At 44.3% G+C, this 238,072-nt stretch overlaps 5 protein-coding genes and 1 long non-coding RNA gene across 7 annotated transcripts in view; 3 read left to right on the top strand and 3 right to left on the bottom strand.

Moving 5' to 3' along the window:
- The first annotated feature begins 53,529 nt into the window (after positions 1-53,529).
- Ywhab (tyrosine 3-monooxygenase/tryptophan 5-monooxygenase activation protein beta) lies at positions 53,530-76,584 on the top strand. Its single transcript, XM_048440988.3, has 6 exons — positions 53,530-53,710; positions 69,152-69,453; positions 71,584-71,707; positions 73,081-73,244; positions 74,144-74,239; positions 74,700-76,584. The coding sequence occupies exons 2-6, from the start codon at positions 69,154-69,156 to the stop codon at positions 74,754-74,756; spliced, it is 741 nt and encodes a 246-aa protein (XP_048296945.1). The 5' UTR covers positions 53,530-53,710; positions 69,152-69,153; the 3' UTR covers positions 74,757-76,584.
- A 7,888-nt stretch (positions 76,585-84,472) lies between these two features.
- On the top strand, positions 84,473-108,742 carry Pabpc1l (poly(A) binding protein cytoplasmic 1 like). Its single transcript, XM_087911033.1, has 13 exons — positions 84,473-85,437; positions 87,072-87,265; positions 91,915-92,030; positions 94,440-94,836; positions 96,337-96,474; positions 98,296-98,391; positions 101,376-101,624; positions 102,556-102,646; positions 103,419-103,520; positions 105,350-105,456; positions 106,568-106,661; positions 108,181-108,311; positions 108,670-108,742. Exons 1-13 carry the CDS (start codon positions 85,245-85,247, stop codon positions 108,736-108,738), a joined length of 1,977 nt encoding a protein of 658 aa, XP_087767159.1. The 5' UTR covers positions 84,473-85,244; the 3' UTR covers positions 108,739-108,742.
- Positions 105,947-108,187, bottom strand: LOC146892755 (uncharacterized). The gene is made up of 2 exons (XR_015004255.2): positions 106,865-108,187; positions 105,947-106,636 (listed from the first exon to the last, which is right to left on the bottom strand). It is a non-coding gene; the product is annotated as an uncharacterized LOC146892755 (long non-coding RNA).
- A 5,004-nt stretch (positions 108,743-113,746) lies between the features above and the next one.
- Positions 113,747-130,100, bottom strand: Tomm34 (translocase of outer mitochondrial membrane 34). 2 transcript variants are annotated; one of them, XM_087911032.1, is made up of 7 exons: positions 129,870-130,100; positions 126,035-126,134; positions 124,759-124,911; positions 121,144-121,307; positions 118,648-118,795; positions 114,890-115,016; positions 113,747-114,680 (listed from the first exon to the last, which is right to left on the bottom strand). In XM_087911032.1, exons 1-7 carry the CDS (start codon positions 129,994-129,996, stop codon positions 114,576-114,578), a joined length of 924 nt encoding a protein of 307 aa, XP_087767158.1. In that variant the 5' UTR covers positions 129,997-130,100; the 3' UTR covers positions 113,747-114,575. The 2 variants fall into 2 exon arrangements, with proteins under 2 accessions (XP_087767158.1, XP_048296947.1); XM_048440990.3 differs by lacking the exon at positions 129,870-130,100 and adding an exon at positions 129,426-129,798.
- A 2,229-nt stretch (positions 130,101-132,329) lies between these two features.
- Stk4 (serine/threonine kinase 4) lies at positions 132,330-220,703 on the top strand. The gene is made up of 11 exons (XM_048440991.3): positions 132,330-132,459; positions 137,957-138,037; positions 143,637-143,765; positions 146,689-146,803; positions 150,669-150,833; positions 157,027-157,194; positions 159,601-159,738; positions 160,673-160,801; positions 161,406-161,592; positions 177,643-177,800; positions 217,008-220,703. Exons 1-11 carry the CDS (start codon positions 132,425-132,427, stop codon positions 217,164-217,166), a joined length of 1,464 nt encoding a protein of 487 aa, XP_048296948.1. The 5' UTR covers positions 132,330-132,424; the 3' UTR covers positions 217,167-220,703.
- Positions 220,704-233,740: 13,037 nt separating this feature from the next.
- Kcns1 (potassium voltage-gated channel modifier subfamily S member 1) overlaps positions 233,741-238,072 on the bottom strand; it is a 7,434-nt gene continuing 3,102 nt past the window's right edge. Inside the window, exons 3-4 of the mRNA XM_048440842.3 lie at positions 237,479-238,072; positions 233,741-235,166 (exon numbers count right to left, since the gene is read on the bottom strand). The exon at positions 237,479-238,072 is cut by the window's right edge and continues 452 nt beyond it. Coding sequence (XP_048296799.2) covers positions 234,699-235,166; positions 237,479-238,072 — 1,062 coding nt within the window. The 3' untranslated portion in view covers positions 233,741-234,698. The remainder of the gene's footprint in view (positions 235,167-237,478) is intronic.

The raw sequence follows: 238,072 nt of genomic DNA, 5'->3' as shown, positions 1-238,072 counted from the left end.
TGGAGCCAGAGCCGAAGTTCTTTAAAAGAATGCTAAGCGTCAACCCAAGCCGTCTTCCTTCTTGGTTATTTCTCATGCTCCACTCAGGCTGTCTTCTAAACACTACGGAACAAACGTTTAGAGCAAAATGAGTCGCAGCTTATCATTCGCTCTGGAGACCGACCTGTCTTAGGATCGCAAGGTCTGGGGTGGGCGGGATGATCAGACGGCACCGGTGAGAACAAACCCGGAGGCCCCAGGAAATGATGTAGAACACTGTGGTGGAAACTTGAGGCCAAGGCCAAACCCCATCGCGGGATCAAAAGGCCATGCCGTTAGCCCAGGGAGTGTAACATCAGCCCACATCCCAACAGGGAACAGTGGGAGAAGACCTAATCATCGGACACCCACATGGAGAGAAACCAACAGTCAGTGTGAAGGGGGAAAACAGGTGACTGCACCGGGAAGCTAAGCAACAGTCAGGGAATGTCTCTGTCTGCTTCGCCAGGGCTGGGTTGTCCCCCTCCCCTCTCCTCCTCTCTCTTCCCTCTGCCTCACTCCTTACTTTCTTCCTGGATATTCACTGTTGAGAAGATGGTAAGGGCACTTCCAGGCACAGCTGGTAGTTCTGTGAGTTGGCACAGCTTTTCTGGAGGGCAATTTGGCAGACTATTAAAAAATAAATCCTGAAGACGAGTGCTCTTTTTGATCCAGCAATCCTACTTCTAGGAATTTTTCCTAAGGAAATAATTAGAAGTGAACACAAAGATGAATGCTAGGGGCGCCATATTTACGGAGGGTTTGCGTCCCAGCGTGCAATATGTCAGTCCTTATAGCAACAGACGATATGACACGTGCCGTCAGGTCTGTGTCGACGTGTGGAAACTGAGGTGGAGGTGAAATAAATGGGGAAACTGAGACTGTGATGGTGTGAATTGCTAAGTTCAAGGAGCTTGGCCAGTAACAGCCTGGGACTTGTACCCTGGTCTCTTTAATCCCCAAACTGGAAACCTTATGTTCTGGATCAAGTTTTGGTCCTGTTTTCTGAAACACTGAACTCAAAAGATGCTGCACACAGTCTTGTTTATAATACCAGCCAATCAGAAAAGAGCACAACATGCAAGAACCAAGGATGGTTAGATAAATGGAGTCGAGTCATATGATTAAAATGCACGATCTTGAAAAATACAACTTGAGGCTGGGAATGTAGCTCGGAGGTAGAGTGCTTTCCTGGAATGCATGAGACCCTGGATCCCCACCGCTGCAAAATCAAGTATCTTGAAGGAATAAAGACTGTAGAAATTTACCTGAGTTACTGAGTAAAGATGATGTAAAACACCTGCATCCTATTTTAATTTTGTGCGTGTGTGTGTGTGTGTGTGTGTGATGAACATGTATGTATGGACGTCCATGCTTGCCAGAAGACAATGTTGAGTGTAGCTCTTTGGAAGGACCAACCACCCTCCTTATTTTCAGACAGGGATTCAACAGTTAGGCAAGGTTGGTTGGCTGGGCAGCAAGCCAGGGATCTGCCCCAGTCTTTCCAGCACTGGGAATACAAGCACATACTGCCACAGGCAGCTTGGCTTTTGTGGCGGGGAGGGGGAGGGCACTGCAAAGAGAGAGTTTTGGGTCTTCTGTGCTTATAAGGCAAATACTTCACTAACTGAGCCATCCCCCTGATCCCAGTCACAATCCCATTCTCACTTTTTAAAGACTACTTTTAATTATGTGTAAGTGTGTGTGTGTGTGTGTGTGTCAACATGTAGCTATGCACACGTGATTATGGATGCCCATGTATCCCCTATAGCTAGAGTTACAGACAGTTGTGAGTTACCCACTGTGGATTTCTGGGAACTAATTTAGGGTCCCCCAGAAGAAGAGTGAGTGTTCCTAATGGCTGAGTCATCTCTCCAGTTCTCATTCTCATCTTTTAATGCCTACTAGCCATTTTTATCAAGTTCAAAAATTGGAATGCCTGGTCAGCGGAAGGAGGATATGGACCAGGAAGCTACTGGGTACTCGAATATAATGACTCTCCAACTGGGCTGTCGTCACATGGGAGTCTACACCATACAAATTAACCCAGTCGTATAGTTGCATGTGCTTTATATAGGTTTACATAATTTATATCTTTCTAAAAGAAGTGCTGAGGTGTATAGAAATACCCCGGAAGCAAGGAACAAAACAGTGTCAGCCATGATGAATTCCAAGCACAACACAAATTACATTACCTTCCATATACTGGCTGATATTTTTCTTTTCTTTTACGGTGAGCTGCACTGTTCTCGTATTAGAAAAGGATAGCATTGGGTTCATAAGAACTGTGTGGGGGTGGGGAGTTATGCACGCGAGAGCCAGTTAATCCTGGAACCCTGGAAGTGGTCAGGTCTGCTCAAGGTCTTCAGCACTGTGTGAACTAAATGTCAGGGTCCAAGGCTGGAGGGAAAAGAAAAGAGAGAAGGCCAACTCTGGCTGGCTTGGTAGAGAAGACTGCAGGAGAGGCCCTGGGCATCCGGAAATGGGCATAAAGCAGCACCCTTAACACACTCCCTCCTACATTTAAATTCCGCTGTGCAGGTGCTGTGTAGAACCTCCCTGGCCGAGGAGACAACTCACCGTTCAGCTGCTGGTTGGATGGCTTGTTGCTCACTGGTGGTGACATCAGGCCTCCTGGGAGCCCTTGGCTGTCAATCAGAAGGCTTTTCAAGGCAGTGAGCCATCTCTGCTCCTCTCTCTTTTAAAGGGACAGCTTCTCCCTGGATGAGGGAGCCAGGCTTAGGTCACCTTGATGCTCTCTTTCTCCGAAGAGTCTGATTCCAGAGCAGTGGAGACACCAGAGAGAGATGGGGGACGGGATTAGCATAATTCCCCAGAGCCTGGTGTTTAACCACGGCTCTACAATACTGACAATGGGGAGGAAGATACAAACAAAAACAAAGTATTTAGAAACAGCCAGGCATAGCGGCACACCTGTGATCCCAGCACTAGAGAGCCTGAGGCAGAATTATGAGTTTGAGACTCTGAAACATACAGTGAGACCCTATCTCAAAAAACAATTAAATAGTAAGCATGTGGAAAGATTTAGCAGAGCTTGGAAGCACCTTGGTGGGTAAAATCCAGGCTGCACAGGCCCGAGGACTAAACTTCAGATCCCCAGAATCCATGGAAAAGCTGAGTGGGTGAGAGCTCACTTAACTGCTGGCTCCCTGGAGGGGTGGGGGTGCAGGTTTGTGGAAGCCAGAGTTCGGTGTCACCTTCCATGACTCTCCACATTACCATTCTGGGACAGGGGCTCTCCCGAGCCTCTCGGGATGCCTTCCTGAGCTCTGTCTGCCTCCACCAACCCACATCCTCATGTCACATCCCCGTCTCCATTCCCACATTCCACTCCCAGGCTCCAAGCTAGAGTTACAGATGTGAAAGGCTATGCCTGGTGATTTTATTTTGATTTGTTTATTTGTGTGTGTGCATGGGTGTTTTGCCTGCATTTATATCTGCATCATGTATGTGTCTGGTACCCAGCGGGTCTGGAAAGGGACATCAGACCCTTGGATCTAGAGTTGCGGGTAGTTGTGAGCTGCTGTGTGGGTGCTGGGAATCAAACCCAGGTTCTCTGGAAGAGCAGCCAGTGCTCTTAACAGCTGATCTGGCTCTTCAACCCCGACACCAGACTTCTCGACACGGGTGCTGGGGATCCAGACTCAGGTCCTTATGTTTGCATGTAAGCATGTCCTGACTGAGTGATCTCTCCAGGGCCAGACTTTTTTTTTTTAATTTTGCTTTTAAAGTCTAAATTTTTAAGCAAATGTGCATTTACAGAAAAGTTACAGAAACAGCCCCAGACTTCCCACTGGCCCTTCAGTCCTCCTGCTCAGACATTAATATCTTACATAAGCACTGTACGTCAGTGACGATTAAAAGATGGACGTGGTGATCGGATTGGAAGTCTATTATTAACCATTCTACATATTTAATTCAGAGTTTCTAATTTTTTTCAGTGATGTCCTTTTCTCTCCTAGTTCCTTAATTAGAATGTCATCCTGTGTGTAGATGTCCATCTCCTTGGCCTCCTCCGGCCTATGAGCTTCTCGATTAACTTGGGTTTCAACCCTTGATGCTTTTGAAGGGTAGCGGTCGGATCTTTTCTAGAATGTCTCTAACTTGCCACGTCAAAGGCTGGGCACGAGACTCCATGGGAGCCACAGACTCGCCTCATCACATGACCTGGGAGGATGCGCAGGGCACACGGGGCTCTTCTCAGGCCACATTTCTGCTCTCCAGTCTTCAGGCTTTCCCATATTGCTTACCACGAGTTTGCGAAAAGAGAAGGTCTAGAGACTTCCACCAAAGTGGAAGGTCAATTTTTTATTTGAGAGAAGGAAATGATGTTCAGGGCTTGGCTGGAGGAGGGCAGGGGAGATAAGTATAGCTGCGCTATCAAGGTTTAATCGTCTGGAGTCTGGCCAGGGTGCGGTGGAGATGACCTTGAGAATTATGTGACTGCGGCAGAGTGAAGAGGGCCTTCTGGAGATATTTTTAATTCTACACTATTTTCTTTTGAACTTATCTCCCCGAGTGAGGGTGGGGCTGCCTGCAAGCTCTTTAGTTTTTAGCTGACTCCACTGTAGGAGTGAGTCAGGTGGACCAGAGACGGAGAATCATGGTCTCTTTTGCAGGTGCCTCTCCCTGTTTGCTGTGTCTCCACAGTTCTGCGAGGTAACTATAGCGACCCTCTCTTTTTCATAAGGAAACAGACTCCAAAAGACAAATGATTTGCCCCAAACCAGAAGTATTTTGGCAAGTGAGGATCCATCAGACCGTGATCTGGGAGGCACAGCAAAGACACTGTGTGAATTCAGATGTCTGTGACATCACACCTGTGCTCTTTCTCTTCCGTGTCACACTGCACGCTTCCCCGGAAGAGCTGCAGGAATCCAACCATGGGCAAGGACAGTGAGTCTGGACCATTCTCGCAACTAGTAGAGTCTTTGCAATTTCTTGGCTTCTCCACAGACAACCCCTATCTCCTGGAAATCTTAGAAGCTACAACCAAAGAGCCCCATGGAGCTGGGACAGCTTTCCCCTGACTCTTCTTGGCAGGACACCACTGTCCAGGGAGAAACACAGAAAGGAGGGCTGGACCAGCGAGATGTTTTGATGTGTAAAAGTGCTTGCCATCCAAACCTAAAGGCCAAATCCCAGAACTCATTGTGGAAGGAGAGAAGTTGTCCTTGTAAAAGTCGTCCCCCTCTGACACACGTGTGCCTGCACTCACACACACATCCTACACACACAATAATAACAATAAGTAAAATAAAGAAAAAGCAGGTGGGTGGCGAGAAAGAGAGACACAAAGATAACCCTTGGCTTTCAGACTCCTCCTTCTGCTTAGCCCAAAATCCATGTTGCATCTTGCGCCTGTAGGGCTGGATTTTAGCTAAAGAAACAGGCTTACTTATCGAAGCTACTTCTAGTTCGGTTTTTGCAACTTGAAACCGACATCTCCTGATGGACACTTTCTGCTCACTCCGGTTTCTTCTCTCCCAGGGGTCATCATCCCTGTGGGCTTCTCCTGCCTGGACCCCCAGATCTGTCTCTTGAACGCAGCCTCTGGAGTGAGGGATTGGAGCCCAGTCCAGCTAGATGGCCATGGGCAGACTTCAGCTCTTTGAGTTTGTTTCATGTGGTAAGCAAGGACGGTACGATTGCTGCAAGACAGAAGACGTAAGTATGAGACAAGGTAAGTGCACAGCGTGGTTCAAATTTAGCTGAGCATTGACTGTTTGGTAGCCATGATTAATATTCAACTCTCTTTGCCAAGTGCCTGTAACTTACTTATTTCCCAATTCCATGAGACATCTGCTGACTGAGGCCATTTTTTTTCTATATGATTCATATGCCACTGGAAGCTTCTAGAGAAGCCTCTCCAGAGCGAGGCTTTGTATAGTTGGGAGTAGAACTGTATAGTCTGTGCCCAGCTATGTGTTGGCAGCTATTTTTCAGAGATGGTATTCTCATATAATGAGTTATAGAGGGACTTCTCGATCAACACAATGGAGTTCCTTTTCTCATCCCTATGGCAAATTATGCAACAGAAGCAACTGAGGGAGGAGGACTTTATTTTGCCTGGAGCCTGCAAGTTCAGTCCATTGTGGCAGAGAAGGCATGGCCTCCAGAGCAGAGTGTCAGGAGCGTGAGGTGGCTGTCACATTGCATCCTTAGCCAGGAGATGGCTGTCAGCAGAGAGAGTACTGGTGTTCAGCTCACTCTATCCTTCTTCTTCAGTCGGGATTTCCAGTCCAAGATTGATGCTACCCACTTTTAGATGGGCCTTCTCACCTCAGTTAGCTTCATCTAGAAACTCCCTCATAGACATGTCCAAAGAAAGGTTTGTCTCCCAGGTGACTCTGGGTCCTGTCAGGTTGGTGATAAATATTAATCAGCAGAGGGATGGAAAAAGCGGTGAAGGACAAAAGAGAAGACATGGCTTAAAAAAAAAACTGCTGGTCCTGCTGAGCCCCAACCCCACAGAGGGCACTGCGTGTCCACTAACCCCACAGGCATGAGACAAAGGAGCTACAAGGAGTGGGGAGGGACTTCTCAGCCTCCTCAGTCAGGGCACAGGCTGCCTTTGGGGATAAGAGTCACAAAAAAAGTTCCTTGGGCAGAGGAGAATTCTCAGGAGGGGACAGCGGGGACCTCTGAGTTATCAAGTGTGGCAGAAACTGGGGACTGGGCAGGCCATGTGGGGAAGGTCATTGAGCCAAGGCCTTAGTGTGCGTCAGTCTCTGGCGGTCACTACTCTGATGACCATTTTCGTGGGGAAAAATGAGAGAGAAAGAGATGTCAGATGTTCTGCTGCTGTTGGGGCTGGCGTGGCGGAGGGAGTCTGTGGCACCATGGAGGTGGCGCTGAGAGTGTGAGAGTGACGATGACTACCGCCGCGTGCTGATTACTGGTGGGAGTAAAGGTCACAAGCGCCCACATCCGTTTCCTCAAGGTTTGTCTCTTCCTCTCATGCTTTGTGTTTCTTCAGTGGCCCCGGGGAGCAGAACGACTTAACATTTCCTCTTATCAAGACACGCAGATGAAAAACATGACAGAGAGAATAGAAATGCTTTCATCCTTCCTGGGCAGACCTGCTGTGTGCAATTTTTTTTTTAAAATAATGCACACATTCCCAGAGCTGTCATTTATTCTATTTGCTACTGTGTGTCATGGTTCATTGTGAACTATAGGGGCGTGGTGACTTCAGGCTCCTTAACATGTCAAACCTAGGGGTGGAGTTTAACATGCTAACGTCGTGCAGGGAGCCCTGGAGTTGCTGGCACGTACCCACCCCACACGAGACATGGAACTATATGTCTAGCTGCAATGATTTTCCTGAGAGTATGAGAGCTATGGACAGTACCTGTGGGTCAGCAAGTCAGCATGATAATGGGGTATGCTTACAGTGTAGGCCACTGTGTCTCTCTCGGTGTGTGCCAGGGTCTCTGCTCCCTTCCCTTCTCCCTTCCAAAGTGACATTGCCAGACAACAGCCAGGCTCACTACCGCTCCAAGAAGCCACCACTGGGAGATGCTCTAGAACAGTTCTCTGAGCAGGATCTATCCTGGGAACTTGTTAAGTTCATCTGTTCACATAACTGAGCATCAGTGAATCGGTGGGGAGATGGACACTACAGGTGGGGGTGGGGTGCAAAACTCCCTGCCCTCCCAGACATACAGGCTAGTGGGTTTTAAATATGACCCATTCTGGCCAGCGGTGGTGGTGCAAGCCTTTAATCCCAGCATTCAGGAGGCAGAGGCAGGGGGAGCGCTGTGAGATCGAGGCCAGCCTGGTCTACAGAGTGAGTTCCAGAACAACAGGACTACACAGAAAATCCCTGACTCAAAAGACAATAAATAAGTAAGTAAGTAAGTAAGTAAATAACACCCATTCTGATCATAGGTGGAGAAACTGAGGCTTAATGAATCTGATAAAGGTCAGAGAGCAAAGGTCAGAGCTAAGAGTTTAACTGACGTCAGCCTCATCCCAAAAGCCCCGCATATTAATTCTATACTGGGCAGTGGACAGTGTGTCTGCCAACATGCCTGCCTGCCTGTCTGTCCGTCTGTTTGTTTGCTTGTTTTCCACCCCCACCTCCTCCCTCCATTCTTCTGGTACTAGAATAATTAGTCGCTTTCAGAAGCCCACTCTCCACAAGGCCATCTACAAAGTACCAGCTGCCTTCCTTCACCGAGGCTACACTGTCTGGTACTCCTTCCACTTCCGAGACTTCCCAGAACCCGGGCTTCCGGTGAGCCCAGCTCTGCCCGCCAGCTTTCTTTATGGTTCTGAGATTCTTCCATCAAGCAATATTTTCCTCCAATTATGTGGACTCGGTTTCTGTCGCAAATAACCCAGTACCTGGGCTAATAGAGTATGCACCCTCCTTGCTCCTGTGTGGGTCCCAAGCAGGTCTTAGCATTGCCTCACTCTTAGCCCCTGTCTCACGGAAAGACCGAGGAAGGAGACCCCGTTTATGTGAGCCAGGCATTGCCAACATCCCTGCTCTCTAGCCTCCTCTTCAGATTAGAACCTTCCAAAAAATGCTTCCTAGTTCTGCATGAGAACTTCGAGCATGCAATACTGCCCGCTAAGCAGGAGTGGTGGCGAGGTCTGCGCTGTATTTGAGTGTCTCTGCTTACACGCAGGCGCAGCGTCCTGTGTTCTGCTTGACCGGGACAGTGCTAATTACTGCACTCTTGCTCATAGCTCAGCTAGGACAGGTGATAGCTCAGCAAGTTCAGGATCACAGCCCCAGCCAACGCTTCCTCCTTCGTGTCTATTTTTGGGTCACCCCCAGGTACTTATTAATGCCACATGCCAGGGCTATAGGTCGGAAAAGAGACATTTCTGGGATAATGTATCAGTCAGGATTGCACTGAGTGGCAAGTAACAGAAATCTGACCAAGTAGTAGCTTTCACCTTCTCACCTCATAAGACAGTCTGGGCAGGCTCAGAGCCTGAAAGAAATCCTGTAGGACAGAAGTTCCTTCTGCTGCTGCCACTACCTCAGCCCTGAGGAAAGGGGCTCTCCTCCTCACAGTCACAAGATGGCTGCCTCACTTCCAGAAATCTCACCTACATTCCAGGCAGAAATAAGAGCAAAAGGAAAAGGCAAATGGCCTGTGCTGGCTGGCCTGTGCTGACTGAGGAGCTCTCATCGTCACCGTGTCATGTAGGGCCATCCCCTCGCCCCTAAGGAAGACAGGAGCTTCCCAGAGAGCGCCATCATAGTCCCACTTATGTCTCTTTGTGCTATGAGGGCCTCTCAGCTCCTTGAAGGAAAGAATTCAGACAAAAGACAGACAGTTTAAGCATCAGTTTATTTAGAAAGCAAACATCTAAAGAGAGACTGGAGTGGGCTGCCCCCTGGAGCAAGCGTGGTGGTGGGGGAGGTCTCTTCTAGACTGGAGTGGGCTGCCCCAGGTAGCGGGGGTGGGGGGCTGAGGGGGGTTCTGCGAGACTGGAGTGGGCTGCCCCAGGTAGCAAGCCTCCCAGGGGGCTCTGCAGTGTGGAAATTTTTAAGAATATTTATGAGATGGGTGGTAGGCTTACAGGGTAAGGTCAAGTTTTTGCCATCCTAAATCATGGTGGCATTAACCCAGCATCAACAGCCTCATTGGTGAACATTAAAGCACATTTTATGAACCTATTTCTATAGCCTGAGGAAGATGTTTGGACCTTAGTGTTTTCTAAATTTTTGGTATCCTGGTACCTCAAATCCACAGCTCTCTGTCTCCTAGACCAGAGCTGTAAGACAGGCGTTCTCAGTACTGACAGAATGTTGAAAGCCAATATTGACAACCAGAAGTGGTTGAGTACACCTTTAATCCCAATACTCAGTAGGCAGGGGCAAGCAGGTCTCTGAGTTCAAGGCCAGCCTAGTGTCCAGTCCAACTAGAGCTACACAGCGAGAGGAGGAGGAGAACGAGAAGAGAAAAACAGAAAGAAAGCCAGGAATGGAATTTGTCCACCAGAGGTTTTGATGAAACTAAGTGAGGCTTGGACATATTACTTTTAATTCCTATTATACTTTTAATCTCTATTTTTAAAAAATAAGCGGTGAAATTTTTTAAGTGTGTGGAGGGGTGTGGGGTGTCTCTGCAACCATTACAGCCAGTGGAGCAGCGATCCGAGGGAGGCAAGAAGGCATTCAGTTCAACCCAACTCAGTAGATGGTACTGGGTCATACTCCAAGAATCTGACCCCAAGTCATTTATTTTAGGCATATTTAAGCACAGCACAGTTTGGTGAGGATTTTCCTGGTGATAATTAACTCGGTCTCACGTGCACAACAAAGCCTAAGACACAATTACATCAAAAGTCTTTGTAAACTACTTGTGACATCGTTTATAAAGATGGGTTCTATAGAGCAACTGAGAAAACAGGTTCATGGTAAGGGCCTGGGGGAGGACCCAGTGTGGTCTTGGCTATATAGCACAAAGGTCATCAGGCTAGGAACCACACCCACTCCCGGCCTTCTGGGTTGGGAAAAAAAGGCGACACATCTCTCCCTATAAACAGACAGCCTGTTGTGTTTAACACTGCTGTTTCCCCTAGGGCTTCTCTGTGAGCCCAAGAATGTCTCTGCTTTCTACCTATGGATGCATGTGTATGTGTGCCATGTCACGTGTATAGAGGTCAGAGGACAACTTGGAGAAATCGTTCTCTACTTCTGCTACGTAGGTTCCCAGTACCAAGCAAGTTGTCCATTTTGGTAGCAAGCATTCTTACCCACTGAGCCTTCTGACTGACTCCTCAGCTCCAGACTTTCTGTGTAATTCCACACGCTGCTGTATTTCCTTTCTCCCTTTGAGCACTGTCTTAGGGTATCTATTGCTGTGAAGGAACACCATGACCACGGCAACTCTTACAAAGGAGAACATTTACTTGTGGTGACTTGCTTACAGTTCAAAGGTTTAGTCCGTTGTTATGTTGTAAGGAGGCCACTAGTTAGTTCCCGGCCGCTTAGTCCCGAAATGATCACACAGAAACTATATTGTTTAAACTGCTGCTTGGCCCATTAGCTCTAGCTTCTTATTGGCTAACACTTACATCTTAATTTAACCCATTTCTAGTAATCTGTGTATCGCCACGTGACTGTGGCTTACTGGGTAAAGTTCCCAGTGTCTGTCTCCATGGCTTCTCTCTGACTTCACCCTTCTTTCTCCCAGCATTCAGTTTAGTTTTCCCCCCCCTAGCTCTGTTCCACTCTCTCAGGCCAAGCCAGTTTTCTTTATTCATTAATGGTAATCACAGCATACAGAGGAGAATCCCACATCACTGTTACCATAAAAGGTGGAATGGGGCATGGTGGTGTGCAAACAGACATAGTGCTGGAGAAGTAGCTGAGAGTCTACGTCTTGCAGGCAACAGGAAGTGAACTGAAACACTGGGCAGCATCTTTTTTTTTTTTTTTGGATTTTCAAGACAGGGTTTCTCTGTAGCTTTAGGGCTTGTCCTGGAACTAGCTCTTGTAAACCAGGCTGGCCTTGAACTCACAGTGATCCACCTGCCTCTGCCTCCCGAGTGCTAGGATTAAAGGTGTGTGCCTTGGTGACCTGGCCACTGGGCAGTATCTTGAGCATATATGAGACCTCAAAGCCCACATCCACAGTGACACACTTCCTCCAACAAGACCACACCTACTCCAGCAAGGCCCCATCTCCTAATATTGTCATTCCCTTCGGGGATCATTTTCCTTTGAATCACCACAAGCACATTTAAGATTGATAATTGACCTTTTTTTTTTTTCAAGATAGGGTTCCTCTATATTCCCGTCTGTCCCAGAACTCACTCTACAGACCAGAATGTCCTTGAACTCAGAGATCAGCCTGTCTCTGCTTTCCAAGTGCTAGGATTAAACCATGCCTAGTTTAAGATAGTTGGTTTGAAGTCTTCGGGGCCCATGACTATGCTTCCTTGAAACAGGCTCTGCCACTTTACTTTGTTTCCGTGGAGGCTCTTGTTCAGTTTCCTTGTATGCCTAGTGATCTTAAGTCTACATGTATGTGTGCCTGTATGTCCTTCTGCTAAAATTGGACAATTAGGGCTGGCAAAGTTGCTCAGTGGTTAAAGGCACTTGTCTTTAAGCTTGGTGACCTGATTGGAATCCCTAGGACCCACATGGTGGAAGGAAAGAACCAAACTCCTGCAAGTTGAACTCTGACCTCCACACATGTGCTGTGGCACATGCATGTGCATCAGCAAACATACAAACACACAAAGTGAGTAAATACATGTGACAAAAAATGTCCCTAGGACCCACATGGGGGAAGTAAAGAACCAAACTCCTGCAAGTTGACCTCTGACCTCCACACATGTGCTATGGTACGTGCATGTGTGTCAACATACATGCAAACACACACAAAATGAGTAAAAAGCTGTGATAAAAATGTGAGCAGGACATTTGACTGCTATAATATGGGAACTCAGGAAACCAGGTCCTGCCCCTTCATCAATTTATTGTTTAATTACAGAAGCTGCAGTCATGTTTGGTTAATGATTCTTGCAACAAGTTTAGGGGGAAAAGACTATATTCCTAGGGTCAGGCATGATGGTGCATGCCTGTAATCCAAGTCGTAGGGAGGCTGGGGCAAGAGGATCTAGACTTAGAGGCCATTGGGAACTGTGCAGTGAGTTCCTGGGGACTAGCTTGGGCTGTATAACATGACCTTGTCAAAAAACAGAAAGAAAGAAAGAAAGAAAGAAAGAAAGAAAGAAAGAAAGAAAGAAAGAAAGAAAGAAAGAAAGAAAGAAAAGGCCAGAGAAGAATAAAGAAAGGGCTGTATTCTGTTCCTTTGACTTTTGTTCAACCAGAATTTTTACAGAGGCATCCCTGAATAGAAGAAATCAAAATAAATGAATAAGACAGCAAAGCACACCCCTTGAACTTGGCACCCAGACCTAGGCCAATGTTCCTCTTTGATGTTGAACTGGGCTCTCCAGAACTCCGTCTCAGTCTTCAGATCCCAGAAGCTGCTTTTTAGCTGTATTTTCTCGACTTGTCGTCCACTCAGGTACTGCAACTGTGGGAACTGTCGACGATGTTCTGGAGTTCTGGTTCTGCTGGTCCTCACTGCTGCTGTGCAGGAACGTGAGAGCACTTGCTCCCACAGACACTGGCTAGTGAGACACTTCCTTGTCTCTGTCACGGATGGTGAGATTGGCACCTGCTACCATGGGAACACATTTCTGTGACAATCTGACTCTTGGGACCGGGAGACGAATTAAGTCCTGGATCTGACCCCACGGAACTCTCTTTTGTGGGCCTTCCATTTGAATCTTCTCATCTTCTCCAGTTCCTGTAAGCCGAACAGGATGACAGGTCACCCTCAGTGTGAGTACACATGGGCCCCGTAGCGACACCTAGTGGTAAGTTCCTCTCTTTGGGCTCAGTGAAATAGTAAATTGCTCCCATAAAACAGCAAGAATCCAGATTGCTGCCACTGACCGGGACGGTTCAGAGGAAGTTGTGGACCTTAGTGTACAGACTGGATGCGCCTGAGTTGTAAATTCTCTACAGTAACCAAGGCTGCCGGCCTACAGGTAAACACAACAGAGAAAGGGGAGGCTGCTCATCCTGTATACACACCAGGGTTTGCCACTCTCCGAAATGATATTCTTAAAGTTGGAGTTCTTCTGGGCTGCAGTTATCTGCCTCTCTGCTCTATTTCCTGTGCATTGAGAACAGATAATAATAATAGTAATAATAATAATAATAATAAATAGCAATAACCTGCTTGAGTTCCTATTATTCATTTGAAAAGTCAACACAATGTATTGATTAATTACAAAATTAAAAAATAACTGTAACAAATGTACAGTTTGGGGGCTGAGAAGATGGCTTGGCAGGTAAGAATGTTTGCTGAGCAAGCCTGAGGACCTGAGTCCTCGACCCAGCACTCAGGTCAAACTTAAGTAGAACCACATAAGCCTGCAGCCCTAGTGCTGTGGTGGAGTGCAGTGGAGACAGGGGAATGCTGGGAGCTTGCTGACTGACTCCCAGCCTAGCTCCACATCCAGTGGGCACTCTGTTGAAGAGAATAATGCAGAGAGTGACAGAGAAGGACACCTGATGTCCCCCTCTGGCCTGTACATGTGTGCACAGGTACCTACATACCTCCACACACTGTCAACTACACCACACACACACACACACACACACACACACACACACACACGTGTGTGCACACCACATTTAAAAAGGCAGATGTGCAGTTTGACCCTGTTTGTTTAAAGTTAATTATGTATGTATCCTTATACACATATTTGTCTATTATAGACTTACCTGTGCATGTGTATATTTATATAAGCACAGCATATGCCGCCTAGAATGCAGTTCACCGCATCAGCAATGAGATTATGCTGACCGCCTTCCCCTTTGCTTTTCTCTAACAGGTTTATGATGCACACATCATTTTGACAAAGGAAAACTGAGTTTGGGGGCCAAGGAGACTTATAGGGGTCTATCTGTTCATCCTTTCTCCCTCTAAATATCCTATATCCTATGGGAACCAAGAAAAGTATTTCAAGATTCTAATGGAGGCTATTAAATAACAGCAGCTGTATTTTGGAATTAAGAAATTTAGAACCTGCCACGTGGTGTGTTTGTTGAGCATCCTCTGCTCTCCCCATCCATGGGTAGCTCTAAAGGCAATGCTACCATGGATGGGTTTTGACCCTTTAAAATACATTATTTATTACATTTATTTATTTATTTATTTATTTATTTATTTATATGTGGGGGTATGTGCATGCCATAGAACATATATAAAAGTCAGAGAACAGCTTGCAAGAGTCAATTCCCTCCTTCCACCATGTGGGCCCAGGGCATTGAGCACAGGCTCGAAGACAAGCCCTTTACCAACTGATGCATCTCACAGGTTTCTTTTTTTCAGCCTTTTCATGTCCATATCCCTTAGAGTCTGGTGAAGCTTACAACACTTTTTTGCTGTATTTTAAAATAAGATTTTATACATATACTTATAAAAGAAATCATTTACAGATGGTCCCCAATTATTTTTAATTTTCTGATGGTAGAGAAATAATTAAGCACTCGGCAGCAACCACACTTTGAATTTTGATTCTTTCCCGGGCCAGTGGTTTAGTGCTATGATATATTCTTTCTCTCTGCTGGGGCGGGTGACTGAGCTGCAGTTCTCAGGCAGCCAGGGTGTCTCCAGGGGAAACTCCTGGTCCTCTATGGTGGATCTTGCAACTAAACTGTGATGTTTCTGCAGCTTAAGCATCTTTTGTAGTTGGTTGTTTTTTATTCTTTTTACTCTTTGTCTCTTTTGGGGGCCCACAACCCAGATCCCAAATAAATCACACACAGAGGCTTATTCTTTCTAATAATTGCCATGTCTTAGCTTGGCTTGTTTCTAGCCAGCTTTTCTAATTTAAATTATCCTGTCTACCTTTGGCCTCTGGGCTTTTCCTTTTCTTGCTTTTGTCTATCTTACTTACACTCTTCCTCTGTGGTTGACAGTGTGACATCCTCCTCTCCTTCCCTCTTCCCAGATTTCTCCTGTTTTTTCTCTTTGTCTGCCAGCCCCACCTATACTCCTCCTGCCTTGCTATTGGCCAATCAGCTCTTTATTAGACCAATCAGGTGTTTTAGGCAGACAAAGCAACACAGCTTCACTGAATTAAACAAATGAAACAAATGTTCCACAGCATAAACAAATGTAACACATCTTAAAAATATTAGTCTACAACCTTTAATGCATTTTTGACTCATGATATTTTCAACTTACAATGGGTTTACCAGGCGAGGCCCATTGTAAGCCGAGAAGCATCTATATATTGAAACACAGTTATCAAAAATCTTTTAAGAACCAAATCTCACATGACAACACATGCGCTCCTATAGGTGTTTTTGAACAGTGTGTCTAAGAAGAACTATAATTCAGCGTCACAATGAGCATAGTTGAGATGTTGAAATAAGCTCAACACCAGCAATGAGCTAAGTTTAAACGCAGCGACTGTGAGTAAATTACAGAAACCGCTAGACACTGCTGTGCTCTGCTACTCACAGTCACAGTCAGTGGGAAGACCACGCGCCACTGGACTCTGTGCAAACAAAACCTGCACTCCTCACAGTGCCGTGGGCTTCCTAACTGAGGCAGAAACCCTCCCTTGGGCCTTTGCCAGAATCTTCATAACTGGTTTCATTCTTACTTATTCTCCCCTTACCCCAAATGTATGCCAGCCCTTGCTGTCTGGGTGAAGCACATTGAGCAATGTTTTATTGAAAACTGTATACATGTGGACAGAGCTTAGTAACCGTGTGTGTGTGTGTGTGTGTGTGTGTGTGTGTGTGTGTGTGTGTGTGTGTGTGCAAGGTCACCCACCAAACCTGGAGCTCATCAATTTGGCTAGGTCTCTTGTCTCCCCTTCCTCAGGGCTAGGATTACAGAGGCAAGACCTGCCCAGTTTTTCAAATGGGTCTCAGGGATCCATTTCCCCAGTGCCCAAGGATCTTTAGGTTCTTGCTTTCGAGCTGGTCAAATTCTCCAGAAAAGACTCTTAAGACATCTTTTAAGGAAAAGACAATTGAGCTGGGTGTGGTGGTGCACGCCTTTAGTCCTTGCACTCCAGAGGCAGAGGCAGGCAAATCTGTGAGTTCAAGACCAGCCTGGTCTACAAAGCAAGTTCCAGGACATCCAGGGCTACACATAGAAACCCTGTCTCAAAAAAAACAGAAAAGAAAAAGAGAGACAGAGAATAAGGGAGGGAGGGAGGAAAAGAGGGAAGAAAGAAAGGAGGGAGGGACGGACGGACGGATGGAGAAAAGAAAGGGACAATTCTCTCAAGAAGATTACAACCTGTGTATCTTTTCATCTGAACATCTCCATATCCATTCAGGCCTTCTAGAACATAGTTTGAAAGAAGCCAGAGAGGAAGAGTGGGGAACCTCGACTCTGTACCTGTTTGTGGTGTGAAGCCCCTGTCTTCTGCTCTGTGTGATGACACACCCTTCTTACTCACCAGAGCCATGCTCTGCAGTGTGCAGATATTTAAACCAGTGAATGCTCAGCTCACATCCACACTAGCCATATTTACAGTGTTCGGTGGCCACATGTAGCAGTGGCTGGCTGCCGCACTGAGCTGACTGCTGTACTGGGTAGTGTATGCTATGTCCCCGGTTGCATAGAGTTCTGTGGAACAGGGCTGCTCTCGAGCAGGTGTTGGCAAACGCTGCCCACCACAAGGTCTCTGCTGTGTGTGTTTGTCTCTGTCACTGTGGCAGAAGGGCAGCCACAAACAATGCGTGCAGCACCTGCTGAGACATGTGGCTGTCATCCAAAGAGACTTGATTTAGGAGCCCTAAAATCTAAACCTTACATCATTTTCAATGTCATAAAATATTACTGCCCTTTGGAATGCTTTTCTACAGCCGTTTGAGAATGTAAAACTATCCTCACCCTATGGACTGCAGATGAATTAGCAGCAAGCTAGATTGAGGCCACAGGTCAGCATTTGTTGACCCCTGTCTTAGTAAATTGTCTTTCTACAAGATCTATGACTGTTATTTCAGGGAGTTCAGAGAGAAACCAAAGGCTAACACATGCAAGGCCTTTTCCCTTTGAACCCAGAAGTCTGTTCATCTCTCCAGGGCCTGCCTTCCCCTGCACTTGGGATCGATGAGCGAGGACCCGCCCTTCCTAGGCATTCTTCTTCCTGTGTCCAGGACATTGTTAGACATCTGGCAGCTCTCAGCTGCCCCATGAAATAGATTCCTGCCCACCAGCCACCTCCCGAGCATCGTTTGACTTTTCCCTTGGTTCTGCCTTCAAGCTGAGGAGACGACTCCTGTCCGCTCAACCATTTTATTTCTCGTTATCAACAAACACATTGACATTCCAATTTTCCACTCGAGTCCCAGGAGCCCGGCTTCTGTACTTCCACCTCTGAGAAATGACAGCCACTCTCATGCTCTGCAGCATCCTGGTCACAAAAGCATAAGCTGCAAGCGGATGCGATAAGGAGATGCGTAAAGAGAGGGGACGCGACCTGGAGAATGGCAATACCTGGAGAATTTTCAACGCTGGAATCACCCTCTCCGAGATGAAGATGAGAAAGCTTCATAGAACGTTAACGTTTCCGTGATTCCGGGAGAGCACTGCACGCGGCTGGAAACCGGATGAGTGGGGCAATAGCCATAGACTATAGTGAAGATGCCTGTGCTCCTGCAGCACGGTTACCTGGGAGGGCTGCTGATTAGGAGGAGCAAGAGGGAAGCCTCTGGTGCCCTGGGGATGTTCCAGACCTTCATCTGTTAGTGGTGTCACACGTGGAAGCCACTTCTACAGGGCTTCATCTGTGCTTGTAACATAAGCCACTGTCCTGCGTAAGAACTGTTTTCTTAATTTTAAAAACTGAATGAAGCTGGTCGTTATGAAAACGTGAATCCAAACCACAGTGGGTTCATTTCGTATGAATTAGGATGGGTGACTGTGGAAAGCCAAAGAGTGGGTGAGGAGATGCTGGTAAGAGGCTTGATGGGAAGGCTTGAGGACCCGAGCTCTGCTCACAAGCACCCACATAAAAGCCTGGCATGACACACACATCTATAACCCCGGACGAAGAGAGGTAAGCCCTTCAAGCTTTCTAGCCAGCTAATCTAGCTGAATCAATGAGTTCTAGGTTCACTGAGAGACCCTGTCTCAAAAAACAAGGTAGAAAGCAATCAAGGAATGCAGCAAATATCAATCTCTGCCCTCTATACCCGTACGTGCAAATTTGCACGTATGTACACATGCCCTCCCACACACATAAACACATACAGAAACACATACACTTATATTCAACACATGCCCAGAAAAATAATAAAACAAAACAATAAAGGTGTTAGAGAATGTAGATAAAATCGAGCCTTTTGGCCCTAGTGTTGGAAATGGAAACAGTCACTAAGACAAAGTAAAAATAGAAGGACTGGAGAGACGGCTCAGCAGGTAAGAGCCCTTCCTGCTCTTCCAGAGGACTCAAGCTCAGTTCCCACACTCAGAGGGTGGCTCCCAATTGCCTAGAACTCCAGCTCCATAGGCACCAACACTGTGTATACCCGCACGCGCACACGCGCGTACACACACACACACACATATTAAAGACAGAGTTACCATATAATCCATCCACTCCAGTTCTGAAATTAACAGAGCTGAACTCAGCGACTGGAGAATTAGCTCACTGGTAGAGCAAGCAGTTGCCCAATGTTTGGTCCCCAGCATTGAAAGGAGAAACAAAAACAGAGTTTTTGAAGGAATACTTTTACCTACACGTCCCAGCAGCACTGCTCACAATGACCAGCCGTAGAATGGCCCAAGCATTCACCTGGATGGACGGGTGACCAAAGCATGACATAAACTCACAAGAGGATAGACACAGTGCAAAACAGAGAGGGGAGGACGAGAGACGGCTTGCACTTACCGACTTGATGAGAAGAAATGGAACTACAAGTAAGTACATAAATATCAAATGGTCGGAGACGAGGAAACTGTGCGGATGGGTGAGCTTTAGGGTGCAGTCGGGACTTCTTGCCCAACGGTTTGTCTAGGTCCCTGCAGGCTGCTGTAACAGGCTGTCATGAACTGCATGGCTTGTAAACAACAGACTTATTTTCACAGATCTGTAGGCCAGGAATCCAAAACCAAGCAGAAAATCTAGTGTCTTGTGGCTTACCTTTGGGTAAACAGACAGTGCCGCACGGTGGAAGGACAATTTCTAGTGGCCCTCTTTCCTACAAGACCAGTTCCATTTACAAGGTTTCCACCCTCACCACCTCATCTCCCAAAGCTCCCAATTCCCAATACCCCACGTTGGCTCTAGGATTTCAACAGAGGAATTGATGGAGCGGGGGATCCACAAGACTCAGACCACAACACTGTGGTTTATAGTAGAAGAAAAAGTCAAAATGATTACCAAGGTGTCCCTGAAGGCTGGGACTGGAGCTGGGAAGATGCCGAGTGCTTTTCACATGAAAGTCTCCCATGCTGTTTAATGTGCTATTGTGTATGTTTAGCAGTAGGGGGTGGTAGGGACTGGACCTAGAGCCTCGTGCATGGTAAGCTATGCTCTGCCACTGTGCTGTATCCTCAGCCAGCTCTTCGTTTTTTTTAAAATCTTGAGACAAGTTCTCATGAAGTCATTCAACTTGCCTTGAACTCTGAATTCTCTTGTCTCAAACTCCCCAATAACTGCGACTGCAGGCCTGATTTCCATTTGTTGTACAGATGTTTGCAGCCATCTGTTTCAAACAGTACAACTCTGAATCACATCTGCAAGTCTTGCCATGGCAGGCAAGTGTCTTCTTTACTTCCCTGGTTTCATCTTCCTTGAGTACAAAGCAGAGCAACGCCCTTTATCTCCAGGACCCTTACAAGTAAGGTGCGATAGTTAATGCCATTGCCTTGACAATATTTATAACCACTTAGGAAACAAGTCTCTGGGCATGCCCGTGAGGATGCTGAGGTGGGAAGACCCTCCGTGGACACAAACTGCACCATTCTATGGCTTTGAACTTCAACTAAATAAATAGGAACTTCAGCATTGTCTCTCTGCTTCTTGATTGTGGAGCAAAGTGACCAGCGCCTCACACTTCTGCAAAGTGACCAGCCACTCACTCTTCTGTACTGTGACCAGCCACCTCACACCTCTGCACTGTGACTAGCCACCTCACACTTCTGCACTGGGACCAGCCACTTCACACTTCTGCACTGGGATCAGCCACCTCACACTTCTGCACAGTGACCTGTCACCTCAAACTTCCACAATGTGGCCAACCACCTCACAGTCCTGCAAAGTGACCAGCCACCTCTTACTTCCACAATGTGACCAATCACCTCACAGTCCTGCAAAGTGACCAGTCACCTCTTACTTCCACAATGTGACCAGCCACCTCACACTTTCACAATGTGACAAGCCACTTCACACTTCCGTAATGTGACCAGTCACCTCACACTTACACAATGTGACCAGCCTCTTCACATTTACTTCTGTTGTCACACTTTTCCCTCTGTATCTTTAGGCTGTGAGCCAAAATTAACTCTTGCACTGAATTTTCAGGTAATTATCACAGCAATAAGAAAAGTAACTAATACAGAAAATTAGTACCAGGAGTGGGGTTGCTGTTGGTAGACTTGGTCAGATTTGCAGGCCTTTGGAACTAGTTTTGGAGAGAATAAGATTTGAATCTGAAAGCTAGCAAACCACCTGAATGTCCTAAGCAGATTAGAAGGCCTCATTCTGGTGGGAGTTTAGAAGACTAGACTGCTGAGAGAAATGTGGACAATTGATGTGGGATTCCTCTCTGTATGCGGTGAATACCACTGGTTAATAAAGAAGCTGCTTCAGGGCTATAAACAGGGCAGAATAGATCTAGACAGGAAAACTAAACTGAATGCTGGGAGAAAGAAGGTGGAGTCAGTGAGAATCCATGTAGCCCACGCCAGGAACAGACACCTGTGCTGGAGCCACCAGCCGAAACTTTGTTGGTAAGCCATGACCTCGTGGTGATGCACAGATTAATAGAAATGGGTTAACCAAAGATATAAGAGCTAACTATCAACATGCTTAAGTGATTGGCCAAGCAGTGATTTAAATAATGTAGTTTCTCTGTGATTATTTCGGGGCCGAGCAGCCAGGAACGAACTAACAACAGCCCTTCTACTGCAGACAATGGAGGCCCAACTCGTGAGAGTTAAGAGATGGACAAGGACCCCACTTAAACCTGAATTAGAGGTTGTTTATGTTATTTTATGGCAAAAAAAATTGACTATATTGTCCCTCTGCTCTGAAAAATTTGAGTGAAACTGAATTCAAAAGTAATATATAGATTTACTTGTCAGAGAAAATTCCAGAAGCAAGTAACACCCAGTCTGTGGAATGGTTCCTACTTACTTACTCTTAGTCAGATCTACAGTGAAAGAGAGTAGAAATATATAAAAAAAAGTGTAATTTGACCAAGGAAGAAACATAAGCAAATCTAAAGTTGCTAACAAGGTAGGCATGCAGAAACCAGCTGTAATTGTCACAGAGTTCATTAAGTCCTTAGAGGAATCTGGAGCTCTGCACTAGGACACTAGGAAGATGCTCTGGAGCAAGACTCTACCATCAAAGGCTCCAACATGATGAGCAGACGCTTAAAAGAAATTCCACACTAGCTCAGAATTGATACATAGTTATTTATTTAGGGGTAAACTCAAAAATCAGAATTCTCTACTTGAACGGTGGACAGAGATCGAGTCCAGCATTCCAACAATCCGAATGAGCAGCCAGGGCAAAGGAAGAAGGGGCAGAAGCAGGCTCTGCGTCAGCATATATGATCTAAGAAGCCACGCCCCAGTAGGTGGGTAACCACAGCTGTAAGATTTCCTACAGCAGGAGAAAGCCTGGATTGAGAGCGTGATGGAAGAGGCTCTCAACAATGTCACTGGGAAATATTTTTCCAGGTTCAACCAGTATAATACCCAAGTGACTACAGTGGTAGCAGAAGGGAACCACGTTCTCTTTGGAGCTGACAGAACTTGCATTGTCCATGTGGTGCTAGTTTTGTGGGCATGTAGCATACAGTGATGATGCAGTCACGTAGGTTTGCACCGAGGTTCCAGAAAGCCGTGGAGGCCAGGTGATGTGTAGCAGAGTCATAGTTGTGCGGACCCACAGACGGGAGCCTGTTCCACCCTGACTGGAGGTCAGAGTTTGAGCTGATTTTTGCTCTCTCAAAGTTGTTGACAACAGGTGTGGCTACAAATGAGCGATTCTGACCTAGGATGTGGTTAATCAGTATTTGGGGTGGAGAGGTGGATCCGCTCCACCTGGACCAAAGGTCAGAGGATTCAAGTCTAATATATCATGTTAATGAAGTCTGTTACATTCTCCCTCCCATTTGGGGGTGAAATATATAAGCATCTGGGAAATAAACGAGGCAGTTTCAGTATTCACTGAATGTCCCTCCCGATGCCATTCTGTGTCTTACAGCTCTGCTCCTTTTGCTTAATAATTCTAATCCTCCTGCTCCTACCCTGGAACGCTCAAATTTTGTCAAAGGTGCTCTTCAATGCATGGTCCCAGCAAGAAGTCTCTGGGAGGCCACTGTATGAATCTGTGAAGGTAAAGGCTAAGTGGAATTGGAGGTTCTAGGATGCAGTAGCTGAAAGGTCCAGAGGATGCCCACTGAGCGAAGCTGTAGGCACAGAGAGGACCCAACCCAAGAGAGAGGCTACATATGCTCCAGGCAGCAGAGCTAAGGGGCAGGGCTGTCTGTCTCAATTACTTCTCTATTGCTATGATAAGACATCATGAATAAGGCAACTTATTAAAGAAAGTGTTTATTTGGGGATTATGGTTTCAGAGAGTTACAGTCCATGGCCATCATGGCAGGGAGCTTGGGAGCAGGTAGGCAGGCAGGCATGGGGCTGTAACAGTGACAGAGAGCTTACATCTTGAGACACAACCATATAACAGGAAGAGCTAATTGGGAATGACATGGGTTTTTGAGACCTCAAAGACCTCCCCCCATCACTGACACACTTCCTCCAGCAAGGCCACACCTCCCGATCCTTCCTGAATAATTCCACCAACTGGAGATCAAGCGTTCAAGCCACCACCTATTCAGTTCTCATCTAAAGCATCACACTGTCCAAGTCCATTTGAGTCCAGAGGATGCCAGCAAGAGTTCACAAGAGCTGAGAGTCTGGTGCCAGCTCTGCTGTTTCAGTCTTGATTCATCTGACTCTCTTTGCTAACTTCCTGTTTCTGCCTCTGAGAATGGGAATGTTTACTCTTTACTGCTCTATGTTGGAAGGGTACAACTTATTTTTATACATTGAGGCTCACAGATTGCCTTCAGTCTCAGGAGAGATGTTGGACATCTGAATGACATTGGGATGCTAGAGGTTGTGGACACTTTGAACTGTCCTAAATGCATTTTGCATTTTGAGATGAACAGGAGAGTCAAGGTTGGAACGTTATGATTAAGCGATGTGTTTATTTGTCAAATCCCCAAAGGGTGAACTTGTAATGTTTGATCCTGATTGCCAAGTTGATAGGGGTTTAGAATCACTTCGGAACATATGCATATGTTCTGGCATAGCTGTGGGAGCATTCATAGAGAGGCTTAACTGATGTGAGATGCTCCACCCTGAACAGGGGCAATCCCATTCACTGACTGGATAAAAGTGAGGAAGGGAGTGAGCACCAGCATTTGTCTCTGCTTCCTGACTGGATACGATGGGACCATCTCTCTGCTCCTTCCTCACCATGATGAACTAACTGGCTGTGTGAACTGTGAGGCAAAATAAGCCATTCCTTGAGTCACTGCTGTCCGGCATGTCATAGAAGCAAGAAAAATAACCAGCATTCCAGTTATCAGTTAGAACCACATGTGTCAGGAGCCTGGCATCATGACTGGCACATGACAAGCACTGGCTAGGTGAATGCCACCCAAACTGACTTCAGACCCGCTCCGTGTGGGAGATGTCCGGGTCCTGAGTCATGTTGTAGAAGCAGTGACCTTAAGTACCTGGAGCCCGCCCAACCTTCTGTTTGTGTGACAGCTGAGCCCGTGTGGCTATGGCTTATGCCTGGCCGCAGGAGGAGTCGGACTGCTGGGCTAGGCCTGGACTGGACGCCTCACTTTCAGGCCAGGTCCTGCTGGCTGCTCCTGCCACGTCTGAGTCATCCGTTGTGTTTGGCTCGGGGCACAGGGAAGAGAGAGCCGTGGGGGAAGACATTCCCTCCTGTGCAAATTGCTCCTCTTTGTTCCGCAAGTGCAAGGTGTTCAGATAGAGATCAAAAGTATGTATTTTTCTTAATATTCCTGTTAAATGAATGGGACAAATAGAGAGGTGGGGTGAAGGAGAAAGAGGGGGGAGTGTTGCCAAGCTGGATAGCAGAAAGGCCTTCTAATTACAGGAAATGGTCATCTGGGAGGGCATAAAAACAGCCTCCATTTTTCTATCAAAACCAGCAGAAGTTATTATCAGAAGTACCGAGAGATGGTAGAACAGGTGGGCCAGGCACTCAAAACCATGATCTGTACATCTTAGTCCCCTGCAACCAGGTCTCCTCCTTCTTCGTTCTCATCCAAGCTCTGCCAGCCCCGTCCCTTGGACTGTCCCCCCCAACTGGCCTGTCTGAACCTAGCTTTGTGGCCTCCTCCAGGCTGCCTCTTGCTCTCTGGCACATCACACCATGTCTTCCTGAATTGCATTTAACGAACTGTGTCAATTGCCCTTTGGAGCCATCTGTTTGTCCCAGTAAGACTGGAGGTCATATCCTGGCCTCTGGCTCGGATCAGGAATTCAGAAAGAATTATGCTTTCTTCTTCTTCTTCTTCTTCTTCTTCTTCTTCTTCTTCTTCTTCTTCTTCTTCTTCTTCTTCTTCTTCTTCTTCTTCTTCTTCTCCTTCTCCTTCTCCTTCTCCTTCTCCTTCTCCTTCTCCTTCTCCTTCTCCTTCTCCTTCTCCTCCTCCTCCTCGATGTTTCTGAAATGTTTTATATTCATTGCCTCAAAAGTAAAAACAGAAACTTCCACATAAAAACCCCAATGTCTAACTTTCCTTGATAAATCGGAAACCAGGCAACATGGGTTCTTTTCCCTGCCCTCGGAGCAGTGCCCCTGTGAGAAGAGTGTGCCTTCTCCTTTTGTTCACAGTCCCCACCACACCCTACTATCTCCCTGGCAAGAGAGCCTCATGCCGAAGGCTGTGTGTCACCATGAGGGTGTTAGTGGTTTCTCTTACAATGGATTGAGAAGAAAACTAGCAGTTCCCTTTATCTATGTTTCTCCCTCACTTCTCAGATTTCACTCTCAGGACTTGGTCATGTGGGTCCTGGGCTTCCCTCCCTTGGGCCAGGGATAGCTGACCCTAAAGACAGAGTTGGAGCAGTCAGAGCTCTTAACTGCTGAACCATCTCTGCAGCACTATCTCTCAAACTTACTCCACCTCTCTGACTCAGGACAACCCAATGTTGACAACTGGTGTGTGTATGGGAAGGTTTCCCTCCCCCGCCACTCCACACATCTATGTATAAATTCTGTTCATAATTCTATAGTTGGGTTTTTCTTTGTGCTGCCAACCAGCTCCCAAATAAAGACACAGAGACTTATTATTAATTATGAATGCCTGGCTTTAGCTTAGGCTTGTCCCACTAGCTCTTTTAACTTAATTTAACCTGTTTCTATTCATCTACGCTTTGCCTTGTGGCTTTTTACCTTTCTTTTATTCTGTATGTCCCACTTTCTGCTTCTTATGTGTCTGACTGGCTGGCCCTGGCACCTCTTTTTTTCTTCTTCTTCTTTCAAGCCTAAATTCCTCCTCCTTACTCTTACTCTCCCTGCCCGGAAGTCCCACCTATACTTCCTCCCTCACTATTGGTCACTCAGTTTTTTGTTAGACCAACCATGTGCCTTAGGCAGGCAAGAAGAAACAGCAACACATCTTTACATCATCAAACAAATACAACACACCTTTGCATACATAGTTAGACAAATATTCTACAACATAATTCCTCCAACAGTCATCTTATTTTCACTTTTATTTATTTATATTTGTGTGTATGTGTGTAGTGTGTGTGTATGTGTGTATAGTGTGTGTGTGTGTGTGTGTGGTGCCAAAGCATGCTTATGAAAATAGAGGACAACCTTCAGAAAGCAGTGCTCTCCTTCTACCATGTAGGTTCTGGGGATAGAACTTGGGTCACCACGCTTAGTGGCAAGTGTCATTACCCACTGAGCCATCCCATTAATCCATATTTATTTAATTGTACTCTTTAGGGTCTTGGTATGTTAACCAGACTGGACTTGAACTCACAATCTTCATGTTTCAGCCTCCCCAGTGCTGGGGTTGCAGGTATCTGCCTCCATGCCCACATTATTCATTTTAAAGGACACTAACAGTGGGTATCAGAGAGTGCTTGTGAGAAGGGACTCTCACCCATATAACAAGTCTCAGTCTCTCTCTCTCTCTCTCTCTCTCTCTCTCTCTCTCTCTCTCTCTCTCTCTCTCTCCTAACAGGATTTCATGCGGCCAAGACTAGCTTCAAATTCATTATGTAGAAAGAAAGACCTAGAACTTCTAATCCTTCTGCCTCCACCTCCCTCTCAGTGCTGGCATTGCTGGCATGCACCACCACACCTGAGCACTGGAAACTGAACCTGGGCCCTGTGCATGCTGAGCAAGGATGCCAGCAAACCAGCTACAACCTATCCCCAGTGCCCTTCCTGACATCCCCAAGCTGCTCTGCTCAGGTGACCTTAAGGCAAGCTCATCCCCCAGAGTTTGGGAGTTCGTGTTAGACAGGTGAGGGTAGGCACTCACTGCCCTCATCCGGGCCTGGAAACCTGGCACTCAGGTGGCTTGCTGGTCTGTCTGCACAGGTCAAGGACCTGCATAGTCACCACTGACTGGAGCTCTAGAATCCAGGTCCCCTCCTCCCTCCTTCTACTTAGCCCTTCAATTCCCCCTTCCCTTCCCTTTATGGATTTTTTCTTTTTTCTCCTATGTGGCAATTTTAATGAGTCTTAGATGAGTGGCCCCTGGGAAAAGCTGCAGATAGCCTCTGGGTTGCCCTCAGTGGTTTTGCAAAGAAATCATTTGCTCTCTGACTCAGTTTCACCCAAACAAAGCAACCCAGAGCGTGACCTGGCACCATCCCAGAAACAGAAATAAAACCACGGTTAGAACTTGCCTTATCTGTCTTTCAACATTCTAGTTGGCTGTCAGGGACCTTTTTTAAAAAAGATTTATTTGTCTGTTTGTTTGTTTGTTTATTTATTTATGTGCACTGGATGCCAGATTCCCTGGAATTGGAGTTACAGACAGTTGTGAGCTGTCATGTGGGTGCTGGGAATTAAACCCAGGTCTTTTGGAAGAGCAGCCAGTGCTCTCTACCGCAGAGCCATCTCTCCAGCCCCTGGAAGGCAGTGATGCTCACACGTAAAAGGGAGAAGATGCGGCTTTATGTGCTTTATGTGCTGGCGCCATCTGCTGGACATAAATTAGTATATTAGGCCAATTTCTGCTGCAGTGATGGGAGAAAAGGCAGGCCTGTGAGTGAAAGGAAAGAACAAAACGATCCCATCTCCTCTGCTCTGGATCTCTTGGCTATTCTATCGATATTATTAGCTTTGTCAAGCATCATTTTTTATCGAAATAGGCATGTTATTGCTTGTTTGTAGCACTTGACACATGCTAGACACTGAGTTAAACCTGTGTGTCATTGTTCATCCTCAAAGTAACTGTAAAAGGCAGATACTATAATTAGTGCAGCTGTAGATACTAAACTCTTGAGGTTCACAGAGGCTTACAGTGCTTTAGAATGTTTAGTATAGCATTGAAGATCGCATAGATAGTCTGTCTGGGAAAGGACAGCAAGCCAGGTCCACCTCACTTCAGAGTGTGATGTCCATGGGATTCCCAGTAGTAAGACTCCAAGATGCAGATCTGCAGGCAGGAAGCCTGTGTCCTCAGCAGGTGCCAGCTGATACCTGGTGTGAACGGAACAGGGGTGGCAAGGAGGCAGGACTTTGACTCATACATGTATCACTCCTCCGGAGATGGGCGTGAATTTGGCCAGTTGCCCTTCTCATCTGAATCAGTTCCCTAGACAGCCTCAGCTAAGAGTTACCATCATCCAGTACCCGACATCCGGGCGAATAAGCCTGAGTCCTGGAGCGGCAGATCTGGGCAGTGTGCCACAATGCCCTTAACAAAGTCCATGCACCTGTCCTACCTGCCCAGTGATACATTGCATGGCTCAGAGTAATTCGGGTGGCATGAGGGTAACTGTTAAGCTGACAAAGACAATTATGGATTATGATTTTAAAGAATTATAATGGAGACAGTAAGATGGTTCAATTGGTACAAGCACTTGCCAGGAAAGTGACTATCTGGGTTCTATCCCCAGAGCCTACCACGGAAGGAGAAAACTGACTCCTGTAAGTTGTCCTCTGGCAATCACACAAGCATGATCTGTGTACACACATGCACACATGTGGATGCATATACACATACATAAACACACAAATAAAATAATTTAAAAAGAAAGATTGATAATGGTCTGCCCATATCCACCCAATGAACTCATGAGCCAGACACTTTCTACTACAATAGCCAATGAATCTGGGTGAATTTGCAGTGAAGCAATATATGAATAAAGAAGAAGAAAGTGAAGTGGTCGTGTAAGTAACTGGTGAATTCTTCAACATTTTCAAGTAGTAAAAGAAAAATTTGAACCCCATAAATAAATTAATACATTAGAGCAACTGGTTAAAGCAATTGTGTTGTTGTAGATTAATTTCCTTCCTTCCTTCCTTCCTTCCTTCCTTCCTTCCTTCCTTCCTTCCTTCCTTCCTTTTGTAACAGAGACTCCTAATGTAGCCCAGAATGGCCTTGGACACCTAATCCTCCTAGATCCACCTGCCAACTGCTGGGATTACAGGCATGTGCCACCAGCCTCGCTAAATTGTTTGAAAACAATTCACTCCGCCCATTCTCCTCCTTGCCAGCCTACAGCTTAGGGCCAAGCCCAGCCAAGCCTGCTGAGCCCATGAGGATCAGTCAACTTGCTGAAGCATGAATGAGCAGACATGGTTGTTAGTGTGTGTCACTGAACCTTGAGGTGGCCTGCCATACATCAGCCGCCGACAGGTATGAGTTTCTAAGATTTTACAGAGTAACATAGGGATGTGTTGGAGCTAGTACTGTGACTTTTCTTTTCTTTCTTTTCTCTTCTTTTCTTTCTTGGTAAAGGTTATCTTTAGAGCTGCTCCTTCTAGACGTGATTCCTGTGTTTTCATACAGCAAATGAAGTAGGCCAGGCACCTTCCTTTCCTTTCTTAAAGCTAAGAATATTTTATGTGTTCTTTGATGTTTTCGTACATGTATACAATGTATCTTAATCACAGCTACCTCCACTTCCCCTCTCCCACTCCCCCCAGACCCCTTCAACAACCCCCACCTTCACGCCGCCTGCTTTTGTTTTGGGTGCCCCGTTTAGTCTAGTGCTGCCTGTATGTGCACAGGTGCTGCGCGGGAACCCACCAGCAGCTGCAGTCCTAAATAAAAATGACTCCTTCACATCAGTTCCCCATAATTCCTCAGCTATGACTAGGACCTTATATGCCTCTCCCCCCATTCATGCCACACACAATGTTGACCGACCACATCTTCTGCAGGTGACCACAGGTGCATGAATGACTGACTGCATCTCCTGCAGGTGACCACAGGTGCATGAATGACCAACTGCACCTTCTGCAGGTGACCACAGGTGCATGAATGACTGACTGCATCCTCTGCAGGTGACCACAGGTGCATGAAAGACCAACTGCACCTTCTGCAGGTGACCACAGGTGCATGAATGACTGACTGTGGTCACCTGCAGAAGATGCAGTCAGTCATTCATGCACCTGTGGTCACCTGCAGAAGGTGCAGTTTGTCATTCATGCATCTGCAGAAGGTGCAGTTGGTCATTCATGCACCTGTGGTCACCTGCAGATGACCACAGGTGCATAAATGACTGACTGCACCTTCTGCAGGTGACCACAGGTGCATGAATGCAAGGGTCCTGCCATGTCCATCCTCCCACTCTTACATTCTTTCCACCTCCTCTTACGCCTGTTTTCCTGTTTAGGACTGAGCACATAATCAGGCACTTTGCTTCCTTCTGGCAGATATTACAAAGTGGCCCCTAAGAAAACTCTCCCTTTCTCCTTCACAAAACACTGAGAAATCCAGAGTCCCTGAATTATTGAGAAATGGGGTTAGGGAACTGGAGAGTTGACTCATCCATTTATAGTACTTGCTCTTGCAGAGGACCTGAGTTCAATTCCCAGCACCCACACAATGGCCCATACAAACCATAACTCTAGTTCCAGAGGACCTGATACCTTCTCCTGACCTCTGTGGCCTCAGACATGCATGTAGTGTGCATACATAGATGTAGGAAAACATTAATACAGATAAAAAGTTTAAAATGCAAAAAAAAAGTTTTAAACAATGAGACTATAGGGGCTGGAGAGATGGCTCAGAGGTTAAGTGTTGGCGTACAAAAGAGTTCCATAATAGCCTGGAATGGAGTATAACAAAGGTTTGTCTGGGGATAAACTCACAGAAAGAGCAGTGATCCACAGTCCTCTGCGTGCGCGGGGAGCTGGAACCGAATCCAGCAGCCAAGAGGCCTGCGCACACTTTTCAGCTGCATTTATAGTACATGAGACCATGCCCAAAGTGAGGAAAGCATCCCTTCGACCATCCACTCCTGTTAGTATTCGGGCATCTGTGCTGGCCTGACCTAGGGGTGTGCGTCCTCAGCTGCAGCCATTAAGAGCACCACCTGTGCACATTCACTGTGTTCCATTTTAAAAGGGCCCTGCCCACCTCCCATCTCTCTCTCTCTCTCTCTCTCTTTCTCTCTCTCTCTCTCTGTCTCCCCCCCTCCCCTCTTCTGTCGCTCCTGTCCCCAAAGACCAGTCTCCCCTCTCCCCTCTCCCCTCCCCCTTTTCCCATTCACTTTCCCCCAATAAAAACCCCTCCACCTGAGCTCTGTTGCATGGAATCTTTCTCTCATTTGCTGCTTTTTTCAAATTACAACGCCTACATCAGAAAATGTTATAACTGAGTGATGGAGCTTGTGCCCAAACCAACACTCTCCATCTGCCATGATTGTCAGAAGAATCTAACTCTCCACAAACTTCTGCGTCTTGGCCTCGCTCATCTCTCTAGTGAGTGAAGAAGACAGCCGAGCAACCAAATGCATAGCTTAGCTGCAAGGGAGTCTGAGGAAGTTAATTTTATTAATTCGAGCAAAAGCAAACCACAAATATATAAAGTAAAAGTTAGAACTATCACTAAATGATTTAAAATGTTTGAGGGCTTACACAGAAGACGTTCTCACAGTTCTAGAGACTGGATGTCAAAGGTCAAGGTTATGGCATAACCAAGTGAGGGCTCTGATCACATTCTTACTGCATCCTCACATGACAGGAAGAGAGAGAGTGAGGTAAGTGGGCATGCAAGAAAACATTTAAACCCATGCCAGTCATTCCTGAACGAAGAGATGTTAGCAGTTTGACCAAACACACTATATCAGTTACTTCATACCTTTCTGGGACAAAATGACTGACAAAAAAAACAGCTTAGAAAAGGGCAAGTTTTCTGCAGCTCAAGCTCCAAGGAGCAGTCCACCAAGGCCGGGAAGTTCTAGCCACAAGGTCCTGGGACAGTTGATTAATTGCATCCAGTCAGGGAGCAGAGGGCAACAAATTCTATTGCCCAGCTAGTTTTTCTCCTATTTATTCAGTCCAGGGCCTCCCCACCCCCCACAGAATGATGCCCCCTACATTTAGGATCAATCTTCCTGCCTCAGTTAACCTAATCAAGAGACTCCCTCACCGACATACCCAGAGATTTGTGTCCATGATGACTCTGGATGCTGCTGACAGTTAATATAAGTCATCACGTATATAACCACTGAGTTTTAGGACATACGGTATAGTGATACACACCTACAACTTACCACGAAACACTAAGCAGGAGGATCGCCACCAGTCTGAGGCCAGCCTGGGCTGCATAACTAGTGCCAGTACAGCCAGAGATACACAGCAAGACCATCTCAGGACAAACAAAAAGGTTTTAAAATCAAGGAACCAAATATACCATTGTCAATAGCCACAAAATGGTGACTTTCCTAGGGTCTTGAAAATGTGCCAGACCATTAAAAACAAAACTATAAATCTTTACTGTAAAACTGCACCAGAAGTTCTCTACCCATCACCTGTCTGCGTGTGGAAGACACAATACCAAAGGGAAACTGATTTTCCCAAAGTGAATCCACACATACAACGCAATTCCAAGCAAATCCAATATCTTCTAGACTCCCTGGAAATCTGATTCAAACCTGTGTGAAACAGTAAATGTTCCGGCAGAGCAAACGCAGCTTTGAAAAAAAAAAAAATAGAACGGAAAAATCTTTCCAGATACCAAATCTCACAAAATAATTTCAGTAATTAAATCAGTACTGAAATTTATAAATGTTTCTGTGAAACCAGAAACCAGAATGTGTAGCACAACTAATAAAAACTCAGAGACAGATATTGGGGTTCAAGATGAAGATCTGAAAAGCAAAGCAGCCAAGTCACTAGAGAGTTCTTACCTCTACCAAGGCTCAGACAAACAAAGGGGCGGTTCCATCCTCAAAGTAACTGAAGCTTACAATGTTCTCCACCAAACCTCCTTCTGCCAACTGTCTTCTCCTGCCTTATATTTCTCTCTCCACCCAGTCATGTCACTCCTGTCTCTACCTCCCTAGTGCTGGGATTCAAGGTGTGTGATCCCAATTGTTGGGATCACCTTTGTGTGAGCTCTGTTTCTTTTTTAGACAGATTCAATCTTGTGTAGCCCAGGTGGTCTTGAGTTCTGGGATTAAAGGTGCATGTCACCACTCCCTGGCCTCTAGTGGCTCAGGTCTGCACTCTAATCTTCAGGCAAGCTTTATTTATTAAAACACAAATAAACATATCACTATAAGAATGCACACATGGGGGCTGGAGAGATGGCTCAGAAGTTAAGAGCATTGGCTGTTCTTGCAGAGGTCCTGAGTTCAATTCCCAGCAACCACATGGTGGCTCACAGCCATCTGTAATGAGATCTGGTGCCCTCTTCTGGCCTGCAGGCATACATGGAGGCAGAATGTTGTATACATAATAAATAAATAAATCTTAAAAAAAAAAAAAAGAATGCACACATGGGACTGGAGAGATGTCTCAGTGGTTAAGAGCACTGCCTGCTCTTCCAAAGGTCCTGAGTTCAATCAATTCCTAGCAACCACATGGTAGCCCACAACCATCTGTAATGAGATCTGGTGCCCTCTTATGGCCTTATGGCCGGCAGGCATGCATGCAGGCAGAACACTGTATCTTAATAAATAAATTTTTATTAAAGAAAAGAATGCACACATTGGATTTAGTATATGTTACCTATTATTTCTGTATGATGGAACAACGGACTATAAACAATGAATCAAAGTCCTAACAGTGGTAGAAAAATAAGAGGATATGTTGATCCTCTGTGAATAGGAAGGCCATCCATGAACACGATACAAGACAAAAACTATAAAGAAAAAGACTGATAAATTATCATCTCACAGCAGCTGTGGTTGCCTGCAAAAGATCCACACAAGAACAAGACAGTAAGTGTTCCTGCATTGCTGGGAGACAGATTCACGAGGCCCCAACTCCTAGCTGAGGAACTTTTGGCACATGCTGGCTGCTGGAGGAGGGAGAGCCAATTTTCTCTAGGGTACAGCCCCTGGTAAGTTGACCATACCCCAAGGGTGGGCCTGTACCCGTGTGCTGACAGACACCATTGATTGGACTCATTGTCTTGCTTTTAAAAAAACTGAAAACATGACTTAGGAGGGGGATCTCAGGGGAGACAGAAGTGGAGAGCTGCGGTGAACACGTGTAAGAAATTCTCAAAGGGCGAATAAAAATGTATTTTAAATTTAAATAAATGAACTACTATTTTGAAGTTTTAAGCCTTTCAATGACAAAACAGGCAACACACGCAGAAAACAAGTCGTCTTTCAAACTCAGGGGGCAAAGCACAAGCACGGACACCGGAGCAAGGGAAATGCTGTAAAACAGGAAACGGCTGGTGAATGTGAGAGGGCATGGATTGCGCAACGCTAGGAGACTGCAACGTTACCATGCAACGTTATCACGGACAGAGCAGCGCAAACTGCGTTTTCGTTAAGTTCTGCTTTTCACCTGCGATATTGGCAAAGGGCTGAACGCTTTCCCTGGAGGGATGAGGAGAGTGTGGGGTGAACACCTCCTGACTGCATCTCCATATTTGCTCCTCGTGTTCCTCTGTGTCCCAGGAGGCAGGCTTGCGTGGACTACATCAACAGATTCTGCTGCCATCTGGTTGAGGTCAGCCCAGTAGGAGACAGAGGGAAAGGGTGACCCAAGACATTTATTCCCAAAGCTCCGTCCCTGTGGGGCCACATTGCACTGGTTTCATCTCTCCCCCCACTTGACTCTTTTCTAACAGATTCTATGTGCTCCTTGCTCCCAAAGCTTTTGGAAGAGTACGAGCCAGTTTGAACAGCCCCCCACACACCACCTTCCGCATTCTCCCGGTGAGACTACTGCATTTAGTTTGGAGATGAGTGGGCCCAGAGCCGACGATGACTGTCCATGAGCAACACCACGTCTCTGTCCCCACATCACACACACACTGCAGATATCTGCACAGAGGGTAAGTGGAAGGCCGTTTGCAACACCCTTGTTTACAAGAGTCAAAAATTAGAAACTGATTAATGCCTTTATACAGAGAAACAGTTAAACAAAATGTATTGGTAAAATAACTGTATTCATATAGCATGGCATGCTATTCTACTGATTAAAAAGGAGGCTGGATCTACTTGTATAACATAGAAAGACTTGAAACATGTTAGTACATGAAGAAAGACCAGAACCATAATGAATTACATGAGAGCTATAATTTCCATAGTTTCATGTGTTTCTCTGCTTTTCCACAAGGAAAGATTATATACCCCCACCCCACCAAAGGCAGTCAGGTGTGGCCTTCGGGTTTGCTTTGAGTGTCAGTGACGTGGGAGACTTCCAACCCATGTCCAAAAACACAGCTGAAGCTAACTCACAAAGATATGAGAGAAATACAATGCAAATAAGAGACTGGGGAGATTGCTCAGTGGATAATGCATTGTCTATACAAGTCTGATGGCTGGAGTCCCGATCGCCAGCATCCACATCAATGCTGGGCTGGTAATGGCAGCTGCCTATTACTCTTGGCCTTTGGAGGGAAAGTGTCAGGGGGAAAACCCTGGGGATAGTTAGCTAGCTAGAGTAGCCCAATCAACCGGCTCTGGCTTTAAGTGAATAAAGTGGAAAGCGATCAAGGCAGACATTGACATCAACCTCTGGCCTCCGCGTGCACACGTCATTCACATGCATGCACACCCTTCCTCAACACACAAAGGCAGAGACCTGCTTGACTGTGAAACCCTGAGGTTTGGGGGATGTCTGTTACTGCAGCACAGCCTCACCTACAACGGCTGGTTGACCCTACTATATGCTTGATCTGCAGTTTCTTCTGGCACAGGGGGAGCGCATTGCACGGGGAGGGGGGATGATCATGGGGTACTTTTATATTTATTTTCATTTTCTTACACTGAAAATATATTTATGCATCACTATATAATAAAAATACATCACTTAAAAGGAATATAGCAGGTGTTTCCTTACTTACAATGAAATGCTAAAAAATATCATTCTTAAAATACATACATAAATGCCCTATAAATTAATGGTTCTTCCTGCCCATCTGGTGCTCTGAAGATGGAGACTAGAGGCAGAGAGCTCTGTGAAGCTTCTAGAGAAGAGGAGGTGCTGGAGCATGGCAGTGTCTTGTTGGTCTCTCTACAGGTCGGAATCTACAGACAAACCTGGAAACTTATTTCTGTTTAGTTATCCTGAAATTGAAACATGGGTTGGATTAGAATGCTTTTTAAAATTGCATTTTCAATTATATACATGTGAGGGTGGGTGCACATGAAGACCAGAAGAGGGCAGTAGATCCCTGGGAGCTGGAGTTACAGGCAGTTGTGAGCCACCCAACATGGGTGCTGGGAGGCAAATTCAGGTCCTCTGGAAGAACAGTTGGTGCTTTTAACTACTAAGTCCATTTCTTCAGCCCCCAGAATCTTTTAATTTATTTATTTTTACATCTGTAATATTTAACTTTCCAGTGACCTCATTTTCGTGACCAATTCACTTCAGGTAATCTAGGAAACTGCTGGTCTCCTTGGCACTGCATCCTCTTGCCTAGCAACATCATTAAGAACTACAAAACTCTTGTGGGCTTCTGAGTCCTGGTGGGCTTCTCTGAACCAGAGAGGACAGAACTAAAAGACCAAATGCAAACTGTCGTGTCATAGGCTACCTTGAAATTTCAGTTCTCTCTCAAGCAAAATGGGCAGCCTTCTCATCACCATAACTGCCAAGCACATATGGTGACAGCCTCAGAAGCGGCGGCAGCAGCTCCGACCTCGCTGTCACAGCTACGGTGACTTGGAAATAAGAGAGTCCCTAGACTGCAGCTTTTGTCCAGAGTTCACAAGACCTAACTCCCTGTGTTCAAGAACTTTCTGCTTCTAATACTGAGGATGGTACCCATATTAATGCCTTGAATGCAATGTGACCAAGTAGAGGTTGGAAAAGAACAACCAGACAGTAGACCAAGAGACAAAAAGATGGAAAGCCGGAGGGTTAGAAATCAGAAAACTATCCCATGGGGCCAAATGTCTGAAGAGTTTGAGCCCCAGGAAGTGAAAATATGGAAACTAGAGAGACAAATAAGAGATATTGTCAAAATACAATTTCACACAGGTACAATTACAGAAGTGCACAGGACGGATTTTCTCACTGGGCAAGTTCACTGAGGAGTGGCAAACAGTGCTCGCCCCGTTGGGTGAGTTCACTGAGGAACAGCAGACAGTGCTCGCCCCCTGAGATGGGGCAGCAGGAAGTCTGCATTTCCATCTGCAGAGGCTCTCAAACAGAACTGGACTCTAATTGAGTCTCTAGATAGCATTATCAATTTATAACACTTTCAAAGGGTGCTGTCATATTTTCAAACACATTGAGGACCTGAAGGTTCAGCAGTCAAACCCAGGTTCTATTCCAACAATAAACTACATGGGGAAGGGAAGCGGGAAGCCTACTTAAGGAATCCAGCATGAAAAGCCATGTCTGAGATAATCAGAGAAAACTAGACCTAGCTTGTGTAAAAACCACTGCCAGTTCCCTTAAGTGCAACGGTAGGATACATGAAGCCCATTTCTTAAGTTCTCATCTGTCAGAGCTGTCTAACGTACAAAAATTGCTATAAAATACTGCTTACTCACCAGGAAAAAAAAACAAGCAATAGAAACGTGTAGGTTTATCCTATCCTTCTCTGTTTGGTGCTTACTTAGAATTATCATAATTTTTTAATGAAAAGCAAAGAGCAACAAAGCATGTAGACCAAAAGAAAGAGGGATGAGACCTTGGCCCAGTGGTAGAGTGCTTGTCTGTGGGCAAGACCCTTGGTGTAGGCTGTGTAAGGACCTGAGGTCAAATCCCCAGAAAGCCAATGTAGTATCACGTGTCCATAATTCCAATGTTCCCATAGCAACATCGGAAGCAGAGAAAAAAATGTCTTGATGTTCACACACCCAGTATCCTGATTTACATGGTGTTGAACAAGAGACGCTGACTCAGGCAAGGTGAATGTTGAGGACCAACACCCAAGGCCTCTGACCTTCTCTCTCTCTCTCTCTCTCTCTCTCTCTCTCTGTCTCTGTCTCTCTGTCTGTCTGTCTGTCTGTCTGTCTGTCTGTCTCTCTCTCTCTCTCACACACACACACACACACACACACACAAACACACCCTTGGTTCTAACCTGTGGGTGGCAGGGCAAGGTGGTTTAGGAAAAAAAAAGGAAAGAAAGAAGGAAGGGCAGACACTAATGGATAGTTCAAGGCCATATTCTAAAATACCATTGAACATGAATTTTCGAACAGTAGGCCCCAAAAATGCTTGGGGACAAGAATAAACAGTTTGTTACAAAAGATCCAGACTCAGTCAGATGGTGGTGGTCCACGCCTTTAATCCCAGCACTTGGGAGGCAGAGGCAGGCAGATCTCTATGAGTTCCAGGCCAATCTGGAACACCTGGTTATAAGAGCTAGTTCCAGGACAGGCTCCAAAGCTACAGAGAAACCCTGTCTAGAAAAACCAATAATAAAATAAAATAAAAAATAAATCCAGACTCACAAAGGGGACCAGTGAGATGACCTGGTGTGTAAAGGTACCTGCCACCAACCGTGATGGCTCTAGTTTGAGCCCCAGAACCCACAGTGTAGGACAAAACTCACTTCTGTGACTTTTCCTCTGGCCTCCACAAGTGCCATTCATACAAAATGGCATTAGCCCTAAACACACACACACACACCACATAAATGTGAAAACACCTTTTAAAAGATCATAATGTCAGCCAGGTAGTGGTGGTGTACATCTTTAATTCCAGCACTTGAGAGGCAGAGGCAGGCAGTTCTCTATAAGTTTAAGCCATCCTGATCTTGAACAGAACAAGTTCCAGGACAGGGAGGGAATCAGATTTTGCCACAGCAATACAGATGCCTAAGAAATGTAAGAATATTGTCATCACGGTTGTGGTGGCCCACCCTTGTAATACCAGCATTTAAGAAGCAGACACAGGCAAGTTGAAAGCCAGTTTCATCTACATTAGTGAGTTCCAGGGCAACTTGAGCTACACAGCAAGACCTTCCCTGAAAAACAAAACAAAACAAACAACAATAACAGGAAAAATGAGCGGTCTCCTGTCATTCTGGCACTGAGGGGGGTTGAAGTGTTGGAGAATCAACAGTTAAAGGTATCAACTACATATGATCAGGCCAGCCTACATAGTTCAGTGAACCTTGTCTCAAAAAGTAAAAGAGGGCTGGGGATATAGTTCAACGGTAGAGTTCTTGCATGAGGCTCTCACTGCTAATGTTCTGTACTTAAGGAAAGGAGAATGTTAGGGGGAATGTAATACTTATTTGTTGGATGGATTAATGTGTTGGAGAGAAAACATGATACGCAGAACAGCCCTCCAAAGATGTTCACGCCCCCCACTGCCGTCTATGAGTGGATCATGCTGCATGACAAAGGGTCTTTGCTGATTAATGAGATAAAGTCCCTTAAAGTAGGGAAGCGCATCCTAGATTAACTGAACGAGTCAAACGTGATCAGAAGAGCAGCCTACCCATAGGAAGCTTTAAAGCTGAGGACTTTCTCGAATGGAATGACAGAGATCGCAAAAGAGGAAGGTGGAGAGATGACATTAGGTGCCAAACGCAAAGATTCCAGGCCCCTGTTGTTGGGGTGGGGTGGGAATGGAGAGGAGTAGTTACAAAGGAATGCAGACAGCCTCCAGGAGCAAAGAACCCGGAACACAGCCCAGAGGGAAGAGGCTGCAGGAATTTGAACTCAAGTCACAACCTCCTGAGCCTGGACGTGGATTCAAATCTAAGGTCTACAGCACTAAGGATTGTTCCTCAGCTGACACTCTTACTGTGCGTGTCTCAAGGCAGGGGAGGGGATCCAACTGACTCACACTGGACTCACTCTTATCTCCTGAACCATGAGATAAGAAACAAATGGGTTTCAGGACTAAAGGTGTCAGTGAGTGACACAGCACCTGTCTATGGCGCTTAAGACCTTGTATTCCCGACACTGTCAGAAAAGATAGGGAGAGAGAGAGAGAGAGAGAGAGAGAGAGAGAGAGAGAGAAATAGACGTTATTTCAAGGAACAAATTTTGCAAGAAATCGTTGAAGTAGCAGTAAGAAAAGTCTTTGTTTCCTTCCTGTATCTAGGATAAAACACTCTGATAAAAGCAACTTATGGGAGGAGAGGTTTGTCTGACTCACAGCTCAAGGTACAGTGAGTGTATCACAGCAGGGAAGTAAAAAGGAGCTTGGAACAACTGGCATCTGTTGGCGGAGGCTGTCTGCTCGTTCCCAGCTGCTCACACCGGAAATAACTACACAGAAATTGTATTAATTAAATCACTGCTTGGTCTATTAGTTTATGCATATTTCTAGCTAGCTCTTACATCTTAAATTAGCCCATTTCTAATTATCTGTGTATCGTGGCTTGGCTACGGCTTACCAGCAAGGTTCTGGCTGGCAGCCAGAACCTATCCCATTGACTCCACCCACTCTCCCCTACATTTTTGTTCAGATGTCCTACCTGGCTCTACTCTGCTAAGCCATTGGCTGAAATCAGCTTTATTCATCAATCAATAAAAGCAACACATATACAGAAGGACTCCTCACACCATCTCCCTTTTTATGTCCAAATAAAAAGGAAGGTTTCAACTTTAACATAGTAAAACCACACACAAGAAAACAGGTATCAAGCAAAAAATACAGCCATAATATTTATATCTACTTTATCTTTTATCATAACTAAGGAAAACTATTCTTGAACTCCATCAAAGACCCCCAGAAGAACACAATATTACTTAAGTTAACAAGAAGTACATTGTAAGCAACCTCCAAAACTCTAGAATTGACAGAGACATCTCACTGCCTGGACAGTCACTCAAAGTTCTGTAACATTGGGTCACCCATTTTTGGCCTGCAGGCCCATAGTATCCGGCAGACAATACCATGAAGCAGGAAATTTCAAAGACAGTTCCACCTATATTGGCAGTTTGCCAGTCACCCTCTTCTGTGGCCTGCAGAATGTCTGGCAGACTCCCTCATGAAGCAGGAACCCCAAAGGACCACCTCACCCTTAGGCAAATTTAGCAATCATTTTTCTGTAGGTTCTGCATGTCCAATTTATACAGTATAACATCAAGCAGTACAGGCAAGAACAGTTTCTTGCCCAAATGACTTAACAAACTCCATAAGGAGTTTCTTCAATGCCCATCTGCCTCTTGAAGTAATTGTTGCTACCAGGAGCAGACTTACTGTTGAGAAAAGTCCCAATTTTTTAAACATTCTAAATGCCATATTCTGTAGGTCTCCAAAAAGTTTGAAGACTATCTAACTGATATACATCTTTATACATCCAGAAAATGCAACCAACATGACCACAAGCTTGGCTATCACAGATGGCTATCTGTTAACCTGTATTTCTTAATATACACCACATTTCTAAAGGAGCTGCACAAACACAACACCTCAATCAAGAGCAGAAATACACATATAACAAAACTGACCCCAAACCTGCATCAAAAAAACAAGATCAATGCAAACCATTCATCTCTATAGTATATCCCCCTTTACATATAAACAAACATTTATAAACAATCATTGAGGGAATTTGAGCATTGTTGTCTAGACTACTTCCTGCTGATTGCAGGCTCTGTTAATCAGGTCTGTCATGGGGTATCCTGTGTGGTAGGTCCATTTCAGCCAGCAGCCCTGAAGCCATCATGGAATTGGACCATCTGGACCATTGTTTTAAGGGGTCTTCTTTGGTCAAATCACATTAGTCTGGAAGAAATCCACAGGTTCTCATCCTCTGTGGAAACAAAAACAGAACCTCTTTTCCTTAACAACGTATCCTTAGACCCAAATTTTGAAGTCAAGATACCTTTAAAATATATATGTTGGTTTAGCTTAGCAATCTGTACAATTAAATGTCTCTCTGTACTTAGCTCATTCACAGTCAAAAAACTCAAAGAAAACACAATAATATACATAATTCATACTCTCTATGTGTATTCCATCTTCACATGGCTTATTTTTTTTACTTTATTACTGTTTTTACAAGTTTAATATTTATTTTATTATCTTACTCCTTTAACCAATGACTGTCTGTACTCTTTTATATTATAGCTGTCTATACTTTTTCCCCTTCTCTCATGTCTACATACGTTTATCCAACACTGTGACCCATTTAGAAATCTTTTCCATCCGGATTTGTCTTTATTGTGTGCATATCTGTAATTATTTTTGACCAGAAGTGCTTTTTTTTCTTTTAAATGTTAAGTGTGCATGACTAGGACCAACTCTATGGTCCTGTCTGTTTGCTCAGCCCTGTCTGACATGGCGGAGGCATGTTTGCTGCCTCTGTGAGTCATTCTCTCTGCCCAGATCCAGGGTCACAGCAGGTCTGAGTCACCATTAAGCAATTTGTAACACACTGCTCACAGATCCCACTTAAGTATGTGGCCTCCTCAAGGAGTCAGAGCTGTACTTGCAACTATCACAAACCAGGAAGTCACTGTTTCTTTAAAAAGCTGCATTTATTTATTTATTTATTTATTTTGGTGATAATGTTGAATCGGAACAACCCCTCTTAAAGGAGCCGCAGCACCCCTGCTCACCACCAGCAAACAGAGCCCATCCCCCCCAAAAATGTGGCTAAACTTTGTTTTTTTGTATGTGTCTAGAATTTTTTATTATTTTTTTAAAGATTTATTTATTATGTATACAACATTCTGCCTCCATGTATGCCTGCATGCCAGAAGAGGGCACCAAATCTCATTACAGATGGTTGTGAGCCACTATGTGGTTGCTGGGAATTGAACTCAGGTCCTCTGGAAGCGCAGTCAGTGCTCTTAACCACTGAGCCATCTCTCCAGTCCATGTCTAGAATCTTTTACAAGCTCTCTCAGGTTCTATGTGGCTTTAGCTAGCAGACGTTGGTGTGCCAATCTGTTGGTAGAGGCTGCTCATTTGTTCCCAGCTGCTCAGACCCAAAATAATTACACAGAGATTGTATTAATTAGATCACTGTTTGGCCTATTAGCTCATGCATATTTTTAGCTAGCTCTTACATATTAAATTAACCCATTTCTATTAATCTGTGTATCGCCACGTAGCTGTGGCTTACCAGCAAGGTTCCAGCTGGCAGCTAGCATCTTTTTCCTCTGGAAGCTACATGGCATCCCATTGACTCCACCCACTTTCCCCCTACATCTCTGTTTGGATTTCTCACCTGGTTCTCTACTTTATTAAGCCTTTGGTCAAAAGCAGTTTTATTCATCAACCAATAAAAGCAACACATATTCAGAAGGACTTCCCACACCAGGCATCCACAGTCGGGAAGCAGAGAACACGGGGATGCTCAGTTCTTCTCTCCATGTGTACAGTCCAGGACCCCAGGCAGGGAATGGCGACACCCACAGTGGGCCAATCTTCACACTTAAACTAAATTAACAGAGATAAACTCACAGGCATGCCCAGTGGCTCATCTCCCAGGTCAAGTTGAAAATTAAGTGTAACCATCACAGGAAACCAGCACAGTAGGGAGTGACTAGTGAGGCCTGAAGGCACTCTGGCCTGCTTGAGCGTGATTGGTGTGGCTCCAGCAGCCCTTGCCCTTCTCCTCCCGCCCCACCCCCATTCCCTCTGCCTTGCCAGAAACCATTAGTTTACATTCCTAAAGCTAGCCACCATGGTCTATTCCCTCATTTGGTCACTTCCTCCTCCTGAGGCTGATTACCAAGGTTCAACTATCAAAGTCTTGAAGCTCAACAATCAAAAGCTCCCTTTGGCTCAACTAATTGACATGCTCAATTATAATTAAACACCTCATCCTAACACAGGGTTTCCCTTTTACCTTTATTTTCCTATGTGCTATGTCTGACTCCCCTCTATCCAGAGGCAGCTTTTTGTCCCTCTGAGACAAATACCCCTTACCCCTCTCCCTTGCCCCTTTCTTCCCTCTCCTTTGTTCCCTCCCCTTTTCCCTCCTTCTCTACCTCCTGTCTTTGTCTCTTATCCCCTGCCCTCTGTCCCTCTGGGGCAAATAAATCTCCTTTGTGCTGAGAACTTGGTCTTGGAGTCCTGAGATGACACTTTTCCCTTCCATGAGAATATGGAAAATTGAGCAAAGAAACAAAAGTTTTGCTTCTCTTTAGGACAACACAAATTTGTACAATAAAGAGAAAGCTACCAAGGAAATACAGAGAGGCACAGTTTTGTTTGCTTGTTTTCAGTCACTCTGCACACATGCACACACTTGTAAACACTGAGTGTGGACTTGACTAAAATTATGATGTAATTATTGATGTGGGAGTCCCCTCTGTGTACTGTGATTAACATTAATGAGTTAAGAAACTGTTTTGGACCTATAGCAAAGCAGAACTTAGGTAGGCAAGGAAAGCTAGGCTGGGAGAAAGGAGGACAGAGTTGGTGAAAAGCCATGGAGTCATCGCCAGAGTCAGACGTGCTGAAACTTTGCTGGTAAGCCACTGCTACGTGGTAATACACAGATTAATAGAAATGGATTAAATTAATATGTAAGAGTTAGCCAATAATTAGCTAGAGCTAATGGGCTAAGCAGTGATTTAATTAATACAGTTTCTGTGTGGTTATTTCGGGGTTGAGCAGCTAGGAATGAAACTAGTGGCTTCCTCCAACAAATTACGGTGAAAGAAAGTATGTGGAGGAGGCAGAAATAGGTATTTAGCTGGGAGATTTGTTTTAGGTCTTTGTTTTTATTTTTTTTAACTTGGGAGAGTTGAAGGAATATTATGTGGGGTATATAGGTAAGAAATTGAGCATTTAACAGACCACGCAATAGAAATTTCCTAAAGCATATGAGTCGTGAGCTTGCAGACAAAATGCATAGTTCTGGAATAAGTAGCAGAAGGGACCAATTCAGAGCAATATAGGGGTACAAGAGACTTTTAAAAATATACATCATAAATCAGATCGCAAATGTGTGTGAGTGTGTGTGTGTGTGTGTGTGTGTGTGTGTGTGTGTGTGTGTGTAATTTTTCCTTGGGGGATAGGGATGTATCTTAGTTGATAGCACAAACCTTGGATTCCCAGTGTGGCATAATCAGGCATGGTGGTACGTGTAATCCCAGTAGATGGATGAGAAGCAAGGTCATTCTTGGCTACATAATGAACTCCTAGCCGGCCTGAACTAGAGACTTTGCCTTGTATCTTAGTTAGGTTTCTATTGCTGCAACAAAACATCATGACCAAAAAACAAACTGGGGAGGAAAGGGTCTATTTGGATTACTTTTCCACATTGTTGCTCATCACCAAAGGAAGTCAAGATAGGAACTCAGGCAGGAGTTGATCCAGAAGCCATGGAGGGGTGCTGCTTACTGGCTTGCTACCCATGCCTTGTTTTTAGGCTGCTTTCTTATAGAATCCAGGACCACCGGCCCAGGATGGCACCACTCACAATGAACTGGGCCCTCCCACATCAGTTATCAGACAAGAAAATGCCCCAAAGCCTTGCCCACAATCAATCTGGTGGGGTCATTTTCTCAACCAAGGTTTTGTTAATCCCAGAAGTAGTGGTCATTCCCAGTCGAGAACAGGACCACTACAATTTAAAGCCAAATTTGAAGCAAGTTTTGGCCAGGTGGATGTGCTTTGGTCAGGTTCATCTCTGGGTTTCCAGAAAAATGCCCCCCAAGTCATGGTTTGCAGCAGCTTAAGTATTCCCCCATTAGGTCCAATCAGGGACAAGCATATGCCCTGATGTATATCTGCCTGTGAACCTCCCACCCACAAGAGATCAAGCACATTCAGTGTAGATGGGACAAACAGACTTGTTTAGGGGAGTGAGACTATGTGACTTGTCATCTCCCATAAACAACAGCTTCCAACATTTCAAGAACTGTCTGTCCTTGCATAAGAAGCTTGCAGATCATAGGCGTTTTTGTTTCATGGATCTCTTAAGTATGATAATTAAAACTTAAAATGTAGCTCTCACAATTCCCTCTTCCCAATGACTCTAGCTTGTGTCAAATTAGCATGAAACTAATCAACACAGGCTCTAACATATATACATATATTTAACAAAAAAAAAAAAAACAAAAAAACAGGAGGCCAGGCAGTGGTGACTCACGCCTTTAATCCCAGCACTTGGGGGAGCAGAGACAGGTGAATCCCTGTGAGTTCGAGGCCAGCCTGGTCTACAATAGCTAGTTCCGTGAGAGCTAGAACTGTAACACAGGGAAATCAGAAGGAAGCCAGATAGATGGCTCAGCAGCTAAGAGCACCGGCTCCTTATAGAGGGTCAGGGTTTGATCCCCAAAACCAACATGGCATCTTACAACTGTCTATAACTCCCCGACCTCCAAGGGCACCAGATACATGTGTGGTGCACAGACACACATGCAAGTGAACCCTCATATACATAAAGTAACAATGAATAAATCTTTTTTTTAAATATTTATTTATTTATTTATTTATTATGCATACAATATTCTGTCTGTGTGTATGTCTGCAGGCCAGAAGAGGGCACCAGAGCTCATTACAGATGGTTGTGAGCCACCATGTGGTTGCCGGGAATTGAACTCAGGACCTTTGGAAGAGCAGGCAATGCTCTTAACCACTGAGCCATCTCTCCAGCCCCTGAATAAATCTTTTAAAAAATAAAATAAGCTGGGCGTGGTGGCTCACATCTTTAATTCCAGGAGGCCGAGGCAGGTGGAAATAAGTCTGAAGTCAGCCTGGTCTATAAAGAGATACAAGTTCCAGGACAACCAGGGCTACACAGAGAAATCTTGTCTGGGGGGAAAAATACTTAATTAATTAATTGAAAAAATTTTAAAAATCAATGTTGATTTTATACATAAAATCATAAAAAAGGAAGCTATACATGCTTTAGAATCTACAACCAACAGTAATACAATAATAGTGTTATAAAGTCACATTGTTCCCTGGCCGCAGTTCACAGATGAAGACAATGTTTATGAACCACCAGCCAACTCACCGTGTGAAGTTTGGAGTTTATTGGATAACACCTTTGGAATGGAAGGCAACAGGCAAAACTGTTATGGTTCTTTGGCTGAAGCCTCCCCTGGGGTAGCCTCGGTTTCTGCTGTTGTTCAAATCCTTATGACATCACCAGACCATATTCCTCAGGAGGCTGGGGGGCCATGGAATCTGCATAATGATAGCTGATCACTACAGCTATCGGATTCATAAATGGACAGATGCTCCTGTCCCAGATTTCACTCTCTGGGGGCAGGCGCAGCATCCTCTGTTCTCAGCAAAGGCCCGGATGTGGGCGCCATTTCTGTTCTCAAGATGATGATGAGCTCGGCATCTATTAACTTGTACAAAAATCGAACATTTAGCTTCAAAGTGTTGTGCTTTTTTTTTTTTTAATTCTCCTCTAGGCCAATGAGAATCACTAGAGTGACTCCCAATTTCTGCTCAGATTGGATGTCAAGCTCCGAACGTGTGATTCCATCTCCACAAGAGAAGCAGAAGCAAACAGAAGGTGGCAGCTCTTCTCAGAGCCTTTAGAGAACTGGGGGAGTTTCCTTGGAAGGGAGGTCTCTGCCACAGAGAACGCGGTGGTCTGGAAATGAAGAAAATGAGGTCGAGGGGGAAATTACTGAAAATGGGAGTGATTAGAGAGCCACAGAAACAGGGCTCGCCGGGGCAGCCTTCACTGGGCACAGTCGATAGCTGGGAGTCACTGGAGGCTGAGAATCGCTTCCCATCCCCAGAGCACTCCACAGTGAGCCCAACCCGCCTCGCCACAAAAATCTAGGCGAGAGGAGAGGGGAACATTTCCTTCATTTCCAGATCACTGTGTTCTCTGTGGCAGAGGCCTCCCTTCATGGAAAACTACTTTTGCCAGAGCCTTATCTACCCAGCAGAAAGCCAATTAGGCATCTCCAGCCTCCTTCAGCTTCGTGTCTCACAAAAGAGAAGAGGCTAAAATATATCTCGAGGTTACAGTCTAGGGACTCCGGCCTACTAAAATGCATACCCCCCACACACACAAGACTTAATTCCAGGATTATAGAAAGCTTCCCATCACCGGAACCTTCTACAGCATTAAGGTACCTTCAACATAAAAACAGGGGATTACAACTGAGAAAACAAGCTCTCATTCAAAGGAGTTTCTGGGGAAACTTAGACAAGGGGGCCAAATGAAGAGGAAATTAAAGCCTTTGACATAGTTACAGTAAGCGGTAAACATAGCCTAACTCAGGCTGATAGATATAAAATCAGCACAGGCCTGTTTACCTCAGTTTCTGTTACACAATACATTATGTCTGAGTACTAGAAAATTATAAGACAAGCTTAGAACAAGAAGGAAAAACCCTGAAGAGACAAAGCAAGAGCTGGGGCTACAGCTCAATGGTAGAATACTTGTCTCGTATGTGTGAGGCCCTTAGTTTTATACCTAGAACTGCACAGTGTGTGTGTGTGTGTGTGTGTGTGTGTGTGTGTGTGTGTGCGTGTGTGTGTGTGTGTGTGTGTGTGTGTGAATAACAGTGAGAGAGGCAGAGAGAGAGATAGAGAATCATAACCAGACTCAGACATGGCAAAGATGGCATTACTGAACCAGGAATTTAATATTACTAGGATTAGTATTCTAAGGATTCTAATGGAAAGAAGAGGCTACACATAACCCTAACGCTGAGGTGTTCAGGGGAGATGGTTGACCCCTGAGGCTCACTGGTCAGCTATCCTAGCCAACCAATGAGCTCCAGATCCAGTAGGAGATCCTGTCTCAAAAACTAAGATGAAGAGAGATGAGGAGACACCTAACACTGACATCAGACCTTCATATACACCTGTAAATACACATATATACACCTGCACAAGCCAGTGCACACGCATACATACATACAACACACATATACCCCACGCACATCTAGACATAACCCTATTTGTTTCACCAATAAATTAGCCCTTGCTGGGCTTGGCAGCATGTGGCTCTAGTCCCCCTTCTAGGGTGGAAGCAGGAGGCTCAAGGTCACTCTCAGCTACCTAGCAAGTTTGAGACCAGACTGGGCTACATGCAACTTTGTCTCGACAAATCAACAAAACTGGATCCTAAGTGGATCCCAGTGAAAATTTAACCCCCAGTGGATTACAGATCTAAATGCAAAATACAAAACTATACGACTTCTGGAAGAAAACAAAAAGAGAAAACTCTGGGTAACCTTGTGTTTGCAATGAGTTTATAGATATAAAAATATGATCCATGGAGGAAAACAAAAGATAAGTTTTAGTTCGTTAAACTAAAAAATTCCTGCTCTGGGAAGCTACTGCTAGGAGAGTGGAAACCAAGCCAAAGAAGACAACCTGCAAAGCACCCATCTGATACAGACAGGCATGCTGAATCTACAAAGAAGCCCAACATTTGAGGACAAGAAACAAACAACCCAATTTAAAATGGATAAAAAAGAAAAGAAACAAAAAAAAAACAGTGTGTGTGTGTGTGTGTGTGTGTGTGTGTGTGTGTGTGTGTGTGTGTGTGTTTGGGGGCAGGTTATGGCTCAGCAGCTAAGAGTATTGCTACTCTTGCAAAGGACCCAGGTTTGGTTCCCAGGACTCACATGGTGGTGGATAACCATCCACAGCTTCAGTCTCAAGGATCTGAGGGCCTCTTCTGGCCTTCACGGGCACCAGGCACACGTGTGACATACATACATGCATGCAGACAGCACACAGGGAATAACAATAAATCAATCCTTTTTTTAAGGAAAGAAAAGGAAATCGACACTTGTAATAAAGAAACACATGATAGGGGACTGTAAATTAAGACAATAATGAGAACCAAAGCACACTAATCTCAGTGGCTAAAATCTAGAAAACAAATCAACTAATGTCTGCCATACCAGATATAGGCATGCTCAGGAGGAAGCACTCTTGGTTGTTGGTGTAATATAAAACATGTGGCCACTTTGAAAGATACTTCTGTAGCTTAAAAAGTCAGACATGACTTTGGGGCTAGGGAGATGGCCTCATCCGTAAAGTGTTTATAGAACAAGCATGGTGACCTGAGTTCAGATCCCTAGGACCCACGTGATAATCCAGACGCAGCAGGACACATTATTAATCCTAGGACTCTGGAGATAGAAACAGGAGGATCCCTGGAGCTCACTGGTCAGCCAGCCTAGATGAATCAGGGAGTGGCAGCTTCAATGAGAGACTACCAGAGAGAGAGAGAGAGAGAGAGAGAGAGAGAGAGAAGGATGATTGAAGAAGACATGCTGGGCTGGAGAGATGGCTCAGTGGTTAAGAGCCACGGAAAGGAAAGCAATGGGAAAGAAGCCAGTAAGCAGGATTCCTCCATGGTGTCTGCTTCAGCTCCTCCCTCCAGCTTTCTGTCTTGGCTTCCTTCAATGATAAACTATAAAGTGGAAGTGTAAGACTGAGAGATCCCTTCCTTTCCAGGTTGTGTTGGTCATGGAGTTTTATCTCAGCGGGAGAGCAGCAGATTGGAATACACATCATATTTCACCTTTGAATCTGTCAGTGGTGGCTTGCTGACCCCTGGCCTAGAATGCAGAGATGGCGAAAGGACTTAATCCATGCAACCCGTTAGCAGGCACCAGGGGAGGCCTGACAAAGAGCATGTCTGTTCGCTCCACGTACTGGTGATGTAACCTGTGGTGTAATCATTATAAGCCTCTAACCCATTAGGCCACTTTCTAGATGGGGGCATAAGACAGTGCTGTCACATTAAAGCTAGTGCAATCTGAACAGACTCTGGATTAGTGACTGGGCTTTGGTCCATCAAAGACAAATTCCCATGGGGTACTTGTGGTATTAAGAAACCCCTCCAGTATTCTAGTTCAGTGGTTTTCATTAAAATCTTTTTTTTAAAAAAAAAAATTTTAACATTACACAACACACTCTCAATCTTGTTCAAGTTAAAAGTCGGCTGTGTTTGGTTCAGGACATGTGATGAAGTCTGAGTCTTAAGAACAAATATCTATCTGTACAACCAAGAATGTCAATGAAAATGGCCCACAGACTGGGAGAAGACCCTTACACCCTGGAACGTTTGTGCATATATACCCAACCTAAGCAAACAGTCACTTTACTGCGTGGTCTCAGCTGCCACATGGAAATATGGACTGCATTGTCAGACAAGGCAGAGAAATGTGAGGTTTTTTTAAGTTGGCAACTGGACTGGGGCTATAGTTGGTAGGACCCTTGCCTAGCACGCATGATGTTTAGGGTTTGATACCCACAACCCTATAAACTAGGATTGTGGCACAGCCCTGTAATCCCAACCCTCAGAACCTGGAGACAGGAGGATCAGAAAATCAACTTCACCCTTAAGACGGAGGTCATCCTGGGCTCTGTGAGACAGAAGGGCAGCACTGGTGCAGGAGAGCTGGCTTAGTGTTTGCAGCACTTGCCCTGTGCCTGTGAAGACTGGATTCTGCACCTCAAACAACACAGAAATACCAGGTGAGACTTGACTCCCCACCTCTAGCTCCTGCCTTGGAATGCAGAGGCAGGGGAATCCCAGAAAAGAATGGTCTGGGAGAATACCCATACTGGTGAGTTCTGGGTTTGATAGAAAAACCTTGCCTCAGTGAAAAAGGTGGAAAATGATGGAGAATGATTCCCAACATCAAACTCAACCCCCCACCACCACACACACACAAAAGGAAAAAAGTCAGCATCTGTACTGGATAGTTTTATGTCAACTTGACACAAACCAGGGTCATCAGAGAGAAGGGAGGCTCAACTGGGAAAATGTCTCCCTTAGACCAGGCTGTAGACAAGCCTATAGTACATTTTCTTAATCAGTGATTGATGGAAGGGCCCAGCCCAATGTGGGTGGTGCCATCCCTGGGCTGCTGGTCCTGGGTTCTATTAGAAAGCAGGTTAAGCCAGTCAGTAAGCAGCAGCCGCTCATGGCTTCTACATCAGTTCCTGCCTCCAGGTCCCTGCCCTGTTTGAGTTCCTGTCCTGACTTCCTTTGATGATGAGTGATTTGGAAGTATAAGCCATATAAACCCTTTCCTCCCTAAGTCACTTTGATCATGGTGTTTCATCACAGCAATAGAAACCCTAAGACAGCAATTATCTCAAACTGTTTATAGACACTGGAACAGTACATTGGGGGAATAGAGCGTTACATAAATGAATTGAGGTGCTGAGGGTCGGTAAGGACAGCTTCTGGGGAGCTCTTACTGTCGCACTCATGGAACTATAGGTTTGAGCCTACAGTTCCGGACGCACTTAGAATGACATTGAAGAAAGATACCTTGGTACTTGGTGGGGGCAGGGCTCAGAGTCAAGCAGTGAATTAGAAGTCTATCATTAAGTAAGGGAGAAATGACAAAAGCCTTTTTGTTCTTTCTCCTGGAGACTTTAAGCTTCAAGACAGCAGGGCGACCGTCTGTCTCGGCCCTTGCTGTATTCTCCAGCATTCAGAAAAACTGCTACACAGAAAGTGATAGAGGTATTCTGAAGGGCTAGGTTTAAGAGTCAACAGGTTTGACTGGAGAATTAATACAATTCAGGTAACGGTGAAAACCGTCTAGGGAGGACCGGAGTTCTGCCTTTGAGGCTTTCTTACGATATTTGGGGACCAGAGAATCTCAACGAAGAAAGGATGTACACGGGTTGTTTTTCTTAAAACCTTGGAGATGTTCTGTTCCTGACACTTGATGTAGCTTTCTCGGTCTAGGAAAGGAACAGTAAGTACCTTTTGAACTGAAATATGAATTAACTGAAAATGTAGGGCTGAGCCATTTCTGTTCTCCTTCGGTTACAAGCAATCCCTTAGCGCACAGCTAATAGAACTGCAAGCGACTCCGATCCCGTGAGGATTATTTTCAGGGTGGGGTGGAAACATATGACCCCGAACCTGGACCAAAAAATGCTCCAAGCTTCTGAACCCTCCGTCCTGGAGCCCGCCCTGTTCTCACACATCCTAGTCCTGGGGCGTCACCTCAGCTCCGCCCTCTCTTCTTCCTCCTCTTCCTGCTCCCCCACCCCACTTCCTTTCCCTGCGTCCTCCCCCTCCTCGCTCCCACCCAGGCCCTGCGCCCTCCCACGACCGCTCCCTCTAAGCCCTCCGTGACTTCCCCTCCTCCCAGCTATCACCGCCCTTCTCGGGAGGACGGGGCAACCCCGTGCCTCGCTTATCCAATGAAGAGCCGACTCAGGGTGGGGCGGGACTTGGGCTAGAGCGGAAGTGGTGGCCGGAGCGGAAGTGCAGCTGCCGCCACCGCCGCCGCCGATTCCGGAGCCGGGTAGCCGCCGCCGCCACCACTGCAGCTACGGTCACCGCCACCGCCGCTGCCGCCACCACCGCCTGAGGAGTGGGCCTGGGAAAGACGTAGTCGCCGCCCTCCGAGCTTCCCGGAAGCGCCTTTGCTCCCTACAGTCCTCCACGGTGAGTGCGGCGCGGCTCCCAGGGGCCCCAGCGCGAAGCCCCTTCTCGGGCGGCGGCCGCGGCCCGTCTCGCCACCGCCCCTCCCCGCTTCCGGCCGGGCCTGTGCCTCCGCGGGAAGCCCGGGCTTCTCTCTCGGCGGGCCGTACGGGGTGCGGCCGGGCACGGCCGGGCACGGCTGGGCTGCGGACTCCCCTCGGCAGCTCCCCTGCTCGGCACCGCCCCTGCCTGCTTCCCTCGGGCCCGGAGCCATCCCTCTGGGCCTGTCAACCTCGCTCCTTTGTGGCTTTCAAAAACTGCAATGTAGCCGAAGGCGAGCGAGTTCCCCCCGAGCCGCGACCCCCCTGCTGCGCTCCCCTGGATGAGTAAGGGTTTAACCTTGGCGACAGCTGGGGCGATTCCCTCTCCCACTTTGCAGTAAAGCTGTTTCATCATCGCTGGTATGGGAAACTCTGCTGGACCCGAGATTCTCTTGACAGCAGGGTTGAGGTTTGAATCTAGAAATGGAATTGTCCGAATCGTTTTACTGACTCAAACTGGATTCCCAATGGGGCGGGGGAAGATCAGGCTGAGAATTGAGGCTTCTCGTGCTGTTTGTCGTCATTTTACTGCCATAATCTCGTGCGTCTGCGTCCCGAATTCCTCCATACATTTTTGTTTGTTGGTTTTGTCTTTGACTATTTGAAATTTGTTGGTGGGGAAGGAGTGGGCAGGATGTGGACCCTTCTCTTTCCAAGATGAGCGCATCTGGGTCTATTGCAAATGGAGAACTTGCGTGCAGGGAGGATTCCAAAGGTGGCAGCGTTGATGAGCATTTACCAACCTCTCTGTAAAAATAAGTCTTGTCCTTACCTTCAGTACATTCTCTCTGGTAAGACCAGATAGCATTCGACCCCAGATTTTACATGTCTGGTGTGGGCGGTGGAATCTGCAAGATGTTACGAGTCTGTGATATCACGGGCCAATGCACAAAGGTGCAACCCTTAGGAGAATATGAAAATTATATATCTCACTGTATCTCGGGTGTTTCTGTGAAACCGCACACATACAGTGTATAGGACTGAACACGTAGTTACTCAGCGTTTTACATTTAGCTGCTGAGAAATTATACAAATATTTGGCTCTTGGTGGATTTCTTTTTGACTGCCTCCACCCAGCTAGCCTCATTTCTTAGTTTTTTTAGTTTAGTTTTTTTTTAATCAATGTTTTTAGTAGCATATAGCTGGAGAATGTTGGTTATTTCTTCTTCCCCACCCAAGTTAGAATTTTAAACATGGCCTTAGAAATGGAAGACTGAAAATCCAGTACAAATTGCTAAATTATTTTCCTACTTCTGCCTTCAAACAAGATGAGAAACCATCTTACAAATGAAGTCTTTATGAGAAATGAGGTGATTTGGCCTAAACCACACACCTACTTTCAGATTGAATATCCTCTCTCATCTGTGGCAAGTATTTATGGACTGTCAGCCCCTGGAGTATGGCTCTTACCCTGTTATCTTCTGTGCATTTCCCATCATGCAGTGCTTGTACTGTGTTGAAGCCATTTTAGACTTAGAGCTGTATGGATCAGGGAGGCAGCCTGTGTGAAACCAGGCCGAGCACATTCCCATGATGCTTGTTCCCTAGGCAGAGTCTCCAGAGATTTGGGCTGCTGCAAAAAGTGCATTTTTTTTCCCACTTGGCTGTGGATCCAAAAACAGAGCGCTGAAGTTGATGTTAGGTAAATTTGATTCGGTTCTTTCCCTGTACTGTTTCGTAGCAGTGATCATCAGAAGTTAATTGATCTCTGGTTCTTAGCTTCCCTATCTCCGCAGTTGTCTGAGACCCTTTGTAAACTCTGAGTTGTTAAGTATAAGCCTTTGGTTTTGTTGCATTTTAATGGCTGAGTTCACTTCTTTCTCCCTTTCTGATAAGACACAATCTTGTTTTGTTCACTTGCTATTAAAAATGATACATTATATAATTTTACATATAGCAGTTTTTCTCATCTATACTGTAAAATGATAATGGTGTTCCCTCTTCACCACCTCTGTGTTACATGGCCCAGTCTAGTCTCAAGCTCACTGCTACAGTCTTCTCTCTGCCTTAGGGGCTGGGGTTACAGGTGTACACCTCTGTACTGGGCTGGCAATACAACATTTGATGTGTGGTGACAGACTGAATTCAAATAAGTTTCTGGGATGTGTATTTCTTAATACAAGTAAAATTAATAAAAAAATAAATTGAACATGAATGGATATATACTGTGATGTTTAAATATATGTATATATTGTGTAATGTTTAAATAGCCTATCTCCTCAGACATGATTTTTGCTTTTTATTTTTTCAAGACAGGGTTCCTCTGTGTAATGTCCCTGACTGTCCTGAAACTCACTCTGTGGACTAGGCTGGCCTTGAACTCACTCAGATCCACCTGCCTCTGCCTCCCGAGTGCTGGTATTAAAGGTGTGCACCACAGTCGCCCTGCCAGACATGATTTCTTTGTGGTGAAAAACGAAGTCTTTTCTTTTAGCCCATTGAGAAACACAGCACACAGGGTACATGTTAGTGTAGTCAGGGTACAGTGCACAGCACAGCTGAACTTGCAACACCTATGTAGCATAGTAGCCATTGATCAGCCTTTATCTTTTAGAGTTATTATCAAATTTTTGACAGTACATGTACATGAGTCTACTTTTAGATTAGGTATTGCATATGTGCCTATAACATAGACACGTACAGAATCTTCGCTTTGTGACTTAATCGATAGCCTCTAAGGATCATCAAGTTAAATGGTCTGTGATCACACACTAGTTCCCACTTGTAGCACTTTGTATGTGCCAGGCTTCGTGTCGTGAAGCACTTTAAGCATTTTTTAGTCTTCAGCCAATGAAAGGTAAGTACTGTTAGCCTCATTGTATAGATGATGACCCTAAAGTGCAGAAATTAGAGTTTTTTCAAGGAGACACATACATGTAGCACAGACTTAACTGCTGAAATCAGGAGTTAGGTCATTTGATTCTGGGTAATGATTTGAACAACATATGTATTCCATGACCACCTTACTTTTTTGTACCTGCATCCTGCTAATGTGCTTGAAGCTGTAATTTCATCTGTTCTTAAAGGCGTATACAATGCTGTTCTCTTGTAGGGCAATATTGCTGGTGAAAGTTGCTGAAGAGTCCAGTGTTTGGGTACTTGCTTTCTGCTAGGGAGGAAATCTGTCAGGTACTCTGCAGAAAATCACCCTAGGGTCTGGTTTACTAGATTTTAACTATAGCCATCATTTAGTGTTACTTATACCACTTTGTAGTAATTTAGGTTCTTATTTTGTCTGGGAGAATGAAAAGAGTTTATCTCTTCCTGTAAGTAGGGAGAAGTTACTAAATTACTGCATCTGTGAAAACTGCTCCCTGCTCTTTAAATGGCATCAGGCAAAAGCAGTTATGTCGGTAAGGAACCCTAGGAACTATAACTTCTTTGTAAACTGAAGTTTAAAAGATCCTTGGTTGCCCCAGCATGACTTTGCCTTTAATCTCAGCACTTGGGAGGCAGGGACAGACTGATATTTATGAATTTGAGGACAGTGTGGTCTACATAGTGAGTTTCGGGATATCTAGAGCTACATAACAAGATTCTGACTCAATAAATAAGTAAGTAAGTAAGTAAATAAATAAATAAATAAATGAGGGGATCCCTACTTTATCCATTTAACCTAAGGAGATGAGAGTTCACACTAGAGGCCAGGAGAATATAGTTACATAATGACTCTTTAACTTTAGATCTGTCTTCACTACATGAAAAGGATTCTAGTAGATCTGTGTTTCATAATGAGAAACAGTTGGAGGTAGATTCAGAGGGAATTTTCCTGAGGAGAATGTTGAAGAGATACAGATTTAAAGTACTTTCTGTTCTGTGATATGTCTGCTAAAAGGAGCTTATGAGGCTGCTCTCTGAAGGACAGTTACGTGTATCTGATACTTGTAATGAGATGAAAGTGAGTGATGGCTTCACAAAAACAAGCTATTCTGGGAGATTGTAGGTAAATGTTTTTCCCCTTCAAGTTCTGGCCAGTTCTTGGTTATGTAAGTTTTCCTATTGTGGTTGTTTATTTCATTGTTTTCCTTAAAGACTCAACTAGAAGAGTTATTTATGAATGGCCATGACAAACAGATGAAAAGCCAAATGAAAGTAGCTACAAGCCTGGTCTGTTACTGTTTGTTTTCATGAGGAGAGCCTTAACCCTAGAGCTCGTGTGAGAGTGAGTATAACGACTGTAATAACTTACATGATTTCATCACAATTCACAGTTATACATCTAAGTGTTGGGTGTCATACCTTATCATAGAAAGAAACATCAAAGTTTGATCCTGGTACCCACATAACATAGTAAAAGAGAGAACCAACCCTCTCAATTGTCTTCTGACTTCCATGTGCACACAAAAGAAATAAATGTCAACAACTTTTTAAATTAATATTGCGGACTCAGGAGACAGCTTTTTTTTGGTAAATGCTTACTATGCAAGCATAAGGATCTGTGTTTGGTCTTCAGTATCCACATGAAAATATGTGTTGTGCATATATAATCCCAATTCTGGGAATGTGGAGACAGGAGAATTCCTGGGACTCTGTGGCTGGTCTGAGAGAGATCTGTCTCAGATACAAAAAACCAACCCTGCAAGGATAGCTCCTGCAGAATGACACTCAAAAAATTGACCTGTGATTTCCACACATAGATATTGAGGTAGATTCTCAGCTCTGCCATGGATAGCTAGCTGTGGGACCCTAAGTAAGTTATTCTTTACATATGTAAAAGGAGATGGTGCCACCTATCTCATAGGTGTCTAGTATTGTAGGAATTGATACAAATTCCTAAGTGCTTTATCCGTTTCAGCAGACCATAAATGATAGTGTTGTTACTTAGCCTTTTAGCTGTTCTGGGTTTTGTATAGGTACCTGATACTTTTGTATGGATATTGTTTGAAAATGTTTTAGGGACTTGTTGGAATCCAGTTTGAATCTCTCTTTTATTTATTTTTTATTTTATGTACATTGGTGTTTTGCCTGTATATCTGTGTAAAGGTGTCATATCCACTGGAACTACAGACAGTTGGGAGCTTCCATGTGGGTGCTGGGAATTGAACCCATGTCCTCTGGAAAAACAGCCAGTGTTGTTAACCACTGAGCCATGTCTACAGCCCCCAGTTTGAATCTCTTAAGTATGCTTGCCAGCTGAAAAATTAGTAATCAAAAAGCCTAGTGCTGTGTCTTGATTTGAGGTGAGGTAGTACTTTGAAAAGTCCAGCTGGATGTGGTGCTTCACACCTCGTAGCCCCAGCATTCAAGAGGTTGAAGCAGCAGAACTGCCGAGACTTGGAGGCCAGGCTAGGCTGAATAGTGAGTTCCCAGCTAATTTAAGTTACAGAGTGAGACCGACAGCAACCAAAAAAAGTAGTCTAATGTAGACTGTATATTCAGTTTGTATTTTATAGGTCAAATGTGACCTGCCTGCTTCTGTCCATAGGAAATAATAACTTGTTCACTTTTTTAAAATTCATCAATGTTCAAGTGATTTGAGATTCAAGTGTGGTGGACATGTTACACTTGGGTATCCAAGGGATAATTAAAGGTCTGGATTCCTTTAAACTTAAAGCCCATGTAGATGCCAATAAAGGTGTTTACAATAAACTCTGAGAGTCATGTTCTAGAAATAAGCATAAGTAATTAACACATGCTATCCTTCTTAAATCCTTAAAGAGTTGTTCTCTTTAGATTTAAGAGAAATGAGGTGCATATTAAGTGTCCCTTACTCTTTGACCATTAACTTCTGTGTGGAATATGTTGTCATTGCCATTGACTTGAGTGCTTGCAGACTCCTAACAAGTTCATTGTGAACTAAATATATTCCTTTTAAATGACTGGGTATGTTTAGGGTAGTGTGACTAGAGATGATTTATACCTTTAAAATTATTTGGCAATGGGAAATACTGTTTATTACCGCTGATTCCTACAGATAACATTAGAAGCATCGATGCAGGAGTATAAACTAGAACTACAGTAGTTTGGATTATCACCATGTTTGCATCCATGTGCTTTCAAATCTAGTTAAATGGAGTTGAGGTATTTATTTTTGAACAGTTAAAATAAGTACCATAAGCTAAAAAGTTTGAGTTCTCATTATGTGTAAGTCAAATGCTTGAACATTGTGCAAAGTTCTGTAGGTATCATACGACATCTACTAATAAGGAGTTCCCCTCCCCATGGATGTGTGTTATTTACTGGTTTAGAGATGACTTTTAACCAGTGGCTACACCCCTGAAGAAAATGACTCCCCCCACCCATGCCAACAGCTATTCACTGCCAATAGCTCCTCAGCTAGATGTGGGGCCTCATTTGCCTTGCCCCCATCCATTCTAGAATGTTAGTAGGCCCCATCTTGTTCACGTAACCACAGCTGATGGGGGTCATGAGTGCAACAACCACATCATGTCTAGAAGACAAATTTCTCAGCCCTTCTTCATGTCTGCAGTGTTCCCAGTCGGGCAGTAGTCACTTATTTTCAGCACTTTGACCAGTTGCAAGTCTGTATTATCCACTGTCCACTGCAAAAGAAGCATTTCAGACCAAGGTTCAGATAAATGCTAATCTATTGGTATAAGCATAGATATTTAGAAGGTAGTTTGACAGCATGTCTGTTTAATAAAACAATAGTAGTAGCTTCCCCCCAGGGTCTAGAACCTCCTTTTAGCAGTGGGCTTTGGATTCCTGTGGAATCCATGCCCTCAAATCTAATGGGAAAGTGATTTTGCTCCTGTTGTAGTTTCTGTTGCCGTGATAAAATACCTGACCAAAAGCAGCAGAGGAGGAAAAAGTTTATTCAGTTTAAACTTGTCTCCAATTTCTCCCAAACCTTTCCACCCTCAGAAGTTCCACCTTTGTCCCCTTCCTCCCTTAGGGTCTCTTCCCTCCCACTCTCATGGTCCTCCTAGCTTTCTGACTTCCACAGATACTTAAACACACAAATCCAAGACCAGAGCTGGGGTCTGAGCCTGGGTTACCTCACTTAGTGCAATAGTTTGCAGTTCATCCATTTTGCTCTGAATTTTGTTATTTTCTTCACAGCAGAGTAAAATTCATTTCATGTAAATATGCTAGTAGATGGATACCTTGGCTGAACGTTTCCTAGGTTTTGTAAAACAGCAGGAGTTAATACGGATGTGCAGGTGTGTCTGGAAAGATAAAGTGGTGTATTGTGTTGAGTGGCTTCATTATAATGGTGGGGTAACCTTTGAAGACTGCTCATAGGATCAGTATTGGGCACCTTTATCAATCATTATTGGCATATGTCTTTGGATTGACATTATATACATTATATATATTATATTGCTATTGACTTATAGCAGCAGATCAGTTTATTGTTGTGCATGTGATTTATTCACACTGGGACACACCACTTAACACTGGTGGGGTTTCTTGGTTGGTTGGGTTTGGGGGAGGGCATTGTGTTTGGGGTGTGGGTGTGTGTTTTGCTTGTTTTTCAAGACAGTGTTTCAACATTGGTGGTTTTTAAGTTAAGTATTGGTTCGTTGGGCATAATTAGTAAAGATACTTGAAAACCGATGTGAAAGATGGGGCCTGGGCATGCTTGTAATCCCAACACTCAGGGAATAGGAGGCAAGAGTATCAGGAATTCAGTTCAAGATCATTATCTTAGTTTCATAGGGAGTTTGGGATCAGTCTGAGCTACCTGAGACCATCTCAAAGCAAACAACAACAAAATTCCACAACTGCTATGGAAGAAGGGACTTTGTTTTTTTCTTCACAATCAGTGTTTGCTGAACATAGAACTCTTGTGTTTCAGATATGCTGTTTCAGTTTCCAGCAAATAATCTGTACATATTTGAATGAAATTAAAGTTTTACAAGGCTACATTTTGTGCGTGGAATGGCACAGAGACATTTTGGAGGAGGTGTGTTCATGAGTAGTTTCCTTTGAGAGCCAGGAGTGCTTCATTTGTTTCAGGATAACACCACCCACCAACTGACCCCGACTTCTCCCTTCCTTCCAGGGTAGGTAGCTTGGCATGCTAGCTTTTCTTCAGCTGTGATCTGCTTTATGGTGCTGGGGCTGCTGCGGTTGGTGCAGCCCCACCCAGTCACACTCAGCCTGGAACTCCTTATTCTTCCCTACCATCTCATAAAAAGGAGCTAGAACACCCATGTTTTTAAAAAGATAATCTACCTGTCTGTCGTGTGTGTGTGTGTGTGTGTGTGTGTGTGTTCTAGTGATACGCATGGCATCCCATCCCAAGGACGCCAGAGGCATCAGGTTCCTGGAGTTGGAGTGACAGGCAGGAGCTGTGAGTGAGCTCCAGAAATGAATTCTGGAAGTCAGACCAATTCCTTGTAAGAGCAGTATGTGCTTTAGCTTCTCGGCCTTCATTCCAGTTCCAGAATTCACATCCCTTTAACCTCTTCCCTCTGAGTGTAGTTGGTTGACTCTCCAAGGAGATTCAGATGTGCTGCCTTGTATTTTTGACATAGTTTAGCTTGAGTATGGGATGGGGCACTCTGCTGGGAGTTCTTTTCAACTCTGAGTGAATTTTCCAAAGAATTCTTGGACATACTGGTCACTTCTGCAGGTGTTCCAGCTCTGAACTGTAGCATTTTTGTGAAGTACCTGAAGAGTCAGAATTACTTACTTGTCCGTGAACCCTCACTCTGAGCACTGTCTAAGCATCTGTGTGTATTATACTCTTTGTCTGTTGTTAATGTTTATTTTAACACTGCAGAAACAGGTATTAGAGTGTGAGAAAATCACTTCATTGCTTTATATAGTTTCCTACTGGTTCTATGTAAGGCTTTCCTGAAAAGAGAATCATGTTTTCTATAAAGTCAGGTGATTCTTGACATGTAGTAGTTAATGGATCCACATTTTAAAATATTTGTTTGTTTGTTTTCTTTTTTGACAATAGTTTCTCTATGAAACAGTCCTGGATAGCCTGGAGCTCACTCTATAGATGAGGCTGGCCTTGAACTCACAGAGATCTATCTACCTGCCTCTACCTCCCAAGTGCTGAATTAAAGGCGTGTTTCACCATCACCCGGCTCACATTTTAAATTTTTAACAAGTTATTACACTCAAACTTACTCTCTTTTTTAATTGATTTTTATTGAGCTATACATTTTTCTCTGCTTGCCTCCCTGAATCTTCCCTCCCCCCTTCAACCTTCCCCCAAGGTTCCCATGCTTCCAATTTACTCAGGAGATCATGTCTTTTTCTACTTTCTACTTCCCATGTAGATTAGACCTATGTAAGTCTCTCTTAGTGTCCTCATTGTTGTCTAAATTCTCTGGGATTGTGGTTTGTAGGCTGGTCTTCTTTGCTTTATGTTTAAAAGCCACCTATGAATGAGTACATATGATAATTGTCTTTCTGTGTCTGGGTTACCTCACTCAAAATAATGTTTTCTAGCTCCATCCATTTTCCTGCAAAATTCAAGATGTCGTTATTTTTTTCTTCTGTGTAGTACTTCATTGTGTAAATGTACCACATTTTCCTTATCCATCCTTCGGTTGAGGGGCATTTAGGTTGTTTCCAGGTTCTAGGTATGACAAACAATGCTGCTATGAACATAGTTGAACACATGTCCTTGTGGCATGATTAAGCATTCTTTGGATATATACCCAAAAGCGGTATTACTGGGTCTTGAGGAAGGTTGTTTCCTAATTTTCTGAGAAATCACCACACTGACATCCAAAGGGGTTGTACCAGCTTGCATTCCCACCACCAATGCAGAAGTGTTTCCCCACAACCTCTCCAGCATAAGTTGTCATCAGTGTTTTTTATCCTGGCCATTCTTTCAGGTGTAAGATGGAATCTCAGAGTTGTTTTGATTTGCATTTCTCTAATGACTAAGGATGTTGAACATTTCCTTAAGTGTCTTTCAGCCATTTTAGATTCCTCTGTTGATAGTTCTCTGTTTAGGTCTGTACTCCATTTTTCGTTGGATTATGTGCTCTTTTGGTGTCTAATTTTTTGAGTTCTTTGTATATTTTGGAGATCAGACCTCTGTCTGATGTGGGGTTAGTGAAGATCTTTTCCCATTCTGTAGGCTGTCGTTTCGTCTTGTTGACCATGTCCTTTGCTTTACAGAAGCTTTTCAGTTTCAGGAGGTCCCATTTATTAATTGTTTCTCTCAGTGTCTGTGCTGCTGGGGTTATATTTAGGAAGTAGTTCCCTGTGCCGATGCGTTCAAGTGTACTTCCCACTTTCTCTTCTATAAGGTTCAGTGTGGCTGGCTTTATGTTGAGGTCTTTGATCCATTTAGACTTGAGTTTTGTGCGTGGTGATAGATATGGGTCTATTTTCATTCTTCTACATGTTGATATCCAGTTATACCAGCACCACTTGTCAAACTTACTCTTTTACAATTGAAAGTGTTCTCTTTTTTTGAAAATATAGTTAATGCTTCTAAAAACTGGTTCCCATATTTAACTTTTCTTTCTTTGTAGTAACTTTTTAAAAGAATATATAGATGAGTGTAGTGATCGTCTGTTTGTTTGACCACTCTGAAATGACTTCTCTAAATTTTGACTGACCTAGAAACTAGAAAATGTCCCTTAGGAAAAGCATTAGCCAGAGGAATGAGATTGGCTTACATGTACTCTTAGAGCATTGGTTAGCTGAGCTAGCTCTTCTTTTGTAGTAACTTAGTATTGCATTTCGAAATGTTCTTGTGATCCCAGCACTGGGGAGGTAGGCAGGAAGATGTAGAATTCCAGGCTACTGTAGGCTTACTTTGTGAGAACCTGTCTGAAAACACCAACAAGGGTTGCAAGTAATGACTTAGCCAGTGTGCCAAGTCTCTCGTGGATTCCCCAATACTGTTTCTTCCTCAGAAAATTATGGAGTTGGAGGTTTGCCCACAGAGGTTAGAAGACAGTATCTAATCCCCTGGAGCAGGAGCTCAAGGCAGTTGTGAGCCACTGGATAGAGTAACTCAAGCTAAGTCCTCTGAACGAGTAAGAAGTGTGCTAAACCTCTGCTTTACAACCACCACTCCCAGTAGCTTGTTTTTTTTAAAGCTTTTTATTATTATAAGACAAAACAGGCTGTTCCTCTAGTACCTATCACAGGCTGTGTTCTGTCACAAACATACCCATAGGCACCTCAAACCCTCAACAGTGGGAGTGGACGGGGTCTTAGAGTTCCAGGTCCTGGGCCTCGTCTGGTCTGTCTGTGTTGTGACTGAGACATGGGATAAAATGATTTTAAAAGTAGGAGATAGTCAGGTATGTTGGCACACGTCTGTAATGTGAGCACTTGGGAGGCTGAGACACATTGCGAGTTTCAGACCCTATCTTCAAAAGAAAGAAAAGTCAGTTTTAAAAATAAGGAGAAGCCAAGGACAATGGCACTGGGTTTTGATTCTACTGCATGGACTGGCTTTGTGGGAGCCTAGTTTGTTTGGATGCTCACCTTCCTAGACCTGGATGGAGGTGGAAGGACCTTGAACTTCCCACGGGGCAGGGAACCCTGACTGCTCTTAGGACTAGAGAGGGAGAGGGAGTGGGGGGGAAATGGGAGGTGGGGAGGAGGTGGAAATTTTTAATAAATAAAATAAATGAAAAAAATAAAGATTATAAAAATTTGCCACCTAGAGATGACACTGAAATTACTACCCTTAGTGCCACCCTCCCCTCCTTTTTTTCTTTTGGTGTTTTGAGACAGGGTTTCTCGGGGTAACAGCTCTGACCTAGAACTTGCATCCAGGCTGGCTTCGAACTCACAGAGCTCTCCCTGACTCTGCCTTCCAAGTGCTAGGACTACCACTGCCTGACTACCCTTGGCCATTTTGTGTTGACTTTTCTAATCGTGTGTATGCTCTTTAGGAACATTTTAGGGAAGTACTGTGTATCCCTTCGTGCACAGCCCTGTACATCTTAAATTTATCTTTCTGTACAACTTTCTTGTGAGGCTCCTGCAGTCTGTACTGTTGACTCTTCTTTATTAAGCATCTCTCTACTGTTGGGTATTTGAATTGTTTCCAATATGTCACTAAGCATTTTGTTACATTTATTAGCAAATGCCTGCCAGTCCTGTATCTTGATGATTCCAGTGGCCTAGAACAGACAGATTGACACCCATCGTTACCATGTGGGTGTTCTGAGAACTTTTGTTCTCATGCATGTCAGTGCCTTCTTACTGGCTCACTGCCAATCTAGAATGGCCTCTGGGGAGCCGCCTGTCCTGGTAGAAAGCAAATAAAGGCTGTGACCCTCATTGAAAGTCTCAGAAGAAATGCATGCCCTTCTGATAAGCTGCTACTGCCTACTAATTCCAGAAAAGTTTGATTGGCAATCGCCAAAACATCACTGTTAACATGTATGTCCATTTTTTAACTCACTGAGAGAGTGAGTCTCACGCTAACTTACAACTGCTTTCTGTGCAGAGTTCAACCCAGACTCACTTCCTCCTTCCTGGTTTTTTTGTTTATTGTTTTGATACTGGGGGTTGAACCCAAGGCCTAGTACGTACAAAGCAGGTATTCCTTCACTGAGCTAACACCCTTAACATTTTTTGAAATTATGTATTTTTTTAAAAGTTTTAAAAAGCTCACACTTTGGGTTAAAAAATGATATATGTACACTTGGGAAGAACTAAGAATCTTCAGATTTGTTTGTGCAACATGTATTTCTTAGAAAGATCTCATATCTGTTATTCTTTAATGCCCTGTTCCTGGTGTTCACAGCAGTTCTGCCAAGGGAGATTCCATTGTCTGCTTTGTAAACTGTAAGGCTTGAGTTTAACAGGATTCTTTTCTGTGTGATAGCCGAATGTGCTTTGACGTGTGGTGCCTGTTGTCTTTCTGTGTGTTCTTTGTTCTCCTAGTCATGTGTGTTCAAAAACTTAACAGATGCTTATTTGAGCAGTTAAGGCATTACATGTGAATCCTTCCTTTGAGAATAATGTGTGGGGAAACCAAGTAGTCTACCATAGACCAAGACTACTGTATAGCAGGTTCCATGTGTATTGAGAGTCCTGTATCGTAGACCAGCATGGACTGTGTAGCCCTAGACAGGTGGATAGAGTTTGTATAGGCAGGAAGCAAAATATCCAGCGGAGCAGTCTAGACAAAGAGACCTGCATGTTTGAGCAAGGTGCTTACAGGGTATTTGGGAATATGTACCTGAGACAAGATACCTGTTGAAGATCAGTGGATCAGAAAACCTCACAGGCCATGTTCTGAAGGCCTTTGAAAGCAAGCCAACTAGGGTTTATACTCAAGTGATGAACTAACTAAACGGGACATTGCTGGAATGGAAGACCCATGCAATCCTGAATTCAAGCCCAGCCAGCTTTAAAAAGATAGGTACCAAAAGACAAGTGAAACTAACATTTTTAAATATTCAAAATATCATGGTTTCAAAGGGTGGCACTAAATTACATTTTCTAGTGGCCAGTGACTATTGGAGCATCTTGGGAAGGTCAACGTAGGAGCCATGTGAAGGAGACCCATGGCCTAGTGAGAAGACAGAAAAGCAGACATGAAGATAGCTGTTTTGATGAAGGACATGTTGTGAGAAGAGGGGCTTGCTGTCAGTTGCTACTCTTTTCACTGTTTCAAGTGCCCATGGCAAGGGACTGTGGAAACTTTTAATCAGGAAGTGTCTTTGCTGGGAATTTCAGAGGATGGGCCTGATATCAGAGATGTGAACTAGCTAGAGGTAATGACCTATGTACAGGTGGATGTCACTGTCGATGGAGAAAGAGGAACTGTTTCATTTTTCCTTGTCTGTGCTTTCCTCCAAACTACTAGATGTTGTGTAACCCATTTCCTGTTGAGATTGGCCTAGCTGCTCCAAAATCCATGTTATATAAGTCTAGAGTTACATAAGCAACAGGCATCGGGACCTTTATTTTAATGTGTTTTCCTGTTTCTTTGTATGTATAATTGAAAGTTTTAGAAACTGATAGATAAATGAGTATCGGTTTTCTTTTTTAAAGACAAATATTTAGTCTAAGGTGATATGATGGTTTTTAATCTCAAAGAACTCTGTAACAATGTCAAAGAATCTTAAAATAGTCCCAAACCAAGAACGGCTACATTTGATTTCAGATTTATTTTTATGTATATAGGTATGTATGTATACCTGCATGTGTATCTGTGCACCACTTGTGTGTTCCTGTTGCCCACAGTGGGCATTGTATCCCTTGGAATTAGAGTTGTAGATGGTTGTGAGCTACTGTGTATGTGCTGGGAATTAAACCCAAGTCATCTAAAAGAGCAGCCGGTGCTCTTAACTGATGAACCATCTTTCCTCCCAAAAGTTCTTTTTTGTACTGCATGTGCAGTGTAGCAGAGTCACTCAGGAACTTGGGCTAGTAGAAGATCACCCTTTCAAGACTGTCCATGTTAGAATCCATGGACTTTTAGGTGACTGCTGTAACTGAAGAGGGTCTGGGGACCTATACTTAGTGTGTTCACAGTTTGGGCCTGGAGAATCTCATTTCTGCTGACATCTCATCAGCAGAAGTACTTGCTGTTTGACTCTTAGCTGCAGTGGGATGCTGGGAAGTGGACAGTGAGAAGGGGCTTCTGTATTACTGGGTGTTGAGCTAAGGCTGCTTTTTAAAAATAAAATGTTATGTGTATGGGTATTGTGTCTATATGTATGCCTGTGGATATATGTATGTCTGTGTACCGCATGCATGTAGTGCCTTCAGAGACCAGAAGAGGGGTGGGGTGGTCAGATCCCATGGAACTGGAGACGCAGACAGTTTTGAACCGCCATGTAGATGTTGGGAATTAAATACAGGTTCTTTGGACTAGCAGGTGGAAGTGAGTGTTCTTAACCTCTGAGCCATCTCTCCAACCCCAAATTAAGGTCACTTTTAAAAAAGTTAAAGAACCTGTATGTAGCATAAATTAAAAACAGTCGTTTCAGGGGCCAGGAGGACTGTCAAGATTGACTTTGGCAGGAAAAGGAGATTGCTCCCAAACTTGATGACCCAAGTTCATCCCTGAAACCCACATGGTACAGGGAGAGAACCAGCTCTGACAGTTGTCCTCCCTTCCCCACACTCCCATGTGCACGCACACATAAGCAAATGTTTAAAAGCAAATAGTTTTTTAAGTAGTTTCTGTATATTGGGAAGGGTGAGCAAGCTCTGGAATTGGACAGGCCAGCTAGAAAGCCTTGACTTCCCTGTGTTCTACTTGCTGTGCTGTTTTGGGCACATCATTTTCTTTAATTGTTGTGTTTTCTGAGAAGGTGGAAGGATTATTGGGAATATTCCTACCATGTAGGATTGTTGGTAACAATTGACCAAAATGGCCTCAGCCCAGTCCTGACTGTAGATATTCAGTACATGGTCCACATTCTTGATGGCATTGGGGGTACGCTTCTGAGAATGTCAGAAGCCTGACATTGCTTTCTCTGTACTCTTGGTGTTATAGGAATGACCATGGACAAAAGCGAGCTGGTGCAGAAAGCCAAACTTGCTGAGCAAGCTGAGCGCTATGACGATATGGCTGCAGCTATGAAGGCTGTAACAGAACAGGGACATGAACTCTCCAATGAAGAGAGAAATCTACTCTCTGTTGCCTACAAGAATGTGGTAGGTGCCCGTCGTTCTTCCTGGCGTGTCATCTCCAGCATCGAACAGAAAACAGAGAGGAATGAGAAGAAGCAGCAGATGGGCAAGGAGTACCGCGAGAAGATAGAGGCTGAGCTGCAGGACATCTGCAATGACGTACTGGTGAGGGCAGCGCTTCTGCTTTTCACATCTGTCTCTAGGCTCTACGGGTGGTCCAGATACAAACTCTAAAGACAGCTTAGGAGAGAGTGGAGGTGTTCCACTATACTCCAAAGCTGAAAACCATTTGTAATTTATCTAAAGGATGTAATGTAATTTTTATCACTCTTTCTTGATCAGTTCATCTTTTCTGAGATGTTTTTCTTCTCTGAAAAAGACCTGCAACAAACAGGAGCATTTCATCAACATTCTTTCGGGTTTTCTTTAGATATTGAGGCTAGATGGAGAGGGTAATTAAAAAGAGGCACTCACTAGTAGGCTGCTCTAGTAGTCTCGGGAGTGAGTCATCCAGAAAAGAAGAAATGTCAGTGTAAAGGCCCTTCAGCCTCTCCTTGGTCATGCTCTCACAAAGTGTAGAACTCTGATGTTGAAGGTTAGGCACATCTGCCACCTGCAGTGTACGGTGTAAAGCCAAATCAAAGGTGGTATTGGGCTTCTGTGTGTTATATACACCACAGTCAGGGGGTACAGCCTTCCTAATACATTTGGGATTGGATGGAAGGATTGGTTGCCTATCCTAGAATACCTCATAATTATATTCTTTCCCTCATATCTGGAGCCCACTGGGAACGTTTATTTTCTATGTGAAATCAGGTAAAAATTAACTGAAGACTGCTTTAAAGGGAAAAGGGAGTTAACACATACTGATTTCCTTCTTACCTGCTGTCTGTCTCTGCAAATTACTTCCCTTGACATCTTTTGAAAACCAATGTAAAGCTTGTCAGCTGTCAGGCAGCACTCCTCACCCTTAGCCCACAGGAGCTACACCCTCTGTCCGCACAGTATTTTAAAGCTACCTCTTGCATACTCCGAGACTGATTCACAAAATCCTCGATGGCTGAGCTTTGCTTTGAGCCTCTCTTTTTATTAGATTCTTGGTATAAGATAAGAGTTTCATGGTTAAACTTGTTGCCTGTCGGTTGTTTGGGGGTTTGTTAATGGTGCACTAATTCCTGAATGTTAGGTACATCTGGTATTCAGATGAAGTATGGCATGCATTCCAAAGGCAAGAGAGTTCCATAATTCCTGAAATGTAGACCAGCTTTTAAGAGCATCTGAAAGAATGTGAAGAAGAGCATGGTACTTACTGCCTCTTAACCAGTTTTTCAGGATGCCACATTCTAAAACAACTCTTCGAAAATATTGCTCTGTATACGAAGCTTGGACTCCTTCAGAACCACTTTTGTTGTAAGCATAAATGTTTAAAGGAATTTGTTATTAATAATAGAACTAGACTCTCTGAGTGCTTACTACGTGCCAAGCAGCGTGTTAAGCACTAAATGTACGTTACCTTGCTTGTCCTTATAACTGCCTTAGAAGGTGGCCATGCTGGTCTCCTTTCCCCTCCCCACTGTACAGCCAAGGACTCTGAGGCTTGGGGTCCTAAGTCTTTCCAGGGTCGTGTGGAAACACAGTAAGCATCAGAAGGTTTTCTTCCCAGGTCAGATGAATTTTAAACTTAGTTCTTGGCTGTTTTGTTCTATTGCTGCTTTGTTTTTTTTTTTTTTTTTTTTTTTTTTTGGCTTCTCCAAATGGAAAGACCCACACACACTCACAATTACAGAAGTAATACAAGTGTAAATGGGGGTTTTGTTTGTTTTTAAGAAAGACAGGGAGTTACAGAGTAAAAATTCGTTCTAGTGTTATTATCCAGAGAAGCATTATTAATGGGCTCCTCCAAGGCTTTCCCCGTGTTTTGTGTGCATGCACCCATGCCTATTTTAATATTAAAGTGATGCTTTTGTTGATAGTCCTTTCCCTTTAGATTTGTGTTAGCAGTGTAGTTCTGTGCCATCCTTTTTACATCGCATTCCACTGTAGTGGCTGCATTATAACCAGCTCTTACAGTGTCAGAGGGGCTTTTAACTCAAGAGTGCAGGGGTCTGCTCTTAGGACTTGGCTAAACACTATTTAGCAGCTTGAATGAAAATTGGTTGAGTTTTTCTCTTTGTTTAGAATTTTTTGTTTTTAGTCTTCAGAAAAATCAGTAGTGGTAGTGCATATCTTGAATCTCAAATGTAATTTTAACATCTCAGAAGCAATTCAAAATTCTTAATGTGAATCACTTTTTAGGAGCTGTTGGACAAATATCTCATTCCCAATGCTACACAGCCAGAAAGCAAGGTGTTCTACTTAAAAATGAAAGGAGACTATTTTAGGTATCTCTCTGAGGTTGCATCTGGAGACAATAAACAAAGTAAGTAAAGTTTTAAAAAAATATAGTCAGGAGGGCTAATGTTTTATAATGAAACTCATTTTTACTATATATACTAAGATCACAATAATGAGAATTTCAGATGTCACAGATTTGTCATGCATGGGGTCATGGAATTAGCAAATCTCTTTATATAATAGACAGATGTGACGGGTATTAGAAGTTCGGTATGTATGTCTTTGGTGACCTCTTACCTAACAATTGATGATTCTCTTTTTATAGGTAAAACTGGAAAATACAGTAGTTCACCTTGATCATGACTTTGCTTTACCCAGCTTTAATTACTACAACTGTAGTCTGAAGTCTAAGTGGAAAATTCCAAAGATATATGAATCATAAATTTTGCCCCGAGTTACCCTGTATGGGCTAGCTACCTATTACTTACCTAGTTGCCATATTGGTTACTTGATTGACTCTTCTAGTATGGTACTGCTTATGTTCAAGTCATGTTCTGATTTCCAGAGTACAAGCTTACATTACAGTGGTTTCAATGGATTGGTAGAGCTGTTCTGTTAATTTCTGTGGAGTTACCTTGAGCACGTCTGATAGGTTTCAGCACTCTCTAGTTTCGGGTATCCACAGATGAGCAAGACTACCTACCGTGTGAGACCACCACAGGGATGCATTTCTTTCAGAATATGGCTTACTGTGATGTGATTTAGCTGCTTTATTGATTGCTGTGTGCCAAGTAATTGGGGTTCCATTATCCTCTTCGCACTTTGAATTTGGGTGTGAGTCTCATATTTTTCCAATAAAAGTAACCAGAGTTTGGGGCTGGAGAAATGACTCAGTGGTAAGAGCATTCATTGCCTGCTCTTCCAAAGGTCCTGAGTTCAATTCCCAGCAACCACATAGTGGCTCACAGCCATCTGTAATGAGGTCTGGTGCCCTCTTCTGGCCTGCAGGCAGACACGCAGATAGACTATTGTATGCATAATAAATAAATAAATATTTAAAAAAAGAAAAAGAAACCAGAGTTCATGTACCGACTTTTTGCTTACTCTAGTCCATATACTGGGTGAGTTAAGTTGAGAATTTGGGCTTGCTTTTGCTGACCTTAAACTTCATTTTTTTTTTCACTAGAATATATTTTCCACAATTAGTCTTATGAAAGGCTTTGTCTGTATTTCTTGGCTGCTTTAATAGACTTCATCATAATTGTCTGTTTTCTTCCAAAGTATTTAATATTGTGCTTATCATAAACATTTAACAAATATTTAAGTTGAATAATGAAAACATTGACCTTTATTTTAATAGCTCATTTGCTTTAGCCTTCTGTACTAAAGTAACTTGTAGTGGATCCCATGTGTGATACAGCTTATACAAAAAGCTAACCCTTTTTATCTTCTTTCTAGCCACTGTGTCGAACTCTCAGCAGGCTTACCAAGAAGCGTTTGAAATTAGTAAGAAAGAAATGCAGCCTACACACCCAATTCGACTTGGCCTGGCTCTGAATTTCTCAGTCTTTTACTATGAGATTCTAAACTCTCCTGAAAAGGCCTGCAGCCTCGCCAAAACGGTGAGGCTATTTCCAAGAACTTCCTTCTATTTTATGAACAGTCCTCACTGCCTTGAATTTTTAAACATTTTCTGGGGAGTGGGGTTTTAGAAAATAAATACAGAACTGTTACTTGGTACTTTTATGTGAATATATGTTAACTTTTGTTTTGCTTTGTCTGATTACTATTGGGGTCTTTGGTAGAACCTTCAAGGTAAAGTGGTGGTTCTCAACAAGCTTTGGGCATTGCCATCTTTGTGCCAAGATAGGAAAGACATAATGAAAGAAATGAGAACCCATTTTGTGTGTGTGTGTGTGTGTGTGTGTGTGTTTTGTTTTGTTTTGTTTTGTTTTGTTTTTTGAGACAGGGTTTCTCTGTAGCTTTGGAGCCTGTCCTGGAACTTGCTCTGTAGACCAGGCTGGCCTCGAACTCACAGAGATCCGTCTGCCTCTGCCTCCCGAGTACTGGGATTAAAGGCATATGCCACTGCTGTCCAACCTGAGATCCCATTTTGTTTGTGCTATATTACTTCCGGTCTTTGGGGAGCTTTCTCTCCTATGCATGAAGCTTTAATTTGGAAAGGGTGCCTGCAGTGATTTCTACAACTTGAACCCCTGAGATAAATCAAGCTTACTGAGGTGAGCTTTGCTGTTCTCCCCTTTGACCTTTGTGTTCAGGCCTTTTTATTTTAAACAAAAATAGAAACCACTTTAGCAGTTAAAAACTTGAGTGAGCTTATAGACTAAATGTGCTAACAGTAACACTGCTTATCATTGCTGGTTGATGCTTTATATGTGTTTATACATTTGAAACAGCTGGCAGGTGTGAGAGATCAGGGCGGTTCCCATCCTCTTACCTGCAGGAAGGGTAGCACTAACGCTGAGAATGTCCAGATCTTCCTAATTGTTCTTTGTTTTAGGCATTTGATGAAGCAATTGCTGAATTGGATACACTGAATGAAGAGTCTTACAAAGATAGCACCCTGATCATGCAGCTGCTCAGGGACAATCTCACTGTAAGTACTCTGGAGGCTGTTCTCCTACTAATCCACTGTTATCCGAAATTTAAGAGGGGTCTGTGAACTCTGTTGAGTACAGTTTACATTGTTAAGTTAACCTATACCTTACTGCTGCAGTCATTGTAGTAATGAGGAATTTTGAGTAGTTGAGTGAGGGACCTGGAAATAGGGCTGTGGTTCTCAACCTGTTCTTCCAGAGGACCCAGGTTCCCAGCAGTCTCATAGCAGCTCACAACCATTTGTATTCCAATTCTAGGGGGCATGGTGCCCTCTTTTGACCTCCTAGGGCAGTAGGCATATAAATGATGCACAGGCATATATGCAGCCAAAACACCCATATATGTAAAATGAATTGGGAGAAAAATGTAATAGTTGAGGTAAAATATGCTGAGCCACATCTTGAAGAAAATTTTAAATTATCTTTTATTATAGCTTTCTGTTTCCTTTTCTCTTGCAGCTATGGACGTCAGAAAACCAGGGAGATGAGGGAGATGCTGGAGAGGGCGAGAACTAATGTTGTCATGTTTTGTGATCTGTCTGGTGTCACTCTGTATCCTCCACATTATAGCCCTTTGTGCGATAAACAAAAACAAAAAAATCGGATGTTGACTTTCGATTTTTCACAGCCTAAGCCTAGCAAAAATGGTCCCTGGGATAAACAGCTGGTATTTGTACCTAAAACTCAAACTGGTTCCTTAAATGCCACGGCATTTCTGAAATCTTGACTTTGATCAACATTGACAAGGATTATTGTGTGTTTAATTTTTACAAACTGAACACTGTGATTATGGGGTTTTGTAACTTAGCAGAGCTCTTACTGGTAGGAAAAATAGACCTGAATTATGTATAACTTTTTAGAAAGTTTAATCTGATATCCAAATAGTTACTGAAATTACAATTCTGTTGTAAAGTTGTACAGAAAGTTCTAGAGATTCTGTTATGATGCCCGACTTAGGGTGCGATGCTTACCATTGGCATCCCGAGTTTGGTAATTCTGCCTCTGGTTGAGGGCTTATTGACACTTGATCAGTATGGGCTGTTGCCACTCAAAAGTTCATGACCACAAATATCTGCAATGTCTTCTCCTGAGGACACTCAAAACCTGAAAGTGAAGTTCTTTGGCTGATAATTGGGCTGTGATACCACAAAAAAGGTCCCATGCGCATACACTTATGTGACTAAACCCCTTTACTATAGCAGTGTGTTCCTGATTAGCAACTTGTGAAAATAGAGTGCTATTTCTGTTACCCCCTAGCTAAAGGAGAGAAAAAAGAGTGGTGTATCTTCTGAATGGCCATATGAGTTTGCTGGGTAATTCCCTTAAGGTTAATGTTCTGTGGAGATGGTCTCTCACCTGAGGAGTACTCAGAGTCTTGGGGTTCTTCCTAGCTTGGAGGGTGGGAACTTTGAGATTTAACATTCTTTCCGTCCTGACTGCTGACTTTGATTCTTTTCGTCTTTAAATTCACAGCTTTCTGCTTCCTTGTGTGCTTTCTTTTGGAAGCCTTTGTTTGTCATTACTGTCCAGACAGGGGCGAGGCACTGAACATAGTGGTGAGCAAGCCTTGCTGCGGGGTGCTGGAAAAGAAGCCCTGCCCGCACCGCCACCCTGTCCGCTCCAGTCCTCAGCACAGTTGTTCTTCATTCCATGACTCAAATCGAAAAAGTATTTTTAAGTATCCATGATTTCTCCCTATTGCAACAGCCCTGATAATGCTTGTTAGTGCCTGTCACCAGATCCTCCCAGTGTACTCATCCAGCTCAGTTCTCAGACATGTCTAAACAAAACCCTAGAGCACAGGGAAGTTGCATGGACACTACAGTAGAGAGAACCAAGAACAGCCAGGCCCGTCATTCTCACAGTATCACCCCCTACCTTGACATTCCATGTAGCTGTAGACTCCGTTTGTTTGTCCATCTGCTGAAATGAGAAAAGAATTCATGCACTGATTTAAAACCAATAAAAAAATTTAAAAAAAATAAAAAAATAAAAACCACCAAAAAAATCCCTTGTTTCTAGCTGAACAAAAATTTGCAGTTAATCTTGGCGCTTGACGATGCGGTAGTGGGTGTGGAACCAAGCCTGTCTGTGTATCTGGTAGCTCTTTGCTCTTTTTTTTTTCCTTACCAGTATTCTGCCTAACGTTTGCTTCTGTGGTGGTTATATTTGCCTAGCGAGCACACCTGTGGCTGTGATAATAGTACAGCAAAAGAAAAAGAAAAACCCCAGTTACTGATGTGCTAGATTTGTGTGTGTCTTTTAAACATTCTAGTTTCACCTTCCACGGAGTAATCAGGAAAATGTAAAAACTCAAAAGTGAAATAAAACGTTTTATCAGTTAGTTGCCTGTGGATTGATGTGTCACCACTGTCTGTCACTCTCAGGGCTATTCTGAGCATACCTGTTTTGGGCTTTTTTTTTTATTTAACCCTTTAGAGCCAGCAGTAAGACTGTGTTTCTGTTAGGTCGGATGAGTTCCTTGCCATCATAAACCAGAGCAGGTGTGATCAGTTACCTGTGCAAGGCCCGCACCAGAATGGGCACATTGTTTGTTTGTCTTTCTTTTTTGAAGGGAACGGGTAATATTTGACAAGATTACATAAGCACTTCGGCTGGTGACGAGCACAGATGGCAGCACTGCTGGTGGCATAGCTGCTTTTCAGTGGTCCGGGGACTTGACAATGATGCAGCTGCCCTTGAACCTGCACACACTCCTTCCTGTCGGTATCCCAATAAAACTTAACTACTTTGCCAATCGACTTAGATGGAATCCTTCCTTTCTTTAGTCTCTTAGTATCTTCCCTATCTGTAGTAAATAGATATGTCTATATCTCCCTAGGAAAAAGCCCTGTGATACTCTATGCAACAACACCAAAGGCAAGTCTAGGAGGAACAGTTAATGGCCCCTAGCTATAGGTGATAAGGCATACAACTGAGCCAAGTGTCAGAGAAACCCCCAGGTGACGGCTTTCGTCTGTAACAGGGTCTGCCAGGTAAGGGATGTCCCCCCCCCCCCAAGTAGCTGGTGGACAAGTATGTTACAGTCCCTGAAAGCTGTGGATCAGGATCGTAAGCAGGCAGTTGCGTGTCCTGTGTTGTAGGTAACAAGACATGCGACTGAAGCTGCACTGTCCGCCCAGGATGGCTTTATAGCAGAGGAGTTACAGTGGAAAGAATGCTGTTACCTACTGTTAGCCTCTGTGAGTTAAATGGGAGAAAGGGAAGGAGAGGTAGAGGGATTGCTTGTCATACAGCTAAGAAGTGCAAATTGAGTCTGTTTCTGGGATCCAAAAACTTGGGAAGCCATGAGAAGAGTTGGTAAATACAAAAAAAGGAAAGATCCATGACTCAACATGCTGGTGGCCTTAGAGATGGTTCAGTGCAGGAAAATGGTAATCAAAATACTCTGCCTCTAAACAGCTTAACTGGGAAGGACTGAGGTGGCTCCGTGGGAAAAACAGTATGTATCTGCTGCCAGACCTGGGGTCCTGTCATGACGGAAGGAGAAAAGGGAAGCTGTCCTCTGACCACACATGCACCGTGGCGTGTATGCACCCATATACACACTACAAGCAATAATGACAAAAAAGACCAAAATGAAAACTTTTTTAACAATTTGTCTTTTGGGACTGGGACATGGAGGGGGGTGATGGGGTGAAAAATTTTAATTGTAGGTGCCATGAAATGGAGATTATCACTTATTCCTCCTTGAGATAAAAAGTATAGTCTGAGACAACAGGGAATCAGACCATCAGCTTGTATAAACTATTAGGGACTTTTCATTATTTCTTGAGGTTGTTGTAAATATAGAGACTAGAAGGCAATATAAAGGGGCAGTCATTACTGAGACCTGGGTGTGAAGGAAATGCATGCACCATAATTCAACACCTAGATAAGACTGTTGACAGCAAAGTTAAAAATTAATTTAGCAGTGACCTCAAGACTGGTATGGGCCTTTAGGTTTGCTAATAATAGTAGGTGACATGGCCTTTATAACGTAGGAGAGGCCAGCGGGTCTATGAAGAATAGCGTGCATATAGGGTTAGAGGGTTAGTGAGTGCTAAAATACTCAAGGACTTGGGGAAAGGGAAACCCAAGGAAGGTCTTTGGTAGTTGCTTAAAACTAAATGGAGTCCTATTTGTATTGATTGAGTTGGAGTGACAGGAAACCAAATTTGGTGTTTTTGAGCCTCCAGAACAGTAGTTCTCAACCTGTGGACCACAACCCCCTGGGGAGTTGAACACCCCTTTCATAGGGAGTCACCTAAGACCACTGGAAAACATTTACATTATGATTCATAACAAGCAAAATTACAGTTAAGAAGTAGCGGTGAAAATTTCATTGGTTGGGGGTCAGCTACAACTTGAACTCTATTAAGGGGCTGCAGTGTTAGGAAGTTTGAGAACCAGCTAAAAGGAAGGCTTCAGAGCCAAGCGTCAGCTCACTCCGAGGTGCGAATGATTGGGGGGAGGCAGATGATCAGACATAGCCAAGATTAAAATGAGCATACAAAGGCCTCGTGAATTGCATGTTTATCTGCCCCTTGTTAATGTGTAAAACAGACATACTGGAGCTAAATGTACCTTGGGAATGGCATAGGTAGGTGCTATTTGCCTATGGATGGCTAATTATCTGCCCACAGGCTCTGTATGTTTCTCCCTCCCCAGTTGGTAAGTGTACTGCCAGGGACACTGCAGACCACTTGGGAAAGTTTCTACGTGGTGTGAATTTTAAGGCAGACATGCCTGATTGGGTGAAATGAGAGCTGTAAAGTTTGACCTCTCTTCCATGAGCAATAAATACCAAACAAATAGGCCGCCCAGGGTGTGTGTGACAAAGCTACAGAAACCATGAAGAATTTTTAAAGGATAGAGTATCCAACCAGCAGCAAACACTTTCAGCCACCCAATGTGGCCTGTAAAGAAGCCAGATGGAGGCTAGTAATGGTGCCGTGCCCCTTTTAATCCAAGCACTTGGGAGTCAGGAAACCATCTTAGTCTCCATAGTGAGCTCCAGGACAGTCAGGACTACATAGAGACCTTACTCAGCAGCAGCTGTATGGGTCCATCGAGGTGGCTCAACTGGTGGGGGCTCTTGTTTCCAGGCCTGAAAATCTGAGCTTGATCTACAAGGCCCACATGGTGGAAGAAGACAGCCAACTATTCGGATGTCCCCTGACCCCGACATACATGCCAGTGTGCACATGCATGTGTATGCATAGATACACAGAGTGAATAAGTTAACAATAAATAATGATGTTACAAAAAAGAGCCTAAGAATTCATGGGTAATGGCTGAATTACAAAGAGCTAAATAGAGAAATGCCATTCCTGGCCACACTGCTGAACCAGAACTGGTCTCTTGAAAACAGTACAAGTGGTGAGATCTCCCTTTGCCAATACTTGATTCCCTATTCCCCTGGCTGCTGGATCCCCAAACAACTCTCCATCAGCAGGAGCAGCCTTTGGGTGCTCCATCAAGGTTTCCTCCAGAGCCCCACCTTCTCGGGATTGTTAGCACCTTCAGGGATGTAATCCTGGGTTAATGTACCTTCAAGAAGTTCATGCTCCCTTAAAACTTTATAGTGCAAGCCGAGCATGCCCAGAGGCACTTCTGTCCATCACTTTAATCTTAAAACGTGTTTCAGCATCTTCAACTGTGTGCTTAGGAGGGGGCCGCATCCTCTTGAGTAGCTATAGTCTTGTGTAAAGCTCACATGCTTCAGCCAAGGACGGCATTGCTTCAGGATGCGAGTGTGTGGTCACATGATGGTACTCCAGGAAGATGGTTTCATTATATAGATGACATGGTGCTAGTCTCGAAGCATTTTACAGATGTAGAAACACCTTGAAGATGTGCAAACCAAGCCTAAGGAAGAGAGTGAAATGTTAATCCACACAGTATGAGATAGGCTGAGATTTTTTCGAGACAGGGTTTTGAAACTTGCTTTAACTCATTGAAATCCTGCCTCTGCCTCTGCCTCTGCCTCTGCCTCTGCCTCTGCCTCTGCCTCTGCCTCTGCCTCTGCCTCTGCCTCTGCCTCTGCCTCTGCCTCTGCCTCTGCCTCTGCCTCTGCCTCTGCCTCTGCCTCTGCCTCTGCCTCTGCCTCTGCCTCTGCCTCTGCCTCTGCCTCTGCCTCTGCCTCTGCCTCTGCCTCTGCCTCTGCCTCTGCCTCTGCCTCTGCCTCTGCCTCTGCCTCTGCCTCTGCCTCTGCCTCTGCCTCTGCCTCTGCCTCTGCCTCTGCCTCTGCCTCTGCCTCTGCCTCTGCCTCTGCCTCTGCCTCTGCCTCTGCCTCTGCCTCTGCCTCTGCCTCTGCCTCTGCCTCTGCCTCTGCCTCTGCCTCTGCCTCTGCCTCTGCCTCTGCCTCTGCCTCTGCCTCTGCCTCTGCCTCTGCCTCTGCCTCTGCCTCTGCCTCTGCCTCTGCCTCTGCCTCTGCCTCTGCCTCTGCCTCTGCCTCTGCCTCTGCCTCTGCCTCTGCCTCTGCCTCTGCCTCTGCCTCTGCCTCTGCCTCTGCCTCTGCCTCTGCCTCTGCCTCTGCCTCTGCCTCTGCCTCTGCCTCTGCCTCTGCCTCTGCCTCTGCCTCTGCCTCTGCCTCTGCCTCTGCCTCTGCCTCTGCCTCTGCCTCTGCCTCTGCCTCTGCCTCTGCCTCTGCCTCTGCCTCTGCCTCTGCCTCTGCCTCTGCCTCTGCCTCTGCCTCTGCCTCTGCCTCTGCCTCTGCCTCTGCCTCTGCCTCTGCCTCTGCCTCTGCCTCTGCCTCTGCCTCTGCCTCTGCCTCTGCCTCTGCCTCTGCCTCTGCCTCTGCCTCTGCCTCTGCCTCTGCCTCTGCCTCTGCCTCTGCCTCTGCCTCTGCCTCTGCCTCTGCCTCTGCCTCTGCCTCTGCCTCTGCCTCTGCCTCTGCCTCTGCCTCTGCCTCTGCCTCTGCCTCTGCCTCTGCCTCTGCCTCTGCCTCTGCCTCTGCCTCTGCCTCTGCCTCTGCCTCTGCCTCTGCCTCTGCCTCTGCCTCTGCCTCTGCCTCTGCCTCTGCCTCTGCCTCTGCCTCTGCCTCTGCCTCTGCCTCTGCCTCTGCCTCTGCCTCTGCCTCTGCCTCTGCCTCTGCCTCTGCCTCTGCCTCTGCCTCTGCCTCTGCCTCTGCCTCTGCCTCTGCCTCTGCCTCTGCCTCTGCCTCTGCCTCTGCCTCTGCCTCTGCCTCTGCCTCTGCCTCTGCCTCTGCCTCTGCCTCTGCCTCTGCCTCTGCCTCTGCCTCTGCCTCTGCCTCTGCCTCTGCCTCTGCCTCTGCCTCTGCCTCTGCCTCTGCCTCTGCCTCTGCCTCTGCCTCTGCCTCTGCCTCTGCCTCTGCCTCTGCCTCTGCCTCTGCCTCTGCCTCTGCCTCTGCCTCTGCCTCTGCCTCTGCCTCTGCCTCTGCCTCTGCCTCTGCCTCTGCCTCTGCCTCTGCCTCTGCCTCTGCCTCTGCCTCTGCCTCTGCCTCTGCCTCTGCCTCTGCCTCTGCCTCTGCCTCTGCCTCTGCCTCTGCCTCTGCCTCTGCCTCTGCCTCTGCCTCTGCCTCTGCCTCTGCCTCTGCCTCTGCCTCTGCCTCTGCCTCTGCCTCTGCCTCTGCCTCTGCCTCTGCCTCTGCCTCTGCCTCTGCCTCTGCCTCTGCCTCTGCCTCTGCCTCTGCCTCTGCCTCTGCCTCTGCCTCTGCCTCTGCCTCTGCCTCTGCCTCTGCCTCTGCCTCTGCCTCTGCCTCTGCCTCTGCCTCTGCCTCTGCCTCTGCCTCTGCCTCTGCCTCTGCCTCTGCCTCTGCCTCTGCCTCTGCCTCTGCCTCTGCCTCTGCCTCTGCCTCTGCCTCTGCCTCTGCCTCTGCCTCTGCCTCTGCCTCTGCCTCTGCCTCTGCCTCTGCCTCTGCCTCTGCCTCTGCCTCTGCCTCTGCCTCTGCCTCTGCCTCTGCCTCTGCCTCTGCCTCTGCCTCTGCCTCTGCCGTTTTGCTTAGGGGTGTGGTCCCTGGTAACTTGACCATGCTCTAGTAGATGGCTGCAATCCCATACATATATTCATAGCACTATTGAACTCAGTGGGTTATGAAAGTGGGGGGAGAGGCATGAAGTCAGGAGGGGAGTGAGAGTGGATATGAATAAAAGACACTGGATACATGTATGAAATCGTCAAGGAGTAAGTAAAAACTAGAAGCTGGAAAGATGGCTCAGTTATTAAAGAGTATATATATACCCTCACAGAAGGCATGAGCTTGGTTCCCAGAATCCACATTTAGTGATTCCAGCTGCTTGGGACCAACAGCTCTGACCTTAATGAGTATATGCGCTCATATAAAGATATCTACATACAAACACACACACAAAGTTTTAAAAAATAATCTTCAAGCTAAAACAAAAATAGTTTTAAAAAGATCTCTAATAGTCTGTGCCTAAGAATGTAAAACAGCTTGGCGGTAGTGGCACGCATCTTTAATCCCAGCACTCAGGAGGCAGAGACAGGTGGATCTCTGTGAGTTCAAGGCTAGCCTGGTCTACAGAGCAAGTTCCGGGACAAGCTCCAAAGCTACAGAAAAATCCTGTCTCGAAAAGCAAAACAAAACCCAAAAACCAAACAAAAATGTAAAACAGATATGGGTGTTTGATATCTCCTTGGTGCTGATGCATTTTTATCTCATCTTTATTTATTAAGAAAGACTTGTTTGTTTGGGCTGGAGAGGTGGCCCAGCAGTTAAGAGCACAGTTTGCTCTTCCATAGGACCTGAGTTTGATTCCCAGCACCCCCATGCTACAGACAGCCCACAACTGTAACTCCAGTTCCCTGCGACCTGACATCTTCACGCCAATGCTCATAAAATTAAATAAATTATTTTTAAAAAGACTGTCTAGATGCTAGATTTTGAAACAAAATGACTTGCTTGCTTTTATTTCAAGTGTATGACTGTTTTGCCTGCATGCATGTACGTCCATCATGAGCATGCAGTGACCCTGGAGGCCAGGAAAAGGTATCAGTACCCCTGGAATTGCAGGTACAGATGTGGGTGCTGGGAACTGAACCTGGGTCCTCTGCAAGTGGCATTTCTGTGTCCTGCCTTCCAGTCCTTAGAACTTGATTTTTAAAGGAGAGAGAAAAAAAAAAAGGAGAGCGACCCATGTGGAATTCTTTAAAAAAGACCTAGAGGCTTCTGAGGAAGTTCCAGAAGGTTGCAGATGGGGGTTAGGCAGAGCCGACCTGAGCAAGCTGTCCCAGTAGGATCCTGGCCCTAGTCATGGAAAGGACAGACATCTAGAGTCCACCACTAAAGCAACTGTTGCCAGCCGTAGACAAAGCATCGCCACAGCTGGAATCTGCCGCTGGCTCCACTTCAGTAGCTCTAAAAGAAACTTCTCCAGTTAAGGACAGAGTGGAGAGCCTCATGGCCTAACCTGTGAGGGTGACCCAGCATCTGGCCCTGCAAAGGCAGTCCACACATTGATGATACCATGTGGTGTCTGCAAACCCTTCCGCCAATGCCATCCAGGCTGTGCTGAGATCCTCTCCAGTCACTGACTCTCCCTCTCCTGATAACTCAAAGAGTCAAGCTGGAAAAGGAACAGAAAAGGATGCCCCCCACGTCTGTAGATTTCTGGAACAAGCAACTAAGGTCACCAGCCAGTAATGGTGGCTACCGCAAAGCAAAGAACACAGATGCCAAGAGACTGGAGAGGAGGGGAGGAGCCAGGGGCCTGAGTGCAGAGCAATGTGGATGAAACTCATCCTTGAGCTGTCTTCAGAGGCTTGACTGTAGGTGGTCCAATGGGTGGGGGGGACTGGAGGGAGCTAGAGAGCCACAGAAAAGAGCAGATTTGGAAATACATAATACAGTTAAGTTAAATAGGTATAGTATATAAATATATAATTGTTTAAATATAATCAATATATAAAATATGCACATTTAATATGTGATACAGAAGCAGAGCCCATTGTGGTTTCCCATGTAACAGCCCACAAGCCCCAAATTGTCACGTGCAGTCTTCAGTCCCTTCAGACACAAAATTGTTCTGTTTGTACCCTCAGTGCTGAAGGAGAGACTGGACCCGGATGAGAGAGAGAGAAGGCTTCTCTGGAGGCAAGATAAAATTGTTTGTGTGCACCTGCTTGTGTGTGCACGTGACTGAGTGTGCAGGTGCGGAGGTCGGAGGTATCTATAGCTCACCACCTGTTTTGAGATAGTTTTCTTACGCTGAGCCTGAATCTGCCTGGGTTGGTGAGACCAGCAAGCCCAGGGATCCACCTGTCTCCATCTCCTCCGGGCTGGGGTCCCAGGTGCCCATCACCGTTACTACTTATTAGCTTTTACATTGACTTTGGGGATCTGACCCTGGGTCCTCCTGCTTGCGTAGAAGCACTTTACCCACTGAGCCATCTCCCCAGTCTCAAACAATAAAACCTTGAAACGGTATTTCTGTAAGAATCCTCTGGTTTGTGCCCAGTGGTGCTGGCACACACCTTTAATCCAGCACTTAAGAGGCAGAGACGGGAGGACTTCTATGAGTTCGAGGCCAGCCTGGTCTACAGAGTGAGTTCCAGGACAACCAAAGCTACACAGAGAAAGTCTGTCTCGAAAAACCAAAATAAAAACAAAATTCTCTGGTTTGCACTGAAACCTCAAAAAGTCATCTCCTTTAATGGTTCCCAAGAGTGGAGTGGTCCCCACTTTATAGAGAGAGAAAATGAATGACCTGAGGTTCAAGTCTTCTAAACAGTTCCACCCACAACTCCTCTTGACAACCCTGCCCCAAGCCTTGCTGACCTGTGGCCTTCCCCCTAGGCAAGGTAGGCGATGACTGCCACCTGCGCCTTTCCCAGCCTGAGGACTCCCAGGTGGATGGGGCTGGGCGCCGGGATTGGCTTGCAGTCCTGGTAAAGGCAAGGAGCTGACAGTCAGACAGGACGACCGGCAGAGCCCCGCTGTGACCACCATCGCGATTGCCAGGCCCAGTGCCCAGCGGGCTCGGGCTGCTCGGTGACCCACTTCTGGGTGCCCTGCACACCATGGACCCTGGTGACCAGGCCTGCGCACTCTCCTCTCTCTATGTGGGCGATCTGCACCCCGACGTGACTGAAGCTATGCTCTATGAGATGTTCTCCCCCATCGGCACAATTGTGTCCATCCGTGTGTGCCGGGACGTGGCTACCCGACGCTCCTTGGGCTATGCCTACATCAACTTCCAGCATCCTGCTGATGGTGAGTCCCAGAGAAGAGTAAGACCTTGCTTTTAACATCCTTGGGCAAAATAATGCCCTGTTGATAACTGCCATCCTATGCTGGAAAGCTGGCAAGTTTTTTTCAAATGAACTTTTATTATCTAAGTAACAGTGGTTTTCTATTTTCTAGGTAGAAATGGTCCTGTAACTAACTGTGGGTATTTAGTATTATAGATCCTAGCCAGGGAAGATGGGGTATCGTCTGTATCATAGTTAGGGAAACTGAGGCCCACACACAGGAAGTTGGAAGGCAGACATTCGGAGAATTGGCAATTACTGCTGGGTGTACTGGTTGTTGCCCGGTGACTTTGGTGTTAAGTAGACCTGGATTAGGAAGCCAGGATCTGTGTGAGGTGGAGCAAGTGGCCCAGCCATCCTGAGCTCAGTTGCCCAAGTGAAAGGAGAAGCGGAGCTCTGCCTCCCTCCCTCCGAGAGTGGTTATCTAAGAGATGGAGAGCACCTGGGAAGATGTGACCCAAAACCTTGCAGGTGGAGAGTGCGGAAGCCTGGGGTTCCTGCCCTTCTTTCGGTGTAGCCTGACATAGGGCCTACACCAGGTGCCTTACCTTTCAGATCCTGGCAAAGCTGCCTCCTCTCGGCTTTGTCGGCCCCTGTTGGGTGAGAGGATTGATTGGTAACTGCCAACTGACCCTGTCTGGGCTCCGCTAAGAATGGAGGACCAGGGTTAAGAACCATGGCAGGAACTTGAATTTGAGGCCAGCCTGAGCTACATATTGAGACCCTGTCTCAAAATGAAGAAAGATTCTGTAGTTCAGGCCTCCTGGGTGAGTTGGGATGTTTCCAAAGTCCAGGACACTCTCTTCCTCTACTACACCCCACTTCTGCCTCCTCTTGCTCCTCTGCAAGGCTCGAGTGAAACAGGAGCTAGCCCTCTGGGCCTGTTCATAGATGGGAGATCTGAACTGCAGAGTTTTGTTCCCAGCTGGGTATGTTAGCACTGAATGCTTACAGACTTCTGTGCTTGCTCTACTCCATCCCCTCAGCCGCTTCTGTGCCTCTGATGATAGCAGGATCTCTAAAGCAGGCAGTGCATTATCTGCAAGAAACAGGCTGTCCAAGGAGAAGAATGGTGGGCAGAGGTGACTTGACACACTGCCATTTGCCAAATGCCTGTTCTCTGCGTAGTACAAAACCCGAGTACCATTTGTTGCATGCTTTGCTTTCCAACCTGCCTGACCACCTGGCATTTGGTGGCATTGCCTCTGTTTGGTGTGGGAAGGAAGGTACCTCACTCACAGGTGGAATGAGGGACTGGGGACGGGGTTTGCTTCCCCTGCCTTTACATGATCGTTCGATCATAGCCACGCAATGCCCATTCGAGGCTAGAACAGCCTGGCTCTGCTTTTCCAAGCTTCAGTCTCTGCATCTGTAAGATGGGGATCCATGCTGCTTGTTGAGTTAACCTTTCTGGAGTGTGTGAGGAATGCCATGTACAATAATTCCTTCAGCTTTAATCCACCTGAGTTTTCAAGCGCATATCTCAAGTGAGATCCAGATTATGGCTGTCCTTTCCTTGCTCCTACTCAGCACCATGGAGACTTGGGGTACAAATGTCACCTAACTTGCCCCTTTTTCTCCTTGCCTCCTCCCCAGCGGAACGGGCACTGGACACAATGAACTTTGAGATGATCAAAGGCCAACCCATCCGTATCATGTGGTCCCACCGAGACCCAGGGCTTCGAAAGTCTGGTATGGGCAACATCTTTATCAAAAACTTGGAGAATTCCATTGATAACAAGGCTCTCTATGACACCTTCTCCACCTTTGGGAGCATCCTCTCTTCTAAGGTGGGTGTGCCCCTCTAGGAGAGTCAGTTGGCATCAGATACCTCTGTGTTAGAGGGATACCCACCGGTACCCCGCAGGCTGTGGGTACAGAAAGCACTTGGCCGGTAGCTGTTCATGGTTTTATCTTCTTAAGACCACCAGAGGTCGCCCCCATGCCCGGTAGCCAGCTCCTGAGATAATCACCCCATACAGTTTATTTAGTTTATGTGGGCTTGGCCTGCTGTCAGTTGAAACATCTGGGATTTCCTCTGGGATTTATGTGGTCTTCCGTGCTCCTGCAGGCTAGCCCAGGTCTTTCTTACAGCTGTGTCGGGTCTCAGACAGCTGGGAGTAAAAATTCACAGGCTACCTGTAGCTTCAACTCAGAATTGGGACCACCTTTCTTCCTACTGCTCCCTAGAGACCAAAGCCAGTCCCAGACCAATCCACATTCAAGTGAGCATTAGTTAACAACCACAAAACAGAATTAAGTATATGGTTGTTATAATAAAGGTATTAACTGGGGACACTGCAGCAACCAGCAGGCACATCTTGCTTCGGGCTTCCCTTGCTGCTGGAGATGAAGTGTGTCATGGCCAGCCCCCACCATGACTTGTTTTTAAGATATTTCTTCTATTAGAACATAAAGTCCACCTGAGTGGCGGTATTATTTCTCATCATGGCTGTGTCTCCGAGTCTGTCTTGTGTTCAGCTTCCTGCAAGCACGAGCAGGCCGAACTCTCCCCATCATGACGTGCAGTAAGTACCAGATGGATTACGGCTTTTGCAGGGTTCGGCATAGTTCTCTGACTTGACAGCAGGTCCGTGTGTTCCGAGTAGAGGGCTAAAACCTGGGTGTTATGCCCCGGATGTTACCGAGAATGGCCAGTGAGATCTCCAGAGGTCTCTAGGGGGGCAAAGGCAGAGGTACCATGATCTCTGGGTTTGAGCCTTTCCAGAAAACTGTTATGAGCCAGCTATAGTCCCTGAGAAGCTGGGCCCTCCCACCGTCCTTCTGAGTAGGGCCCGTCTACCACTCAAAGGAGTAGACTGACCACAGCCTGAGGTGTGTACTGTACTGAGAGAGAGGACAGCTCCTTGCTTTGACAGCCAATGGGAGGAAGAAGTTTAACCGTGCGGTAAGTTCTTACATGCTGTCAGAAGATTATCTTTCTATGTGCTTAGCTGTCTGCCTCTGGAGCCACTCTGGATTCCTCCCTATCACCCCTTCAGGGGTCCCCAGGAGGATTCCCAAATTTTGCTCGAGGCCACAGAGGTTCGGAGCAGCTTGCAGTTCAGTGCAGCACATGGATGGGGGTTAACAGTAAAAGCTTTGGGGACTGGAGAGATGGCTCAGCATCTAAAAGCCCTGGCTGTTCTTCCAGAGGTTCTGATTTCAATTCCCAGCAACCACATGGTGGCTCACAACCATCTGTAATGAGATCTGGCGCCCTCTTCTGGCACACAGACATACATGACAACACATTGTATACATAATAAGTAAATCTTTAAAAGTTTTGGGTTTGATTTTGTGGGTTGTTTGGTTTTTCGTTTTTGATGTTGTTTCTTTGTTTTATTTTAAGGGTTGTTTTGTTTGTTTTGTTTTCTGATACACTGTTTCCTTGTGTAGCCCTGACTGTCTTGGAACTCACTCTGTACACCAGATTGACCTCAAACTCAGAAATCCACATGCCTCTGCTTTCTGAGTACTGGGATTAATGTGTCACCACTGCCTGGTGGTTTTTTTTTTAATTTTTTATTTTTGTTTTTTGAGACAGGGTTTCTCTGTGTAACAGCCCTGGCTGTCCTGGAACTCACTTTGTAGACCAGGCTGGTCTTGAACTCACAGATATCCACCTGCCTCTGCCTCCTGAGTGCTTAAAGACATGTGCCACCACTGCCCAGCTGGTTTTTTATTTTTGTTATTGTTTTGCTTTTTGAGACAAGGTCTTACATAATCCTGGCTGGCCTTGAGTTTCTATGATTATATAGTTTGGTCTCCTTCAAAGTCAAAGCAGCCAGCCCTCCTGCCCCCACAGTCTTCTGGAATGCTGAGGTCACCTCTATGCACCACCATGCCTGGCTTTAGAGTCAATTTGAACTAATGGATTCAAATTTACCATATTAGCTGAAGCGAACTGAGCAGGGGGGAAGTATGTCTTTCCCTCTTCTTCAGACCTTAAATCCTCTGGGCCACTCAAGACTGGAGAGCAAGCTTTGTGTGGCACAAGCAAGTCCTTTGAGGCTTTAGGAAGCCCTGCTGTGGGCTCAGTTGGGAACAAGGCTTACAATGAGATCCCTATCTCCACTCCAGGGAGTTCGGATGGAACTGGTAGGAATAACTGGAAATGCACTCAGAGGGAAGCCCGAGGTTCTCATAGAATCAGGGGCCCAGAATGGAGGGAGCCATTAGGCCAATCGAGAAAGAGTTCAATGGCACCATGGGAAGAACACATGATCTGAATCACCTAAGTGCATAGCAGCAAGGCAACATAATATACCGGGCCAGAAAGAGGAGTTTCGAGGCCAGATGTCCTGAGTTCAAATGCTTTCATTTCCTGACGGTGTACCCTGCACCTACTTTGACTTCCTCAAAAAGGGGCCGTGGTAGAACTCCCTTCATAGGGCTGCAGGGAGATACGTGCCACCTATGGAAAGGTACCTGGGACATGAGACATCTAAGTGAACGTGTGATAATCAGGAAATTGCTATTGAGTGGTTGACCTTGGACCGGTCATTTGTTCTCATTTTCTCTCCGGGGTTCGGAAGTTAAGAATTACCTGGAAAGGGTTTTCCGGAACATGTAACAAGATAAGTATATATCTCAGCAATGGTGGATCCAGGGTGTGGGGGTGGGAGTCAGCGTGGTTGAGTCTGAAGACCTTGAATTAAAAGTGAAATGTCCATGCTTAGGGGTGGAGAGGTAGAGAAGTGTGTGATGGGTATGAGACTGAGGACTGTATTTATTTATGTATATGTGTTTGTGTCTGCTTGTCTCTATGGGCACTATGTGCAAGCAGTACCCTTAGAGGCCAGAAGCGGGCGTTGGAGCCTCTAGACCTGGAACTCTCCAATAAGGGATTAAACCTAGGGCCTCTGAATGAGCAGTACTCATAGCCACAGAACCATCTCCCCAACTCTTGAGCAATGCTTTGGATGCAGGATTTATTGTGCAGGGCCCGTCAGAGGAGCCTCAACCTGCCAAGCTGACAGACTTCTGTGCATGGCTGAAGCCATTGGTGGTTAAAGGACCTAGTCACAGTTGAGTTTTAGGAAGAGCAGCCCAGCAACTGGTATGGAGATGAAAGGGTAGACGGTGGCACTGAACTGAGCCAGGTGGTGCTTCTGTGAAATTGGGGTCATGATGACCTTAGAAATGGGACCTAAGTCCTTAATTCAAGTTCATCAAGAGCCGAGAACCATCTGAACTCTAGATATGTTTTTGTTCTCCATTTCTGCCCTCTCAACTTGAACCAGATGCATTACAGAGCAGGCATGGAATGTTCTGTTGCAACATGGAGGTGAGTTTGCTGTTAGAATAGTATAGGAATTGGTAAAATTCAAACATAGGACCTGGCATGGTGGTGCATGTCTTTAATCCCAGTATGCAAAAGTGCAGAGGCAGGTGGATCTCTGTGAGTTCAAGGCCAGCCTGGTCTGCAGAGTGAGTTCCAGTTCCAGGACAGCTAGGGCTGTTTCACAGAATAACCCTTCTTGAACCACCCCACCATAAAACAAAACAAAACAAAATAAAAACAAGCCCAAAAAACCCAATAAGCAATATAGAAGAGAATAAACTAAATACTTCCCACCCCTGGTCACCAGAAGTAATCACCATCAATAGTTTTGTGAGGTGGGTACAGGGGCACACACTTGTAATCTAGCACTTGTAAAATTGAGGTCAGAGGGATTTCAGTCTGGACTAAAGAGCAATATTCTGTCTCAAAAATCTCCCAAACAAAAGTCAACTAAAACAAGGGTGTATGTGTACGTACTACGTACGTGTGTGCACATGTGTTTCAAAACTTCCTACTTGTAGATCCCACTTTACTCCAAATAGACTTTCTGCCCACCCCCCCCCTTTTTTTTTGGTGGGGTGAGGGTTTCGAGACAGGGTTTCTCTGTGTGTAGCCCTAGCTGTCCTGGAACTCATTCTGTAGACCAGGCTGGCCTCAAACTCACAGAGAGCTACATGTCTCTGCCTCCCGAGTGCTGGGATTAAAGTTGAGCGCAACCACCGCCTGGTATCTCTTTCAAATAACTATCAGCCTCACAACCCACCACCTTCTCTTCAGCCTGTTGCCAGCAGTAGACCAGGCAGCTTCTACAGCTGGCCTCCTGGGATGTTCACAGCATCCCCAGTTTGCTATCAGAATTCGGGGACAGCTGTGGGGTTGAAATCCCAAATCCATCCCTCCTTATGCTGTCACCTCAAGCGAGTCCCTCTAAACTTCCATCCTCCCATTCTAAACTGGGGCTGTGAAGAGGTTAAGTCTCGGACTTCCCCCAGGTGGAACCCAAGGTCTAGTGGCTGCTGGCATAGCCTGTCATTGAGCTCCATCTACATAACTGTCTTTTATGCTCACCAACAAACATCCGTATGCTGGTCTTCCTTTGCTCCCTGAAGTCGATGCTGAGTGGTCTCTCTGTCATTCTTCCCTGTGACCCAGGTAGTATATAACGAACACGGATCACGGGGGTTCGGCTTCGTACACTTTGAGACTCACGAGGCTGCCCAGAAGGCCATCAACACCATGAACGGGATGTTGCTGAATGACCGAAAAGTGTGAGTTCCCAGCCCTGCGGAGAGGGTGGAGGCTGAAGGACAGAGCTGCGCAATCAGGAGTGTTGCTTTTGTGACTGTCTAATGGGTACAAGGTGCTGGGCAGAGCTCTTCCGTTGGGGTGTAACTCAGGACAGTGGCTCAAGCTCTCGGGGATGCTTTCCTTCTGTAAAGCTGAAGTCGGTAGGCATCAAAGGACTATTCTAAGCAAGGACTGTTCTAAGAATTCTAGAGGGAATGGCTGATGGCCAAATCATTGACAGGCTTGACGGTTTCATCCGTTTTTCAGTCTCCTGGTATGGCTACGGTTTCGTTCCTCCCTCTCTCTTGTGTGCTGTTCCCTGGGATCTGGGGCCGGTGGGAAGGCAGGTATGTGTTTGGACAAGCAGCAGGCCTGTCCAAGCTTGGTATCATCCCTCTTCACAGATGGGAAAACTGTGTTGCAGGTCCGGAGAGAACCTGTGGTGGGCTGCTCCTTTCCCGTTTGGAATCAGTCCATCTGATGGCCCAGCCACCACACTCAGTGCTGTGGAGGGAAGGCAGCTTTCCTGTGTTTCCACAGGGGTCTCATACTCCACAGCTGGAGATACTCCTGCCTCCACCTTCTAAGTAGTAAAATTACACATGTGAACCACTTTCTCTTCTTTTCTTTTTAAAAAAGACTTATTTATTATGTATACAGAGTTCTGCCTGTGTGTATTCCTGCAGGCCATAAAAGGGGACTAGATCTCATTACAGATGGCTGTGAGCCACCATGTAGGTACTGGGAATTGAACTCAGGACTTCTAGGAGAGGAGCCAGTGCTCTTAACCTCTGAGCCATCTCTCCAACTCTGACATGTGAACTGACTGGAGACGTAACTTTGAGTTGCCAGAGGCACTGGGTTGTTTGATCTGGAGTTTCTCTGGGGAGGGTCCTATGCATTTGATCTAAAGTTTCTCTGGGGAGGGTCCTATGCATCTGATCTGGAGTTTCTCTGGGGAGGGTCCTATGCATCTGATCTGGGGTTTCTCTGGGGAGGGTCCTATGCATCTGATCTGGGGTTTCTCTGGGGAGGGTCCTATGCATCTGATCTGGGGTTTCTCTGGGGAGGGTCCTATGCATCTGATCTGGGGTTTCTCTGGGGAGGGTCCTATGCATCTGATCTGGGGTTTCTCTGGGGAGGGTCCTATGCATTTGATCTTGGGTTTCTCTGAGGAGGGACCTATGCATTTGATCTGGAGTTTCTCTGGGGAGGGTCCTAGGCATTTGATTTGGAGTTTCTCTCGGGAGGATTCTATGTATAGGATCTGGAGTTTCTCTGGGGAGGATCCTATGTACTGATCTTACTACTTCGTTCTGAGATTTCCTGGATTCACAGATATTAATGACAACCGCTTCCCTGTATGGACCACTGTTGTTCAACTCCTGGTGTCTGTTCCAACCTATTTATGACACATCTGCTCCATATACCACCTGCCTTTCCTATGCCTGGCATTTTTAAATCAAGAATTCTTTTCAGTCAAGTGCAGTAGTGTGTGCCTATTGTCCCAGCTACTGTACTGGGAAGACTGAGGCAGAAGGATTACCTGAGTTCAGGAGTTTCAGGGAATCCTGGGCAACATAGCAATAGCCTCATTCTCTCTCTCTCTCTCTCTCTCTCTCTCTCTCTCTTCCTCCTTCCCTTCATCTCGCCTTCTCTCTGTCTCTGGAAAAAAAATTCTTAGAAGTGTTTATGTAAACTTGAACATTTCTAGATTTTTCCTCTCCCTTTTGGCTATGCTTGGACTTGAACTAGGGCCTCACCCATGCTAGGCAAGCACTCTACCACCAAGCTACATCCCCAGCCCAGAAAGTCCAGATTTTAAAATGAATGTCATATTTTAATGATGTCAGTCTATCTCCTGTCCATCACCAGTGACCCTGGCACTGACCGTGTCTGCTTAGCTCACCTTTGCTTCTCTGGTACACTCTCCAAGCTTGTTCAGTGAATAAGCAAAGTCCCTATGGCGTGAATTGGACCCCATATTTACAGACATGACGCTGAGGCTCAGAGAGGCTCAGTAACTTGCTTCGGATCCCACATCTAAGCAACTGAAATGAGGATCCAGACTTGAGTCCAACTCCAAACCCAAGCTCTTCTCTCCTGTGCTCTCAGCTTCCCAGTCGAGAGCATTTATTCTGTATGCATTTGTCACTAAAGTTCCTGTAACCTCATACAAGGTGTTCTGGAATATAGCTTCTTGCCTAATGAAAACAGCTGGACTCTGGACACAGTCAGTCCATGGAGTACGACCTTGCCTGGGTTCCCAACAACAGACAGGAAACTGAAGGATAGCAATCGGTCCAAGTGGCCCAGAGTTGCCAGGTGAGCCAGACCGGGATGAAGGGGTGATGAACCTGGCAGCTTTTGTTCTGTTGATGTGTCTACAGCTTCGTAGGCCACTTCAAGTCTCGACAGAAGCGGGAGGCAGAGCTGGGGGCTCGGGCCCTGGGGTTCACCAACATCTACGTGAAGAACCTGCATGTGGACATAGATGAACAGGGCCTTCAGGACCTCTTCTCCCAATTTGGTGGGTGTGTTCCCCAAAGGAGAAGGGGGAACACTATTATTCTTCCATGCCTGGGTCTGGTGGGAGGAGGGCTTCCCTGGGAGTTCCCGGGAACTTATAGGAAGGAAGGGAGCATGCTGGCCCTTTCCCAGCTCCCTGCTAAGCCAGTTTGGTCTCTCCTAGGAAAGATGCAGAGTGTCAAGGTGATGAGAGACAGCAGTGGACAATCCCGGGGCTTTGGCTTTGTCAACTTTGAGAAGCACGAGGAAGCTCAGAAGGTAGGTGCCTCCACAGCCCGGCTCCAGTAGAGAGGCCCCAGGCCACGACTGGAAAGCCAGATCATGAGTGGGCCTGTTACGTAGAGGGCAAGAAAGTGCCCTTCCTGGCCCAGGATACAAGGATCAAAGGCGCTGGCATTATCTTTTCTTGTTGGCTTCTAGGCCTAGAAGTTGAAAGAACTGAACATTCAGGCAGGGAAGAGAAAGCCTTCACTGTGTATAAATATTTACTAATAACTGACCTCTTTAGAAGCCTCTTCACCCTCAAATATTTCTCCCCACACTGGTTAAAAAAATCCTAAACACTGAGTCAGTATGCGTTTGGGTCTGACTTCTGCTGCTTTCTGTGGATAAACAAATGGGAATTTGGTTCTCCACATGCATTACAAAAAGAACCTGGTTGGTTCCTCAGTGTTCTGGCAGAAGATTCAGGATTTTATACCATCTAACAGGCTTGTGTCATTTAAGAGAAGAAAACGCTTGGGGCTGGAAAGATGGGCCAGCAGTTAAGAATACTTGTTGCTCTTCCAGAGATCACTGAGTTCAATTCCCAGCATCCCCATCAGGTGGCTTATAATTGACTATAACTCCAGTTCCAGGGAATGGCACCCTCTTGTGGCCTTCTTGAGACCTACCTACCCACAGGTGGCATACTCACACACAGATACACACCACACACATGCATTAAAATTTTTTTAATGTTTGAAAAAAGACTGATGCAGCTGAAAGATGGTTAAGGACACTGTGGTTAAGAACATTGGCTGCTCTTCTGGAGGACCCAGGTTCAATTCCCAGCACCCACATGACAGCTCACAACCATCTATAACTCTAGTTCCAGGGGATCTGGGCACCCTCTTTTGGCCTCTATGGTCACCATACACAAGCAGAAATGCAAACACTTATACACATCAAATAATAAATAATAATGAAAACATTAAAGAGAAGTTTATGGTATTTTTGAGACAGGGTTTCTCTGTGTAACAGTTCTGACTGTCCTGGAACTCTCTTGGTAGACCAGGCTGGCCTTGAACTCACTGAGATCTGCCTGCGTCTGCCTCCCAAGTGCTAGGATTAAAGACATGCACCAAACATTGCCTGACCTATTCTGTTTTTAAAAAATAAAACCTTAATCAAAAATTTAAAATCCAGCTTGGCATTGGTGGCACCTTTAATTCCAGCACTTAGGAAGCAGAGGCAGGTGGATCTCAGTGAGTTCGAGGCCAGCCTGGTCTACAGAGTGAGTTCTAGGACAGCTTCCAAAGCTACAGCGAAATCCGGCCTTGAAAAAAAAAATAAATAAATAAATAGCCTTATGCCATATCTTTAAAAAGTGATTGTCCTGTAAGTGACCTTTTCCCAGAATGAATTATTTCCAGAGAGGAAGGTCTGCCTTCCTCTCAGAATTATTCTCAGAAAGGTGGCCTTTTCTGGCCCCAGAGGCAGGATTGGAGACAGGGCCCCATCCACACGGTTCACCGTGTGCCTGCTTCTGCTCTCCAGGCCGTGGACCACATGAACGGGAAGGATGTGAACGGGCAGCAGCTGTATGTGGGTCGGGCCCAGAAGCGGGCAGAGCGGCAGAGTGAGCTGAAGCGCAGGTTTGAGCAGATGAAGCAGGAGAGGCAGAACCGTTACCAGGTGAGGTCAGGCCTCATGGAGGCTGCAGCTCCTGTCTGAAGGGGAAATGGGGATGGGGCACTCTGAGTGTGACTCCTTTCTCTAGCCACCCTCCTTCTAGAAACATGGCTCAGGGCCAAAATCAGATGAGCTCTGGGGTAGGCATCACCACCTGGCTTGTGAGAGAGAAGAGGCACCACAAAGGGCTGTTTGGAATGCTGTCAACTTCAGTGTTCAGTGCCCACTTCATCCTCCGGCGATGACCAAGAACGCCTTACATATTGCCAGGTGCCTCTAGGCTGAGAATAATCAGGCGGAATACATTCCATCCGGAAGCTGGCATGTTGTTTAGCCATTGTAGTCACATTAAGTCGTGGCTCGGTCGGCAAAGCGCTTGCTGTGCAAACAATGAGCACTTGAGTTTGACCCCCAGTGACCCTCATGAGAACTGGGTATGGCAGCACACAGCTTAATGCAAACACCGGGTGGATCCCCTGGGGCTTACCGACCCACCAGGCTGATGATCCTCAGCTCCCAGCGAAGAGATCAGGTCTCAGAAAACAAGGACTGACTGAGGAAGGCAGCTAAGGTTATCTGCTGGCCTCTGCATGTGCACATACCCCAAAATTCCCTGAAGTTAACTGTTGGCTTTTTCTTTAAAAAAAAGATGTATTTATGTGTATGAGTATTTGCCTGAATTTATGTAAGTTATTAGGTACATGCCTGTCACCTGTGGAGGTCAGAAGACGGCATCAGAGCCTTTGGAACCTGAGTTATAGATGCTTGTGTGCTCTAGAAAATGAACCTGGGTCCTTGTCAAGTGCAACAAGTACTCTTAACTGCTGAGTCATCTCTCTAGCCCCTTCACCATCTGTGTGTGTGTGTGTGTGTGTGTGTGTGTGTGTGTGTGTGTGTAACTGCTCTGGCTGTCCTGGAACTCACTCTGTAGACCAGGCTGGCCTCAGACTCACAGAGATCTGCCTGCCTCTGCCCCTGAGTGCTGGCATTAAGGGTGTGCGCCACCACTGCCCTGCCCTTGTCATCATTTTTGAGACAGAGACTTATCATATTGTTCTGGTTGGCCTGGAACTCACTATGTAGACCAGGCTGGCCCTGATCCTCCTGTCTCTTCCTCCCATGTGCTGGGATTGCAGCCAGGAGCCACCACGCCCTACAAGTTAGCTAGTTAAAGTTAATAGTGTAGATCAGTACAATGTAACTTTTTGGAGATGAACTTCTTTAAATTTTTTTAATAAGAGAGTTTTAGATTTTATGGAGAATGTCCATGCATGTATACATATGCTCACATACATATATCCACATATAATAGTGCTTAGTGAGAGACCACTTTCTTCTCACTGCAGAGACACTTGAGAATGTCTAGAACTTTCAGTTGTCACATTCGGGGGGGAGGGGATGCTGGCAAACCTGCTGTGGTGGGCTGCACAGTGCACACACAAAGAGCTGGCCCAAAAGGCTGTGCTGCAGTTTTGATATTGCTAGGATTGGCCGGTCAGGCGTTCTGCCTACAGTCATTCCACCCAGCCTTCCAGAGAGCTGTGTGGCTGAGCTCTGAGTCTCACCCAGCCTGCTATAGCTCTGAGACCTTCTTCTGTGGTCCCCATGTGTGCAATGGGAGGCTGGCTAGGATCTGTGCGGGTGTGTGGGAGCAGTTGCGGGCCTTAGACATTACGGGAGCTGCAGCAGCTGGGGGCAGGCAGGCTAATTGGCCACATGAGGCTGAGTCCTGCATGTCTCCTGTGGCCCTGCCAGCCACTGACCCCATGCCAGGCAGTCTGGGACAAGAAGGGAAGGGGCATTGAGCAGTATCCCTTCTTCCAGGGTGTGAACCTCTACGTGAAGAACCTGGATGACTCCATTAATGACGAGAGGTTGAAGGAAGTTTTCTCTGCCTATGGAGTGATCACCAGTGCTAAGGTGAGGACCGCAGCACTCCCTGTCCTGCCCTTCACGCTCTCACCCCTGCAGAACCCCCAGCTTCTCACCCTTGCACAACCCCAGCCTCTTGCTTGGCTTCCAGGGACTTTGGGTTGAGTTCTTCTTTCTGGTTCTGGCCCACACCATTGGAGGTCTATCAGCAACCTTGTCTGGGTGGGATGGGGAGAAATTAAACATTTACTCTAGCTGTAGAGTTGGGCTTCATGCAATATAATCTTGTTTTATTCACCATCCATAGATACCATATATGTCAGATTCCAGAAACTTACCCTGTTTCTGGGCCTCAGTTTACCCATCTGGAAAACGAGCTGTCCCTTGTCCCTCTTCACTCATTCTTCCTCATTTGTTGAGTGCTAGCTGTGTGCCAGTCCTGCGAAGTCCCTAAGAGGTGACAAATGGCTGTTCTGCCCAGCAGTTCCATGATTGTGAAGGAGGCTGAGTCTATGTCTCATTCACAAGATGAAGGTGAAGCGTGGCCTGTGTGGTTCACAGCCCTGGCTTCTCATCTGGGTCAGACAGGATGCACAAAGAATTCTAGGGCATGACCTGAACATCCGACTTTCTTTTTTTAACTTAAAACTTTATTACATTTTGTTATATATGTGTAGGTACACACATGCCCACAATTCAGAGGTCAACCTGTGCATGTCAGTTTTCCTCCTTCCACTGTGTGGGCCTGAGGGATCGAACTCAAGTCATCAGGCTTGGCAGCAGGGGCCTTTACCCGCTGAGCCACCTCTCCAGCCCCAGGGACATTTGACTTTATCAAAGCAGCCCAGGTGATTATAAGATGGTCCAGTATTTATCCATTTCACGCCAGACTCTGTGGCAAGCATATACAGATAACTAAGCTGTGTTTCATGCCTTCGAGGACTTTATGGTCTAGTGATGAGGTCAGATGCATCACTATTGTGAGATGGGAGGCCTGGACTGGGGGAGAACTCAGTTCCTAAAGGGCTTGCCTTGGTAGCGCGAGGACCTGTTCTGGCCTAAGAACACAGGTAAGATAAAAGACCAGGTGTGGTGGCGTGGCGCCGTGTGCCGTGGTGCGGTGCCATGCACTGTGGTGTAGCGACGTGTGAGGCGGCATGTGAGGTACTGCGTGGCCGTGTGAGGCGTTGCGGCTCTGCGGTGGCGCAGCACCGTGTACTGTAACCCCAGACAGGCAGATTGCTGGAGCTTGCTGATCTGTCTGTCAGTCTCTCCAACTTGAGACCCTGTTACAGAACAAAGATGGATATCACTTGAGGAATGACACCCATGGTTGTCTTCTGGTCTCTGTAGATACATGCATGTTAACCTGCACACATATGAACATGTGTTTCTGCACATGTGCACACACATATGCATACACGCAGACGATAGGAGGCAGGGCTGGAGATAGAGATACAGGGCTCAGGGAGAAAGGAGGGGGCTTCCTGGAGGAAGTGGAGATGGCTTTCAGCTTGACTATGAGGAGATTGGAACAGGGATAGAGAGGGGGTTATATAGTGGGGATTTGTCTAATTTTTTTAGATTTATTTATTTATTATGTATATAGTGTTCTGCCTGCATGTCCTAAGAGGCCATCAAACCTCATTAGAGATGGTTGTGAGCCACTATGTGGTTGCTGGGAATTGAACTCAGGACCGCAGGAAGAACAGCCAGTGCTCTTAACTACTGAGCCATCTCTCCAGCCCCAGCAGATAGTTTTTAAAAGGGAACAATAAAGTTAGTAAGGCTTGAGTGGAATTTGCTGTGAACTTGCCAGTAGCTTATTTACAGTAGGCAATGGACTCACCTTTGTTCATTTAATTTTTATTGCATTTTATATAAAATAGAAAATACAGAGCCGGGCGGTGGTGGCACACACCTTTAATCCCAGCACTCCGGAGGCAGAGGCAGGTGGATCTCTGTGAGTTTGAGGCCAGCCTGGCCTATAATAGCTAGTGCCAGGATAGGCTCCAAAGCTACAGAGAAACCCTGTCTTGAAAAACAAAACAAAACAAAACAAAAAACCAAAAAACAACACACACACACACACACTATCTGCTAACAGAAATTCTTAACAATATTTTTGCATCAAGACTTCTGGGGGCTGGAGAGATGGCTCAGAGGTTAGAAGCACTGGCTGCTCTTCCAGAGGTCCTGAGTTCAATTCCCAGCACCCACATGGTGGCTCACAGCCATCCATAATGAGATCTGGTGCCTCCTTCTAGCCTGCAGCTGTACATGCAGGCAGAACACTGTATACATAATAAATATATAAATCTTTTAAAAAAAAAGACCTCTGGTCCCTGAGTTGGAGACAGGGTAAGGGCGCATGCTGTGCAAACATGAAGACCTGAGTTCAAATCCCCATAGCCTATGTAAAAACCTAACTCTGCTCATGTATGTGCTTGTAACCCCAGTACTATGTTGGGTAGAGACAGGAGGATGGCAGGGCCTGGCTGGCTTTCAGCCTACCTTCAGGTACAGTGAGAGATTCTGTCTCAAAGGAATAAGGTAGAGAGTGATAGAGCAAGATGTCTAACATCCTTCTTCAGCCTCTGTGTGTACATGACACACACCGTATGCACACATGTGCACACACATCCTCATGCACACAGTGCACACACACCCACATGCACACACATGCATGCATACACATGCAATGACATCTGGTCCTGATGAGTTTTTGGTTTCCTAAAAAAAATATTTTGCTTAGAGTAAAATTAATAAGATTGTCAGAGCCGAGCAGTGGTGGCACACACCTTTAATCCCAGCTGTGCCTCCCTAGTCAGGAGTACGGGTGTAAGCCACAAAGTCTCGTGAAGTGTGGGGCACACAGTAGGCCTCAGCAAACGATGAGAGTGCGGTCCGTCCCTCTGTCACAGGCTGCCACAGGATGTGCTCAGTGCTGGATGTGGTCCCAGGGGAGAAGCTTGTATCCCAGGAGTCTTGCTTCCCTGTGCCCAGCAACCCTTGTCTTGTCTTGCTTTTAGGTGATGACAGAAAGTAGCCACAGCAAGGGGTTTGGCTTTGTCTGCTTTTCCTCTCCAGAAGAGGCAACAAAGGCTGTAACTGAGATGAATGGGCGCATCGTGGGTACTAAGCCTCTGTATGTGGCCCTGGCGCAGCGCAAGGAAGAGCGGAAGGCCATCTTGACCAACCAGTATAGGCGACAGCTGTCACGCTCTGTCTTGAGCTCCTTCCAGCAACCTACCAACTACTTAGTGCCTGCTGTGTCCCAGGTGACAGTGCGCCTACAGCTCCCACAGGGGCACGGAATTTCACAAATATAGGTTCTGTTGAAAACACCTTGGGCAGCTGCTCCAACCCCTTGAAGTCTCACTTGCCCCATCTTTAAAGAGGCATAGCATGCTATCTTGTCTTCCAGTCTGTGTGAGGTTCCTGAGTGTTGTATGGAAGGGACTGTGTGGTTAGATGAGTTTGGGAGGCCTTACATTAAGTATTGAAGCCTAAAGTGGGGTGGCGGTGGTGCACACCTTTAATCCCAGCCTTCAGGAGGCAGAGGTAGGTGGATCTCTGTGAGTTCAAAGCCAGCCTGGTCTACAGAGCAAGTTCCAGGACAGCCAACATTATACAGAGATACCTCTGTCTCAAAAAAAAAAATGTAACCTCAATTATTTTATTGTATACATGATCTTCTCCAGTTATGTCAGAATCCATTGGCTCTCCTTGTATACATTATCCTCTCCAGTTATGTCAGAATCCATTGGCTCTCCAAAGCAGCCATAGTGCTAGTAGCATTTTCCCAACTCAGACAGATACGTCTGCACCTTGGCATGACCTGGCTGTTCATGTTCTGAGGAGCATGGCTAGGGGATTGACACCCTGGAACTTAGAACAGTAGAAAGATATGCATGACTGAAGACCACTGGCTTGGTAACACCTTTAGCAGCCGGTTGTGCTGCCAAGACCTGGAGAAAGTGACATACTTTATCTAGGTCACTGATCTAGGGTAAGGAACAATGGTTGAAGAAATCTGCGATCTTACTCGGAGGGGTTTAGGGATAAAGGACACCCTGAGATGGGAGAATGGCGCGCTCGTGTTAGCTTTGTAGGCCTGAGTTATCTCCTGCAGGGGATAGTGCAGTTCTTGCAATGGTGTCGCCGAGAAGATGCAGAGCGCCTCTCACCCTGGGTCCTCTTCTCCCACAGTCTACAGCACAGGCCATGTACTATGGTTCTGGCTCCATGGCTCCCATGCAGCCTGACCCCAGGTGGACAGCCCAGTCACATGGACATTCGTGTAAGTGACCCAGCCCTTCTATGTTCAGCAAGGCTTGTGGGTGTGAGCCTGAAAAGAAGAGGCAGTATAGCAGGGTGGTGGTGGCACATGCCTTTAATCCCAGCGCTTGGGAGGCAGAGGCAGAAGAATCTCAGTGAGTTCAACCTGGTAGGCCAACCTGGTCTACCAAGTGAGTTCCAGCACAGCCAGGGCCACACAGAGAAACCCTGTCTCAAAACCCTCCCCGCCTCCCCCCCAAAGGAGGCAGTATATAACTCTGGGGCCAAGGCTCACTTTGCATTTCTGAGTTGGTTCCTTCCCTCCTCTGAGCCTCAGTTACCCCTTTCCAACTTGGGACCAAATCAAATGTTCATGTAGCAGCAAGCACTGTGGCAACCCCGACAAGGACACAGTGTGGCTATTGTCAGTTATCTCCACAAGCTACTCTGATTTGGGGCTTAAAATTCTTGCTGAGCAGAGGAAAAAAAGAAAAAAAAAGAAACTCCTTTGGCTAAGCTGTTGCTGAGTGGCCTTCTAAGCTCCAAGCTTACACTCAGGTCTCTTGGGACTAAAGTGAAGGATCAGAACTTCAGGGCCTGGAGAGATGTGAGTGGGTTTCGTCTTTTGCAGGTTTCTATACAATCTCCCTAGAGTTCTTGGTCTAGGTAAATCGACTCTCTTTCTCTGCTATGGATTTCTAGTTCCTCCCCAGCCCTGGGAACTTCAGGCCACAGTGTGCTGCTTTGACCATAACCCAAACCCTCTGTTTTTCTCTGGGCTGCCTGCCCTCCAGCCGCCTCGGTGGTCCAGTCCCTAAGCACCATGCAGCACTCCTATATTCGCCTCGGCAGTGCCAGCCAGGCCTCCAGCCAGATGCCTCACATGCATAGTGTGGGTGAGTGAGCAAGGCCGAGATCTGGGAAGGATGGGTGTCAGTGGGGAGCAAAATCATCCCTGGGGCTGGCAGTGGAGGGGAGTTTAGATCAAGCTCCGTGGGAAACCTGCTTTCTTGGTGAGCCAGGCCAGCTTCAGAGGCTGTCTGTAATATAAATGTTAGCTTGGCATCCAGCCCCTGGGAGTCACTCTGTGCCCCTTGCTGATGGCTATTTCTCCAGACTTAATCTTTAAATAGGGATACAAATAGTAGGCCCATTTTGTTATGAGGGTTGGTGAGTTCCCAGATGGGAGGATCCGAGTCTTATTAAGTATTGAAACTGCTGTGGCTCGAAGACAAGAGTATCTGTTGGCCAGTATCCTCACATCTCTGTGCTGGCCCTACGTTCAGCCCTGGGGCTTCTTTGGGGATTCCTCATGAATGAGCCAGATGAAATCCTTGGTCTTCTCTTGTTGTCAGGCTTCAACATACATCCTCCTTGTTATTTATTTTTTTTTTAAGATTTTAATGTGCATTTCATTTTTAATCTTTTTTAATAAATACTTATTAGTTACTATGTATACAATATTCTGTCTGTATGTATGACTGCAGGCCAGAAGAGGACACCAGACCTCATTACAGATGGCTGTGAGCCACCATGTGGTTGCTGGAAATTGAACTCAGAACCTTTGGAAGAGCAGGCAATGCTCTTAACCGCTGAGCCATCTCTCCAACCCTTTCCTTGTTATATTTTTCAACTGTAGTAAATATACACAATATAAAATTTACTGCTTTATTATTTTTTTTAAAGATTTACTTTTATTTTCTGTGCACGAGTTGGATGTATGTGCACCGTATGCATGCAGTACCCACAGAGGCCAAAAGAGGGTGCTGGATACTCTGGAACTAGAGTTACAGTCAGTTGTATGTTGCTATGTGGGTGCTTGGAAGTGAATCCCAGTACTCCACAAGAACAGTGAGAGTTTTAGTACTTTCTTTAAATGTTCGTGTTTTATCTGTATGCGTATCTGTGTGAGGATGTCAGACCCCTTGAACTGGAGTCATAGACAGGTGTGAGCTGCCATGTGGGTGCTGGAAATTGAACGCTGGTCCTATGGAAGAGCAGGCAGTGCTCTTATCCACTGAGCCATTTCTCCAGCCCCGAGCATTGCTATTTTTAAGTCCATAGTTTAGTGGCATCCAGTGTGTTCCCACTGTGGAGTGTGAACTGCAGTATTTTCCGCAATCGCCTTTAGAGCCTTCTGACTTATAAAACTGGACTCCCCATTATCCAGAGTTCTTCATTTTATCCTTTCTGGCCCCTGAAAAACCACCATTCAATTTTTGGCTCTTTGAATTTTCAGTGGCTCTTTGCCAAAAGGCTGAGAAGCAATTGTCTTTATGAATTTGAGTATGGTTACTTCATGCAAGTGGAATCGGACTGTCAGTCCTTTGTGACTGGCTTTCACTTAGCACAGTGTCCTCAAGATTCAGGGATGTTCCAGCATGTAGCAGTTTCCTGCATAGGGAGATTTTGGTTATGCATTCATTTACCTGTTGATGAGCATACAAACTGAGCTCTCTTCCACCTGTGAGCTCTCGTCCATGAATACTGCCACTATAAACACGGACTTACAGCTCTCTCCTTGAGACTCTGCTTTCAATTCTTTTGAGCACATGTCCAGAGCTGAAATTGCTGGATGTGTTGTATATTGTATTTCTATCATTGCTGTCTACCCGACATTCTTGTCTACAGTACACAAATTTCTTTACTGCCCCACCGAAATTTGCCATCTATTTTTTTCTAAGTGGTTATTTGAAACCTTCTTCTTCTTATTATTTTTTTACAGTCAACATTGGTACTCAGACGACAGGACCAGGTGGGGAGGGATGCTCTATTCCAGGCCAGTCTCTCCTGACACATAGAGGACCTTCGTCTGCACACAGTGCCCATGGGGTAAGGCTGCCTACTCATTGTGGTCTCCTGGTTCATAAATTTGGCTAAAGTGTTTTCTCTCTGGTATTTGCTTTTCTTGGCTTCTAAAATTTTATTTTATTTTATTTTTTTAAAAATATTTATTTATTTATTATGTATACAATATTCTGTCTGTGTATATGCCTACAGGCCAGAAGAGGGCACCAGACCTGATTACAGATGGTTGTGAGCCACCATGTGGTTGCCGGGAATTGAACTCAGGACCTTTGGAAGAGCAGGCAATGCTCTTAACCACTGAGCCATCTCTCCAGCCCTAAAATTTTATTTACTATTATGTGTAATCAGTCAAAGAGCATTCCTACTAACAGGGGAGAAAGAACCATGGTCACATTTTATTGGTTGCAAACATTTTGTCTAGGATATTGCCAAAATGAATTTGAATTTCCTTTGAGTATCAGAAGGAATTCTAAGAATATACTGAGTACTGAATGAATGAGATTAAGCTTCAAAATAGGACTAAAAAAATGTTTATTATAATTAAACAAAAGGTTATGCATCTCTTTTTTCCCCTCCAAAAGTTTCAAATTCAACATTATTGAAGCCTGTCTAGAATTTCAATACGTCTTGTTCTAATGATTTCTTGCAAAACAAACAACAGTATTTAAACAGTAATATCTACTTTTAAAGTTAGCAAGACGTAGAGGACTGAAGGAGAAGGCAAGAGTTCTAGACCAGCCCAGGTTACCTAGTGAGTTCTAGGCCATCCTGAACTATATAGGTCTTGTCTCAACACACACGCACACACACATGCACCATTGAGATGTATGCTTACTGCTGATGTGTTCGTAAAGCTTGTCAAGAAGAGCGCTTTATTGGGCTCAGAGTAGTTAGTGAAGTGTGACTGTCGTGTGACTGTTTTTGAAGGGCCTTCATTGGGTCACAGCATCTCTGAGCGTAACTCTGTCTTCTAGTCCACGCCCCTGTTAGGGATTCTCTGTCCCACCTGATGGTGCAGACGTTGCTTCCCTCTTCCAGAACCTTTCCTGGAGGTTTATGTTCACCCGATGGGGTAAGTGTATGAGGCCTTTCCCATCCATATGGTTAAGGAATGTGTTCCTGGCACCATGTGCAGGTCCAGGAGTCGGCTGTATATGTCCCTGGCCATCAGCCTCTGACTGTGTCCATGCTGACTGCTGCACCCCTGCATGAACAGAAACAAATGATTGGTGAGTGGCTGGCTCTCCCATCCTGGGGCAGGTAGGAGGGCTGAGAGCTGCCTAGCCTGCTGGGAACAGCTTGAGTGAGGACAGACTTGGGAGCGAGGTAGTTTCATCTCAGCTGCCTTGCCTTTGCCTTCCTGCCCTAGAACATTAGTGACTGATGCTCCCAGAGCTTTTTCCAGCTGACGTGGACTCTAGGTGGGAGATACCTGGATGTGGAACAGGGTCAAGAAGTAGAGTCGGAGAATGCCCTTGGGTTTCTGCTGGGAAACAGTCCAGGCTGGTCATTTCATGTCTTCACACCTTTTCCAGGGGGTGCCCTGGTCAGATTTCATCCGTCTCCTGGCGCCCACTGCAGGAGGTGGGAAATAACCATGTGGTGGGTAAACACGGATGGTTCCCTCTGAACTCTGAGCTCCAAGTGCCGTTAATCTCTAGCCCTGGAGTTTCTGACAGGCTCCAACAAAAGATGGCACTCGTGGGGACTGGGGAGATGGTTCAATAGGTCAGAGTGCTTCCTGTGTAAACTTGAGGGCCTGTGTTTGAATCTCTAGCTCCCACATAGAAGCTGGTCATGCCTGCGTGCTCCTGTAACTCCAGAGTTGTGGGATGAGGAGAGGGAGATGGCAGGAACTTTTTGGCCAACCCACCTAGCAGAACAGGCAGCTTCAGGCCAGTGACAGGCACTGTCTCCAGGGAATAAGGTGCAGAGTGATAGAACAGGATACCCGATGTCCTCCTCCAGCCTCGGACACACAGACCTGTGCACACACACGTACCACATGCACGCACACAACACACACGCATGCACATGTACACGAATGTGATGTTACTAATGTTGGAATGAACGAGCAACCTGTTCCTGGTCGGCACACTCTCCATGACCACGCAGACCTTGAGCCCCTTCGCTGAAGGCCCTCATTGCCACTGCTTCATTGTTTATTTAGGTTACCCACTAGGTTTTGTCACTTTATGTCCCACAACACAGAAGAAAATTACATACGCCTAATGTCTGTAAACAGTGTCACGTCTTTATGGGAAGACCTTTCTACTCCCACTTAAGCACCCCCACTCTGGAGTGTCCCTCCATTCGTTGTCAAGATGAGCAGACACCGAAACTAGGTTGTACTGCTAAAAATACCTGATGGTGGAAGGTAAATTTATGCTGTGTGTACAATCCGAAGTCTCAAGTTGAGCATTACATCCTGTCTGGAATCCCAGTGTGTCCAGTGAGAACCGCTTCTCCCAAATGGAGTCTTGAAACCTAACTGATTTTGCCATAGATCTCTTCACATATAATCTTCCCCTCGGCCCTTCAGATTGTCCTCTGAGGCGGGTTTGCGATGCCCACTTCATAGAGGTGGAAAGAGAAGCTTCCAGTAAGGTTAAATGACACAGCTTGGGGTGACAGGTTCTAGGGCGAGATCCCAGACACCCTCATTGCTTCACTCCATGGCTGCCACCACTCCCGGGTGCTGGACTTTGAGGCAGGTGTGTGCGTAAGCTCTCAGGTTGTTCCACACAGGGGAGCGTCTCTACTCCCTCATCCACGATACCTGCGCCCCACTGACTGGCAAGATCACAGGCATGCTGCTGGAGATGGACAACCTGGAGCTTCTGTTTTTGCTGGAGTCCCCAGAGTCCCTCCATGCCAAGGCAGGTGGAGGTTGGGTGGCAGTGCAGCAAAGAGGAAGGGCTATTCTCGATAGGTTACGGCAGTCGACGCCAATCTGCTGGATTTCAGCTGAGGACTCGCGACTTCAGTCCCTCCACCGATGAGCTCTGTGTAGCTCTCTAGTGAAGCTTCAGTACAAGTAGCCATGTTCTGATTGTATAGAGTCATGTCCAGCAGTGATACCTCTATCTGAGAAGGTGGTCGTGGGGCTGGGATCTTAGGAGTGGCAGAGTATGAGGGTCCCATGAATCCTTTACCATGCTGAGGCAAGGGAAGCCATGGCTCTTCTGGGACCTTATTGGGCAACTGCTCTAAGCCCCTCTTTCTTGTGTCCTGTAGATAGAAGAGGCGCTGGCAGTGCTGTGGGCTCATCAGGAACTGGAGTCAGCAGAAAGCAACAGGAACTGAACACTGTGGGTGGCTGGGGGTGGGAGGACCCACGGCAGAGCAGCTGAGTTGCTGTCCTGAGACCCTGGAGAACACCCCACGGAGGCTGACAATCAAATACGCGCTGTGATGTGTTGGTGGCTTTGTTCGGTGAAGCTGACTGAGACACAGGAGACACACACAGTAACCGGAGTGTTCTCATGCCAGGTGTCCTGCCAGGCCTCAAGGTTTACTGGCTGGCTCCGTTCACTCGTCTGAAGGCTTGGCCTGCTGTGAGTCAGTCTACCTTCTCAAGACTGGGTGTCTTATATACTTTGGGAACATTTTTTTTTCCTTCCCCCACTAAGATTGGAACCTGCACTCCCTTGACTTCCCAGTACAGCATTTCTGCTCATGGTTCTAAGGTCCTGTGAATGTTAACTTATTTCCTGACTGGTCTCTCTGTTGTCGAGCTTTAGATGTGGAACGAAGGCTGGACAGCGTCCACTGCTAATTTTTTTCTTTTGTATATTAAAAAATGCTGCAAAATCTGTCTTGCCTCCTAGGAGGCTTTCTTGTGTCTGAGGGAGGGTGGGGCAGAGAAAAAGATTTATGGATTGTAACTTTGGCTCTAAGAAATTAGAACCAGAACCCCAAACAAGTGCCGAAATACACAGAAAGTGTGCATATTAGATTAAGAGCCCCACCAGGAGCGGAGCTCAGGTATATGAAAGCTCTAAACTACAAACTGGCCATCAACAGCAGACGGTTAAGTGGGGACCATCATGCAATGGACTGAGCAAATGGACTAAAGCTCTGGGTAGCCATATCTGAAGTATGTGGCATCTCTGCAGGTCAGGTAAATACCACAGAAGTCAGCAATTGCATGTAGGTCTCAGCTGACCAAATGTTGTGTAATGTACTTAGGAATCCCATAGAAATATACTAGATTAACATACTAGATTTAGGGTTTCCACTCCTAAATAGGGAGCTCCTCCCAAGGTTCTTCTGGGAAGTTCGTGCTCACCTCTTTAAGGGGGTTCAGCCCTCAGCTCCTTGTTTTCCCCATACCCATGTGTCCAGAGCAGTGGTGAGGGTACACTGGTTCACTGGTACTGTCACAAGTTCACTACAACAAATCCAACAGGGTCCTGTTATTCTTTGTCCTCCCCACCCCAGTGAAGGCTGTTTCAAACTCCTTACACCCCCAGTCTCCAGCCCACTGCTACCCACGCAGCTTCTCCCCCTTCTTTTCATATGCTCAATGGTGGCATTTCCTTAGGCCTGACCCTCACTCTTCTCTCTTCACGTTCTTTTCCGTACCCAATTTACAACCCCAACTTATTTATTTATTTATTTAATGTGCACTAGCATGCACATCCATGTGAGGGTATCAGATCCTCTGGAATTAGAGTTACAGACAGAACGTAATCCACCATATAAACAAACTGAAAAATAAAAACCACACAATCATCTCATTAGATGCAAAATAAAGCTTTCGACAAAATACAACACCCCTCCATGATAAAGGTCTTGGAGACAGCAGGGATACAAGAAACACACCTAAACATAAGAAAGGCAATATACAACAAGCCAAAGCCAACACAAACTAAATGGAGAGAAACTCCCAGCGATCCCACTAAAATCAGGAAAAAGACAAGGTTGTCCACTCTCTCCATATCTATTCAATATAGTTCTTGAGGTCCTAGCTAGAGAGCAGTTAGACACCAAAAGGAGATCAAGGGGATACAAATCAGAAAAGAAGTCAAACTCTCACTATTTGCTGATATGATAGTTTACATAAGCGACCCCAAAAAATACTACCAAGGAACTTCTACAACTCATAAACACTTTCAGTAATGTAGCAGGATACAAAATTAACTCAAAAAAAATCAGTAGCCCTCCTGTACACAGAAGATAAATGGGCTGAGAAAGAGATCAGGGAAACATCACCATTCACAATAGCCACAAATAGCATAAAATATCTCAGAGTAACTCTAATCAAACAAGTGGAAGACTTGTATGACAAGAACTTTAAATCTTTGAAGAAAGAAATTGAAGATACCAGAAAATGGAAAGATCTCCTATGCTCTTGGGTAGGTAGAATTAACATAGTAAAAATGGCAATCTTACCAAAAGCAATCTACAGAATCAATGCAATGCCCAACAAAATCCCAGCAAAATTCTTCACAGACCTTGAAAGAACGGTACTCAACTTCATATGGTAAAGCAAATAACCCAGAATAGCCAAAACAATCTTGTACAATAAAAGAACTTCTGGAGGCATCACAATCCCTGACTTCAAACTCTACTACAGAGCTACAGCACTAAAAACAGCCTGGTATTGGCATAAAAACAGATAGGAGGACCAATGGAACCGAATCGAAGACCCGGATATTAATCCACACACCTTCAAACACCTGATTTTTGATAGAGAAGCAAAAAATATGAAATGGAAAAAAAGAAAGCATATTTAACAAGTGGTGCTGGCATAACTGGATATCAACATGTAGAAGAATGAAAATAGACCCATATCTATCACCATGCACAAAACTCAAGTCCAAATGGATCAAAGACCTCAACATAAAGCCAGCCACACTGAACCTTATAGAAGAGAAAGTGGGAAGCACACTTGAACACATCGGCACAGGGAACCACTTCCTAAATATAACCCCAGCAGCACAGACACTGAGACTTTATTAATTGAGAGAAACAATTAATAAATGGGACCTCCTAAAACTGAAAAGCTTCTGTAAAGCAAAGGACACAGTCAACAAGACAAAACAACAGCCTACAGAATGGGAAAAGATCTTCACTAACCCCACATCAGAGGTCTGATCTCCAAAATATACAAAGAACTCAAGAAATTAGACACCAAAAGATCACATAGTCCAATAAAAGGAGTACAGACCTAAACAGAGAACTCTCAACAGAGGAATCTAAAATGGCTGAAAGACACTTAAGAAAATGGTCAACATCCTTAGTCATCAGAGAATGCAAATCAAAACAACTGAGATTCCATCTTACACCTGTAAGAATGGCCAAGATAAAACACGATGACAACTTATGCTGGAGAGGGTGTGGGGAAAAGGGAACACTTCTGCATTGCTGGTGGAAATGCAAGCTGGTACAGCCCCTTTGGATGTCAGTGCGGCAATTTCTCAGAAAATTAGAAATCAATCTTCTTTAAGACCTAGTAATACCACTTTGGGGTATATATCCAAAGGATGCTCAATTGTGCCACAAAGACATCTGTTCAACTATATTCATAGCAGCTGTTTGTTATAGCCAGAACCTGGAAACAACCTAAATGCCCCTCGACCTAAGAATGGATAAGGAAAATGTGGTACATTTTACACAATGGAGTACTACACAACAGGAAAAAAATCTTGAATTTTGCAGGCAAATGGATCTAGAAAACATCATTTTGAGTGAGGTAACCCAGACCCAGAAAGACAATTATCACATGTACTCACTTCTAAGTGGTTTTAAAACAAAAAGCAAAGAAAACTAGCCTATAAATCAATCCCAGAGAATCTAGACAACAATGAGGATCCTAAGAGAGACATACATAGATCTAATCTACATGGGAAGTAGAAAAAGACAAATCTCCTGAGTAAATTGGGAACATGGGGACCTTGGGAGAGGGTTGAAGGGGAGAAGAGAGGCAGGGAGAGGAGCAGAGAAAAATGCAGAGCTCAATAAAAATCAATTAAAAAAAAGTTATAGTTGTGAGCTGCCATGTGGGTACTGGGAATTGAACCCGGGTCCTCTGGAAAGGCAGCCAGTAATCTCAAGTGCTGAGCCACCTCTCCAGTTCCCTACAACTCTACAACCCCATTTTCATTCGTACTTAGTTGAGGAAGCTCCTGGACCACAGATCTTATGCCCTACTTACTCTTAGTTCTTAAGACTCTCAGTAACAAGTCCAATTCACTATAGTCATGTTTATGGCTTAGAACTCCCTGTCCCTCTGGTTTTGTCTTCAAATGTTCTCAGGAAAGTCTCCCACCCTCATTCTATTCTAAAACCAAGGTCTCCCCACTCAGTGTCATTTCCCTTCCCTCATTTTCCATATGCAATCTATCCATCTCACCTCCTCTTCAATTCTTTCTACCTACAACCAGGTAATGTCACTCTCCACAAAAACTTGGTTTGACACCTGGAACTCATGAAAGGTAGGAGAGAAACAACTTCACAAAGTTGTTCTCTGATGTCCACAGGTATAGACTGTGGCACACACATGCTAATAGCAGATACCCACTATGTGCACATTTCAGGCATTCACCTGTTGATGACTGTTTATGCCGATTCAGTACATTTTGGCTTTTGTGAAAGCCAATAATAAACATGAACAGTTGTCTAAGGAGTGGTTAACTGCTAGGTATTTTTTTCCCTTTTGAGACAGGTTCTACATTTATCCCCAGAACTCACTTTGAGGGACCTCTATACTAATTTCCACACTGGGTAGCTTCCCCCTTTACTTTTTATGGTGCGGGGGTCTTGAACCCTGGGCCTTGTGCATGCTAGGCAAATGCATTATCACTGAGCTGTATCTCCAGCGCTTAGCTTTTTCTTCTGATCTCAGTTCATGCTGTACTTACCAGTGGACCTTTACCTCGTCATGGAGGCAGGCAAGACAATAGTTGAGTGATGGACAGCTTCTCCATGATGCCTAAGTCAGGTGCAGCTTTATACTCAGGTTAATCACAGGTCCCTGAGACCAGGGACTGATTTTGTTACCCTGTTTCCCTTGGACGATACACAATGTCTACGCTGTTTCAAAAATTTGCTCAGTAAACAGATGAATGTCCAAAAACCGTGGCTGTTTTTTCATAGATCATTCTATATTATTAAGGAAATAAGTAAAAATATATTTAAATTAACATTTCTTTTACAGGGTTGAAATTCAGCAATAGGAAAGGTACATGTTAAGATGTAGCTTGCTTTTATTTTCTATTTTGTGCTACAGTCAACATAGCACAACAATTTTCATCACTACTGAGTTTCTGGTGCAAGGCTGAGAAGACAAATGTGCAAAAGCCGACTGTACAGAAGAAAATCTTTTAATGCAACAGCAACACACAGTTCAATAAAATCAGTTCAATTAACTTCAACATATTAACAACAACAACAACAAAAACAAAGAAGCCTGAGGGGCTGCTGTTGGGGGAAAGGTCAGTTCCTGCTCAGACTGGAGGGACACGAATCTCAAGGAGGCCTCTCTCCCCATCCCAGGAGGAATTTGGGCTCTTTGAACGCGTAGGTAGCTCCATACAGAAGGCAACAGCACAGAGCCTCCAAGGGTCAGGCTCTGCCTTCCCACAAAGGGCCTGGACTAAAGGCACTGGGGCTCAACACAGGACACTGTGCCAAGGACAGGGTGCAGACAGCAGCTGTACCCTTGGGGAAATGGCAGCCTTGGAGAACCAGCTCAACAGGCCGCTTCGGGTGTAGGTAAGCCAGCACTTTAGCCTGTCAACACTACCCTCTCAGCTCAGATTAACTGGAGAGGTGTGGTATCTTGGGACACCACAAGGGCAACAATCAGTCTGCGGCACATCTGGGTCATGACAATCGCCAAGTACTTTGTTGACAAGGACCAGGCAGAAGCAAGGGGATGAGCCCAGGGCTGTAGCTTCACACTTTAGCTCCAATGGGGACCTTTCTGAAAAAAATGTCCTGTGCTTGTCAGTAAATGGACTTAATTTGAACAGCGAAGCTTCTCAGGTGGAAGGCTGCTACCTCTCCAAGGGGTCAAAGTGGGGTTGCTTTTGCACTCCCTTAGGGGCATGCTGGGTTTTGGGGGCAGATGCAGGGGAGGCCCCTAGCTTCTCTGGGAAGGTCAGGTAGAGGGTTCCTGTTGCCCTCATGGGGTTTTAGTTCATGTTCTGGTTGACTTCCTGCCGTAACTTCTGTGCAGGGCCATTCCTGGGTTCAATTTGTAGGAGGCTGCTAATATCTGCAAGGCTGGATTTATAGTCCTAGGAGAGAGAAAAGAGGAGTTGGGAAGGGACCGAGGAGGTGAGAACCAGCTGGAGAAGCAGGAGAATGTTTTCAAACCCTACACTGGAGCCAAGGCAGGACCCGGGAGACAGAACACAGCAAGGGCCACTTCACTTGGTACACCAAGAGCCAGCACCAGCATGCATCTCTGCAGTTATGGTTGGGCCTCTGGGCAGGGATCCTTTACCTTCAGTGCCTTGTAGGCTTGAGCCCGTCTGTAAAAGGCCTTCACATTCTTCCCATCCAGCTTGAGGGCTTCTGTGCAGTCCTTTACTGCCTCCTTGTACTGTTTCAGGACCAGATGGCAGAGCGCTCTGATGTGGAAAGACCATTGCAGAAGCTCAGTCACTTGTGGATCCCCACATGCAAGATAGAGGCAGCTGGGGATGACCTGATTTGCTAAGCACCTATTCTGTGCTGTCGCTTTCCACCTCAATCCTCTCAAGTCTTAGCTTTACCTCCCAAGATGGAGGCTTATGTGTGCATGTGACTGCCACATGTGTGCTGGTGCCTACGGAGGACAGAAGGTGTTGGATCATCTGGAGTTAGAGTTATAGGTGGCTGTGAGTCACCATGAGGAAGCTGAGAACTGAAACCCGGTCCCCAGGAAGAGCAGCCAGTGCTCTTAAATGATGAGCCATTTCTCCAGTCCCCTAGCCTTTTTTGCAGATGCAAAGGCTATGAGAAGCTTCATCACTGGCTTAGGAGTCAAGGGACTTGTCCAAGACCTACTAGTGAGGGGCAGAATTGGAGTTCAGACCAGTGGGTCTGAAGAAACCGAGCCTGGCCTCGCACACTTCTCCCATTCACCACCCTGCATCAGGTACTTTAAGCAAAATTCCCAAAGCATTTCCCTCAACAAAGAAAAACCAAGTGCATGAATATTAATCCTAATTAACTGTGCATGCTGGCATTTCAGGGGTGGAGTGTAAAGATGTAAGCAATTACTTTGGAACAATCAACAGTAAAATGGATTGGGGCAGGGATAGAGTACAGGTCAGCACTGGATAGGGTCCCAGCACTGTGTATCAACTGGAGAATTTAAATGTGTTTAAGGTACTTACACATTTCCAACTTCCCATACTTTGAAATGTCTCACAATAAAATGTGGAAAATACCCACTGCGATTTCTCATCATAAGCCTGGTCCTTGCTTCAAAGACAATCACTAGAAGGAAGCCATCACCTTGGCCCCTCACCACCGTTTCAGTGGCCACAGAGCACTCACTAGTTGGATATGGCATCATTTATTTTACCAAATACCCCTCTGCAAGCATTCTCACTGTTTCCAGCATGTTAAGTCTAGAATGTCACAGTAAACTCCCTCGGGGAAGAGGCCACTAGATCAAGAGACACCAACAGCTCAAATTCTGCTATTGCCAGGCACTCTGAGGAAGTTACGAAGAATCTCTTTTTCTATAAGTGTAACAAACCTGGGCCTCAAATTTTAATTTCTGTGAAGATGGAAGAAAATGGTGTTTTGGTTACTTTTTTCCTGGTCCTACTGGGCACCACACCCAGGGTGTTGTGTTGGTTGCTATAAACATGAAAACCTGAGCATCCTTATATAAGGTGTTTTCATATAAAACCAAAGCTATCCAATTTATCCTTACTACTTCTGCGGGGAACTGCGCAGTAAGGTAATCAGCTTGCAGGCTCTCCCACAACTGTTTTGTTTTTACATTTGACTTGTGTTCTTCTAAAACTTTATTTAAAAACACAGAGAAGAATTTGTATTTAACCCCCACATAGCCAACCCAACCTTATTTATTGAACGATACCTCTTCTCCCCATACTTAAACTAAATGTTCAGTTTTTATTTTTTCCTGATAAATTCTGGAATTATCACAGCTAAAATGCAAACACAAAACAAAAATCTAACCGGGCTGGAGTACAGGTCAGTGGCAGAGTGCTGGCCTAGCATGCATAAGGCCCTCAGTATGATGCCTGGCACTGCACCCCCACACAAGGGGAAAGATCACTTATGAAACGAGCATATTATAAGCGAAGGGAAGTGTGTAGCCAGATACATTTGCTTAAAGAACAGTATGTAAACAAAATTCTTCCAAGCCATGGTAAAAATACAGTATTTGTTTAGAAGAGTGAGCTAATGGGTATCTTGCAGCATCAAGGTCAAGGAGCTTAGAGAAAGGAGGGAGTTGATGCCACAAACACGGAGCAAGTGGGTGGCAAGCTTCCTTTACTAGTTAGCCTAACACAGGAAGTACCCTGATTCAATCAGCTCAGAAAGTCATAGGCCCAAATTTGATCCAAATTTAAACTAAAAGTTCTCTTTTCAACTCTTAAGAAGCAAAACCAAACGTGAGTGAGTTAAATCTACCTAATTTCTTATACCATCCCCTGTGAACAGGGTTTCCACGGTTCACTGAAGAAATACTAGCTGATTTCAGAAAGCTGCCTCAGCCTCTGTACAAGTGTTTCAGCAGGCACATCAAAGCACCTTGCTGTAGTGTGAAACATGATTTTTAAATTTTCTTCAACTAAAAAATATTGTCTGTGTACATGATATGTGCATGTGGGTGTGTATGCCATGGTGTACACATGGAGTCAGTTTTCTCTTTCCACCTATATTATATGTGGGCTCTGGAAATCAGAACTTTGTAGACTTGTGTGGCAAGCACCTTTACCTGCTGGGTCATCTTACTGCCCGGAAACACGTTTTATCTTATAAGTTTCCTAAGGAACAAGGAAGCTCTATCTGATCAAAGACTTTTGGAAAAGATTTATTGTCTTTGTGTCTGTACTGTTTATGTGTACCATGAGTGGGCAGGTGCCCAGGAAGGCTAGAAGAGGGCACAGGATCCCAGGAATAGAAGTTATAGGTAGCTGTGAATTGTTCAATATGACGCTAGGAACCATGCTCTTTACCTCAGCCAGCTCTCCAGCTCCCATATTAAAGATGTTCTACATTGGCCAGGTGGTGGCAGTGCACACCTTTAATCCCAGTGCTCAGGAGGCAGAAGCAGGCGGATCTCTGTGATTTTGAGGCCAGCCTGGTCTACAGAGTAAGTTCCAGGACAGTTAAGGCTGTTACACAGAGAAACCCTGTCTCAAGCCATCCCCCCTCAAAGATGTTCCATATGAATGTATGTGGGTATCAATAATAAATGTGTGGATGAGACACGGCCTCTTGTTGACTATATCTAGCCTCTGACAGTACAACGAGTGGGTTTCACTGAGGCCAGATTCCAGCTCTGCACCACCATGTAAAGGCTATCAGAGCTTAGACAGTGCCTTGATTTTCTCAACTTTAAAAACCAGTAATACCTGTCTGTCACCTACACAGCTGAGCACCAGTGTAGAACAGTAAGTTCCACTCAACAGTGTGTGTGTACGCGCGTGCCGTCTCTGCCACCTACACCACTGAGCACCAGTATAGAGCAGCGAGTCCCACATAAAGGGGAGAGGTGCTTTGGCTCCTGGGCTTTCACTCACTGCTCACTGTTCCTGCTGCAGAGCCTGCTACAGGCACAAAGGGCTGCACTCAGATCGTTCCCTTCCTTCCTATTCTAGCCAGACAATTAGGTACTCCATTCGCTGGGCTCCAGGCCAAAAGGGACAGAAATAGGCGTGGAAGAGCAGCCACTGGCAGAGAGCAGGCGAGGGAGCTGTGTTGACACTGAAATCTTAAAATTCTGGGATGAGGGCTAGGACAGATAATGAAGACGACTGTTGAGCATCTCTTTAATCTCCACCCTTTATCAGTGCCACTGTCAATTCCTTGCTCAGTACTGAAGTAGGTGGGAATGCACATGACTACCTGAAAAGGACCCAAACCCCTCCACAGTCAGGAGTCCAAGTATTCTCTGAGCTACATCCCAATCCCTGGAGCCCACTGGAGGCCAGCACTCCCCCAGTGAGCCACACCCCAGCCTTCAGAAAAGCTTTGGAGACTCCCCGAGGCTAGCAGCTGCGCAGAAGATACCTGTTGCTGTACGTGGCAGATTCCAGGCTACTAAACAAGAGGCTTTCACTGTACTTCTCAATAGCTTTCTTATGGTTGCCCTTCTTTACAAGCTCATTGCCTTCTTCCTTCAGAACTTTGGCTCTCTCCATATCCCCAGCAGAAGGCACTAGACACAAATTCAGAGAGGAAAAAACCATGGATCAGGGGCTCAGATGAGATCGGCATCATCTGTTTTAAGCCAGGGACTGCCTGGGCGGCTGCAAACCATTCTTTCTGACTACTTGGTCCCCTAATTAGTGGCTTCTAGTTAATTAAAAGTTTTCATTAGAAGATGGAGACTTTCAAACACACTTACACATGCATATCATATACATGATAAAAAGCAAGCCAGATTTACTCATAGCATTGCCATTGGGTAGCTGGAATTTTCTGCATGACCCACTTAACTTCAGCTCCTCAGTTTCCTCCCCAGTGTGAAGGGCTATGTCAGGATCAGCTGTGAGAATACCGAGGCAGAGAACAGCCTACAAACTTAACAGAGGCATCCAGTAAAGGAAGGCTGTGTCTTCTAGGTTTCAGAAAGGGGCTGAAGAGGGCTTGTCCTGCTTTGCTGTGAGTATCCACTTTCACCTGCCACACGCAGCTCTGCTCCAGCCCTTAAGGGGAGAGAGTAGAGAACAAGGAGAAACCCACGCTGCTCACATTACAGTGCTGTAAGGTCCTTTGCTGTGTGGCTCCAATAATTGTCCCAGTCTCATCCCACAGCACCACATTTAATCTTTAAAAACCATCATGGTAAACAGTTAATATTTATAACCAGGGCAAAGTTGTGGGAATAAAATTAGCGCCCCAACTCATCCCCTGCTTAGCAATTATTATTAGGACCCAAAGCCCACCCACTCTTGAAAGAAACTATTCCGACCCTGTGCTTCCCCCTCCCATCAGCTAACTATCTCAATCTATACAAGCTCCATCTATGGATACAAAATCACCTACAAGCCACTTGTCATGGAGCTTCACATAAGGAAACAAGTATTTCTACATAGTCATTTATGGCTTGGTTGTTTCCCCCTCAACATCCTATTCCTGAGATTTGTCTGTGTTGATACACAGACTTGTAGTTGATGCATTTTCACTCCCAAAATTCCAGGAAGGATTTGTTCCCTGTTTGTGGAGACCTGGGTTATTTCTAGTTTTGTTTTGCTATTACCAAACATTCTGTGGTGAACATCCTGTAGGGTGGATGCATGCAGACTCTGTTTCACCTGGGCTCTGAAATATTCTCCCCACACCCCGCAGCCATGTTTATTTATGCATTTCCCTTCTCTAGTTCCTTCCATTGCCTCTGTCCCTCATTTTCCTCCCTAATGACCTCATCCTTTAAGCTCCAGCTCAAGATATCACTTTTATCACCTGCCCCAGTGTGAACCTTGACTTCTCGATTTAAACTTCCCAAACATTAACAATTCCATGGCACCTGCTTTTCTTCCATGTATCATAAAGCATCATCCCCATAACTCAGTTTCTCACAAGGTCAGGAGCTCCCTTAAGGGTCGAGTTGTCCCCTGTGCTCCACTGCTTAGCATAGGGCCTAGAACACATGGCTCAGGGATCTAGAGGAACAAATAGTCAGGTACCTTGACGCCATCTAGCTCATTAGCACTGCAATCTCCTTCTCAAAGTGGAAAACAACCACCCGGCTCTCATGTGCTGTACAGGGAGCTTCTGCAGAGAGGAGTCACGAGCGCCCTCTTCCACTACCTGAGACTGATGTATCGATAAAAGAGCCCTATCCCTGTCCCCTCTGTACTCCCGTCTTGACTCATGTTTGCTAGCCTGGGACAGTTCTCCTGGACCACAGTGAGAGCTTCCCAGCAGACAATCTCCTGCAGCGGTTGCCCAGCTCTGTCTATCAGCTTATTCACCCTTCTCCAGGGTCACCAGGACAAGTGCTCTCAGGGAGGCAGCACTTTCTAGATATGGGGATGCTCCAAGGGAGAGGGAGCTGAGACAGTTACAAAACTTCATCTCCTGGTCACAGGAGTCGGTGACCAATTAATTACACCGGACACTGGGAAAATATAAGCTAAGTACATAGACTAAAGTATCTTTTAAGTGGTGAGCTGAAAAAACAAACAAACAGAAGAATTAGTGAGCTGTGGGGTAGGTAAAAGTGGGATGGGTGTTTGGAATGACATGTATAATTCTGAGCCAATACATTTTCTTCATTATTTTGCCATGTTGGAAGTTCCTGTTCTTGTAATCAAAAACATTCTAAGCAACACATTCCAAGTACTGCTAAAGAATGAGAGAGAGCACTTGCTCCCGTGTGCCAGGCTAGGTTACACATCTTGTATTACTTAAGCCTTTCACTGATGACATCACTGTACAGTTAAGGAGACAATCTCTAAGAAGTTGGACCTTTTAATCATGTTTTTCACTTCATTTATTTCCTAACAGCTAAAGGAGGCCAATTTCTAGAAGGCGACTCTTAAACTTCTTATAAAGACTCACCTCTGCTCTTTGTGGTTTCTTTGGATTTGTTTTTAGCTGTCTCTTTGTGATTCTCCGAAGGCAAGGAATTCCATCTCTTCTGGGCTGAAACAGGCACCACAGGAATAGGGGGCAGCTTCAGGCGCCACTCAGGCCCAAGTGAGTCCATGAGAGCTCTAGTGATTCTGGAAGAAAAGGCAGAGTCACACCCAAGGGATGGAGGCTCCTTCACAAGGCAGGGCATACTGCTCCATTCCCCATTGTATTTCTCACATGCTCTAGCAGATGAATAGAATCTACTACCCATCAACTCCTTAGATCTGACACCACAGGACACTTTCCCTTAGCCTGGCTGCCATATGTGAATTTTAAGGTCCCCTTCTACTTGTTAAGATAAACTTTACATATATACCCCCAAGAAAGGATCCCATTAAAAATACATATTTTCTCAATGAAACTAGTACAAAGCATGCAAATACTTATTTGCTTACTGTTCAGATTTTAAGTGTCAACCTTAGCCCATTCCGCAATATTAAAAATCCTCACTGTTCAGATTTTAAGTGTCAACCTTAGCCCATTCAGCAATATTAAAAATCCTCAGTGATTCCCATTTGCAGGCTAACATGGCCCTTGAGCTCTGGCACTCTTCTCCCCCTCTATTCTATTGTGTGTCACACCAGCCCTGGTCCTCGGGCTGGCTCAGTGGTCGAGTGTTTGCCCAGCACATACAAGGCTAGGTTTGATCCTCAGCACTGCAAACACAAGCACGCAAATAGCTTCCCCCTCTTGACCTTTATTAATGCACATCTTTCCTCTGCTTCCGTTTCCCATTCCTACTCTGGAGATCTAACTAACTCCTGCTTATTTCATTTTCAACTTAAAATGGTGTTCTTTGCCCATGATGTCCGTGTTGTTAATGGAAATGAATCTTTGGCACCTAGTACATCCCCTGGCTCTCACCAAGACAGTGTGTCCTACAAGAGTGAATAAAACTCCTACAGCCGGGGCTGGAGAGGTAGTTCAGTGGTTAAGAGCACTGGCTGCTCTTCCAGAGGTCCTGAGTTCAATTCCAGCAACCACATAGTGGCTCACAACCATCTGTAATAAGATCTGGCGCCCTCCTCTGGCATGTGGGCATACATGGAGGCAGAATGTTGTATACCTAATAAATAAATCTGTTAAAAAAAAACAAAAACCCTCCTACAGCCATGTTCCCGTGTTACAAGAATCAAACCACATAAACCAAAACTACAACAAATTCACAGCCTCTTACTAGGCTTTGGAGCAGCTTCCTGTTGGCTCAGCTATCCCAATTCTTTGCAACCCTATTCCCTAACATTTTTCAAAGCATTCTTTCTTATACACCACATAAAAACCTGCATGCCTGGGTGCTTGGCATGGTTAACCTTAATTGTTGGTGCTGGAGAGATTACTCAGTGTGTTAAGAACACTTGTTATTCTTGCAGAGGACTTGGGTTTGGTTTCCAGCACCTACATGGTGGCTCACAACCACCTGTAATTCCAGTTCCAGGGCATCCCACATCCTCCTTTGACCTCTGAGAGTACCAGGCACGCAAACACTCATACTTATAAAACAAACAAACAAACAAAACACCCATACCCACCCTCAGTTGTCACCTTGATGAGATCTAGAACCAGCAAAGGAACAAGAGTCTGGGTAAGCCTGTGAGGGGTTATCTTGATTAGGTTAACTGATGTGGGAATACCCACTCCCTCCCTGAGCTCAGGTCCTAAACTGCACACAATGGAGAAGCTAGCTGAGAATCAGCATTGACCACCTGCTTCTTCTTCTTCTTCTTTTTTTTGTGGCACCCAGCAGTGGGTGCAGGGACTGAGACCACCTGCTTCTTAACTGCAGGTACAATGTGAACAGTTGCATCAAGCTCCTGTTGCCATGAAGGAATGGATCCTTTAACTGTGGGCCAAAATAAGCCTTTGACCTTTACAAGGCTTTTGTCAGGGTACCCTATCACAGCAACAGGAAGAGCAGTTCAGAAAGTATTCAATCATCCCTACTTCTCTCCTGTCACACAGAGCCAACTGTTCCATGTGAGTTCTGGGTCCCATCCCTGCTTCTCTCAGGGAGCTCAACCGGACAGGGCAGCATCTTTCTCTTCCACCTGCATCATGTCACCCAAGTGACTCCTCCCCTGGACTTCCCTTACCACCCCAGCTATACTGCTGTCTCCCTTCATAATGACATCACTACTGTTGGAACTGCCACCTGCTTCTGAGCTCACTGAAGTGCTTCTCTCAGCTTCACTAGTGACTTCACTATGAAAAACACCCCCTGGTCTCCTCCTTCCCAGCCATGAATCTCCTGCCTCTCATGTCTCCTGGAGCAGGCTGTGCTGGCCACTGCCGTACTTAACTCTGCACTGACTACACTGAGCCTGTGCAATACTGACTAGCACTCCCGCCGAGGCCAAGAGCTGTGTAAGGACAGAGTTACGTCTCATGCAGCAGGTCCTTGTGCAAAGTTTGGCACAGAACTTGTAGTGTTTGATGAATGACACAAGACTCAAAGAGAAAACTGGGTATTGATAAAAGTCAACCAAGAAACCAAACATAGACCACATTAGATTATTACTTTGGGGCTGGGCTTTCTAGCAGCCCACAAGAAGGGGAATCATGATCAAATATACAAACAAGGATCTAGGAGAAAAAAAAATAGTCATGGCTCAGGAGATCAGAGAGATGCTTTCACACTTACAATATCCCATTCAGCAGCATTCTAGCTCCTTGTGTCTCTTACTCTCCAGTTAGAGTTAGCACTCTGAACACAAGTGGGGTCTGAATCTCTTTTCAATTTTGCTATCCTCCACTGAGCCTCCTACACTTTAAAAAGATCTCAAAAAATATTAGTGCATGAATAAATGTGCACATGCAGACAAAAACAACCATCAATCTCAGTAACTCTGACTCCACTATTTTTAACTAAGTACATTTGTATGAGTCTGTCCACTGAAGTGTGAGTGCCCATGGATGCATCAATCACTTTGGAACTAGAATTATAGACAGTAGTGAGCTGGCCAATGTAGGTGCTGGGAATTGAACTCAGGTCCCCTGCAAAAGCAGCAAGCACACATCTTATCCTTATATACTGTTGACAATATTAAGAGTTTTCCAAATTTCTGGGGCCAGCCTGGTCTACATAGTGAGACTGTCTCCAAAACAAACAAACAAACAAACAAACAAACAAACAAACAAACAAACAAGACTTTCCCCAATAAATGGAGCACAAAAGATGATTGTCATGTAAGCATTAGGGCCTGGTTCTGACTACTAAGCACTTGAATAAAAAGCTCAGCATGATAGTGTATGTCTGTAATAATCCCAGACAGGCAGACAGGAGGGTCTCTGGAGGTTGCTATATGTAGTTTAGCCAAATTGATGTGCTTTGTTAATGAGAGACTGCCAAAAAAATATGGTTGGGAGTGATAAAGGAAGACACCCATCAACCCATGGCCTCTACACGTACACACACACACACAGACACGTTTTTCAAGCATAGTCAAAGGGACCACACTCAGAAAACAACTGAAGTAGCCCAAAGCCAATCAAGGGAGCTGGTTCCATGTTCTATGGAGAAGTTCTACAGTACACTGGGCTTACCTGTTGATGCCTTCCAAGGCTGATGCCACACTGTTATCAATTTGCAGCACAGTTTTATAGTCGACATAGGCCAGTGTGTACTTCTCCAGGGCTTCATATGCAGATGCTCTTCGCAGCAAGGGTTTGATGCTGAAGGGAACCAAGGTCAGCGCTCTAGAACAGGATGCAAAAATGTCACCTGTCTGCTAGACCAACAGGGTTCCCCAACAGTGTACTGATTCAGGCAGGGCCAAATGTTGCAGTCAGCATGAGTTTAATTTCTGGCAGAAAGACACCATTTCTAGGATAGGTAGGGAATCCTCAACTTAGACGGAAAGGGAAAAAAGGCAGAGAACCACTAATGGAAGTTATGTGCATCTGTGTCAATTTTTACGCCCTCCACCTCCAGCCCAATGAAGAATAGGAGTCTCACAGTTTTCACACTGTGGTCTGCATTGTAACTACACTACCAATAGCCATGGGACCCCAGGCAAATCACTTTATCATCCCAGTCTCTGGCAACTCATTCTGCTCTGGGAAGGAGGATAAGCTTACCATCAGAGTAAATACCCTGTGAAAGAGAAAAAAACCTAGCAGACTCCATGAGTGTGCCTCTCTCCCTATTCCTCCCATGCATGTTAAACAGCATCACATCTAGGATTAGCTAGATGAACCCAGTTAGCAGACTAGTTTATGCTAGCTAGTTCAGCAATGATGAACAAAAGCTAGTTGAAGAATGGGATAGGAAAAACTGTCCAATGTCCTGTACAACTACTACTGACAGATTTTTGCTTTTTTCTCTTGCCCCTCATCCACCACCTCCTTTTGAGACAGGGTCTCCCTATGTAGCCCTGGCTGGCCTGGAACTCACATAGAACAGGCTAGCCTTGCTCTCACAAAGATCTGCCTACCTCTGTCTACTGAACACTGGGATTAAAGGTGCCCCACCATTTCTGCTTCTTTAGATGGTTGGTTAACACCTGTCCCCTTTTATTCTTCCCTTCCACATCATCCCAGGAAAAGACCCGAGCAAGTCAGTCCCGATAACTCTATCTTACCTCACATCAATGTCACAGAGGCTTTACTGCCTACCTCTAACTTCCTATCCTACACCATTCTCAGAAGCACCGAGCCAAAATTCAAAGACAACAAGGACCTAGTAGGGCTTGTCATTCTAAATGGCCTGATATTTAGTGACACTTTATAAGAGAGAAAATGGTGGAATTTTTCCAAAGAAGAAACCTGGCTTGCTCTTTGGAAACCCTCAGGCATTCTAGAGCCTCCCTGGGCCACTTACGAAGTGCAATCTTTGATGCAGTCTGTGCAGTTCCCATCCTTCAAGTAGCACGCTGCACGGTTGGAGTACAGAACGCTTTCTTCCTCGGGGTCTGCAGAACCTGCCCGGATGGAAGCAGGAAGAGCAAGATCATGAGTTGGGAGGGTGATGTCAGAGGACACAGGGATGCACCTCACACCCGGAACTCTCTAGGCTTTGGGAAAAGGCAGCAGAGGTACTGTAGCCTAAAAAGGCTTCTATCAGGAAGGAGAGGACATTTGCCATTCTTGTCCAACAGTGAGGATATTGAGACTCTGCCATTCACAAGAACCTTATTTATTCCTCATTAAGCACCGAACTTGGTACCAGAAATAAGGACTAACATGAAACAGCTGGCTTCTTGCCTCAGAGAAAGCAATGCCTTCATTACTTGGGTGTGTGGCTAACTTTATTATAGAAAGCATGGGAGACTCAGTGGAACATGGAAAAGGACAATAATAAATACCTGAAAGAGGGAGTGACCCAGAGTCAGAGGGAAATGCAAAGTGCCTTTACCTGCTGTTTGCCTTTACACAGACCTCCGATTTTCATTAAAAATATTTTTTATTGAGAATTTTGTTAAATGTATTTTGCCGTTATCAGTCCCTACTGCCCCCAACCTCCTGGACTCAACTACACTTCCACACTCCCCAACTTTTGCTCCCTTTTTAAAATCCCTGCCTTTCTTTTTTTTTTTTTTAAAGTTTACTTTTATTTTATTGGTGTTTTGCCTGTATGTATGTCTGTGTTAGGGTGCTGGATCCTGGAGAGACAGTTGTGAGCTTCCAAGGGAATACTGGGAATTGAACCCGGGTTCCAAGAAAGGCCAGTCAATGCTCTTAACTGCTGACCCATCTTTCCAGCGCCCCTCCTTTGATTTTCATTTTTAAAGGGTTACTTGATTCATGCCATCACATGTTTCTTTTCATTTCTTTATTTTTTTAACTCAAAACAAATTGCTGTTGTGGTGGCATATGCCTTTCATCTCAACACTCCTGAGGCAGAGGCAGATTTCCATCTTACTATGTGGAGAAAACTAGCCTTGACCTTCCAACAGCCTTCCAGTTCCACCCTCCTGAGCGCTAGGGTAACATGTGGGCACCTCCACACCCTTGCTCACTCACTCATTTATTCTGGAGTGAGGTCTCACACTGTAGCCTAACTGGCCTGGAGGACACTACATAGAACAGGCTGGCCTCAATTTTATTTTTGAGATGGCTAAAGCTCCATCCATCCTCATCCTTGTCCCTGTGCTCTCTTTCCCTGGAGGCCAGCACAGTCCCCAAGCTGCTGTGTGAATTCTCAAGCGCTGCCCATTTTAGCACATACCATTAACAGATGAGATACAGTATCATTAAAGTGTTTCCCAAGGGGCATTGCATTGCCTATCCTTTTGTAACTTGCTTCAGGAAGTATGATACCATGTTGCCACTTGATATCTTTCATTCAATACTAACAATAATGAACATAGTAAGTTTATACCCCTTTCTTTCTTCTCTTGGGCCAGAAAATACAGAAGTAAGCCTTGCCATAAGGAACAAGTACAAACACTTAAAAACCAGTAATCCATCAAGTCAGCAAAGCATAGAGTTGCTCACAAGCAGTAGGTGTGTGTTGGAAAGGTTCTTAGAACCACAAACGGTCTGGGCAATTAATTCAACCCTTCTGAGCACTTGTGTGCAACTACATTTGAAGGCTTCTCCATGATCTCTTTTTTCTTTTAAATAACTTATTTATTTTTATTTTATGTGCATTGGTGTTTTGCCTGCATGTATTCTGTTTGAGGATGTTGGACACCTAGAAGTGGAGTTACAGACAGACAGTCGTGAGCCTCCATGTGGGTCCTGGGAATTGAACCTGGGTCCTCTTCTGTCAGTGCTCTTAACCACTGAGCCAGCTCTCCAGCACCCCTCCCTTCTTAAGGCCAAGGAAACTGATTTGAGAAATCAAGAGAACTGCCCACATCGTCACACAGAAAATCAGCAGTAGGATCAGAACAAAAATCCGATAACAGGGTAACTATTTTAGGGTCTCAGAATGAACCCCCACAAAAGCATAGCTTTTCTGGGCTAACAGTGATGATGTTTATTCAGGGAGGGGGGCTCTGAATGAAAGAAGGCAACTTCAGAGTTCTCAGCAACTTCATGATGTGGGGTTGACACAGCGCGAGGAGCCCAAGGTTTGTTTCCAGGGAGAAAAACCGGGTAGTTTAAAACTATAAAAAAAGAGAAATCTAGCCAATGATTAAAAATTTGGATTGACTGGCCAGGCAGTGGTGGCACATGCCTTTAATCCCAGCACTCGGGCAGAGACAGGTTGATCAAGGCCAGCCTGGTTTAGACAGAGGCCAAGGCCGCAGAGAGACCCGTCTCTAAAAACCAAAAAGGAGGTGGGAGGGCTGGAGAGATGGCTGTAGGTTGAATGCATGCACTTGCAGAGGACCAGAGCTCAGTTCCCCCATCCACACCAAGCAGCTCACAGTTTTACCTCCAGTCTCAGGTGAATGGTATTTTATATGCACCATTACCCTCCCCCACAAATGATTATAAATAAAAACAAAAACCTCTGGATTCAGAAACCAGACAAATCCATATTCAAATCCTGGAGCTGACATCTTCACTGGGCAATCCTAGTCAGGTAATTAACTCTTCTAAATTTCCCATCTACAAGTGTCTAATCGTTATGATCATAGTGAAGACGAACAATGAGAATATAGACAGGAAAAACACTCAACAAACGCCATCAAGAAAATGAGAATGAGGGCTTAGAAGCTCATACTGTTTAATCTATCTGGATCCTTTCTGATGGTTCCCTACACCTGGGATGCTCGGTGTCCGAAGCATTCATTAGACGTTGAGTTTCTCACGGACATCCCCTCAAGTATCTTGAGAAGCTGTCCATGATTTCCTTTGTGATGGATCCAACTCCACCACACTAACTTGTCTTCCTAGCTCTCAGAGGTCTCGTCTACTTATTCACAAACATTTGACAACTACCCCCAGGAAGTTCGACCCTTGAAAGGGCCCATCTCGTCACATTCAGTCAGTATACGAAAGGTGCTCAACTGAATTGTAAAATGAATAGATGTGGGTTGGAGGGCGTCAGCTACATCCTCAAGGGTCAGAGGGAGGCAGGCCTGAGTAACTTAGGATACAAGCCAAGAGGACAATTAAAAAGCAGCCGGAAAACAGAGCCAAGTAAATTTTTCACAGGATGCTAAAGTGGGGAAGATGCGGGAGCGTGGTAGGAGAGCCTGGTGTGGTGGTTGGCCTGGGGAAAAGACCCAGAACATCAGGTCAACGTGAGGCCGGGGCGCTGAAGCGGGTGCATGACGCCTGCAGGCCCGGAGGGGAAACGAGGGGCGGGTTCCTACCTCGCGCCTGCAGCAGTCGCAGCGCGCGCTCGTACAGCGCCGAGGCGTCGGCGTACTGGCCGTTGCGGAAACTCTGGTTGCCGGCAGCGCGGAGCTCTTCCACAGAGTCTGAGAGTTTGGGGGCCATCCCGGGAGACCGGCAAACAGGGACCACCTCCGTTCCCCGCAGAGTAGTGCGCAACAGCTTCCGGCCGGAAGCGGAGGCTGCGTGCCCTTAAGGCCCGCAGCCGACTGGCCTGGGGCGGGGGAGCGGGGCTAGATGGGGGTCGCAGCTAGGCGGCGAGGGACGGGAGGAAGCGCTGGATCAAGGCCTGGAGGGGGCCTGGTGTGGCGGTGGGACTAGGGGAAAGGAAAGCCCGAAGGCTGAGCCGACATGAGACCCCGGTGCGGGGGATGCAGGTGGAGGACGCAGGCCCGGAGGGGAAACGCGGGGCGGGTTCCTACCTCGCGCCTGCAGCAGCCGCAGTGCGCGCTCGTACAGCGCCGAGGCCTCGCCGTACTGGCCATTGCGGAAGTTCTGGTTGCCGGCGGCGCGGAGCTGTTCCACCGACTCTGAGACTTTGGGGGCCATCCCCGGGAGGGCCGGTAAACAGAGACCAAGTCGGTTCCCAGCTACCTAATGCGCAACAGCTTCCGGGCGGAAGCAGCCGCTGCGTGCCTTTAAGGCCGGCGGCTGCTTGGTTTCGAGGGGCGGGGCCAGACGGGGTGGGGCTAGTGGCCGGGGGCGGGCGGAAGCGTGGGCTCAGGCCCTTTGGTCTGGCCTCTCATTGTTCTCCAGGGGTGGAGCTAGGAGGGGCGGGGCCAAGAGGATCGTAGGCGGGGCCTTTGAGAACCAGGCCCTCTGCGCGTGCTCAGTCTGGGATTTGTGCTCCACGTTTCTTTCGGGCTTGCGGAGGGTACCATGGCTTAATCCTAGAAGGAAACGGGTAGTTATCCTTCGTAGGGCTCACAGTTCGGGGGGCCTGGGAAGCAACTGACCCACGACCAAAAGAAGATGCACATTTCATCAGTAGATTAATACTATGAAGAAGTAAAGCGCAGGGTGATGGAAGGCTAAGGCCGTTGGCTCCCGGCACCTTCGAGGATTGCACCATTTATACACAGTGAGACTGATGAAAAAGACCATACACGAAAGAATACAGTGCACGTCCAAAAAAGGGAAAAAAAAGAAGAAATTAATAAAATCCAAAGCAGCCAGCTGGGTTTGGTGGCTCAGGTCTGTAATTCCACCACATGGGATTCTGATAATAATCCAATATAAGTGAGCCGTTTTAAAACAAAAGCAAGAAAACACAATTATATTATAGTAAATAACGTGGAGGCTGTTAGACATGAGCAGGCTAGGGAAAGTCTTTTAAGGTAATTAAGCTGCAACCTGAAATGTAAGGCATAGCATCCCAGAGAACTGGAAAGTACCTGGCGTCTTGTGGACCATAAAATGAATGTGTGAACACATTCCATTGTGGCTGACTTCACTTCAAAACAATAGTTTTTAGTAGGTGTGTGTGTGTGTGTGTTTTGGGGGGGACACCTGTAGTTACATAGTATGGAGACTGCAACAGGACTATCAGGAATACCAGGCCAGTCAGGGCTATAATAGTGAGAGACTCAATAGCAATGAATACACACCAATATATGCTAATTAAAAACCAAAGCAACAAAACTGCTAGCAAGCAAAAAATGCCCCAATTTGGCCCAGCATGGTGGCATGTTCTCCCAGCACTTGGGGGACAAGGAAGGGCAGGCGGGTCTCTGGTCTGTTACAGGCCATCCAGGGATGTATACTGAGATACTACCTCAAACAAATCCCTGTAAACAAACCCAAACTAAAAACAAACAAACAAAAACCCATAGCCCACAAATGAGCTGTGAGGGCACAGTGAAGAAATCACAGAAATCTGTGAGCTTTGCTCTATCTGCCACCAATTTTTTAGTCCAGCTTGAGCTTAGCCTAGACTGTCATTTTGGACCAAGTTAGTGGGTCTGCTCTTTTTAGGGGTGTGACAGATCCAAAGGAAACATCCACCCCGCCCCCCCAAAGGGCAGGCCTACTGACTAGGTTCAAGATGACAGTCTAGGCTCAGCTTGTGCTGAATATTGTCAGGGTAAACAAAAGGATTATTGGTGGACAGACTGGTGTATTCCTCTTGAACCAAAAGGAGCCACTTCCATTATCTTCCTTTGCTTGTGGCAAAGGCTACCCATGGCTCTCTGTTGACACATAACTGTGGTTACACATCAAAGCCCATAGTAACCTCCAGGCTCCTTGGGTCCTTACTAACAGGTACCTGTTATGAATATCAAAACCCCCCCACTAGCTAACATCCTGGCCCTTCTCTCCTCCTCTGCTGTGCTAGCTCCTAGGCTTTTCCAGATTCAGCTAGCTCACTCGCCTCTGCAGCAACTCTGCTTTCTAATAATGGTAAGGTCTTTTTTTTTCTTCCGACCTGCAATTCTCTATTTTTTTTTTCTGCCCCCAAGAAATAGTCCTAGCCAGTCTGCTTTTTTTCTCCGTTCTGGACTCTTTCAGATGTCTCTGGCTGTTCTTATCTACAATAAAAACCTCCCTAATCACAGAGTCGACATTTCTGTGTGTTTTTTTTTTTTTTTCTCACTGCGCCCTAGCTTACAGGGTGCTTTGGGCTTTTCCCTCCGGCCCTAGAAAGAGTTCAATTCTCATCAAGGCCATGCTTTGCTAAGCCTCACTACGCTTAGAAATTGGGGAACCCTCAGGCAATCAGGCAGAAAGTACTCAGTCCAAAGGCAAGTCAAGGAGAGGCTGTCGCTCACACTTGAGCCACTAGAGGCCGCCCGAGAGGCGCCGCCGCGGTTTCTGGCTTCTCTAAGCGCGCCACAGTACCACGTGACCCACGTCGCTTACCCCCCCCCCTCCCGCGCCGCTTCCGGTAGGGGCGGAAAGCGGAAGTGTGGGAGGGTTTGCAGGGCGGGCTTCGGGAGGATGGAGCATTGAGGCGGTCTGGGCGGCTGCCGGCAGCACCATGGAGACCGTGCAGCTGAGGAACCCGCCGCGCAGGTGAGGGGCCATAGGCTAAGAGGAGGAGAATTGGGTGGGGAGGCATGGCGCGAACTTGCTGAGGGGAGACACCCGTGTGTAAGCCCCGGGCGGAGAGGGACCCGCGAGACAGGCGACCCTGCTGCAGGAGCACCTGCTGAGTGAGGGAGCGTCCGCTGACCGGGATAGAAAGTGGATTTGGTCAGAGGGAGCACTCTCTGTGGGGGACTCTTCTGGGCAACCGGCGGACAAGTTAGGGAGACACCTGCCGAGGCCGGGGAAAGCCCCCCCCCCCCCCCCCCCCCCCCGAAGAAGAGACTCGAGAATGCTGAGGGTGAGTGAAAGCGAACCCGCTGGGGATGAGCGAGGACTCACTGAGAGGGTCCCGAGTCCCACAGACCGTGCGGTGGGGAAAGGTCGGTAAAAAATTGGTTGGAGGTCCCATGGCTAGTCAGAGGGTTAAGCGGGAATTTTGTGTTCTGGTGGTCCTGTCCAAAGTCATTGCTCCTGCCTTACTGTGGAAGTACCCGAGTTTCGTGGGTCTAGTAATGGAGAGAAGGTTGTGGAGGGTAGAGTTCTCAAGGGTGTTCTGGGTGTCATCCCCATGTGGGGGTGATGATGATGATGGGGGTGGGGGCTTTTGTTGCTGATGTCCCGAGTGCCTGCCTAATTTTCTTCATGTCCTCCCCCGCCTCTCCAAACCCAAAGTTGGGACATAGATAAGGAAAGAAAATACTTGAGGCTGGATGGGTAATCTGAGATCCAGTAAGTAGAGTTTAGACACAGGAGATCCAGCCAGACTGTCCTTTCCAATTTGTCTCAATACTATCAGCTCCAGATTCTAGAAGTACCTGGGATTGTTTTGGGTCAAGATGACTGACTCCAGGAAGTCTGTGCTCCTGGACTGGTTGATGTTATGTGTGTTGAACCACTCCCCCTCACCTGGAGAAAGGAGCCTACAGCCTGAGGGAGTCATGCTTCTCTCCGATGCAGCTAAAAACTTGGGTTTCACAGAGAAGACATTTGACTTCCTGTAGCAGAATGAGCACGAAAATAGGAAGTGTTCAGAGTAAGGGAGTGCCCGACAACTGAGAGTTGAAGGGAGGGGGTTGGAAGCCTGGGGAGTCCTCATGGGGGTTGTTGGAAGTACATGAAGCATGGAATAAAACAAACAGCTTGTTAGTGTGGTGTACTGAGAGTGTAGTAGCGACCATCATTAACTACATCCGCAGAGCACTTCCAGGGTGCCAGGCTCTGTTCTAATTGCTGTCCATCTCGCCCGTTCAACCATATGACATTGCTGGGGCTTGGTCACTTCTGAGCTTGTAGAAAATGGTACTTTGGAGTGGACAACTTACTGACTCATAAGGAGGATATCCTTGCATCCCTGTTTCACAGATGATAAAGCCAGGGCACAGACAGGCAGGCCATCTGTTAGCTGCTCCCTAGCTGGTAAGAGGCAGAGTTGGAATTTTAATGTCTGGTAATCTAGTCCAAAGCCTGGCTCTTATAACTTCCCTACTCTGACATCTCTCTAAAGGTTACCTGCTACTTTGGGTCTTTGTATATGTTTATCTCAGCAGAGAGTTACCATATGTGTGCAGTCTGTAACCACTAGATTCGTTCTTTCTCTTTGGTTCCTTTCCCCCAAATACCTTCATTTAATTAAAATGAGAATTGGGAATGTGAGTTTTGTTTCTCTCTTTGTGTGGTGATTTTTAAGCAGGGGTGATTTTTCTGTTATTGTTTTGACTTTGCTCATCCTTGTATCTTTTGGACTTTTTATTTTTAAATTGTAATTTTTTAAAAAAGAAATTTATTAGCTGGGCAGTGGTGGTGCACATCTTTAATCTCAGCACTCGGGAGGCAGAGGCAGGTGGATGGATCTCTGTGAGTTCGAGGCCAACCTGGTCTGCAAAGTGAGTTCCAGGACAGACTCCAAAACTACAGAAAAAACCCTGTCTCGAAAAACAAAAACAAAAAACCAAAAAAAGAAATTTATTTATTTACTATGTATATAGTGTTCTGCACCAGATCTTATTATAGATGGTTATGAGCCACCATGTGGTTGCTGGGAATTGAACTCAGGCCCTCTGAAAGAGCAGCCAGTGCTCTTAACTGATGAGCCATCTTCCCAGCCCTTCCTTTTTATTTTTTTTTTTATTTTTTCAAGACAGGGTTTCTCTGTATAACAGTACAGGCTGTTTGGAGCTTGCTTTGTAGACCCAGGCTGGTCTCAAACTCATAGAGATCTGAGTACCTCTGCTCCCGATTGCTGGGATTAAAGGCGTGTGTCCCTACAGCCCAGTTTACCTTTTGGATTTTGTGCAAGAGAAAAGCATTGCAAGACCGAATTGTTGGATGATTGGCATTGTCTTGTTGTAACTAGTGAAATGCCGGGCTTTATTATCATCAGTGTTAACTGGCTTGGGTTGCCGTGACGAGTACCACACCTGTATGGTTTAAACAACATAAATTAACTTCATTTATTTGCCATTCTGGAGGCTGGAAGCTTGAAATCAGATGTCTTTGGCTTACAAATGGCCATCTTTTCCCCACATCTTCATGTGGTCTTTGTTCATATCTGTCCCTGCCCCTACCTCTTCCGCTTACAAAGTCACTTATCTCCAGTGACAATCTCACATTCTGATGTTCTTTGAGTTAGAATCTTAATGTTTGTGTGAAGACAGGGCATAGTTAATTTAGTTACCCATTTGTTTGTTTTGAGATGGGGGTCTCACACTGTAGCTCAGGCTGGCCTCAAACTCACTAGCTGCGTCAGCCTCCTGAGTAGCAGGCAGGAGCCGTTGGACCTGACAACTTTGTTATTAAAATGTTTCAGTTTATCTTTTATATTTGCTGTAATCTGTGAAATTCTGTTAGAGGAATAAATATGCATACGTACAGTGGGCCTCTGGGAATTCTGACATGGGATAGATGATTGAGAATCAGCCAGATCTGAGCACCACTTCATACTGTTTCTCGTATTTGGAAAGATACAGATGTCTTCTTGAGAGATTCGGGTGGTGTGCTGCTCAGCCACCTCGATGCAGGAAATACTCTTTGCATTCATGAGCTTGAAGTGCATGCGTGACTCAGGGACTGATGATGGATGGTGTCTTGCAGTAGTCAGTGATTTTAAGACGTAAGTTACCATTGGGTAATCGTGTAGTGGAAGGCTTAGGGTGCATTCCTGGGATGCTGGCCATTCTTGTGTCGGCTGACTTAGGATAGGGACATCACCAACATTTGGTGAGTGTGTAATTGTATTTATTGACCAGGCCTGCTCATTATGGTGTGGAATGTCACCTCTGAGTGAACTTTATTCCACAGTTTCCCAAAGCAGACCATTTGGGTAATAGTCTTTGTCCTTGTAGATTCAGTCACTTAGCAGATGTTTCGTGGAAATTTTATTTGTTGGTAACCTACTAGTTACCATTTTAGATGCAGTTTTATTTTAATGCACCTTTAATCCCAGCCTGAAACTCTGAACTTGAAACCAACCTGGTCTACAGTGCCAGTTGCAAGACAGTCAGAGCTAAGAAACCCTGTCCCAAAAAAGAAAAAGAAAGAAATCCTATTTTGACACCACAGAGAACACAGATTGCTACTCAAGGTCATGTGATTGCCACCCCTACATTGGTTGATCCATTTGGCAAATATCTTCTGACCATCTCTTGGTTTTTTGGCAACACAGATAATAACACTTCTTCATGTTTAAAGCGTTTTAAAAATTCTAGATGCAAAAAAAAACCTTCCACATAGGTTGTCTAAAAGAGCACTGTGAGCATTTGTTTAAAGTTTGTCAGGTCTTATCTAGTCTCACAACTGTCTCTTAGGGCCCAGGCAGTTTCCTTTGTTATTCTGTGGTCTCTGAAATAGCGACTTAGACTTTTGTTAAGCTATAAGAGTCAACACTTGAAAGAGAATCAGATCTCCTTTATATAAGCTGTGTTGAAGAGTTTATTCTTGATGAATGAGGTATTGTTCATTGTTTATACAGCTATGATTGGGGATTTTACCAAAAAACCCTGGCATATTAGCTGTTCGCTTTAGTTTCTGAGATCGTAGAAATATCACTTCTAAAGTTTAAAAGGAGTTTCACTTCAGCCGTTTTGTTTTGAAGCTGGGAGTTTTTTATGAAGTCATTGGGATTTCAATTTTAGGGTCTTTTGAATCTTCAAATGTCAGTGTAACCAGTGCATTTTGTAGCTCTTCAAGTCAAGGCATTAGCTTTCTGTGGTTCTCCATTTCTTAATAAAATTCTGCAAGATTGTTTCTTTGAGGTCACAGCTTGTTGGTAATTAGTTGTACTTCATGTGGTCAGGCTTTTTTGTTTTTAATTTTATATTCTTCTGGTTTTTCTATTTTTATTTAAATCATTTCTTTTAAGAATTGGTATTGTTTAACTAGGTCAAACAAGAAATTTACAATGTGGCTGCTTCCATATTTCACCAATTTCCTGAGCTGTCTGTTCTTTGTTGTCTTTTGTAGCTTCAGGAAACCATTGTGTAGAACACACACACACACACACACACACACACACACACACTCACACTTGCTCCATAGCAAACTCTTTAAGCCTGTTAAAATGTTTTATAAGAGGCCTCAGAGTTTTAAATTTGAAATGTTGCTTTTTAACCTCCCTAGTGTCTAGTGCTGCTGCAGAGTTTGAGATGTACAGGAGTAGTGAATGACTCTTTTGCTTCTTGGCGCTAGTGAAAGGTACATGACTGGCTGATCATGGCAGGAAGGTCTTAGTGAGATTGTTTAAACTCCCTGCTGTCAAGTCAGTTTGTATTTTTGGGTCTGTATAACTGTCTGCTTTCTACTGGCGGTTTCTGTGTTACCTATGGAATTTAATGGGTAGATAAAATGACCAAAACCTTGCCAATAGAGGGAAAAGGTCAACTAGTCCAATTCAGGTTTAAATATACAGTCTTTCATCTAAATGTCTTTCTTGAAGAGGTAGCTATGCCAGTTAAATTCATAGAAATAATTTACCTAATGTTTGACTCTATACTGTAACATTTTAGTCACATAATACTTTATTTTCCATAAGTTTTCTAACTGTAGAGAACTTGATCCTCTTAAGGTAGACTCAACCACTATAGGGCAGCTTCTCTCATTAGAAAATTCATATATATGTTGAACTGAAATTTTATTCTTGGCAGCTCTTCATGTTCTGGTCTAGAATGTGCTCTTTGGGTGATCCAGCAAAAGTAGAATCTTGCTCTTAAAAGAGCCAGGGATGGTGGAGCACACTCATAATCCTAGCACATGAGAGGCTCAGGCAAGAGGATTTTAAGTTTGATGTCAACCTGGGTTACAGTAGTGAAGGCTGTCTAAAAAAAAAAAAAAAAAAGAAAAAACACTTTTAGCTTGCCTTTGCTGTTACCAGTAGAGAAAGTAGACTTTTTAGATCAATCCCTAGAACGGTAACTGTAAAATAAACAATGTCCTTTATTTGTTAGTTGCAAGTAAGACACATTTTGTGCTTATATTTCTTCACCCACAGGCAGCTGAGAAAGTTGGATGAAGATAGTTTAACTAAACAGCCGGAAGAAGTGTTTGATGTCTTAGAGAAACTTGGAGAAGGGTGAGTACAGATAGAATCTGTGTAGACCGCTGGGTCTGTCTTTCTCTTGGCCTCCGAGCTGAAGGATGTGAGCCTCAGGAAAACGCTGCATATCGGCATTGTTCAGGGCGTGTGGGAGGTGCATCTACTGCTTGCAGTACCTTTTCCATCTCCCCGGCACTAAATTTTCTGGTTTATCACTAGATCTAGTGATTTTCAGTCTTTTTAATGTTAAGGTTTTTATTGTTTTCTCTTATAGAATCTGTGGTGTGTATGATTTTACGTAGCTAACAGAAAATATTGATTAGATTATTTATTAAGGTTTTAAAAAGTCAGCCAGGATGGTGATCCATACCTTTAATCCCAGCATTTAGGAGACAGAGGCAGGTGGATCTTTGTGAGTTTGAGGCCATTTTGGTCTACATAGCAAGTTCCAGGATAGCTATATACTGTGGACCTGTCTCAAAAAAAGAAAAAAAAAAAAAAAGGAAAAAGGAGTTAGACATAGGCAATTTTATATGCTGATCAGAATTTATGATGAGTATGTAATTGCCAGTCAGTAAAAAATTACAGACATTCAATGTTTTTGTTGCAGCATTGTGAAAAATAGCAAATAAACTAAGAACTGTTTATGTCTTCTCAAAAGATTCAGCATCTCAGGTTGGGAAACAGTGGGCTTCTTAAAGTGCTGACTTCTGGTGGAGGTTCTGAAGCACTGCTGCATGGATGTGGGTTGTGATTGGTTTTCTTTGATACAGTAGGACATTGCATCAGAGTTTCTTTTTTGTTGTTGTTGTTTTTCAAGACAAGGTTTCTCTGTGTAGCCCTGGCCGCCCTGGAACTTGCTCTGTAGATCAGTCTGGCCATGAATTCAACAGAGATCCGCCTGCCTCTGCCTCCACCGTCACACCTGGCTATATCAGAGTTTTCTTAGATATACGTCTACATATCCTTTTAGTTTAATTCTGTGTATTTATTGCTTCTTTTGTAGTGATCAGTACATTAAAATGCCAGGGATATCTTAAGTGTTTAACTTTTGAATAGATAATAAATTCATGTGATTCAGAGATAGTTAATGCATATATAAATGGGCATTATTGTATATGAAATTTTAATCCCTCTGGAACACCTCTGACTAATGACTGACTGACTGAATGCTTTTTTCTTTTTCTGTGATGCTAGGGATTGTGCCCAGGTCATATGTATTGGTAGGCAAGCTCTCTGTCTGAGCGAAGCCTCACCTTCCCTCCCTATTTGAGAGTTTAGTATTATTATATTTAAACACAGATCTTTAGTCATAACAAATGCACTTCTGGATTGCATGGAATAGATTCGTGGATTACCTCCTTGTTAAAAACAGTAGTCTTCAACTTTCTGTTAGTTGAAAAAATACTCTTTGGGATCCATCAAAAAATCGAGAAGAGGAAGGAAAAGAACATGAGTTGTGACTCCCCAGGACAAGCCCAAGATGGTGGAAGACTGCCAGTGGAATGGCACCAGTAAAGGTATGCAGTGGCCACAGCCACTCCTTGTCTTTTGCCTGGGGTCTGTAGCTTTTGCTTGGCATTCTTGCTCTTCTGCTGAAGGCGATTAGTCCTTAATCTAACAATGTTCACAGATAGCTTTTGGAATATGTTATAGATTGGTGGGCATAATTGTATATATAGCTGACTTTTTTTTTTTTTTTTTTTTTAGTAAAAGCATGCTAGAGTAATAACACACACTGAAGTCACACAGACATGGGTTAAAAGCCTTGGTATCCTGTTTATTAGCATAGCAGATGAGCTTACATTTTCGATCCTCACAACCTTCATCTACAAAGTAGGGATAATAACAAAATCTGTTACATGGTGTTGTGGAGAGTATGGCATGACCTAATGGATGTAAAGTACTGTGGTGTCGTAAAGGGGATGATCAGTAAGACACAACTATTGTTTTTGAGTGTATATGCTGAAGCATTTTTCAGACCTTCTGTCAAATCCAAGATAAATCTTAAGTCTTAAAGTACAGTTAGGTATTCTTATCAGGGACCCTGCTTGCTGGGCTTGATTTAGGAAATAACAAAATTATAGTTGGAAAATGTGGGGAAAAACAAGCTAACTATGTTTTGTTTTGTTTTTAAATTGTGTTTAGATACGGATGTCTTCAGCAGAGAACTTGGGAATTTCCCTCTAAAGAGCCTTCCTCTTGCTGTCGTCTCATTGAACTTTTAAATGACACCCCAGACACTTGGATTTTTGTCATCCTGACTTAATGAACCTGGACAGGTTTCATGGAACAAGCATGATACTGAAGGACGACCTTCCTTTCATGTTCCTCTCGAATGCGAGTGCCACACCGTCTTCAGATGTTCCTTCAGTGAATGGGCTGTGAATTCTCAGGGACTTGTGGCCTGTTTTCAGTGTTAACCTTGGAAGAATTCTGTTGGGTTCTGGAGCTGTGGTCATGCTGTTTTGAAGAAGTCATGTGGCTCTGTGTCAGGGCAGAGTCACAGCTTGAGCCAAGAGGAGTGGACAGCACCTGGAATGTTTAGAATGGAGCCTAGCATCCTTTTGCTTCTGTTACTTCTAATTTTTACACATTGGCTCGTTTTCTCTTTTCTTTCTTTCTTTTTTTTTTTTTTTTTGTTTCTTGCAGGCTTAAATCCTCATGTACTTTAGGCAAGTGCTCTAACATTGAGCTACATTCCCAGCCTTCATCTAAGTGTTTATCATAAGATAGTAACAACTTATTCTCATAGTTCCATAGCTGATGAGTAGGGATGACTGATGAGACTTGTGCCTGTCTGTGTTGGTCTCAGATGCTGTTTGTTTCCGTCTTTCTGCATTCACGCCTGCTTTGATGATTATGTGAAATAGCCACTTTGTTATGTTCATTCTCTGAAAGTTAAAGCTCACCAAATCTTTTAGTTAACATTGTAGGGAATCGGGTCCTAAGGGACTTGTGTGTCTGTGGAATTTTAGCTATTTTTATTGTTTTGCTGGAATACCTGATGAACAAAACTTAAGAAAGGAAGAAACTGTCTCAGTCTGAGAGTGTATATAGTACAAGATGGTGGAGAAAATCGTGGTGTGGCAGGCACAGCCTGCAGCTGTGGCAGTGAGAGCCTAGGGCAACTGGGGAACTAGATAGAGGAAGTTCTAAGGTGGGGTATGAACCTCAAGGCGCACTGCTCACCAGCTCACTTCTTCCCGCTTGGCCCCACCTTACAAAGGTCCACAATCTCCCAAAACAGCATCGTCTTCTAGGGACATTTCACTGTCAAACCATAACCTTGGACATGATTGTCAAAGCCTAACCTCTTCAGATTATGATCAGAGTGATACATGGGATCTTGAATCTTTGTTCATTATTCACCTGACCTGTAGGAGTTTCTTTGCTATCAGGATAGTGTGGAAGGTAGAGATATTGTTTTGGTCATGAACTAAACAAGTCCACTTGGAAAGCTTGCTTTTCATTCCTAATGCATAAGAATAATGAGTAAAATCTCTACTAAATATTTAATTGGAGGGCAAAGGCATTAGCTTATTTGGTGAATAAACTATTTATAGTAAAATTGTAGACTGTTAAAACATGGAAATCTGTGAGAGCTTTTCGCTGAAGAACATTGCTCTAGTGTAAGCAGACTTTCAGAAGCAGGGTGTGGGGAAACTGCAGTACCAGTGCCTGAGGGGAAGAAGAATTTTGCACCCAGCAAAACTCATTCCAGCACGAAGATATTTTTGCACATATGGGGTCTAGAATTTCAAAAGGGCCATTCTTTGGATCTCAGTAACAGAACACCTGCTAGCAGTGGCTAACTATGATGGCATTTAGTGACAAACTAATAAATCTCCCAGAAGTGGAGAGTTGACTTGCTAATGGTTGGTCTGGACAGTTCTTATGGTCACAAGATGGTTATATTAGTTTCAAGTGCCATCCCTCTTGAGCGTAACTAGGGCAAGGAGGAAAGTGACACATGAAAATAGACAGCCCTATGTCCTTGTCCTACCCAGGAAGAAAGTCTTCAGCATTCCAGCCACCCAGTGGCTAGATCTAGGTTAGATTTTGCTGCTGGTTCAGTCACCAGCAGAAGAGAAATGGAGTACGTGACTGGCAGAGCCTATCATGATTTCCCCAAGGACTAACACACTGCCATCCTAATTGAGAGTTATTTTAGCAAGGAAGAAAGGGCAGTGGCTGGGTCTCCCACACATGTCAGCAGTTGTGTTTCTGTGGTAAAACAGGATTTGAGACTCTTAGAGCATCTTTTTATTCCTTTTTACGTATAAGAGCTTCAAATAGAACTTTACATGTGCTCTACATTCATAAATATTTCTTTTTTAAAGATGTTTTTAAAATCTACTTTGACATTGAGATAATTCATTTTTTTGAAAGTGGAAATGTTATTTTGACATCTTAGGTCACATTTTTTATTTTTATTTTTGTTTCAACAAAATAGTATGTAGAAACAGATGTGTTTGGGAAACTTAATTATTTTAGCTTTTTCAGTTTTTTGAGACAAGTTTTCTCTGTGTAGCCTTGTCTGACCTGGAACTTCTCTGCAGACCAGGCTATCCTTGAACTCACTGAGATGCACCTGCCTCTGCCTCCCAGGTGCTGGGATTAAGGGTGTGTGCCACCATTGCCTGGTGTGCTTGGGAAATTTAAAAAATGATTTTCTCATATTTCACTGAAAGCTGCCCTGGACATTAATGAGAAAAATATATGCAAGATTCTGGTGGCATCTCACTTGAGTACCATAATCGTCATGTGAGGGAGTTTGTTGTAGTTTTTTTTTGGTCATCTTGTAAATGAGACAATGAAGGTACAAGAGAGCTAACGCAGGTGTTTACAACAATGTGTAACGGTAGTGGGATGCAGTCTTCCCTCTTTGGATTCTAAACCTGATGTTCTTGTAGCACCCAGACTGAATGAACATAGAACCTTGGTTTTAATAAGGAGCTTTTCAGGGAAGATGAGACAGAAGGCAAAAAGGTTTGCGTATGTACCATTCATCTGATACTAGCATGAGGGAGGCTTAGTTCTTGGTGAGTTTCCATGGCATGTGAGAGGAATAGGGCAGAAAGACAATGGCTGGAGGAAAGCACATGTATTGTGTTGATGTGGAGAGAAAACAAACATTGTGTTCAGAGTTTGAATCTTAAACTCATAACTTATGTGACCTTGAGCAAATCACGTGACCTCTAAACTATTAATTTTTACTTGTAAAATAATCACCTCTTTGCCTTTAATTTTTTTTTTATTTTCAAAGGATAGGCCCAGATGTATTTTTTTTATAAAGCAGATATCAGGGATGGTGCATAGAAGCTGTTACAGTCATTTGATATCATAATTATCAGATAGACCTGATAACTCTTCGGGTGCTGGAGTTAAACCCAGTACCTTGCAATGCTAGATAAGTGCTCTTCCTCAAAGCTACACCCTGACTCCCAAATAGGAACTTTTAGGGTGCCATCTTTTCTCTCAGGTACTTAAGCCATCTCAGCTTTGCAAATGTAGTTAAATTTGTCAGCGTTAGGCACTCGGGATAGAAAGTAGAACTGTGGGTTGATTGTGCTAACCTGGTCTTCTGTCTCAGTGCTCTGGCTTTATAAACGGTCTCCTTCCCCAATTGCAGGTCTTATGGCAGCGTGTACAAGGCTATTCATAAAGAGACTGGCCAGATTGTTGCTATTAAGCAAGTGCCCGTGGAGTCAGACCTGCAGGAGATCATCAAAGAAATCTCCATAATGCAGCAGTGTGACAGGTAAAGGCTCGAGGGATCCTTTGACGGAATGTGTTTACTGGGATCACATAGTTTGACACCTACAGATTGACTTGCTGAGATGTTTGCAGAAGGCTGAGGTCAGTGGAATCACTGTGTATTTTCTGAAAAATGTGAGAAAGCTTGTATGTTTTTGTAGATAATTTGCAGTTTCCTTTTTTGTGTTTTTTATCAATTAGTTCTTTTAGAGATGAAGAAGAAGAGACAGTGGTACTTTCTCCCTCCCTCTCTCTCTCTCTCTCTCTCTCTCTCTCTCTCCCCTTCGGGAAAACTTTCTGCAGAGGTAGCTGAGATAATTCAAATACCTTTTAGCCCTGGAAACCATAGAATATCAGTTTGGTCTATAAAATAGGAGTATTTGTTTAGGTATTAACCATTCTTTTTATTTGAGTCAAGAGTTCTTAAGTGTTTTAATTTTGAGGAACTAAGATTTGTCAAATGCTGCAATCAGGAAGTTGGCCCCACAGTCAACCACAGAAGAGCACGTGATCTGTGTGAAGTTCCATGACAACATGAGTTGGCCACTGATGGAGCAGGCAAACCCAGCACTGTCTAGATGTGAGAGACAAGTAGGGTTTGGGCAGTGCTAGGTTCGGGGAGTTGGAAGTGAGATGGAGAGTTTTGCACTTGAGGTGTCATCTGTCCTGAGGTCAGTGTTGTGAGACCAGTGTTACTTCCTGTTTGTCAGGCTTCAGCCTCCAGTGGATTACGTGGGGGCAATGAATCTTGTTTTCCAGGGACCTTAAATCTCCCCAGCTTGAAGTACAGCTACCACTCCTCTTCCCATTGTATTTTTTATTTTGTGGTTATTGTTTACTGTTCAAAAGCCTCCATTCCCCCCACCCCCACTGGATTGGTCAGAATTAAGTTAGCAGTTTTTGTTTTTCTCTATATGATTTACTTTCTCAAACGCTTTTTAATTGGCACATTGAGACTGTATATAAAGAGTGTGGAAATGCTTCTAAGTAAAGTTGTTTTTTTTTTTTTTTCCCCTGAGACAGTGTTTCTCTGTGTAACAGCCCTGACTATCCTGGAACTCACTCTATAGACCAGGCTGGCCTTGAACTCATAGAGATCTGCTTACCTCTGCCTCCCCAGTGCTGGGATTAAAGGCATTCATCACCACTGACCAGCATGTTTTTGTTTTTGTTTTTAAAGATTTATTTTTATTTTTTTATGTGTATGCCTGCATGAATGTATGTGGACCATGAGTGCCTGAAGACAACAGAGACCCCAAAATGGTATGAGAGCCCTGGAATTGGAGTTATAGACAGTTGTGAGCTGTCATGTGGTTGCTGGAATCAGAACCTGGTGATGCTTTGAAGATCCTTCTCTGCATTCAGCCTTCTAAGAAAAAAAAACAAAACAGGGCAGAATCCTTGTGTTCTGGGAGTTTTGTTTATTTGCTTCTTTTATTTTTATGTCACTGTCTTTTGAGTAGGGAGGGTATAGGGGACTTTTGCCTGATTTACTAGAGAAAAGCAACTGGAGTAAGAATATCAGAAGTTTCCCTCCATTTTCTGAGCATTCACAGGCCAGGCATGTATAGTTCTCGACAGTACAAGGCTGCATAGAACAGAACAGATCCCAACAGTGTGTTTGGGTAATAAAGAAAACTGCTACAGGAGGAGAGGAAAGAAGAGAGCACACAGGACGATTGCGAGCCACAGGGACTCAGTTACCTGTGCTTTGACTAGCATTCATTTTATGTGCTTTGTTCTCCTTCTGTCCTCGTCACTGGCATATGTTCAGGAAGCCAGGGTAGTTTTAGCATCTTTGGTTGCTATGCAACCTGGTTTCCAACAGCAGTCCTGCTGTTAATGCTACAAATTGTCAAGACAGACTTTCATTTTACTGGGGTGTTTGAGTTCTCAGAAATTTAAGACCTAAAGTTCCAGTTTTGATATTAACTATTCTTTCTTTATATTATATAGTGATGATTTTGTTACTCCCAATTATATTATGACTTTTGGGGAAAAAAAGATTGCTTTCTTTTTTGGTAAAATCATCATTGTTATATATCCCTCGGCATATCTTTCCATGTCTCTTGGGGGGTTTAACTGTGATTACTGTATTGTGTTATAGCTTATCTCTTTCTTGTAAACAGGACACACACATACACACAGACGCATAGTTTTTTTTTTTTTTTTTTCGTTTTTCGAGACAGGGTTTCTCTGTATAGCTTTGGAGCCTGTCCTGGAACTTACTCTGTAGACCAGGCTGGTCTCGAACTCACAGAGATCCACCTGCCTCTGCTTCCTGAGTGCTGGGATTAAAGGAATGCGCCACCACCACCCAGCAAGCCGCATAAATTTTATATATATGGATGGCTTGCTAGCATGTATGTCTGTGCACCACTTGCATTTCTGGTGCCTGAGGGTAGAAGAGGGTGTCAGATCTCCTGGAACTGGAGTTACAGATAGTGGTGAGCCACCATGTGGGTGCTGGGAACTGAACCCCAGGTCCTCTGAAAGATCAGCAAGTACTTTTAACAGCTAAACCATTTTTTCAGTCCCAGGACATATTAATGTTATTTATTAAAAATTCCTCTAACATGTTCTAGGGACTTGTGGTGCCATTATTTCTTAAGTTTCCTCATATTGGATGGTCATTTAAATTGTTTCTAATTTCTCTTTTATTACCATTCTGTGTTGGTAGCTAATTTTTTGAGAATCTGTGTTTATTTTCTGAGGATAAATTATATACTTATACTTTTCCCTTGTTTTGAATCTTTGTTATTATTATTCTTAGGAAAAGTGATCTCATTTCATGTACTTATCAGGAGATTGCTGTGTTAGTCCTAACTAGAAATAATTCATTTTTTTGAGATGTGAAATTACTTTTCATGCATTGAACAAAACAAATTGAAATGTTTAATACTAATTTGTATTGTGTTTCTCTCCAGCCCTCATGTAGTCAAATATTATGGCAGTTACTTTAAGAACACAGACCTGTGGATTGTTATGGAGTACTGTGGGGCTGGTTCTGTATCGGATATCATTCGGTTACGAAACAAGACGGTACGTTTACCTCTTAAAAGGGGCTGCTGGGCCAGCATTTTGGCTATCTTTTGTCAGGCCTTTTATTCACATGCCGCTTCTCCACCTAGAGAAATGACTGTCAGATGCTTCCTTTTCCTTGGGTCTTTACTCCTTTTTCCTCTCCTCCTTCCCACCTCAAAGACAGAATCTCAGTATGGTCCTTTACTTTTGATCCTTCTGCTCCAGCCCAAATGCTTGGATCGTAGGACCTTGGCACCATGCTCAGTTCTCTCTTAAATGTGACAGTTTGATATTGGCTCATTCCAGTGATTTTTGTTTACTTTAATAGGTGAAACAATTGTCAAATCATGATTTGGTAATGAATTTTCATTTTTTGAGACAGGGGTTTCATGGTGAAGAGTGACCGGGAACTGACAATGTAGCCCAGGCTGGCCCTGAGCTCACACTCCCTTAAGTGAGTCTCCCTACCATGTCTGGCAGTTATAGGATGACTTTTAAAAATATTTGATTTTTGAGAGTTATGTGTCTGAGTTGTTTTGTGTATGTGAGTATGGGCACATACTGCTTACCCTACAGCCGGAGTTAGAGGCAGTTAGAAGCCCCACAGTGGGGTAGTGGGAATCAAGCCTAGGTCTTCAGGAAGAGCAGAGTGCTTTCTTAATGGTTGAGTCATCTCTCCACCTCTAGAATGAGTTTTAAATGTTTACTTTTGGATTTGAATTTGTCTTCCTACCAAGTATAGTCACAGAATATTTTTTTCTACTTGCTGTTGAACAGGGTATTAGCCTACTATCAAAGATTATTTGTTGTGCAAGCTAGTTCCAGGACAGGCTCCAAAGCTACAGAGAAACTCTTTCTCAAAAAACAAAACACACACACACACCCCAAAACCAAAACCAAAACAATCAAGCAAACAAAAAAGAGTATTGTGGATTGTAGGATTGGACCTAAGAGTCATGGATTCTAGTTTTTTGTTGCCGAATACTGCTGTAGGTATTAGAGACCCAGCAGTAACATAAAAGAGACCGCAGCATATGGTGTATTATGGTGTATGATGCTCTAATGGCAGTACAGCTTCTAGTAGGCAAACAGTAAGCAAACAGGTGGCAGCTAGAAAGGAAATGCAAGGTAATGGGAAGTGCTTTGGAGAGAATCAGTAGGGATGGTGATGGGAGAGTGGTAAAGAAGTCTTGGTGGGCAGAGCAGAAGGAGCAGACTCTTGTGCAGGGACACTGTAGCTAGGAACTGGCCAGTGTGAAGACTCGGAGGCTGCAGTGAGTTTGGTACGTTTGCAGCCACTGGAATGGGGGATTAGACAAAGGGGACTTTAGGTTCGAAAGGTGGACAGTCTTGATGATTTGGGTCTGGTAGGTCATGTGGCTACCAGACCCAACTGATGGGTGAGTGTTTTCCAGGTACAGAAGGAGCATGTCTAGATTCTAAGAAATGAGTGAGTCATGTGATAGGCTATTTGAAAAACAGCGCTAGTTTCTGTGTAGATTGTTGAAACGGAAAATTTTAGCTCTCGGGTGGTTTTGCTTTTGGTTGTAAGAAGGGCAGTGGGCATCCCCATATTAAGTATTTGCAATGTTGTAAAAATTAGCTTGAGTATGAAAAAGGTATACTGTAAATCATGAAGTATTATATAAATTATAAGATGGGACTGTATTGAAACTCAAGTTATACATTTTTATATCATATTATTATTTCCTTTTCTTAATTTACATTATTGGGAATTTGTATGTTTTCTTTATTAGACAGTAAGTTCTTTAGCCAAGAATAGTGCTCTGACATAATATTTCTAGTTCCAAATGGTCAGTTCTGAAAACATGTATACAAGTAACATGCAGATGGAGGAGGTTATATTTATGTTTTAGGAATATTATAAATATGTATATATATTATAAATATATATACACACACAAACACATATGATTATAACAACAATGAAAAAAGAGACCAGATGCAGAGAGCAAAGACTGAGAGACTTTGGAGGGAAGAAAAGGAGGGAGGAGATGATATATTGTAGTTTCAAAAAGTGAAATAAATAAGAGATGTTGAAACCTTGACTAATCTGTTGATTTAAAATTGAAGCCCCAAGGGACTGGAAAGATGGCTCAGAGGTTAAGAGCACTGACTGCTCTTCCTGAGGTCCTGGGTTCAATTCCCAGCAACCACGTGGTGACTCACAACCATCTGCAATGATATCTGGTGCCCTCTTCTGGCCTGCAGGAATACATGCAGGCAGAACATTGTAAACATAATAAATAAATAAATAAATCTTTAAAAAAAAAAATTGAAGCCCCGGGCTGTATGTGCAGCACCAAGTTGTTTCTGGTCTCTCCGCAGTCTAGAATTAACTCTGTTGGTGATTTCTGTAACTACTGATATCTTAATGCTAGTTTATTAGTATTAGTTTAGGTATTTAATTATTTTGCTGTGTGTTATATAAAAACTATTTAGTGTGATAGCCTCCTCACAGGGGACTAGAAACATTGTTTAAGGTTGAAAAATTATGACGACAGAAAGATATCAAACCTTTAAATATGTATCATGAGAGACCCTGTCTCAAAGAAATGATCATGGTAGAATGATGATACAGTGTTCAGTGAGGTTCCCAGGCCGAGAACCACAGACACCACACACTCTCTCTGACGTCGGTCTGTTCTGATGTGGATCGTAGCTTCTAATGTTGTGGAAGTGCTATCCACATGGAGGGGGTAGAAAAGGGCCCATGAGAGGGGAAAGCCTTTATTTTAAGCAGAAAATTACTGTATAATTAAATACAGGTAGGTGTTAGATGGATTTAAAACCTAAAAAAATTCATGATTAAGGTCTGACCTCCTGTGAGAAAATTTAAATTCCTGATTATATTCTTTTAGGAATTGCTGTTCAAGTTCACTTGCAAGTGGCTTTCCTCTTCTAGTTATTAGCATAGCTGCTGCTGTGGCATTCTGGTTTTGTATATTTTTTCATGTTAAACTACTTCCACTGGATTTCATTTTTGTTCTTGTTTTGTTGCTTTCCCTCTTTATTAGTTCTCATTATACAAGTTTAAAGCTTAGACTAAAAGTATAGGAAAGTGTGCCAGAAGTACAGGCTGAGTCTTGCTAACCCTGGATCCTCTTGTCCACAGCTTACTCCTGAATGTGGGTTGTTTGCCAGACCAGGAATTAAGTGAGAGTTGGATGGATTTTGCTTAGGATTTGGGTGTGATCTGCAGAGTCAGCATCTGGTCTGATCAGATGCCCTGTGTTCATCTTCAGCAGTCAGTCACTCTAGCCCAGTGGTTTGCAACTCCCTAATGCCTCAACCCTTTAATATAATTCCTCATGTTGTGCTGATTCCCAGCCATACAATTATTCCATTGCTACACCATAACTTTAATTTCGCTACTGTTATGAATTGTAATGTAAATATCTGATATGTGATTCCAAAGGGGTTGCGACCCACACTGTTCTAGAACTATTTCATTTCCCACTCTTGATGCTTGGGATACAAAAGTAAGCAATAAAAGACATTTTTAAATGGCGTGTGTGTCTGTATTAAGAAAGACTGCATAGTATGTCAGATTGTCTCTGTGCTGACAAGATAAGGAAACAGAATGACCAGGCGTGGAGAAGGAAAGTCCTCTGCTGTTCTGATGAGTGCACAGACAGTGAAGAAAGCCAGAGTACAGATGTGTGGATGAAGAGGAGAGCCGTAAGGTAGAGGAAACAGGCAGGGGATAGGACTCCTGAGAGAGGGACCGGAGCATGGCCAGAATAGCTGTGCGTCAGTTTGGGTGTGTTTGGGTCAGTTTCTGATGTTGTGTGAACAGGGTTGGAACTTCTTATTTTTGTTTTTTTTTGTTTGTTTGTTTTTTTTGTTTTTTGTTTTTTAGTTAACAGAAGATGAAATAGCGACAATATTGCAATCAACTCTTAAAGGATTAGAATACCTTCATTTTATGAGAAAAATACACCGAGATATCAAAGCAGGAAATATTTTGCTGAACACAGAAGGCCATGCAAAGCTTGCAGATTTTGGAGTCGCAGGTCAACTTACAGTAAGTAGAAATGGTGACTGGTACCAGTACTTTAGGCTTCATCTTCAGAAGGCAATTACATTGAGTGATTGGTTTTACTTGTGTGTGTGTGTGTGTGTGTGTGTGTGTGTGTGTGTGTGTGTAAGAGAGAGAGAGAGAGAGAGAGAGAGAGAGAGAGAGAGAGAGAGAGAAGTTCATGTATACGTCTGTGAGTATGCATGTACATATTTGTGTTGTCTGAAAGCCAGGGTCCATGTTGATTGTCTTTCTTAGTTAGTTGTTCTCCACTTTACTTTCTGAGACATGAGATACTGTCCTTCACTGACCTGGAGGTCATTGATGCAGATAGGGTGGCTGGACAGTATGCTCCAGGAATCTGCCTGCCTCTGCCTCTCTAGTTTGGGATTGCAGATGTGTGCTTTAACATCTGGCTTCTTGTGTGGAGATGGAGAACTGTACTCAGGTTGTCATACTTACATGCAAATGCTTTACCAACTGAGACATCATCCCAGCCTCTGGATGAGTATTTATTTAAAAAAAAATACTTAATCTAATTGTGTTAATACAAATTTGTAGAATTTACAAGTAGATTACCAAATAGCTAACAGGAGTTTTAGATCTTTTCTGGGGTTTGGGTTCATGGTTTAGCTTGTATAAAAATGAAAACTAACATAAGACATGAATATTAATTTAATTCTAATGCATCAGGGACATAAAAGAAGACAGATTGGAGCAGGCTGCTTTCCTTCAGCAAGGCAGAGAGCCTCATCCAGCCTCCAGGCAGTTCAGTCACTATGCTGGAAGAACTCACACTTGCTTCAGTGCTGTCTCTCGCTAGTGCTTGCCAGGGAAAAAGAAGGCTATTCAAAACAGGATGACTAGAACGATCTGGCTTTGTAAAATAATCAACTAAATGTAAATGTCTATGCAGAGAAATGTTCTGCGTAGATCAACACAAGTCTGCAACAATATTATGCCGAGGGTTTTCTTGGTGAATATTGTATGCTTCACCATCCCTTCTCCACAACTACAGACTGTTTTGTTTGTTTGTTTTTTTGAGACCAAGTTTCACTGTAGCGCTGACCAGGCTGGCCTTGATAGAGGTCTGCCTGTCGCTATCTCCCAAGTACTGAAATTAAAGGTGTGCATCTGGCTCCTGTCCAACGTTTTAAGTTTAGGTGATGTCCAGTTTCTTTTGTCACTTATGCTGCTGGTTCTATAGCTAAGACATCATGACCTTGTGCAAGATCTTTTATGTGTTTAGTGGTTTTAGCTCTAACATTTGCTTTGAGATGAGTTAATTTTCATGCCTTGAGGTAGGTATCCAGATACATTCTTTTTGTGTGTTGATAACTGGTCATTGACCATTTCAATCACTTGTTGCTAAACCTTTAGCTTTTCTTTTGTTGAGTTATGTATTGGTACTTGCTGGAAATCAAGTCTGGGTTTATTTCTGGAACTTTGGTTATATTCTGTTGTCCTGTATGTAGGTCATTATGCCAGTACTTTACTGTCTTGACTTTTACAGCTTTGGTTAAACGTGAAACCTTTAGTTTTGTTCTCCTCTTCTAAGACTATTTTGGTTCTTCTGGGATCCTGCATTTCTCTCTGAGTTTTAGATTAGTGGTTTATTACCATCTTGTTATTAAACCATCTAATTCATATACCCCAGATGCTTTTGCACTTACTTACATCTTTCATTTTACACTAATATTACCATTTTACAGTAAGCATTTTGCCTTAATTTGGCTAGTTAATTCTTTAGTGGTTTGTTCTTTTTGATACTATTTTAAGTAAAACACTTTGTTTTCAAATTGTTCATTGTTAGTGTATGAGTGTGGTTTTTTTTTTAGAACTTTTTAAAAAAATAAATCTTTATTATGTATACAGTGTTCTGCATGCATGTACACTTGGACACCAGATCTCATTATAGATGGTTGTGAGCCATGATGTGGTTGCTGGGAATTGAATTCCGGACCTCTGGAAGAGCAAACAGCCAATGCTTTTAACTGATCCAGAAATCTGGATCAGTTAAGTCCTGCTGAGCTTGTTTATTGCTAGTTTTCATTTTTAAAAATTGTGTGTGTGCACATGTATGTCTACTTGAAAGTTCATGTGTGTGATTATAGGTGTGAGGCCTTGTCTTCTACTTTGTTTAATGTTTGAGACTGGGATGTTTGTTATTCCTGGTGCATATACCAGAAATTCTCTTGTCTACCTCCCGTCATCTCCCACTGGGAGCACAGGGATTACAGATGCTCTACAAAGTCTAGCTTTCACTGGTTGGAACTTGGGGTCTCAGGCACTTTACTGTCTCCAGCTCCTATTGATCACCCCCACCCTGAAAGAAACCCCTCAAACTTCTACAGTAAACAAGTATTGTATTGCTAAAGAGAACAAACCAAAAAGTTTTGTGTTTTTTGTTTGTTCATTTGGTTTTGGACTTAGAGTGCAGCTGTAGTCTGTAATGAGCGAACTGGGCTTCCAGTACTGCTAGGTTGGGGTCTTCTCTCACTGACCTCCTACCGAAGGCTGCACCCTGCTGGCTACTTCCTAGGAAGTGGTGGGGATGTTGAGGGTGGCTTCACACTTAGCATAGAAATGCTCTAACATTGTTCTTGATTCACAGTGCTCCCCCAACTTCACTGTCAGGGGTCCTCAGTTTCTCTCTCTAGGGAGTGCATGTCCAGTCTAATGTAGATCAAGCAAGGGAAGCTCTTTTTCTTCATGTGAGAGCTGCTTTGTTTTATATAGTTCATTTAAAAAAGGTTTTATTTATTTATTTTTTTTTATTTTTTGAGACAGCATCTCACCATAGCAAGGTTGCCTGGAGATTACTATATAGACCAGGCTGACCTTGAACTCAGAGAGAATTGCCTGCTTCTTTCTCCCAAGTGCTAGGACTAAAGGCCTGTGCCACCACAGCCGTCTTATTTTTATTATTTTTGTTTATGTGTATGCATATATTCTGTATGGGTACATGCACGTGAGTGTAGGTACCCTTGGGAGGGAGGTCAAAGGTGTCAGAATTGTGTGGAGTTGGGGTTACAGGTGTTTGTGAGCTGCCTGATGTGGGTGCTGGCACCACACTCAGGTCCTCTGACAGAAAGGAAGTGCTCTTAATTGCTGAGATCTTCCTCTAGCCATCCTTATTTTGTATATGTTGATTTATTTTTGCGAAAGAGCTTTGCAGTGCAGCCTTGGCTGACTTGGGATTCTTGGTTCCCTTGCTTCAGCCTCCCGATGCTGGGACTACATAGATGCCTGTGCCAAGACACCTAGCTTTGTGAACGCTTCAGAGTCCTTCAGTCCTGTGTTGTTGTGAGGTCCACTTTTATCATTCTCAGTGCCAACAGTTTCTAAGTCATTTGGAAGGGTCTGCTTTCTCAGTTTTCCTGGGGACTGACTTGAGTCCTTTTGATGTCAGTTCAGCTAGTTGCTGCGTAGCCGGCCATCTGCTTCTCAGCTTACAAAATTTTGTGGTTTAGCTTTGAGTTTTCAGATGGTTCTGGGAAGAAGTGAAAATAAGATGTATTTGTCCTGTCTGTCATCTTTAACAAAAATCTGTATTTAGTTTCTTTTTCTGCTTTGAAGACAGTATTCTTTAGCCTAGGCTGGCCTTAGACTCCATCCCTCTGCCTCAGCCTCTCTGGTTAGCAGCACATGATTGGCTCTCGCTCAGTTTCTGGTGCAGCTTGAGTTTTCTTTTCTTTTCTTTTTTTATTTTCTTTTTTTATTTTCTTTATCTTTTTTTACAGCGTTATCCAAGGATTGTAGGTATGCATTACCACATCCAGCTAACATTTAAGTTTCTTTTTTGGGGGGGAAGGGGTTGGTTTTTTGTGACAGGGTTTCTCTATATATTGCTGGCTGTCCTGGAACTCACTGTGTAGACCAGGATTAAAGGCTGGCCTAGAACTCACAGCATCCTCATGTCTCAGCCGCCTGAATCTTAAGATATTAGTTTAGAACCACCATTCCTAATCCATGATCAATTTTTCAATTAATTTTGTACTGAGCTTGAGGTTTGGGCTAAAATTTTTTTTTCTCTTTTTTTTTTTTCTCCTCTCCCTGACTCTCCCCTCTCCCCTTCAATCCTCCCCCAAGGTCTCCACGCTCCCAATTTACTCAGGAGATCTTGTCTTTTTCTACTTTCTACTTCCCATGTAGATTATATCTATGTAAGTCTCTCTTAGTGTCCGCATTGTTGCCTAAGTTCTCTGGGATTGTGGTTTGTAGGCTGGCTTTCTTTGCTTTATGTTTAAAAACCACCTATGAGTGAGTACATATGATAATTGTCTTTCTGTGTCTGGGTTACTTCACTCAAAATAATGTTTTCTAGCTCCATCCATTTTCCTGCAAAATTCAAGATGTCGTTATTTTTTTCTGCTGTGTAGTACTTCATTGTGTAAAATGTACCACATTTTTCTTATCCATTCTTAGGTCGAGGGGCCTTTAGGTTGTTTCCAGGTTCTGGCTATGACAAACAAAGCTGCTATGAACATAGTTGAACACATGTCCTTGTGGCACGATTGAGCATCCTTTGGATATATACCCCAAAGTGGTATTACTGGGTCTTGAGGAAGGTTGTTTCCTAATTTTCTGAGAAATTGCCGCACTGACATCCAAAGGGGCTGTACCAGCTTGCATTCCCACCAGCAATGCAGAAGTGTTCCCTTTTCCCCACACCCTCTCCAGCATAAGTTGTCATCAGTGTTTTATCTTGGCCATTCTTACAGGTGTAAGATGAAATCTCAGAGTTGTTTTGATTTGCATTTCTCTAATGACTAAGGATGTTGACCATTTTCTTAAGTGTCTTTCAGGCATTTTAGATTCCTCTGTTGAGAATTCTCTGTTTAGGTCTGTACTCCATTTTTTTTAAGAATTGGATTATGTGATCTTTTGGTGTCCAATTTCTTGAATTCTTTGTATATTTTGGAGATGAGACCTCTGTCTGATGTGGCGTTAGTGAAGATCTTTTCCCATTCTGTAGGCTGTTGTCTTGTCTTGTTGACCGTGTCCTTTGCTTTACAGAAGATTTTCTGTTTCAGGAGGTCCCGTTTATTAATTGTTCCTCTCAGTGTCTGTGCTACTGGAGTTATATTTAGGAAGTGGTTCCCTGTGCCAATGCGCTCAAGTGTACTTCACACTTTCTTTTCTATAAGGTTCAGTGTGGCTGGCTTTATGTTGAGGTCTTTGATCCATTTGGACTTGAGTTTTGTGCATGGTGATAGATATGGGTCTATTTTCATTCTTCTACATGTTGATATCCAGTTATGCCAGCACCACTTGTTAAATATGCTTTCTTTTTCCATTTGATATTTTTTGCTTCTTTATCAAATATCAGGTGTTCGAAGATGTGTGGATTGATATCCGGGTCTTCTATTTGGTTCCATTAGTCCTCCTGTCTGTTTTTATGCCAGTACCAGGCCATTTTCAGTACTGTAGCTCTATAGTAGAGTTTGAAGTCGGGGATTGTGATGCCTCCAGAGTTCTTTTATTGCACAGGATTGTTTTGGCTCTCCTGGGTTTTTTGCTTTTCCAAATGAAGTAGAGTACCATTCTCCATTTGTTCCTACCCACCCAACTACTATTACCACTTCTTCTTTTCTCTGTCTTAAAAACAAAAGAAAGAAAACAAAGAAACAAATGCATTAGAAATCGTGGAGTCCAGTTAGCGTTGACCAGCAGCTACTCCTGAGCGTGACGCCTGCCCCGAAGTGTCACTGCGTTGAAGGAAACTGACTTCTCTCAGCAGCTGTCAAGCGCAAATACTTTCTTGGCTGGGGTGGGCTATTTTCCCAACTTTCTGCATGTTGTCTAGTTGTGGTGGATCTCTGTTAGTTGCAGAAGCTTCTCTGGCGATGGTCTAGTGATGCATTGATCTGTTGGTGTAGCAATATGTCATTAGAAGTTGTTTTATTGCTATGTCCAATTAGCAGAATAAAAGAAATAAGTTTCCTCTAGGGCTAATGACCTATCTAGTATCTAACCTCAAGTTCTTGGCCTCATTAACAGTATCGGGTATGGGTTCCATCTCATGGAATGAGCCTTAATTAAATTTAAGCAAAAAGCAATTGGTCATTCTCATAATGTTTGTGCCACCTCTTGTACTATAGGGCATAAGCAAAGCATTTTTAATTTTTAACCTGTTTTGTTTCTTTTTTTCTCAATAGTTTTCATGCTTCATGTTGGTCTCCCCTTTCTGTTTTAGGATACGATGGCAAAGAGGAATACAGTGATAGGAACACCGTTTTGGATGGCTCCTGAAGTCATTCAGGAAATTGGGTACAACTGCGTGGCAGACATCTGGTCTCTGGGAATAACTGCCATAGAAATGGCTGAAGGCAAGCCCCCATATGCTGATATCCATCCGATGCGGGTAAGGAAACAGTCAGGTGGATGATCAGTTACTGGTTATCAATAGAAAGTTAGTGCAGCTTCCTTGGTTATATTCCAAACAAGAAGTGAGCTGATTTTATACCATGATAAATGCTACCATAGGTGATATTCTTCCCTGGCATTAAATGCAGTCAGTCATTAGTATGAATCTAGTCTATTCTGCATTCTAGAGTGTGTGTCTTGATAGTCTCCTTGAAGGACATAGACGATAGAAATGTGTAGATTGCATATACTTTTAATAGCTTAGACAACTACATATTTAGCTCTCCATTGAATCATTTTCCATGGCTCCCCGTCGGGTCACCTGGTGTCAGACACTGCCTAGTGCAGTGTCTTAGTCAGTATGCTTTTGCACTGACAGCACCAACCACCCATTGGTTCACAGATTGCCTTTTTCATGCTTGATCTCTGTAGCTGTTTTGGTCTGTGAATCCTCAGACTCGATCAGGTGACTGTGTTCTCTCCAGCCTGCATCCTGTGCTCACTGACGTACGGCATTATGGCTCACAGGCTGCACCTCCCACAACCTTTCTCAGTGCTGGTACCCTGAGAAGTACCCAGGCTTTACTTATTCCAAGAACACATAGCTCTGTTGAAAGACCCATCCCCTGCCAGTCCCAGAGGCTCCACAGCCTTCTTTACCCCACACCGGTTTTTCATTGTCTTTAATGAACTCATTCTTTCACTAAAAGACTTGAGATATTTTTAAAAAGTTTTATATACCCAAAGACAAATTCCTTCCTTTATTTTTTGTGGGACTGAAGAGGCAAGGAGGGGGAAGTTTATGTGGTCATTCTTTTAGATTTAAGAATATAGCTTAACTTGTCTAATGCAGAGTTTTATCTTTCATAAAGTAGGGATTTCCATCGTTTAATTTCAACAATTAGTAGTCTTTATAAAGAAAGTTTTATTATTTAATTATGTGGTGCCCAAGAGGCCAGAAGAGGTTGTCAGAGTCCCTGAAGCTGGAGTTGTAAGTGGTTGTGGACTGCCTGACATGGGTGCTGGGAGCTGATCAGCCCCTCTGGAAGAGCAGTATATGATGTTAACCACTGAGCCATCTCTCCAGCCCTTAGTAATAACCCCAGTCTTTGTAAAGTAGAATTTGATTGTGATTTACTATAATAGCTTGATTTTTAGTTTTTCTTTTCTGCAGAATGAGGATTTGAGGGCCTGGAAAGATAGAGGCAGAGCTCCTACCCGTCATCCCCAGGCCCTGCATTCAACCCCGGTACCACACACATACACTCTGTTTCTCTTCACCCCCACGCCCTACACTCGCACCTTCACATATGATTAAAAAATGAAAATTGGATGGTGGTGGTGCACTCCTGTAATCTCAGCACTTGGGAGGCAGAGGCGGGCAGATTTCTGAGTTCAAGGCCAGCCTGGTCTACAGCATGAGTTCCAGGACAGGTACCAAAGCTAAACACAGAAACCCTGTCTCGAAAAAACTAAAAAAAGAAAAGAAAAAAAACTCAATGAAGATTAATGAATATCATTTGGTATGGCTTGAGGCTGATAGCTCCCTTGTGAGTTTCGGCACTTCATTGATGATCTTACAGCCATCGCTGACATGCATTGGTGACTTTGAAGGAGGAGAGTTTAACAACCATGGGGCTGAAGTTGTCTTCAGGGTACAGGTACTCATAGGTGGTGTCTTTTCTCATTGAAATCTACTTGATATTGTTATCCCAAACTTGTATGAGGCTGAAGAGTTGGCTCAGTTGGTAAAGTGTTTGCCTTGCAAGCTTGAGGACCTGAGTTTATTCTCTAACATCTGTCTGAAAAGCTCGGTGTGATGATGTGTGTTTATAATCCTAGCACTGGGAGAGAAAGGCAGGCAGATTCCTAGGGCTCCGTGGCTGGCTGGCCTTCCTAACCTAATCGCTGAGTTCCCGGTCCCAGTGAGACTCTAAAACAAGATGGATGGTTCCTGAGGAGTTGCACTCTTGTTATTTTGTTAATAGTGGGGATTGACCTTAGTGTCCCATTTATGTGAGGCCCCACTGAGCTACCAGTCCCTCAGGAGTGACACTTGAGGTTGGTCCTTGATCTCCATGCATGCATGCATGCATACATGCACATGTACTTGCACTCATACCTGTGTGAACACGTGCATTATTACCACACACACATACACACACACAAGGAAAAAGTGGTGGTTTTTTTGTTTTTGTTTTTTTATTTTTGGGGAGCATCATTAGGTTTAGAACAGGATTGCATGTGAGCAAGGGAGGGAAAGGGAAGAAGAGCAGGTCTTTAGTCTCTGTACTCCACGTGGACACGCTTTATGTTTGGGTAAGTAGAAAGTCATCTTACCAAACAGATGTAGTTGTTTGTATTGGAGTGTCATTTTCATTTTATCTATTTTTTTTTAAACTAGGCAATATTCATGATTCCTACAAACCCTCCTCCCACATTCCGTAAGCCAGAGCTGTGGTCAGACAATTTCATGGATTTTGTGAAGCAGTGTCTGGTAAAAAGCCCTGATCAGAGAGCTACAGCCACTCAGCTCCTACAGGTATGCGTCATCTCTCTGTGTTGTCTCACACTGCTAAGTCACTGGCTTGGATGTAGAAATGAGGTATAAGACTTTCCATGCTGCGAGGAAAGTGTAAAACTATTGAATAGAAGGACATAGTGGTACCAAAAGGAAGTGTGTCACGAATTAGTTTAGAATTAAGAGCAGTAAGAAGCTCAGAAACATTTCTCCCACCAGGAAAACAGTAGGTGGGTAATAGCTCAAGACTGGTGTCAAGTCATAATAGGCCAGACGTGCCTGTGTCCCGGAAGAGTGGAAGGAAATGACCTTGAGTACTTCGCAAGTATAGAGAACAATGTGATGTGGCGTTCTTGCTCTTCTAAAGGTGTTGCCAAACTTGCCCAGATGAAATGACGATGTCCCACCACGTGCTGAAGCACCCTTCCAGTCTTTAGAGTACTTAACAAAGGCTTGGAGACCTTTGCCCTTTTGGTGATGGGAAGCAGGGATGTACTGTCCCTGTAAGGAGGAAACGTGGGTTACTACCAGACTAAGTTTGGATATATAGGCAACTCCTGCAAAGAATTTATATATGTAACTTTAGCTGCCAGGGTTTCTTGTTGCTCCACAAAGGCAGGAAAAACATAAGATGGGGCTGGTAAGGTCTCAGAGGGTAAAGGTGCCTGCTCCAGTTCTGCATCCTGAATTCAGACACTGGGACTGATGTAGTAGAGATTGACCCTTTAAATGAAATAAAGAAAAAAGGACCTCAAGGTGAGACAGAGAGCAATGGCACAGGTCCAAACAGCCATCTGTCTCCTTAGAGTCATGAAGTGGGTGTGGCTTAGTTGTTCCAGGTGTGAAGAGAAAAATTAGACCACTGATTCATATGACAAATGCGGCCAGATTTCTACCATGTGCCATGCACTATTTGAAAATAAACTTGTATCTCTTGTTCTCTGTTTTACTTAAGCACCCATTTGTCAAGAGTGCCAAAGGAGTGTCAATATTGCGAGACTTAATCAACGAAGCCATGGACGTGAAACTGAAGCGCCAGGAAGCTCAGCAGCGGGAAGTGGACCAGGATGATGATGAAAACTCAGTGAGTGGCAGGCGTTGTGGTGGCTTCAGGAGCAAATGCTTGTTAGGTCATGATGCTGCAGAAGTCAGATAAGTAGCTGGTGTGGGCAAGCCTGGAGCGTGAGACTCAGCGCTTTGTCCCAAGTCTTATTCAGTGTTGCTGGACCCCGGATGGGTCTGTGCTTGCTTGTTACTCAGTGTCACTCGAGACACTTATGTTTGACTATTTTGCCCCCATATTTTTTTCCCAGTTTATGTTTTTTTAGAGGGAGGCAGGGGAGTTATCTCCCAGCTTAGAGGCTTGGTTTTCCCAAGCTCTTTTAAAATTTTCATGCTGTACTCTGGAATCACTCACAACCTTTTAGATCCCAGGGGTACTTGTGTCTGTGCTGGAAGTCTAATGAGAAGGAAGAGAGGAAGGTCTTTAGGTTAGATACTCAGTTGTCACATGGTGACTTTGGGATCATCTCTGGTTAAAAACGTGCTTCTCAGTTCCTAAGGTATGTGTCCAGCCTGGAGAAGTGTCAAATCCAGGAAAATTTTTGCATCAAGATGAACAATAGTTCAGAAAATTTAAAATCTTTTAAACAATTAGCTCCAGGTTGAGTTTTTTTGTTCATTTGCAGGAGGAGGATGAAATGGATTCTGGCACAATGGTTCGAGCCGCTGGGGATGAGATGGGCACTGTCCGAGTAGCCAGTACAATGAGTGATGGAGCCAACACTATGATTGAGCACAGTGACACATTGCCATCACAGCTGGGCACCATGGTGATCAACACAGAGGACGAGGAAGAGGAAGGAACGATGAAAAGTGAGGCTCTGTCACCTAACTGATCCAGATATAGGTTCTCCTGGCTCATGTGATCTTAGTCATGGGGATGTTCTGTTGCCATAGCTAAGTGCCCTACTGGGAGAGATCTGCTCAGTAGGTTGTGTTTGGAGGACTGTGAGGAAGGGACTGTGGGAAGGAATTTGCCTTTGAACCCCAGAGGCTATTCTCTCACTGACCATTGTCACTGAAGGGTTCCCCTGAAGGAGGGAGGGCATTTACGTTGTTTTCATGCATAATTCATCTCCATTAGTAATGAAATTTGAAGTGCTGTACATATCTACAATCCATTTTCGTGACAGTGTCTGTTTAACCAAGACAGTCAGTCAGAGATGATTGAGCAGATTTAAAAATCCTATCAAATATCCTCAGAAGAATCCTTCCCCATCCCTGCTGTTTTCTTCTTTCTTCTTTCCTTCCTTCCCTACTCTCCTTGTCTCCCCCTTTTACTTTCTCTGCTGGTTGTTAAACCCCTGAGCCTCACACATGCTGGGTAAGCACTCTACCAATGAACTACACCCCTACCACTGCTCTGTCTTTTGAGACAGGGTCTTATATGTTGCCTGGTTTTCTTTCTCTCGGACTTGTGGGCTCAAGCTGTTACCTGTGATCAGAGTCTAGGCCTGGTGTCTCCAGGCTTTTGCCCTTGTATTCAGGAATGAGATAAAAGCCCACATAGATTGCAGAGTAGCATGGCAGCTGTTTAGGCAGAGCACAGGTCAGAATACACTGCAGCAGAGCGGTAGGCCATAGAAGGCACAGGTCAGAATACACTGCTGCAGAATAGTAGGTCATAGAAGGTACAGGTCAGAATACACTGCAGCAGAACAGTAGGCCATAGAAGGTACAGATCAGAATACACTGCAGCAGAACAGTAGGCCGTAGAAGGTACAGGTCAGAATACATTGCAGCAGAGCGGTAGGCCATAGAAGGTACAGGTCAGAATACACTGCAGCAGAGCGGTAGGCCGAAGAAGGCACAGCTACTGCCTCAGGCTTCTTTCTGTGGGAGCCTGGAGGAAGGAAGGCCTGGTTTTTAGGGAAGTAGTCTGGGTGGTTCTGTTATGATTGATAGATTAGTTTATATGAGCATTTCCCTCTACTGTGCATGTGTCTTTCTCTAATGCAGCTGAGTTATAGGGGAGTCCTGCCTCCCTAAAAGTTCACTTGAGGACACACTTGTGCCTGGCTGTGCATGAATCTAAAACTAGTTCAGGCCAGATTTGCCTTTTCTTGTCTTGTGCTTGGACATGAGAAGAATATGGCTGCATAGTGTTTGTCTAAGTTTGATGGTTGTCAAGGGGAGGAGAAACCTATTCCATTGTTCAGAGTAGGGTGTGTGTACCCTGGTCAGATAGGGGTCTAAGTTGCTAGCAGGTTGCTCGGTGCATTTTGCAGAGAGGGGTGCATGTGAATAGTAAGTGCAGATAAAGGACCCAGGCTGCCAAGTGAAATGTAGTCCAGGCTACTAAACTCTTTCTAGAGCTTGCCTACCTCTAAGTGCTTCTCTTGCCTCAGCCTCCCAAGTAGCTAGGATTGTAGGTATGTGCCATGGACCTGGGTTTGCTTTCCTCTTTCCTGCCTGATCCTTCCTGTGACTGGCCTCATTCCTGTGTTCAGCTCCTGACTTAAGAGTCTTGCACGCTACCTTTTAGTACCTGAGCTTATAGGCCAACTCGCAGAGGGAATAATTTGAGAGTACGAAATATTTACTGAGGAGGATAGGTTCAGTTTAGCCCAAACTTTGCATTGGTTTAAAGACCTGGGTCTTGTTGGTTATCTTCTTTTCTTTCCTTTAACTCTCCACCCCCATACTAGGGGTCCAGTTCTGGGCTCCACATGTGCTGGTCTACTGTTGAGCTCACCTCAGCCTCCACTTAGAGCATTTAAGCCTTTCTTGTAATTCAGGGAACAGCAAACCAGCCCCTAGGCCCGTCTAGTTGGCTCCCTACTTTTGGTGGTAAGGCTCAGCTGCAGCACAGCCACAGCCATTCCGCTGCTGCTTTTGTGCCTCTGTACCGAAAGGCTGCTGCCTCCAAGGCCTAAACTCTCTTCTCCTGTACAGACAGAGGAAGTTTGTTGGCTAGTAGAACACTGGGTTTGATCTCTAGGGAAGATGCACAATTAGAAAAACGAAAAGATGACCAAGCAGACCTGGGGCTTTAAACCTAAGCGGGGAGGCCAGGCTGTACTGGAATGGCTTCCCTGGAGGGTCTGGATGATCCAATAGTGGCTGGCTGCAGACTGGAGAGGTGTAGAACTGAATAGTGGTCAGTTCCCAAAGCTGGATGTCACAACAGTCCCAGGCTGGTCCTGAGGGCCTGGAAGATTCCTAGAGACTTGTTGGTCTTTAGTCCATGTTGAAAAACCCAAGAAACTGGAGTCTGATGCCGGTGAGGGATGGCAGTGATAGTGACTGCAGCAGCAGGGACGGGTGTGCCAGTAAGAAGCAGAGACAGGCTGGCAAGAAGACTGCTTTCCCCTCAGACCTTTCTGTGCCTGGGCTGTAGGGTGGTGTCATCCCCTTCAGGGAGAGACTTCTCTCAGTCAGTCCTTTTCGTAATGCCCTCACAAACTGACTCACTGTTGTATCTCTTAGTTGATCCCAGATGCCGCCAAGCTCAGTGAATGAAATGAGTTCTAATACCGGGACAAGATGAGGGTGTTGTCAAAGTACAGTGGAGGGTATTTAACTTGTGCTGGGGCTCCTTATAGAGCTGCTGCAAGCCTGGCAGCAGGCAGGTAGGTGGAGGTACTCTGGCAGAGGGAGCTCTTTACACAAGAGCCTCACCAAGAGTTTGGTGAGTTGAGGAGCTCAGTAACTTCTTGTGGTTGAGAGAGGGACATTTGCAGGGCAGTGTCCCTCACATCTCTTCTGCTCCTCACCTTTAAGGTTACAATTTGCATGTTGATCACTAACGTCTCGTTTTCAAAGGCAAAATAGTTCCTTTGTCTGGTTAGGAGCTCAGATTCATTATCTCTTAGGCTGTAAAGGAGTGGTAATGTTATTTATTGGTAGATTCATAAATTGACAAAACCTCTGGAATGCCTTGTGTATCAGGCTTTTAAAAAGTTCAAATCTGGGGCTGGAGAGATCGCCCTGCAGTTAAAAGCATTTGCTGTTCTTCCAGAAGACCTGAGTTCAGTTCCCAGCACCCATATCAGGTGGTTCTTAACCAGTTTTAGCTCGAGCTTCATGGGATCAGTAGTCTTTTTGGATGTTGTAGACACCTGTACTCACACGTAAATAGACCTCTTGCTATGTACGCATAATTTAAAATAAATCTTCAAAGGTCAAGCCAGGTGGTGATGATGCATGCCTTAAATTCCAGCACTTGGGAGGCAGAGACAGGTAGATCTCTGTGAGTTCAAGATCAGCCTGATCTACAGAGAGAGTTCTTGAACAGGCTCCAAAGCTACACGAGAAATCCTATCTCAAAAAAAGAAAAAAAAAAAACAACAAATGAAAAAATACAAAACAAAACAAAAAAGAAAAGGGCAAACCTTTGACTCAGTAAATTCCACTATTAGTAAACATGCCCAAGAAAATAATTAAAAATAGTAGATAAATTATACTCAAGAATGTTTTTCAAACATGATTTTATAGTTAGAATACTGTATATACAAAAACATTAGGTGCAGTCCCAGCCCTGAAGAGAGAGGACGTTAGCTAATTGTACTTGTCTGAAAACATATTAGTAATTCTTGTTAGTTTGTCGAATACATGCAGGGCAGGGAAGACTCACCTGTTATTTTTAAATGAGGATTTTAGTAGAATTTCTCTTGATCTCAAAAATCAAGGTCAAATTCCTGTGTTGGAATTGTTGTACTTCCTCTCTGCCAGCAGAGGGAGCTCTGTAATAGGCTATGAATTGAAATCGTGTTCCCTTTCATGCTATCAACTGATATCCTTTCTTTTTGGATCAAGGATATTATATATGTACCTTTAAGTATATATGTATATTTTATTTTATATGTTTGTCTGTGTATGTATGTCTGCACACATGTATGCCTAGTGCCTGCAGGGATCAGAAAAAGTTATTGAATCTCTTGGAACTGTAGTTACTTTGAACTACCACGTAGGTGCTGAGAGTTGAACCTTATTCCTCTGGAAGCCAGTGCTGTTAACTGCTCGGCCATCTCTCCCTTCTCACCTTTATTTTCAGTCTGTTTGGAGTTACCACAGCAACACCAGGGCGTTGCCTTTATTTCATTTAGTTAGGAGATTGGACACTTGGCAGAGTTGAGGTCTGAGTCAGCCAGCACACCTCAGCACAGTGTCTTTCCCTCCTAGATCTCTTGCAGGCTTTGGTTGGAATGGTCTTGTTATTCTTCAGCACGGTGCCACACATAGCTTTTAAAATAACGTCAGTCTACGTGGTCCCAACCAAATAATGGAATACAATTTCAAAACAAAACAGCTCGTGAAGAACTGATTTGGGGGGGAGTTATACTATGTATAAAAATAAGTGTTAAAGATATTTTATAGCCATTTGTTGTTTGGTACATCCTAGTTTGGGTTTTGGAAGTGCAGCGGCTGGAACCTCTGGCCTTGTGCATGTCAGGTGTGCACTGCTGAGCTGCACAGCGCCTCCTTTAATCTGATTTATGTTTATATTTACTGTAGAAAGGGTTGTGAGTAACCTTTTTCTGATTTGCAGAATTTCGTTGTATTTGGATACTGACTTTTTTGGCATATGGTTTGTGCAGTGTAATTATTTTACCCTAGCTCATGACTCTTGCTCTTAGCTTGGCAACCATTCTTAATAACTGTAGTTTTCATGACATCAGATTGTTCTGAATTTTCTTATACTGTGTAATTTTTGTGTTCTTTAAGAAATGTTTTTTTACCTAGATATCTTAAAATTAGTATATATTTCAACAATAGTTGTAAAGTTTTACTGTTCACAGATGTTCTTTATATATCATGAATTTCTTTTTGTTTATACTGTGAGCTATAGTCATCTGCTCTGTTCTTTCCATTTGAAAACCTTATTTCTCCACCACATTTAATTGTGTGGTCCAGTCACCTTTACATGTCTTCTGTGCCCATTATCTAAAATAGATTCCTTGTTCCTTCTTACTTTTCTTTACGGTACAGATTGCTTCTTGAAAAATCTCATGTTAATATCAGGATCAGTGTATCAAATTTTGCAGTATACCACTGGGATTTTACTTGATTTCTTTGAATGCATAGTTTAGTTAGTCAGGCAGAGTTGCTGTCTCTTCAGTATTCTGTCAACAAACAGTTACTTGGTTTATCTGTCATATCTGTAGAAACTTTATTCATAGACATGCTCTACATTCATTCTCTCTCTCTCTCTCTCTCTCTCTCTCTCTCTCTCTCTCTCTCTGTGTGTGTGTGTGTGTGTATCTGTATTTTTTCTTTCTGAGGAGGTCTTTTTAGTCAGCTCATGCTGGTGTCAGCTTTCAATCCTCCTGCTTCAGACCTCGTGAGCGTTGCAACTGTGGGTGTTTTCTCTCATGCCTAGCAGTTTGTGTGTGTGTGTGTGTGTTTGCTCATGTGTAGGTCAGAGGTTATCCTCAGGTACTGTTTCTCAGGAGCTTTCTACCTTGATTTTTCTTTTAAAAATATTTTATTTTTAGTATTTAAAATTCAGTGTATATGTGTGGGTATGTGCACTTGTACAGATGCCCCAGGAAGTCAGCAACTTGGATCCCCTGGAGCTGGAGGTACAGGTGTTTGGTTGTAAGTCACCTGATATAAGGACCAAACATGGATCCTCTGAAAGAACAGAACATGCTCTTAACTGTTGAGCCATCTCTCCAGCCCCATCTTGTTTTTTAAGACTGATTCTCTTATTGGTCTAGAATTCAGCCAGTAGGCCAGGCTGGTTGGCCGCTGAGCCCGGGGATTCTGTAGTCTCTCCTGGGATCATAGGCCTGCACAGTGCCTGGCTGTTGTGTGACTTCCAGGGATTCAGCTCAGGTTCTTGTACTTGCTTGGCAAGCACTTAACTGATTGAGCTGCCTCCTCAGCCAGCCTACCACCTTAAAATAGTTTATTAAGCTACTAAATTTATTTTCAAAAATTATCTTTTTGTTTATTATGTGTATGTGTGTACATGCACACATGTGGAAGTCAGAGGACAACTTGGAGTAGTTGGTTCTCTTCCCCACCATGTGGGTCTGGGACATTGACATGAGGCTTGTAGCAAGTTTATTTTCACTGGGCTCCAAGTCTTTTGTTTTCAATGCTGGGATTTTGTTTTTTGTTTTACTTTTATAGATGATTTGTTGATGTTTTTCGGTGGGTTGCTTTACTCATTATCCTATGAGATTTGAAATTTGTAAGTTTCCTTTTTTATTTTTTACAGAGAAGGCCTCGTCTGTGAATTATAACTTTAGTTTTTTCCCTTTTTGATCCATGCTCTCTTTTTTCTGGTTCGGTACAGTTTCAGTAGTAGTGCCTGTCCTTGTCTTGTTGCTTACCTGAGATTTGTGGAGCTGCATCCCAAGCTCAGATAACCATTTTGTTGGTTAGAAACAGAGTTTCATTCACTGTGTATCTCCCACCAGCAGCCTGGAACTTGCCATGTAGCCCAGGCTGGCCTCAAATTCAAAGTCCCCTTGCCTCTACTTCTTGAATTTCTGGAACTGTAAGCATGTGCCACTGTGCCTGCAAATTATTCACAAGCGCTTTCTCTTTTTAAAAAAACTACATGTGTGAAATTTTAAAACTGCCCATTTCAATTGCAAAGAATTGAGGTTGAAAACATGGTCTACATGGTAATAGTTCTCTGGTACTTTTTGAGACATTTGTGGCTTGGCATGTTTTTTGTAGATTTTTGTCAAATAGTCTCTGTGTGCTTAAACAAGATCGTGTTTTCTTCTTTTGAAAATGTTTAAAAGTTCTGTGTGTGTGTGCCCTGAAGCCCTGTGTAGAAATTAGAGGACAACTCTTGTAGGTTCTGAAAATTCAACTCAGGTCAACAGGCTTACATAGCAAGTACCTTTACCTAGTGGGTCATCTTGCCACCCTAAGAATGTGTGTTTTCTAATTGTTTGTTACAGGAATTTATATTTAGTAAACTTAATTTGTTAATTGCCATTAAATAGCCCATTCTCCAAGTAGCCCATTTTTGCTACTTGATTTTTCAGAGACAAAAGTAAGCAGCAATAACAGAAAAATTTGTAAGAAGGGCGTTGATCTGTTTTGCACAACTGTGTAGCTTAGCAGTTCCGTGCTTTTGCCCTGTATGAGGAAATGACAGGTCTAAGCATAGCAGCTCTGAAAGGTAACAGATTACTGTCTGCAGAAGATTTGTCACCAGTGCTTCTCCCTTTCAGTGCTCGGTGGCGCCTCTCCAGGACGCACATGTAAACTGCTCTCTCCTCCTCTCTAGGCTTGTTTGCGGTGGAAGTAGAAGGTGAAATAGCATTTGTTGTGTTCTCACCCTTGGCTCAGGCTTTTCCAGTTAGACCCCGTGAACTGAGGGGAGTGAGGTGATTTCTTCTTAAAATTTGCACCTAGTTCCCAGTATTCTAACCTGCCCCCTAGAGCCTCTTTGAGACAGAATTCTAAAGCATCGCTGCCTGGCTAAGTTCAGGAGGCCCTGTGACAGAGGCATCTGTTGTTGCTGTGTTTCCTCCTTTAGAGCCACAGGCCGGGCTCTTGTTGAAAAGATCTCATTTCAGCACTGTCAGGCACACAGTCAGCTGCGTAAGAGAGGGATTCTTGACTTGCGGCCCATGTCTTTCCATCCACTTGTGCTGTCTGAAGGACGTCGTTGAAGTGTGTTGTCCTCATCCGTCTGTCTTGGATGTAGCATCGGCAACCATGGTAATTAGAATGTCAGCCCTGCACGTGTCTTAGCACCCCTTTTACAACAGGAGCTTCATTGTCTAGTTTCTGATTGCTTCAAAATGCATCAGCAAGAACTCAGTGCTTGCATGTACCTGCCATTCTGAATTGGCACCACAGAAGGTTCTGGATAGCTGTGCTGTTACATGCTGTAGAGTGAAAAGCCGCAGCATTTAGTTTCGTTGCTGCTGTATTTCTGAAGAAGGGCAAGGAAGAAAGAAAAATCGTGGAGTGATTTTTGGAATCAGCCTTTGGCTTGAAGTATATTTCTGGTGTCCTAGGTGGGGCCTCCTTAGGGAGGCTGTTCCCCTTTTGACCCTCAGTTTCCAAAACTTTTAGAAAAGTAGGGCACAAAAAGTTTTATTTTGTAGTTTTGCCAAACTAATATAAGGTGCTACATATAAAACACTTAGTGTCTAAATGCTCAAAGATGAAAGTGTTATAATGAGCATTTATTTATTTATTCAGAGAGGGAGAGAGAGAGAGATTGATCCCCTGGCAATAAGATAAGATGATAGCTATTTTGAGAACTAGTTAAACAATTCAATACACAAGATGGCAGATTTAAAGAAGGCCGGCCTTTGGGTCCCACGAGCTTTCTTTTATGAGGCTTCTGAGCCTCATTTTAGCACTGGCATTCATTACTGGCCGCCTTCATTCCCATCCCTGAAAGGCAATCTCCCGGGGAACTGCTTTTTATGAGATGCTCCCTCCTGGGTGAGCTTTACAATAGAAAAGTAGACATCTTGGCACTTCAGCTTTTCTCACAGTTTCACAAATAGCTCAAGGTCATCCTTGCAGAGTGGAGACGAACTCCTAATTGTTTGTGCAGTTACTCTTACTGTGTTCACATGTCGGGCTCACTTTTATCTTTGGAAACCATTAACATTCTTCATTTCTTTGGGATGAGCCAGAAAACACAGACTCTTGGTGCCTGAATATTCATTCAGAGAACCCAGCCAGACCACATGCGAGGATGTGAAAGTACCAGGTCTCCATGTGACCTGGGCGATGGCCTCAAGGCTGTATTTTTTGGAATATAAGTTACTCCAGTGTGGTTATGTTGGTCAAAGGAGAGCCAAGATTTCCCCCAAAGAGGGCGGTGGTGCAATAGTAGCGAGAAGAAAGGAGAGTGAACCCAGAAGCTCGGCTTCAGCTATTGGTGTAAGAGGTGCAGATAGATCTGCTTGGCCCAATAGTACTCTACCTCCAGTGCCTTAAGACGCTTGCTTAGAAAAAAAATGGAGATATACTCTCCAGTCTATAAGGGAAAGTAGATGATTTTCTGTAAATATGTCTTTTCTAAGAAATGACAATTCCAGTATTTGTTAAAAATGGTTATCCAATGGGATCCAAGAGATATTTCCTAGATATTTATTATGTGTCCCAACTGTAATGTACAGAGACCAACTGGAACATTTGCTGCTGACAAAGAACTTACAGGTTAAAAACGTGAGATGGTGTCTCAGTATCACTACCTAGAGCTGCATATGTTGCCCCTGTGCTTTCCAGTCCTGCACATGTGTAGAACATACCCAGATCATGGCACTTGGTAGCGATTAGCTGAAGAGAGAGGCCCTCTGCATATGAAGATCACAAAAACTCAATGAAAGGTTGGCAAGTTACAGAAAAGATTAAAGGATTTGTGAGAAGAATGGTCAAGACTTTAATTACGACGGCCAGCAAAGGTGCAAAGTCAGAAAGGTGGGTAGTGTATATTGAATATTGAGGTTGGCCGAAGCAGATGTAGGCATTGGTCAGCTTTTAAAAGGACTTTGAGAACCCACATATAAAGTTTGAACTTGACACTGTTATTAAGGGGGTGTTTGAAGGCACTCTGGCTGGAAAGGTGAGACATTGTCTCAGGAGATTCTTGCAATACCACAGTGTGGATCATCCTCATTGGTGACTTGTCTTTTCTGGTGGCTGTCCCTAGTGTTCTAGCTGGGAGGCCTTGGAATTTGGAGCTAGGTCTCTCTTGTAATCCATAAGCAGCTCATTGGCATTAAGGTGGCTTGGGAGCTACTGTCTAGAAAGCAGTTCAGATCATACAGATGCAGCTGCTCAGGCTGTTTATTAGGAAGAACGTATTTTCTGGGCTCCAGGGCATCTTACAACCTGTGGTTCTTAGTGGTTTCAAGAACATTTTAAAGTTTATGGTTACTTTATGGGATTCAGTGACTTGATACATCTAAAACTCATAGATGCTCCTTAAAAACAAAATCCAGAAACCACACATACAATAAATGTTAGATTAAAAAAAACAAATCAAGCCCACTATGATGCGTTTACATTATAGCACATTATTTTAAAACAGAGGGAAACACTGAGGCATCACTGGAGTTTTTGTCTTGCAAATATTTATGCATGAAGCTCAAAAGAAAATGTAGGCTTGTGTTTACTTTGAGCAGAATTAATTACTGTTTAGATAAAAACAACTATTGTGGGAATTAAGGAAAGGCTAGGTTGACCATTGTGGGTTAGTTTGACAGTGAGGGCTTGGGATGGAAGGGTCATCAAGTTTGAGATCTGATAGATGTTACTCCAAAGGAGATGTAAGCTCCAACTTTTGGTTAAACTCATTTCTAGCATGCCCATCCCGGCATTATTTTATAGTTCTTAGAAACCCAGAACAAGAGCACATCATAAAGGAAGGTCTTGTTGATTTATTTCAAGATTGAATTATTGACATAGTTTATATACCATTTTATGGGTCATAAATTTATGGAATTTTCTCATTTAGAGTATACAGTGGTTTTTAGTATGTTTGCAGTTTTGCAACCACCACCAGTATTTAATTTTTAAAGTTTTATTATTTTAAACTGGGATATAATTCATAAAGTTTACCATTTTAAAGCATACATTTCAGGGGCCGGAGAGATGGCTCAGAGGTTAATAGCACTGGCTGTTGCTCTTCCATAGGTCTTCAGTTCAATTCTCAGCACCCACATGGTGGCTCACAACCATCTATAGTGGGATCTGATGCCCTCTTCTGGTGTAAATGTGTAGATGCAGATAGACGACTCAAAATTTTTAAAAAGCATTCAATTTCATAGATTTTCTTTTTAGTATATTGACAAAGTATTACAAGAATAATGATTTCTAAATTCCAGACGTTTTGATTACTTCCAAAGAAATACTCATTCCATTGTCAGTTACTTCTTCCCCTTCCACAATCAACCATTTATCTACTTTCTGTCTCTATGGATTTGCCTGTTCTGAATATTTAATGGAAATGGATTCAGACAATATATTTCTCTTTTGGTCTGGCATTTTTTGTTTTGTATAATTCTTTCAAGGTTTATCTATGTTTCAGTGTTTATCAATGTTATATGTAGTACATATAATAATTTGATACATTATATATAATATATAGTAAACTTTTGTTGATATATGTGAACATGCGTGTGTGCGCGTGTGTGTGTGTGTGTGTGTGTGTGTGTAGGTAGGCCAGAGGTTAACACTAGGATTCTGCCTTGGTTTCTCTCTACTTTTACTCACTGAGCTTATGGGTTTGACTCGACTAGCTGGCTAGTGAGCTGCAGGAATCTGCCCGTTCTCCTCTCCTGTGTTGGGATACAGATGGTGATTGGTGCTGCTGCACCATCTTTCTTATGTGGGTGCTGAGGATCTGAGCTCATGTCTTCACGCTTCTGTAGTAAGCACTTTACCAACTGAGCCATCTCCCCAGCCTCAGTCTCTCAAGTTTTTATTGCTGAATATGTTTCCCGTGTGTAGTTAATAACACACGCTTGGCTCATATCTTTTGCTTTTCTGTAACACTTTTCAAAGGAAGACAGGGGCAAGGCACAGATGCTCGTCATTTCCTTCCTTTGCCTGTGCATTTAGACAGGTTGTCCATTCAGTTGATAAGTGGGTCTTACAGAGAAGTAGGCCACCATAGTGTAGGAGCACATTGATGTCCTGCATTGGATGAAAGAATCAAAGCAAGATGTGGCTCTTTTAATGGTTTGTCCAGTCCATTCTCCCTCTGGCTTCAGGTTTCCTGTATTATCATTCATCTGAATGTGTTCATTTCCTGTGATACATCTGAAAAAATACTCTAGTTCACATTGAAACAAAACGTCCCAGCTGGAGGCCTGGGAGTGGGAGAGGACAGGATAGCCTAGCCTTTAATCACCTGGGAGTGATTCTCTCCTGCTTTTCAACTCTGACAGTGCTCCTCAGCACTTGATCAACCAGCTCAAGGTTGCTGAAAGAATGGTTCAAAGAGAAGGGTCCTGGGAAAATTCCTCTCACTCACTCTTTCCTCACCCAGCTTAATGGCAGCGCTAACATGCCAAGAATCTTCATTTTGTTTTTAGAGAGCTCACTATATGAGGTACAGCTCACCAGGGTTAAAACCTGATGACTGAAGTTGCCATCGGTCCGTGTCAGAGCTGTAAACCTCAGGCAAATGTCTCATTGCACAGCTGGAGTCACAGTCCTCCACAAGACTCTGCTAAGTGTGGCACTGGGCAGGTGTCTAGTGTGTACAAGTCTTTGTTCGTGCCTTCTGTGGCGGTCAGGAAGTAGTGATAAAAGTCGTGGGAAAACCCCTAACACAGGTGTTTAGCAACAGTGTTGGTTGAATTTGCACTTGAGTTTCTAAGGGAAATGCTTTTTGTGGACTAAGGTGGTTTGCGAGTGAGCAGGTAGAGAGAGGATGGCTAAATCATTTAGCTTTGCTGCATAACAAAGCACTCCAACATTTAGTGGATTAATATAGCACTATTTTATTTAAAGCATGATTCTATAGGTTAGCAAATTTGCACTTAGATATTTCTTTTGGTCTGGTTTGTTTGGCTCAGATCTGTGATCAGCTAGTACAATAGCAGCTGGGCTGGCTTGCGTTAAGGCTTCATCTAAGACAGCTGCTGACTAGTGCCCTTCCATATGGTGTTTTACTACTGGGAAGCTCACTGAAATTTATTAACACTGAATCCAGAAGATTTTGGGTGTTTCTGCTGGCTATGTATAGTCAGGACCAGAAGTTTAAATCATTGTACCTTCTGGGATAGGAGCTATCTCTTTCAATTAAAAAAATTGTAGTAAAATGTGTACATTTTAAAACCCCAGACTGGGAATTAGTTTGCTGTGCTATTTCCAAAATCATGTTTGGGAGCTAAGGGTGTAGCTCAGTCGGTAGACTGCTTGCCTGACATGCGCAAGACCCTGGGTTTGATTCCCAGAAACTCCATACCCCCAGATGATCTTTTCCAAAAAACTTGATATCATCTTTAGCTCTTTGGTAATTTGGTGCATGTAAGCTTTTACTGATTGTTTAGCTATAATTAAATTCCTAAAAAAAAGTAAGGCTTTCATTTCCAGTTTATGTCTGAATATATGGTTAGATTAAAAAATTGTCTAATCCTAAACATAGTTTTGAGGGGTCTCTGAATTGTGGTTCATGTCAGGGATAATCAGGTCCCTGGCATTGGTAGCACACGATGAAAGCAAAGACATTGCTAGAATTTCTTATTTATGCTTCTTAGTTGTTGAAAGATACAAAGAATAGTTGTTTTAGCTCTAAAAATATTAGGAATCTTTTAAGGAGTTGTGAAGGGCTGTTGTTGTCAAGCAAATAATTGACATATGAGGAAAGCAAATGTTGCCACTTTTTCATCTAAGCAGTAATAGAAATAGACATGCTATATTCTTCTGGTAGACATTCTTATGGGATGATCTAAAATTAAGCCACAAACAGTCTCATTCCTGACTTAAATTTTATGTATTTATTTTGCTTTACATTAAATGTATTTATTTTGAAACAGTGCCACTGTGGTACAGCTTGGCCTTTGATTCATGCTATAATGTGTAGCCCATGCGATAATGTGTTGTGTTTGGTGTCATATTTTGGTCCTCAAATTGGTCGTGGTGGTTTTCCCCTAGGTACCTCTTAAATGCCCATTAGTTTTTAAGAGTGAATCTTTAATTGGTTAGAGTAATCTTAGTTTATTGCACTAGTAATTTATTACACCTCAAGATATCCATCCATGGTTTGAGGCTTAATAGAAATATATAAGATCTAAAAATAGCCCAGTTTAGTAAGTGTTTGAGCATTTATGAAAAAAATCACACCCAGTAGCATTTATAAAGTTGTAGGGGACATGCTGCAGACACTTCAGCTAGATGGAATTTCTCCAGTTATTAGAGCCCCAGATTCAACTTTTCTCAAGAAGGATGAGTTGGGGGTGTCAGGTTGGCCACATCAAGCATTGCTGTTGGTTGTTTCTAAGAGGATCTCTCACCAATGTATGTGCCAGCCTGTTTGCTACCAGTCTTAAGTCAAACACAGTCTACTTCCTTTTCAGGGTCTCCTTTGAGTTAAAAAATAATATTTAAAATATTTTTAAAAATGCATATTAGTTTCTTATCTCCGCAAATCCATAAAGTATCCTCAGAATTCTCATTCATTCAATCTCTCTCTGTTTTTTTTTTTTTTTTTTTTTTTTTTTTTTTTTTTGAGACAGAGTTTCTCTGTGTAGCCCTAACTGTCCTGGAACTCACTGTGTAGAACAGACTGGCCTTAAACTCACAGAGATCCACCTGCCTCTGCCTTCTGAGTTCTGGGATTAAAAGTGTTCACCACCACTGCCTGGCAAAACATTTTATGGTATTTGTTACAAACATTTTCTTCCCATAATTTGTCTTGTAATGTATGTGTCTTATATCATTTATAAATTAAATTTATGCTGCTTCCTTCACACACATGAAGTAGCCTATTTTGGGTGTGAGATACTTATCCAATGTAATCCTTCCCCAAACAGCTATGTAGTAGTTTGCACTTTCTGCATTTTCTAGTCTGGTTAGCTGCCCAGTGAATTTAGGGTGTTTTGTATGGTTGCCATGTTCTGACTGTGTCAGCTCAGCAGTCTCCAGGTTGGTTGGCACTAGGTTTTCTGATACTCCTTGTTCATGTGTAGAATTAGGTGAAAGGTCAGTGTGCAGCTGTCTCAAGCCAGTCCTTCCTGTTGAGTTTCCAGAGGAAGGGGCAGAGCATAGAACTTCCTGTCTCTTCAGTGAATCCAGTGTTTCATTTTCATAGTTTGTTCTATTGCAGTTCTAGTACTTTGGTATGCAAAAAATGAAGTTTAACAGTTAACAAAGCAAACATAAACACCTAATGTTTACATAGAACACATAAAACAGTATATCATGTTCTTGGGTGATTGGCAGGTCTTAGCAAATACTCTATCAACTCCCCCATAGGAAGGAAGTAGCAACATGGTAAGTGGGCAGTACCCAACAGTGGGCAAACCTGGGATTGATTGGATTGGTTGATGATGAGAAAGAAGACAAATGTCTGAGAGATTTATTTACTATTTTGATCTTTTTCTACTGTGTATATCATTTTACAGAGTTCAGTTTATGCTAAACATATGATATGCCCCATTTAAATTACTCATAAATAATATTTTAAAAGTTATTTGTGGGCCAGACTTAGTGGTATGTGCCTTTCATCCTAGCTCTTGAAAGGCAGAGGCTAGAGAATCTCTGAATTTGGGTCTAGCCTCGTCTGCATAATGAATTTCAGGCTAGCCAGGGCTACAGCATGAGACCCTGCTCAGATGAATAAATAAACAAACAGAAGAGAAAAGAAAAAGAAAATTATATAAGGTGGGGCTATAGTTCAGTGGGAAAACATGTGCCTGCTATATACAGGGCTTTGGTCTTGGTCTTCATCACCAGAAGAACCTTATGAAATATTTCACAAATGGAAGAGTTGTTTTTCAATTATATTTGTCTCCTTCTTTCAGCTAGAATGTGAGCTTATTAAGGAGTCGCTTTCTGTATCATCCTCTGTCTGCTACAATGTTATAGAGAGTAACGAATACGATGACTACAAGTATTTTTGTCTATTTCAAGAATTATTTGCTATAGGAAACCAATAACAATAAAAAAGAACAACAGTAATATAGTTATTATTGATTTCTCAGAATCATTGAAGTAGTCAAACTTTTCTGTTTAGAAATAAGAACTCTGGGAAAACATTTGCATGTATTACAGCAGACTTCAGAATCTGTTTAATTCCATAAGAAGTATTTTAAGTGAGATTTTTTTCTTTCTTTGTAGCTTTATTAAAGACTTCTGTAAAGTCTTAACTTCATTCCACAGAGAGACTTGACCTGGAGACTGTAGCCAATGTGGGCATCCTAACCTTAACTATATGTTCTTTTTTACCCTTTATTTTTTCTTGGTTTTCAGGAAGAGATGAGACCATGCAGCCTGCAAAACCATCTTTCCTTGAATACTTTGAACAAAAAGAAAAGGAAAACCAGATCAACAGCTTTGGCAAGAATGTATCCGGCTCTCTGAAAAATTCTTCAGATTGGAAAATACCACAGGATGGAGACTATGAGTTTGTGAGTAGCTGGTAGCTGGAGCTGAGACGCTTATGTCTTCTGAGAGGGGTTTGCAGGCCACACATCCAGTCGTCACCTGCTGACAGTGCCTGAGAATGCTCATTTCCTTCAAATGCTGAGCCTCCGGTAACTGTCCTTGGCAGCAGCTCCAGGGCCAAAGGCTCACTAGCTTGAGACAACAGTTTTACTGACATTTGAGAAGTTCTGGGATCCCTGACTAATGCTGTTTTTTCCTTTAAAAATTCTTTATTCACTTGCTATTTTCTCTTTTGTCGAGGCTGAAATGATTAGTGATGAAATAGTTCATAGCCAAATGAAGAAGCAGCTGTCTTTAATAGTGTATTTGGGATTGTGATCTTTTCTCAGAGTCGCATTGGAGGGCGCTTCTCAGGATTTTGTGGTTTATCTTTTTATTAATCATTCTTTTCAGCTTAGACGAGAGAATTGTCCTAAATCTCTTAGAGTTTGTTATGTAAAACTCGATATGTTTCCCTCCCTTTGTTATAAAACACCTTCCTCCCACTGCAGACATTTATTCATGTGTGCAGGATTTAATGAGTTGCGGCAAAAAAGCATTTAGGGCAAAAAGAAAGCTAAGGACCCATATTTTGCTGTGATTGTTTCCAGAAAATACTTTTTTTCTGTTGCTACTTTTGTCTTTACATTCTCAAGTTCTAAAATGTGCTATTCAGATGTGCGATCATTCTATTGGTTCATATAAAAGAATTTAGCTTGTGTGGTGGACTTGAACACCGAGACACCTATCTGGCCCTTCTTTCTAACTGCTGACTGACACACAAGTGATGCCATTCTTCCATGACTTACTCTGCCCCGTCATAGACTGCTGTGGTTTCTGTAACTCAGGGTAGTGGTCTTCTGAAGGCCCGAACGGCTTACCTGGGTTTATTTAACTTAGAACAGGCCTGTGCCAGAGTCCAGCTTTACTGATAATCTGTGTGCTCATTTGCCATGGTGTTTTTTTTCTTTAAGATTTATTTATTTATTATGTATACAACATTCTGCCTCCATGTATGCCCGCATGGCAGAAGAGGGCACCAGATCTCATTACAGATGGTTGTGAGCCACCATGTGGTTGCTGGGAATTGAACTCAGGTCCTCTGGAAGAGCAGTGAGTACTCTTAACCACTGAGCCATCTCTCTAGCCCCCATGGTGGTTTTGAGTACCATCTTGTTCTAGATACTCTTATAGGGGCCTATGGAAGTAAACAGGCAGGTGATACCATCTTGTCTAGACACGATTATAAGGGGCCTATGAAAGTAAACTGGCAGGTGAAAGCCATCCTCATGGAGGTTTCATTCTAGAAGAAGGAGTGTAAGTGAAACGTTTAATGTCAAATGGTGGTATTGTAGAAAATGCAAAGCAGATGTGTAGTTGGGGAGAGGTGTGTGTGTGTGTGCGCGCGCGCACCTTTAGGAAATAAAATATTAAAGGAAAAGTAGAGTATAGGTAAGAGAATGAGGATCCGAACTATGCAAATATCCAGAGAAACTACTTTCAGGTGGTGAGAATGGCCGACGCAAGGATCCTGCAGCAGAGACTGGTTTGGTGCATTTGCAGAACAGTGGAGAAATGGTGTGCACGTGAGTGACATCAGTACCCAGGGGGCGGTGAGATGAGGAGGCAGTAGAGAGTCAGGTGATACTGCATAATATTAGGGCTTTAGCATTTCCTCTTGAGTGCCATGGGGAAATCCTTAGCTAGAGGTGTCTTGAGCCACTTTATATTTTGAAACTTGTATTCTGGTCCCTCTGTTAACATAGCGCAAGAGAAACATGGATACAGTGTTTTCTAATCTACTGTACAAAAGGGACCACAAATAGGGCGCACCTGCTGCCATTCCTCTTCTAGGTCTTTGGCATCTGTCTTTTCTTCTGATTGCTATTGTGAGACAGAGTAGACTCACAAGCTTTGAATTGTCCCACTTGCTCCTTCATGGTGATGGTTGCCTGGGCTCAGTACAGCAGCACTGTTTGAGCATGGCTTCTCCAGTTCTCCATGTACCTGGCCAGCGGCACTCTCTTCTGCTGATGGTCTGACCTGTCTCACACTTAGATATATTTGATGTTAGGACTTTTGTTCTAAATCCAAATGGAAATTTGGATTTATATATGAGTGAGCCAACCTGTCATAAAATTTCTGTTTTTACCTTCAGAATGCCAAGAGAATTTATTAAAGTTACACATACACACCACAGCATGCATATGAAAGTCAGAGGACAATTTATAGGAGTAAGTTCTCTCCATCCACCATGTAGGTCCTGGGATCCCATTCAAGGCTTGGTGGCAAGTGCCTTTACCTGCTGAACCATCTTGCCAGCCTGAATATTCATCTTGTAAAAAGAGTTTATTTTTTAGTTTTGATTGTTTGTTTATGTGTGGATCTGTGTGAGAATCTGTGCACATGAGCACACATACACATAATATAGTGCCTACAGAGGCCAGAACAGGGCACCTAGCCACCTGATATGGGTGTTGGAAAATGAACTCAACTTGTGTGCAAGAGCAGTGTATACTTAATTTCTAAGCTATTTCTCTATTCCCCTGAGAATTGGTTCTTTAAAATTCTCTTTAAGAGCATTTCTTATTTGAATAAAGAAAGAAGATGGAATTAGAATATCCACGAAATAAAACTAAAGATCAAGTGAAAACTGCCTCTAATGCCTTGGTGTCATAGCTGTTACTACAATCCTAAGGCAAGGGTTTGGAATGGTAGTCAAAAAGATGGCACACAAGGTAGTCCCTGTCCCAGCAGTTGTCTTAGATTCTCTGAGGGCTGCACCAGGTGGTGCACTAACCCCTGAAGGTCTTGCCAAAAAGATTTTTAGAGTATAGTGTATCATTATACAAGTTTCTGTTTTTCTTAGTAGGTACCATAATTCAGAGATAGTGTGTTAATAACTTTGTTAATAGTGTTTGATTTTTTTTAAATTTCTTTCTCCCTTTTGAGTCTCTTATACTTAAATTGGAAATATCAAAGAAATACATGGAACAGGGAGAATGTATTTCTGTAAATCTCTAAGTTGTAAAGGTGCCCTGTGTTGAGATAAGTCCCAAAGCCTGGGCAGTCTTTCCTGGCTTAGGAGATGGGTGTCTGGGAGGCTAACTAATTTGTTTACCGCAGCATCTTCAAAGAGAGGCTTTCTGATTCTAGACAAGCAGTATTTAATTGTGAAAATGATACCCTCTTTCCTCCTGTGAGGGCAATTGCTTTTTTGAAATGAACTTTTTGTCCCAAATGGGAAATAGGAAATAATTTAATCAGAAGTGGCAGAATTTGATACTTACAAAAAAATTCATATTTTCATCTGAAATTGGATACTTATCCCATTTCTAAAATTGAGTTGTCTTATTTACTAAGTGGAAAAAAACCTTCAATGATTCCCTGTAGTGTTTAAGATATGTACTGATTAAAGCAAAAAACAGTGCCCAAAAATGCAATATTCTTCAAAACTGATACTTCTATAAACTGATATTTTATAAACAGATCACATTTTTTGAAAAGAATATTCTTTTTATGAGACTTCACATTCTCATCTTGCTATTCCTAATGCCACAAAAAGCTTTAAATTTAAATTCAATTTGCTTCATAAATCTTCAAATAAAATTAAAACCACCCATAGTATTTTAGTTTAAGATGACTTGCATGCCCAGAGTGGATGTACAAGACAAAACCTTTGTTTTTGTGGAGTTCATAATGAGAGAAACAAAGATAAACTCAGCAAATTCAGGAAATAACATCATGTAGGGCACCACAATGGCAAATTTTGTAAAGCATGGTATGGGGAAAACGTGGAAAAGGCCTATGTAAATAAAAGTGTCTGTATAAATAGACAGGGCATTCAGTTCATACACATGAAGAAGAACAAGCCATTGGAAGGAAACGAAGCTGTACCCAAGCTGAGCAGTACACAGAGATGTAGCTGGAGTATGTAAGGAAGGAAGGAAGTTATAGTGGCCGGAGCTGAGTGACAGACACATCGGTCATCATAATAAATGTGACTACATTAAAAGTTTCCCATTGTCTCTAAGTCTGTAAAGAAGATAAATCTAAGATACAATGTCACCAAAAAACTTAAAATAGAGAAATAGAAAAGGGCGCAACGTGTAGGTAGGAATTAGGTGCACAGTGTGAGTCTGTAAGTTGCTACTTGGGATGCCTAGGCGAGGGGTCTAGCTTAGCCAACATAGCAAGACTATGTCTCAAAAACAAACAACATAATGAAACAGAATTCAAGACAAAAGCATTATATGGGAAGAAAACTACTTTATATTGCTATTGGGTACAGAGGAGCTGTAGGAGATCAGAGTCATGAATCTATGTGAAACTTTTATCTGTTGATGGATAGATAGATAGATAGATAGATAGATAGATAGATAGATAAATCTCACTATCCAGTTACAGCATGCAACAGAAATACAAAGAGCAGTGTGAAAACTGAAAGTGTAGTAATGACATAAATATTATTCTCCCAGAAATGGACACCAGGAACTAGAGATGTAGCTCAGTCAGCAAAGTGCTTGAAGACCCAAGTCCAATCCCCAGAACCTCATTAAAAAGAAAGGAAGAAAGTCAGTCAGTCAGTCAGTCAGTCAGTCAGTCAGTCAGTCCAGGGATTGTGATGTATGTTTGTAACCACCATTGGCGAGGGGCAGGGGGGGCAGACAGATCCCTGGGCTCACTGGCCAGCCAGTGAGCACATGAGTGCACATATGCACACTCTGGACATTTCAGGGTGGTGTGTATATGACCACTTGTGTGCACACGCATGTGGTGACCAGCAAAACAACTTCGACTCCTGTGCTTCAGACACTGTGGCTTTGGGATTTTGTTGTTGTTTTTGAGACAGGGTTATTCATTCACTGGTCTGGAGCATACTATGTAAAACAGGCTGGGTGGCCAGGGGTAGAGTTCATACTTTATATATTCAAAGACTGGATCCAGGTCCTAGCACCAAAACTAACACAACTTTCAACATTTATAGCACAGGAATACTTTTCAAATGAATATTAAACTTTAAGAACAGAAAATGTTTACAAGACTTGCCCGTCTTTTAAAGTGCTAAAAGAGACATCTCATTCAGTATAGAAATCATACAGACAATGTATTTTGTCTATAATTCAATAGTTTAGAAATTAATAATAAGAAAGTGACTAGAGACATGTTGTCATACTTGACAATGTACAAATGTATTCCTAAGTAATCTTGGCTTTAAAGATAAAATCAGGCTAGGCGGTGGTGGCACACACCTTTAATCTCATCACTCAGGAGGCAGAGGCAGGCAGATCTCTGTGAGTTCGAGGCCAGCCTGGTCCACAAGAGCTAGTCCCAGACAGCTAGGGCTGTTACACAGAGAAACCCTGTCTTGAAAAATCAAAATAAAAAAAAAAAGAAAAAAGAACAAAAGATAAAATCAGTATAGAAAGTATAAACTGTTGAGAACTGAACTCTATAGAAAGTTCAGATTGCTGTGGTTCAGCATGCATGCAAGGGGTGCAATAAAGAAACTGCTGATATGTCTGCTTCATGGCATGGTTAGGATCTTTCTTATGAGTAAGAGAAAAAACATCCAGAGGCACTCGGGAGAGTCCAGAGCAGAGCGAGAAAGAAGCAGACTGGACATGGGCAGGGCTGTCTGCGAGAAGGCAGAATAGCTGGAGACAGAGAGTAAGGGGGAGTGGTGAGGGTATAGTAGGGCGAGGGGAAAAACTTGGTCGTCATAAAGAGAGCAAGTGGGTATCTGGGAGGAGGGAAGCCTGGGGAAGCTGGTGTGTACTTTCATATGCATCCACAGGTACATGTCGTCAATGGAGCCCTGTGTCCCTTCTGCCAGGGGTAAGGAAATGACTCCTTTTGGTAGATGGCAACTGGTTTCTTAAGTTCCTAAGAAATGCTGGCTTTTATCTAAACCCTAGAAATCCTCCTATAGTCCAGGTTGAACTGGGCCTAGATTCAATTTTGCACCTAGTTGGTGGGCCTGCCCTATTTCAAGGGAGAATATAGGGTGCCCCTGTACCTAATAGGAACGTGTTGAATACACAACAAAAAGTGGTACACTGGAAGATACACAATTTTAGCATGTAAGAAGGACTGTAACTAAAGCAGTAAGTAGGGTAAAGATAAGAGCAGAATTTAGTGAAAGGGAAAAAAAAAAACATTGATCCATGAAACCAAGTTAGTTTGTGGGAGGGACTTGGCTTTGACTGAGTGTAAGACAATTATGTAGTTGCCCTTCTTAACCATCCTCACTGCATGGCCTCTCACTCAGCTTTTACAAAATGTTTATAAAACATGCGCTTTGGGGCTAGAGGTGTGGCTTAGTGTTAGAACCCTGAATATAACCTCAACCTGTCTATCTTGCACAGAGCTCTGGCTTTAGTTCCCAGCACCACATACAAAACAATGGGAAGCTATGGCAGGTGGAGTTCCAGTTTGAGGCTAGCCTGGACTACATAGCAAGTCTCTCTTAGAGAAGCAAGAAACGTGGTGGGTGGGTAGCTCAAACAAGAGCAGGAACTTCACTGAGAACCAAGGAAGGTACCAAGAAGCCTCTCTTGAAGAATTTTTCCTTTTTTTTTAAAAAAAAATTAAGATTTATTTTTATTTTATATGTATAGATGTTTTGACTATGTGTATGTCTAAGCACCACATGTGTACAGTGCCCAAAGAGGTCAGAAGAAGGTGTGAGATCCTCTGGAACTGTAGTTACTCGTGTTGTGAGTCACCATATGCATCCTGGGAATTGAACCTGGGTCCTCTGGAAGAGCAACCAGAGCTCTGAACCACTGAGCCATCTTTCTAGCCTCTTCTTGGTTTCTTTTGACAAAGTCTGACCTCCTGTATAGCCTTGGCTGACTTTGAGCTCACAATACTGCCTTAGCTTCCCGTATGGTGGGATTATAGACATACAGCACTGTGTCTGGCCGGAAGAGCATCTGGAAGGTGATTAGGCTTTCTCTAGCTAGAGGAGGAGGGAAAAGGTGTGATCTGAGAGGGGCAGCTCAGGGTGTGTAGACCGTCTATAGTAATGTCTGGAGTGTGGGGTGAAGCCTTAGTGTGTAGAGTGCTGTGTCCTTCCCCTAAAGTTCTTAGTTGTCTTGGATTTTTCCTGGATGTTTTGGAGAAAATAGATTCCTAAGGGAAAACAGGATATATCTCTCTGAAACCATGTGATAATTGGTCCACCATGATGTTAAAAACCATGAATTGTTAATTCAAAATGATTTTTTATGAAAGTACCAGGTCCTGAATATTGATTGTTCAGATTCCCTAGATAATCATGAGCTTACAGTTGACGTTTTGTAGGAGGGAAGGATAAATTTAAGCCCTGAGTTTCCTTCAAGAGGCTAGCAAGAATTTCTTGAAACTTTATCTTAACTGTTTTTAACTAGATCAGGGCTCCAAGCCTGATTGTAAGTTGAGATTTCTTTGGAATTTTCTAAAGAGGCTTTACTGGATTGTCAAAGCATGGTCGCTCACTCATTCTTCATTAAGTTTCACAGTTTGCCTTAAATTATCTGTACTCCTTAGAAATTAGAAAGTGGCTGGGAGGGGCTCATCATTGTCATCTCATCAGCGTGACTGACTTTGTGACAAGCGTACTTTGGGCATCCATACTCAGTACTTTCAAGGGCACGTTGTCATGTTGTCTGGGAACCCAGATAACTACAGTTTAAGTTTTTACCTTCAATTTTATGTAAAAAAGTTAAAATATTGTGTCTTAGCTTATTTTCCATCTACTTCAAAATGAATTTTAAATATTAGCTCATGTTCTTAAACATGCCAGTCTTCATGGTAAAATAGAATCTAGTGAGCGTTGTCATTCTGTAGCTGCAGCAGCCAGTTCATTCTTGTTGAGCCCTCTTTCCCAGTCTCTACCCTCACGCTTGGTTTGTTTCAAGTAACTCAAAGGTAGGCATGTATTGCATTATTTCTAAGTATTTTATATATGTGTGTTTCTATAAAATATCTAGACTCCTTGAAATATAGTAACTCAATGTACCTTTAAAAATTAAAAATAATTATTTAATATCATAAAGTACTTGTTACTGTTTAGTTTTCTCCAATCATACCTTTCAAAGTTTGCTTTAGAAGCCTAACAAGAGTCTTTTTTAAAAATTATTTATTTAATTTTATTTTATGGACCTTGGCATGAGGGATCTCCTGGAACTGGAGTTACAGACAGTTGTGAGCTGCTGTGTGGGTGATGGGAAAAGAACTTATGTCCTCTGAAAGAACATCTAGTGCGCTTAACCACTGACCCATCTCAGCCCCCCATAAGATTCCTATGTAACAATTGGTTGTTGTATTAAAGAATTATCCTCTAAAGGAACAGATCTAGTAGAATGAGCATGTACACATACACACACACATTAAAACCAGGCAGTTGTGAGAGATTTTCCTTGGATGAATTTACACACACACACACACACACACACATACACACACACACACACACAGTATGTATTTTTATTATATAATATGTACATAAATACATACATCCTGTTTTCCTAAATTAAAGTGGCTTATAGGCAGTGGTCTGAGTGGTCCAACAAGGGCTGTCTCGTGATGGAAAGGCCCGAATCTGTAGTTCAGTCCTTGAGACTGGATTCCTCAGCAGTCACAATCTGGTGCTGGAGTCCCAGGGAAGTCCTAGAGAAGTACTGATTTCCAGTCTTTGTTGGAATCTTTTTTTAAAATATTTATTAACTTATTAATTTATGAGTTATGTATACAGCATTTTCCCTACATATATGCCGCAGACCAGAAGAGGGCACCAGATCTCATTACAGATGGTTGTGAGCCACCATGTGGCTGCTGGGAATTGAACTCAGGACTTCTGGAAGAGCAGTCAGTGCGCTTAACCTCTGAGCCATCTCTCCAGCCCTCTTTGTTGGAATCTTGAAAAACTAGATTATAGCACCAGTAAAGGGATGCCTCACCAATAGGATATACTGACTTTCTAGTCCGAGTGAGTGCAAGCAGCAAAAAAACAAAAGGAAGCTCCCTTCTTCCACACTGTTTTATGTGGAGCTGCCATCAGAAGGTGTGGTCTTGTACCGCAAATAAGCCAACCAAGGAAAAGCCTTGCAGGTGTATCCAGCTGCCTGGGTTTAGTTAATTCCAGATGTAGTCAGGTTGACAACCAGACTGGCTACCAGTCATGCCTCTCCTGTCTCTTCATTTACAGTCTCCCATTCCCACACACTTTGTGATAACTGTTGGGTTAACCAGTGGTTGTTCCTTATGCTTGACCAGACTCCTGGATATTGCTGATTGTGTGTCAGTGATCCTTTTAGTTCGTGTTGAATTTCTTATTTATTATATGTGGGTTGTTCAGTGTATAGCAGGAGTTCTCAGGATCCCTTCTTGTTTCTCAGAATTATTGAGGTCCTCAAAGAGCTTTTATCTGTGTGGGTTTTACTTGTTGATGCTTGACAGAATTAGAAACTAAAACAGATAAAGCTAAAACTTTAATTTTAGCACCCTTGCTTAGCATGGGCAAAGCCCTTAGTTTGAAGCATTCCTTTCCCTGAAACACACACACACACACACACACACACACACAAAACCAAAAAAAAATCAAACCAATGTTAAGAATCTTATTCTAAAGCAGAATAAAATAATTCCTTGATTCACTTAAGATAGCCACAAACCTACTATATATTAATATAAATATTTTTATGGAAGAATCATATTCCATTCTATAACAAAAATGAGTAATAGTGACAGTGTCAACTTGTTTTCAAATCTGTGTGAATGGGAGATGGCTAGATTATTATACGAGTATTTGCATTCAGTCTGTCATACATTGTTTTATGTGGAGAGTGCCAAACAAAGATATGTTATTAGAAAAGGGAGATGTATCTTAATAGCTTGTTCAGATAATTATAGATCTTTTTTCTCTAACCTTGCATGGGGTTAGTTTTCCTTTTGAAAAAGATTTTATTTTTAGTTGTGTGTATGTGTGTGTGTTTTATATGGGTATATAGTTATGAGAAGAGACGTCTGTAGGGGTCAGGAGAATGCTTTGGGTCTTCAGGAGCTGGAATTACAGGTAGGTGTGAACTGCCTGACTTGGGGGCTGGCGCTTGAACTTGGGTCCCCCGAAAGACCTGCAAGTGCTCTTCACTGCTGAGCCAGCGCTCAGCCCCAACAGTGCTGGTTTCTTAAAGGTTAGTGATGGAGAATCTGAGGCCATCAGTTGCTCATGTTCCAGTACTGTATGTAAGAACCCATTGATTTATTCTGTGTTTGAATAGAAGGTTTACTTGCACACGGTTTTGTAACACTGTGGCTTGGTCATCTGGAAAACATTGCCTCAGTAAGTTACAGAGATCTGCCAAAGTGTTGGCATTTTATTATACAGCATAAGAAGATTATGCTCCTTGACATTATAACCAATCGCATCAACAGAGTGTCTATGTAGGGGAAGCTGTCAAACTCACCATGACAGCCAGGTTTTCTGAAGTTCTAATTTTTGTTTGAAAGTTGGAATTTTATCATTGGCAGCAAACACTGTCAGCTGTTTTATGTGCCAGACTCACTTTTTCATTTTTAAAGGAAATGTCTGCCAGATACCCAAGCCTACATAACCACAATTTGTTAATGTTTCTTTCAAGTGAAATTGATGTTCCATGGAAAAAGCAGCCGGTTGGGCTCACAACTTCGATTGCATAAGTACTTTGCTTAAGACAACCATCGATTTCGGTTAAAAAAGTGCTTTGTGTGAACCTCCCTTTTCATCGTGGACAGCACTTTAAAAAGCTGTAATAAAATTAATACTTTTGCTTTACCTGAGACCACCCTAAAGGAATGGGCTTAGGTTTTTTGTTAAAGGTTTTTCTAATTTAACTTTACTTTTTAACTGTAGTTTGTAGCCATGGAGAATGCAGTCACTGCTAATGCCTGCTTGGTCCTGCTTCTTGATTCATAATAAAGTTGGCTCTTCTACCTCCCGTCCTCGCTTTGTACCTCCAGTGCAGGTGTCGGCAAAGGCAGCTAAGGTCTTAGGACTGTAATGAACAGTTTGATTTTTCAGAGATGCCTGACAGAGGGTTCTGTGGGCCATAACGGATCTCTCAAGTCTGGTTAGACTCAGGTCAGCTTTTTGGCAAAGGCATTTCCTGGTGTATATGTGTTCCTCATCTGGAGGTTGGAAGGGTCTGCATTTGTGTGTAATTTTCTCTCTTTTATTTTGGTGAAAGCTACTGAAGGCAGTTGCCTAAATGCCATTTCACTCAAGGATACAAGATGGTACTATTTGACCACTTCTCTATTTACGACACGACGGTCCTCTGAAATGTCTCATTAATGATGTGGATACTCCCAGCTACCGTCGATGTATGACAGACAGAATTTATATTAGATGTCCCCATTTATTTGCCGTTTTCCAAAATAACTATTTGGTTAGCTACCAATCTACAAAGACAGTCATTGATTTCAAGAGGTTTTGTTTTTTGTTTTTGTTTTTACTTAAAAAAATTATTTTTGGTTAGTATACAAGGAAATGCACTCTAGTGTGACATTTTCTTTCTAAAAATTTACATGTATGTGTATATGAGCACTTATGTAGAAGTCAAAAGACAAATTATGGGAGTTATCTCTCGCCTTTCACTATGTGTGTTCTAAGGTGGAGCTCAGGTCAGCTGGCGGGGCAGCGATGACCTTTGCCCCCTGAGCTGACTTGTCAGTCTTACTGTGACATTTTCACTCCAGCGTCTCATGCTATGCTCCCCTTTGTCCACTTTGACCATGACTGTCCCCCACCATCCATCCCATCCCCTCCTCTTGATTGTACCCTTGCCCTTCTCATTCCCTTTCTGCTCTCATGTCCAGCATCTCTGTATTTGTCTTTCTAACTTCTTCACCGTCTCCCCCAGATGCCTAGCTGCTGCTGCTGCTGCTGCTGCTGCTGCTGCTGCTGCTGCTGCTGCTGCTGCTGCTTCTTCTTCTTCTTCCTCTTCTTCTTATTTTTTTTTTTAAAAGATTTATTTATTTATTTATACAGTATCCTGCCTGTAGGCCAGAAGAGGGCATCAGATCTCATTATAGGTGGTTGTGAGCCACCACATGGTTGCTGGGAATTGAACTCAGGACCTCTGGAAGACCAGTCAGTGCTCTTAACCGCTGAGCCATCTCTCCAGCCCCTAGCTTCTTCTTTATAGTGAGATAAATCTCTCTGTGTCTGTGGGCCCCCTTCCATTTTCTGTTCTTGTGTAGATGGTGTCTAGGCTGACATGGGCAGTGCAGCAGCAAGTACTGATGTGCAAGTGTTTCTCTGCCACACTCACTTGGCTGCTAGATACATACCCAGGCTGGGTCATATGATAGTTGTGGCTTTAGTTTTTAGGGGTGTTTGTTTGTTTGCCTTTGTATTTTGAGACAAGGTCTTACTTTGTAGCCCAGGCTAGCCTCAAACTTGTAGCAGTTCTCCTGCTTCAGCTAAGTTCTGGGATTACAGTGTGAGCCCACCAAATACAGCTTGATTTTAGTTTTTAAAAGTGCCTCCATGCTGATTTACATAGTGGCTGCCAGTTTACACCAGACCCTACAGAAGTATATAAGTTCATCTTTGTCTACATCCCCATCAGCATCTGTTACTGGTTCATTTGTTTTCTTTCTTTAAGATTTTTTCATGGAACTGGAGAGGTGGCTCAGTGGTTAAGAGCACTTGCTGTCCTTGCAGAGAACTTGTATTCAGTTCCCAGCACCCACATGGCAGTGGCTGTGAACTATCTATAACTGTAGTCCCAGCATATCTGGTGTCCTCCTCTGCCTTCTGAGGGCACCAGGCATACACACTGTGCACATACATATATTCAAGCAAACACTCATATACTTAAAAAAATAGAAATACATCTTTTAAAAATTTTTTTCTTATTTATTTATTATGTATATTGTGCTCTAGGCACCAGATCTCATTATAGATGGGTGTGAGCCATCATGTGGTTGCTGGGAATTGAACTCAGAATCTCCGGAATAGCAGTCAGTTCTCTTAACCTCTGAGCCCTCTCTCCAACCCAGAAATAAATCTTTTAAAAGCAAATAAACATTTAAACAGGGCATGCCTGTTAGAATTTATGTTTATCCCCTCTGTGCAGGTGCTCCGGGTGGCCAGAAGAGAGTGTCTATATCACCCGAGACTGGCGTGACAGATAGACATGATTTGTACTTTTTTTTGAAGAACTGTTTATTCAGTTAATTAGCCCACTTATTTATTGGATGGTTTATAATTTTGATCTTTAATTCTCAGAGTTACTTAGGAATTATAGATAGCAGTCCTCTGTTGGTCAAAGTTTTCTCCCAGTATAGTATCTGCACACTCTCCTGGCTTCCTTTGTTGTACAGAATTTTTTTGTCAATCTTAGGATGAATTCCTGAACTCTTAGAGTCTATCTCAGAGAGTCCCTGCCTGTGTGAAGTATTTTTCTTGTTTCATTTCAGGCTTTATATTAAGGTCTGAATTAATCTAGTTTCACTTTTTTGTAAGTGTGTGATCCATGCATGTATACTTGCTCATGTGTGTGTGTGTGTGGAGTGGGTGTGCGTGCACATAGTTTTCAAAGGGGGGAAAATCAACAGAACTGGAATATTTTGCCATACTAAAAAGCAAGGTAGTTCTTGAGAGCTACTGCAATGTGCATAAAACATACCTCAGTAAGCCAGTTTTAAAAAGAACTGAGTCACAGTGTTGGGGCCCTTTACATTTTTAATTGAAATGCATAAAATATTGGGAAACCCATGAATTCCCAATGATTTTTTAAAAAGTCATTAGAGAACCTAGGACTGGAATGTGGCTCAGTGACAAACCACTTGCCTAGTATGTATGAAGTCGGTTTAAGTCCCTGTAGTGGAGTGGGGTACTGCAGAGGAGGAGGAGGACAAAGAAGAAGGAAGAAGAAAAAGGAAGGGGGAGGGAGGAAGAAAGAAAAAAAGGCAAGAAAAAAAGTAGTGGGGGTGGAGGGTCTTCTGTCCAGCAATGACAGTGACAGCTGCCTGTGACTATGAAACATGATGGCCACTTGTGCCCAGGAGTTCAGGGCCAGCCTGGGCAACATAGTGAAGCCCTGTCTGTCTGTCTGTCTGTCTGTCTGTCTCTTTCTCTCTCTTTGGTGTTTTGAGACAGGGTTTCTTTGTGTAACAGTTCTGGCTGCCCTGGAACTCTCTTTGTAGATCAGGCTGGACTCAAACTCACAGAGATCCACCTGTCTCTGCCTCCCAAGAAGCCCTGTCTCTTAAAGGGAGAGTAGGAGGAAAGGGTGGGAAAAGGAAAAGGAAAAGCGAAGGCATCCTGTGCTTATATCTGAGTTACTTAATGCAGTAAAGACAGTCTTGGTTGGGGGATGTGCAGGGAATTAATTGAGACCCTGTACATGTTATAGACACACTCTGCCCCTGAGCAGTATACCCAGCTCCAAACAGTCGCTTCTTGAACTCTGGCTGGATTGCACGCATGACTGATTTGAAAGTAATTCCCAATATGAGACTTAGGACTGAGTATGATGTTTCCTAAGAGCCACCTTTTCTCATTCCTAGGAAAGCACATACATCTGCTGGTCCTTATTTCTCTGTAGGACTGTGAGCACTACTAAACATTTGAAGTCTCTGTGACAGTCATTGCACCATAGTCAGGTAGAATGGTGTCCTTTCTACCCTCAGCTGCACTTGAAAGAAATACCAACAAATTATAGTCACTCAGACTTGAATATCAGCAAATTTTTAAAAAATTTTTTTAAAAATTAATTCCCACTGAGAATTAAAAGACCTTTCTTAAAGGTTGGGCTTTAAGTCTTTAAAGAGACTTTAAATCATTATAAAGATTTCACTTTTTAAAATTTTATTTTTATTATTTTCTATGTATGAGTATTTTGCCTGCATGTTTTTCCGATCACCTTGTGTGTGCCTGATGTCCATGGAGGCCAGAAGTGGGTGTTGGATTCCCCTGGAACTGGAGTTACAGATGGTTGTCAGTTGCCATGTTGAAACCTGGAACTTCTGGAAAAACAGCCAGTGGTCTTAACCACTAAGCCATCTCTGCAGCCCTTTAATTTATTTTTTTTAAAGATGGAGATGAGAACACATACCTGTTGAGGGAAGGGGATTCAAGGCCATCCTGAGCTACACAGTGAGTTTGAGAAAAGCCTGGGCCACATAGTGTTATCCTGTCTTAAGACGGACACCAACAGCATGGTACTGACTTAAAAACACCTATATAGACCATAGAACAGACTGGAAAATCTAGAAAGGAACCTACACAGCTTCAGCCACTTAGTCCTTAGCAAAAATGAAAGAAATAGCCTCTTCAACAGCTCCTTCCCCAAACTGAAAATCATAAAGAATGAAGCTAGGAGCTGGGGGACAGTTCCACGGTAAAGGGCTTGCCTCACAAGCCTGGAAAACTGGCAACTATGTAAGTCAGGTGTGGCATGTACCGGTAATGGCAGAGCTGGAGGAAGCAGAGACAAGAGGCTCTCTGGGGCTTCCCAGTCAGCCAATATTGCTTGACTGGTGAGCTCCAGCTTCCGCGAGAGTCAGTAAATAAGGGGGAGGCTAATTCTCTTTCTTCCAGTAGCCATTAGTAGCCTGGAGTTCTTTATCTGGGGTTGGATCCCATGAGAATTTCTCTTTCTGTGTTAACATGTCTGTTGATGTTGCCGTTGTTTTTGGGTAAAAAATTTAATGTTAAAAAAAAGAAGAAGAGGAGGAGGAGGAGGAGGAGGAGGAGAGTACTAGAGGAAGATACCCAGTGTCAGTCAGTCTCTGACCTGCACACATGTACTGAACCCAGGGACAGACAGCTCTTTAAGAAGCTCTTGGTTCCTCTTAGAGACTGCTCTAAGACACAAAGTGTGCTCCCTGCAGTCATTTTTCTAGGCCTCTTCAGTGAACAGAACAAAGAAAGGTTAATTTCACCTCCTTACACTAGGTACAAGCTGGATGCTTGGTGCCTTATTTAACCACTCTGCTCTGTGCCTGTAATTCCTTTCCCCTGGCATTTCCCAGCATTTGCTTTATCTTCTACAGTGAAGATGCCGCCTCTGAGTGGCAGCACCAGTATTTCGACTTTAGGCATTGCCACAGGCCTTTTCGCTAAGTCCCTTTGGACTGATTCCACATGGTTGCTCTACAGTGTGCACACAGGTCTTTGTTTAACGTTGCTTTCTGTTTTTAGGTTTTACTTTTTGAATTTTCTGTGATTATACAAACTATATAGTTCCAAGTGGAAATCCATAAAACAAGGTTACTCAGCTGTTAGCTCATGTTCTTTATTCCCCCCCACCTGCTTCTTCCCCTTTTTTTGTTGTTATGTTCACAGATGAGGGCTGAAGACACACGCATGTACAGACACACACACACACACACACACACACACACAGTGCTCCCATTCTGGAATAGGTAGCGGTAATGGAGAGCACATACTTTCCTCTGCCTTTGTTTACTTTATGTGCTCAGTCTACAGCAGTCTGTAAGAAGAACTGGGAGCCCGTTCTACCTTATGTGTGATGTCTTCTTGGGAGGATACTCTGCAGTTAGTACAACCTCTCTATGGCCACATGATCAGTTGCAGGTGGTGACTTTAAAGTTGGTTAATGCAGAAACCTACTCATAAGTTAGGAATTATATGCATACATACACATATATTAGAAAGTTTGCTTTGGGTTTTTAATGTCTGTTTCAGTTTTAAGTGACACTATGTTAGCTGCCTATTTAGGTTTTTGTTTTTTCAGAGAGGAGTAGATTTTCTCAGAGGAATCTCCTCTGCTAACCTGTTGCTATTTATATAAAGAACCTAATTTGTAAGACTAATTTAATCATAATACCATGTACCACAGGAGAACGAGCAATCAGTCTCCTGACCAGACATGGTTCGCTTGCCCCAGACATCAGTCAGAATGCTGCCAAGTTGGTGCTAACAAGGGAAGAGATCCCTGGGGGCCTAGGATTCCTAACTGCTGTCATCAGAGCCTGACATCTCAAGTCTGGATCTTCTAACAGCCAAGGCCAGATCTGGTGGAGTTACTTTAATGTCGTAGTTTGAAGTCAGAAAAGAAAAAGAACTAAATTCAGTGTTGTTTATTCATCCAGAAGTTTCCAAAGGCTTCAAGATATTTTAATTGTAGATTAGCTATTGATCTAGAAAACGTTTTTAAGATGGCAGGGTGGGGAAGAAGTGGTATTGAGATGAGTCAAGGGGAGTTCACTGATGGACTTTATTTTGTTACATGCAGGAGAAGGCACAACCAGCATTGTTGGTGGTTCCACACATCCAAGACTGGGGGGTTTTTGACTGAAAAATGTTAGATTAACATTTATTAAAGATTCTATAAAATTGCAGTTGGGCCTCTGCATGGAAGGGGATTATTACCACACATACCAGAGTGATTGCTCTTCTAATTAATATGACATCAAGCCATTCAAGAGTTGGGCTTTCAGTATCAGGTCCTGACTTAACTGTGTGATGAGTAGCCTGTCTTGTTTCTAAGATGGAAAGGATAATATCTAGAGCCCAGAGGGGAGACTGCTGATGTAAGTAAATAGGGCAATTTATCCGATGCAGCAGGCACTTTGTAAACGCCATCTCCTCTTGTTTCTGTCTGCCTTCTCTTCCTTTCTTGATACATTATCCTTGGAGTAAGCCTTAGTTACTTAAATCTTTTCCTCAGTGGTTTGCCTTGACTCCCTGATGAAAGTAGAGATACATTTCCAAAAAACACTTACTCCCAAATGGTCTAATCTACAAAACACAGGAATTAAAACTTTGCTAGTGGGAAAAACCCAAGTTGTCTTGTGTATTATTTTTAAATTAGCTCAGCCCATCCTGCCTGTCCTCCCTCTCTCCCTTCTCCCCATTCCCTCCTCCCTTTTGTCCCTCTTACGATTTATTCCATGTAGTTTGCCCCCATTTCATGACCCGCTGGTGTTTAGGGATATTTCTTATACCCCAAAGTTCCAGTTCTTACCTTGTGACAGCACACTTTGGCCAGCAGATGCCACCCTTTTGTTTCTTGTGTGCCGCTACTGTGTGCAGTATGGTGGCAGAGGCTGTCAGCTGTGCATAGTGCATGATAAAATTAATTTACCAGTCTTGAATTTGACTTTGTATGAAGTAACATTCCTTGAAAATGAGTACCTCATCATTTAGACCAGTAGAATGAGCGTCAGATTGCCTGAGAAGAGAGATCAGTGACCATCGCCTTAGCTGGGACCTCAATTGAGTGGCTGTCCTCTTTGAACTTGAGATTTGTGGTTTGCAAAAATCAACTTGATACCATCTGTCCTGATTTTTTTCTTTGGGGTTGGAGAAAGAAGAAAAGGAAATATAGATTGGATTTGTGAACCAAATTTAAGATCCATGGTAAAAACTCTGTTAACATAAAATTTTAAGGCTGTTTATGTTTGAGTTATATATTATTATTATTTTATTTCTAGTTCACATTTTATCATTGTAAAAAAAGTATTGTTAGCTCTTTGAGTGATGAAAGATAATCCAGGGACAATAGAAGGTCAAAGCATTGGTAAGCCGGACACAGGGCATGCCCAGTGATTGTGATGATATCACCATTTAATACAAAGTCTAATGCAGTTAATGTATAATTATGCTCTTTTATTTAAATGATATAATATTTTGTGAGAGAATAAGATGAGGTTTCATAATAGCTTGAGAAATGAAGGCCCAGAGACCTTTTTATTTATTTTTTAATGCTTTATTTGTTTTTATTTTATGTGTATGTCTGTGTGAGTGCATTGGATCCTCTGGAACTGAAATTACAGAGAATTGTGGGCTGCTGTGTAGTTGCTGAGAATTGAACCCAGGTCCTCTGGAAGAACAGCCAGTGACCTTAACCACTGAGCCATCTCTCCAGCCCCCAGAGACTTTTTATAAAAAAGCAAGTTTTCTCACTTCATGCCAGAATCAGGTCTAGAACTCACCAACCCCAGATCATTTCCTGGTTCTGTTAACTCTTGGATTCTTCCTGTTACTGAAAATTGCCAAGGCTGTGAGCCAATGTTACGTACTTAGTTTGTGTAACAAGCCAGAAAAAAAAATCATTTTTAATATGTAATGGGAGTGGACATAAACAGGGAGGATGACAGCAGAAGGACATTTCTCCTTGACTCAAAGTGTGCTTTTCTACTTATTCAGAATACAAAGAAGATGGACATACTTCATTTTGTTATTCATCTAAGTTGAAACAATCTTTTGCTACTCTATATTACTTTGTAACCGTGGGCTTTACAGTAATATGTTGTCAGGAAATGTCATGCCAACTAAAAAGACATTATTATTTTAGGTATCCTTTTAGCTTTGACCAAATGTAACCTCTGTCAGAACAAAGAGGCCTATTGTAGGAGAGTCTTAATGGCTATTGCAAAGACTTTGATAGCTTTTCTGCTGGTACCTCTGTCACAATGTGCCTACTAAACTTGTTCAGGAATTTGCCCGAGTTTTTCTTTTATGCTCTCCTCTCCTGTCTGATAGTATGTGCTTTTCTGCTAGTTTTCCCTCCCACCCATACCCCATCAGTAATAGATACTGAATATTTTTAACAGTCTGTGTATATGTTGATTATTCACTGGGATACTTGCTGCCTTCAGACTAGGTTGTAGGGGCTGGCAAAGTGGCTTAGGGGTTAAGGACACTTGCTCTTTTTACAGAGGCCCTGTGCTCAATTCCCAACAACCACATGATGGCTCACAATCATCTATAATTCCAGTTCCAGGGGCTTTGACTCCTCTTCTGACAGGCAAACATGTGGCATGCAGGCAGGATTTCTATATGCATAAAATAAACATAAAAAAAACTATGAGTTGTAGAGTTTGATTAAAAATGGCCATCAAAATGCATATTGTGTTTATGCCCCGTAAACATTTTGTCCCCTTCTTTTCTCACACTGTCTTCAAAATATATCTTATCCCTACTCATTTGGCAACACGGCTTGGAAGCACAAGGTGATTGTATGGCTCATGCAGAGCACGTGACTACTAAGTGATGAGTTTAGGCTTTCAACTTCCTTGTGTGGAGCCCGTTACTGTCCTTCAGGTAACATGCTCTTCTGCCTGGGAAATGCCCATTGTGTGCTGCTGCTGAACCTCTGTTTGGTTCAGGTGCTGTGTGTTTCTTTCTCTGATGTGCCCAACGTTTGACAATAGCCACAGCACACGAGTATTCAGAATGTGCTATTTAATTCTGTCATTTTAGCCCATTTATGCATTCTTTGCAGAACTGTTATTTATTTGAGATTTTCATGTTGAAATAGCTTTTTACCTGTGTCTATAGGACTGAGTTAATTAGAGTATAAATATGACAGACCTGGGTTGAAGTTGAATGAACTATGTTAAGCATTTAGGAAGTGCCCAGTATTCTACTCTATTATAATATTGGGTTTGTTTTTACAGTTCAGCTTTACCTATATAGAGAGAGTGGTGGGTTAGGGATCAGGGTTCAGGTCTGACAGTGGCTAGCTTTGGGTTCTTGTCAGGCCCCTTTCCTTCTAGTTCTTCAAGCACTCTCAAAATCTTTTGCTCTTTACTCATCTTTAAAATGGAGCTGCTGTGTATTTTTCACAGCAGCCATCCAAGCCCGAGAGAACTAGAGATGGCCTGTGGAAGATGCTTAGGGTCCTCAGGTTTCTTGTGGTGATGGCTTGGGCTTCAGAACAGACACCTGCGTCAAGAGAACTGAGCAAGAACAGTTGTCTCATGAGGTCTGTAACTGTGGCCAGATGCTTAGCATGGAACAAATGTCCTAACTACATTTGCCTCGGAGTTATTGACAATAATAAATTTAAAAATGCTTTTAAAGTACTTAGCAGAGTAAGCATTTAGTAAATTTCATGTTCATATTTAATACTTAGGTGGTGAAGACGAGTGAACCAGCAAAAGGGAAGAAGGGTTAGATGAGGTGAACCACCCCCAAAGGAAGGTGAAAGGAAGCTCTAGGGCTCCTTTTAGTTTTCTGGCAGTTCAGACTTGCCTTGAAGCGCTTATTTGTAGTGTGACTCAAAAAGCCCAGAAACAGAAGCTGGGGTTCAGCAGGTCAGAAAGGAAAGTGGCCAGCCACAACTCTTACCTCCACTTCAGTCCTAAACGGCGACCCTGCCTCCGGGAATCTCAGAGTGAGACTGAGTAAGAGCCGTCTCCTCCCCTCTGATCATCCTCTTTAGTGCTGGGATTAAAGGCATGCACCACTACCTCTCGGTTTCTATGGCAAACTAGTGTGACTACTGGGATTAAAGGTGTGTGTGTCACCACAGCCTGGTCTGTAAGCATGGCCAGTGTGGCTGTTTTACTCTCTGAACTTCAGGCAAGCTTTAGTTATTAAGATACAAATGAAATATCATTACATCACACAGCTGAGTTCTGGCATTCATATTCTTAGGGTTTAAGTATCAATCATGTTGATTGACACACTGACAATCTGGTTGTTTTTTCTGACCAACATGCTTCCCTGCTGTGCTTCCCCCTGAAAGCTGGACAGTCCTCACATTGACACTCTTTTTCAAAGCAGTTCTTACTCTGATGGCACAGTAGGAAGGGGCGTGGTGGGGTGGGGCAGGACAGAGACAAAGAGCTGCCCTGTTTGTGTCTAAGCTCTTGCACAGCCTGGGCTCCCGAGGGGCCAGTTACCGAGAAGGAGCAGACTAATGCCCTCTTACAGACTCATTGCCCTCTCCCATTTGCTCTTTATTTAGAAAAATTGTGGCAAAACTATTCTAGGATTTTGTAGCCTTCACACATGCCTGTGTGTAGTTTGAGTTTAAAATATCTGAGGGAGTGGTGCTTAAAATGAGTACAGTCGAGAATTTTGCTACCCCTCCCAAGTGCTCTTTGCAGATGCAGCAGCAAGCAAAGGCTGTTTTCACACATTGTAGGGAAATGTTCCATTCTATATTCAGTGAAGAGTTCCCACTTTCGGGAGAGCTGTTGAGACTGTGATTACAAACTGCAGCCATTCTAGGATTAATTGAAAATAGTTTCTGGAATGAATTAAGATCTTGCAGTAAAAGTGCCATACACAATCTGCCACATTATCTGTGGCAGCCTTCCCTGAGCCAGCCTGGCTAATGAGAAAATCAGGTGCCCACAAGTTTATTGCCGAAGGAGTGTTTAACAAGGGAACCTTCGTGTGTTTAGATGAGATAGTGTTTGGGTTCATGATATTTGGTCAATGTGTGAATTTTATATTGAGTCATGTGGAAGCTATGTGAGACACAGGAGTTTACTCTTTTCCTGTCTCACTGCCTCTCCTCCTGGCTCACAAGTTTTTTCCTATGGAAAAATGAAAATCAAAGAGGATAGCCAGACCTACTCTCCATTGCCTGACCTCTGGGTTTCTGGTGCAGTCCTGAGGGTCTGTGACACTGATGCCATAACAGTGACGTTCTGTGGGCACTCAGATGTGACAGAATAGATGGATGAGCAGTCAGCATCCAGAGTAAATCCTCACAGGCAGCATTGTTGGCCCAGGGTTTGGGTGACACTTCCTCACTCTGCTGTATGGGACTCGGGACAGGAGAGCTCGTTCGGCCCATGGCACATGGAATGTGTGTGACTTGGATTACTAAAGTGAGCTCTGGTACACCACAAACACACCTCCTGTATGTCTATTATACTTGAGTGTTGGACTTATTCCTGTAAGGTTGCCACACCTTCCCAGCTTGTGTCAGAGTGCTGAAAACATTTGTGTTTGTGACCCATGATTTAATGAAGCTATAAAGTTAGGGACATGTTGTGTATATATATATATATTCTTTTACATGATACTTTCTGACCACAGTTGTCCCTCCCTCCACTGCTCCCAGTTCCCCTTCCCCTCTTCCCTCTCCCTGAGATTCATTTCTCCTTCATTTCCCTCCAGAATAGAGCAGGCCTTCCGGAGATAACCACCGAGCATAGGAAGATACAGTAAGACTAGGCACAAACCCTTATACCAAGGCTGGACTAGGCAACCCAGTAGGAGGAGAAAGGTCCCAAGAACAGGCAAAAGCATCAGAAACACCCCCACTCTCACTGTTAAGAGGCCCACAGAAACACCAAGCTGTACAGCCATAACATATATGCAGAGGACCTAGCTCAGACCAATGCAGGTTCTGTGACTGTCCCTGCAGTCTCTGTGATCTCTCTCCTATGAAGCCCTGCTTAGTTGTCTCTGTGAGCTTTGTTCTCTTGGTATCCTTGACCCCACCCCCGACTCCTACAATTCTTCCTCCTCCTCTTCTGCAGGCTTCCTTGAACTTTTAATATTAGTAAATATTGTTTTAAGGAACTTCGTTGCATATTATGCCCTTAGTATTAACTCCTGCAGGTGGAATTATTGAGTCAAAGTATAGACTAGAAATTGTGATAGTCTATTTCCCCTGTTATTTTTGTAAGGGAATTGACAGTTTGTTACTTAACCTAATTTTCTTTGAAATTTTGATTTTTCAAAAAAAATATTATATGAACTAAGATACAAACCCAGTAGCATATGTGATAAAGATACTGTCTCAGATTTTTTTTAAGTATGCGTATGTATTATGCATGTGTGTTTACATGTGCACGGGAGCGCAAAGCTAACAAAGTCACATTTGCTTAGGAAGTGACTGCTCACTGCTGTGTTGAGATCTCTTGCTGAACTCACAGCTTGCCACGCTGGCTAGTCTAGCTTGCCACGCTGGCTAGTCTAGCTTGCCAGCTTGCCCCAGTGATGCACTTAACTATAGGTAGTTGCCATACCTGCTCAGATTCTGTATGAGTTCTGGGGTCTGCACTCATGCCGTGTGTTAACTGCTTTAGCCACTGAACTAACTCTGCAACCCTCTTTGCAGTTTTAAAAACTTGACTTGTATATAGTATCTTAACTATTCAGACATTTTGAATTTGTGTATTTTGATTTATTAATTTCCATCTATTATAAAATGTCATCTCATTTAGAAACTATTTTCATATCCTAAGACTACAAATATTAAGTCCTGCTTTGTTTTAGTTTTTTTTTTTCCAGTATGTAATCTGTTTGGAATTTGTCTTGGTATAAGGAGTAAGGTAGCCACCCAGATTTATATCTTTCTTAACTTCTTTTGCTGACAGCCAAGAATTTTCAAAATGTGTGGTTAATTTAGAGGTATCAGCTCAGGGCGGCATCTGTATGTAAAAGAGGCTTGTTTCTGCAGATAGAAGGTTCCTGCTTGGAACTTGGCGTTTTGGTCGTCCTATTTTTAAAAGCCCCCAGAAAGGAACTGTGAAACACCATATTGATTTTGGCGTTGATTTTAATGCATCTCAAATAGGCTGATTCCACAGAACTTGATACAAAGTGTTTCTTCTATGTCTTGATGCCTTTTTGCCAAGCAAAGCTGATTATTTCTGACCAAAAGGCACTGAACTGAAAAAAAGTAAGGTGGCCTCTTTGACTTATGCAGTTCGTGATTTCGCTTTGGATGCAGTGCATTTAATTTTCCCCTTAAATTCTACTCATCAGCAGTGGTCTGTGTCCTTTGCTTGGGGCTATTTGGAGGGTGCCTTCTGTGCTGTCTCTCCAAGTCCTGGTGCTTAATAACTATCTTTAGATGTGTGTTTGTTTCCTTGGCGTTTCAATGAGTAGATATCTGGGGTTTAAACCCCCAGCAGTCGTTTTTGTTTTCTCTTGTATCATGGCATTTGCTGTGGTTGGGTTTGTTTGTTGTTGTGTTTTAGATGTGGTGATCCCTGGCCCTGTGCATTGTTTGATTAGAGGTATGTTTATTCCAGTCTGACAACTTCTCTGAGTATCTAGGACAGTGGTTTTCAACCTGTATCAGGTATTTATATTGTGATTCATAATAGTAGCAAAATTCCAGTTATGAAAATTTTCATAACTGAATGAAAAACTTCTGATGAAAAGGCAATGAAAGACTTTTATGCTTGAAAATGAAAAAAGACAATGAAAGACTTTTATGGTTGGCATCACCACAACATGAGGAACTGTATTCAAGTGTTGCAGCATTGGGGAAGGTTGAGAACCACTTCTCTAGACCTTTACAGATTTGTCCTTTGTAACCAAGAGTCTCCTGAGCTCTTATGGCACCATTTAAAATAAGTTTTACCAGTGAAGGAAATAAATTCTGCCAAATTCTGCCAGTGTGGTTGAAGGTCAGATGTACACACAGTAGTAATTAAAGCCTTTGGAGTCTTTCTGTTAGCCTCGGCAGCGATCCTCTTCACCAGTTACATCACCAACTTCACCTCCAATTTTCTTATCTGTCAAACATGGATAAAAATCATATTTCCTGAGGCTGAAAAGATGGCTCAGTGGTTAATACTCACTATTCCTCTAGAGCACGGGGTTTGATTCCCAACACTCATCTCTGGCAGCTCACAACTGCCTTCTGTAGCTCTAACTCCTAGGGATTGGTTGCCTTCTTTTGGCTGCTGCGGCTCCAAGATACATGCATGTGCATGCACACACACTACACCTTTTTAAAAATTACACTTTTCTCATGGAGCTAGTGAGTACCACCTGATGTAATGTGTATAAAGTATGTAGACATCCCTGGCCTAATTAAGCATTTGAGAGGGAGGAAAAGCTTAGATACCATTTGTTATTTATCATCCTCAGCAACAATTGCTTTGATTTTGAGATATTTTCTTCTGGGTCTTTATGATTATAATCTTAGATGATTGAAGTCTTTCTGCATGTAGTTTCTATTTTTTCATTTAATATAACCTACCTATTTTATTGTACAATTAAAAACATTTGTAGAACCATCTTTAATAAATTATTGTTTTAAATTATGTATGTGGGTATGTGCACATGAGGGCAGGTGCCAACAGAGGCCAGAAGTGTTGGATCTCCTTGGGGGTGGAGTTCCAGGCAACTGGGACTTTAGGTCCTCTGAAAGAACAGTACACACTCTTAACTGCTGAGCCAACTGTCCAGACCTCCTAGAACTATCTTTTTAAAAATATTTTTTTTTTGAGATAAAGTCTGGCAGTAACCTAGACTGACCTCAAATTCATAATTCTCCTTCCTCAACTTCCCTTGGAATTATAGCTCGGTACTACCATTCCTGACTTTAAGTACTTGTTTATGGCCATATAACAGCTGTAATATTGCATTATTTTAATTGAGTCAATCAGTCTTTATTTGGCACTTAGTATTTGAGACTTTTTTTTTTTATTAGTTTAGGTCATTCCAATTTATTGAGCCAAGAATTCTTCTTGCCCACAAGAGAGAGGTTCAGGATTTAGGTTTTTGTCCTTGTTTTTATTGGTGGGGACTCCCCTTGCCCAGTTAAGAATGTGAGGTAGGCAGGATAGCAACCATTGAGACTCTGTACTCTCAAACTCTTTGCGCTGTTTACTGTTAAAACATTTTCAGGTGAGGCTTCTTTCCCCCACACCCCTGGGCTAGAGGAAAGCTGAATGGAGACTGAGGAGTGTTTAGGTCATGGCCTGATGGTGCCATGTGAGTGCCCAGGAACTAGCCAGGGTAAATACGGGTTGCGTGTTAATGGGTCCTCGCTGGGGATGATCATGCTGAGCAGTTTCTGGTGAGAAGACTCTTCTAAATGGTCCCTGACAGGGCATACTGTTTTTGTTTCAACTTCTTGTTTTTTCTATACAGCCAGTTTTAAAGTATGTTGAGACTGAACTCATTTGTGCTTTGGAATATGAGATCTTGTGCTCTTTACTTTGAGAAACCTGGCCAAAAATAGCAATCTGAAAAAGGCGTGTGTGTCAGGCTTGCCAAGGAGAGCTGCTGTGTAGATATGCTTTCTGAGAAACCCACAACTAGTGAATGTCGTCTTTGTCTCAGAACCCACAGCCGCCTGCTTCTGCTGTGATGGCAATATCGGATCTGAGCTTGGTTTTTAACAGTTACTGAGATGGCACTGAAAACGGGACTTAAACACTTGTGGTTTGTGACCCCGGGGGTCACTTAAAGCACATACAACAAAAATAAGAATGCACTGAAACAGAAAGCCCCCGAAGCAGCGTTGCTATCAGCTAGATGTTATTTTCATTTGCCCTGCTGAGGTCTGAGACGGCCTGGTTCATGGTTGCATGACTTCTTTTTTAAAGTTCATGCTTCTGTTCTGTCATTCTCTTATTAAAGGATAATTTTAATCTCCAGTGCTAGATATGGGAGTGCAGACTGGCTCAGAAATGGACACTAAAAACTACAAACAAGTATCTTGGCACCATGGGCCCTATGAGGCCTTCTGAAGGCCACTTCTCTCTTCTCTGTGACCTTACAGGACTGCCAGTCAGGAATGGCAGCCTTTCAGGAGCAAGGAGACTAACAACCTGTGCTCTGCTCCTGTTAGAGATCTGGCAGAGGTGTTATGCAATGCTTTCTTGACCACTTCTGGTCATTTCTAAGAAGATGGGGAATTCCACAAGCTGGGGGATAGGCTGTATCTTCGCTCAGCTCTGAAGAGACTGCATTTTAATTTTCAACTAAAATTCTTCCTCAGGGAACTTCTACACACAATTTTGATTGTTCTTCACAAATTCTCAGGTTAGTGGGGGTTACCTGGATTTTCCATGTTACAGATGGAGAAAGCTGTGATATCTTGCCTCTAGCCACTTTAGTGTTGTCATAAATTGGCTTGGACAGAATTTGGGCATCTGTGTGCTAGCTCTTTATTACTAAATCAGGCAGCCAGTTCAAGCATGCTCTTATATTCCAGTGCTGATTAGAACATGGGTGTTGTTGGTTCCGTGTCTGAGATGATGAGGATGAAAATTTCAGGAGATGTGGGATAATTATTTCATTAAAAGTACAGACTCTAGTTTCAGACACAGATTCTATTTTAGTCTTTGTTGATGTTTGCTGGCTGTAACCTTAGAAGATAGGATTAATTATGTAATTCTTCACATCTCAGATTCCATCTGTAGAGTCATATGAAGAATGTTAGTTGTAAGACTTAGTGATGGTCAAATGAAATGAGTATGTGTGCTGAAACATTGATACATGCCAGCTGTGAAGACAGTTAATAGGTGTTAGAATGGCTCTTGTGCGACTGCCCAACTGTAGTCCTAGCACTTTGGGAGACCAAGGAAGGAAGGATGCTAAAAGTTAGAGGCCAGCCTGAGACCCTGTTTTAAAAATAAACTTTTACCACATAGCTGGATCCTTGAGTCTTGCCTCCTCGTTGGAACAATGCTGGTAGGATTTCTGCTTGCTCTTTAGATGGTTTCCCTTCTGTGTGTGTTTTGTTTTTCTGTCTGTAGGTCTGCTCTGGGGTTCATTTTACTTGATTTGCTAAGAATAACAGCATTAGCATCATGACAAGAGCTGGGGTATATGGCGTTGCTGGACTCTTCTCACAGTCAGTAGCTAGCCATATCGCCAGCAGTGGAGGTTAGGGCAATAGCTTTTCTCAGCTTACAGAGAAAACACTTTGCTCGGTAATACCTTGGTTGTCTCTGTTTTAGGCATCTGTGACTCATTTGAGGATTGTCCTAGTTAGGATTTCTATTGCTGTGAAGAGACAACATGGCAGCTCTTATAAGAAAAACATTTAATTGGTGAGACATAGCTGCATGCAGGTAGGCATGGTGCTGGAGAAGTAGCTGAGAGGTCTACATCTTGCAGGCAACAGGAAGTGGTCTGTATTACTGGGAGTAGTTTGAGCATAAGAGAACTCAAAGCCTGCCCCCACAGTGACACACTTCCTCCAACAAGGCCATACCTCCTAATTGTGCCACTCCCTTTGGGGACCACTTTCTTTTAAGTCACCACAAGGATGGTTTTAAGTCTAGCTCATCATATTTTGTCATTGCTGTCAGACTTTAGTCCCCAATCTTGTTTCATTCTAGATAAATCTGGGTCTTGCCTCCTTGAAATTTTGATTTTGTTTTAAGTCTTTAATTCATGGGCATCAATTTTGAACTTTCATGTCCATGGTAGAACCCTTGCTAAGCCAGTGTGAGGCTCTGCACTCAGGCTGGCACTGCAGAAATAAGGTAGAAGATGACAGAGTCACACTTTCTTTTTTTATTCTTTTAATTAATTTATTCATTTATTTTACATTCTGACTACAGTTTCCCCTCTCTCCTGTCCTGCAGTTCCCCTTCCCCTCCTCTCTGCTCCCTCCCCCCACAGGCCTTCTCATGGATATCAACAAAGCACGCCATGGATATCAACAAAGCACGCCATATGGAGTTGTGGTAGGACTAAGTTCCTCCCCCTGTACAAAGGCTGGGCAAGTCAGCTTAGTATGAAGGAGGAATAGGTAACAAAGACCAACCAAAGCATTAAGGACAGTTCCTGCTCCCACTGCCAGGAATCTCACAAGTAGACCAAGCTATACAACTGTCATACATATGAAGAGAGCCTAAATCAGTCACATGCAGGCTCCCTGGCTGTTGTTCAGACTCTGTGAGCTCCTATGAACCCCAGTTAGTTGTTTCTGTGGGTTCTCCTGTGATGTCTTGACCCCCTGGATTGTACAATCCTTCCTCCCTCCCTTCAGCAGGATTCCCCGAACTCAGCCCAATGCTTGGCTGTGGGTCTCTGCATCTGTTTCCATCAGTTACTGATGAAGGCTTTCTGATGACAGTTGGGCTAGTCACCAATCTATAAGTATGGCAGAATACCATCAGGCATCATTATATTGACATATTTCCCTCCAATCCTGTTTGGTTCTATTCTAGGTCTCTGGGCCATCCAGCCTCTGAGTCCTGACACTCCAGGCAGTGTCAGGTGTGGGCTCACTCTTGTGGTGTGAGTCATTGGTTGACCACTCCCAGAACTTCTGTGCCATCTTTGCCCCCACCACCACCATAGACAGTACAGACTGTAGGTCAAAGGTTGTGCGGCTGTATTGGTGTTCCAATCTCTCCACTGGAAATCACCTGGTCACAGGTGATGGCTGGTTCTACCATTTCTAGGCATCTTAGCTGGGGTCATTGTAGATTTCTGGGTGTTTCTCTTGCACCAGGTTTTTACCTGACCGTGAAATGCTACCCCATCCCTCTTCCAATCATCTCTTTCAACACATTTTCCCTTTTAATACATACATGTAAGGCTGTAAAATTTCCTTAAATGTTCTCTTGCCACTGGCAACTTTTGATATGTAGATATTTGTTTTATAAAGTCTGGTTCATTGAGATTGAATTTACATAATATAAAATTTGTTCCTGTTACGTATAGGTTGATGAACTTTGACAGATATGTACAATTTTATAGATAACCTTAGTTAAGTCACCTTGAAGTTTCCCCATGACCCAGTTTTTGTTTGTGCATATGCCTCTTCTAACTTATATGAATAGAAGCATATTTCTGGCCTTTTGTGTGTGGTTTATTTAACTTAAATTGACAGTTCTTCTGAGATTTGTCTGTTTCATTCATCTTACTGCATTTATCTGGGTTTTGTTTTCTGAGTTCCTTTAACTATGGATCCTAGACTTTGTCTAGTCAGGAGTAATTTTCAGTGGGAGAAAGTGAGAATATTTTGATTCTGTGCTTGAGCTATGTTTTAGTTGGGATTACTATTTTGGTGATGAAACACCATAGCCCAAAACAAGTTGAGGAAGAAAGGGTTTATTCTGCTTACACTTCTGCATCATAGTCCATCACTGAAGGAAGTCAGGACAGGAACTCAAACAGGGCAGGCACCTGGAGGCAGGAGCTGATTCAGAGGCCGTAGAGGAGTGCTGTTTACTTGCTTGCTCTTGATGGATTGCTCAGCCTGCTTTCTTACAGAACTCAGGACCACCAGCCCAGGGATGGCTGCACCCACAAGAAACTGGGCCCTCCCCACATCAATCACTTAGAAAATGCCCTACAACTTGCCTACAGCCAGATCTTATGGAAGCATCTTCCCAATTGAGGCTTCCTCCTTATAAGTGTGTGTGTGTGTGTGTATGTGTGTATACATATGTTAAAACTAACTTTGAATTTTTAAGAGCAAAAGAGAGCCTTCCTGTGTATGTAGCCCAGACTGACCTTGAATTGCAACCCTCCTGCCTCAGCCTCCCAAGTACCCCCAAGGATTATAGGTGTGCACCCTGCACTCTGTAACACAGCCTCAGTCTGCGTGTTAACAGTCAGACCTTGTGTAGGATGCTCTGGCTTCTTTATCTGCCAGGAAGAGAGAAGCAGCAGCCTGACCTTCTTACTCTCTTGGAAATTTCCAGCCCAAGAAAGTGCACAGAAGCCACAGCCTGCCGGGATTGTTAAGTGATTAGCCAACCCTTTGCTTAAATTATTAAGCTGCATTAAGACAGCAGTTTGGTGCACTTGTTGTTTTAGGTCTTTCTCTCTTCTGAAAGATTAATGTCGCTACAAGAATGATGTTAATCTCAGTGTCTCCCTTTAGTGTTTGAAATGTCAGGAGCCTCTCATCCTGCACTGTTCTTGCCCTTCACCCTTTAGGCATTTATACTTATTCTAGAGTGTTTAGTGTGTTTATTAACTTCTGAAGGTTTTCCTCTGAAAGTTTGACCTTCTTAAGTATGAACTTTATGTGTCAATTCAGAGCTACTCTTAGAATAGGTTATCTTAAAGAGCAATGCTATCAAACAGGACCAAGAGACCAATCTTTTCTTCGGAGTGCTAGGAGTCAAACCCAGGGTCTTATAAATGGAAAACAAACGGTCCACCAGAGGTAAACCCTGGTCCAAGGGAACTGTTTTGTCCATTTTCCTTGTAGTTTTATTATAATCAGTACACTGGATGAGCTGTTCATTTTGATTTAGAATGCATGGGTCAGTTTTGAGCAATTGATATAATGTTATTTAATGACTTAAATTTGTTCTCTTAGACCTATATATTTATTGATTATATACTTTTAAAGCCTCCAAACAGCCCAGTGTCTTCCTAGTGTTTGAGCGAGTCCAGTAAGAGATCGGTGTCACTGTCAAGTAGAGGTTTAAAGTATAAGGATATATTTCTTAATTAAATTTTTATTAAGAACTTTTTCCAACTGGCTTGGGAATATGTTAGGTCTACTGACTCTCAGATGGTTCTCAAGTCTTCAAAGAAAAGTATTGGGGACAGAGAAGTTGGAGTGAGGGCTGGAAGGCTGGATGGACATTCTCCTATGCAGAGGGCAAAGTTAGCAGAAGTACGGAGGTACAGAAGTCAGTGTTTTCACAGCCCTGAGAAGTCCCCAAATCCCTTTATATCTTTAGTCATTTTTATTTATATATTTTCTTTCAGACAAGATCTCACCATATAGGTCAGGCTGACCTCAAACTACAGTCCTGCCCCTGCCTCCTAAGTGCTGGGTTATAAATGTGTGCTAGCATACTCAGCCCTCCCCCATTCGTACAGTAGTCTTGCTGTGTAGCCCAAGTGGCTTTCACTTCTAGATCCTTCTGCCTTAACACACCAAGTATTAGAACTGTGAGCACAGGCCACCACACATGGCATTAGGAAGACTTTAAAGGGCCTAATGGGAACATGATTTTCCATGACTATTATTTGATTCAGAGGAAGTATTTCATTAAAGCTCTTCCAAGTTTCATTTAAGGAGCAAGTTCTGTTGGAGTTGATGGTGCTTACCTAACCATGTGTTGTGAGACAGTCCTCGGCTTCTCGGCTCTTGTCTTCATCTGATGAATTAGTTGATTACTTGGGAATGTCATCTTATGAGGGACACATTCCCTGCTTCTAGACAGAGCTAGTGTGCGTGGAATGGAAGCGTCTCTGGTGCACTTTGGCTGGGTGTCTAGAGGCTGGTATGTAATTGAAGGTATGACGTGGCACCTTCATCTACTCTTTAGCTTTTATTAAGCTTCCTGCCATTTCACTAAATTCCAAAAGGTGCATTTTTATCCTTATTTTGGCTCTGATTGAGTCTAACCTGTCCACTCAGTGGGGATTCTGCATTTTGAGAATTGTTAGTGCTCAGGCATGGTGTGTATGGAATGCACATCTCCTGATACTGTTTGCACAGTCTGCTATGCAGTTGAGAGTTTCTGGAAGTAAGGAACTTGAAGCAGGCTTCAACCCTGTGCCTTGGCTGCAGATACCTGTTTGTGCGCTGTGGGGCTTGCTGTGGAGGCAGGATGAAACTCTGCTGTCATTTTGGGTGTTTAGTTTACACTGTCCTTGTTGATTCCAGATAGGCTATTGTCTGTGTAATTCTTGTTAATTCTTTAATTGTGCTGAAGCATCAGCTGGAGGTTTTGTGGTGCATTGACAGTGGCACGGGGTGCTTCAGAGCATTGGAGTCAGAGTCGCTAAGGGAGGAAATGGGTTCTGTATTGCTTCTCATAATAAAATCTGAGAATTTCACTGTGGTCTCAGCCAGAGGAAATAAGCCAGACCCAGTTTTATTATAATCAGTACACGCCTCTGTGTTGTTAAGATGAACTTTGAAGGCAGTTGTACCCACTGTTTCTATTATCTGCTTCCTCCTTTCTCCAAGGAGTTCGAGGCATAGCTTCTTCCCGGGCACTTGTCCTGGCATGCTCCAGGTGTTAGTGTGTGTACCGTGAGAACACGTGCTAGTTAGACTCCCAGAGGCATACACTAGATGACCTGCCCATTACTGTGGAGCATCAAGGACAGAGCTTAGAACCCCTGCCCTAACAGTCACTCCTCTGGTGGATATTTTGCTCTTTATTCATCTTGCCCAACAGTGTCCCTGACCTAGTAAAGATGCAGTAAAGTTGACTGGTTGGATTTAAATGTTCACCTACTGTTTTGTGTCTGCTCACTGTGCTTCAGCACATTCCGCAGTAGGCACTTCCTAGTTCCCCAAGGGGAAAGACAGCAAAGCACCAAGCACACAGTTTTGTGGATGAGGAAACTAGTTCAGAGAGGTGAAGTAACTTGCCTAAAGCCACACGGCAGGTCTAGTAGCAGCATTTTTAATGTGAGGGTCACTTGACCTTTAATGTTAGTTCAGTTTATAATTTCTGATCTCTTCCACACTTTTCATTGCCTCATTTTCAGAATTCTTGCTTTTTCTAAGTAACTTGTGTTGTGGACAGCTTCCTTACTCTTAACTTTTAAGATGAAATTTAAAAAATATGTATATGTGTGTGGATTCATCCCTACATTGACTTCTTCTATAAAAGACAGGTTAAATGGAGCAGATGATAGACAGTGCTTAATACATGGCGAATAGGGAAGTAATTCATATATTTTTACATGCACAAGTGTAGAGTCCAGTAAAAAGGCAATATTGTATCTTGCTTAAAGATTGAACTTTAGGCTGAAAACAAATCCAAACTCACTCAGATAGCAGTTGTTAAGAGAAACAGCACCTGTGCTTAGGTTGATGAAGTGGCCCTTGAAGAGACAGCGTACACCGTCAGACAGGGAAAGGCGAGGGCCATTGAGGTTTGGGCACTTGTGAGACTGCAGGGGTGCAGTCACAGAGTCGATGCTGCCTGCATGTTCTTTTCCATCAAGGCAGAACTGATGTATTGATGAGCCTTAAGGTGACCCCAGAAATCCTAAATGCCCTTGATCAAGAGATTAATTCTGTGTTCTCCATCTAAAATGAGAGGCCTAAATGCCCTTGATCAAGAGATTAATTCTGTGTTCTCCATCTAAAATGAGAGGTTTTTTTTTTTTTTTTTTTTTTGAACAAGAGCCTATTTGTGTATTGTCTGTTCTCACCTTCAGTAATGAGCCTGTGGCTGTGATGTGGCCATTGATCTAGTCTTGTCCAGAGAGTCACATTTCTTAAGGTTTTGATTATTTCATTTCCTCCAAGGAAGTATTGTTATATTAGAAGTTGTTTTTAGTCTGAGGGAAAACCCTTCATTAGTCATGCCCTTTACCCATGGCTGACCTGGGACTAGAAACTTGCAGCAGAAAACACAGAAATGTTCACTGAACTAAGGTTTTCTTCATGGATGTTACGGTTTGCGTATGGTTTGTCCCATCCCCAATGCCCTGCACAAAGGCTCACACAGAGCTGTTATAAGTTACTGGATGCCAAGGTTGATGACTTCATCATTGGAAGCCATCAACAGAAATGAACTCATTCTCTTATTCACCTCTTCAGCCAGTGAAGGCTTAGCAGATAGGATAGATGAGGTGGTTTCATTCCCTCACAGAACGTACATCCTAGAAAGAAAAACAAGTAAAGTAAGTAAAAATAACCAGATGTGCTTTTATGAGCAGACGTATTTTCTTAAGAGAGAATGCATGCTGCAGCCTTTGCCTGGTCATGAAATTAAAGTACTCTGGAGTTAGCAAGGAAATGAAACAGAATATAGGAATTTACAAAAGTATCCTTACTGTTCTGACAAAAGTGACTGAATGACTTAAGTTTTATGTACTTCAACAGACTCAATATAAAATTAATTTAATCATTTATATTTCCTCTATGATTCAACTTTATTGAACTGTGATGTTAAAAATTGAAAACATTTACTGGTGCCTTAGCCCCTCTGGATAATCCAGTCAGAAAAGTTTTGTGATGTCTGAGGAGTGAACATCTGAGCGGAAATCGGAAGGCTACAGATGCACTAAGCACAAGCCATGTGACAAAAGGACTGTGCTCTTGACCCTGGAAGCCGCGAAAGTGTGACCGTTGGAGGACTCCCACGTGAACTGTCCAGAGACCAGACAAAGGGTAGGGCTGTGTGGAGTGAGGCTGGAGTGAGAGGTGAGGCCTTTGTAGGGTAATAAGACATGGTTTACTCTGGTTTTAGTTGTGGTTTTGCTGTGGGTTGATAGTGACTTGGACTTGGGAACGGGGCAGAAACAGAAAATATCAGCATGTCAGAGATGAGCTCCATAAAGCTGCTGAAGCTTGCATGTGGGCAGGAGGGTGGTGAGGGAAAGCAGGGGCCGGGTGAGTTTGAGCTCCTGAGGTGTGCAGGAAGGCAGAGTGAGACTCTAGAGCTTTCTCTTTGATGCAACTTGCGATTTCTGGTGAGATACCAGGGACTAAGATAGCCAGGAGGACCAGATCTATCCTGTTTTGGGCATCTAGAGTCCAGAGGTGGATCCTGTATTACAGATGGGAGTGGGAGTCTCTACACAAAGGGCGTATACAAACCCTAGCGGGATATTCATGTTGAGTTCCTCCTGGCTGGTGAAAACTGTTCTAACTTAATGTACTGTATTGCTGATTTGAGAATCTGATCCTTTGGATTCTGGTTGTAGCAAAACTGCAGAACCAGATATTTATTGTAAGATTTCCATTTGAAATTTATTTATGTCACCAAGGACCAGGAAGGTGAAATGCTGTACCTGGCACCATAAAACCATTGTCTGAGCTTGTTTGCCAGAAAAATCTGAATCTGGGTGGTGTGATCAAAGCATCAGCCATACCCTGCTGGCTGTGTCCTGTAAGGCAAGCATAGCATAAGCCCCAGAGGACTCCAGGCAACCCTGGTTTAGACCGTGGGTGGCTGAGTTAAAACAAGAGCGCCTGTTACCCCAAGTCTGAATCAAGGACAGCAGAGTGGCCTAGAAATTAGGAACCTTGAAGAAACCTTAGACCAAGCAACAGAAATAGCAATAGGAAGGCAGATGGAGAGTTGTGCTTACCACTGTGGGGGCGTATAAGAAATACTTGAGCAGTTTCTCTGAAATGCCGGGCTTCCCGTGGAGTCAGTTAAAGTCGCTCTTGGCTGGTACTCAGGACCATCATTTTCATGGATGATTCTGATGCAGGTGTCCATGGAGACACCATGAGCTGGTGAGGATGTCTGAGAGCCACGTGAAGACAGAGGCCTTCAGGGGAAAAGGGGCTAACCTGCAGCCGCAGAGCAAGTCAGGTCGTCAGTGCGGTTGCCTTAGTTTCCATTGCATTCCGCCCTGATGCATGGATGAGAATTGCATCTGCCTTTCAAGCCTGAGTTTCCCTTTCTTTCTTTTCTCTATCTTTTATCAGAGTACGCATCCTCTCTGACACGAGGGTGTTTACTGACTTACTGTGTTTGTCGAAACTTGTCTTGCCTCACTAGAATGTAAACTTCACAAGGGCAATAGCTTCTGTTGCTTTCTTTTTCTTACTTAGATATCTGTGCATCCGCAATAGTGAATATTCCTAAATGGATGAATGAAGCATTTTGTTAAACAATTGTGAGCTAGTGGACCTTGTGGAAAGTACCAAACTTTAGGTATTGTTAACACAGATGAGTAAAATAGGCTTTTCCCTCTTTCCTTGTGTGATTCTGCTTGAATCAGTTTGGTGAGCAGCTTGCGTATGGAAGATTATTAGACTGCGCTAGGATATCAGTAATAACAACTGCGAGCACTGGCAGTTCTCAGTCAGGGCTCACATTTGTTAAGCATGCACTGTAGGAAGTTAGGAGCCATGGCACCCATGGTTTCCCGAGTCTCCTGACTCCCATCTGGGCAGGGACTGGAACTGGCTGTGTTTCCGGAGGAGACTACGGCTCAAGCCGGAAGTTGCATCTTCAGGGTTACACAGCCAGCACAGACAGTGGTCTAAGGATTAACTTCTTAGCTACTAGTAACGTTCAGGCTTGGGGTATTTTATTTTAAAGGAAGAATTGAAAACACTAAAGACTAGGCAAGCATCAGTCTTCAGGGTGTCCCTGAGCCAAAAACATCAGCCTCCAAGGTGGCAAAAAACCACAGCCTGGAAAAAAAAAGACAGTTTTCGGCTCAGCTTTCCAGCATTTCCCCATGCTTTAAAGTCTTTCCATTCTCCCTTTATAAAGAACCTTTCGTCTTAAACTGGTAGGCCCCTTTCACTTCTCGGAAAACTTCCCTGAAACCAGCCAAAGAAAGTTCCTGTGGTGACAGGTCACACTACGCCATTTCTAAGGAGGCCACAGTAACACTCATTCACACCCTGCCTCCTGAGGGAGGTGGGCAGGAAGGGGCTCCTTCACCCACCTTCTGTAATGCGTTCCTGTGGAGGCCTCAGGAGGGCCTGACTGAGGGATATGATAGGTTTATAAATGTGGGTGCACAACAGAGCCCTTGTGAGATTGGGTGAGCCTTTGAGTTCTGGGAACACTGCACTTCTTAAGAGCAACAGAGTGGATCTCCCACCCAGTGTGGATAATGCTGCCATTCAGTCGCACCTCTGCCAGCTGGGGCCGCCCTTGTGTAAATCAGCCATGCTTCACACTTGGGCAGCATGCTTCATTCCCTTCCGACAGTGTTCCTGATGGAACTTCACTGCCTCTTTCTGTAGTGACCAGCAGCTTAGGGAGACTGGGAAGTTGCTTTCCTTTTCTGTCTTTCTTTTGAGATAGGTAGATTGTAGTCCTGACTGGCCTGAAGCTGCTGACTGTATGAATTAGCCTCGTCTCCAGCTCTCAGTAATCTTCTGCCTGTTCCTCCCAAGTGCTGGACTGACAGCTGTGTGCCCCCAACTGCTAGGCTTACTGCTGTGTGCCGCCACACCAGCCCGAGACCATAATTTGCCAGTCTCCTAGCATTTGCGAGACCCCTGTTTGAAACACAAATTGTTGCAAAGGACTGTGCTGTGCTGGCCTGCCTTTCTGCAAAGCTGGCTCAGCGTGAACCATGCAGCCATCCTGCTTGGGTTTGTGCTCTGATGCTGTGACTTGCTAACTGGGAGATGTTGGGCAGGTTTCTTAGTCACTTCTCCTTGGCTTGTCCATCCTGTAGCATGGAGCTAACAAAACACTCTTATCCTTTCTTACGAGGATTAGAGTCAGTCTTTCTGGTTCACAGAGCTCATGTCAGCACTAGCCAACATCATATAATAATAATTATATTTCAAGTCCCCTTCTCTCTGTTTTTAATATTAATCTTGGAAGTTTCAGGGTTTCTCCAGCCAAAGGTTGTATCCATATATTCAGGAACCGCATGTAGATGACCCACACAGAATGCTTGGCTTTACTTTCATTCTAGTGAATGTTAGTGGGGATTAGTATGTCTGTGCATGACACTGCAGGGGGGTGGTGGCAGGGGAGGTGGCTCACCTGCACTGAATAGTGACCTCCAGGGTAAGTTTCAGAGAGAGTCATGGGCACTGTCGCTGCTCCTCTCCTGGATTGGGCAGGAATTGGGAAGCAGCCATTAGTTTTCATACAGTAAGTTATTCTATATAATGACTGTGCACTTTACTTCTTGCTCAGGGCACATTAGATCAAAACAATTCTTTAAAGGTTTTCAGGGAAGCGTGATCTCAACAACCCTGGTCTGTGATCATTGGAATCAGTTGTCACTCTCTAGCTGCCACTACCCCCTGACTCTGTTGGCAGTATCTCCTCCTGTCTGCCTGCCTTCTGGATGCTGGAGGAGACTGGGCTTCTCAGTGTAGACATCGTGGTGACAGTCCTCTCTTCTCTTCTAGCTTAAGAGTTGGACTGTGGAGGACCTTCAGAAGAGGCTTTCAGCCCTCGACCCCATGATGGAACAGGAAATGGAAGAGATCCGGCAGAAGTACCGGTCCAAGCGGCAGCCAATCCTGGATGCTATTGAAGCCAAGAAGAGGAGGCAACAGAACTTCTGATGATAGCAGCCCAGGCCTTTGGTGGCTTCTGGTTGCTAGACTCATGCCTGTTAGCCAACACTTCTGCTCTGTGACTTCTCCACAGCACCTTTGTGAACTCAGGAATGCGCCAGTGGGAAGGGCTACCTTGACAGTCGTTGTGCCATCCAGGGTGTGTATTTACACAGGCCGGCTATGTCTTGAAGGGTTTGTATTGGCGCTTTTAACTCAGAATTTTAGATCCCAGGAACAGAGATTCCTAGTAGACTCATAGCTGGGAAAATTTTACATTATCTGTTTTTGTTTTCCTTCTTGTAATAGTTTTTGGTTGCTCTCTTTGGAAGACTTTTTAAAAAATATATAAATATGCATATATATATATAAATTATAAATAGACTCCCCACTCTGTGTGGTGGTGTCTCTGTACAGGTACAGGTTCAAACACTTGCCTCTTTCTTGTGAGGTTATGGTACTGTAGAACAAGAGAGCAGAGGCACTTAGGTGGTCACCGAATCCCTGGAGTCAACCTCACCCATTGCAGGACTGCCTGGAAAAATTCATCTTGGGATGGTTGTGTCACCACAGTGATGAGCCTCATACGGACGCCAGGGAAAGGCCTGGAGAACTTGAGTTTGCTCCGTGAGTCCTGAGAGACGCCCAGCACCCTCTTTGCAAATTAGCCTTTGCTGTTTCAGCGCCTCTCATCCATCCCCACTTACCCAGCTGCCTACAGTCACATCCCAGATACTGCCCAGTGCCTTAAGAGGGGACACAATCTGGTGAAAGAACAAACCCACCAAGAACTCTTCCAGCAAGCAAGGCTGTGTCCAGTCCAGACACAGGAAAGGGTTTGTGAAGATCTCACTGTTCATTTCTTACATACAGGGTAAAGGGCATTGCTTTTGTGGTCCAGTTTCAATTTATGTCATTGTTTTATTTTTTTCACTCACTGTGAAGATTCTGGCAAGGGTCTGAGACTTGCTTATAGAAGCTTAGTTAGACCCAGAATGCCAGAACTAGAAGGGACCATCGCAGTCAATGGTCTGACCTTGTATTGGGCAGGTGAGAAAATGAGAAGAGAGTTAACATTGCCAATGCCACAAATCAAGTTAGAGTAAAAGCAGGGATTGGAACTCAGGCTTCCATTCCTGGGCCATTGAGCCACGAGCCTCTTCACTGAGAGAACGAAACTACCGGAGTCCATCAAGCTGTCCCAGTGACTCCTGCTTTGCCTTGCCTCTTTGGTATTTGAGCTGCTCCGGAAAGGCTCCCCAGAGGAGCAATGCCATTCGTCTCAGCATACCAGTGGGTTCCTTGCAGTGTCTCTCAGATACAGGCGAGCTCTCATGGAAGGCCTGAAGCAGGGTAGAGAACTTTGCAGAAGACAGTTACAGAGTTATTCCCTGCACCTTTGGCTCAGAAATGCAGTCTGAAGAAACTGGAAAAGACAGTTGCCCTTTTATTTTCTTCTAATCTCTTCTCTCTGATGGGAGCCACGATTGGGTTGCACCTGAGGATATTGAAATCCAACTCCATAATTGCTTTTGTTCCCTAACCTGAGAGTCGATAAAAAGGAAGGGGATGTTCTCATCTGTGACCAGATTCTGTTCTTTACAGTTAAAGCAAACTTTAAAAAATGCAAGAGGCAGCTGGTCTGCAGGAGTTGGCTAGCAAAGGAGCTGTGTGGCAGAGAGAATAGGAGGCCAGTTTCCAGTTCTTGCTGGAATGACAAATGGCAGCTAGCACTCCCTGGGGAGCACGCTGAGCAGGTGCGCGACAGGTCTCAGAGTGACCCTGTGGGCTCATTAGGTTATGTCTCATAGGATGAGACGAGCGTGATGAGCCCTTCCCACGCCACTGTGGGTCTGGGTCCATGGCATCACATGGCTAGTCACAGACACAGGAAAGTCCTCAGTGATTAGAACGAAGTGACCACCGCTTCTTATGAAGACTAAGTCTCAGTAGTGTTCTTTCTCTTTTTTTAGGTTGAAAACCAGTTGAATTAACAGTCACACTCCCAGTCAAGTAAGCTTTTAAAAACCCAGAGCACAGGGCTTTCATAATATTGACTACTTAACAGCCCAGCCCCGGAGCTCTTTCCTCTTGAAGAAAAGTGCTTTGGGCTTGGCCAGACACGAGGAAAAAGCCCATGGCTCCCTTCTGAAGCAAGATCCAAGCACAGGGAAACAGTTTTTCCTGTGCTGATTCTGCAGCTGTCAACCTAGACCTGGGGCTTATTTGGTTTCAAGTTTGTCTGCACTGCACAGCTTGGTTCAGCAGTCAGCGGCCCAGCAGTCCAGCTGAACGATGCCTTTTGCCAGAAGCCAGTTGTTTTGGATTAGCAAAATTTCCTGGCAAGGTGCATGTGTTGTCCAGTGACAGGAAGGGGAGCGAGCCATTCTTTCCTTGAGAACCAAATCCTAAGAATCACCTCTTGCTTCCCTGGAGCTTGAGCATTTGTGACTCAGGCTTATAGAGAACTCTGGGCTCTCTGCTTCTAAAAAGCCATGACCCACACCTAATGTTTTCTTAAAAACAAACAAACAAAACCTCATTGTCTCTAAAAATATATGAGTTGTGCTCCCATTTATAAATTTGAAGCACATTTCCATTTTTAATTTTTCTTATTTATTTTATTTCTTCAACCTCAATTAATTGGATGAGAATTTGACTGGCTGGGACTAAAGAAGGTTATTAGGTTAGTGGATAGAGAGAAGTAATCTGAAGCCTCAGGCATTGAGTCCTAAGGTTTTGACTTACTCTAGAGTAGCACCTGGCAGATGCTAGAAATTTGTTTTACCATTTAAAACTCAATACCCCTGTATAATGTCAGAAATGAGAGAGATGACCTCGTTATAGACCCTGCAGATGCTCAGAGGCCAGTAGCAGACTGTTATGAAGAGCTTCATGTGAATCCCCCAGCCTAAGTGAAACAGACAGATGTGACGTAACAGAGCGCATTCAGAGCATGGGAGCTCTGAGAGCTGAGGGTGTCTCTTCATTTTATGGCCCAGCGGAGTGTAGTGGAAGCCAGTTCTTACGCCACTGTCCTTCCCAGCATGCTGTGCGACCTCTGAAGATTGCAGTTCTTTATTTTGGGGAAGTTGTTCTGCCCAAGCCACACCCCTCACCCTCCTTACCCCTCTTTTTGAGCACTGTGTTTGTATTAGGATTACCTTCATCATCCTTGGAATCCATGTTCTTTGGGTTTAGGGGGAAGTCTCTTCCACCAACCTGCACTCAGACCAACTTGGAGAGAAAAAAATCTTAAATGCTGTTGCTGATGTACAATTTAAAAATGTGAAGTTTGTAGCTTTAATGTTTTGTAACAAAAACTGATAACACCTGCTTCAGTGCTGACTTGAAATGCTATTTTGTAAGGTTCGGATGTAAATAATCAAGGTCAGCAGTTTGTATATGTGAAACGTAGCTTCTTCCACTGCCATTGTTTCTAACCCGAGGAACTTCCTGTTTGCTTTTCTGTTAGAGTTGTTCTCCCTAGTTCTACCCCAACACCTGCCATCTTTGTTTGAAATAAACTGTCCTTCAGACCACTGACTAGCCCTTTTTAAAAATGAGGGTTTTTTTGTTTGTTTGTTTGTTTGTTTGTTTGTTTCTAAATACATGTCAGTACTATGAGGTGTGTGGATGTTGATGTTATTGAGTGTCTACTCTAAGGTCCAGAGCCAGGAGGGAGGCGAGCGGCCTGACACTGATGGCAGAGCTAGTTGGCAGTGCTATTACAATAGACTGAAGTGGACACAGTTATTATTTTAAATACAAATGCAATAAAGTTTTTATTAGACACGTAATATAGCAAGGTTTTGGGAACACAACCACATCCCAGCTGCTTACTGTACTCCCGAGGATCCTATGTTGTTTTATTGTTTGACAGTTTCATATATTTACATAATGATTTTAGTCATTTTCACCCCCATCTCCTCCCTCCTTTCCTTTCTTCCACTGTCACCTTCTGTTCAGTGAGCCCCCTCTGTGTTCTTGTCTTCCTGTGTGCATGGCTCACTGAATGTATGTGGGAAGTTATTCCATCAGGCAAGGCTAGCGGATCTGCAGCTACACTACTGAATAAAGTGGCCCTCCTCCAAGCATTAACTGCAACAGTTCCTCTGGAAGGCGTAAGGCCCCCTGTGCCCTTCCTCATCCATGAAGCATTGATGGATCCATGCTGTGTCAGACTTAGGCGGCGAGTTCATGAGTGCCGCAGCTGTGCTGTGCACAGATGTCTTCCTGTCCCTGCCTCTTTTACATTTTTTCCTGTCCCCTCTTCTGAGATGTTCCCTGACTTTGGTGGCGTATCATAATGTCCCATGTGGAACCAAGCATTCCTTCTTCAGTCTCAACACTTCACCCAGTTACAGGTTTCTGCATTTCAGTAAGACACTTTTCTAATGACAGCTGGACACTGTGCTAAACTGTGGGTATAAATGTATTTAGAAAGCAGTTTGATCACTTGACGGTTTAGCAAAACAATAGTTAGTAGTAGGTTTCCTTCTGGGTACCTGAGGAATGCCAGGTACAGAAGTGCCACCGCAGAGTCCCACTGAGGGATGTATCCAGCCTGTGCTGAGAGGAGAGACAGTGCTGCTGATACAGCAGGAAGCATCTGGAAACTTGAAAAGTGAGGAAGAAGGCAGCCCAGGAGAGGGCTGGGAGAAGGGAAGGAATGAGCCTGTGGACGGACAGGCTGGGACAGGAGCCTGTGCGGGACTGCTTGGGAATCCTCAAACAGCCAGGTCAGACATGGGCCAGCATCCAAGATGAATTGTGGTTCCACACCCTTGGATGGTGCATGCTTATCCAGGAATTGCCCAACCCCAGATTCTCCTTAGTCATAAAAGTTCACCCAGTGGCAGGAAGCAGACAGATTGATGTGGAAAAGTAAGTGCAGATCTTGCAATTCAAGTTATTCAGTAATATAATAATAATGCTGTCATTCTGTGCTGCTCTGCTTTTCCTGGGGTGGAGAGATGGCATTTTTATTGTTGCCTAATGTGCTCACTCCCTGAAACAGTAAACGTACCTTTTGGACTCTGCCAGGGTTGACTAATGGTCCTATTGGTCGGATTTTCAATCTGAGCAGAGAGAAGTGCAATGCTGTAATTTAATATTAGGCAGTCAGCATATGACAGCCTTTCAGGTGTTCAGCTTCCTTTCAGTAGCTGCATCATTCTCCCAGCCCACAGAACTGCCTGCTAGGGTGGTTTTGGAAATGCATGGGAGTGTTTCAGAGTGGTGCTGCAGAAGCCGTCCCAGTGCCTCTCAAACAGGGACAGATATGCTGGTTGTCCTGTACAGTGTTTAAATGTTTTTTTTAAAATGGCCAAAAATAAACCAAGTGCTATTTGCAGCTAAGCATAAAGTACTCTATATGTTTACTGTTGATTTAGAAAAGGGCTGTGTAGAAACGCAGACACTCAGAGTTCCATGTTGGAGCTTTGGCAAGAGGTGGCCTCCATTTCAGGGAAATCACACCCTCAAAGACAGTGATGCTCATGAGTTTTGAGTCCCTAGTGCAGGACAGCACACTGCTTGGTTTAGTTTGTAGCTCATATCCCTAGCAAGCCTATTCAACAAGTAAACAAATGATCGTTTGCTGGATAGGATACTGTGCTGTAAGGAGAGCAAAGTAGGAAGCAGCACTGAGTGAAACCCTGTGTGTGAAACCCTGGGAGGATGGGACGGTGCTTGCTCGGGTAGTACCCTGGGCAGGTAGGAAAAGCCTCTCTCTCTCTCTCTCTCTCTCTCTCTCTCTCTCTCTCTCTCTCTCGTGTGTGTGTGTGTGTGTTTGAGAGAGAGAGAGAGAGAAAGAGAGAGATTCCCATATTCCCATCAGAAGTTTTTGACCAAGGGACTGGTATGAAAAGATGCATGTGTTTGCAGTGCTATTATGTGAAGAGTACTCAGCTCTAATCAAGAACATACCAAAAACAGGCGTGTTGGCACTGCACACCCACCTTAACAGCTCAAATGGAAGAGAGGACTGGAAGGTAGATGAAGACATGGAGCTGGTGAGCTCTTGAATACTGGAAATGAATCAATAGCTGTTGTGGAAGATGCAAAGACTGACCAAATGAGAAAAACAAAACTTGTTTATTTAGAGTTCGCTCTGTCACACTTACACTTTTGCAGAGACTTAGAGGCAGAAAGGAGGGGTTGGGAACCTCACTCTACAGTGGGAAAACTTGGAAGGCCTTGATTGGAGGCTGTGGTCTATGGATGCTGTGGGCCAGCTAATGACATTTTTGTGCTGCTGGTTGGTCCTCATTGGAAATGGGCAGGAGTCAGGGAAGCCCAGGTACTAATCAAGCCCTAGCCTTGGTAGGCTGGTTGTGACAGAAGTTATGGTTCAGCTTCTGGAATTGCCACCAGAGACAGCAAGCAGGCAGGCTGCCTCCTGGGCTGTTCGCTGGAAGGATGGAGTTGGTTTCCTGGGTGATTTGTGGTGGGTGAAAAGTCATAGCTGTCAGTGTGAGTGGTCTGCCCATTGTCTTGTCTGTTCAGTTCTCACTGTATACAAAGGCCTGGCTGATCTCCCTGATACTAAAGTGAGACATGTCTATGCTGAATGAGCTGACAAACACAGTTTGGACATTACTGAGTTCTTTAAGGGTATTCTAACACATGTTACAACATGGATAAACCCCAGACATTACGATAAATACAATAAGGCAGGTATAAAAGAACATGCACATTCTTTCACTTGCAAGGCCTGAGAGTAGGCAGATTCATGGGCGGAGTGGAGTGTGGAGGGAGTGAGGAAGGAATGGGGGTTAGTGTGGAGCAGGAGCTTCAGCTCTGCAGGCTGAGGTCTGAGGAGAGATGGTGCCTGGTAATGACGTGTCATAGTGTGAATGCATGTTCTGGCCCTGAACTGTACATTCCAAATGATCAGAATGGCGATTTTCATGTGTATCTTACCATCACCACAGCAGGAAAGGAGGCACAAAGAAATAGATACTGTACGATTCTAATATCGAATTCAAAACCAAGGAAACCTTTGATAGTCAGTGGGAAAACAAATTTATATAATACTTTGATTTTCTTTTGAGGATTTGATACACATATATAGTGTATTTTGATCTTACTCTCTAATTCATCCTAGAGGGCCCCTCCCCACATCTCATTTCATTTTTGTGTACTTTTTTCTTTTCTTCCTTTCTTCATCTCTCTCTCCCTTTTTCTTTTTTCTTCCTTCCTTCCTTTCTTCCTTCCTCCCTTCTTTCTTATTAACCCATTGCATTCAATTAATGCATGGGTGTACGGCCACCAGGGCCTGAAGAAAATGGACTCCCCCTCCCCTAGCTGCCATCTTCAACCAGTAGCTACTCGGCTAAGGGGTGGGGTCTTGCGGGTCCTTTTCTCACCCTTGCTGGAATGCTGACCGCTGTCCGGCTTGATTTTAGGCAGGTCTCCTGCAGGTCACCATAGCTGCCGTGGGATCATGAGTGTGGCCGCCCTGCCGTGCCCAGGAGATACTGGGACGGTGGGGCGGTGCCAGGGTGGGAACGAGAGGAGGGCTCTTAGGGTGATGCCACGTTCTGATTACCTGTGTGCTCACTCCATGGGGTACACACACTGGGAGGATTCATTTAGGAGCTGTGCTTGCGTTCATGCAGGTATGTATCATACCTGAATAAACAGACCTCTTCTCTGAACTGTCTGCAAGGCTCCAAGGTCATGGATGGGAAACTCCCCGACCCTGTGCCAAAGGAGGAGTGTTTCCTATTAGACCACTAGCACTTATTTCAGCCAGTACCTTCTTTTGGTGAGGGAAGCAACCAAGGCCCAAGTTGGGCAGTGTGAAGAGTCCAGACTCAAACCAGAGTTCTAGAGTCCACTTCTCATTCTGAGACCCCCAACTGTGGCCTCAGGTAGGTGAATGAATCTAGTTCACCATATGTAGATAGGCAAATTCCTTTGTTAGTGCCTGCTGCTCAGACTTACTGTCCCTCAAAGACAATGAAGGGCTGGGGTTGGGGGGCTACATGCTCTATCTTTCCTATGGTTTATTGTTTTGTTTACTGTTTGGTGTTTATTGTGCCTAACTGGTGTGGGAGAATTATCTACCCCAACAAGCCGGCCATCATGCTACACCTAACCTTGACATTAACAACCGGAGAGAGAAAATGCGAGAAAATGCTGAGGTAGCGCTCATGTTACTCACACATAGCAGAAAATCAAACTCAGAGGACTCAGCTCACAGCCATGTTGCTTCCTGTCTACCCCATGGCCTTGCTCATGATCTCCCATGGTAGATTGGGACTCCCTCTGTCCTCACCAGACCTGACCGGCCTGGACACCAGGTAGACCAAACTGACCTCAAACTCCATGATCTGTCTGCCTCTGCTTTCTGAGTGCTGGGATTAATGGTATGTGCCACCAAGTCTGGCCATAGTCAAACGATTTTTATCAATTGCCTAAGAATGAAGCCAACACAGGAGCATGGAGAAGATAGAGAAGCAGAGAGACAGTGGCCTTGGTGTCAACTCTGCAGCCACCTGCTCAAGCCACTCTGATGGGACCCTGTCTCTAGCAGAAAGATTTCATCCCTATCGAGGTAGGCTGGCCGGAAGTGGTGGGGGAGGGCTTAGGATCAGTGGGACGTTGGCCCTGAGATGGTGCTGCTTAGGTCATGAAATAACCCAAGGTCCCATCCAAGGTCATGAAGAAGTAGAAGGCCAATTTTTCAACCCAAGTATGACTTCAAGACCAAGGTACACCCAGTTGTAACTCTGGGTGTTGTTCCTCAGGATCCACCTGCCTTGTTTTTTGAGATAGAGTCTATTTCTGGTTTGTCTGGGCTCTTTGGTCACCAAGCCCCTGCACCGCGCCTGTATCTACCTCCCAGCACTGGGATTAGAAGTGTGCAGCTGTGCCCGACTTTTACACAGAGATGCTAGGGACAAAACGCAAGTCCTCGTGCTTACACAGTAGCCACTTAGCCAGCTGAGTCATCTCCCAACCCCCTCCTCTTGACTAAACTCCTTGGTGGTTCTGAACTTAGTGCCGAATGCTAAGCATTGGTCTGCATTTGTCCTGACCTTGTTCTTTCAAGGCATTGGGATTCTGAAAGATACATCTGGTCAGATTCTCAAGGAAAAAGAGCTTCTCATTGTAGTAAACTAGAGAATTTTTCACACTTAGGAATAGGGCTTGGCTGGCCCAAAATATGAGGTGTGATGGTCAGTGGGGACCATCATTGTGGCCAGCATGCAAAGCCGTGTCCAGGGTTCGAGAAAAGACTCAGTAAGACTCGTACTTCAGAGCCCTTTCCTTTGTGGTACCCAGGGAATTAGGTTTGTCAAAGTGGTTATGATGGGAAGGAATGTGGTACCAAAGGGTGTAATCCTGCACCATGAAGCCTCCACTGCTTCTAACTGTCTAAGGACCTTGGCTTCCTCATCTGTTTATTAATGCTAATGCTGTTTCACGATGGTTCCAGTTGCCATTCAGGGTTCTTACAAGATGTGTATTGGAAAAGTGGGTGTGAAACCACTTTCTGGATTGTAGAGTGCCACAGACACGTGGCGGTTTGTTGGTTTCACTAGTGCATCCCAGAGTGAAGAGTGAACATACATTGAAACTAGAGTTGAGTTGTAGGCAATATATTCTTCAGCAAATCTGGGCTATTTAAAATGGCTGGGCTGTTGTCTTTTTTTCCTTTCCAGTTGCTGAGATAAAATACCCCAACAAAAAGCATCGTAGGGGAGAAATGGTCTATTTTAGCTTACAGTTCTGTGGAAGTCAAGGCAGGAACTTGACATAGCAGTCCCATTCCACAGTCAAGAAAAGAGAGAGGGAGAGAGAGACTCATATGGTTCCGAACACATACCTAAGGAATGGCGTTGCCCACATCAGTTAGTGTAATCAAGGCAGTCCCCCACATAAGCCCACAGGCCAATCTGGTCTAAACAGTCCCTCATTGAGAATCTCTTCTGAGCTGATTCTAGATTGTATCAAGCTGACAAATTATCCATCACAGCTTTAATGAGGGCAAAACAAGTGTGGTGGTTGGAATAAAAATGACCCTCATAGGCCCATGCGGAATGGCACTATTAGGTGATATGGAGTAGGTATGGCTTTGTTGGAGGAAGGGTGTCATTGGGGGTGAGCTTTGAGGTCTCTGATGTTCAAGCCAGGCCCAGTGTGGCTTTCTCTCTTTCTGCTGCCTGCCAATCCAGCTGTAGAACTCCTCATTCAGCACCATGCCTGCCTGTGTACCACCATGCTTCCTTCCGTGATGACAGTGGACTAAATCTCTGCACTGTAAGCCAGGCCCAGTTAAATGCTTTCCTTCATAAAAGTTGCTGTGCTCTTGAGGTCTCTTCACAGCAATAAAACCATAAGACAAGTCAGGTGGCTACTTATTCTTCTGCCTGAAAGTCAGTGGTCTGAGGTTTCGGTGATAAGAGAACTTACTTTTTGTGTCCTTTGATATCATTTGATCAGAGAGGGTAGTGTAGAGTATGTAGCAGAGTTCAGTTTCAAGTTAGCAAGGCCCAGCTTGTGTGATGGAGCCTTTGATTCCTAGATCCACTGAATGACATCAAAGGAAAGTCAATTGAGTCAGCCCAGATAGTGTATTGGTTATTTATTTAAATTTGGCACAAAATAAAGCGTACTTCTGTTCTATGGTAAAGAATAGCCCAAGACTTGGAGTAGAGCCAAGTTAGAATTCCAAAGTTGGCAGCTGATTGTTGCTGAATTTGCACCTTTCTGGAGTTTGGCATTGGTAGAGTAGGATTGTAAGAGGCGTGGCCCACTGAGAGCGTGGGAGAAACCCAAGGCCCTGTAAAATTCATGCAAACAGCTCACAACCTTTCTCAGTGTAAGAACGCGCAGATTCCTACTTGCTCAAGGTTGCTTGACTGAAAGGCGGAATTAATTTGGCCTGGAAAGCTAAAAGTAGATGGGCAGGAAAGATTCTCTGGCCCAAACAGAATTGCAAAAACGTGTTAATTGATACCATCAGCTGGGGGTATATTTGTGGAAATAGATTTTGTGTGTACTTACACCCTTGAATGTGTGTGTGTGTGTGTGTGTGTGTGTGTGTGTGGTGTTTGATTCAGTGGGGGAAATGTAATTTGGGGTCAGTCTGATTTTGAGATGGAATCACTTACTGGAGAGTCTGCCTTCTCTGTTAGCTCCAAGAGCTGGCTGTGCTCTAGCAAGGGGATGAGTTGGCTAATAAAACTTGGACCAAGGGCTAGCCCACTTGCATTGGGCCTTACAGAATCCAGATCCTTTGGCATCCTACAGAGGAGGGAAATAAAAGATTTCTGAAGACAGTACGCTGGACTGGACTTGTTTGTGCTTTCTTCTCGTAAATCCCACTAAGTATGGCCTCTAGCGAACCCAGCATGTTTTTACCCTTGGTTTTGAAGATTGTCTAGGTCAGGAGTGCTGGAAGGTCTCAAAACAAAAGGTGTAAGCAACCGTGGAAGACACGTGACATCAACCTCTGGTCTCTATGTGCACACATGCACACATGTCTTATACATGTACCAGAAAGAGGAAGGGGGGAAGAGGAGAGAAGAAGGGAAGACGGGAGGGAAAAGGATAGAATTTCACTAATACATACATACTGGATTTATCTCTCCCTTTGTCAAAGGCACATACTCTTCTCGTGTAATGGATTCTGCTGTCAGATTCTGCGTTGTTGGGGCTTGAAGACGAATGTCAGGCTAATTATGGACATCAAGTAATCATGTGTTTAATGGTGCCCAATGTAAACTGGGGACTGTGTCCTCCTCCTAGGCACAAAGTCAAGTGTGCCTGGCAAGGACTCTAACACCAAGTCAGCCATGGGTGCTTGTGGACGATGGATGTGAACTGGTTGCACAAGAAGGTGTTCACCATTGAAGAATCGTATGTGTGTCTTCTAAAGAAGCACAACGATCCATTTGCAGACCCATTGCCTCCTCTCTTAATGGCTTGAGTTTTGCAAACTTTGAGATTTTGGTACCCATGAGCACAATGCTTCCCTAATGGATACAGCAGTGAGTTCCTGAATTGGAGATTCACTTGGACAAGTGACAAGTGGAAATGTCCCTTGGGCATTTTGATCTTATCCCTATGCATACCAATATAAAGGGAGTTCTAGTGCTGACCTGGATGATCCCCATCGAGGGGAAATTCCATGACTGCTACACAGAGAAAAGGCATCAAGGATTTTAGGTAACACCAGGGTATTCAAGGTTCAGATTCTCTAGGAATAAAGGGTTAGGTCACCCTATCAAATAGTGAATCTCAACGACTGAAGCGCCAGTCAAAGGCAGGGTGAACGTCACATGGCCAAACAGAACACACTCTCAGCGCCCCAGCAGCCTCTGAGCATCACAGCGACAGGACCAAGCTGTGGCGTCTTCCTCATGACAGGGGCTTTCCTCTCCTTTTTTCCAGTCTCATTCACAGAGCGTTCTGGTGACAGTCCGCTTGCTGGTTACAGAATATTGAGGCAGGATGCGTGGCACCAGTGGAAGATCAAACTTAAGAGCTGGGTCCATTAACAGGACATGATTTTGGGGTGCTTTCACTTCAGAGAGGGGATCAGTGGTGTGATTATATGTGACAGTTCCTGCACGCGTGTGGGTGAGGTGTGTTGAGAAACCCAGGGTTGGACTGTAGAGGACACCAGTTGTTTCTGACCCTCCTTTAAGTGACAACACGTGGGCTTGTCTTTGAATGACTAATTTCATTCCATCTGCTGTACTTGTAAACCTGGCACTCTCCCCTCCCAGTCCCACCAAGAGAAAGGCAGATGACCCGGCCAGACCACCATCCTTCCGGGAGGGAAACCGGATCCGTAAGCAAAATGATGCAGGGGAATGGGTCTGGGAGACGGTTCAGGGGTTAAGAGCACTTGGTGCTCTTCCTGAGTAACTCCAGCTCGGAGGGAGCACACGCACACCCACACATGGTGATGAGAAGCGAAATGTCTTCAAGGCAGCATTCCTAGACAGAAGGATTCTGGGCTGCGACTGAGGTCCCCAGAACTCTCCTCACGTCTCTGTTGCCTCAAGCCCTGTCAGTCAGTTTTTCCTTTGGGCCAACTTGATGCACTTACTACACTTCTGCGGGCTGAATGGTGGCCTCATATCCCTCGCAGGGATCGCTGGGACCTGTGAATGTTACCTTATTCAGAGTGCGGGTCTTTGCAACTGTGATCAAAGGGGTCTTGAGATGACATCATCTTGAATCATCCCTTCAGGCCCTACATGTCAGCCTACATAGGAGAAGAGTTTTGGAAAATTCAACACAAAGTGGGAAATGTGATGTGATGTCAGGGGCAGGGACGGGAGTAATGCCAGCTGCCGAAGAGGTGCGTGTGGCGCGGGGACTCTCCTGCAGTGCCCAGAAGCAGAGTCCTGCTAACATCTTGATTTTAGACTTTTGACTTTGAGAATTGTGTAAGAATAAATTTGTTGTTTTAAGCTGCTGAGTCTGTGATGATTTGTTACAGAACCACTGAAAAAGAATATACCTTCTAAGCCGGGTAGTGGTGGCACACGCCTTTAAGCCTTTAATCCCAGCACTTGGGAGGCAGAGGCAGGCGGATCACTGTGAGTTTGAGGCAGCCTGGTCTACAAGAGCTAGTTCCAGGACAGGTTTCAAAGCCACAGAGAAACCCTGTCTCAAAAAACAAAACAAAACAAACAAACAACAAACAAAACAAACAAAAAAAATATACCTTCTAATTCATTTTTTTTTTGCCGATTTCTAGTGTTTGCAACCAAAGACTCATGCCTGTTGCCGTCACTCATAGTTTTTTTTTTCAAAGTTTATTAAATTATGAAAGTTTCCATTTCCGCCCCTCCTCCCCACACCCTCCCACTCCCCCTCCCCCTCCTCCTCCCTCTCCATCCCTAAGAGCAGTCAGGGCTTCCAGCCCTGTGGGAAGTTCAAGTTCCTCCCCCCTCCCTCCAGGTCCAGGAAGGTGAGTATCCAAACAGACTGGATCCCAAAAATCCAGTATATGCAGAGGAAACAAGTCCCAGTGTCATTGTCAATGGCTTTTCAGAAAGACTCCAGGCCAGTCACATTCAGAAAATCTGGTTGGATCACGTGCTCGTTCAGTCCCAGTCCAACTGGCCTTGGTGAACTCTCATTAGATCAGTCCCCTTGTATCAGTGGGTGATCGCACCCCTCGCGGTCCTAAGTTTTTTTTTTTTCATGTTCTTCCTCCTTCTGCTCCTCATTTGGACCATGGGGGGCTCAGTCCGGTGCTCCAATGTGGGTCTCCGTCTGTATCGTCATCCATCGTCGGATGAAGGATCTATGGTGATAAGCAAAATCTTCATCAGTATGGTTATAGGCCAAGGCCGGTTCAGGCACCCTCTCCTCTGTCCAGAGAACAATCTGGGGATCTCTCCTTGGACCTGGGATCCCATTTATAATCAAGTCTCTTGTAAACCCTAAAATGACTCCCTTAGTTAAGATATATTCTTCCCTGATAACATATCCATCCTTCCTCCCTCCCCCCATCTCAGTCCCCCGAGTTTTCCCCATTCCTCCCCTACTCCCTTCTCTCTAACCCTCTCCCCTTTCAAAAACCCTCCCACCCACCCCCCCACTCATAGTTTTTGATTGTTTCATTAACTGGTTTCTTGTTATGTGTTGCTGGGGCCCGAACCCAGGATCTCATGCATGCTAGCGAAGTACTCTCTCACTAAACTACAGCCTCAGCCCTTTTTATTTTGAAACAGGCTCTCACTAAGTTGCCCGGGATGGCCTTGAACTCACTCTGTGGCCCAGGCTGAACTTGAAATCTTCCTCGGCCTCCCTAGTCACTAGGATTACAGGCCTGTGCCACAAAGCCTGTTGAGTGACACTTATTGATGCTGTCGATTCAGCTGGCTTCTTGTCATGTGCAGGCTGTTCTGGCTGGGGCCACCACAGACAAAGCCGTGAAGATGTGGACTGCGAGTCACTCCGTTGTATTGATTGCCTACTCTCCCCAGTCACTCACTCAGAGCAAATTCCGCCACCAGCTGCAGGTTAGCAGAGGCAGGCGCGTGGCTGGGCACAGATCTCTGTTTGTGTGACACTTTCCAGCAATCCACTGGAGTGGGAGAGAGCCACTGTATTGCTGCTAGGATGGCAAGCAACTTGCAGCAGACTTGAGTCAGACGGGTCTGCCCTCATCTCTCCCCACACCACGTTTCCAGTTCGTATTGAAGGATCAGAAAGTCTGGATGTGTGTTAAGCCAGGCCAAAGGAGCGTGTGGGAAGCTCTCTCTCCAGTCTGTCCCTCGACTGACTGGACACAGGTGTTAGGAGGTGAATATGCTGGAGAGAAGTTTAGCATGGTGAACTCCCCAGAGGCCTTTTAGCTTAGCTCCTGTCTCTGCCGTAGTTCAGAGACTGGGAATCCATGGGCTGGGTGTTTGTTGTGTACTCTGTTTGGAATACTCTTTCCTGGAACCCATTTCTGCCCAGTTGCCATTTGTCCTTACTACAGCAGGTTAGACTGTCATTCACTCAGGAAAGCATTCTCTGAGGGTCTCAGGTGACAGACTCTGGGACAGGGCACATCCTCATGGTTTCCTGCCTAGTAAACTATCAGGAAAGTTTGTGACTTTACTTTTTTTTTTTCCTTTTTTAGTTTTCAAAACAGGATTTTTCTGTATAGCTTTCTTTGGTGCCTGTTCTGGAACTAGCTCTTGTAGACCAGGCTGGTCTCGAACTCACAGAGATCCGCCTGCCTCTGCCTCACCACCACCAAGCCCTCTTGAACCTGGTAAGCATTCGGGCGGAGGTCCAGCAGCCAAGGCAGATCTGGCAGGGGTCAGATGGGTGGAACATGATGGCTTGTGTGGGTGGGGACAGAGGAGACACAATGGGAAACTGGAGAGCTCATTCCTTCTCCAAAGGCATTGAAAAAAAAGTCTAAAATACACTAAGATTACCATTCACCTGAAGGAAACAGGTCTGTAGGCCACACCGGGAAGCCTTAGCTTAGAACTCTCCCAGTAACGAGAGCGAGTGACAAACCACAATGGAGTCATTGTTGAAAGTCCCCAAGCCAAAGCAGGGCTGGGGACGAACTGCCCTGTGTGCCTCCTTTTCAGCATTGGTCACACCCTTTCAAGAGCAGGGTCTCTCTATTTCCTCTTTCCTCCCAGTGCCTGGTGCCTGGTAAGCTGTAGCAATTGCTCAGTGTAGGCAATATGTACCAAACCACCCTGTTCCAATCATGGGGGTGAGCCAGACGATGTCTTCTACTGTGGGACTCAGTGTGATGGAAGAAATGGGACCTCAGGGAGACCCTCATGATATAGAAATGTGAGCTTAGCTGCACCCTGTTAAAGCGTGGCGACTGGACGGACCCCTTCACAACGTGTTCAGTCAAAGGGACAAGAGATTTCGCTGGGGAGTACAAAAGATGCACCTCCGTCCAGGATGACAGGACCAGGACTGGCCGAGAGGGACAGGACTCTCAAGCATTTGCCTGCGTGCTATCTTGAGAATAGGGCTAGAGTTCTGTGTGATGGACAGAAGGAACTTTCAAGGGTGGAATGGGAGCTGTGGTGGTCAGGTTACATTGCTGCGATAAAGATCATGACAAAAGCAAGTTGGAGAGGAGAAGGTTTATTTGGCTTACATATCCCAGGTCATGACGGTCCTTTGAAGAATGCCAAGGCAGAAACCTGGGGGCAGGAGCTGAAGCAGAGACCACGGAGCAACACTGCTTACTGACTTGCTCTCATGCCTTGTTCAGTTTGCTTACACACCCAGGACCACTTGCCTAGGAATGGGACCGCCCACAGGAGGCTGAGCCCTCCCATATCAATCATTATTCAAGATCCTGTCCCATAGGCTTGCCTACAGGTGGTCTAATGGAGGTGTTTTCTCAGCTGAGCTTCCGCTTCCCAGATAACTTTAGCTCGAGTCAAGTTGACAAAACCCAATCAGGACAGGAGCATGTACAGCAGCCCTCTGCCACCAGCCGTTCAAAGCTGAGCTGCTTGTAAGTCTGTGTGAATGATGGGTTAGGTTCCAGTTCTGGGCACAGGGGTTGGCCGCCTTTCCCACAGCAGGTGTAGAGCTGGGCTTAGGTCCCAGAAGGCTTGTTCAGGTTTTCTCTCTAAGTCAGCCCTAGGAAGCAGACAGAGCTGAAGATGGTTGTGCTATTGATCCTACAGACTGCCTCAGGACTCGGCCCCAGCTCCTTCCAGGGACTTAACATTAAAAGCTTCTTCACAGCAGAAGAAGATGTCACCCTGAGACATCTGGGTGAGCTTCAGTTCCTTCATCTGTGAAATGGGAATAGTTATCTGCCAGCATAGGGCTAAAGGGTCTCGTATAGAGACTATCCTCTTCTTCCTCCTGGTGCACACCAGCTTCAAAGGAGGTTGATGTGTGGGCTCGTGGAATATAGGGTAGTACTGCCCTGGGCTTTTCTAGAAAGATCTGTAGCCCCCAGCTCCCTTACTCAGGTAGATGACTCCTATGCAGAACTTAAGCAGGGGACGACTCGGCTCTATGTTGGCTGATGCTGAGGCTGTGGGGAGGGAATGTGGAACCCTGGTTTTAATAACTCTGAGGTTTTGCAGGCTCACTGGGGGCCTGGGTCTCCAGGTCTGTAGACCGGCCCTCCTGAGAAGTCTCTTGGGATGTTTCCAGAGACACCTCTGATACCCCGTCCACGCTGCTCAGCAAGTCCTCAAACGCCCGCTGCCCGCTGCTCCGCACTGCTGCCTCTAGTGCCTTCTGGCGCCGGTAGAAGTGGGAAAACTTGTTGAAGATGATGGTGATGGGAAGTGCCACCACCAAGATGCCCCCCAGGATGCAGCCCGAAGCCGCCAGCTTGCCAGCCACAGTCTCTGGCACCACATCCCCATAGCCCACGGTGGTCATGCTCACAGTGCCCCACCACCAGCAGGCGGGGATTGTTTCAAAGCCTTCGTTTTCTTCCTCAGCGGTGTAGGCGACACCAGAGAACACCGACACACCTACGGCCAGGTACAGCAGTAAGATGCCCACTTCACGGTAGCTGTGCTGAAAGACAACGTATGAACCCATGTCAGAACCAAGAGAACCACAGTTTATATTCCATAGTGCAAAGAATTGGTTTCATGTACGTTTGAATTGCTCTACAGCGTTTCTGACAAGAATAAAAATATTGTCTGCCCCGCAAGGAAACCGAGAGGGCATGGGTTTCCCAGGCCATTTAAGAACACACTTGTTTATGGGGGCCTGGTTCTCAAACAAAGCAGTTCTGCTTGCCCTGCCCACCAGGGACAGTTGGAAATGCTTGGAGACCTTTTTGGTTATCATAGCGGGGACAGGCTGGTATGCATCCATACAGGCCATGGATAAGGCTTCCTATCTCACAGAATGTAAGAGTGAAGAACTGCTTGTCCTGAAATGCCACCAATGCTGAGAACCCCCTAACTTCAGTAGGGTCTTCAAACTAACATAGAGAAGAATTATGTAGGGGATTTGTTTAAAAGACAGAACTCAATTTAGCAGGTCTGGGGTAGAGCCAGAGATTCTGCCTTCCCGGCAAGCTTCTGGATGTTGAGGAAGCTGCGAACGGTCTGGGACCTCACTTTAGCAATAAGCTCCTTCCCCACGCCATGCTGCTATGCCTGTGTCTTGACCCTCATAGCTCTGGTTATTCGTCTTCTCCCTCCTTGTCGACAAAGCTAGGAGCCTCTTATTCTCTGCAAACTAGGAAGGTTTGGGGAGCATATGTCTCTTCCCTGGGGCGATTCTGAATTAAAGGGGTCTGGCTAGCATCCTTCCCTGTATCTGCTTGGTACCCAAGGATTCTCCCCAAGTCACATGTAGTGGCTAGTATCCTGGTTGCCCTGCAATAGGACATGCAAGATGCTGTATCATCAAGGTTGGGAGGGACTTTCGAGTCCCTCTTTGGGGATCCTTCACAGGGTTGCCTAGGGCATGGGAGAGCACAAAAGGCTGGAGGGTACAGGTGGCTTGTTCTCCGGGGTCTGCCATTTATTAAGGAGAATCCCACACGTCCTGTCGCCTCTTAGAACCTTAGTTTCCATGTCTGTAGAGGCAATACAAGCCCTTCACAAAGCTTCTCAGTGCCCTCGAAACAAAAAAGAAACAAAAACATGGGTCTAGAGTTCGTGTCCCACAGTACCTCAATCACCACATCTCTTCCCGCTGTGCCCCCTCTTCTGACATTTACTCTGTTCCCTTATCCTACTGTGGTACATACAAGTTGATCATGTTGCCTCTTTCCCTGAACCAGGCTAATTTCACCCTTTCAGCAGGGCCAGTAGCCAATAAACTGCAACCAGGCTAATAAAACAGCCTAGCCACCCCAGGATCTTCATTTACGGGAAGATCTTCCCAAGGAAGTTGTCCTGAGGACTAATCAATAATGAATTGTGAAGTTGGCATTGAACACTCATTCTGTGCACAGTGAGTTTTAGCACTTAGGCTATTCTGAGGCTAGGAGTGACCCAAGACTACCTGGCTACCTGTGCCTTCCAATGATGCTAAAAGAAAGGGACCAGGAGAGAAGCCAGTTAGCATCCTGCTTTGAATATTTCCATGTGTTGTGTTTTATTTGGCATTTGACAGGCACATCAAAAGCCCTTCCCTCTCTTCCCTCCTCCCTCCCCCTCTCTTTCTTTCTGTCTGCCTTTTTTCCTTCTTTTTGGTGGACAATAGTGATTCACTTTAATCTTTAAAAGATTTATTTAAAATCTTGTGTATGTTTGTTTGCATATGCATGTGTGTCTGAGTGCCCACGGAAGTGCTGGAGTCCACTGGAACTGCAGTCAGAAGTGACTGTCTGATGTGGGTGCTGAAAACCAAACTTGGGTCCTCTTCAAGGGCAGTACCCATTCTTGATCACTTAGTGATCTCTCAGTCCCGTAGTTCACGCCATTTTATTTTCTATACTTAATTTTATATATTCATTTTCTTTATTCTTCTGGGGAAATACAGGTAGCACCAAGCCCTTTAAAATTTTTTTTAGATTTATTTTTATTTACATGTAAGGGTGTTTTGCTTGCATGTGTATTTGTGCACCACATGTGTGCAGTTCCGGCGGAAGTCAGAAGAGAGCATCTGATGCCCTGGAACTGAAGTTGCAGACTGTTGTGAGCTGGGAACCAAACCTAGATCCTTTAGAAGAGCAGTTAGTGCTCTTAGCCGAGTTATCATTTCAGGTCTGGTAAGCCCTTCTTTACAGAGTTACGGGGTTATATCAGGGTGAATATGAACGTATATCTGGCCTCTAGCCGTATGTGGTAAGGCTACACATGCAACAGTTAATCCGCCCTGCTCTATGTCTTCCCTCTGTCCCAACCCTGCCTCAGCCATCCTACCTTGAGCGTGGCCCCCAGAGAGCGCAGCCCAGTGGAGTGGCGTGCCAGCTTGAGCACACGGAAGATGCGCATGAGGCGGAACACTTGCACCACCTTGCTCAGGTCTCCGAGCCCCTCTCCGCTGCTGGCTCCACGCCGGTCACCAAGCGCCACCCCAGCCAGCAGTGTGAGATAGAAGGGTAGCACCGACACAATGTCGATGAGATTGAGCGGGTGGCAGAAGAAGTTGCGCGTGCTAGGAGCCAGCAGCAGGCGCGATGAGACCTCGAAGCTGAACCAGGCGATGCAGAAGTACTCGAGGCGGCGCAACACTGGGTCATCTCGCACATCCTCCACGCTGCGCCCCGCAGCCACTGCAGCCACTGCAGCCGCTGCCTCCCGGGCTTGGTATTCCGGCAAGCTGTGGATGCACATGGCAGCGATGGAGGCGAGCACCACGCCGATGGACACGCAGCTGAAGAGTTTGCTGGGCAGCGAGTAGCCGGGGTTCTCCATGGTGAGCCAGAGGCGGCGACGCAGGCGGCCGCAGCGTGCTGCACCGTAGCTGGCCAACTCCCGCTGCACGTCGGAGATCTCGTCGGGGCATGGGTCCAC

Source organism: Myodes glareolus, chromosome 10, assembly GCF_982192425.1.
Source record: "Myodes glareolus chromosome 10, mMyoGla1.1, whole genome shotgun sequence".
In the NCBI taxonomy this organism is placed as follows: Eukaryota; Metazoa; Chordata; class Mammalia; order Rodentia; family Cricetidae; genus Myodes; species Myodes glareolus.
This window is presented reverse-complemented; position numbering and strand designations above follow the sequence as displayed.

Coding starts and splice junctions, on each gene's coding strand:
- Ywhab (XM_048440988.3), top strand. CDS start 69,154: ATGACCATGGACAAAAGCGAGCTGGTGCAGAAAGCCAAACTTGCTGAG. Junction 71,708..73,080: donor ATCTGGAGACAATAAACAAA/GTAAGTAAAGTT, acceptor TCTTCTTTCTAG/CCACTGTGTCGAACTCTCAG. Junction 73,245..74,143: donor CCTGCAGCCTCGCCAAAACG/GTGAGGCTATTT, acceptor TCTTTGTTTTAG/GCATTTGATGAAGCAATTGC.
- Pabpc1l (XM_087911033.1), top strand. CDS start 85,245: ATGGACCCTGGTGACCAGGCCTGCGCACTCTCCTCTCTCTATGTGGGC. Junction 102,647..103,418: donor CCAGTCACATGGACATTCGT/GTAAGTGACCCA, acceptor CCTGCCCTCCAG/CCGCCTCGGTGGTCCAGTCC. Junction 103,521..105,349: donor GCCTCACATGCATAGTGTGG/GTGAGTGAGCAA, acceptor ATTTTTTTACAG/TCAACATTGGTACTCAGACG.
- Tomm34 (XM_087911032.1), bottom strand. CDS start 129,996: ATGGCCCCCAAAGTCTCAGAGTCGGTGGAACAGCTCCGCGCCGCCGGC. Junction 126,135..129,869: donor GCGGCTGCTGCAGGCGCGAG/GTAGGAACCCGC, acceptor CCATCCGGGCAG/GTTCTGCAGACCCCGAGGAA. Junction 121,308..124,758: donor GCCTTGGAAGGCATCAACAG/GTAAGCCCAGTG, acceptor CTTTTCTTCCAG/AATCACTAGAGCTCTCATGG.
- Stk4 (XM_048440991.3), top strand. CDS start 132,425: ATGGAGACCGTGCAGCTGAGGAACCCGCCGCGCAG. Junction 160,802..161,405: donor AGGATGATGATGAAAACTCA/GTGAGTGGCAGG, acceptor GTTCATTTGCAG/GAGGAGGATGAAATGGATTC. Junction 161,593..177,642: donor AGAGGAAGGAACGATGAAAA/GTGAGGCTCTGT, acceptor CTTGGTTTTCAG/GAAGAGATGAGACCATGCAG.